General features: G+C 42.3%; 8 protein-coding genes and 1 pseudogene across 33 annotated transcripts; 5 read left to right on the top strand and 4 right to left on the bottom strand.

Annotated features, from left to right (window-relative positions):
• The first annotated feature begins 15,540 nt into the window (after positions 1–15,540).
• Positions 15,541–41,561, top strand: TMPRSS12 (transmembrane serine protease 12). Its single transcript, XM_032876543.1, has 5 exons — positions 15,541–15,781; positions 16,451–16,646; positions 22,881–23,152; positions 38,514–38,656; positions 41,039–41,561. The coding sequence occupies exons 1-5, from the start codon at positions 15,553–15,555 to the stop codon at positions 41,288–41,290; spliced, it is 1,092 nt and encodes a 363-aa protein (XP_032732434.1). The 5' UTR covers positions 15,541–15,552; the 3' UTR covers positions 41,291–41,561.
• Positions 41,562–52,243: 10,682 nt separating this feature from the next.
• Positions 52,244–58,774, top strand: METTL7A (methyltransferase like 7A). The gene is made up of 2 exons (XM_032876796.1): positions 52,244–53,018; positions 58,014–58,774. The coding sequence occupies exons 1-2, from the start codon at positions 52,521–52,523 to the stop codon at positions 58,248–58,250; spliced, it is 735 nt and encodes a 244-aa protein (XP_032732687.1). The 5' UTR covers positions 52,244–52,520; the 3' UTR covers positions 58,251–58,774.
• Positions 58,775–76,030: 17,256 nt separating this feature from the next.
• HIGD1C (HIG1 hypoxia inducible domain family member 1C) lies at positions 76,031–90,436 on the top strand. The gene is made up of 3 exons (XM_032876797.1): positions 76,031–76,139; positions 80,079–80,213; positions 90,372–90,436. The coding sequence occupies exons 1-3, from the start codon at positions 76,046–76,048 to the stop codon at positions 90,434–90,436; spliced, it is 294 nt and encodes a 97-aa protein (XP_032732688.1). The 5' UTR covers positions 76,031–76,045.
• A 3,615-nt stretch (positions 90,437–94,051) lies between these two features.
• SLC11A2 (solute carrier family 11 member 2) lies at positions 94,052–131,247 on the bottom strand. 7 transcript variants are annotated; one of them, XM_032876773.1, is made up of 17 exons: positions 131,224–131,247; positions 114,859–114,930; positions 112,813–112,961; positions 112,147–112,272; positions 111,597–111,716; positions 109,998–110,104; positions 109,400–109,470; positions 109,225–109,292; positions 107,683–107,838; positions 106,828–106,986; positions 105,526–105,612; positions 104,687–104,806; positions 104,377–104,526; positions 103,737–103,810; positions 102,988–103,141; positions 100,972–101,025; positions 94,052–95,041 (listed from the first exon to the last, which is right to left on the bottom strand). In XM_032876773.1, the coding sequence occupies exons 2-17, from the start codon at positions 114,890–114,892 to the stop codon at positions 94,964–94,966; spliced, it is 1,707 nt and encodes a 568-aa protein (XP_032732664.1). In that variant the 5' UTR covers positions 114,893–114,930; positions 131,224–131,247; the 3' UTR covers positions 94,052–94,963. The 7 variants fall into 7 exon arrangements, with proteins under 7 accessions (XP_032732664.1, XP_032732667.1, XP_032732666.1 ...); XM_032876776.1 differs by lacking the exon at positions 131,224–131,247 and adding an exon at positions 129,921–130,111; XM_032876775.1 differs by lacking the exon at positions 131,224–131,247 and adding an exon at positions 129,926–130,111.
• Positions 131,248–141,521: 10,274 nt separating this feature from the next.
• Positions 141,522–141,643, top strand: LOC116879086 (annotated as a pseudogene).
• A 7,241-nt stretch (positions 141,644–148,884) lies between these two features.
• On the top strand, positions 148,885–161,464 carry LETMD1 (LETM1 domain containing 1). Of its 4 annotated transcripts, none has more exons than XM_032876793.1 (9): positions 148,885–149,019; positions 149,552–149,703; positions 151,441–151,556; positions 152,180–152,262; positions 154,021–154,207; positions 154,331–154,432; positions 154,538–154,690; positions 155,292–155,388; positions 161,141–161,464. In XM_032876793.1, exons 1-9 carry the CDS (start codon positions 148,898–148,900, stop codon positions 161,203–161,205), a joined length of 1,077 nt encoding a protein of 358 aa, XP_032732684.1. In that variant the 5' UTR covers positions 148,885–148,897; the 3' UTR covers positions 161,206–161,464. The 4 variants fall into 4 exon arrangements, with proteins under 4 accessions (XP_032732684.1, XP_032732683.1, XP_032732686.1 ...); XM_032876792.1 differs by lacking the exon at positions 161,141–161,464 and adding an exon at positions 156,312–156,507; XM_032876794.1 differs by lacking the exons at positions 148,885–149,019; positions 161,141–161,464 and adding an exon at positions 156,312–156,507 and having other exon boundaries at positions 151,437–151,556.
• Positions 160,170–173,666, bottom strand: CSRNP2 (cysteine and serine rich nuclear protein 2). Of its 7 annotated transcripts, XM_032876785.1 has the most exons (6): positions 173,359–173,666; positions 172,325–172,475; positions 168,022–168,258; positions 166,472–166,731; positions 163,174–163,470; positions 160,170–161,181 (listed from the first exon to the last, which is right to left on the bottom strand). In XM_032876785.1, the coding sequence occupies exons 3-6, from the start codon at positions 168,170–168,172 to the stop codon at positions 160,258–160,260; spliced, it is 1,632 nt and encodes a 543-aa protein (XP_032732676.1). In that variant the 5' UTR covers positions 168,173–168,258; positions 172,325–172,475; positions 173,359–173,666; the 3' UTR covers positions 160,170–160,257. The 7 variants fall into 7 exon arrangements, with proteins under 7 accessions (XP_032732676.1, XP_032732670.1, XP_032732671.1 ...); XM_032876779.1 differs by lacking the exon at positions 172,325–172,475; XM_032876780.1 differs by lacking the exon at positions 172,325–172,475 and having other exon boundaries at positions 173,250–173,363.
• Positions 173,667–180,461: 6,795 nt separating this feature from the next.
• Positions 180,462–238,124, bottom strand: TFCP2 (transcription factor CP2). 6 transcript variants are annotated; one of them, XM_032876787.1, is made up of 15 exons: positions 237,277–238,124; positions 200,924–201,075; positions 200,327–200,403; positions 199,325–199,430; positions 196,011–196,117; positions 193,668–193,820; positions 192,490–192,600; positions 192,062–192,150; positions 189,129–189,195; positions 188,635–188,728; positions 187,386–187,476; positions 185,326–185,447; positions 184,768–184,910; positions 182,376–182,427; positions 180,462–181,968 (listed from the first exon to the last, which is right to left on the bottom strand). In XM_032876787.1, exons 1-15 carry the CDS (start codon positions 237,396–237,398, stop codon positions 181,934–181,936), a joined length of 1,521 nt encoding a protein of 506 aa, XP_032732678.1. In that variant the 5' UTR covers positions 237,399–238,124; the 3' UTR covers positions 180,462–181,933. The 6 variants fall into 6 exon arrangements, with proteins under 6 accessions (XP_032732678.1, XP_032732679.1, XP_032732677.1 ...); XM_032876788.1 differs by having other exon boundaries at positions 180,462–181,971; positions 185,338–185,447; XM_032876786.1 differs by having other exon boundaries at positions 180,462–181,971; positions 237,277–238,123.
• Positions 238,125–245,097: 6,973 nt separating this feature from the next.
• POU6F1 (POU class 6 homeobox 1) lies at positions 245,098–273,181 on the bottom strand. Of its 6 annotated transcripts, XM_032876767.1 has the most exons (12): positions 272,921–273,181; positions 268,594–268,646; positions 261,521–261,614; positions 259,573–259,768; positions 255,101–255,222; positions 253,964–254,189; positions 253,183–253,445; positions 252,377–252,505; positions 251,543–251,746; positions 249,040–249,181; positions 248,386–248,554; positions 245,098–247,420 (listed from the first exon to the last, which is right to left on the bottom strand). In XM_032876767.1, exons 3-12 carry the CDS (start codon positions 261,566–261,568, stop codon positions 247,075–247,077), a joined length of 1,845 nt encoding a protein of 614 aa, XP_032732658.1. In that variant the 5' UTR covers positions 261,569–261,614; positions 268,594–268,646; positions 272,921–273,181; the 3' UTR covers positions 245,098–247,074. The 6 variants fall into 6 exon arrangements, with proteins under 6 accessions (XP_032732658.1, XP_032732661.1, XP_032732657.1 ...); XM_032876770.1 differs by lacking the exon at positions 268,594–268,646 and having other exon boundaries at positions 253,183–253,442; XM_032876766.1 differs by lacking the exon at positions 268,594–268,646 and having other exon boundaries at positions 272,921–273,180.
• Positions 273,182–282,316: the final 9,135 nt, after the last annotated feature.

The raw sequence follows: 282,316 nt of genomic DNA, 5'->3' as shown, positions 1-282,316 counted from the left end.
TTTTTTTTAAAGATTTTATTTATTTATTTGTCAGCGAGAGAGAGAGAGCACAGGCAGGCAGAGTGGCAGGCAGAGGGAGAAGCAGGCTCCCCACCCAGCAAGGAGCCCAATGTGGGACTCCATCCCAGGACGCTGGGATCATGACCCGAGCCGAAGGCAGCCGCTCAACCAACTGAGCCACTCAGGCGCCCCCAAGTTTAGGCAATCTTAATTAAAAATTTCATTAACAGTATTTTAAAAATTGGGGCTCTGTTGATCAGGCAGCAGTTTGTGAAAAAGAGTTTGATCACCCGTGGGGTCACTTACATCACTGACTATTCAGTATAAAGCCAAGAGGAGGTCCGGGCTCAATGTGTTACATCAAGAGAATTTTAAAGGATAATATAGGGTATATGTAAGGCTTGGCTGTCCCAGGGATTGTTCAGCTCTTAATGCCTTAACAGCTGGACATCATAAATATTTATAGACTTAACACTGCAGACTTCGGGTGTAGGGCCTTGCTCTCACTAAATCAAGTTACCTAGGCTAGCAGTGTGTAACAGGTGTTGAGCAAGCATACCGATGATTCCATAAATGTGTACCAAATTATCTTTCAAGATGTTTTTGTAACTTGAATCCAATGAGGGGTTTATGAAATTGTGAAAGTGATTACGGTCCAAACCTAAATTAGACTCCAAAAGTTCAATAGACAAATTATTTCCTTAGTTCAATTTACTGTTTTACATAAGTTTATTATCTATTTATATATTGATGGAAATAATTACTGCCCATGAACAAGGCTTGAGTATATAAGTTGTCGCTTTAATTTTATTGTGCAGAGCTTGAATGGCGTGTATTAGAGCTTTGGAAATCGTACTACATTAACCCCTGAACAATGCAGGGGTCAGGGGCACAGACTCCCATGCGGTCAGAAATCCACGCACAACTTTTAACTCCCCCAAAACTCCTACGAACCTGCTGTTGACTGGAAGCTTTACCAGTAGCAGTCAATTACATATTTTGTATGTTCCATATATTATAAACTGTACTCAAAATAAAGCTAGAGCAAAGAAAATATTAAAATCACAAGGAAAATACATTTCTAGTACTGTATCGAAAAGAAAAATCCATGTTTAAATGGACCTGCGCAATTCAAACGTGTTGCTCAAGGGTCAGCTGTATACTTGTTCATTCGGTTATTATATTGAAGTTACTGATTAAATGTGTTTTTCTCCAATGAAAATACATGGACATAGGAATGACAGAAAAATAAGTATTTATGGCTTATAATTACATAGTTGTAATGGCAGTTCAAATTTCAGAAAAGATGCTGTAAAAATGATACAAAATCAGTGAAATTGGACTAGGCCTGATTTAAAGGGAAAGTCACAGACTAGAGTAAAACAGAATAATGTCAAAGTATATGAAAATCTAATTAGTTACATTACTTTGTTATACAAAGTAGGTTTTTATTTTTAATAAATACTTCTTGTTTTTACTGCAAAACAAAGTAAAGGAATGCTTATATTAAGGTTGTAGAGTTCAGAAGCCTATGCTAGGGAGTTTGGCAAGAATCCTTCCAAAGACAATTGTTTGGAGGAGGTTTAGGTCAGTTAACTTTTTTTTTTTTTTAAAGAGACACATTCTGGTAGTTCTATCCCCTAGTGTAAGTTTCTTTGTAGCAAACATCAGGCATTAGAGATTGAGTCTTTAGTAACCAGGGATCTGGGACTTAAAGCTAGTATCTAACTAGTAGTTTGGAGGCGCCTGGCTGGCTCAGTCAGTAGAGCATGCAGCTCTTGATCTCCATGTTGGGTTAGAGCTTGAATTTTTTTTTTTTAAGAGCTTAACTTGAAAGGTAAAAGGGCACTAATTCCATTAAAAAAGTAAAATAGTAGTCTCTCCTCCTTACTAGACCCTGTGGGGAGGCTCTCTTGTGCTTTCCCATATCCCCACAGTCCAGAGCAGTGCTTATCTGGGTCATAGGGCTGCACGGTAATGTTTAAATGAAAATAGGTCTGGGGTTTTAACTCCCGAAAGCATAGAGAAGTTTGATACTTTGCCCAAATCACACAGTAAATAACAAAACTAGGCTTCAGAGCTAGGTGTGATCAAATCCAAAACTCTGTGGTCTTAACCTTCATTATGTACATTCTGATCTGTGTTGAAGTGTCTGAAAAGCTTTGTTCCATTGTATCGACCCATTAGCAAAGATATTTAAAGTTCTATTTAAATGTGTCCACCAGATGGCAGCCTTCATTTTAAAATCACGAAAGTTTTACAAACTCTGAAAACCATATTAAAAAAACTACACAAGTTTAACCCGTCATTCAGAATAACAAATGTTAACATTCTGTTATCTTTATTTCCGATCATTTTCTGATCCCTAGTCCAATTTCTCTTCCTAAAAGAGACCATGCTGTGAGTTTAGTGTGGGTCCAGCGCCCCCCCCCCTTTTTTAAAGAATTTTTTCTTAAGTAAACTCTGTACCCAGAATGGGGTTGGGACTTAAAACCCCAAGATCAAGAGTCACACTGTCTACCCACTGAGACAGCCAGGTGCCCCCAAATTCGTGTTTTTATATTAACTACATGAATCCATAAATAACAGATTCGATAATTGTCTTTTTCAGAAGTCCATAAATGGTATCTTAATAATGTGCCATTCTCTAAATAAAAGGTCAAGAAGACCATACAACACTTGGGATTTTATCTATGGCAACAATACTTTGTTTTGGGGAAAATAAATGAACATCAAAGCTTTTCATTTTCTACTGACAATAATTAGATATTTAATATCACAGCTGGAAAAAATGCTTCCTTCCCCTCTAAATGTTTCTTAATTCCTGAAGCATTCTGCAAATAACACTTAGGTTAAGTTTACAAAAAACAAAAATGGACTTAGAGCAATGAATTTCAAAAAGGAAAATGAAAAGACATTACTTCTTTGCCCACTACTCATTATCTTCATAAGTAATCAAATGCAATTTCTATGAATTAACAATACGGAAGGGTTAAAAGGAAAAACATGGAAAAATTTATACCAAATACTAGACAAAGGAAAGCACTGGTATAGCTCTGTTTATATTGAGCAAAATAGACTTTTTACAAATATTTGACAGAGAGTGAACCAAGTGGGAGAGGCAGAGGGAGAGGGAGAGAGAATCTCAGACTCCAGGCTGAGCGCCTGGAGCCCAACACAGGCTGAATCTCCCAACCCTGAGATCCTGACTTGAGCCAAAACCAAGAGTAGGAAGCTTAACCAACTGCACCACCCAGGCGCCCCAACAAGATAGACTTTAAAGAAAACATTACTTGGGGACAAGACCGTCACTCTAAAATGATGAAAGATTCAATTCATCTGGAAGATAAAACATCTAAACTTGAATGCTCATAATAATACAGGGTCAGGATGTGAAGCAAAATGCAGAAATACAATGAGAAAGAAAAAGGAATAATCTTAGTAGGTTTATAACATCTCTCTCATGATCAGTGCAAAAACCAGGAAAACAATCAGTAAAGACATCGATTTGAACAAGTAAAAAACTTAACCTAATATACTGAACTTCATCAGCTGTAAACCACCACTGATTGTCAGGCATACTACTATTTTAAGTACAAGTAAGAAAGACCCCTGAGATCAAGACCCGAGCTGAGATCAAGAGTTGGAGACTTAACCGACGGAGTCACCCAGGCGCCCCTTAAGTACCAGGAAGAAGTGAAAACCACCGCTCATAAAAGCATGACAGGCCAGTGATAGCCAGATGCATACTGATTTCAGATGTGTTCAAACGTGAAAACGTGCATCTTAAAATCAGTGAAATTCAATGTACAAACCTAGAAGTCATTCTTTTCAAACACGTAAGAGTGTTTATAAAAAGAACCAGATATTGGGCAGTGAGTCTTAACAAATTCTTCAAAGGATTGGTTTCATATTACCATGTGATCTATCTTCTCACCAAAACCACATTCTTGATTACTGTAGCTTTATAGTAAGTCTTGAAATCAAGTAATACAAATTCTTATTAAGTCTTATTTTTTTTTTCCCCATTAAAATTGTTTCGGCTGTTCTAGTTCCCTTGCCTTTCTATATAAATACTACAACTTGGGGTGCCTGGGTGGCTCAGTGGGTTAAAGCCTCTGCCTTCGGCTTGGGTCATGGTCCCGGGGTCCTGGGATCAAGCCCCAAGTTGGGCTTTCTGCTTGGCGGGGAGCCTGCTTCCCTTCCTCTCTCTCTGCCTGCCTCTCTGCCTACTTGTGATCTCTGTCTGTCAAATAAATAAATAAAACCTTTAAAATAAATAAATACTACAACCTGCCTGTATGTATATGTGTATGTGTGTGTGTGTGTGTGTGTGTGTGTGTGTGTGTGTGTATATATATATATATATATATTCCTGCTGGATTTTTATTGGGTTGCATTAAACCTAGTTATAGATCAACTGGGGAAAAACTGACATCTTAAGAATACTTAGGCTCCTAATCCATAAACACAACATATCTCCTTTATTTAGATCTTTTTAAACTTTTTTCCTCAGATTTTTTCTCTTGTTCTTTTTCTTTCTGGCATAGAGACCATGCATATATTTTCTTAGATTTATACCTAATTATTACTTTTTTTTCTTACAGCTATTTATAGCCCTGGGAGTGGGGCAGGGGAATTTAATGTCCATAATGTCAACCGTGAATAGACAAAATTTTATGTCTTTAAAACCTGTATGCTTTTAATTTATCCTGCTTTATTTTACTTTCTAAGATTTCTAGCACAATGTTAAATAGGATTGGTAAGAATGGACTTAACTTCATTCTTAATTTCTGTCAGTCTTAAGGGGAAAACCACTCAGTTTTAATATTAAGTATAATATTAGCTGTAGGATTTTTGTTTTGTTTTGTCTGTAGAAGCCACTTCTCATGTTACAGGAGTTTCACTCTGTTCCTAGTTCATGATATATGTATATATTTTTTTATCAAGGACAGATGTTGAATTTTACCAAATGCTTTTTCTACACCCATTGATATCATCATGTAGCTTTTATTAGTTTGTGTACATGACAGGTTTTATTAATTAATTTGCTAATATTGAACCAGTCTTGCATTCTCAGGAGAACTACCACTTGGTCATGATGTGTAATCTTTTTTATTAATTCTGGACTTGATCCACTAATGTTTATTGAAGATTTCTGTGTTCTGTTCATGAGGGATATTGGTCTGCACTATTGTGTTCTTGTAATGTCTTTTGTGGGTATCTGGGTAACTCTGTATTTATTTAATGAGTTGCTATTAAAGAATTATAATTATTTTAAGTATGATAATGGTGTTGCAATTATGTTTGTTTTTTTTTTAAAGATTATTTATTTATTTATTTGACAGAGAGAGAGAGAGAGAGAACAAGTAGACAGAGAGGCAGGCAGAGAGAGAGCACGAGAAGGAAGCAGGCTCCCCACTGAACAGATAGCCCTATCCGGGGCTCAATTCCAGGACCCTGAGATCATGACCTGAGCTGAAGGCAGAGGCTTAACCCCCTGAGCCATCCAGGAGCCCCTGCAATTATGTTTTTAAATACCTTATTTTAAAATTATATAATTTTCGTAATTTACTTCAAAATAATTTTGGTGGTGGGGGAAAATAGATAGGGATATAAATGTATCAAGATTGGCCATGAAATGATAATTGTCATGGAGTTTATTCTTCTATCTTTATGTGATTTTCCATATCAAAAGTTTAGAAACTAATAATGGTGCTGGAAGTACTGGTTATTCACATAGGAAAAATGGAAATTGGATTCCTACCAAATACCATACACAAAAAGCAATTCTGGGTGGAATGGAAGATTTAAATATGAGAGACAAAACCTATAAAAACCTTTAGAAGGTAATGTAATGAATACCTTTAAAACCTCAACTTAGGGAAGATTTCTTAAGTGGATCACAAAAGTACATCCTAAACAAGTCACAAAAAAAAAACCCCAAAACACAGGGAAACATTATTAGATTCAGTTAGAAGTAAGCATAAGAGAAAAATAATAAAATTAGAACAGAAATCTATGAAATTGAAAACAGGAAATCAATGGAGAAAAAGCAACAAAACAAAAAGCTAGCTTCCTGAAAAGATCAATTGATAAGCCTCTAAGCAGGTTAAGAAAAAAAGTAGACAAAAATTGATATTAAAATTGGAAGAAGGAACATCATTACTGATCCTACAGACACTAAAAGAATAAAGAATGGTCTGAAGAACTCTGCCAACAGATGGGATAACCAGATAAAACAGACCAACTCACTAGAAGACACAATCTAAACTCACATGAACAGAAACAGACAATCTGAATAGATCTATAATTATAAAAGAAATTGAAATCAATAATGAATAACTTTCCAAAGTAGAAAGCACTAGATCCAAATGGATTCACTGGTAAATTCTACCGAACACTTAAGGAATGATATTTATACTAATTAAATTACACCAATTCTCCACAATCTATTTCAGAAAATATAAACAGAAGAAATATTTCCTAACTCATTTGATGAGGTTAACATTACCCTAAAACCAAAACCAGACAAAGATATTATAAGACGACTATGGACCAATGTTTTTCATGAACAAATGCCCACATTATCAATATATTAGCAAATCAAATCCAACAGTGTATAAAAAGAATTGTACACCATGACCAAGTGCCATTTATCCCAGGTATGCAAGGCTGGTTCAACATTTTATTTTTGAGAGAGAGAGAGAGAGAGAGAGAGGGAGAGGGAGAGAAGGAAGATGGGGAGGGGCAGAAGGAGGAGAGAGACTGTTTGTTTCTTTCTCTTTTTAATTTTATTTGTCAGAGAGAGAGAGAGAGAGAGAATGTATACAGGCAGAGAGAGAAGCAAGCTCCCTACTGAGCAGAAAGCCCCATACAGGACTCAATTCCATAACCCTGGATTCATGACCTGAGCCGAAGGCAGACATTTAACCAACTGAGCCACCCAGGCGCCCAAGGAGAGAGAACCTTCAGCAGACTCCATGCTGGGGTTTGGGACCTGGGATTGGCTGGGTGTGGGGGTGTGTGGGGGCACATCTGAGTTAGTCCTAGTAATCTTTTTAATAAAAGTATTTTATTATGCAGACTTTAAATATTAACAACAATGTGCATATCCACATACCCACCACCTCATTCACTACTTTGGTTTTACTGAATGTTTAAACCATGTCAAAGAATACAGTACAGTGTGTGCACAGTTTGTTTATTTTTGGTGGACAGCAAAGCAAGGTCTATTGAGCGAGAGCAAAGTGATAGTACAAAGCTCCCAAGGAGGGAAGAAACCCTAGGGGGTTGCCCCAGTGTATGTACCGTTTAAAGAATGACAACAGAATAATACTCACTTTAGAAAAAAAATTGATGTTACTCTTGAAATCCCCTGTATACCCCTCCCTGATTCTCTCCCTTTCTCTTTCCTTCAGAAGTAACCGGTATTCTAGGGGCGCCTGGGTGGCTCAGTGGGTTGAGCCGCTGCCTTCGGCTCAGGTCATTATCTCAGGGTCCTGGGATCGAGTCCCGCATCGGGCTCTCTGCTTGGCAGGGAGCCTGCTTCCTCCTCTCTCTCTCTCTGCCTGCCTCTCTGTCTACTTGTGATCTCTGTCAAATAGATAAATAAAATCTTAAAAAAAAAAAAAAGAAGAAGTAACCAGTATTCTAAATCTTGTATTCATTATTCCATTGATTCTTTTTATAACCCTGAGAGTATAGTATGGTAGCCACTAGCCACAGGTGACAATTAAGTTTATTTATTTACATATATTTATTTGAGAGAGAGGGAGAGAGAGCGTGCACGCGCAAGCAAGGGGAGCAGCAGGCAGATGAAGAAGTAGGCTCCCCACTGAGCAGGGAGCCTGATTGGGGCTCAGTCCCAGGACCCAAGGATCATGATCTGAGCCAAAGGCAGACACTTCTCACTGCGCTACCCAGGCGCCCCATAACTGCTTTCAAAGAATGACATTATAGAGTATACCTCTGTCTTGTAACTGGAGAAATTTCACATTGGCCTATCATCACAGGTAAGTGGTTTTTAAAAACATGACAATGTTTCCAATCCTGTATTATGAATATTATTGACATATACTGTACGTCATAAAGTTTTATTTTTTAATTTTTTTTAATGATTTTATTTATTTGAGAGAGAGTGAAAGCGATCACAAATGCAGAGGGAGAAGCAGACTCACCGCTGAGCAGAGAGCCTGATGTGGGACTCGATCCCAAGACCCTGAGATCATGACCTGAGCTGAAGGTGAACACTTAACTGACTAAGCCACCCAGGTGCTTCTGTCATAAAGTTTTTACAATGATTAATTCACCAGTGTATACACAAGGCTACCGTAAAGCAATCACATTGCTGATTCTTTGTCATTAATGTATGAATCATTATACCTATAAATAAATATGCATTTTTCACATTATATTTTCACTTTTGATGTCTAGTGTTAGCAATATGTATATAGTGTTTTGTATCATAAGACAGTATTGATGTACGTAATAACAGATTCATCTTGTAAATAGATGTAAACTTATTGTATTGATACAGTACAGCACTGTAATTTTATGATTTTCTTTTTTTAAGATTATTTATTTACTTATTTGACAGAGATCACAAGTAGGCTGAGAGGCAGGCAGAGAGAGAGAGGGGGAAGCGGGCTATCCGCCGAGCAGAGAGCCCAACGTGGAGCTCCATCCCAGGACTCTGGGATCATGACCTGAGCCGAAGGCAGAGGCTTTAACCCACTGAGCCACCCAGGTGCCCCTCTTCATGATTTTCTTAATATTTTTCTTTTCTATAGCTTACTTTACTGTAAGAATATAGTATATAAAATATCTAAAATACAAAATATGTATTAATCAATTGTTTATGTTAACAGTAAGGCTTCTGGTCAACAGCAGTCTGTTAGTAAATTTGGGGGGAGTCAAAATTTATATGCAGACTTTTGACTGTGTGTGGGGATTAGCACTTCTAACCCCCCACAGTGTTCTGGGGTCAGCTGTATTTGCAAGAGATGTATCTGATAAAGGAATGTTACCCAAATACAAAGAATGCTTAAAACTTGATAGTAAAAAAATTAATAATAATAAAAAAATGTTTAAAGCCAAAGAATTTAATGGACTTTAATCTGATCAAAGCAGATCTAGAGATGGCAGATAAACATATGAAAAGATGTTTCATATACTATGTCATCAGAGAAATGCAAGTTAAAACAAGATACTACTGGACACCTATGAGAATGGCCCAAATCCTGGGTTGCCTGGAAGGCTCAGTTGGTTAAGCATCGGACTCTTTGATTTCAGCTTGAGTCAGGATCTCAGAGTCATGAGATCGAGCCCTGCATCAGGGTCTGTGCTGAGCACAAAGCCTGCTTAAGATTCTCTTCTCCCTCTGCCCCTGGTTCCCCTTCCCCTGCTCCCTCTTAAAAAAAAAAAAAAAAAAAAAAAAAAAAAAGAAAGAAGAAGAAAAGGAAAGGAAAGGAAAAGAAAAAGACAGGTCCAAATCCAGAATACTGATAACACCAAATGCTAACAAGGGTGGGGAGCAACACCATTCATTGTGGGTGGGAATACAAATCAGCGCAGCCACTGTGGAAGACAGTTTGGCAGTTTCTTACAATATTAACCAAACTCTTACCATATGATCCAGCAATTGCACTCCTTAGTATTTACCCAAAGGAGCTAAAAACTTATGTTCACACAAAAACCTGCATATGGATGTTTAGAGCAGCTTTATTCATAATTGCCAAATTACGTGGGCACTTGGATGGCTCAGTGGGTTAAGCGTCCAACTCCTGATCTCAGCTCAGGTCATGATCTCAGAGCTGTGAGACTGAGCCCTGCATTGGGCTCTGCACTGGGTGTGGAGCCTATTAAAAAAAAAAAAAGCGTGGATAATTGCTAAATCATAAATTACCAAATTGCCTGGAAGCAAACAAGATGTCCTTTAGTAGGTGAATGGGTAAACCATGGTGCATCCGGATGATGAAATATTATTATTCAGCACTGAAAAGGAATGAGCTATCAAGTCATGAAAAGACATGAAGGAACGTTAAATGCATATTTTGAAGTGAGAGAAGCCCATCTGAAAAGGGTACCTACTGTATGAGTCCAATCACATCACATTCTGGAAAAGGCAAACCATGGAGACAGTAGAAAGATCAGGGGCTACTGGTTAATGAAATCAGTTAAGACAAAGATAAAGAAATAAAAGACCTGAACAGACACTTACTGCGCAATAATCAATGAATGTCCCCTAAGTATATGAAAAAATATTCCAATACTCAAACTCATTCAAAATCAGGAAAAGTGCAGATTGAAACCATGAATTCTCAATTTATACCCACAAGATTTGTAAAAAGTTAGAGTTGGTGATAATCTGAACAATGGGAACATGTATACATTGCTAGTTGGAGAGTAGGTTTTATAACATTTTGGAAAATAGTTTGATGTTATTTAGAGAAGGTGACGGTATTTCTCTGTGACCCAGCAACCTCAACTTGGTATACCTTCCAGAGAAACCCATGCTCACAGGTACCACAGTATTAGCTATAATAGCAAAAATCTGCAAATAACTCAAATGTCCATCACCAATAGATTCCAAAGTAGATAAATACATTGTGTCCTATTTGCAGGATGTATATGGTAAAGTAATTACAGCTACAAATAACCACGCGGATGAACATCAAGAACCTAATACTGAATGAAACAGAGCTGGCTGCAAGAGAAAGCTCACCGTATGATTCGACTTATATAAAGTCCAGAAACATGCAAAATTAGACAATATATTGCATAGAGCAGAGCTATCCAATGGGACTCGCTGAAATGATACAAATATTCTACAACTTTGTTGTCCAGTATGGTAACCACCAGACCTACGTGGCTGTGAAGCACTTGAGATACAGCTAACATGACTGAGGAACTGAACATTTATTTTATTTTATTTATATTTAAACTAAATTGTCGGGGCACCTCGGTGGCTCAGTCAGCTGAGCATCTGCCTTTGGCTGGGTCATGGCCCCAGGTTTCTGGGATTGGGCCCTGCATTAGGCTCCCTACTCAGTGGGGAGCCTGCTTCTTCCTCTGCCTGCTGCTCCCCCTACTTGCACGCGCACGCTCTCTCTCTCTCTCTCAAATAAATATATGTAAATAAACTTAATTGTCACCTGTGGCTAGTGGCTACCATACTATACTCTCAGGGTTATAAAAATAATCAATGGAATAATGAATACAAGATTTAGAATACTGGTTACTTCTGAAGGAAAGAGAAAGGGAGAGAATCAGGGAGGAGTATACAGGGGATTTCAAGAGTAACATCAATTTTTTTTCTAAAGTGAGTATTATTCTGTTGTCATTCTTTAAACGGTACATACACTGGGGCAACCCCCTAGGGTTTCTTCCCTCCTTGGGAGCTTTGTACTATCACTTTGCTCTCGCTCAATAGACCTTGCTTTGCTGTCCACCAAAAATAAACAAACTGTGCACACACTGTACTGTATTCTTTGACATGGTTTAAACATTCAGTAAAACCAAAGTAGTGAATGAGGTGGTGGGTATGTGGATATGCACATTGTTGTTAATATTTAAAGTCTGCATAATAAAATACTTTTATTAAAAAGATTACTAGGACTAACTCAGATGTGCCCCCACACACCCCCACACCCAGCCAATCCCAGGTCCCAAACCCCAGCATGGAGTCTGCTGAAGGTTCTCTCTCCTTGGGCGCCTGGGTGGCTCAGTTGGTTAAATGTCTGCCTTCGGCTCAGGTCATGAATCCAGGGTTATGGAATTGAGTCCTGTATGGGGCTTTCTGCTCAGTAGGGAGCTTGCTTCTCTCTCTGCCTGTATACATTCTCTCTCTCTCTCTCTGACAAATAAAATTAAAAAGAGAAAGAAACAAACAGAGTCTCTCTCCTCCTTCTGCCCCTCCCCCATCTTCCCCCCCCCCCCACAAATAAAATTAAAAAGAGCAAGAAAGAAAGAAACAAAGAGTCTCTCTCCTCCTTCTGCCCCTCCCCCATCTTCTCTCTCTCTCTCTCTCTCTCTCTCAAAAATAAAATGTTGAACCAGCCTTGCATACCTGGGATAAATGGCACTTGGTCATGGTGTACAATTCTTTTTATACACTGTTGGATTTGATTTGCTAATATATTGATAATGTGGGCATTTGTTCATGAAAAACATTGGTCTATAGTTTTCTTATAATATCTTTGTCTGGTTTTGGTTTAGGGTAATGCTAGCCTCATAAAATGAGTTAAGAACTTAGCTCACAGCTTCTGTGGGGAGAGAATCTTTAGTGGGGTGCCTCTGGCTTAATGTCTCTCATGAGGTTGAAATTATGGTGTTAGCCACAACTGTGGTTTCAACTGAAGGTTTGACCCAGGGGGAACCTGCTTCCCATCCCACTCATGCAGTGTGCTAAGTGACTGGGTTCTTCTTGGGCAGTAAGAGAGAGGACTCTGTCCCTCACTGGCTACTGTTACAGGCTGCTCCACAGAGCAACTCACAAGGCAGCCAGCTTCCCTCTGAGTGAGAGAGGTAGGGAGACCATCAAGAACAAGTCACAGTGTTTTTGTAACCTAATCTTGGAAGCGATAGCCCATCACTTCTGCCATTTTCCATTTGCTAGAAACATGTCACTAAATCCAGCTAACACTAATGGCAGTGGGGAGCGGGGGTTTAATGAGGGTGTGAATACCAGAAGAGGGCTAATTGGAGGTAATTTGGAAGGCTGCCTACCCCTCCAGACAACATTTGTCTGGTGATAGGAGTGACCCCACAAAGAAGGGAGGTGACAATACAGGAGAGAAGAGTGAAGATCTAGAAAATGCAGAGGAAATCCAAGCACAGGACCTTTGCAGTTCCTGGTGCACTGCATTTTCCAACGTCTTTTCATGATTTGGCTACATGCACCTGTCTTTGATCAGAATATGTCAAAGAAATTGGTTAAATCTCTGTTATCTGTCACAGTACGATCTGTCATTTGACTTTTCACAGCCATACCCGATCTGACCACACCCCCCCGCAGAGAAACACACCTCAAATGTGTTTCTTCCCTTTCAAGTATCACCTTCCACTGAAATATCTGGGGAACAGGAAATCTTTCATAGGTCAGTCCAAGCTGCACCTTGTTTCCTCCAATATCGCCTACCCCTCAACCACTGATTCTCATGCGGCCCTGTCCTGATCTGTTCCCTCTCCCACGTGTTACCACCTGTAAGCCCCAACTAACAGCCACCTTTGATTTAATGCTGCCAACCAGGACAACCTCAGGGAGATAATATGAGCAAGGCAGCTGTCCTGTTGCTGACCCCTACTTTAACTCCCCATCATGTGACCAACCGCCTAGACTACTACAGCCCACACTGTTCCCTTGTTACTGAAGGTGTGGCGTTAACAGAAGCAACCTTCAGCACAGCTCAAGATTGCAATGATAACACAATTTAAAACCAAACATTAGGGGCGCCTGGGTGGCTCTGTGGGTTAAGCCTTTGCCTTCAGCTCAGGTCATGATCTCAGGGTCCTGGGATTGAGCCCCGCATCGGGCTCTCTGCTCAGCAGGGAGCCTCGTTCCTCCCTGACTCTCTGCCTACTTGTGATCTCTGTCAAATAAATAAAATCTTTAAAAACAAAACAAAACAAAACAAAAACTCAAACATTAGATATCACTGTTGTTAATGTCAACCTAACCCTGTGGAACTCTCATAGATGTCTCTTTTAGCTCAGGCCTGGTTTTCTGCCATGTTGTTGCACTGCCTGCTTCTTTCCTCCCTCTTCCCCGACTCTCTCTGCACACTGAAAAATTTCTCTTCGATTACACTGAGCAATAAATGCTCTTACCCCTAAGGAGGAAGCAAGTTCTGGGCTTACTCCTGCATATCTAAAAACCATATTAAATGACTCCGTGAAAGGGAAGAGGGGCCAAACATGTTGATTCTGGATTCAAAATAGAATCAAATCAAATACAAAATCTGGAAGAAGCCTTTAACTTAATTTTTTCTCTTACATATCCTGGTGGAAAATTTTGAGGCATAGCTTCTCCCTTTTGTCTCTACAATAGCAAACAGTAAAAACAATAGTAAAGTCATACTTACGCACTACATTATTATTACTGTGAACGTTAATTTTATGTATCAACTTGACTAAAGTATGCCCAAATAGCTGGTGAAACACTATTTCTGGGTGTGTCTGTGAGAGTGTTTCTGAAAGAGTTTAGCATTAAATCCACAGATGGGGGGAAAGATGATCTGTCCTCACCAATGTACACACGTGTCATTCAATACAATCCACTGAGGGCCCAAATAGAAAAGGCAGAGGATGGGTAAACTCTCACGTTAACGTGGGACTGGTCTTCACTACATCTCCTTCCTCCTCTTGATCTTTCCCCTCAATCTAGGCCAACTCATACCCCCAACCTTCGGGGACCCTTCCCAGACTGTCACAGCCCACACCAATCTCTTGTGTCTGAATCTTTATTTGGTTTAGGTGTCACCACTTACTTCTTTGTTCCCCACGTGATTTTCTCTGCTGGCCAAGTTCTAATGTTCTCTGGGTTAGAGGGCCAGGTCTGTCTTTTTTTAAGAGGAGGTGTTTGGGCAGAGAATGAGGGAGAGAGAGAATCTTAAGCAGGCTCTACTCCCAGCCCAGGGCCCACCTCGGGGCTCTGTCTCACGACCCTGAGATCATGACCTGCACAGAAAATGGGTTGGCTGCTTAACTGACTGAGCCGCCCAGGTGCCCCAGGAGGGCCAGGTCTTAGCAGCCCTCCTGTGATGTGATATCTCAGCATGCGTGCACAGTGTGAGGCTGATGCCTGCTTTTTCAGTGGTTCAGTTAACTGGAGCCACTTATCCGTGTCCTCTCCCCACAGTTTAGAATGTCAGAGGGCATCTCAGGGGTTCTGAGAGGGGCCAGGAATAATCTGTCTCTCAGGCTAGGGACTGCAGGGGGAGAGAGGGGAGAAAGAGAGTGAGCGAGCGAATGGGAGAGCCAGAGTGCATGCAGTTACCATCAGTCAGCTTCTGTCCTTAACTTTGCAGGTCCTTCCATTTGATTTTATCAGCTCACCCTGAAGTGATGGGATGAAGACAAACTACTACGGAACAATAAGGAGAAATCTCTATCACAGAATCTGGGTTCCTTGGTGTCTGTCTCCTATCAGATCCCAACCTCTGCACTTGCTTTGTCTTCTGCTTTCTGTCTCCCCTCCCCAGCCTACATGCCTCCGTGTAGCTGCCTTTACTTCTGGAAGCATTCTGGGCCCTCTACAAGTCTGAGCTAGCAAGACCCAGTTGTTCTCCACTACTCTCCCAGCACAAAAGCCCAGCTGTATGGCACGAGCCAGTGGGTCTGGCCGGTTAATGGGCGCAGGCTCCTCCCCGGCATCTGTCCAATGAGTGGACGCCAACTCGGATACCACCCAAAGGACTCACGCAACCCAGCAACCGCACCAATCTCCCAGGCCTCCGGCCCCCACGCCCCTGGCTTCCTCGGCAGCCTTGGCCCTGCCCGCCAGCGCTCCTGTCTTCTAGGCCTCCAGCTCGCGGCCCACGCAGGCAGCCCATGCCTGCCGCCATCTTGCCCACTAGGAGTTCCCAAATGGGGCTGGGGCTCCTGAGCGCCGCACTGCTGTTCGTGGGGAGCGCTCTCCCCGACTCCGGACTCCACTCACTCCCCCGAAGGACTGGGCGCAGCTCCTGGGGGGAGCAGGCCGGTGCCCCTGGGTGGCGGGAGGCCGCACAAGGAGGGCGGAAGGCGCTCCAGGCCCCGAAGGAAGCGGGGGCCGCAGAGGGCAGTATCCGTTCATTCCCCTCTTTGAACAGCATCCCTTGCGTGCTCCCCACTTCTGTAGTGTGTGAATTTGGCTCCGTCCTTTTCTGCTTGCCCAACTACCTTTAAAATGTACAGACCTACGCAGTCTGGTTAATTATGACAGTGTAGTAGTCATCGTAGCAAAAATGCCATATGCTTGTAGAGCGCTGCTGTTTATGCTCAAAACATTCTGAGGTTTGTCATTCCCACTTTAAAGGTTAGGAATTCAGAGTTGAAAAGGCTGGTAGGTGCCCTTGTCCTACTACACTTGAGAAAAATTCACCCAACAAGTCAAATAGCAAGTATTAGAAGTTGCTTCACCAGTCCCAGGCTCTTTAATTGCCATTTTGTCCCAGAAGCAACGTGATACCTGGTCAGAGAAACTTATCTTCTTTTTAGATTTTGGGGGAATAGTTTTAACGAACTGTGTTGATTTAATGCCTTTCTATTTGTAGTGATCATTTAAGCATGTTTGTCTTAATGCTCCTTCAAGATTCTTTTCTTCCTCAAAATATGGGAATGCCTTAGGTATCCAGATTGCTTTATCTGTTTTTTGAATAGGAATCTAAAAGATTATGTTAGTATGTTAAGATTAGGAATATGTATCATCAGATGTTCAGTCCAAATAATATATGATTTTTATTTTTAGATTGTGGGACAGCACCGCTTGCAGATGTATTGGAAGGGTCCAGGATAGTAGGGGGCACAGCAGCTCAAACTGGTGCGTGGCCATGGGTAGTTAGCCTGCAGATTCAATCAGGCAAAATTCTTGCTCATATATGTGGGGGAAGCTTAGTGAAAAGTAAGTGGGTCCTCACAGCTGCCCACTGCACTAAGGACACTAGGTATGTATTCGGAGCACAACTCCTCTATTTTATTCTCTTGGGGGATACTTTGTAGTAGTAGAGGACCATTTGATTTCAGCCATGTTCAGTTAAGCTGTGTGTTTACAAGTAGCCATAATGCTTTACACTAGCACACTGTTTGTAGGAATGAATCCTATAAATCAGAGGTTTATGCTTTCCGTAACATAGTAACATAGTAAAATAGTAAAAATGTTAAGGACTCTGTCACAATGATTCAGCTCTGCCACTATGGGACCAAAGTGGCCAGTGACAATACAATAACAAAATTGAGTAAGTATGCTGTGATCCAATACAACTTTATTAATGAACACTGAAATTTGAATAAAATAGTATATTTTTTTGTTTTTGTTTTCCAGCTGTCTAAGAGTATAAATAACATTTTTTTTTCCCCTCATGGACTATTAAAAAATAGGAGACAGTCAGATTTGGCCTATGGGAATTTGTCAGACTGTGCTTTAAATAATGACAATTGTCTTTAGCTTTTAAAATTATTATATGGTAACCATGTGTTTTTCTTTCTCACCATTGGATTAAAGATTTTTTTTTTTTTTAAGATTTTATTTACTTGAGGGACGCCTGGGTGGCTCAGTTGGTTAAGCAGCTGCCTTCGGCTCAGGTCATGATCCCAGCATCCTGGGATCGAGTCCCACATTGGGCTCCTTGCTCAGCAGGGAGCCTGCTTCTCCCTCTGCCTCTGCCTGCCATTCTGTCTGCCTGTGCTCGCTCTCTCTCCCTCTCTCTCTCTGATAAATAAATAAAATCTTTTAAAAAATTTAAAAAAAAAAGATTTTATTTACTTGAGAGAGAGCACGCACGCATGCACCCATGAATGGGGGAGGAGCAGAGGGAGAGGCAGGCAGACTCCCTGCTGAGCAGGGAGCTAGACACAGGGCTTGATCCCAGGATCCCAAGATCCCAAGATCATGACCTGAGCTGAAGGCAGCCACTTTGACTGAGCCACCAGGTGTCCATGTAGTATACTACATTTTTCAAACATACATTTCAGTTCCATAAATTTACCTTCTGAGGAATAGAGGCAGAAAAATAATAAGATACTAAGGTATAAATTAAGGGTACAGAAAGAGATCTAGAAGAAGAGTTTCAGAGTTTGGAATCAATTCTGTTTTTTCAGGGGTGTTTTACAATGCTTGTACAGCATGCTATTATTTATTTATTTATTTTAGGTGGAGTCCATACCCAACATGGGGCTTTAACTCATGACCCCAAGATCAAGAGTCCTATGCTCCACTGACTGAGCCAGCCAGGCATCCTTAAAATGCTATCTTTATTTTAAGATTTTTTTTTTTAATTTATTTGAGAGAAAGCAGAGGTAGAAGCAGGCTGCCCGCTGAGCAAGGAGCCCAATGTGGGACTTGATACTGGAACTCTAGGATCATGACCTGAGCCAAAGGTAGATGCTTAATCGACTGAGCCTCCCCGACATCCCAGATTTAGGCATTCTCATGTATCTTGCTCATGGCTGGAGAACAACAAAATCAAGGATCAACTTGTTTTTTGATCCTTGATTTTGGTTTGCCAGAATGAAAACCCACACGCATAACCATAACTATCCCATATGGCTTTCTATTTGAGACATCTCTTGTGATGATGGATTGCTACCTTGGGAAGAATATAATTTCATTTTCGGACAGCTTTAATTCTTAGGAAGTTTTTCTTATGTTGAAATAAGTGTCTTGTTTTGTTTTGTTTTTTTAATCTGCTTTCTGAAGCCATATATATTTAACCCAAATCCTCCTCTAAGTATTTGAAGATACTGTCATATTCCACTTAACATTTCTCAAGACTAAATCTTATTGATGTTTTTACTCCTTTATTCAACACTGACTGAATGTATGTTATATGCTAGGGACTGGTCTAGCTGCTGAGGCAATAGACATTACTGAGGCATATTCTCTACTTTTCAGAGGACTAACTTTGCTACATTCTGTTCCAGTCCCCCTCATTTCCTAAACCTTGCACCATCAACTATCCCTTTTTCCTTCTTAGAACAAGCATTTATCAAAGACTTGCTCTGAGATTAGGTACTAAGGATGTTATATATAATTCTGTGTTTAAAAAAAAAAAGCCCTGGGGAGCCTGGGGGTGCTCAGTTGGTTAAATGTCTGCCTTGGGCTCAAGTCATGATTCCAGGGTCCTGGGATCGAGTCCCGTGTCGGGCTCCCTGCTCAGCAGTGCGTCTGCTTCTCCCTCTCCTTCTGTCCCTCCACCTGCTTGTGTTCGCTCTCAAATAAAATCAAATCTTAAAAAAAAAAGCCCTCCCAGTAACTCTCTGAGATAGCTGTTATCATCTCTGTTTTACACTTGAGGAATCCAGAGATGAGGGAGATGTGGTAACTTGCCCACAATCAAACTGCTGTTAAATAACAGCCCCCCGACCCAAAGCCAGTTCTTCAACCTGTGCTGTAGCATTATACCTCATTGTCTGTAGTACTTTTCAGTCTTCTCCCTGGTTTCTTCCCTACAACCCTCAAGCATGTGTAGGTCACTCCATCATTATTTAAAAACCCAAGCAACCTATCGACGAACCCTACCGTTTCTTCTCTTCTATTTGAGAGCCTCCCTTTTGCTTTATCTGCACTGACTTATAAAATGCCAATTGCAGTCTTATTTCTGTGCTCCGAACACACTATTAGAGATCCCCCTCCATGCCAAATCCAATGACCTCTTCTCAGTCCGCATCCTATTTGATCTTCATAATGTGGCAAAGCTGACCACTGTTCTCCTAGAAACTCTTTTCTTGATTTCTAAGTCCCCTCTAATTTTCTCCTTTTCCTTGATGAGTCTTTGTCATCATCTAAATGGCAACATTTCCACTCTTATCCTCTTGCCTTACCTGTACGCTCTTCTAGAGATGTCTCATCTACTTCTGTTTCAGCAATCACGATGTGCTGGAAACTCCAAGTCTTTCCAGCTGAGTCCTATTTCCAGCTCCCTACTATATATCTTTTTACTGGAGTCACTATCTCAGTAAGTTGGAAAATGAATAAAATCTCTCCTCCAATCCTGTTCCTTCTCTATTCTTTCAGATAATGGCATCAACAACAGCTCTGTGACCCAGGGAATTTGCTTTCTCTACACAGTATCTCTTAAATTTGTTTCTTCTGTTTCCCGGTGCTCCACACAGATTAGAAAAAATTACACTTACACTGCCCACACTTACACTACTACTATCATAACTGTCCTAATGAGTGTGAAGTGGTATCTCACTGTGGTTGATTTGCAATTCTCTAATGACTAATGATCTTAAACATCTTTCCATGTACTTATTGGCTATTTGTATATCTTCTCCGAAGAAGTATCTATTTAGGGGCACCTGGGTGGCTCAGTGCGTTAAGCCTCTGCCTTCAGCTCAGGTCATGATTCCAGGGTCCTGGGACCGAGCCCCGAATCAGGCTCTCTGCTCAGCTGGGAGCCTGCTTCCGGTCCCTGCCCCCTGCCTGCCTCTCTGCCTACTTGTGATCTCTCTGTCAAATAGATAAATAAAATCTTTTTTTTTTTTAAAGGAAGTATCTATTTAAATCCTTTGCCCATTTTAATTGGGATTTTTGTTGAGATATGAGTGATTTTTATATTCTTCATATCAATCCCTTATCAAATATATAATCTGAAAATTTTTCTCCCATTCTGTGGGTTGTCTTTTTACTCTCTTGGAAAATGTCCTTTTTATTTTTTTAAGATTTTATTTATTTTTTTAACACAGAGAGAGAGAGATCACAAGTAGGCATAGAGGCAGGCAGGGAGAGGGGGAAAAAGCAGGCTCCCCACTGAGCAGAGAGCCTGATGCGGGGCTCGATCCCAGGACCCTGGAATCATGACCTGAGCTGAAGGCAGAGGTTTAACCCACTGAGCCACCCAGGCGCCCCTGGAAAATGTCCTTTGACATACAAAAGTTTTTACTTTTGAAGAAGTTCCATTTATTTATTTGATTTTTTGGGTTACCTGTGTTTTTGGTGTTATATCTAAGAAATCATTGCCAAATCCAATATCATGAAGGTCTTCTCCAGTGGTTTTTTTTTTTTAAGATTTTATTTATTTGTCAGAGAGAGAGCACAAACAGGGAGAGTGGCAGGTAGAGGGAGAAGCAGGATGCCTGCTGAGCAAGGACCTCCCCCCACACTGAGTCAAAGGCAGATGTTTAAACAACTGAGCCACTGAGGAGTTCCTTGTTTTACTTTTATATTTAGGTCTTTATCTATTTTGAGTTAATTTTGCATATGGTATAAGGTCAGTGTTCAACTTCATTCTTTTGCATGTACATATACAATTTTGCCAGCACGATTTGTTGAAAAAGCCTGTCCTTTCCCCACTGAATTGTCTCAACACTTTTGTTGAAAATCACTTGAGCCCATATGCAAGGCTGTATTTCTGGGCTCTCTATCCTTTTTCATTGGGCTGTGTATATATCTGCCAGTACTATATTGTTTGGATTACTGTAACTTTGCTATAGTTTTGAAGTCTAGAAATGTGAGTCCTCCAACTGCATTCTTCTTTTTCAAGATTATTTTGGATATTTGGGTCCCTTGACATTCTGTGTGAATTTAAGATGGGTTTTTCTATTTCTTCAAAAAATATGGAGATTTGTATAGCGACTGCATTGAATCTGTAGTGCTCCTTGGATAGTATTGTATTTCTTAATAATATTAAGCCTTCCAATCCATGAACATGGGATGTCTTTCCATTTATTCAGGTCTTCTTTAATTTCAGCAATGTTTTGCAGTGTTCAGTGTACACAGCCTGTTTTTGAATCTTATGGTCTGATATAAATTGAAGTGAATAAGGAATATAAGTTGTATAAGTTTGGAAAAGAAAAGAACAATGATTATTTCAAAGTAGCTTAAAGCAGTGATTTCTTTTTATACAAAATAGAACTAGGGCTTTAAATTTTTTGGTAAACTTTCTAGAGGTCACCTAAACCATTTTTAAGATAGCTAAATATCTACAGTGCAATTTGGAGTGCCTAAGTGGCTCAGTCAGTTGAGCTTCCAACTCTTGGTTTTGGCTCAGGTCATGATCTCAGGGTCCTGGGATCGAATCCTGAGTTGGACTCTGCGCTCAGCAAGGAGTCTGCTAGTGATTCTCTCTCTCCCTCTTCCCCTGCCCCTCCCCCTACTCTGTCTGTCAGATAAGTAAAATCTTAAAACAAAATACAATGCAACTTTTATAGACTATTGGTACATGCTGCTAAGATACCTGTTTATACATTTCACATGAATAAGTATTCCTTTGTTTTTATGATTGTTGTTTGTCCTGAGTTTTATCACTCACACACACACACACACACACACACACTCATAAACTTTGCCAATTTGAAGGATGAAAAGGAATTTCAGCATCTGTAAACAATGTATAAAGTAAAAAAGTCCTCCTTCCCAATCTACTTCCAAATGTAACAACTATTAAATGCTTAAGGTTTTAATTGTTGATTTTGACTTGCGAAAGATTTTTCAGTTTGGTTTTTTACTTGTTCTTTGTTTTGTTTTGTTTTTAAGATTGTCAAGAACCATTAGTTGCTTCCTGTTTTATATCAGTGCTATCATTGTTATGTATTCATCTACATTTTCTTTCTGGTTTAATTTTTATAATTCTCATGCTAATTTAATATCCAAATGTTTCATTCTAAAACTTCAAAATTTACAAAAGTAAAGGGAATATTTCATGAACTCCCATAAGCCTATCACCCAGCTTCAAGTTATCAACACATCCCTGAACTTATTTCATCTTTATCCTCACCAACCCCTTCTCTCAATTACTTTGAAGCAACTCTCAGACATACCACCTTATGTATTTCTAAAAGAAGACTTAAAGACTTTTATATTAAAAAATGTCTTACATTTAAACATTTAATCAATATCAAGTTTATTTTACTGTTTAATGTTTTTCAGAGATTTAATTTTATTTCACTTTTCAAACTAGTTAGTTAGCTAGGTGTCCCAATACCATTTATCAAGTCATTCATTCTTTTGTCCACAAGTAAGAGGTGCTACCTTAATCATATATTAAGGGGACCTTCTGTTCTACTGATCTTTTTCTCCTTTCCTACATCATGATATATTGGTTTTTATTTGATGTGACCTCATGTACATGAAAGTAGGATTCTATTCTAATGTAACATGAGAAAAACGAAAAACTAGGAGATTGAGAATATTTACCTAGATAAATAACACGTTTCTAATAACATTTATTCTCTTTCAGAGATCCTTTAATGTGGAGAGCTGTGATTGGAACTAACAGTATAAAAGGGCATCATCATCCACACTCCAAGAAGATAAAAGTTAAAGCAATCATTATCCATCCAGACTTTAATTTGGAAAATTACGTAAATGATATTGCACTATTTCACTTAAAAAAAGCAGTGAGGTATACTGAGTATATTCAGCCAATTTGTCTGCCTTTTGATGTTTTCCAAAAACTGGACCAAAACACAAAGTGTTTTATAAGCGGCTGGGGAAGAACAGAAGAAGAAGGTAATTACAGTCTGAATTTTATTTATACATTTTTTCCTGGTTATTGGGGAGGGTGAACCCTTTTGTATATTCATCTCTTTATATCATGAGTTTGAGCAACAGGTCTTTATAAACCACTGAAAAGGAAATGTCTTCTTTTCTTGTATTTTTTTTTTCTTCCTTGCAGGAAAGAGAAAGTTATCTTCCAAAACAGAAATAGAGACTTTCTCCAGTTATGCTTGCTAACATATTTGTACCTTTAACCATTCTCAGAAAGAATGATGATTCTCAGTGTTTTTGTAGGTTTCTGAGACTCATAGATGATAGAACCAGCTCTGTAAGAGGATTGCTTATCGTAAATAATAAGCTTCTGGCTGTCAGGAATCAAATTTAGTATCCTTTTAATTTAATACCCTGTTTAATATCAAACAGGTTGAGTGCCCTATATTTTCTTTAGTGCACAAATGAGCACTAATTATTGACTGGTTGAACTACTATGAACTATGAACAAATAAATGTAGAAAATAGTCTCTGCCTTTGGTTCTAAAAATAGTTACCATTTGGGAGCATCTGCCATGCTTTAGGCCTTTTTCTAAATATATTATTTTATCTTATCTTCAAAATATTCCTGTTAGGAAGTTAATGTCATTATTCCCATTTAACAGACCAGGAGTTGTGGATCTGAGCGGTTGAGAAGCTAGGGCACAAATCAAGGTCTTCCTTATTCTACAGCCTGAATAGCTAAGTACTGTGTTAAGTACCAACTGTTCTTGATGGAATCAAAGTCTAGTTAGCAATATATGAGTTCAAGCGCTGAGACTCTTTTTTCTATTCCCTATGGAAATTAGCCATTTAAATAAGTGTAGAGGGGTGCCTGGGTGGCTCAGTTGATTGGGCGTCTGACTCTTGATTTTGGTTTGGGTCATGATCTCAGGTCCCTGGGATGGAGCCCCAATTCACGCTCCCCACTGAGCAGGAAGTCTGCTTGGGATATCCTCTCTCCCCACCTCCCTCTGACACTCCCTCTTCTCTCTCTATAATGGATCAATAAATCTTTAAAAAAAATATGTGTAGATTAGAAACACCTGGCTAGCTCAGTCCAAAGAGCATGCAACTCTTGATCTTGGAGTTGTGAATTCGAGACCTATGTTAGGTATAGGGATTACACACATACATACATACATAAACTTAAAAAAAAAACCCTCAACTTTAAAATAGTTAAATAAGTGTAGATTATTTAGATATGATACAGATAAATGTATGAAAGATCTTTGAAGAACTAATTTTTTCCTCTGTGAATGCTGTTTAAACAAGTTAAGAAAGCAACATGCGTAGGGAAAAGACTATGGCTTTAGAATCATAGACGTAAGCCTGAATCTCAGCCCTGCCATGTACTAGCTGAATGTCCATGGGCAAATTATTGACTCTTTAACAACAGTTAGAACAACAGTGATCCAAGTAGCTTCCATTTATTCAGGGCTAGGTACTTAATAAAATGCTAAGCCCCTTAATGCATTTCTCATTTAATGCCCTCAATAACACTATGAGAAGTACTATGACATGGATAAATAAACAGATTTAAAGAGGTTAAATGAGGGATGCCTAGGTAGCTCAGTTGGTTAAGCATCTGCCTTTGGCTCAGGTCATGATGTCAGGGTCCTGGTATCAAGTCTCATATTGGCAACTTTGCTCAGCAGGGAGCCTGCTTCTCCCTCTCCCCGATGCTCCCCTTGCTTGTGCTCACACACACACTCTCTCTGACAAGTAAATAAAATATTAACAAATAAATAAATAAATGAATGAAATAAAATAAAGAAGTTAAGCAAGCTGCCCAAAGTTACATAGCTAAGTGAGGAGTAAAAATTCAATCCCAGGTTGGTCTGCCTCAAAACTCTTGCTTCCACTATATTATACCATCTTTCACACTGTCATACATTGTCATGATCTGTAAGATGAGAGCAATAACACCTGTCAGAGAGCTGTTTTAAGGACTAACATGGTCAATTACATGCACACACCAAACTTCCCAGTGAAAACTATTTTAATTTTTTAAAGATTTTATTTGTCAGAGAACGCACGCAAGCAGGGAGAGCAGAGGCAGAGGGAGAAGCAAGCTTCCTGCTGAGCAAGGAGCCCAATGCAGAACTGGATTCCAGGACCCCGGGATCATGACCTGAGCTGAAGGCAGACGCTTAACCGACTGAGCCACCCAGGCTATTAACGGAGAAAATACACAGGTCAAGGACTGAATGTGAAGATGGGAACTTAGGTAACTGAAGAAGTGAAGTTGGCTTTTATCTTGAGGGTATTTGCCAGCAGTAACACTGAATATGAATTTCTGTGGTCTGATGGGACCTGAGAGCGTTGAAGAACAAAGCTGCTCAAGTGTGTGAGGGGAGAGTCTCATCAAGCTGGAGCCAGAGGGCTACACTCCAAGAATGAGTCAGACTCATGACCCAGTGTCTAGTTCATCTATACATAGTTCGCTTTAAATATGATACAGGCAGGTTGGAAATAAAAGGATGGGAAAAGATATATTATGGCAACATTAATCAAAAGAAACCTGGAATAGAAAAAAAAAAAAGAAAAACCAAGAATGGCTACATTAACATCAGATAAAGTAGATTTAAGAGCAAATAAAACTACTAGGGACAATGAGGAACATAACAATGATATAAAGGTAAATCCACAAGAAAGGCATAGAAATCTTAAATGTGTATGCACCAAACACTAGAGATATCATTCCCTCCTTCCTTCCTTCCTTCTGAGAGAGAGAGAGAGAATCCCAAGCAGGCTTCGAGCTGAGCACCAAGCCTGACACGGGGCTCAGTTCCAAGACTCTGAGATCATGACCAGAGCCAAAACCAAGAGTAGGTCGCTTAACTAACTGTGCCCTGCAGGCACCCCCAGAGATATAATTCCTAAAAACACACACATGGGGGTTCCTCGGTGGCTCAGTGGGTTAAAGCCTCTGCCTTCGCTCGGGTCATGATCCCAGGCTCCTGGGATCAAGCCCCGCATCAGGCTCTCTGCTCAGCAGGGAGCCTACTTCCCTTCCTGTCTCTCTGCCTGCCTCTCTGCTTACTTGTGATCTCTGTCTGCCAAATAAATAAATAAAATCTTTAAAACAAACAAACAAACAAAAACCACACACATGTACATATATTTATGATAGGACCCAGCAGTCACACTCCTGGGCATTTATCCCAGAGAAGTGAAAACGTATTTCCACACAAAAACCTGGTCACAAATATTCACAAAAGCTTTATTGGTAGTATCCCAAAACTGGGAAAAAGTAAACGTACTTAATTAGGGGAAATGATTAAACAAACTGTTGTATATCCTTAACCGGGAATGATACTAAACAATTAACAGGAATTAGCTATTGATATGTGTATCAACTTAGATGGCATTATGCTAGGTGAAAACAAAAGCCATTTTTAAAAGATACATTCTATCTGATTCCATTTATATACCATTCCTAAAATGACAAAATTATAGAGATGGAGAACTAATTACTGGTTGCTAGGTGTAAAAAGGCTAGGTAGCCTAAAGGAGATCTTTGTGATGGTGAAATAGTTCCATATCTTAATTGTGGAGGTAATGGTAAGAATGTACACATACGATTAAGTGGCGCGGAATGACACACATTGTACCAATGTCAGTTTTTTGATTTTGATATTGTACATCAGTTACACAGGTGCAATCATTTCAGGAAGCAGGATAAAGAGCACTCTGGACCTCACTGTACTACTTTTGCAACTTTCTGTGACCCTAATTATTATGAAATAAAGTTTATTTTTTTTAAGAACAAGATAAAACCAAAGCATCCTCAACCTCCACCCCCACCCCCAGGATTTCTAGGAAAACTGCTTCATTAAAGGAAAAAAGGTAGGAATTTTCCCAGAAAACATGTAATTGCAAATACCACTCATATGGAGTTGCTGCCCCAAATCACTCTGAATAGAAAGACTCAGGCTTAGGATTTAGGTTAAATAGGTCATAGACTGTTAAGGTCTCTAAATGGCTGAGAGAATCAAATGCACATCATTTGTGTAGAAACTGAATTTCATCTAAGACCTCAAAAGAATTTCACCTGATAAAGTTTAAATGAAAATGGATTATAATTTTAAAAATCACTAAACACCAAAGCAAATAAGGTATTATGAGTAAGAGTCAGCAGGAACAATAGACATCAAAAGAAGACCTGCAAAAATGTCAGATATTGGGATCAAATAATAAAAAGGTGTTTAATATAGTACAAGAAATAAAAGATGTACTTAAAAATATGAATAAAAAGGAGCTATGAAAAAGAACCAAACAATGATAATAATTTAAAAATATAATAATTAAGGGGCACCTGGTTGGCTCAGTCAGTTAAGTGTCTGACTCTTGATTTCAGCTCAGGTCATGATCTCAAGGTTGTGAGATCGTGCCCCACATCAGGGTCTGCACTGGGTGTGGAGCCGCCTTAAGATTCTCTCTCTCCCTTTGCCCCTCCCCCTCAGCTCATGTGTGTGCTCTCTCTAAAAAAAAATTTAATAAAAAATACAATAATTGAAATAAACTCAATGGACTAAGTACCAGGTCTGAAAATACTTAGGATTCCTACAGATTAAAATCAACCAAATATCCCCTTACAATCAAAGATCACCAAACACATTAGGAGAAAAGCCATAATAATGAAAGTCAACAGAAATAAAACAACAGCTCGCCCAAGGATTTCAGATATTAATATTTTAGGTGTAGAATACAAAATAAGTATATGTAAATTGTTTGAAGAAATTAAAAAACAGAATTAGAAATAAGCAATAGACTATCTAGAATGACCAGGCAGATTTAAAAGAGAACAAGGGTTGCCCAGGTGGCTCAGTGGGTAAGTCTGACTTCAGCTCGGGTCATGATCTCAGGGTTGTGAGATCAAGCCCTGTGTTGGGGCCCATGTTGGGTATGGAGCCTACTTGGGATTCTCTCTCTCCCTCTCCTTCTGGCCCTCCCCCATCTCTAAAAAAAAGAGAGAGAGAGAGTGAGAGAGAACCAAATAGGATCTTTAAAAAAATGAAAAAAATGTAACTGCTAAAGTTTGTAACTCACTGGATGAATTAAGCATCATATTAGACTCAGCTCTAGAGAAAATATGTGAGCCAGCAGATATATCTGAAGAAACTGCCTAGACTGTGGGACAGAGAAAAAAGAAGAGATTATGACAGAAAGTAAGATATAAGATAAATGGGATAAGAAAGTCAAATATACATCTAATGAGAGTGCAAGAATGAACAAATGAAGAGAATAGAGGAGAGGCAATATTCAATGGATTTGGGCTGCAATTTTTCTGTAACTGATGGAAAACATGAATCCAGATATCCATGAGTAAAATGGATATTCCAATGCAAATGGATATCCAGAACAAAATGTAATTCCTTTTCAAACACTGTAATGGAGTTGTAGGTTGCGGGGGGAACCCAAAGAAGTCTGAATACAGCCAGAAAAAAAGAAAAATCCTTACAAAATAACTACTGGTTGGCTTTCAGAAAACTTCTCAATAGCAATAATGACAGTCAAAATACAATGAAATATCATGGTCAAAGTACTGAGAGAAAATAAATGAACCCACAACTGTGTACCCAACTAAGCTATCACTGGAGAATAAAAGGGAACTAAAACTGACTTTACCACCAATAATCTTTCACCAAAGTAAATAAGAAATGTACCAGAAAGAAAAAAATGATGGCAAAAGGGAGGTGCGTAATGCAGATGCGAGCAAAAAATAGATAACTATATAGGTAAATATTGTATACAACAGTGGTTCTCAATGAAGGATAATTTTGTCCCCAGGGAACACTTGGTACTGTCTGGAGAAAATTTTGTTACCACTAGGCAGGGTGTTAAGTATGCCACTGGCAGAAGCCAGGATTACTGCTCATCATCCTTCAATGCATGGGGTAGTTCTCTCACCCTCCACAACAAAGAATTATCTGGCCTACAATGTTAATAGTGCTGAGACTGGGAAACCTTGGAATACAATAAAAATAATGTATAATTTGTGGAATTTTAAAAAACGATACTTAAATATTAGGGGGGGAAGCTGTGTTTCAAATGGTGTGATCAGAGTTAAAGTAGTCTCAGGTCTGTGTATTATTCAGAAGTGTTAATGTATGTTAACATTAATGATTAATTAATGATTAACATTAGATTTAAGCAAATAGGGGATATAACTTGGAATGGAATAAGAAACCTAAGGAATAAGAAAATAAAGACAATATCTTAATAAAAAATCAAGAAAGGAGAAATAAGCCTAGGAAAACTGAGAAAAATAGAAAGTATAAAATAAGACAGTAGAAACAAACCCAAATATATCCATAATCACAATAAATGTTAACAGACCAAACCACTAGTTAAAAGACAGAAAATCAGATTAGGGAGTAGGAAATCCACCTTATCTAAGGGAATACCTAAAATGTAAGGATATGGAAGGACTGAAGTAAAACAACAGTAAAGAAATATATCAAGTAAATTAAAATGAAAAGAAAGCTAGTATCACTATGCAAATTACAGACAAAATAGACTTTAAGATAAAATAGACTTTAAGACAAAAGGACAGGGGCGCCTGGGTGGCTCAGTGGGTTTTTAAAGCCTCTGCCCAGGTCATGATCCCAGAGTCCTGGGATCCAGCCCTGCATTGGGCTCTCTGCTCAGCAGGGAGCCTGCTTCCCTCTCTCTCTCTGCCTGCCTCTCTGCCTACCTGTGATCTCTGTCAAATAAATAAATAAAATATTTAAAAAAAAAAGACAAAAGGACAAAAAAGATCATTTTTTTAACGATTTTATTTATTTATTTGACAGAGAGAGATCACAAGTAGATGGAGAGGCAGGCAGAGAGAGAGAGAGAAGCAGGCTCCCCGCTGAGCAGAGAGCCTGATGCGGGACTCGATCCCAGGACCCTGAGATCATGACCTGAGCCAAAGGCAGCGGCTTAACCCACTGAGCCACCCAGGCGCCCCAAAAAGATCATTTTTATTTAGAAAAGTTTCAACTCACCAAAAAATAGAACAATTCTAGACTTCTGAGCCTAATAAACAGGACTCAGATAATATTAAGGAAAAATAGAATTGTACAGCAAATGTTGTAACTCCTCTATGATAGAACTATTTTTATTTAACAATTAAAAAATCTGTTTTTTATTAAACTTAGTAAAGATTTGGAATATTTGAACAACATAATTAGCCAGCTTAATTTAATAGACAAATCAGTACACTCAAAAATTTAGAGGCTTTTATCTTTTTAAGTGTAGCTGGAATCTTTATAAAAAATGACCACTTGGGGCACCTGGGTGGCTTAGTTGGTTAAGCATCCAACCCTTGGTTTTCAGCTCAGGTCATCATCCCATGGGTTATGAGATTAAGCCCTGAGTCCAGCTCCTCGCTCAGCAGGAGTCACACTAGAAGATTCTCTCCTTCTGCCCCTCCCCCCACTTGCACAGGCACACACTCTCTCTCAAACTAATAAATCAATCTTTAAAAAAATTGACCACTTATTAGGCCATAAAGCAAAACTCCAAGTTCAAAGACAGCTAATGTACAAACTGTGAACTCTGATTATGATAAATTTACAAATAAAAGAACAGAAATTTTGGCTGTGATGGCATGGGCAGGTTGGCAAATCCTCTTCCCCCAAATAAATATAAACTAGACAAAATCATCAAAAGTGACTACTTTAGGGTCCTGAAAATCAACCAAAGTACACAACAAATTGAGGAATATTTGTAACAGCTATAAATTTGGGTAAAAAGAGGAATTTGCAGCTTTCTTGCTTGTGGGTTCTCCCAACTCCCCTCTCAGATTAGTCAGTACAGTAGTTTTACCAAGGCTATGAAGAACCTTGTTGCCACAGAAGGTGAACTCTATTTGGAAAAGTAGTGGAAAATCCAGGCTAGCAGCATTACTAATAAAAGTAGTGAACTCATGGGTGCCTGGGTGGCTCAGTTGGTTAAGTGTCTGCCTTTGGCTCAGGTGATGATCCCAGGGTCCTGGGATTAAACCCCACATTGGACTCCCTGCTCAGTGGGGAGACTGCTTCTCCCTCTCTCTCTGTTGTTCCTCCTGCTTGTTCTGTCAAATAAATAAAATCTATAAAAAAAAAAAAAAAGGTGGACTCAGCAGCAAAAGACGAATAGGGAAAATCCACAGCTCTACTGGCCTGGGAATACAGTCCTAGATAGAGCCAGCAGTTAAGACAGTCAAAAATTTGACAGAAAAATCCCCAAAATGAGAGAGCTATAGAATGGCTCAATAAGCTCTCCAAATATTTTTGGCTTACTGGGAAACCATACATGTGTGGGGAAAATCTGAGAGAACTCACAATAAAGTGAAAGTCAAAGTAGATTTGAAAACAAACTGAAGGGGCCCTGGATGGCTGAGTCGGTTAAGCATCTGACTTTGGATTTCAGCTCAGGTCATGATCTCGGGGTTGTGAGATAGAGCCCCGAGTAGGGTGTGTACTGGGCATGGAGCCTGCTTGAGATTCTCTCTCTCCCTCTCTTCTGCGACTCCTCACTTCTAAAAATTAAACAAAAAGCTGACTGAACTTTTTTTAACACATTCCCCAACCCACACACAGATTCATTCACCAACAGCCCAAATCATTCACTGACCACTAAACTCTGCAGATATAGAGCCAAGCCCTGTGAAGCTAAACTAAAGGTAAAAATCAGAATTAAAAACACTGAGCAGAGACATCAACAGTCACATACTGTAGGGAAGACAGATTGTACAGTTTAAGCCCAGGTAAATCATTTTAAGAATGACAACAGCATTGTTGAGGAGGGAATAAAAATCCAGAGTTGTTGTATTATCTAAACCACCCAATTTTCAACAAAAATATAAGACATGCATTAAAAAAAAAAAAAAAAAAACCAAAAATCCAAAAGTGTCACCTATGGGGGGGGGGGGGGTGGCCAATAGAAATGGACTCTGAATAGACTCAGATGTTGAATTTCGCAGCTAAAGACTTCAAAGAAGCTCTTTAAATATGCGCAATAAGGTAAAGTAACTATTGTTCAAATCATCAAAGGGGGAAATGTGATGAAAATGATTTACCAAATAGGAACTATCTATGGAAAAACAGTCAATTTTAAAAAAGAACTGAATAGAAATTTAGATATTTGAAATAGCACAAGAAAGAATCAGTGAACTAAAACACAGCAATAGAAGTGACCTAATCTGAAGAATGTTAGAAAAAAATACTGAAGAAAAATGAATGCACACTCAGAGACCTGTGGCACAACATCAAGTACACCAACATATGTGTAATGTGTAATGGCATTTCTGGAAAGGGGAAAGAGAGAAAGTGGAGAAGAAAAAATATTCAAAGAAAATATGGCCCCAAACTCCTAAATTTTATGAAAAACAGTTTATAGGAGCTCAATAAATACCCAGTTAAGGTTTAAAAAAAGGTGGCTCAGTCGGCTGAGCATCTGCCTTGGGCTCAAGGTCATGACCCATGGGGTCCTGGGATTGAGCCCTTTGTCAGGCTCCCAGCTCAGCAGGCAGTCTGTTTCTCCCTCTACCTCTGCCCCTCCCCCAACTTGTACTCTTCCTCTCTTTCTCTCAAATGAATATTTTTTTTTAAAAATGAGAGTGATCCACACCTACACTTATTTTAGTCAACAAAAGATGGGCAAGGTCTAAAAACTGAAAACTGCAAAACATGACATAGAGAAATTAAAGACCACCTAAGAAATCAATACCATACTGCATTTATGTATTGGAAGATTCAATACTGTTAATATGACAGTTCTCTCCAGACTGACCTATATATTCAATGCAATCCCTATCAAAATCCCAGCAAGAATTTTCATACAAATTGACAAGCTTATATGAAAAGGCAAAAGACCTAGAGTGGCCAAAATTGTTTTGAAAAACAACAAAGCTGAGGGAGTTACTCTTATTTCAAAATATACTATGAAACTATAGCCATCAAGGCAGTACGGTACTGGTTTGTTTACTGTAATGAGAGCATAGAGATCAACAGGACACAACAGAATCCAAAAAAGAGAGGACAAGGAGGGGGACCACCCACCTTATATTTATGGCCAACTGATTTATTAAGACAAAATTTCTAGAACAGACAAACCCATAGTGACAGAAATCATCAGTCATTTTCTTTTTTTTTTTTCTGAGAGAGAGAGAGAAAGAGGAGAGACAGAGGGAGAGAGAGAATCCTACGTAGGCTCCATGGCCAGCACAGAGCCCCAGGTGGGGCTCAGCTTATGACCCTGAGATCATGACCTGAGCCAAAATCAAGAATCAGATGCTTAAGTGATGAAACCATCCAGGCACCCCTGAATCAGTCATTATTGTTTTCAAAAATAAAACACCAGAATTCAGAACAAGTGAGCCCTACCTTAATTACCAGAGATAGGTTGTTTACATTTCCTCTGAATACCTCCAAAGAATCCAAAAAGAGAGAACACACCCCAACTCAGTATATGATTCCCACGTCAGGGGAGCAGAGTACAAGGAAGGCCAATATTATAAATGCAGACATCCCAAACACATTATTAGCACACCGAATCTATCAAGAATAGTGTAAATAGAATTCAACATACTCAAGATGAGTTTAAGGAATTTAAGGGTGGCTTAATGTTAGAAGTCTCTTAAGGTAGTTTCCTTCATTAACTGATTAAAGGATTCTTTTTTTTTTTAAGATTTTATTTATTTATTTATTTGACAGAGAGAGAGAGAGAGAGCACAAGTAGGCAGACAGGCAGGCAGAGAGAGGGGGAAGCAGGCTCACTGCCGAGCAGAGAGCCCGATGCGGGGCTCGATCCCAGGACCCTGAGATCATGACCTGAGCTGAAGGCAGAGGCTTAACCCACTGAGCCACCCAGGTGCCCCAAGGATTCTTTTTTAAATTATCTCAGTGGGCGCAGAAGAAGCCCTGTTAAAAACGTAACAATTGAGACACGAAGTGAACTTCCTCAGCCTGATTAGGTCATCTACCTCCAGGCTATAGGAAACATCATTATTACAAAAAAACATTTCTTTTAAAGTCAGCAACAGTTTCCCCCACCATCACTACTTTCATCAGTGTTGTGGTAGAGGTTCTACCAAGTGCAGTAACACCGGAAAAAGATGGAAAAACACATAGGACTTAAGTAAAAAAAAAAAAAAAAAAAAAAAGCTCATTATTCACAGGTGATACAACTACCTACAATAAAGAATCTATAACACACTGAATTAAGAGAGTCTCGTAAAATGTCCAGATATAAAACCAAACTACCACAATCTATTTTGTTCTGATACACTATCAATAGTTAGAAAATGTAATTTTCAAAATTAACAGATGTCACACCCATGGGGATGTCTATGATCAAAACTTTAGGAACAAGTGTTGACAAGAATGCGGAGAAATTGGAACCCTTATGCATTGCTGGTGGGAATATAAAATGGCACAGGGGTTTTGGAATACAGTTTGGTAGTTCCTCAAAAATTAAATATATAGTTACCGTACGACTCAGAAATTCCACTCCTAGGTATATACCCAAGAGAAATGAAAACACATGTCCACACAAGTACCTGTACTCAAATGCTCATAGCAGCAGTATTCAAAATAGCAAAAAACAAAACAATCTAAAGCTCCATCAACTGATACACGGATATACAAAATGTGATATATTCATACAATGGAATATCATCTAGCCATTAAAAGGAACAACGTACTAATACATGCTACAACATTATGTCTCAGAAATAAGCTTGACCTAACAGCCCACATATTGTATGACCAGTGTTTAATTTCCTGATCTTGATAAATGTACTGTGGTTATGTAAGAAAAAAAATTTTTTTAAAGATTTTATTTATTTATTTGACAGAGACACAGGGAGAGAGGGAACACAAGCAGGGGGAGCAGGAGAGGGAGAAGTAAGCTTCCCATTGATCAGGGAGCCCAATGTGGGGCTCGATCCCAGGACCCTGTGATCATGATGGCTCGACAACTGAGCCACCCAGGTGCCCCGAAAATGTCCTCGCTTTTTTTTTTTTTTTTTTTAGATTTTATTTATTTGACAGAGAGAGAGAGATCACAAGTAGGCAGAAGGGCAGGCAGAGGGGGAGGGGGAAGCAGGCTTCCCGCTGAGCGGAGAGCCTGATGCGGGGCTCGATTCCAGGACCCCGAGACCATGACCTGAGCTGAAGGCAGAGGCTTAACCCACTGAGCCACCCAGGTGCCCCTGTCCTTGCTCTTAAGAAATATACACTACAGTATTTAAGAATATAGGAGTACAGGGTCTGCCATTTACTCTCAAATGATTCAGAAAAATTTATATACAGAGTACTAATGATAATGCAAGAGTGACAAAGAGTCAGTAATTGCTGAATCTGGGTAAAAGCCATTTTACACTTCCTTGTACTATTTCTACTACTTCTCTATAAATTTTGAAATTAAATCTAAATAAAAAGTTGCCAAAATAATTACAGAATTTTTTTAAAAAGCTAACAGGGTGGCTCAGTTAGTTAAGTGTCTCTTTTTATTTTTTTTTAAGATTTATTTATTTGACAGAGAGAGAAATCACAAGTAGCAGAGAGGCAGGCAGAGAGAGGGGGAAGCAGGCTCCCCGCTGAGCAGAGAGCCTGATATGGCCTCCATCCCAGGATCCTGGGATCATGACCTGAGCCGAAGGCAGAGGCTCAACCCACTGAGCCTCCCAGGCGCCCTAAGCATCCGACTCTTGATTTCGGCTCAGGTTATTATCTCAGGGTCGTTAGGTTAAGCCCCAGGTCAGGCTCCACACTCAGCATGGAGTCTGCTTGAGACTTTCTCTGCCCCTCTCCCTCTGTCTCTCCCCTCACCCCCCTAAAACAAACAAACAAACAAAACTTAAAAAAAAAAGTTAACAGATGAAATAAAAATATTGAAGAATCTATAGGAGGCGGGCAAATGGTTGTTTATGGAGAAATTCTTTTATCTTTGCCTTATGTTTGCAATTTCTCATAATAAAATGTTGGAGAAGAAAGTTAACAGAAGTTAGCATGTGCAGTAATACCGAACTGATTAGGCAGTTTAAAACAAATCTAACAAAAGACTGCAGGCCTTTTATAGAAAAGATTCTAAAACGTTTTTAAGACATACAAAAAAATACTTAAGTAAATGGAATGGTATACTTTATGCTTGAAGAGGACAACTCAATGTTGACATGAAGATGTAAGTTCTATCTGAAAAACTGAAAACAAAACAAAAACAGGGAATGATAAACCCTAACATGAGTTTTGAGACAATTAAAAAGCTCATTCTAAAAGACCTAAGAATAGCCAAGTTACTCCTCCAGAAGAAAAATATGTTAGAGGAGTTGCCACCCAGAAATTAAAGTTTATTTTAAAGCTGTAGTAATTAGTGTCTGTTATATTTGCGCAAGGATATTCTAAGTGACCAGGCAAACAGAATAGAAAACCAGACGTCTGTTTCTCAGCTGTCTTACTCACTTTGAAAATCTCTAGTTACTTTTAATAGTCCTGCACCAGTACCATACTTGTATTAATATTGTTCAGACTCACAAACTGGGTGGTAGGTTCGCAGGTGTTCATTTCATTATTATATTCTATAACTTCTATGTTACAAATATGCTTTTATATGCAGCCAGTATTATTTTAACTATTTTTAAATAAAGGGCAAAAATGTGGCTGGCCTCTAAGAAGCCTCTATCTAGGAATCTGAATGTCATTAGAACATACTTCATTTCAATTTCCTGTGCCTGTTCTTTCTGCATATAGACTATTTTTTCAGGCTGCCTGTCATCAAAAAGTCCAAATTTGGCTGCAGTGGCTTTGAACTTATAACTAAGCAGTCATGTGACTACTGTGAAAAAAGGTTTTCTTCTGGCAGCTCCAGTTAAAACAGTGCTAGAGAAGGGATGCCTGGGTGGATCAGTGGGTTAACCGGCTGCCTTTGGCTCTGGTCATGATCACAAGGTCCTGGGATCGAGTCCCGCATCGGGCTCCTTGCTTGGTGGGGAGCCTCCTTCTCTCCCTCTGCCTGCCATTTTGCCTGCTTGTGCTCTCTCTCTGTGTCTGTCAAATAAATAAGTAAAATCTTAAAAAAAAAACAAAAAAACAAAAACCGTGCTAGAGAAGTATTCCAGCTGGTTAGACTTGCACTTAATACAATACAATACAATACAATACAATACAATACAATACAATACAATACATACTCCTAGACCAATCAGTGTCCCAGGAGAATGGAAGGGTTAGATCATCCGCCCACCTACAGACAATGGGGAAGGATGCAGGGCCAACAAAATACTCAGCTACCACATGTGACCACTGCAACTCTGAGGCTCATAAGATCAGATGCTGCTGTTACAGAAGCTTTTCTGTGGATAAATCTTACAATAATCTGTCCTTTAATAGTTCCTGAAGTGTTGCCCTGTATTTTCCTATCTTTTTAGTAGCAGAGAACCACTTATTGGTTCAGGGATTAGCAGAGAACTGAAGGGAGTATATGAATTAAAAATCTGTTTTGTTTTCATGTAGACCATCCTCAAAACTTTCCATTCTTAGAAAACTTAATAAAAATTGCTCACAACTTAGAACCTAAGATAGATTTCAGCATTGGCCCTTGATAGTTATTTTTTTTTTAAGATTTTATTTATTTATTTGGCAGAGAGAGACACAGCGAGAGAGGGAACACAAGCAGGGAGAGTGGGAGAGGGAGAAGCCGTTTTCCTGCCCAGCAGGGAGCCCGCTGCGGGGCTCAATCCCAGGACCCTGGAATCATGACCTGAGCCGAAGGTAGACGCTTAACCGACTGAGCCACCCAGGTGCCCCCCTTGAAAATTTTTACATAGTTCTATTTTGTAAAAAGTTTAAGTCCTTGGGGCACCTGGTGGAGTAGTTGTTTGGATATCCAACTCTTGGTTCTCACTGGGGTCGTGATCTTAAGGCTGTGGGATTGAGCCCCACAAGGGCTAAGTGGGAAGTGTGCTTGAGACTCTCTCTCCCCTTCCCCCCAAAGTAAATAAATATATCTTAAAAAAAAAAGTATAGATCCTTTTAAGAGACCTTCAAGTAATAGAATAAAACAAAGATAACAAAAATGACCTGAAATTCCAACTTTGTCTAGCAATAATGGCCATGAACGTTTGGCGACCATTCTTCCACAGTCTCCTTAGGCATATACATGCGTGTATGGAGACAGTCTTACACAATTGTTGAGCCACTTGGGAAAGAAAACCTATTCAACACGAATGTTTTATATTTTTATATTTTATATAATAAATACTATATATTCATATATAATATAAATATTATATATTTATATTTTAACTATCAAAATGCCTGCTCTCCGAAATCATTTACTGTACTTTTGTTGTTGTTGTTGTTAACAGGTAATGCTACAGATGTGTTACAGGAAGCGGAAGTGCATTATATCTCTCGAAAGATTTGTGGCTCTGAGTGGAGTTATGGGAAAATGATTCCTGACACTTCATTTTGTGCAGGTCATGAAGATGGGATTTTTGATACTTGCAGGGTAAGACCAAATACTTTTCCTTTGAAATCTTTTCTAAAGCCAGAAGGAAACTTCATCAAGGCCTTTGATCACTTTCTGGTGAAGTCTTAATTATCAAATTTACAAGTACTGAACTCTTTTTTTTTTTCCTTTTTAACTACAGTCCAACAATCCAAATCTTCTTGCTTTCTTGGTTTCATGGTCCACTTTAGACAAAATTTGCTTTGGATTTTTTTTTATTACTACCTTTATTGAGGTATAATTTACATATATGCAATTCACCCATTTAACGTGTACAACTCAATGGGTCTATAGTAAATTTACAGACCAGTGCAACCATCATCATAATCTAATTTCAGAACACTTTTATCACCCCAAAAAGAGGCCTCTACCCATTACAAATCACTCTCCATTCTCCTCCCACCTACCCCTAGACCTAGCCGATCACTAATCCCTATAGATGTGCCTATCCTGGAAATTTCGTATGAATAGAATCATTCAACGCGTGGTCTTTTGTGATTGCTTTCACTTAACATGTTTCCCAGGTTCATCCATATTGTAGCATGTATTGATACTTTATTCATTTTATTGCCAGATAATATTCCATTGTATGGATGTGCTTCATTTTATCCATTCATAGCTGATGGATATTGGAGCTATTTCCACTTTTTGGCTATTATGAATAATGTCGCTATACACACTTGACTATACATTTTTTATGTGTAAGTGCATTCTTGTTTCTCTTGGAAGTTCCACCTGGGACTGGAATTGCTGGGTCCATGTTGAACATTTTGAAAAACTGCAAAACTCTATTCCAGAGCAGCCACACTATTCCACATTCCTACCAGCAGTATGAAGGCTTCAATGTCTTGTCTGCACTTGTCTTCTTGATCACAGCCATCCTTGCGGGTACGAGGTGGTACTTCATCGTGGCTTTAATTTGTGTTTCCACGGTGACTAATGATGTGGATCATATTTTCATGTAATTATGGGCCAGCCATTTGTAGATCTTTGGACAAATGTCTATTCAGATTCTTTGCCCATTTTTAAATTATCTTTTTATTATTGAGTCATAAGCATTTTTAAATATATTCTAGATACCAGTCCCTTACCAGATATGTGGTTAGCAAATATTTTCTCCCATTCTGTGGTCTCTCTTTTCATTTTCCTGATGTTACCATTTGTAGCATAGAAGCTTTTTCATTTTTATGAAGTCAATTTATCTATTTTTTTGATTTTGTCTCTTGTGCTTTTTGAATCTTTATTTCTCTTGTCTTCATTACTTCTAAATATATCAGCACTTCATTCCTGAGCAGTGCCCCATCCTCGAACCTTGTCCTACTCATTCTGGTTTCTGTAATCCAGGGTTTATCTTCCCAGTGTCCTTTTCCTTAAAAATTTCACTGAGTAGGGGTGCCTGGGTTGCTTGGTGGGTTAAGCCTCTGCCTTTGGCTCAGGTCATGATCTCAGGGTCCTGGGATCGAGCCCTGCATCAGGCTCTCTGCTCAGTGGGGAACCTGCTTCCTCCTCTCTCTCTCTGCCTGACTCTCTGCCTACTTGTGATCTCTCTGTCAAATAAATAAAATCTTTAAAAAACTAAAAAAAATTTCTCTGAGTAAAACAGTAGAGAATCTCATCTAATTGAATTGCCTTCATAAGCAAAATTTCCTCATTATCCAAAAATACAATGCCTACCTTCTACAGAGAACTGAAAACACCTTAGAAATACAGTCTTTAATCTTTGGTGCTGAAACCGTTATCTCAGCATCCTTGATGTTTTCAGTGATTAACAGTCCTCAGCGATAGTGTCTGGTGCCTTGATAGCCGTGCAGAAACCAGGACAGAATCTGTGATTTGTAGTAGAACTGAGAGCCTTAGCCATTTATTCCTGTTACCCTGCACCAGCCAACGTGAACAGGTAGAAAGACGGCACCTCTTACAAGCCGCCAGTTTCCTCCTCTCTTCTAGTTAGCCAACCACGCACGCACCTTAAAGACTCTTTTACCCATCTTAAAGTTACACTTCTCCCACTCAGCATTAAGCGATATAAGTATTCTACTGGTAGTTACAGTATTTTGCACATTTCCTAAATTATATTTCTCCTGAGTAATTGTACTAAAAAAAAATCCAAACAATGTGATTTGTACAATTCTGGTTCAAAACCATGCAGACAGGAAGTTAATTCACCAGCTTTAGGGCTCCTCTAAATATCAGGCCAGACTGAAATCCTCCTGCCTGAGTTGGAATATAAGACTGAAAACCTATGGATCTTTGTAACTTGAAGGTATATTAAAGATGTATATTCATATAAATGTATGGTTAATGTGATTAATTTATTCCAGTTTTGCTGTCATATAAAGACTACTAGAAGCAACTAACACTATTTTGGGACTTTTTTAATAGGGTGATAGTGGTGGACCATTAATGTGCTACTTACCAGAACATAAACGATTTTTTGTAATGGGAATTACCAGTTACGGATATGGCTGCGGTCGAAAAAATTTTCCTGGTGTCTATTGTGGGCCATCCTTCTACCAAAAGTGGCTGACAGATCACCTCTACCAGGCAAGCAATAAAGGCATATTTAACATAAATATTCTACTTGGACAGGTCCTTGTAGCCTCAGGTTCTGTTGTTTTACTAGCAATTCCATAATGAAATTCTGAAGAATCTTTATTTTGCATTGTGTCCCTCTCCATGTACTATATAGTGAATATCACTTATGCTTTTGGCAAGTAATTGCCCATTTTACAGTTCTCATGTGAATATTTTTGGAACAAAAGGATTGTGACATATTAAATATGTAATTATAAATTTGGCACTGAATCACATGCTTCTTTGATGTATTCTGATTTTTTTTTTATGTTATAATCATAATTTCACATTTGGAATACTTTCCTAGAGTTTGTATAGAATTTTCAGTTATTAAATAGATACTTTATGTATATAAATGTCACATAATAAAGAGTTTATAATTAAAATGAAAGCTGTTCTTTTGTTAAATTAATCAAAACCATTTCCTTTTAAGTTAGATTTTATTTAAAGCCATTTATTTGATATATGTTTTTTAATTATCATCTTGGTTCTGGTTCTAAGGTATACTTGGAGAAAGTATTTGCCTATTTTTAAAATTCTAATTGAAACAATTTTTAAAATATTAATACTTCCCTCCTTAGGCCAAAAAAGAATGATGATTTAGACAACCCCGTATAATTTACTTATTTAAAAATTTATAATGTGACTTTCTTAGAGCTTTTACCTACTTTCTAAACCTATTTTCTTGAATCCTGTGCTTGAATTTTGTATTCCTCGGGCTCTCTGAACTGTGAGGGAAGGTGACTAAAATGCTGCTGGGTAAAAGGGAATCCAACCTGGGCTAAACTTTATGATGACTAACCTATAAATTAAATTATTAAAACAAAAGAACAAGTTGATTGAATTAGTATCTACTATAATAAATTCACTTCTCCTTTGAACTTTGGGAACCCATTTTCTCATCTTTTTTTTTTTTTTTTTTTTTATTTGACAGAAAGAGAGATCACAAGTATGCAGAGAGGCAGGCAGAGAGAGAGGGGGAAGCAGGCTCCCTGCTGAGCAGAGAGCCCGATGCGATGCGGGGCTCCATCCCAGGACCCTAAGATCATGACCTGAGCCAAAGGCAGAGGCTTAACCCACTGAGTCACCCAGGTGCCCCTCATACTTGTTTTAATATTCAACTAGCTAAGAGGCATCTGGGTGGCTCCACTGGTTATATTCAACTAGCTAAAATCGAGCATTTTGTTTTTGTTGTTGTCCTTTTGTTTTGCTTTAACCCAATTTCAAGGTTTAATTGAAAGTAAACATGAGGGGCACCTGGGTGGCTCAGTGGGTTAAGCCTCTGCTTTGGCTCAGGTCAGATCTCAGAGTCATAGGATCAAGCCCCGCATCAGGCTCTCTGCTCAGCGGGGAGCCTGCTTCCCACCCCCCCACCCCCCACCTGCCTCTCCACCTACTTGTGCTCTTTTTCTGTCAAATAAATAAATAAAATCTTTGAAAAAAAAAAAAGAATATCTTAATTACTCTTTAGGTATGTATTTCTAATTAGGCAGGAATTACTACAAGCACTTTCTTATCTTTTGCCCAGCTTGGATCACTTAAGGCAACTGGAATTCAGTTATATAACATTTCCCACCACCAAAAGAGACTATTAGAGTACAGACTGCAATTTTATTTTTATTTATTTATTTATTTATTTTTATATTCTTATATATTTTATATATTATATATCATATATATTTTATATTGTTTATATTTATATTTATTTATATTATTTACTTATTTTTTATTTATTTCATTTTTAATTAACTTATTTTATTTTTTAAAAATTTTTAGTATATTTGACACACAGTAACAAAATGGCAATAAATACGTACTTATCAATAATTACTTTAAATGGACTAAATTACTTAAAGTGGACTTAAATTACTAAAATGGACTAAATTCTCCAATAAAAAGACATAGGGTGACTGTTGGATTAAAAAAAGAAAAGACGCACCTATACAGAACCCACAAGAGACTCATTTCAGACCAAAAGGCACAAAATTGAAAGGCTGGAAAAACATACACCATGCAAACGGAAGGAAAAAAAAAAAAAAAGGCCAGGGTAGAAATACTTACAACAAACAAAACAGACTTCAAAACAGACTGTGGATGCAAAAACCCTCACAAAATATCAGCAAACTGAATTCAACAATATATTAAAAAGAGTCATTTACCACAATCAAGTAGAATTTATTCCAGAGATGCAAGGATGTTCAGTGTTTGCAAAGCAATCAGCATGACATATCACATTAACAAAAGAAATGATAAAAACCATATTATCATCTCAACAAGTGCCAGAGTATTTTACAAAATACAATATCCATTCATGATAAAAAAAACAAAAACAAAAACAAACAAACAAAAACTCTCAACAAAGTGGATTTAGAGGGAACATACCTCAACATAATAAAGGGCATATAGGACAAACCAAGAGCTAACATCATACTCAATACTGAAAAACTGAGTTTTTTCTCTTATATTGGGAACAAGACAAAGATGTCTACTCTTGCCACTTTTATTCAATATGGTACTGGCACAAGTTGGATACTTGTCCCAGACAAGAAAAAGAAATAAAAGGTATTAAAATTGGTAAGGAAGAAGTAAAACTATCACTAATTGCAGGTGACATGACATCATATAAGAAAAACCTGAAGTCTCCACCAAAAAACTACTAGAACTAATTGAACTTAATAAAGCTGCAAAATATAAAATTAACATGTATAATTTGCTGCATTGCTCTACACTTAAAATGAAGTAGTGGAAAGGGAAATTATGAAAACCTTCACAGAACTGCACCCCAAACAATAAAATACCTAGGAATACACTTCACTAAGGAGGTGAAAGACCTGTGCTCTGAATATTATAAAACACTGATGAAAGAAATTAAAGACAATACAAATAAATGGGAAGATATACCATGCTGTGGATTAGTGTGCACTAATTAATATTGTTAAAATGTCCATATTACCCAAAGCAATCTACACATCCAATGTAATCCCTGTCAAAATATCAAGAGCATTTTTCATAGAACTAGAACAAATAATCCTAAAATCTGCATGGAACCAAAAAACACCCTGAATAGCCAAATCAATCTTGAGAAAGAAGAACAAAGATGAAGGTATCACACTCCCAGACTTCACACTGTACTACAAAGCTATAGTAGTCAAAATCGACACATAAATTAATAGAATAGAAATCCCAGAAATAAACCCGTGGTTATATGGTCATTTAAAAAGAGGCAAGAACATACCATGGGGCAAAAGACAGTCTCTTCAGTAAATGGTATTAGGAAAACATATGCAAAGGTAGCATATATGCAAAAAAAAAAATCAAAAGAATGATACTGGACCACTTTCTTATACCACAGAGAAAAACAAACTCAAACGTCAATTAAAGACATAAATGCAAGACCTGAAACCATAAAAATCTTAAAAGAAAATACGGGCAGTAAGTTCGTGGACACTGGTTTTATTTTTTTAAATATTTTATTTGTTTATTTGTCAGAAAGAAAGAGAGTACAAGCAGGGGGAATGGCAGGCAGAGGGAGAAGGAGGCTCCCCACTAAGCAAGGAGCCTGATGAGGGACTCAATCCCAGGACCCTGGGACTGAGCTGAAGGCAGATGCCTAACCAACTGAGCCACCCAGGCAAACCTGGATGTTGATTTTAGCAACTCTTCAGGCAAGGGCAACAAAACCAAAAATAAACAATTAGGACTACATCAAACTAAAAAGATTCTGCAAAGTAAAGGAAACCTTCAACAAAATGAAAAAGCAACCTACTGAATTGGAGAAGGTATTTGTAAAGTATATATTCAATAAGAGGTAAATATCCAAAATATACAAAGAACTCATGCAACACCCAGAAAACACGATGAATACGATGTGATTTTAAAAGGGTCAGGGAGGGCGCCTGTGCGGCTCAGTGGGTTAAGCCTCTGCCTTCAGCTCGGGTCATGATCTCAGGGTCCTGGGATCGAGCCCCATATCGGGCTCTCTGCTCCTTGGAGAGCCTGCTTCCTCCTCTCTCTCTCTCTCTGCCTGCCTCTCTGCCTGCTTGTGATTTCTGTCAAATAAATAAATAAAATCTTTAAAAAAAAAATAAAAAGGGTCAGGGGTTTTTAAGACAGGGGTGCCTGAGTGACTCAGTTGGTTGAGCATCCAACTCTTGGTTTTGGATCACATCATGATCTCACGGTCGTGGGATCAAGCCCCACGTCAGGCTCCATGTTCATCCCAGAGTCTGCCTCAGATTCTCTCTCCCTCTCTCTACCCCTCCCCCTGACTCTCAAATAAATAAAATCTTTAAAAAAAAAAAAAGGCAGATGACCTGAATAGACATTTTCTAGATATGTCAAGGAAGACATCCAGATGGCCAACAGACACATGAAAAAATGCTCAACATCACTCAGCATCAGGGAAATACAAATCTAAACCACAATGATACCAAAGCTCATACCTGTCAGAATGGCTAGTGTCAAACCCTCATGCACTAATGGTGGGAATGTAAATTGGTGTAATCACCATGGAAAACACCATGGAGATTCCTCAAAAAATTGAAACTTCAGCATTTTCCATACAATCCAGCAATTCCACTACTGGGTATTTACCCAAAGAAAATGAAAATACTACTTTGAAAAGATATATGCACCCCTATGTTCCTTGCAGCACTATATGAATAGCCAAGATACAGAATCAACACCCATCATCACATGAATGGATAAGAAAGTTGTAGTATGGAATATTACTCAGCCATAAAAGGGTGTAATCTTGCCATTTGCAACAACATGGATGGACCTAAAAGGTATACTAAGTGAAATACGTCAGACAAATACTGTATGATTTCACTTATGTGTGGAGTCTTACAAAAACAAATGAACAAGCAAAACAGAGACTCATAAATACCAAGAACAAACTGGCGGTTGCCAGAAGGGAGGGACATGGGGGAATGGGCAAAATAGGTGAAGGCTATTAAGAGGTACAGACTTAACTGCAATCAAACAAATGAGGATATAAAGTATAGCATATGGAATATAGTAAATAATGTTGTAATAACTTTGTTTCTTTGATGTGACATTCCTCATTTTCACAATCAGAAAGTCAAATAGCAAATATCAACACTTCTATAACAAAAAGACCTTTCTACCTCTCCATTCACACAAGCTTGTACCTTGCCTTTTTTTTTTTTTTTTAAAGATTTTGTTTATTTAACAGAGAGAGATACAGCAAGAGAGGGAACAGAGGAAGGGGGAGTGGGAGAGGGAGAAGCAGGCTTCCCACTAAGCAGGGAGCCTGACACGGGGCTCGATCCCAAGACGCTGGGATCATGATCTGAGCCAAAGGCAGACGCTTAATGACTGAGCCACCCAGGCGCCCCTTGCACCTTGCTTCTTTTGCTCATTACTTAATGAGGAACCAGTCTGAACTGCTGGGCTCTGAGAGGGCAGGGGCTTGGTTTCTTTTTCTTTTTCTTTTTTTTTTTCAGTAATATTCGTAGCCCCTCTTTTATTTATTATTCAGAATCTACAAACATAAAAGGAAGGTGGTCATATGTGAAATACTTATAAATGAATTAAGCAGTACAAAGAAAAATTCTTAAGTTAGTCCAAGTTTTACATTATTTTTTCTTTAACAATCTCCACACCCAATGTAGGGCTTAAACTCAGGACTCCACAATCAAGAATCACATGCTCTACCAACTGAGCCAGCCAGGCATCTCCATTATTGTAATAACTTTGAATGGTGACAGGATGTAACAACACTTATGGTGGTGAACATTTTGTAATGCATATAAATACTGAATGACTACGCTCTATGCATGAAAGTAATATAATACTGTATTATGTGTGTCAACTGTCCTTCATTTAAAAACAAACTAACCAAGGCACTTGGGTGGCTCAGTAGGTTACGTGTCTGACTCTGGATTTGGGTTCAGGTCATGAGCTCAGGGTCATGAGACTGAGCCCCACATCGGGCTCTGCACTCGGTATAGAGTCTGCTTAAGACTTGTTCTCCCTCTCCCTCTGCCCCTCCCTCCACACCCCCACCCCAGCTCTTTTATTCTCTCTTCTCTTCTCACTCAAAGCAAACAAACAAAACCCAAAAAAACCAAAGCAAAACTCTTTGACAAAGCAGGAAAGAATATCCAATGGAAAAAAGATAGTCTCTTCAATAAACAGTGTTGGGAAAATTGGAAAACAATATGAGGAAGAATGAAACTGGACCACTTCCTTACACCATACACAAAAATCCAAAATGGTTGAAAGACCTAAATGTGAGACAGGAAACCATCAAAGCCCTAAAGGAGAACACAGGCAGCAACTTCTTTGACTCAGGCACAGCAACTTCTTACTAGGTAAGTCTCCAGAGGCAAGAGAAACAAAGGCAAAAAAGAACTACTGGGACTTCATCAAGATCAAAAGCTTCTGCACAGCAAAGGAAACAGTCAACAAAACTCAGAGCCATCCTACAGAATGAGAGAAGATATCGGCAAGTGCCATACCTGATAATGGGTTAGTATGCAAAATCTATAAAGAAATTACCAAACTCAACACCCAAAAGAAAACAAATAATCCAGTTAAGAAATAGGAGATATGAAGAGACACTTTTCCAAAGAAGACATCCAGATGGCCAACAGACACATGAAAAAATGCTCCACATCCCTTGGCATCAGGGAGATACAAGTCAAAACCACAATGAGATACCACCTCACACCAGTCAGAATGGCTAAACTTAACAACATTGGACAACAATAGATGTTGGCGAGGATGCAGAGAAAGGGGAACCCCCTTATGCTGTTGGGGGAAATGAAAACTGGTGCAGCCACTATGGAATAGAGGTTCCTCAAAAAGTTAGAAATAGAACTGCCTGGCAACCCAGTAATTGCACTAGTAGGTATTTACCCAAAAATATTGATTCGAAGGGGTAACATGCACCATTATGTTTATAGAAGCATCATCAACAACAGCCAAATTATAGAAGGAGCCCAAATGTCCATCGACAAATGAATGGATAAAGAAGAAGTGGTCTATATATTACAATGGAATATTATTTAGCTGCCGAAAAGAAGGAAATCTTGCCATTCTCAACAACGTGGATGGAGCTAGAGTGTATTATGCTAACCAGAGTAAGTCAGTCAGAGAAAGACAAATACCATATGATTTCACTCATGTATGGAATTTAGGAAACAGAAGAATAGAGGGTAAGAAAAAAAAAGAGGGAGACAAACCATATGAGACTCTTAACTATAAGGAACAAACTGAGGGTTGTTGGAGGGAGGTGGGCAGGGGATGTGCTAAATAGGTGATGGGGATTAAGGAGGGCACTTGTTATGATGAGCACTAGGTATTATATGGAAGTGACAAATCACTAAACTCTACTTCCGAAACCAATATTACACTGTATGTTAACTAACTAGAATTTAAATAAAAATTTGAAAAAACAAAAACCTCTAGTTAAATTGACAAAAAAAGACACAAATTATTAGTATCAGTATGGAAAAGAAAGCATTTCTATAGATCCTACAGACATTAAAAGGATTAGAAGAGGGGCGCCTGGGTGGCCCAGTGGGTTAAAGCCTCTTCCTTCGGCTCAGGTCATGATCCCAGGGTCCTGGGATCGAGCCCCGCATCGGGCCCTCTGCTTGGCAGGGGGCCTGCTTCCTCCTCTCTCTCTGCCTGCCTGTCTGCCTACTTGTGATCTATATCTGTCAAATAAATAAAAATAAAATCTTAAAAAAAAAAAAAAGGATTAGAAGAGAATATTGTGAACTCTATACCAATATATTCAGCAACTTAGACTTGTTAGGTGGCAAACTTCTGAAAGACACATTACAAAAACAAACACAGGGGCACCTGGGTGGCTCAGTGGGTTAAGCCGCTGCCTTCGGCTCAGGTCATGATCTCAGAGTCCTGGGATCGAGTCCCGTGTTGGGCTCTCTGCTCAGCGGGGAGCCTGATTCCCTCTCTCTCTCTCTGCCTGCCTCTCTGTCTACTTGTGATCTCTCTATGTCAAATAAATAAATAAAATCTTTAAAAAAACAAACACAAGAAGAACTAGAAAATCTTAATGTTCCTATATTTACTAAAGAAGTTAAATTTGCAATTAAAAATATATACAGTATATTTATATAAATTTTAAAATGTCTAAATTTTATTTTAAAATGCAAACTACTCAGAATAGTCAAAGCCATTTTGAGAAAGAACAAAGAGAACGTTTGGATTTCAAGATTTTCGGTAAAGCCACAGTAATCAAAACAGTGTGGTCCTGGCATATGGGTGGATACAGACAATAAAGCAGAACAGAATTCCCAAAAATAGACCCACACATATATGAGCAATTGATTTTCAACAAAGTTGCCAAGATAATTCAATTGGAGAAAGCATAGTCCTTTCAACAAATTATGCTGGAGTAACTGCATTTCCATATGGAAAATATATTAACATTTATGCAATATACTTTAAACTTATAAACTGCTTTCTGTCAATGATATCTCAACAAAACTAGAAAAGATTAAATTTGTCCTTTATCTCATATCCAATATATTAAAAAAGAAAAAAAAACTTTAATTAATAGGCCTAGGCTAAATATAAAATCTAAAACTATAAAACAAGTAGAGAGAAAATATAAGATGAACTCTTTACAACTACAGAATAGGCAAGGGCTTTTAGGGGGAAAAATCATGGACAAACTGACTTTATCAAAAGACACAGCTAAGAAAATGACAACACAGATGGACCTTGAGAGCATTATTTTTTTTTTTAAAAAGACTGATCAATTTTTAAGATTATTTATTTATTTTAGCGAGAAAGATAGAGAGAGGGAGAGGGGCAGGTGGAGAGGGAGAGAAAGAATCCCAAGCAGACACCCTGCTGAGTGGAGAGCCTGAGTTGGGGCTTGATCCCACGACCTCCATAACATGACCTGAGCTGAAACCAAGAGTCAGATGGACACTCAACGGATGGACCGAGCCACCTCGGCACCACTTGATGGCATTATTCTAGGTGAAATAAGTCAGAGAAAGACACATACCGTATGATTTCACTTACATGTGTAAGAAAAAAAAAAAAGAAAGAAAGAAAAAAAAGAAAGAAAAACCCACAAAAGAAAAAAAAACAACAAATTCATAGATAAACAGATTGGTCGTTGCCAGAGGCAGGGGGAGCAGAAGAGAGGGGACAAGATGGGGACACTGCTAAAAGAATTAAAAAGACAAGCCACAGACTAGGAAAAAAAAAATCACACATTTGATAAATGACTTATACTGAGAATATACAAAGAATTCTTGCTCCTCACCCAATTTAAAAATGGGCAAAATATTTGAACAGACACCTTACCAATTAATACACACAAATGGCAAATAAGCCCATTGAAAGAAGCTCAACATTATTAATCATCAGAGAAATGCAAATTAAAGGTATAATGAGAGACCACTACATATCTTTTTAAATGGCTGAAGTTTAAAAAGACTACCATACCAAGTATTGGTGAGGATGTGGGACAGCAAAATATCTCATACACCTGCAGTGGGAATATAAAATGGCATACTTGCTTTGGAAAACGGTTTGGCAGTTTCTTCAAAAATTAAATATTTGCCTACCATATAACCCATCCATTCTATTAATAAGAATTTATCCAAGAGAAATGAGAGCCTACATCCACACAAAGACCTGTATGCTGATGTTCACGTTAGCTCAATGTGTGATAGCCACAAACAAACAACCCAAATGTCCATCAACAAGTGAATAGAAAAAGTTACCGATCCATACAATGGAACACTACTTAATAAAATCAGTGGATTTGTGCAACAGTGGTACTGACCTTCAAGATAATTACCCTGAGTGGAAAAAGTCAGACAAAAAAAAAAAAAAAAAAAAAAAAAAGCATGTAATGCCTGGTTCCATTTACTCATAATTCTAGGAAATGCCTATCAATCTCTAGTGACAGGAAACAGATCAGAGCTTGCCTTGGGATGGGGCAGGCTGGAGAAAGGGAAGACAAAGGGGCAAGGGGAAACTTCTGGGGGTGATGGATGTGTTCATTATCTTGATATAGTGATGGCACCACAGGTATGTACATATGTCAAAATGTATCAGGCTGTACACTTTACATATACGGTTTATTGCATGTCAATTCCACCTCAAAAACGCTGCTAGAAATGTAAAAGATATAACATATGTATAGGATATAACAATAGTGAAACAACAAAACACTCCTGTATCCACCACCCAGTTTAAAAAAGTAAATGTTACCAGAGCCACGGGGGTGGGGTGGGTGGGTGGGTGGCAGTGGTGTATGTCAGCGGATAAGCCTCCAACTCTTCATTTCAGCTCAGGTCATTATATCAGTCCAGCCCAGGGCTCCCCAGTCCCGAGAATCAGCTAGGTATCTTCTCCCCCTCTGCCCCTACCCCTCCCCCTGCTCATGCTCTCTCTTTAAAGAAATAAAATGTTTCAAAAAGTAAAAGAAAAAAGTAAATGTTACTGTTATTTTTGAAAATTTCTGCGTTCCCTGACCCACTCTAAAGCCAGGGCTCGTTTTTGTTTTTGTTTTTAAATTTATTATTAAAAAACAGATGAATGCTTCAAACTATTTTCTGTGTGCTTTCGGTTTTTAGGTTTCCAAAGATGAATATTCTGGAGACGATTTTTATCTAAATTAGCTGAGTAATGCAGCAGTCCCACACAGTCTGAAGTTCAAACTCGCCCTTTGAACAAGAGGCGAGCCGAAACAGTGATTTAAAAATAATCCTGTTGAGTTAGGAATGTCTGAGAGCCTCAGCCCAGAATGCAAAGGGGGTAAATTCTTATTGACTGTGGCCAGGCAAGCGTGTCTAATCACCTCCTGTTTTAAAATACGGAAGGAGAGGGGCCGAAGGGTAAGCGAGACGGGGACACTTGCCAGCAGCCTTCTGGTTCGGTTTCACCAGGCTCCACCCACAGATTGTTTTCTTTGCAGATGTCATTGGAGGACCCGAGAGGGCGGGCCTAAGTGCAGAGAAAACTCCGGCAGGAAACTTGCCCTAGTTCCCAGAGGAGAACTGCTTTGGAGTTAAGGGACTATAATCAATTTTCCTTCTAAGGGAAGCTGGGAACCTTCTCCCTTGGCTTCGTGAAAACTAAGCTGAATCTTTTGCCAAACGCCTATAAATTAAGTGAAATGGGCCTCTCACCCATGATGTGACTTCAGCTGCGTCTCTCTCTCCCAACCAGTTCTTTTCCTCTGCGGCTGATTGGCCTTGGAGTGTGGCCAGAACTCTACCTCCTGCAAGAAAGGGTCCAGGGCTAACTGGTCTTTCTCTTCGGAGTGATGGCGCTTACCATCGTTATCCTCAGGCTACTCATCTGCATCCTGGCACTTCCCATGTTCCTGCTGAACTTTCTGGGCTTGTGGAACTGGATATGCAAAAAATGGTTCCCCCACTTCATGCAGAGGTTCACCGTGATCTACAACGAGCAGATGGCAAGCAAGAAGCGGGAGCTCTTCGGCAACCTGCAGGACTTTGTGGGCCCCTCTGGGAAGCTGTCCCTGCTGGAGGTGGGCTGCGGCACTGGGGCCAACTTCAAGTTCTACCCGCCCGAATGCCGGGTGACTTGTGTTGACCCCAACCCCAACTTTGAGAAGTTCTTGATCAAGAGCATTGCGGAGAACCGACACCTGCAGTTGGAGCGCTTCGTGGTGGCGGCAGGGGAGAACATGCAGCAGGTGGCCGATGGCTCTGTGGACGTGGTGGTCTGCACCCTGGTCCTGTGCTCTGTGGAGAGCCAGGAGCGCCTCCTCCAGGAGGTGCGCCGAGTGCTGAGGCCGGTGAGTGGGGGTTTGTGAGGAGGACTAGTTAGTGGTAACCACGGTCACCAAGGGCAGTTGTCAATTTCAGGTGGCTCAAACATTCAAACATAAAAAATAAAACCAGTAGAGAAGGCACTGTTTCATTTTTAAAAACCTTAGAGTCAGGGCGCCTGGGTGGCTCAGTGGGTTAAGCCGCTGCCTTCGGCTCAGGTCATGATCTCAGGGTCCTGGGATCGAGTCCCGCATCGGGCTCTCTGCTCATCAGGGAGCCTGCTTCCCTCTCTCTCTGCCTGCCTCTCTGTCTACTTGTGATCTCTGTCTGTCAAATAAATAAATAAAATCTTTAAAAATAAATAAATAAATAAAAAATAAAAACCTTAGAGTCAGAAGGAAGCTATAAAGGGAAAGACTGATTCTGAATACATCAATTTTTAAAAACTACAGAGAATAAAAAAAAGTACTAAAACATAGAAGTATTTGCCAGGGATGACAGACAAAAACGTTAACTTCCTTCATTTTAAAAGACATTACAAATCAAGAGATCAATAGGATTTTTTAAAAAGAAGAAAAACACAAGAGAAAAATAGGCAAATGGGAACAGAAATGTAAATACAGATAACCAATTACAGGGGTGCCTGGGTGGCTCACTGGGTTAATGGTGGGACTCTGGTTTTCTGCTGGGGTCCTAATCTCACGGAAGTGGGATCCAGCCCCCACCTCGGGCTGGAGCTGGCTGTGGAATCTGCCTGGGATTCTCGCTCTCCCTCTCTCTCAGCCCCTCCCTCACTTCATCCTGCCCTCTTTAAAAAAAAGAAAAGAAAAAGCAAGCCAATTATATGATAAAAATGCTCAGCCTTCCACACAAAAAAATATAACACAATACAACACAAGATACCGTTTTTACCTATTATAATGTCAGAGGCTTTTAAGGTCAATATGGTATTGGGGTTTGTTTGGGAAGCAGTACACCCCATACTGGAGGAACTGCCCTTTTGGAGGGTAATTTGATAATATTCAAAACTTAAAGTGAACACAGTCTTGTATTCAGTAATAATTTATCCTATAGCTATACTGCACAAATATGCAAACCCTTGCCTATTTGCAAAGACATTCTGTGGAGTATCTGTAATAGCATAAACTGGAATTATCCTAAATGTCCATCAGTAGGAGGCTGTTCAAGTAAATGGTCACATAGCATAAAAGAAGAGCTATCTATGTTAATATGAAAAAATCCCCAAGAGATGTTAAATGAAAAAAAGCAATCAAAGCATGGACTATTATGTAGCGTATAAGCCCACTGTGTGAGAGCTAACACATACACACACACACACACACACACACACACACACACACACATATACATACATGTATATGGTAATGGGAATGATAGACATGAAACTTTTTTTAAAAACACTTTTATCAAAGAGAGAGTTATCCATCTATTTTAGAGAGACAGCACATGAGGGAGGGGCCAAGGGAGACAGAGAATATCAAGCAGACTCCACGCTGAGCACAGAGCTGGGCATGGGGCTGGGATCCCACGAACCAGAGATCATGCCCTGAGCGGAAATCAAGAGTCAGGTGCTTAACCGACTGAGCCACCCGGGTGCCCTGAAATGTTCTGATTCTTATATTCAAATGCTGGGTTCTTGTGTCCTAAAGCTGGGCAGTAAATGGGCAAGGCTAGTAAGTGTTTTGCCTACAGCGTTACTCCTACAAAGTAACGATTCCCTGTATTTTCTAGCACTCTCAATGAGATTGCATTCTTGGTCGTCCTCCCTAGCTCCTGTGAAGCCCCCACTCTCTGCTGCATTTGACCAGGAGCTGTATTACACTGTCCTTTAACCCTCTCAACAGTCCTTTATAACAGATACTGTCTTCATGGTGTGAAACTTGCCCAAAGTTACACAGCTAGTAGGTCTGACTTTCTTTAACGCAAATATTCTCCCTTTTGCACCATAGCGCTTGTCATTAGGGCCTTTTTATCTCTGCCGACTTCAACATTTCTACCACTTTTGCTGGCTGTTCTTCCTCTGCCCATCTCTAAGTTTTCAAGTACCATGCATACACAGATGGTTTCCAAATGTGAACATCTAGCCCAGATCTTTCTTCTGACCCCGCACCTTCGTATTCATCACTGTATTCAACCATCACCTGAACGGGTAACAGGCCGTCTCTAGCTTAACCTGTGTTACCCCAAGGGTGACATCAGCCTCCCCAGACCTGGGCCACATCCTGCTCTTGTCTCCCTGTTCTCATCTATGGAAAAAAAAAATTTTTTTAAACCACTCAGGAAATTCCAGGTTTTCCATTCCTGAACACAGGTTTTTGTTTTAAGATTTATTTTGTCAGAAAGAGAAAGTGTGAGCACAAGCAGGGGGAACAGCAGGCAGAGGGAGAAGCAGGCTCCCCACTGAGCAAGGAGCCAGATGCAGGACTCAGTCCCAGGACCCTGGGATCATGACCTGAGCCCAAGGCAGGCGCTTAACCAACTGAGCCACCCAGGCATCCCCCTCAACCCAGGTCTTATCTGCCCCCTCTCAGCTGTCTGTCTGGGATAGCAGGACTAGAGTAGCCAGAGTGTGACTGTCACCACAGGTTTTGGAGGGGATTTGGAGGTGCCTTTCCCCTTGCTCCCCACAGAGGTAGAAGGGGAGAAGACTTCCAAAGTCCTTCTGATAATGTATAACCTCTACTTTGTCTATCCTTCACCCACATTTATAATAAATAAAAATCCCTGAATAAAATCCCTAATGACACAGTGGTACCATGGCTTCAGTAATGCTTTTAGATGCTTCAGTATTTTAATTCATCATAGCATTTACATCCTCATGACAATGGTACGAAAGTATAAGACATGCTTGTTTAGTCTCAGGCAGTGCTGGGTGTGGATTCAGAATCTCCCACAGGTTTGCAAAGCAGAACCCAAGAAAAATGTTCAGATGAAGTAAAAAAAAAAAAAAAAAAATTTTTTAAATACGTTAAAAATTTTTGTATTTCAAAGGCAAACAACTCGGGTGCCTGGCTGGCTCAGTTGATAGAGCATGTGACTTTTTTTTTTTTTTTTTTTAGATTTTATTTACTTATTTGGGAAAGAGTGAGCACAAGCAAAGGAGGGGCAGAGGGAAAAGCAGACAACCCGATGAGCAGGAAGCCCAACATGGGGCTCGATCTCAGAACCCCAGGATCCTGACCTGAGCCGAAGGCAGGTTCTTAACAGACTGAGCCACCCAGGTGGGACTCTTGAGGTTGTAAGTTTAAGCCCCACGTTGGGTGTAGAGATTCCTTAAAAATAAAAAAGGCAAGAAACTGGGGGGGAACATTTCTAGTATATATGGTCTTATACTAAATTCCCTAAGGAGTAAGAAAACTCAACACCCTATTAGAAAACTGAAAAAAGACATCAACAGACCAAGCAGAAGAGAAGTCCAAATCACCAATAAGGTTTAGCAAAAAACAGTTATATATATTAAGAAATTAAAGATATGCATATTATTGAAAATGAAATACCATTTCACCCATCAAATCGGCAGGATACAGAGGAAAACGTATAGATTGGAGTTTGTTGGAAATTGGCACTCACACCCATTGTGGTATGAATGTAAACTTGCAATGCCTCTTCCAAAGGGCAGTTTGACAACCTGCACCAACAGCTTTAAGAAGGCACAGACTTGGGTGCCTGGGTGGCCCAGTTGGTTAAGCATCTGGGGTCATGATCCTGGGGTCCTGGAATCCAGTCCTGCCCATCACAGTTGGGCTCCTTGCTCAGTGGGGAGTCTGCTTCTCCCTCTGACCCTCCCCCGTCTTGTGGTCCCTCTCTCAAATAAATAAAAATCTTAAAATAAATAAATAAGTAAAATCTTTAAGAAGTAACAGATTTTTGACTCAGCAGTTCCCCTTTTTAGCAAGTTATTTATTTGGAAATAATTAGAGATGGGCACAGAGATGTATGGATAAGGATAGTCACTGTAATAGTATTTATAATAATGAAAAATTGGAAATAACTTCAATGAGAATAAGTAAGAGATGGTACCTGCAGTGCTGTGAAATACTGTGTAAAGAGCTTTTAAATCACATTTTAGAATAATATTTGAATACACAAATAAAGCAGGTTACAAAACAGAAGGTCCATTCTAGTCCTAGTTTTAGGGAAAAGATACATATTCATACGATGTGCACACAAAGTTTTAACAGTAGCTATATTGAGATGATAGAACAGTGCTTGTTTTTCTGTTTAAATTTTTCTTCATTTTCTAAGGTCAGCATATGGTCAAGGTAGTATTTTTTAAGATTTTATCTATTTATTTATTTGACAGAGAGAGAGAGAGAGAGAGATTGATCACAAGCAGAGAGGCAGGCAGAGAGAAGTGGGAGCAGGCTCCCTGCTGAGCAGAGCACCCAATCGACCCTGGGCTCGATCCCAGGACCCTGAGACCATGACCTGAGCCAAAGGCAGAGGCTTAACCCACTGAGCCACCCAGATGCCCCGTCAAGTCAGTATTACTAGCCTCTGTCAGCCGGACTGTCCAGGGTCAAACCAAACCTGATCTGACATTTACAAGCTGTGTGACTTTGGGCAAGTTGCTCATTTTCTTTGTGGCTCACTTTCCTCATGTGAAAAATAGGACTGATAATACTTACCAAATAAGTTTATCATAAGGATCAAGCAAGTTGATGTGTGATAGGCATTCATGCATCATGATAGCTAAACCTGCAGCAGTTCCCACATACCTTGCATACAGGAACTGCTACCAGGTTTAGTTGTCATCATGCATTACTTTTATGAACAGAAAATACGTGTTAATTCCATTAGATTGGCAGCTCTGGATAAAACTAGACCGAAGGTGAGACTATTGGCCAAAACGGTGTCTTAGGAAGTGCTCATTTATCCATGCCTTCTCATAGAGTTAGCCTTTAGGGCTACTGAAATTGAAGCTTCCATAATCTTATAAACCTGTTCTTCCAAAACTAAAATCCGTGGGGCTTTTTTTGTTTGTTTTTTACCTTTCTCAGGGCGGGGCTTTCTATTTCCTGGAGCATGTAGCTGCTGAGAGCTCCACCTGGATTTACTTCTGGCAACAGATCCTGCATCCTTCCTGGTACCTGCTGTTTGATGGGTGCCACTTGACTAGAGAGAGCTGGAAGGCGCTGAAGCGGGCAGGCTTCTCCGAGCTCAAGCTGCAGCACTTCTGGGCGCCGCTGTCTTGGGAGCTGGTGCGCCCCCACATCTGTGGCTATGCCATCAAGTAGCCGGAGTGGGGAGTAGAGAGCTGAACGGCTCATAGCTTCAGGCTACACTCTGACACTTCAAATACTAATTGGAAGAAAGAAAACTTTTTTTTCTTGTTTTTAAGGTAAAGTTGCATTTCATCCTTAAGAATTTATGTTATAACTTCTTCAGCCATTTTCTGTTGTCTCCCAGGGAATCAAAACCAAACCAAAGCAAAACAGGGTTCTCCCTTAAAAGGAAACGCTGGGCTTTCATAATTGAAGTTTACCATGATCCCCAAACTTTAGTTTATGGGATAACTTCAAAATCCTTCTGGTTTATATGGTTACCTGGCAGATTTTCATTTCACCCCCTCTTTGAGAGCTTGGTGCTAAGAGGCAGTGAAATCACTCAAAAGAGGACTTGAAAAGGGAGAAGTGACAAGATCTTGAAACATCACAGACTGAACCAGGGAATACTGACTAGTTGAAAATCCAAATCTCAACAGCCCAGGTCTTTCTGAAAGAGAAATCTGAATCTGTTTGTTGTTCTTAGTATCAGCGGGGCTGGTGTTCAGAATTAATGGACTAGGAAGCCACACCTAGCTCTGCCCAGCGTTGTTTTTACTCCCGCAGTCCACTGACGTTTATTTTCCTGCATCCCAGTCTTCATTTTTTTTTTATTACCATATAATGTCAATCTTCAGTACTTAAGATAAAGACTGTACTTGACATATTAGTGTATCCAGAAAAATAGCTGAGGCATTTAAGTTTCTTGAGTACATTTTCCGTATTATGTAGCATATACTTTGCTGCCTCCTGTCTTAAATTTAGGCCAACTGTAGTTAGGAAAACCTTGCATAATTAGGTACGCTTTGTAAGAACCCCTAAAACCTAGGCAGCCTGGGAGTCTGTAGAGAAGTAGACACATATTGGGGGGATTATTCTGACCAAATTTCCATTCCTGTTCCAAGATGATTTCTTTGTTCTTTGCAATCGTGGAAACCTCTGAAAATCTTAAGTGCTTTGAAAACAAGCGTTGGGTTGGTCAGTCAGAAGGATTAAGAATAGCATTTTGGGGGCATCTGGGTGGCTCAGTTGGTTAAGCATCTGCCTGCAACTGAGGTCATGATCCCAGGGTCCTGGGATCAAGCCCCGCATCAGCTTCCTGCTTGGTAGGGAGTCTGCTTCTCCCTCTCCCACTCCCCCTGCTTGTGTTCCCTCTCTCACGGTGTCTTTCTCTATTAAATAAATAGATAAAATCTTAAAAGAAAAAAAAAAGAATAGCATTTTCAGCTATTTTAATAAAGTTAGTTTATTTTCTGTAAAATATAATGACTTTACAAAGGGACTATTTTAAATATGAAATCAATCAATCAATTCACATTGATTTTAGAGATGGAAATAAATGGTTTATGTCTTTGCTGGCTTGGCTTCACTTTTTTAATGTCTCTGGGAGGGGAAAATTAAGCTATTTGAACATATAGATTTTTCTTTCTACTGCCAGGTAACTATAAACACAGCTAGTAGATTTTAGAGAAAGCAGTTTGGGAAGGATCAGAGTGAGTTTTGGAAGGTTCAAGCCCAAAGACCCTCACTTATAAAATCCATAGAGTAGAAAGAAAGGACACTTAACTATTCTAACTCTTTTGAACGTGAAGACAGTTACTGTTAAGGTGAGGTTGGGACCTTTGTCTAAGGCCTCCTGAGCTCTACAACAGGAATCTCCTCCCTCTAGAGTCTCCCCAAAGGAGGACCCTCCTTAATCAGCCACCTCACTATTGGTTAGGTTACTCTAGCGACTGAGAAATTGGAAAAACCATGCATTGACATGCTGATATGTTACCAACATGTTGGAAGATAATGCCAAAGTACAAAGTACTAGACACATTCTTACCAATTCCTTCTTGTCTAAGTGGCATGGAAAATATTATCCTCATGTTCTGTATAAAACTAAGAAATGGAGAAATTAAAAAATGGAGTTTCTCATATTCCACAAGTTACTGAGCAGGTCTTAGAAGCCCAGTTCCCAGAACTACAAAACCTGTTTCGACATGATCGGGGCCATGTTACCTATGCACTGCTTTCCTCCCCAGGCCAAGAAGACACACGTTTATGGTCATTCCAACACCCCGTGGAAGTGACCTAAGCCCCTGCAAAATGGAAACCGAAAAATGCAAAACATGTCCAACGTGCTGGTTAGGATTTCTCTGATGGCAAGTGGCACAGCTCTCAACCAAAAAAGGCTTAAGTAGAAAAAGGACTTTAAATACTCAAGTTAGTGAAAAGACAGGGACAGAAAGCCTCAGGCACATCTTGAGCAGGGCTCAGCTGAAACTCCCCGATGTCACAGCTGCCCTCCTGTCTGCCCTAGTAGAAGTAGGTGCCAATCTTCATGCTTTCAGAGTCCGCGACCAGTTGGAGGGATCAAGTCTATTCTTGCAAAAACTCCAACCAAAGTTCCGGATTGGGTCTCAGTTGTCTTGAGTTGACAATACGGAGTCACAAGCCCATGCCAGAACCCATTCTAATGTTTAGTCCTGATGGATTATGCCGCCTGGCTCAAGTGTAGGTCACAGCGCCTCATTCCTGGGGCTGAGCACACCCAGACCACATGAGCTGAGACAAGGAGAGCTGTATATCCTCGAAATGAAAACAGGGCCAGTGACTGGGGACAGCAGGAATGCGTGCCGAGCAGGCACACCGCAGGCGGCCCCTAGAAGCACATCGCATTTAGGTCAGACCCTCTGCCCCCTGTCCTGTGGTAGGTCACAAAGCACCACGTTGAGAATGCTGGCTTCTCAGAAGGCTATACAACAAGGGAAATGAAAGACCAACGACACCGGCTTTGGCACCAAAGTGACCAAAGTCAAGTCCTGGCTGTGTCCTTTGTTGGTTATGTGACCTCGGGCAAGTTATATCTCTCGTGTCACCTTCCTCACCTGTCAATGAGGGTACTATCCTCCTAGAGGGTTATTGTGAGGAATTAACAAAGTGAAGCACTTGGTACTTAATAAATGTTGAACTTCCATTCAACAAATGGTTACTGTGGACTCTGCTCTAGAGCCTGGAATCAGCTAGACTTGTTCCTTGCCCTCATGGAGGCCACAGTGGGGATAAATCCTGGCTACAAGGGAGAAGCACCAGGTGCCGGGAAGAAGGAATCTGACCCAGCCAGGGAGGAGGATCACAGGCTTCCTTGAGGAAGTAACATCCAACCTGAATTCCAGAGGGTATTAGTACTGTGGCTTAAGAGAAGAGCTTGCACCGTAGACAAATAAAAGGAGGAAACACAATCTGTTTGAGGAACTGGCAGGGCCAGGCAGCATAGCTGGTGGGGAGAATTGGGGAGGAGAACTACTTTTTCCATTAGCTTCTTCCTTATCTAGTTAAGCCCCGGGATCCGTGAGCACGATACTTGACTTTAACGGCTAACAAAACAAAACACCATTGAAATTACTTATATTTATATTATAAAACATTCTGGTCCTAAGTTTTCTAATATTGTAATTGTTTCTTCTGGATTCCTATATACTTCAGACTTGAATAGCAAGTGAAGTGCACATTGCATAATAGTTCCTTTTGTACTCTTGAACCTTTCCTTTTGTACTCTTGAACCTTAACAGAAGACTTCCCCTTCAGTATTGCTTTAGAAAACACAGAACTTAACACAACTGAAATTCTTGTTAATCTGTCAAGGCACTTGAGAGTGAAATGAATCACAGCCGCCCAATGTCAACAAAAGCAAAAAAACCCCCAAAAAACAAAAAACAAAACTGTTCAGTAAGCATCACTTTAATGACTTCAATACCTAAAACCGAAAGTATTCAAGCTACTTTAAAGAATAATCAGAATTCTCTGAACCATGGAACCACTGGAATCAAGAACAGAGGTCATGTTCATTGAGGGCACAGGAAATGAACGCTGAGTGACCAATGTTCCCAATTTCTAGTCGATAAACATAAAACAAAAAAACACAGCAATTGGCCAACCAAGAAAGGTATTATTTTGTTCCTAAAAGAAAGTATTTGGAAACCTGTAAAGAATTACATAGAACCAGGGGAAATTGCCATTCAGAATTTACCATTCTAAAAATAAAAACCTCTCATGTCCAACAGCCTTAATTCAGGCTGTGTCCTTCTCAATCTTTAAAATGTGTCTGACACTGATGTCAACCTTTTCCTTGGAATGATCCTTTTATTCCATGACTCTAATAGCTAACAATATAACTGTCCATTTATTATGTGCATTCTTTATGCCAGGCACCAACTTTTTACACGAATTTTTTTTAAGATTTTATTTGAGGGAGAGAGAGCATGAGCATGGGTAAGGGGCAGAGGGAGAGGGACAAACAGACTTCCTGCTAAGCAGGAAGTCTGATGCGGAGCTCAATCCCAGGACCCTGAGATCATGACCTGAGCTGAAGGCAGACGCTTAACTGAGCCACCCAGCACCCCTACACAATTATTTTCATGTAGTACTCATAAGTGTACAAGGCCGGGAAATTACCTACAACTGACAAATGAGACCAGTGGGTGTTCTATCACTTGCCCAAAGCCACATGGGGAATGGTCATACCAGTATGCCTACATAGTTTACCTGATTCCAAAGCCCAGGCCTCCCCACGATGTTGCAGTGCTTCTTGAGGTCTTCTGGAACCCAAGTCCCTATAGGGGGGCCATTTACTGTGAATGGTCCCCCAAGACTCATTCAGTCTGTTTCAATCCTTTGAGCCTGCCTTATAATCCTAGGTTGTGAGCCATCACCTATTTGGTTTTTTTGTTGTTGTTGTTGTTTTTTTTTTTTTATTTGACAGAGAGAGATCACAAGTAGGCAGAGAGGCAGGCAGAGAGAGTGAGAGGGAAGCAGGCTCCTTGCTGAGCAGAGAGCCCGATGCGGGACTCGATCCCAGGACCCTGAGATCATAACCTGAGCCGAAGGCAGCGGCTTAACCCACTGAGCCACCCAGGCACCCCCCTATTTGAAAAAGATTCTTAAACCTCAGACTTTTGCCATTCCTTTGATATTGAGAATTGAACACGTCAAAAACAAAATTCAAGTTTATAGCAACAATGTCCACAACAGCCAAACTATGGAAAGAACCTAGATGCCCATCAAGAGATGAGTGGATAAAGAAGATATGGTATATATATGTATGTATGTATGTGTACATATGTATACATATATACACACAGTGGAATACTATGAAGCCATCAAAAGAAATGAAATCTTGCCATTTGCAACGATGTTGATGGAACTAGAAGGTATTAAGCTGAGTGAAATAAGTCAATCAGAGAAAGATAATTATCATATGATCTCCCTGATATGAGGAATTTTAGAGGCAGGGTGAGGGGTTTGGGGGGTAGTTAAGGAAAAAATGAAACAAGATGGGATTGGGAGGGAGACAAACCGTAAGAGACTCTTAATCTCACAAAACAGAGGGTTGCTGGGGTGAGGGGGGTAGGGAGAGGGTGGTTGGGTTATGGACATTCCAGAGGGTATGTGCTATGGTGAGTGCTGTGAAGTGTGTAAGCCTGATGATTCACAGACCTGTACCCCTGCAGCAAATAAAACATTATATGTTAATAAAAAAAAACCCAAAAAACAAAATTCACTGGGTCTTTCCCTAAATAAGCAACACTTTCCAATTTCTTCAAAACCTATAATTATTTCCTAAGGACCAGATAAAGAGATACCCTTCTAGAAAGCATTTGCTGGCTATTTCAAATAGCTTCCTCCTAGAGAAGTCTCTTAGCATTCAGTAATACCCATGGCTGTGATTTCACAGCACTAATCTCTTCTTCCTTTCTTCTACATGCCAGATGCAGTGCTTACTAGATAGCAGATGCTCCCAAAGTATTTACCAATTAATTCATTATCAAGTCCTGCCTCTTCTACATACCTCTCAGATGGTCCCCTCTACTGCGTTTTCACAGCTGCCATCTTGGTCTGAGAACTAAGCCCCAGATGACTATACATACAGACCGAGTGTGGACAGATGGAATGACAAACCATTTCCATAAGAACTTGCTAGCTACTGCATGATTCAGGGATAGGGCAGAAAAGTAGCTCTAGGGTGAGGGGAAGATACTACATCTGGATATGGTAGCGGGAAAACACTCCTTTTGCAATGAACTCAGCCTTCTTTGCCTTCCTTCACCCCCCACCAACCTAGGATGGAAAAAACGGAAGCTCATAACTTTCCTGGGGCACAAACAAGTGGTTTCCTAGGAAAGCACAAATGTCTGAGCCAAGTCACAATCTCTCATGCTAGAAAATGCTTTAAATGGGTCTCCATGCCCTCACCACCCATCTTCACACCCATAATTTCCAAACATTTTAGCCACTCCTGCAGCTCAACATCATAAAGGAAGCTCCTCAGTGTGAAGTTGAACTAAGGTTGTTCAGCAATGTTTAGGAGCACCTGTCAACAGACATCTCAACACTTCTCCCAGCTTCGCGGGGTTTGGGGACAGAACATTTGAATCCAGATCTCATCACTGCATCTTACCAATATTTTGTTCACTTAGTATAAGAAGAGACCACCTCCTACAGCTCCCGGCATTCTTGTGAAGATGAAGGGCATAAATGCAAGAGGCGCTTTGTAAACTACCAAATTGCTGGTCATGTGTGCTGGAGTTTCTTCACATGGTGCCTTACTTGGGTCAGCGCCCAGCCTCCATAAGCATTTGTGAGAGGAACAGAATGGAGTTTATCTTGCTGTGTAGAAAGAGATATTTACTTCTATAAATGTGGTCCTGGAATTCCCATCAACTGGATTATCATATACCATGTTTTCTGGAAATTCAGCATACCTTTTCTTTAAGATTTTATTTATTTATTTATTTATTTGAGTGAGAGAGAGAGAGAGAGAGAGAGAGCGCGCGCGCGCATAGGCATGCAAGTACAAGTGGGGTGGGGGGAGGGGCAGAGAGCGAGAGAGAAAACATAAGCAGACTTCCTGCTGAGCATAGAGTCCAAGTCAGGGCTCACTCAGGGCTTGTCCCACAACACTGAGGTCATGACCTGAGCCGAAACCAAGAGTTGGGACACCTAACCAACTGTGCCACCCAGAAGCCCCTCTGGAGACTTGGCATAATTTTAAAGAAATCTCCCATAAAAAATAACTAGCATGGGGGTGCATGGGTGGCTCGGTGGGTTAAGCGTCTGCTTTCGGCTTAGGTCATGATCCTGGGGTCCTGGGAATTGAGCCCCGCATTGGGCTCCTTGCTCAGCAGATAACATGCTTCTCCCTTTCTCTCTGCCTATCTCTCTGCCTGCCTTGATAATGAATTAATTGGTAAAATCCTTAAATTTTTTTTCAAAAAATAACTTGTCAAAGCTCTAAATTTGGCATCTAACAATAAAAAGTTTGGCACCTATGTGAGATGCTGCAAAAGAACTTCTACACAGAGTGCTAGAGATGCAGACGTCATTCCCCAAATCCCTTTAATCTTTATTTTACCTGTCAGATAAAATACCTGTCAGCTCACATTTTACCTGTCGGGCTAACCAGGCAGTATTAGGACCATGAAAGCAGTAGCGCTCAGTTCAAATTCCATCTCACCTCTCAGGTTATGGGAACAGATCATTTACTCTGATCCCAGAAGAAGAGTTTCTTTTCAATTTTATTGTCCACCAAAGCTTAGGAACAAAGAAATCTAAAAACCTTTAAAAAAAAAAAAAAGAAAATGCTGCAATATTAAAATAAATATGTAATATTTATTTGTAAATATAAATGTTGCCATATATCAAATTGTTTACCATCCATGCAACCTCATCTGCCCAAATGTTGAAAGTGGGAGAAAACGTGGGAGAAAGTGGGCACAGCTAATAAATCATTCACAATCAGCCCGCAGTTTTGCTTTTATTTTCCTCCCTTTGTATTCTGGGAAGGAGGCCTTCTGGGACTCTGACTAAAATTTTATGAAGAAACGTTTGCCTTTTGCTCACACAGCCAGTGCACACCCCTACCTGGATGACAAATTATGTCTGAAAGTGTGAGGATGAGGTAAAAAAAAATGGTGCCACCTGGTATCAATACTTAATTTTTATAGGGTTCTAAGAAACTTCTTGAGAATCTGATGAAAGGTCTAGATCCTCTCCCTGGAAAAATGTTCCTACAAATAAACCTACCATTTCTAGAGGAAAACAGACATGCCTTGCTCCTGAGTATACGGTCATTGTTTCCAAATTGCCGCCTATGAAAATTCAAATGCTGTAATCCTATTCTTAAAAGAGTTTTTAGCCTTTCACCACCCCGACTAAACCTAGCCTTCAGCTTGGAGACTTCTAGTGCTGCTGCCCTGCCTCAGGCTGTCTCTGGCTTCCAGCCAGTACGGCATCCCTTTTTGAACTAGGCTGGATAGCAGACAAAAATCAGTCCATCTTCACACTCCCACTCATGCCTCCTTCTCCGACTGCCATACAAACCTGCCGATTTCTGACTGCGGGGTCTCCTTTACCCCTAATCTGCTGCTGCTTCTATTTTTTTTTTTTTTTTAATCTGAGTAAATGGCAAAACTATTTTTGTCACTCTCACTCAAGCTGGAAACCAGGACATCACCCTGGCTTTCTCTCTTCCTCACCTCCCACAGCCAGTCAGACACTGTTCCTTCCCTTCTTCCCCCAACATGTCTGCTCACATTCCTCCTAAATTGGATTAACTGGCCTCAGCCTGACCCCTCCAATCCTCCCATCTGTCCTCGGTGCTACTCCCTGGAACTGAAATTAAAAAGTCACTTCCTGGGGCGCCTGGGTGGCTCAGTGGGTTAAGCCGCTGCCTTCGGCTCAGGTCATGATCTCAGAGTCCTGGGATCGAGCCCCGCATCGGGCTCTCTGCTCAGCGGGGGGACCTGCTTCCTCCTCTCTCTCTGCCTGCCTCTCTGCCTGCTTGTGATCTCTGTCAAATAAATAAATAAAATCTTAAAAAAAAAAAAAGTCACTTCCTGCCTCAAATCCTCTGATGGCTTCTCAGGGCTTTTGGATGAAAATCCAAAATCAAAATCCTGAGCCTAAAATGCAAGGCTCTTATGATCTGGCCCCACTGGCCGTGTAGGTCGGTCCTCTACAAGCCACTCCCATCCCTGTCTCTGCACCCTGTGCTGTCTGGGCTGTGTGTTCTGGGCCTTTCCACAGGCCATGCCTGCTGCCTCAAATACCCCTACCCCCTCCCCTCTTCACCTCAAATGTACTTGTTCTCTAAAATATCCCATAAGTCACTTTCTCCAAAAAGAACTTCCTTCTCTCTCCAGGTTGATTTTCAGGCCCTTCAGCCAAGCCCAGGCCTCCTCCTCCCACCCCCACAATGTGCTGCCGTGTGGCGCTACTCATCTGTCCCCCAGGCCTGACTCGAAGCTTCTCAGGGATGGGGCACCGGTCTTAACTCAACTTCCTATGGGCAGCACTCAATCTCTGTGAAACGCACGAACACTTTCAGCCATTTGCCTCCTCTGCTTCCTCAGAGTATGAGGCCTGAGTTAGACTTTTCAGGGCTGCTCAGAAGTCTCACAATTTACCCTCAGCTGCCACAGAGGCCAAACCTTGACTATGCTCATTTCCACACGTCTCCTCTCAGCAGATGACTTCACTGCTCACTTCAGCAGAAGGAAAAACAAAAAGAGAGCCACTCAGTGGGTCTGGAAATTTAAGAACCTCACAGATGCCCCCTCCTGACCAGAGCTGCAAGGCCAGCCCTGGGCTCTGGAGTCATCCCTTTCAGGTCTTTTTATAATTCTTTTGCATCTTCACTCTTCCCGTGTTCAAATTGTCTAAAATCCACACCACCTTCCTCCAGTAAAAACAAAACACCAAACAACACAACAACCACCCCAAAAACTTCAAACAAACAAACAAACAAACAAACACTTAGCTTAGTGGTTTAACACAATACAAATGTATTATCTTACAGTTCTGGAGGACAGAAGTCCAAAATGAGTCTCACTGGGCTAAAATCAAGGTGCTGGCAGGGTTGTTTTCTCTGGTGGCCCTAAGGAGGATCTGTTCTCTTGCCTTCTCCAGCTTCTAGAGGCCTCATGGGTTCCTTGGCACATGGTCCCTTCCTCCATCTTCAAATCTCTTTCTGAAACTGTCTGACTTTCTTGACTCCCAGTTTCACTTATAAGGGCCCTTGTGATTATATCAGCCCCATGCAGACAATCCAGAACAACCTCCCCTCTCAAGGTCAGCTGGACAGCAACCTTCATTCCATCTGCAACCTTAATTTCCCTTTGGCACGTAACATAACACATCCAACAGGTTGTGGGGATTAGGATGTGGATACATCTGGGAGTGGGGAAGAGGAGGAATTTTTCTACCCACCATCTCAGCTAGACTGGACAAGGAAGAAAAGGCAAGTATGTAAATGATAGTAGGCCCTTCAATGAGGCGCCCGACTGGACTAACATAGAGCTGAGGTGAGAACATTGCGGAATGGCAAATAGTTGTGGGAAGAACTGAAAGAGGGATACAAGGGACAAATGGCTATCTGTACACTCTAGGTTTCAAAAAGAAAATTAGGCTGCATTTTATAAGACAGTTCATGTTTGTCCCTGACAAATCTCCCCATGCTAAAAAGACCATTTCTATTTCTGGAGCCTTCCCATATTAATCCCTTAACTCAGAATCCTTTGATGAGCATGAGGGTATTGTCCAACCTTCCCCAAATTCTTCAGGAGCTTTAGAATTAGGAAACCTAACATATGATTTTTAATAATCAAAAATGGCCCTAAACAAGTGAAAATATTTTGGAGCTCACTCACAACACATGAAATGCTACTCAAAACTACTGTGAGATACCATTTCTCACCTATCAGCAAAGACTTCAAAAGTCTGACCACACATTCAGTTGAGCAGGCCATGGAGAGATGGACATTTCCAGAGAATGCTGATGGGAATGCAACCTTGTACACCTCTTGTGGAATTTGGCAATATCTAGCAAAAGTATACCTGCATTTACCTTTTGGCTCAGCAATCCTACCTCTAGAAATTCATCCTGAGGATACACTTCCAACAATATGAAAACACAGATAGATATATATATATATATAGCATTGCTCGTAATGTTCCCAAGCTAGGTGTTCATACATATGAATGCTTGAATAAATTATGGCTTCTGTAGTGAAGTCCCATACACCTGTAAGGCAGGAAGACACAGAAGCTCTATGAAGTGATAGCATGTGTTTTCAGGGCGCCGTTGTTAAGTAAATAAGAGCTATGTTAGGTAAAACTATCTACGGTGTGGTCCCTTCTCCATAAAAAAGATGGGTAAATAAGAAAACACATTTGTACGTGTTTATTTTTGCAAAAAGAAACTTCAGAAGAATAAAGGAGACCTTTGGTTATCTATAGTGGGTGTGTGGGAAGAGAGTAAAAATAAAGGGGAGAGAGAAGTGATACATTTTTAACTGTATGCTTTTAGCTATTCTTTTAGTTTTTATTTTGGGAACCATGTTGATGTCTTACATAAAATACACAAAAGAGGGGCGCCTGGGTGGCTCAGTTGGTTAAAGCCTCTGCCTTCGGCTCAGGTCATGATCCCAGGGTCCTGGGATCAAGTCCCGCATCGGGCTCTCTGCTCAGCGGCGAGCCTGCTTCCTCCTCTCTCTCTGCCTGCCTCTCTGCCTGCTTGTGATCTCTGTCTGTCAAATAAATAAATAAAGTCTTAAAAAAATAAAATAAAATAAAATAAAATACACAAAAGAATGTCTCATGTAAAATAAAATGAAAAATGAAGGGACCCTAAGATGGAAAAATAAAAAAAACATCTAATTGTAGGGGCACCTGGGTGGCTCAGTTGGTTAAGCATCTGCCTTTGGCTCAGGTCATGATTCTGGAGTCTTGGGATCAAGACCCTCGGGCTCCCGGCTTCTCCCACTGCCCTTTGCCCCACTCATGTACTCTCTCTCACTCTATCAAATAAATAAATAAAATCTTTAAAACACACACACACACACACACACACACACACATCTAATTGTATTCCAAATTGTATTCCTAACCATGTTGATACAGGAGGGAAAAAAAATCACCCCAAGTAGCTTTCGTTCCAAGTAACTTTAAAAAAAAAAATAACTTTAGGGGCGCCTGAGTGGCTCAGTGGGTTAAGCCTCTGCCTTCGGCTCAGGTCGTGATCTCAGAGTCCTGGGATCGAGCCCCGCATCGGGCTCTCTGCTCAGCAGGGAGCCTGCTTCCTCCTCTCTCTCTGCCTGCCTCTCTGCCTGCTTGTGATCTCTGTCAAATAAATAAAATAAAATCTTTAAAAAAAATAATAATAACTTTATTAACATATAATTCACATATCATAAAATTTAGCTAAAGTATACAATTAAATGGGTTTTGAAAAAAGATTTTAAAATCTCTTTGCGAGAGAGCGAGCATGACCAGTGGAAGGGCAGAGGGAGAGAATTCTTTTTTTTTTTTTTAGATTTTTTTTTTTAAATTTATTCATTTGACAGACAGAGATCACAAGTAGGCAGAGAGGCAGGCAGAGAGAGAGGAAGGGAAGCAAGCTCCCCACGGAGCAGAGAGCCCGACTCGGGGCTCGATCCCAGGACCCTGAGATCACGACCTGAGCCAAAGGCAGAGGCCTTAACCCACTGAGCCACCCAATGCCCCGAGGGAGAGAATTCTTAAGTGGACTCCTGGCTGAGTGCAGAGCCCAATGCAGGACCTGACCCCAGGAGCCCGAGATCAGACCTGAAGTGAAGGCAGATGCTTAACTGACTGAGCCCTTTGGGCACCCCTACTGGTTTTTATTATATTCAGAGTTGTGCAACCATCATCACAATCTATTTATTTATTTTTAAAGATTTTATTTATTTATTTGACAGAGAGCGAGAAAGCACAAACCGGCGGAGCGGGAGGCAGAGGGAGAGGGAGAAACAGGCTCCCCAACAAGGAGAGAGCCCAGAGAGGGGCTAGTTTTCAGGACCCCAGGATCATGACCTGAGCCGAAGCAGATGCTTAACTGACTGAGCCACCCAGGTGCCCCATCACCATCAATTTACAGTTTTTTTCATTAACCCCTGCAAAGATTCTGTACATGAGCAGTCCCTCCCTATTCTCCCCCCATTGTCTCAGAGCCCTAGGCAACCATTGATCTATTATCTTTCTCTATAGATTTGCCTATTCTGGACATTTCATATAAAGGGAATCACACATCATACGGTCTTTTGTGACAGACTTCTTTCACTTAGCATGTTTCCAAGATTCATTTATTGGGTACACATAACAGTATTTCATTTCTTTTTATGCCCAAATAATATTCCATTGTATGGACATATCACATTTTATTTCTCCATCAAATGATGGATTATTTGGCTTGCTTCCATTTATTGGCTACTGAGAATAATGATGCTACGGATATCTGCACACAAGTTTTTGTGAAGAAATATGTTTTCATTCCAAGTGATTTTTGAAGACCGTATTTCGACTATTTTCCCTCTGACAAAAAAGAACTATAAAAATATTTAATAGGCTTATTTTTCACAGAAGTATGGGTCAGAAATTCTGAATTTTTTTTTGAAATGAATTTTTGTGTGCTCTAGAATTAAGCAAATAAGTAAATATCCTGAAGATAGTGGGAGCTAGTTCTCTCAGAGAGAAAGGAATCACAAATATGAAAAGGGGAAGACTAGAATGAACCATGTGGCACTGGGTTGAACGTGGAGATGTTACTACGACCTCATGATTTTAATATAGATACACAGGAATAGAAATAGACATAGATATAAATCCTAATTCTGTCTGCTGACAGGGTATAGAAGTAATGACACTCCAGTAACAATGAATACCTCTAATGCCCAGAACTTGGTTTCTATATACCACTCTCCACTAAAATGAATCCGGGCTCCATAAAGAAATGGCTGATTTCAGGGCTGGGGCAGAAAAAGTACAAAGTTAGCCTGGAACATCTTGTTATGCCAGAATATAAAGAATAATATTTGAAGAATGATGGGGTCATGTCAATAGGACATAGAAGCCAGCTTAAAGGGGCTCCTACTAGCCAAATCTGGGGCAATTAGACCATCAAAATAAATAATGATAGTAATGAATTATAAGCCACTGAATGAAGTAGATAGTCATGAGTCCAAACTGATATAAATGAATAATTATATAGGAAAAGAGAAAAAAAATGCAGGGGTGGGGGGAGCACCTGGGTGCTCAATTGGTTAAGCACCCAATTTTTTTTTTTAAGATTTTTTATTTATTTTACAGAGAGAGACACAGTGAGAGAGGGAACACAAGCAGGGGGAGTGGGAGAGGGAGAAACAGGCTTCCTGCCAAGCAGGTAGCCTGATGTCGGGCTGGATCCCAGGACTCTGGGATCATGACCTGAGCCAATGGCAGCCGCTTAATAACTGAGCTAGGTGCCCCAGGCATCCAACTCTTGATTTCAGCTCAGATCATGGATTCAGGGTTATGGGATTGAGCCCTGCACCAGGCTCCGTGCTCAGTGGGAGTCTCCTTGGGATTCTCTCTCTCCCTCTGCTCCCCAACCCCTCAGAATGTGTACACGTGCATGCTCTTTCTAATAAATAAATCTTTTTTAAACATTTAAAAAAAATAGGGAAGAAGGGAAAACAATTCCTTCTATTAGAATGCCAACTGAAAATTATAAAAAAAATGATGGATTTAGAAAATTACCATCTGGGAAACATAATATTAATTGATTCGGGCAAGGATCATCAATGGGTGCTGAAATTAATGTGTATAAGTCTGATAAATAACAGTATTTTTATACTACCAAAGTATCTTCTCACAAAATACTTATTTAGTATAAAGAGAAAAAATGGTAACTTTACAGTAGAGAAACTGGCAGACAGCACTGTAATCCAAGTGATCAAAGTTGTGTGCCAGAGTCAACTCACACCAACTGAGGTGTGGCACATCTCTTCCCAATTTTGCGGTTAGTGATGACAAAATAGTAGCATGAAATTGGCCATTGTGGGAGTTTTTACACCATGGAAATTGTTAAATATTACAAATCAGGGCCCTTTTTCCTCTGGATAACCAATTGTTAGTCACTTATCAGAACAGTGGATTGAAGTTACTACCACCAAAGTAACTTATGTGCCTCTGATATTGCGCACTGAGAAGGACACAACATCACCTTTGTGGTATTCTGCCAAAAATGTCTAACTTCAACCTAATGATGAGAAAGTATCAGAAAAAACTAAATTGAGAAATATCCTACAAAATAATTGGCCTGCATCAGCAAAATATCAGGGTCATGAGACAAAAGAAGATTTTGAGGATTAGCACTATATGTCAACTTGACTGGGCTAAGGGATGCCCAGATAGATGGTAAAACGTTATTTCTGGGTGTGTCTATGAGGGTATTTCCCACAGAAATTAGCAGTTGAATTTGAAGATTGAATAAAGATCACCCTCACCAACGCAGCTGAGCATCATCAAATCAACTGAGGGCATGAACGGAACAAAAAGGCAGACGAAAGATGAATTTGCTCCCTGCCTAAGCCAGGACATCCATCTTCTCCTGACCTCAGACATCAGTGCTCCTGGTTCTCAGGCCTTTGGACTTGGACATGGACTTACACCATTGCCAGCTTGCAGGTGGCAGATCATGAGATCTCTCAGCCCTCACAAACACGAGCCAATTCCTACAATAAATCTCATCTATAAGTATATATACATGAATATAGGCATATGTGTATGTATGTATGCATTTATATTTCCTATTGGTTCTGTTTCTCTAGAGAATCTTGACTAGTACAATAACTAAGGAAATGTTCCAAGTTAAAGGAAAAGAGACTTGACAACCAAACACAGTATGTATTCCTGATTGAATCTTAGACTAGGGAAAAAAAGTTGTCATTGGGACCTTAACTGGTGAAATATGAATAAAACTTCTCGCTTATAGTATTACGGCAACACTAATACTCTGATTTTGACCGTGGTACTATGGCACAGAAAAGAATGCCCCAAATGCCTACAGAAGTTTTTAGGGGGTAGGGTGCATCAGCACGCGACTTGCTCTCAGATGGTTCTCAGGAAGAAGGGGAGAAATTTTTCTTTGGAAAAATGATAAATCGAATGTGGCTCAGTGTTAACACAAGGGAACCTGGGTGTCGAACGTGAGGTTCTGTGTCGTATTCTGGGAGCTTCTCTGTAAACTTGAACTTATTTAAAGAATTAAAAGTTATAAGGAAAAAAAACCATGAACGCTACCTGGTCCTCTGCGCTCATCTTTGCAGCTGCAGTGAGAAAGAGGCGGTGAACCAGGACTTCCCCGAGGCCTCAAACCCCGGAAGGCTGCGGGGTACACTAGATGCCAAAGCAGCGTCCACCACCAGCCCTTCCCAGGCTCGTGCTTCCGGCGCAGGCGCAGGCGCAGGTGCATACGCAGGCGCAGGTGCATACGCAGGCGCAGGTGCATACGCAGGCGCAGGCGCATACGCAAGGCAGCGGCTCACTCAGCACCTTCCTGAGCCCGCCCACCTGCCCGGCCCTCAGATTGGCCAAGGGCGTAGTGACATCACGTCCTTCACAGCTGGGCACTCGTGCAGCTTCGAGGCTCTCCAGTGGTCACAGGTGTGAGGGCCTGGCCTCCAGGTGACCCCAGACAGGCCCGTGGTCCCTCAACCCGGGATTCAGGCCCCAGTGGGTGCCCCTCTCGCAAGTGCATATTCCTTAAAGACAAGACTCTTGGTCTCAGATGGCTAATAATGCCCACTGCCACCCAAGCCCAGTGTTGTAACAGTGGGCCCACTTTCCTCTTGATTTGGGGTCCTGGAATCAGGTAGTGAGACTCAGAGCCACAGAGGGAAGTTGGGAGCTCCCTGTGAAGGCAGAGTAAAAGGCAAAGAATGTTCTTCAAAGACTTACTGTTTCCTTAATTTGAAAATCTAGTGTTTGTGGTCCAGGTGCTGTTACTAGTGAGTTTCCAAGGAAGGGATGTGGAAACCTCGGCCAATACCAGCTGGCCACACCCCCCTGGGGTGGGACAGCGTTGTTTCTGGGCTTTCCTATTGTCAATTAGTGGGAAATTGAACATAAATGTGTCCTGGCCTTACAAAGCCTCTTCTGATCTACAGCTTCCCGTGAAGGAACACCAGGACACAGCAGGTGGTGGGGTTCCCCAAAGGTATGGTTCTTATGCCACTTACCAGGTTACATTTTCTGATTAAAGCTGATTCATAGGATGAAGTCACTGTATTTGAGTTTTTAGGTGAAAATGGTGGGTTGCACGGATAAAGGACTGAGGTGCTTGCTAACCATGGTGATTGTGATTATAGTTGCTCTTGCAAGTTTCCCTCATTCCTGTGTAGACAAGGAAGATTATTTCCATTGTCTAGCATAGCATGTGGTAGGTGCTTGGTAAATATCTCAATGACTTTATAATGCCCTGCACATTCTGAAGAATTGCAGTGATCACTCTCCCATCACCTGTAAATTTGGAGGTAATTTTGCCTTTGTTGGCACTGCCATTGTTCTTTAAAATGGTATTTTGTTAAAGTATTCTCTTACTCTTTGTGGAAGAAGTTCCCAATGATTGAGGTTCCCAATGATCTCAAATGCTGAGCAGTGAAAAGAGACTGAATAACCCATTTATGATCTGTCTTTATTCCTTATTCATGGAATCGGATTATCCTCACCTCTCTTTACTTTTACCCCTTACCCCAAACAAAATGAAAGGATTCCATAATGAAAAGGGTGAAGGAAACATGATGTTTATTTCAATTGAGCAGACCGGCATGGATCAAGCAAATTGAAGACAGATGAACACATGATCAACAATATACTGGGAGAGGATAAATGGATTTTTAATGATTTTCAGCAACCACTTTTATCCCCTCCTGTTACTAGAGAGAAAAATGTCTGCAGATAACCAGTGGTCAGCAGATGAGGAAGAAGGCCAACTCTCCCGACTGATCAGGAAATCTAGGGACTCCCCCTTTGTCCCCGTAGGTAAGTACAAGCCTTGACTGGATACTAGAGAACTGTTTGTAATAACAATGCATTATCCAGTATCTCTGAGGAATGAAATGTTTTCTATTACTTAAGTTTTTCAGGTAATTTTATTTCTTTAACTCCCTTTCATTAGAGGTCTATCTCAAATTACTAATTCCTAGCCACTCTAACTGGACCACACTGAATGAGCTTTAACACTTCTGTGATGACTCGAGATCAGCAGCAGCATCAGCCTATTATATTGAAAGTCTTAGTGACCGAAATGTATAGGGGTCTTTGTCCTCTAACTCCAACCTTTAAGTTCTTGTACCCGATTGTTTACAGATTTTTCTTCCATATAATATTGAGTACAATCAAAAACTTCTGCCTCTAGTATTCTGTGGCATCAGAAGCTAGATACACAAGTTTAAAGGAATTGTGCGTCAATTCAGAGTAAGGAGGCTCTGAATGAAAGCCTAGGCTACCTACATGTTTGTACACTTGAGAGCATGAACTTTGTGATGTTCACGTTCAATGGCCCTTTGTGCTGGTTTCCTGATGTGTTCCAGATGATGAGGTTGATGTTTAAGTAAACTCTAGATTAAAGAAGTGTTATTATAATTAGACCTGGTCTAAGCCTCTTTATCCTTCCCCAACACAGACTTAGTATGTTTACATTTAGAATAATACTGTATGTATCCGGACTTAAAAAAAAAATCTAAGCACCAATATTACGTTTTAAAACCTAAGCTTTCTCTTTCTTCTTTTGGATGCTTAAGCTAACCTAAGCATTATTATATTCTGTAGCCTTGACTCTTTCCTGGTGTTCATTTGGTCTGGAAACTATTATAATAATTTATTTAAATAAGACTTACATTATGTAAGTTACACTGACGTGATTAATTCCTTAAAACCTTCCCAATAGGTATGTCGTTAGGTTTTCCTTGTCACTGCAAATCTAGCAACTTCATGTCATTATTTGCGTATCAAAAAGAATCAAAATTTTACTTTATAATAATATGTTTAGAATTTAATTTGATTAGAACTTGATAATAGCATCCATAAAAAATGGAAGCAAATAATATTAGAGTGATTAACTCATCTTTCTAGCATTTTTAACTAGAAAAACAATTCATAGAACTAGGTGCCACTTGAACAGATCACTATCATGAAGAGACATTAATCACTGTGCCTATCATAAATTAAATTATTTTTCCAGAGACATTTAGGGTGATTAAAGTAGAAAGATAAAAGTGTTTCCAGCTAAATTCAATTATATACAAACTACAGAGACACTATATGGAAAACAGTAAAGGTTCTGACTTTCATCTCCGAAGGAAACAAAACCAATTTAACTGAGAACAGAGCCTTGATTTGATAAGGGAAGAGAATCAAGTTTTTGCTAGATAAATAAATGATAAAATTTGAATACATATTGTTGACTAGTTTAGCTATGGTTATTTTAATAATATCTACTATGTATTTCCTGCTGCAGGATAGTGTCCTGCTCAGAGAATTTACAAAACATTTTTATTTATTAAACAACTTCCATCATTACAATCTATTTGTACTGTTTAAAACTGTCTTAGGATCGCTGTTAAGGTCTCTGCATACATTACATATATACTGAAGCTCTGTGTTGATCATTTGTTTTTGTTCCTTTCACTTAACATTTTTGTGTGTACATTTCTGTGTATTAGCACTGCCTATACTTAAAATTTTTTTCACAGCTATGGCAGTCGTCCCTCTGTTTGGGTCATTTCAGTTTGCTGTTATTGAGTTTTGCTGTTGTCCAGTTTTTCCTCATACATAGTGTAGCTTTGTGTCAACTTCTTGATGTTTCTCTTGCTTATTTCCCTGGAATATGAATTTCCAGAGCAGGAAGCACATTCAGTTTAATACTTATTATATATTGCCAGCGTTCTTAAGATGGGGCTAAACTTACAGAGCTTTCAGCATTGTACCTGTTTGTCAATGTATCTATTACTGTTTTTTGCTGTTTTTGTCATTTTAATTTTTATTTCATTTGCTAATCAGCCTATAAAATCTACATGTAAATGCAATTATTCTTACTTCCATCTATTAAATGGATTCTGAAAGAATATATCCTCACCCACCCGTAGAGACACACGTGTGCCAACATAACTAATCAAAACTTGCTATCCTACATAAATACCAACTGCATGCTATATATTAACAACAAACATATGGAAACTGAAATAAAAACATTACACTATTCATAATCACTCCAAAGAAAATGAAAATGAAATCACTCCAAAGCTTAGATACATGCTTAACAAAATATGTATACAATCTGTATGCTGAAAATTACAAAATGTTAATGAAAGAAATCAGAAAGGACCTAAATAAATGTGAAGACTACATGCAGTATTGTGTCCATGGATTGCAAGACTAAATATATAGTAAAGAAGAATTTAAATACAAAGAATGTATGTCAGTTCTCCCCAAATTGACCTACAGGTTTCGTGTAATACCTATCAAAATCCCAGCAAGGTTTCTTATAGGTAAGACAAGTTTACTCTAAAATTTATATGTGGGGGCGCCTGGGTGACTCAGTGGGTTGAGCATCTGCCTTCGGCTCAGGTCATGATCCCGGGGTCCTGGGATCGAGCCCCACATCAGGCTCTCTGCTCCACGGGGAGCCTGCTTCTCTCCCTCTCCCTCTGCCTGTCTCTCTGCCTACTTGTGGTCTCTCCCTGTTAAATAAACGAATATTTTTAAAAAATTTTTAAAAATAAAATTTATATGTGAAGGCGGAAGTCCTAGAATGGCTAAAACAATCTTTAAAAAATTTTAAAAAAGGATAACGTGGGAGCAATCACTGTACCTAATACTGAGGCATACTAGATAGCGACCTAATCAAGACAGTGTGGTGTTGGAGGAATAAATACACAGATCAACAAGATAGAAGAGGGAACCCAAAAAATAGACCCATACTTTTATTATGCAAAGTCTTCTCTATTCCTCTGTCAAAATATGGCATTTTGTCCTCCCCATTTTCTCTAAAGTCTACTTTACCTTCTTTTAGATGTTATAAATATGCTATTCTGTTTTCCTCTAGTTTTTATTGATATTTTTGTTTTGTTTTTTACATTCAATTGTAACTCATGCAGAATTTTTTTGTAGGATCTGCTGTGAGATACACATTCAAATCAGTTCTCCATACTAAAAAAATTGTACCAATGGTATTTATTAAATAACTATTCCTTTATCTGTTATTTGGTTATTTTGATTTGTCATGAATTAAGTTCTCACCGTGTTTTAAATCTCCTTCTGGAATCTTTCCTATTCAGTTGATCAGTTTTCTGTCTTAGAGTCAATTATATAGGATCTTGGTTGTCACAGCAGTATCCTCACCCTGTGACATTTGCAGGGAATACAGAAATACTCATGTGCTTCTGGAGTTTTCTAGAGTCACAGATCTTTCTGCAGCTACATCTTCTTATGCAAATATTCATACCTTTCATCTCATTAAAATTTAAGTATCTCATTTTACAGAAGATCAAAATTGTTACCACTAGATTTCCTCCTTATTTGGTAACAAGCAGAGAGAAGTAAAGCCAAACATTTGAAAGGCATGCATGCTGGAAGGTTTGGTTGGTTTGCTCACTGGCTCAGTGACTTGCCCCAAATAAAAGCCATGCACAACAGGAAATCATGCCTCAGGAACATTAGAAATTACTACACTACAGGATTCAAGTTTTTCTGGGAAGAGTCAAAACTGCAAATATTGAATCCATGAGTGTTAAGGGTCTATTTTTTAAAAAATCTGGTGAATCAAATCTAGCATCGTTCCTCTTAAGTATACTTTGGTGTCTGGCCTGCTTATCTTCCAAGTACTGACCCTTTAGACACTCTTCTATTCAGCTCTCTAAATCTTGGGGATTCTAGCCTACTATTCACATAACCTCTATTTTTTTTTTTTTTAATTTACAGGAATAGCAGGCTTTATGACTGTGGTGTCCTATGGTCTTTACAAGTTAAAGTACAGAAAAGATCAGAAAATGTCCATTCATCTTATTCATATGAGAGTTGCTGCCCAAGGATTTGTTGTAGGAGCTGTGACTCTAGGTAACCTGCTTAATTTCTGTCTTATGTTCAGCTGTCTTTGAGAATATTTTAATTTATTTTAGAAAATGAATGTTGGGTCAAGGTGATATAATGGAGGAAGAAGGGTAAGAAAGACAGTGAACCTCACTTGAAGTTGATTCCCTGTAAGAGGCTTTAGTCTCTTGGTATTTTTAAGCACTGAAAGAAAAAAACCAGTAGACAAAAGGTATAAACTTCCAGTTATAAAACAGGTAAGTCCTGAGGAACCCAAGTGGCTCAATCTGTTGAGCATCCTGGCTCTTGATTTCGACTCAGGTCATGATCTCAGGGTCATGGGATCAAGCCCCACATTGGGCTCCAGCCCCACACTGGGCTCCTCACTCAGTGGGATGTCTGCTTGTCGCTCACCCCCTCCCTGCTCTTGCATATGCTCTCTCTCTCAAATAAATAAATAAAATCCTTTGGGACGCCTGGGTGGCTCAGTTGGTTGGGCAGCTGCCTTCGGCTTGGGTCATGATCCCAGCATCCTGGGATCGAGTCCTGCATCGGGCTCCTTGCTCATCGGGGAGCCTGCTTCTCCCTCTGCCTCTGCCTGCCATTCTGTCTGCCTGTGCTCGCTCTCTCTCCCTCTCTCTCTCTGACAAATAAATAAATAAAATCTTTTAAAAAAATAAATAAATAAAATAAAATCCTTTAAAAAATAAAAAAATAGGGGTACCTGGTTGGTGGCTCAGTCAGTTAAATGTCTGCCTTTGGCTCAGGTCATGATCCCAGGATCCTGGGATCGAGCCCTGCATGGGACTCCCTGCTTAGCAGGAGCCTACTTCTCCCTCTCCCTTTGCTCCTTCCCCCTACTCCCCCCCACTTGTTCTCCTTCTCCTTCTCTCTCAAATAAATTCTTTTAAAAAAATAAGAAATAAATAAAAATAAAAAATAATGTATGTGAGGATGTAACGTACAGCATGGTGACTATAGTTAATAATACTGTTTGGTATATCTGAAAGTTGCCAAGAGAGTAGATCTTTGAAGTTATCATCACAAGAAAACAATTCTGTAACTATGCATGGTTACAGATGTTAACTGACTTGCTATGGTGATCACTACAGTATATGCAAATAATGAATCATTGTTGTATACCTGAAACTACTATGATGTAGGTCAATTATACCTAAAATATTTTTAAAAGGTAGAGAGCTTAATTTTAAAAAGGTAGACAACCAGATTATGGGTTCTGGTATCTTGTATAGTGAAAGGAGCAGTGAATAGTTTATACCCTAGGTAATCCAAATAAAGCAGTGGTTCTAGACTCCAGCCTTTATCACTCACCTAAGTCATAGTTCCCAGACTACGTGAACAGCAGGTATAATTATTAATGTAGTTTAACTGGGAAGAATACATTTTTAGAGCCTACAAGCCTCAACATCTGTTCTCCTTTTATTCCCAGTCTGAGCAATAGGTAAACCTTTTTAAATTAGTCTATAAATTAAGCAATACTAAACACAGTCACATCGAAAGAACAGGTGTAAAATTATTTGGTTAATTCCAGTTATATCAATGGCTAAACCAGATAGTTCTCACAAGAAGTCCACTTTGGGACCTAAATTATCTTTCTTTTCGTGTACATTAATGAGAACAAGCCACCATGTTCCTAGTTCTCCTTCATGCTGTGCAGAGTAGAGTCAGCCTAAGAATGGGTCTAGGATTATGGAATGATGGGTGTGGGGCTTTGCATGTAGGGGGTTACATGGTAGTTATCTTATTACCATGAGCTGTGATATGCAGGTGTTCAACAAAATACGAGAAACTTCACTATAGAATTATAGTGCTCATTTTCATCATTTAGCTATTAGCAAATAGCTACTGAGCACTTGCTATGTGCAAGGCCCTGTGCCAATCTAGAGATACAGAAATAAGACTCAGTCCCCACTTTCAGAGTGGTCAGGCTCCTTACGGAGAACGACGAAGAACAGAAGATGGCGGTATAAAATCATAGATACCATGACAGATAACACAGGTTGCTCCGGAAGCATAAGCACAGAGGGGGGCCTTGAACTAGTGCGGAGTGTCCCGGGGAGGCTTCTCTCAGGATGTAAACTATAGGAGCCAAGCACGTGGAGGAATTAGGTAGGCAGAGAGGAGAACAGGATTCGAGACAGAGGACAAAACAAAGGCACAGGAGCATGGCACCTTAGTGGGACTGGACGTAGCTTGGTGTGGTAAGTGAGTCAGTCAGGGTTTGATGAGAGAAGCAGAGCTACCAGTTGTAATATAGAACGAGACATTTATTATAGGCATTTGGCATTACGTGATTGTGAGGCTCTTGCATATGTATCAGCAGCTGGGGCCCAAAGTGGGCAGGGCAAGCACACAGAATGATAAAGATGTAAAGTGAGAGAAGCAAAAAAATCTAGAACTTGCAAGGATGAGCTGGGAACACACAGGATGGACTATTTGGAACCCTTGTGGATTTCTCACCACCTCTAAGCCTCTAAATTCGATGACAGCAGTGACAGAGGACAAAATGATGCCCTTCATCTGGGAGCTACTAAACAGGGACCTGGCCAAGGAGTCAGAAAAGGTGAAGGAGGAAATTCAGCAGAAGCCATAGTAGCTTTACTCCCTATTTGTTGCCCCATGTCAACAAAGGGGACCAGAAGATAAGCAAAGATATGCTGCAACAGTGCCTTCCAAGCACAAAATGAATTTGGCTGCTGCTTCACTTCTGCCTTCTAAATCATATGCAAAATGTCCCTTCTGCAATAACTCACAGAATAAAAAGAAATGAATTCTAGAAAATGTAGTTACAGTTTAGCTAAGCTGACACAATACAAATTCACCCTTGTCTACCTTTTGTCAACCTGGCATCCATATACACCTCTTTTAATACACTTAACTTTGAAATAAAGACAATGGCAAAATCAACCATTCAATGTATAACCAAAAACATGCTAATTCTCTCCCAAAAGAGGATACAAAATCCCTTTCTCCATCTTTGAGTGGTGTGTATTTGTCTTTGAGCAGAGTCCCATTTCCCTTTGATATCCTAAAGCTAAATCCTGAAATATAAGGATAATTATCATTAGCACTTCTTACATTAGATAGTAGATAAATGGAAGTGGCAAATAAAAAAATCGTTAATGTATACACAAATGTATTCAAATCAAAATAAGGAAGAAATATTCATAGCTGTCAGACTTTGTTTCTACAACTGGTTGGATGGTCATGGCTGGTGTTATAACCATGTTCTAGCCATTTTATACCCCCTTTGCCTTCAGTAAGCACCTTGGCTATTCAAGGTTATTTGACTAGTATGGTGACCCATACCTTCATTCCTAAATGAAGGCCATTAGCCATCCTGCTTATATTGGGTATGTTTTCCATTGTCTTTAATCACAGGACATGGGAGTACTAAAAAACGCCCCAGAAGATATGCATTCCAGACACACACCTCCTTACCCTATTTGTATTCTATAGCAGTAACCTAATTTCCCCTTGATAGATCTATGTAATGGACTAGCGTGATGTCCTATGGAATGGAGGGATGATCAAGGTCCCTGCAGACTAGATTATGGCGTAGGCTGGAGACTTCAGGGAGTCTTGAGACAGAATAGTGAAAGTATACTCTTGGCCCAACTGAGTGAACGCACACTGCTTCTGATAGTTACTAAAAGGTATACAGGAAAAAAACAATCAACCAGATTACTAGCTGCAAACCAAAGAGTAAATATGTTTATACCAATACACTCTAGCAATGAAACCACACCTGAATGGCAGCTGCAGTCAGAGTAATCAAGTTTATAGAAATCCATTCTCTTTCTCCAAGATCCACCTGTCTTCTGGCAAAAGAGGCAAACTGAATGCCTGTGTGGTAGGAATCACCACCCTAGGATCTTTAAAGTCCTTGATGATGGTGCTAATCTCTATAATCCATCTGGGAATGCAGTTTTGCTTTGGTTTACTTTGTTGGTAGGTAGAGGCAAGTAGAATGGCTTACAGTTGGCTTTCCCAACCATAATAGCTTTTATACCACCGGTCAGGGAACCGATGGGAGGATTCTGACAGTTGCTGGGATACACATTCCAGAACTAGGGAAATAATTCAGGGACCCACCAGGTCAACTGACCACCTGACCTCCAGAAACTTCTAGCTTGGCTGGTAGAGCACCCTAATTCTTAAAGCATCAGTATCAATTCAAAGCCAATACTTAATAATCTCCCACAAATGTGATTATTTGCCCTTCCTCTTGCATATGCACCTTGGTGAACGGTCACGGATCCCTTTAGGAAAGGCTAGATGGAGTATTTACAGTATTTATATTTTTGGCTGTATAACAGGGTCTTTTCTTAAGGAGACCTGACCTCTCCTTTATTCAAGGGACTCTGGGTCCATAAAGTGATTCAGTCTGGGAACTGGTCTGGGGGCCATGGCTGTCTACAATGATGATTTAAGTGAGACTTCTGCTCACCAAACTTGGAGATTTTCTGCGTATACACTGCCCACCACTCTTATGTCTAGGGATACTATAATCAGCTAGCCAATGCCAAAGAGCTTTGTGGCTTAGACTATGCTTATTACCGTTTGGTCTTTGCTGCCCATTACAGTACATCATGCTCTCCTTGTCTCTGTCAGTTAAATGATGCCACGTGACCCTGCCACTCAGGATCCCATCATCTCCACTGAATTCAGGGAGCCTAGCAATTCCCACTGTCATTTCTGGCTTACAGAAGACAGTCACCACAGAACTCTCCAAGGATGCCAGAGACTCCCTTCACAAGTGTATTTCACATAGCCTTGGTGAAGGAAATAGATATATTTAGGGGGTGAGGGAGGAGGGTAAGTCCACTTTAACATTCCAATCTCCCTAAGCCTTTGGATACCTTCCTTAATGGTGGAGTTTCTTAATCTCAGCACTACTGACATTTTGACTGAATATTCTTTGTTGTGGGGGGCTGTCTTGCGCATTACAGGATGTTTAGCAGCATCCCCAGCAACTATCAGGCAAACAGCACCCACTAACCTCGAGTGTGACAACCCAAAATGCCTACAGACATTGCCAAATTTCCCTGGGGAACAAAACTGCCCCCGTAAAGAAGAATGACTGCCAATGCAGAATCCCTGCTGTACCCTGGACGTAAACCAAGAAAGCTCTGCATTCCAACTTCATTTAGTGGAGATTGCCTTTCAGTTCAAGTTTTAGTCATTCACAGGAAGAAGTACAAAGGAGTCTCAGTCAGATACAGGGGTTCAAGGACCCCATTTCACAGAAACCTGCCCATAGGTCCCATCCTAATTTTTAATTTTCCTATTTATCCTAATTATCCTATTAATTGAATTAATTATCCTATCCTATTAATTGAAAATTATCCTAATTTTCAATTTTCCTAATCCCACTCTTCCCAAAGCAATGCCCTAACTTTGACATAAGAGATTCTGTGAGGCTGGGCATTTTATTATTGTTATGATTAGTCACCAACAGGATTAGTTCCTGTGTATGTTTTTCAAAAATATCAGCCTCATTGCTACGGGGGCTGAGTTTCTTTCTGGAAAGTCATAAGGCTTTCAGGTCCCTCAAAGCACCTGGATTAAGGAATTGAAAGCCCTGAGTCCCTCATTTTGTGTTCCCAAGTTCTCCAGCACACTTAGAAGAAACCAGCCTAATTATTCTCCTTATCTCCACTAAATGTTCTCATATAGTAAATACCTGATCACCCAAAGCCCGTTTTCTATAGATACCTGATTAAGGTTTTCTATAGGTGACAATCTGAAAAGATGTTTTACTACTGCATGCCATAGACTGCTAGCATCCTCTTTACTACTGGAAAAAAAAAAAAAAAGGCCATTAATATCTTTAAATCTAATCAGATCACAGAACCAATTCCAGATGACCCAGAACCAATTCAGAGAACCTACCCTCATGGTTATGCTCCTCGGGAAGCTTCTGTACCAAAATCTGTACCAGTCAGGATTAGAGAAGCAAAACTACCAGTAGTGATATATAAAAAGGGATTTTTTAATAGAAATATGACCCTAACCAATTTTTTTAAAAAGTTTTTATTTATTTGACAGACAGAGATCACAAGTAGGCAGAGAGGCAGGCAGAGAGAGAGAGGAGGAAGCAGGCTCCCTGCCGAGCAGAGAGCCCGATGCGGGGCTCGATCCCAGGACCCCGAGATCATGACCTGAGCCGAAGGCAGAGGCTTAACCCACTGAGCCACCCAGGTACCCCGACCCTAACCAATTTTGAGAGCTGATTAAACAGTCCATATTGGACTGGTGCTTATGTTCCTAAGGCTGGGGCCTAAAGTTAACAAGGCAGCAGCTGGGAAGGAAAAATTAACTGCGATCTTCAAGGAAGAGCTGGAACCCATAGAGAGAAACTTGGGTCAGTCTCTTACTGACTCCAGCTTTGATCATGGTGTGACCTGTAGGAGAAGCTGGACCCTCTATCATGGAGCTCATCCACTGGCCTAGGAGTCAAAGAAGCTAAGAGGAAGAGATCCAGAAATTGCTGAAGGATCTGTGGGTCTGACTGTTGTCCAGCAATGGCAAGGTGAGCCAGCAGGTGAACAGCAACAGGCACAAGATGCAGCAGCACCTGGCTCCCTGCACCAAGCCTTCCAAGTGTAAGAAGAACACAGCAGCTGCAGCTTCGACTTTCACCTTCAAACTTCAAGCAAAATGTCTCTTACGAGCCAAGCTAACCCAGAAATATGCAGGGACAGAAAGCAATTACAGCCCAGCAAAACTGATAGAAAACAAATCCCCGATCAATGTCTACAGTTGCAAGCTGAGGTGTTAACTAGAGGACACGAGTCAGTGGAAGGTTTAAACAGGGGAGTATAGTAGTCAGGATAGCAACTGAGAAAGATGCCTGCCCAAACGCAGGCAATGTGAAACCGTTTGAACAGAGGGTCACCCTAAGAAAAGACAGAACAGTGGTTATTATGGAAAGGAGGAGGTATGGTCAGAGAGGGAAAGCTAGGGGGCTCCCAGGATGCTTCCCATATTCTATTTCTTGACCTGCAATTCCAGGTAATTCCCTCTGCAACTATCTGTTAATCTGGTCATTTAGATTGTGTCTACCATTTTCCATGCGTATTCTATTTCACTATGAGGAAAAGGAAAATGATTACAGAGGATTTGTAAAGCATAGTCAATTAGATGATGAACTAGGTCTGAACTAAAGCAGGAATAGTGAAAATGGAGAGGAGGTGGATTCTAGAAACGTTCAGGACTCAGCAACTAAGTGATTGGGAGAAGGAAGGAAGGAGGAAGTCAAGGATGATTCCCAGGCTTCTGGTTTGGGCAGCCAGATAAAGGTGTGCCTCCACTAGTATAAGGAATGAAAAAGAACAGGTTTGGTGGGATGATAAGTGCATACTGGACAAAACAGTAATTGCTAATAGTTAATGAGTGTTTATGCTGTGCAACCATTCTGCTTTCTATATCACTATTCAATCTTTTTTTGTAGGTAAACTTCATTAAGCTTTTATTTTCATTCCAGTATAGTTACCACGCAGTGTTGTTAGGTGTACACCACAGGGATTTAATCTTAATAAACACCTCCTTCACACACCGGGTGCACCCTGGCACGCTCCTGTACCACTGCCAACTGCCCACAGCACGCCTTAGCTTCCCAGAGACTGCTGTTACTGCAGAGACCAGCCTCTAGGGAGTGCCCAGGCCACCTGCAACTTCTAACTAACTGGCTGTGAATTCAGGGGTTCCCAAAACTCCCTCAGGTTTGATATTTCACTAAAACAACCTAAGAATTCAGGAAAGCTCTATACTGACTAAAGTTTTATTATGAAGTATCTAAATCAAGACCAGGCAAATTGAGACACGTAGGGTAAGGTCTGGGAGGGTCCCAGACTCAAAGCTTTCTACCCTTTCCCTATGGAATCAGGGCATGTCACCCTTCCAGCACATCAATGTGTCCACCACCGGAGAAACTCTATTGAGCTTCAGCATCCAGAGTTTTTATTGTGGCTTCATTATGTAGGCATGATTGACTGAATCACTGGCCCCATGCCAGAACTCAATCTCTAGCCCTACTCCCCTCCCTGGAGGGCAAAGAACCCTCTAATCCTATGGTTGGTCTTCTGGCATGACTAGCCACATCCTAAAGTAGGATCCTGAAAGCCCACCGTGGGTCACCCCATTAACATAAATTCAGGTATAATCCAAGGGGCCCATGAGTAACAAAGATACTCCTCTATCTGGAAAATTTTTTAAAAGATTTTATTTATTTATTTGACAGAAAGAGAGAGTGAGAGAAAGAGAGAGAGTGCACACACAAGCAGGGGAATTAGCAGGCAGAGAGAGAAGCAGGCTTCCTGTGAGCAGGGAGCCCGATGCAGGGCTTGATCCCAGCACTCTGGGATCATGACCTGAGCCAAACGCAGATGCTCAGCCAACTGAGCCACCCCGGCACCCCTCTCTGTGAACTTCCAAGCATTTTAGAAACTCTATTGCAGGAACTCCAAACAAAGACCAAAGTCTTTATTTATTAATAATCCCATTTCCACATAAGGAAATGGAGTCTTAGAAAAAAATTTTTGCTAACAATTGCCTGGCTTATCTACTCTGGGGCCTGAACTCTTAATTTTGTATTATACTGACTGAGATGCCTATGGCAGATGTCTCCAAATTAGAGTACTCTGACCTTAGGAAATGTATAAGAAGATCCATGGGTATGAGGGAAGAAAATATTTTTTTAAAAGATTTTATTTATTTATTTGACAGACAGAGATCACAAGTAGGCAGAGAGGCAGGCAGAGAGAGGCGGGTAAGCAGGCTCCCCGCTGAGCAGAGAGCCCTATGCGGAGCTTCATCCCAGGACCCTGAGATCATGACCCCAGCCGAAGGCAGAGGCTTTAACCCGCTGAGCCACCCAGGTGCCCTGGAAGAAAATATTTTTATCTTAAAAGCAAAAAAGCTTTACTCATATATAGACTAGCCATAGTACATTTATATTGTTTATAGATAAATGAACACTTTGAGGGGCATGCTCAATTTATTTATTTATGTATAATTTAAAAGTTTGGCAGCCACCTACCTATGTATGTGGAAATTTGACATATGGTGTAATGAATATATGGGTCTCATATTAAAAAGAGAGTTCTAACTTGCTTACCAGTGAAGCATTCACAAGTGTGAATGAGGTGAGAAAAGAGTTGAGATCAGAACTCCAGGAAATACCAACATTTAAGAGGCAAGCAACAGGTAAGCATTACCTGTGTCTAATAAGTACAGGGAAATGAGTTCTACAGTTCTCTCTGCATCTGAGAATGTCTCCATAGATACCACAGTGCATCCAGTAAACATGTTTTTGCCTTGGAGTTTATACATCTGTGATGGTTCTACTACTATTGTGTTAGGAAACTGTGCAGACAGCTGCCTCAGCCAGCTACAGGGTGCCCCGAGAACAACCTCACCCATCCTTTTTTCTCTGTGCGCTCCCTGAAGACACGAACAAACAGCGTCAGGAGAAAAAAAAAAAAAAAAAGGCAGAAGGAAAGGAAGTAAAGGATTTAGGTTAGACAATGTACTAGATAGCTGGTGTCTTGATAACTGATATGGACGGGGCAGGAGGTGAGCAGACTCCTTAACTTGCTGTGGATACGAACACTTGCTGACGTTCCTGCAACACAATGAAACAACTCTACCTCTCAGGCTATTTCCCTTGACTACTTACCCTTCTGGAAGACCTCTGTCATAATCTCTCAGCCTAAACTCCTACCGAATTCACCCACTAGACTGCAAACCTCTAGAAGCAAGGATTCTGTCCCTTTACCTTCTTTTCTCTCAAGACACTAAACACAAGGAGGCCCTGAAGAGAGGTGTGCTAGGTTGAGATGTCTATTATTTCTATGTTATTATCTAGCCAAATCTCCCCCACTCTAACTTTTGCACCAATATTTTAAAATTCGAATTCTAGGGTGGCATAGTGACATTATAAGTTTGGATTGAGATTTATATGGATCTTAAAGGGGTCTAACTTTTTGGGATTGGTTGGTTTGTCTGGAGCCATTTATATGATCCAAGACAAAAGTTAATAAGATGGAAGGCATTTGTTTGTTTCTAAGTTGAGGGACAGTTTTGGAAAAATACAAGTGGAAGAAATTCAACCTTCATTTTCCACAGGTACCGTATTGATCTATATTTTTTTGTTTCTAGGTGTTCTCTATTCTATGTATAAGGATTACATCAGACCTCGATTCTTCAGCGTGTCCAAAAAATGAAGCTACGTCTAAGATAAGGAGGCTTCTGAAAACTCTTCATTATGAAGAATTCTCAATATGTCGCAAATTATACTGCAGAAGAATGAGACAGGATTCTCATACCCCTGTATAGTAAGTCTCAATTGTTTACGAAGTTGATTTCCAAATCAAAAATCACAGTCAACTCAAAAATATCCTTGTTGTCTTTCAGAACCTAGGATAGGATTTTCTGACTTTTAGAATTTTTACTTTCTAGTTAGTGGCAGAAAATAATCTATATTATGCCAAACCAATCTGAAAATTAGGATTTATAATAGTGGCTACAGAAAAATTATCTATATCCATATTAAATGTAATACTCTATTCATCACTTAATTCTGTGTAGGGCAAAGTAATTAGAGCTTTCATAAATTCTTTTCAAGAACGGCAAACAGTTATAAGAGAAGAATGGTCATGTTATTTAAATTTCGTTTACCACTGTGTACCTTACTCTAATCTAAAAACATGACGATTATGCCACAAATATAAATGTTTAACATTTAAATATATCTATGTATTCATTTTTATACTTCTTGAAACTTTTTCTAGGAGCACAAAGGTAAATTGCTAAAAAAAAAAAAAAAAAATCCCTTTCCCCCAGATGGCAATTGTGGGGGTGAAAGGAGTTAGTCTAATGCTATTGCTAATCTGGTCTGACACTAGAAGACACAGAAACCAAAGCAGACATTAAATGTTAACTATCTGTGACCTCAAACTCCTCATAACTGCCCACGGTTCTAAAAAATTAACTAGACTTTGTTGAAGTCCCACTGTTGTGACTCAGATTTACTTCCCTAAAACTCCAAGCCTGAAAAAAAAAACAAAACAAATGAAAAAAGTATTCACTGAAATAAAATCAAGAACGTACTATAAAATGATCTGTGGTGGTGATTTCCTTTTCCCTGATGTCTCCTGTAGTGGACGGTTAATCTGACAGGAAGGTGAAGTCTAGTATTTGGAAAAGGAAAAGATGTAAGAATATCTGAAAATATATCTGCATTCCAGATACTAACCCATTGTTCTGTGTATTATATACATTTTTCTCCGTTGGCACAGGTAGTAATTTTTAAAATTGTCATTTACCTATCAGGAGGCTCTTCTAGTGCCTGTTTTGGTCAACACTGTCCTCTTTGGAAAATAGGCAAGGAAGAATCCAACTACTTTATTCCACTAAATAGTCCAGCAGCTAGATCTACTATGTTCCATGGAGGTTAGGGAAATTGAGAACAGCTGGCATAGAAACATCATCCTTCAAGTTGATTACACAATGAAAAGCTATTTCTAATCAGGCTACTGGAAAGATTCTACTCTCTTAATATAGACTCTGTATTAAAAATAGACTTAAGGGGGTGCCTGAGTGGCTCAGTTGGTTAAGCGTCTGCCTTTGGCTCAGGTCATGATCCCAGGGTCCTGGGATGGAGTCCCACATTGGGCTCCTTGCTCAGCAGGGAGTCTGCTTCTTCCTCTGCCCCTTCCCCTCACTATACTCTCTCTCTTCTCTCAAATAAATAATCTTTAAAAAATAAAAATAGACTTAAGTGTTTAATTAGAAATGGGCTTTTCTCATAAAACCCAGTAGCTTCCAGAATTTCTTAATTTTACTCTGAGAGAACTTCAGTGATATATTTATTGCTTGAAAAAAGAAATGCAAGGTATTTATTTACTAAGAGTAGCTATGCATGAGAACTCACAAATTGTGTTTAAATTAAAATGCAAAATCATCTAGGGGCACCTGGGTGGCTCAGTTGGTTAAGCATCTGCCTTCAGCTCAGGTCATGATCCCAGGGTCCTGGGGTCAAGTGCTGCATCAGACTCCCTATTCAGTGGGGAGCCTGCTTCTCCCTCTCCCACTCCCCCTACTTGCACTCTCTCTCTCTCTCTCTCCCTCTCTCTCTGTCAAATAAATAAATAAAATCTTTAAAAAGAAAAAGGAAAAGAAAAATCCAGATTTGTAAATCATAAATTAGAGAATGATTAAATGTTCCTCACTTAGAAAAGAAGTATAGGGACGCCTGGGTGGCTCAGTTGGTTAAGCGGCTGCCTTCGGCTCAGGTCATGATCCCAGCGTCCTGGGATCAAGTCCCACATCGGGCTCCCTGCTCAGCAAGGAGCCTGCTTCTCCCTCTGCCTCTGCCTGCCACTCTGTCTGCCTGTGCTCTCTCTCTCTGACAAATAAATAAATAAAATCTTTAAAAAAAAAAAAGAAAAGAAAAGAAGTATACCCCAGACTCCCTCTTTAGAAATCAGTCTCTTCTACTGGTTTTAGCATAACTCAGATTATCAAATTTTTTGATTATAGGAGTTATATGACCTGATCGGTATACTTACAAACTTTTGTACACTCGAGTCTCTTCCTAGTAACATATAGCTAAAGGAGGGAGAGGAGTTAAAGAATCCCCCAAGTACTTAGTCTCTGTTTAACTGAGCACCTCATCTTCTTAAGAGTGGAAAATAGGATTTTTTAAACCTTTTTTTTTTCCTCCTAACACTCTCTAGTAATGAAACTGAGAAACTGAATTGCCCAGGAAGGGAGGAAAATCCAGACTGGTCCATCTAGAATTCTTATCTGTGTATAAAGAATCTAAAATACTGAAACTCATTTTAAAAATCTCTTCTTCAAGTGAAAACTGTTAATTGATGCTAATTCAGTTTCATTTTAAGATCAGAAGGATGCTAACCTACAGCATAAGGACGCTACTCTTACCAGAAGTTTCAAGGGCCCCTGATGGAGAAATGAGAGAATTTTATTTATTTATTTATTTAAAGATTTTATTTATTTACTTGACACAGAGAGACAGCAAGAGAGGGAACACAAGCTGGCAGTGTGGGAGAGGGAGAAGCAGGCTTCCCACAGAGCAGGGAGCCCAATGCAGGGCTCGATCCCAGGACCCCAGGATCATGACCCGAGCCAAAGGCAGATGCTTAACCGACTGAGCCACACAGAGGCCCCAAGAATTTTAAAGTATCATCTTAGAAAACTTGCCACTTAGAGGGCCAGGTCTTTATAAATGAAGGTAAGGAATGTCTGGATTTAACAAAAAACAACTTACTGAAAAGCACTAACTTTTAAAATAAGACAGATGAGATATTTACCTTTTGAAGCTGAAATAGGAAGATAACGCTCAAAGTCATATTAAAGCTGCAGTATTTGCAAACACAACGCCTCTGTGGCCAGAAGGAAATGAAGGAGTGTGTGTGCTGTCCCGCAGTATAGTCCAAGAAGATGGACAGCTGCCATTCATTCCAGCCAACTGCAGTTCCATGCAGAAATGTGACCCAGTGTTGAAAATCTCCTTTTCAATCAGATAATTAGGCAAAATCTTTAAATTTTTAAGTATTAACTTTTTTATTATAAAAATCTTAAGGAAAAAGGTCCCAGTTAAGAAGAGGGGTCAAAAAGAGTCTATAACCCACATGTAGACAGGCAGTTTATGGCATGAGAACTAGTCGTCTAAGTCCTAGTCTAGTTCTAATCTCATATTACTTGGTATAAATACCTCACAATAAAATGCTTAGCATTCAGGGAAATTCAACATTAGAAATATTAGCCATTCCTGGACACAGACTTTGGACCCAGAAATGGTGTTTGGCGTTTCGATGGGAAAAATGGGAAGAAAACACATGGTAGGACTCTAAACATTAGAAAGAAAACAAATATGTCCATCAATATCTTTATAAAAGTAAATGTTAGAAGTTTCTTCTTTTTATACCTAAAAACCTGAATGGTAAAATGGGCTGAGTTATAATGTCACATGGAAAACTGATCATTGGTTAGAGCATGGTTTCTGAATCTTATTACAAGGTATTAAGCTCTTCAGAAAATACCATCATTCCTCCGATAAGATTTCAAGAAAAGTAACAGAGAGAATTATAATTAAGAAGCACATCAATAACCAGGACCAAATATGAATGCTGAAAAGAAGAAATGTTTTCCTTAGAAATGATGTGCTGGTATGAAGTAGTCGCTAAGGGTCTGGTCGATTAAAACTGACATGGAATTTAACCGGCCATAGTCAAGTATCACTTTAAAAGGTAAGTTAATTTGACCAGGTCATTCCAAAAAAGAGCATTACTCCCTCTCCTTTCTCACCTGTGACCCAGATAAAACAAATATCTGATTTATCTGAATACTATCTTCAAAAAAATAAGACCTATCAATTTTATATAACCTTAAAACTCTACCCAAATTGATATGTTCAGGTTTACATAAATATATACACAAATATATTTTTAAATGCCAGAAGTCAAGACACAAGCCCATAGGGTTGTGTGGCCACGAGAGGCCAATCATTGAGCTCTGGCTGTTGTAGGACAGGGGAGGCGGGTGGGTCTCTGTCCTACATTTAACAGCTGTCAGCTTTTAATGCCTTTCCCATGAGGAAATCTTTGCCTTTTGTTCAAAACATCTGAACAAAACTCACCTCTGAACTAACAGAGATATGTTAACAGGACACCTGGCACAAAAGGATTAAGACAAAGTAGTTCTTATACAGTCTCGTGGGCTGTCAGTCATCTAGACACAAGTGAGTCGGCATCCACTGTGTTCAGAAGGTAGAGTTCAGGCTGAGCCGTCAATCCCAGATGGTACTAAGGACAAAAAAAAATAGAAAAGGGTTAGACTCATTTGCCAGTATTTATTTATGTACAAAGATTTTATTTATTCGACAGAGAGAAAGAGCACAAGCAGGAGAGAGTGGCAGAGAGAGGGAGAAGCAGGACCCCCGCTGAGCGGGGGCGGGGGGGGGGGGGGGGGGGGGGGGGCCGCCGCGCCCCCGGGGGGGGGGGGGGGGGGGGGGGGGGCGGGGCTCCATCCCAGGACCACAGCCGGCTTGCCCAAGGCAGACACTCAATGGACTGAGCCACCTAGGTGCCCGTGATTTGCAAGTATTTAAATATTGTAACTGGCGCGTGGACCTATAATCAGCACATCAAAAGAGGCTTTTTTCCAGTACTGCTATATTGATTCTTATTTCAGAAAAGAAATGGCTTGCAGATACATGAATGGTTTACGGCACATAAAATAGCTAGGAACTGAAATAGTTAAGAATTGAGGTAGTGCCAAATGCCCTCAGCAAAATTTGCACTTTGACTATTCTTCTGACACACTTGACTGCTGCTGTTTTTGTTTTTTAAGATTTTATTTGACAGAAAGAGAGAGCACAAGCAGGGGGAGGGGTGGAAGGAGAGGGAGAAGCAGGCTGCCTGCTAAGCAGGGAGGCCAGACTCCAACTCTGACTCTGTGGCTGGATCCCAAGACCCCAGGATCATGACCTGAGCTGCTTAACTGACTGAGCCAACCAGACATCCCAGGATGGCTACTTCTGATAAGGACATTCAGAGCCAACACACCGAGTGCTTTTGTATTCTGGTACTGTTTTAGAAATCAAATAAATTCTAAATAATGAAAATCAAATATTAGAATGAAATATGAATTATAAATTATTAGAATTAAACACTAATTCTAAATCCTGAGCTCAGTCTAAATCCTGAGCCATATTATCCAGGCCGGCCTCACAATCTTTTGGCACCTGAGCAGAGAACAGCCTTTCATTTAAAAAAAAAAAAAAAAAAAAAGTGCTGAGAGAGGGAAATGACCTATGGGTCTCAAATGTTTGTCAGGCTGAACTGAAATTACTTGGACTGCTTTTAAAACATGGCCAGACCGCCTTCCTGGAAATCTGAATCGCTATGGTTTATTTTGTTTTGAAGTAGGCCCCACACCCAGTGTGGAGCCCAAGACCGGGCTTGAACTCTTGACCTTGAGATCAAGAGCTGAGCTGAGATCAAGAGTAGGATGCTTAACTGAGACACCCAGGCAACACCCCCCTTTATTTTCTGAATCCCTATTGTTTGAGATCTGTGAAGTTGTTTACTCCTTTTCTCTCCTCTGCATACACTGAGACAATCACTGAATCTCATTTTAGCCTTACTGTTATTATTTAGGGTTTTAGGAAAGTTATCACCCCTTGGCATCAACAGCCTGTATATTAATGCAGAATGTAGACTATAAATCCATAAAAGGAAAACATCCCTATTATAGTATAGTGGAAAAGTCACCAGAGTTGGGTTCAAACTCTAATTCTGCTACTTGAGAATAGCAGACCTTGAGCAAGTTCATGTACACTTCTGGAGCCTTATCCTACTTATTTGTAAAAATGGGAATAAATGCTACATTTGAGAATACCAAGTACACTAATATGCCATTAGTCTTCAACAAATGTAATTTTTTAATATATTACAAATTGTCCCGTATACCTCATAGGCTTGTGAAGATGACCCCAGATGAAGCCCAAGATAAAACTGTTCTAAGAACAGTGACTAACAGTGGCCTTGGGGCAGAGAGACAACTCTTCAGACAAGCCTCCTTATTCACTTCAGGGTCTTACATCTCAGGTTAGTAACCAAGAGCGATTGTCATATACACTATAAATTCACTGCAGCCTTTTCACAAGAGCTGAGGTGGTGGGCTTCCTCATTATGTAGTAGGCAAGAGTGGCATTATTAGTCCTGTGATTCCCAGAGTCACTCAGATGACTTACTAGACAAAACCTCCTCATCGGAGAAGTTTGTCATATTGCTCTGAGACACAGAAATGGGGCCAAATGACCCAGGAGTAGGCTAAATACTGTCAGGGGCAGAGAGGTAGTGCAAATGAGTAAGCTTAATAGTTCTTAGCTACTACTGAGGTAGAATCACAGAGTGCCCTGACCTATCCATTTTCTGTGCTTACCAAAAAGCATTCGAAAGTTGTTTCAAATTTAGCAAAGGTCAAACAAAATTAGTCTACCAGCTGGCAACTGGTGAGCTAAAACATATTCTATCACTAATTAGAGTATCACACAAATGCTTTGATATGTTCCTAGTTCTGCCAAACACCTTAACCCTGCACAAAGTGCGTACTATGTATTATATAGCATGGTTTGGGAATGACAGTGTGGGCTCTAGAGTTAAGCTATTCAAGTCGAAATGCCCATTGCCTATTCACCAGCGATGTGATGTGGGGAAGTTACTTTCTGGCCTTTCAGTTGCCTCATCAATAAAGAGGCGGATCCTCTTGTTGTTAACAATTAAACAGAGGTCATAAGAGTGCTCAGACCAGGATTAGCAAGCACATGGTAGTGGTTTTTAACATTCATAAAAGCTAAGATGCCAAGAGAAGCAGATACATTTAGTTGCACTGGTCCTGTCCAATAAAGGAGCAGATAGCATTCCAGAGAGCAGAGCTAAAAGAAATGTCTCAAATCAGGATCTTCAAATTGTTGCATCCTAGTTTAGTTCTGAATTTAAACCCAGGTTAAGAAGAGAGAGCTAAATGAGGCAGGACAACATGGAGAACAAAATTCCCAGATTACTTCTATCGTGTTTCAGTATCTGTCTCCTGTAAGACACACAGGAAAAGCTTACAACAGAGAAAGGGAAAATGCAGTTCTGTGCCAACCTTGGGATAAATGAAGTGCTGACTTAGATTTTCCTGTTGTTTATATGGTGACAGGAACTGCAGTTTACTATGCCTGAGCTTTGTCTTTGTTTTATTAAATGGTGCCAGTATTTCCATTTATATCAGTTCTGCCAAAATGCTTTCAGTTTTTAAGCTAACCAATTTTGGTTTCTCTTTTCAAATACTCATACTTTTTATTGGCATCATACATACAGAACATAAAAGCTTACTTCAATGGTGAAACAAGACTACAGAAAGAAAAATGTTCAGCTTAGGGCAAAGAAATGCAGAATAACAATTTTTTTGGACTTTAAATATTGCAACGATGTGACCTTCAGGAGCAGCAAAACTATGTGACTAAGTGGGTAAACTGGTATGACTGGTGTCTGGAGTTCATGAAAGTCTTCTCAGGACTAAACCTATTTGCACCTCCATCCCTTTAGAAGAGAAAATCACTAACAATGTGGGCTTAAAATGTCATCTAGGTGGCGGCCGATGTTGCAGTATCTCGGAAGTATTTTCTTTTCTTTTTTAAGATTTAATTTTTATTATTTATTTGGCAGAGAGAGAGAGTGCACAAGCGCAAGCAGGGGGAGCAACAGGCAGAGGGAGAGGCAGGCTCCCCGCTGAGCAAGGAGCCCGATGCTGAGCTTTGGTCCCAGGACCCTAGGGTCATGACCTGAGCCAAAGGCAGATACTTAACCGACTGAGCCACCCAGGCATCCCCAGAAGTATTTTTAAGGTTAAAAAAAAATACCCAGGAAACCAAACAGGAAAAGGAAAAAAATCTTTTAATTACAAACCAAGTTTACATAGTGTTAAATGGGCACTAACAGCTCAGTTGTAACCACTTATACTACTAGCAGGACCTTACAGGAGCCAAACTCCAGCTCTTCCCCATCCATTAACTCCCAGTGTGCTGTGACAGCACAATGACTTCATGTCACACTTGTGGAAAACAAGGACCACTTAACATCCGGCACAGACAGCGCGCATGCTGGCGCTGGGAGACTTCACAGCATTGTTCATTGCACCCAGAGTACTGGCTGAAGTACACTTTCTTTCTGACAGGATCAAATGAAATACAGTATTGAGTATTTTTAACACTGTCAAACACTACACACATAGTATTATAAAATGCCATTTAACTGGGAAGAAATTTTCCATCATCTCAAGTCATAAACAAAACTTTTTAAAGAAAACAAGCAGCTTTACCTGAACTTCTAAGTGTTATGACTCGAGAGTGACAGGACCCACCCAGACTCAGGGCAAAGGTAGTGTGTGTGTTATTATACTGTCTTTACAAAGAATTTTTTTGTCAATTTTGCCTCCACCTAGTCCAGCCAGATGAGAGATTAAGATGTCAGCCCCCAGTATCTTCACAGAGTGCCCTTATGACCAGTTTGGGAAATGAAGACAGGGACAGGGGCAGATGTGAGGAGGGAGAGTGAGGGAAATTTCTCTTTCATGATCCTGTGCTTGAGGGCCTAAAATAAGGTATGGTCAGTGATACACAGCAGTTTACCCTTAATGCCTTATAAAAGTCCATCCAGTCTATACTCTTGACCTGGTATCAGCAATAATGCATTTAGGGGCTCAGGTGAATAGAGAAGGTCAATCAACCAGGACTCTAGAAGGAAAGCTCCAAAAATGAGAAGTCATTGCCATTCAATGCCATTCCCATTACTGTTCTCATCAAGTCAATGGCTAGAGCAGACTTGATTATTTATCTCCACCAGACAAATGTGATTTGCTTTGATATAATCACATAATCTCAGGCTCCATATGTAAGAATGTCAGCAGTGGCTGAAGAGAAGCAGCTTCATGCTGAAGGGACCCATGTCCTCTGACTCCAGAGCTCCACCATCTGGTCTCAAAGTTTTTCCCTCTGAGGGAATGGCTGAAGAGGTAGCCCAGTGCAACCTTGCTGAGAGAGAACTTTCAATCACAGTGATTCCTACTGACTTGCTGAGAGACACAGAGCTTTGCAACAGTTAGGTCCATAGCTCCCGAGATTGCCTTGCAGGTTGTCTTGGGCATGCTTCGGAAAACCATGACAATTCTGGTAGGAGATGTCTTTTAGGAATAAAACAGATGACTCTTCTTTCCTTTAAAGTCTTTTCTCATTCCAAAATCTCATGAGAATGTCAGTTCATAAATGCTACCATCTTTTTTCTATAACCAACCTCCTGAATGAGGAGGGTGAAGGCTTTATAAATGTGCTCAAGAGTAAATATCATCAGGAAAGCTCTGTATTAACATGAAAGTTAAGAAAATCGGGACTGGAAAGAAAATCCTGATAAGCTTTCAATCTCTGAGGAAAATCTGCTCAGTGACTTTCCAAGGTGATTAATAACCAACACCCACATGGCAGCTTTGCTGTTTATCACCATCTTTATCCTTTCTCATCCCTCTTAACTTCCACGAAGAAATTTAAAATGGAAATAAGTTAAAAGAATCCTAAACCTGAAAGAGGTAGATTTTTCATAATTTTATATTTAATATGGATGAAACCAGTTTAGTTGAGATTTTATTTTTTTATAATTAAAATAACTGACAGGGTATGCATAAGAAAAGTATTTCTTAGCCTTTAATCTTTTTATAAACAAAACCTGCATACCCATTCTGTAATTTGTCTTATGAAAACTTTAATACGTTTCTCAAATATTTTTTTTTAACACATAGCCTGGTTAAGAATAATGCATATAGGATTATCTCTCAAAAGGATAAAACAAGCTGGCCCTTGGGCAGCTACTTAAGAGTTAGTGTTGGAATGATAGCAGCACATGTCAGTTTTTCAAAGATCCTATCTAATGCAGTTCCCAGATTAGAACGTCAGGAAGAAAAAAAAATTTCCATCTTTTCAAACATATACTGAAACAAAGTCTTTCCCAACAAAGAGCTGAGTCTTAAATGCAGTCTGTGCAACAGCACATACTTTTGGCTATGTTCACACAGTAAACCATAGAAACACACTGGCTCTGATGGCTACCCGTGGAAGACAGACAGACTGATCCAGTGTCTACTTAGCGTAGCTGCCAGCAGCTTCTCCGGTCAGCAGGACTTTGGAGATGCTTACCGTGCGCCCACAGTCCAGGAAGGACATGCCCAATGCAATCAAACATTGCCAACCCTGAAAGATAAAGTACGGTCATCATTCGCCAACCTCTCTGCAGATCCCTCTTCCCATCATGACTGCTCACACTGCACTGCTCAAGATGCAAACCTGCTCTCTTCCCTCTTTTTTTTTTTTTTTTTAAAGATTTATTTGTCAGAGAGAGAGGGAGGGAGAAAGTGAGCACAAAAAGGGGGAGTAGCAGGCAGAAGCATGGTCCCTGCTGAGCAAGGAGCCTGATGCAGGACTCGATCCCAGGACCCTGGGATCAGGACCCGAGCCAAAGGTAGATGCTTAACCAACTAAGCCACCTAGGCGTCCCCCTGCTCTCTTCCTTGAACATCCAGCTCTGCTCATGTCCTACCACCCAGTTTGCACAAGTCATTCTCCCAACCCCACACCCCCATTAAGACATCCTGGAATCTGCTTTCCTCAACAAAGTTTCTTCATACTATTTTCAATATCGAGTTCCCTGTTCCTACTGCTTTGTGTTTGTTGTTTCTTTTGTCCAACTGGGAGTTCCCTGAAGACCATCTTTCTTCAGTCCTACCCCATTCCTCATGATGCAGCTGGAGGTAATGACTGACAGACCAATACAACTCGGACAGCACCCCAAACTGCTCAAATACGTGTTTGGGAGCTTAATAGCAGTAACCAACCCTAGAATCAGTCCCCAGCCTAAAAATGGGTCTTCAACAACCTCAACAGTTTCAGGCTACCTGAGGACAACTCAGTCTCTTCAGAGCTAATCTGCAGGGAGGAAGGATTCCCTTAACTTCTACAGTGAATTTTAAAAATAATTCCTGTCAAGGACATGTTCAGTTACTTGAGTTTCCTTGGAGTAAATCCCTAGAATATAGGTTCAGCATAATCCTAGGGTGCTCAAGGTTTACTAAGGAGGAAAGAAGAAAAAATAAATAAATCCAGGCCTTAATTTTTCAATAGTCACTAAAGTTATTTTCTCAATCGAGTACTTAACCTGTGTCAGATATTAGCAGGGAGACTAGGTAAGTGTTAAAAAGATCAGCAGGTCTCCAGCCTCCATCCTTAACCATTCTCTGCAGCATATATAGTACAAATTCTGCTGTCCCTAACCCTCCACACATGCATTTTTCAAAGAAACCTGTATAGAACAGGGAGGTGGGTTTGTTGTCTTTGTTGCTACAACTATTTTCCATTAATATAAGTAATGTTGCAGAAGATTTAGAAAATAAGACAAAAGAATATATCCATCAAGGAAATATCCTAACACAACTACTATCACCATTTTTAACATAATTTACCACTGGGTTTGGGGGGGGGGGGGGAGGATCATCTTGAATACATTATTCTGCATTTTCTGTGTAGCTATGCTTTTATAACCATCATTTTTAAATAACTCTAGAGTAATTCAATGAGAAAATATCAATATTCTTTCTTTTGTAGACAGCTATTAAAATCTTGTGCCACTCTCTACTTTCTATACTATTCTTTTAATTCTTCAAAAACATGATACTCTCTTATCAGGAATTTTTAAAAAGTTATTAATTTATTTATTTGAAAGAGAGCACAAGCATGAGCAGGCAGAGGGAGAAGGAGAGGCAGACTCCCGGCCGAGCAGGGAGCCTGAAATGAGGCTTGATCCCAGAACACTGAAATCATGACCTGAGCTGAAGGCAGATGCCTAACCAACTGAGCCACCCAGGTGCCCCTCTTATCAGGAATTACTAAGAATGGAAACCAGACAGAAGTAACGTGACAGCTCTTAAGAGCCTAAATAAATGTTATGGTTAAAAATATTGTTTAACCACAGGTGACTTAACAATTTCACATAAACAGTCTCATTAACCTGGAGATAGGACTGCTATGTGCTTTTAAAAAAAAAAGAAAAGAAAAAAGATTGCTATTTTGCTCTTTTGGATCCTTTCATTTTGGTGTTCATAAGCCCCATCTCTACCATGTCTGATACCTACACCCCTGCCCCCTTCTGAAAAGACTTACCAGGTAAAACACAAAGCTCAGATAAGCCACACTGACCACAGCAGCTACCACATACAGTGCCACATGCCCTAGTTCCTGGACATAAACCAGGACAAAGTACATGTTGATGGAACAGACGATAAGGACCAATATCCCGCCTGCAATCCTCCAGCCTCTGTAAAAGAATCATTAGTCACTGGGGGGAATAGTCTAGCCCATTCACAAGCAGAAAAGGACACTGTCCTGTGGAGTAGACAGGACAGGAGTTAAGAGGCATCTCAAAATGCACTGAAAATTATTCTTATCATGAGCCAAGTAAAACACCAAGAGGGAGAAAGAGGGGGGGGAAATACTATCAAATAATCCTTAATATTTAAGTCCCTAAAAATGCAACAAGTCTCAAGTACCTAGAAAGCAACAAATAATTTCAAATACCCCATACCCTTTCAAGAAGTACATAAAAGGTATTCGTTTATGCTTTTCTCATTAAGATCGTTTAACATGGAATTAAGGTGCTTTACACTTCAGTGACTAAAGCTAAAGAATTAAAGCCCTAAGAGTGGAACTTTCTCATGCTAGAAATGAAAAATGTGCTTGCCTTCTTTACTGCATTCATAGTCTCTGTTCTCTGAGCCAAAAACTAAGGGGCAGCTCTAGCATTCACCTCTCAAAATATGTGGTTCCCCCCCATGACTCATTTTCTCACTGGTCTACTCAATGAAGATACGCTTCCCCACATATTTTTGGGGAACTGAGAGAAGTACACTCACATTCCATTGGTAAAGTCATTCATTACTGGCCGCAAGCTTGTAAACGTGAGGATGGGTATCAGAGCAAAAGGAAGCTGGAAGAGAAAGAATGGAGATCAGATGGGGCTACTGGAGATCCCTGTATTACCCCCAAGCAGCACTGTTAGCACAACGGAAACACATAACCTGTCTCATCTACCTCATGAGAAATTACTCCTATCATCCCAAGATGCTCATGCATTATATTGAAACCTATGGAGTCATCTGATCCGATGTCTTTATTCTGTCGATGGACACCGATTCTGATCTGGTGTCTTTATAAACATTCCTATCTGCCTTGCTTTTTTAACCTCAATAGGACCTAGCCATGTCCTATGTTATTTAATGTTTGCTTGGATTAAAAAACAGTAATTTAATACTCTATATATAATTATAGCAGATAATTCCCATTCAATAGGCTTTTACAAACCAAAACATTTCTAAAAGCTCTTCAGATACCAGGGATTCCATACATTTATATACATACATTTATATACATACATGTGCCTCTTTCTTCCTCTGAATTTTTCCCAGGACCCAGCACTACAGGCTTGGTACCTAACGGCAATATATAACACTGCCTGATTAAATGGGATGGGGCTTCCCCCAGCTCCCTCCTCACCTGTAAGCTCTGCAGAACATTCAGGAAGTCATTCATCCCTGTTAGATGCTCTACGTCCTGGAAGATGGCAACAAGCAGAGTGGGGATGATGGCAATAGAGCGGGTCAGAATCACTCGGGCAAAGCGTGACCATTTTAGGTTCAAGAATCCCTGGAAGAAAACCCAGAAGCAGGATAAACGTCTAGAACAGGAAACAGAAAAAGGTTTGGGAGGTTCAGGAAGACCCTAGAAACATGGGATTAAGAAGACGTCACAAAAGGGCAATCAATGTTTTCTTCCTCTCCTCTATACCAGTCAAAACTGCACATACCTCCATGACAAACTGGCCAGAGTAAGTTCCTGTCATGGTGGAGCTCTGTCCTGCAGCCAGGATCCCAACAGCCCAGATGTAGAGTGCAGCTGGCCCAAAGTAACATCCCAGTACTACACCCTGGGGGAGGCAAGGGAGAAAGATGTTTTTGTCAATGATCTGCTTAGACAACAACCAAAACAAAATTGCTCTGTAGCAAGCACTGTGCTGGGCGCTACTCCGCAGAAGCCAGACTCAGGACCTGACCTCATTTTAGGGGCCTTCGACCTAAATTTTGCTGGATACTCCTTCATTCCTCTGCTTAAGTCTTTTCTCCGAGTTCCTAAAGCCTTCATCCTCAACCTACATCTTAAATATGTTTAAAATTAAAAAAAAAAAAAAAAAAGAAAAGAAAGTCTACACAACAATTTCCAAATTATATTACTTAACACACTATTCTGGAAGATAGTAACAAGAGTGAAGAGAAAGGTCAAATACATTTGGGAAATACTACATAAATTATGCATTCTACTCTTGGGAGGTTCATAATGTAACCAGCATAAAAGGGACTGAGAGGTCCCAATAAAGAATACTTTACCAGGAGCACTTTCTTTAGTCTCCTCCAGTTAACATCCTATAAAACACTATACTACCACCATCACTCTACAATTCATCTTTTAGCTGATCTTCTATTCCCTCCCATATAATCCAAAAATGCTTGCCTGGCACCTAGACCTCTGAAGTAAATGACACTCCAGAGACGACAGTTTCAGCTCCGAAGTGAACCCACAGAAAATGATCAGATACTATGCCAAGAATACTGATTCAGGAGCAGTGATTACAAATCTGAAAAGGCTTACCCCTTTGTAGATGTCCACTGCCAGTGTTGAGTTATCATCAGGAAAAAGGTGAGTGTGGGGACTGCTGTTATTTCTACAGACTGCAATCTGGAACACAAAGCAGTTCAGGAGCAACTTTTACTTTTGAGGCAAGGACCAGACCAGAAGAGCATTCCTACAGATCACAAACTACAGGTCACATGCAAGTCACCTAGGAGACATAGGCTGGAAGTTAAGACACTGGATACAGGTTGTAATGAGAGCAGAGATTGGCAGTAATGGCACTTACGGTCTTCTTCCATAATCCTTCTACACCCTCATGCTATCAAAAATATTTACTGAGTTAAGAGTGTGCATGGTGGGGTGCCTGGGTGGCTCAGTTGTTAAGTGTGTGTCTTCAGTTTAGGTCATGATCCCAGGGTCCTGGGATCGAGCCCCTCATCGGTCTCTATGCTTGGTGGGAAGCCTGCTTCTCCCTCTCCCACTTCCTCTGCTTGTGTTTCCTCTCTCACTGTGTCTCTGTCAAATAAATAAAATCTTAAGAAAAAAAAAAGAGTGTGCACAGTAATACATGAATGCTGGCTCGCTTTAAGTGATGGCAGGAGGAGAGGGTCCTTAAGAAATATGAGAGGACTCCTTAGTCATAGCAGAGCCAGGAGTCAGAGATCCTATAGATAGGCCATCAGGAATCAAGACAATAGAGTATTCAAAGTACAAAAGAGGGGTGCCTGGGTGGCTCAGTGGGTTAAAGCCTCTGCCTTTGGCTCAGGTCATGATTCCAGGGTCCTGGGATCGAGCCCCGCATCGGGCTCTCTGCTCAGCAGGGAGCCTGCTTCCTCCTCTCTCTCTCTGCCTGACTCTCTGCCTACTTGTAATCTCTGTCAAATAAATAAATAAATAAATAAATCTTAAAAAAAAAAAAAAAAGTACAAAAGAGTATATCTTAGTCAGTTTCTGTGTTCTGTTTGTTGACTCCTCCCTGTCCTCACCTCCAAATGCAAGACTGGCAAGCAGGCTGGCAGTTGATAAACAGGAAACAAAAGGGGATGATGACAAAGAGCCAAACAGACATGAAGGCACAAACAGAACAGCGTGAGGCAATCTTTATTCTGAGGCAAACTCCCTTCAGAGCCAATAGCTTGGAAACATGGGTCCAGGCTTGGCCTATCCCCAGACTCTGGACCCTGACTACTGCCATGATGAGGGGGCAGCCCCGAACCTGGAGATCTGTTTCCCCTGAGCTCCAAGTCCCTTTCACTCTTCCTGTCTTCCGGCCTTCACTACCCTCACATTCACTACCACTCATGACCCTGGCTTACTCACCACCTGGTCGTTGGTTTTTTCAAAAAATGCTTCAGCAAAGACTGAGACGACAAAGACGTTGATGATGAAGGAAACAAAGAGAGCAATGCAGGATTCGATGAAAAAGTACTTATTAGCTTCTCGAACTTCCTGCTTATTGGCTCGGTTTACCTGTCTGGACTAGAGACATAAACGTCAAAGTCATTTTTTGATTAGTTAGAACAAGTTTCTTTGTACTATTTCATAAGTTTGGAGTCAGCTGAAAGATTTAGAGGGCAAACAACTGACATTTTCTCACAAGAAATGTGAGAAAACTTACTTACATCCTGGCTCAGTAAGTGAGTAAGGACCTCATGACCCTCTGACAACACTGCACGTTCCTCAAACAGGAAATGATGACTATGTGCTACTAAGCTCTCAGTTACTGTGGCTAGAAGAACCACTCCCATAAAAAAACCACCTGATTTTCAGTCCTAACAACCTTAATTGTAAAGGTCTCTGAGATCTCCCAGCAAACTATTGTATAAGATGACTGATAAAACCTTGGTTGGGCTCTTTAATCCTGATCTCCTCAAGGTCACTCATTCTCTTGGGGTTTTTTTTTTTTTAATCTTTTGGGATTTAAACACAAGAGATTTGGTGCACTTTTGGACCTTTTATGAAGAATTTTAGTCCCAGTTTCTCTGTGGGGTCACTTATTTCTGGTCACCTTTGTGACAAAAACAGAGTCTGAGCGTGCAAAGTTTATAAACATCCAACCGTGGAAAAACCCTTCTCTCCTTTAGGGCTCTTATGCTTTTCAAGTAAGTGTGTGTTCCCTGCAACTAAAGGAAACATAAACTCTCTGGACAACACAGATATAAGGGCCATACTCACCTTGACTAAGGCAGAATGCAGGTACATATTGTGTGGCATGATGACAGCTCCCACGATGCCCACAGCCTGCTCGATCTGTGGGGTGTGGCAGCCTGAACAGGATGGCAGGAACATGCCCTTGAGTACCTGGCTCTGGCTGGGCTTCACTGTAACATACTACATACCAACAGAACTATTAGAATATGAGACCAGGGGAGTAACACAGTACTAGGAAACACTTAGCATCCATTGCTCCTTACAACACTTTCTTCAACAACTACCTAGAATAATGAGGAATATAGAACCATCAGAAAACCAAGCAGCATGAGGGACTTGCTTCCAGAGGTCTGAGAATTCAGGCCTGGCATATCCAAATATTTCACGTCATATTTTAGATATACAAAGTAGATGTGTAGAGAATGTCATTAATATTCTAAAGAATTAGATGGCTGCTAAGGGCCTCACTGACATTATTTTCACAACTGCTCCTATGAGACAGACCCAAGAATATAGTCAATTCTTGATTATCCATACTTTTGCCTCTATTCACCTATGTTTATCTAAAAATCACTTATGTTTGCCACTAATATATGCTGAGACACATTCATAAATATTTCTCATACATACTTTTTCCTGGTTCAGCCTTTTTCTTGAAGCCTTAGACTAATCTATTACATAATCTACTCACAGATTAGATGAGCTTTTTTAAAAAGATTTTATTTCTTTTAGAAATAGAGAGTGTGAGCAGGGGGAGGGGCAGTGGAAGAGAGAATCAGATCCCTGAGATTGTGACCCAACCCAAAAAATCAAGTCAAGACACTTAACCAACTGAACCAGCCACCCAGGCATCCCAGATTAGATGTACTTTTAGAAGTTCAGCCAGGCCAATGAGCAAAAATGAGTTTATAACAATTGGACATAGAAAACTACTATCAGGGCGCCTGAGTGGCCTTCGGTTCAGGTCATGATCCCAGGGTCCTGGGATTGAGCCCCACATGGGGCTCCCTGCTCAGCGGGGAGCCTGCATCTCTCTCTCCCACTCCCCCTGCTTGTGCTGTCAAATAAATAAATAAAATCTTAAAAAAGAAAGAAAGCTACCATTACTGCCTATAATGGTACTGATTCTTAGGAGTATCTGGGTTGGGGAACAAACCAGGAAACACCCGCTATATCCTTTATAGTTCATTAACTTGCAATACAGAGAAAGTTCAAGCTGCAGGTGGTATAAGCCAGGATAAGCAAAACCAGAACCCCTCCGAGTTAAAAGCCAGGAATAATCTCTAAGGCTGCTCTGTAATGGGGCTAGCCAACTTGGAACCAGGGAGTCTAGTCTAGAAAGTCCTACAAAATCTGGTCATTTTTGACCTAGGAGACCAGCAGGCCTTCCCAGAGAATAGTCTCTACAGATCATATTTCTTCAAAATTGGCCTAGGCTGAACTGGCTTTTTGTTAACACATGTGATAAAATTAAACCATCCTAGCATTATACAGTCTTAAAAGAAAAGGCAAAACAACCCCCTCTCTTTTGGTTATAAAAAGTAATGAATAGCCTGTGACACTTGCCTCATATCCAAATGTGAGGGCCATAATGGTGATAAGAAAGCCAAAAAACGCTTCTAGCTTCCGTAAGCCTAAAGGGGAAAATGCAACAGTGAGCTCACAGAAGGCAGACTTCTCCACCAGCCAGAAGAAGGGAAGTAGCTCCTTTCACTGACCCCTCCATTCCCAGTCTCCTTACCATATTTGTCCAAAAAGAGAAATACAAAGGTATCTGCAATGGTGATGAGAACTCCACCCCATAGAGGAACCCTAGGTCAGAGACAAGAAATGGAGATTAATGGGAAGAAAGGAAACGTTGAAAACCACTTTCTTTCCAACAGCTCTCCAGATACACAACACTTGGAGAAGTAAGGACTCGTGGGAGAGGGGACAGTGGCAGGAGGTCAGGCCTTGGGTAGTTTAGGATCACAGCACCAAATGAACGAACTACATTCATTCAAACATTGTCTACTAAGTCAGACATTTAGGATGCAAAGCTGAAAAGTACGGGTCTTACCCCTCAAGGAGCTCACTGTCTAGTGGGACAAACTGATATACCAATACATAATTGTAACACACATGTCACACACTGTATAACAGAGGGATGCATAACCCAACATGAGAACATGAACATACAGAGCCTACAGCTGCTGGGAGAGAAGGTGGCTCCAGAAAGGTTCCACAGAAAAAATAATACTTGAATTGAATCTTGAAAACTGAAAATTAATTTGGTCTTTGTTTTTACATTTGCTTTGAAATCTAGAAAAATATTACTTTCTGGAGGAAAACCCCCTCACCTTCCTACAGACAGGAGATTGATGGCAATGGCTGAGCCAATAACTTCTTGCATATCTGAGCCAATGATAGCCAACTCCACCATCAGCCATAGGATAATTCGTGGGACCTAAATACCAAACAGCAGAAAGACATAGTTCTAATTAATCATTTTTAAGAACTTTCCCTATAGTTTGGAATTCACATTTGGCACTGACCCATCAACAGTCCTCCATAAGGCTTCAGTCTAGAGATGAAGTAACAGAACTGGGCTCCACCTGGCCTGTCACTGCACTGTACCCCCAAGCTGGAGAAAGCAAGGGTGCTTCTATGTGGTGATGCCAATGAGCCAAGGTCAGGACAGCAGCTGATCCTAATCTTTTCTCTTACCTTCCACTCAATAGAGGAATGGAATTTCTGATCATTAATTTCCACTTAATTTCCTGAATAAAAACAATCCAAAAGTTTTAGGGGAAAATGAGGATGCTAACCTGGTCAAAATATTGTTCAGGAGAGAAGAGAAAATGACCACAGAAGACAATTATCCTGACCATGGCTGAAGAGATAAAATAAAAATGAAGAGGCTGGGGTCAACCTTAATGTAATGATAATATATAAGCAAGTGAAAAAGGACAAATATGTAAAGGGACTCCAAGCAAACTGGTTGAAATAGAGTGGCATATAACAAAACGGGAACCTAATCTGGTCAAACGATCCAGCTGAAAGACAAATTTAGTTAATACTGGCTCACAGAGGCCAAGAGAAAACAAAAAAAAACCAAACCCAAAACAAAACAAAAACAAAAACAAAAACAAAAAACAAATCCAACACAACAGCTTCAGGTATCTACTACACAAAAAATGGTCACAAAAAAGAACTGTTAATATACGTGAAGAGAAACTACAAGAAATTATAAATTACTAAGGTTTTTTTCTGAAAAGCATATAAGGGGGAAAAGGCAGATAAGGATAGTTTTTCAGAGTCAGAAAAGGAGATTATACATTTAGGACAAACTAGAGGGAGATCATTATCTTATCTAAAGATGAAGCTAGGTTAAAACTATCTTCCAGACATAGGGTCCATTCCTGCCTTAGGCAGCAGTAAGAGAAGGCCCAAAATGTCCAGAAAAGAGCTGTGGAAGACAGTGTAACTTCCAGGGTCAGGGTCAATTGAAAAATAATTCTTAACAAATCCAAAGATCCTGCCACATAGAGTTTATAGTAAAAGAGAATATCTTATTTTTCAAATTGATGACAAAGTCAAACAAAAAAGAAAATACATGATTTAGGAATATGGATGTATGAATGAAAGTGCTTAAAGCACTCCCACCCCTCCATGGGCTGGGCACTGCTAGATATCAGAAGGCGGAATGAATGGTAAATATTTACTCTAACTGAATTTTTCCAAGGAAGCTTTCTGGCAAAAAATGAATCTCAATTTAAAGAAGTACAGAACTATGGGTTGGCAGCAAGAGAGGCTACCGAATTTCCCCTGGAACTGATCCGCAGGCCCCTGACCACTAAATCCTCCGCTATTTCAGTATATATCACGAGGCCAGCACATTCTGTCAGACACACACGTTTCTCTGAGATGAGTGACAAACAGGACACTACGTGGCTCACCTTGGGATACTGACGATGACACACTTCAGCAAGATGCAACCCCGTGACCACGCCCAGTCTGGCTGCAAGGCGCTGGAGCAGCAGCCCCACGACGGTGGCCAACATTAGAACCCAGAGCAACTAGAGAAGAAAAAAATCCCATCATAACACTCATTATACAACTGGAGTGTTTTCATTTCGTTGTTTGGCAATGTGAATGAGAAATACATTCAGGAAAGAGCCCAGCTCAAGAATCAAATGACCTGGAGATCTGTATCAGGTTCTGTGCATAACCTGCTAGGTCATCTCACACCTTTCTGAGCCTTAATTTCTCCCTTGTTCAAGGCAAACTATGTGGACTGGATAAAAGAAAATAAATTTAAAGCAAACTATGTGTATAAAATAAATTTTAAAAACCAGATGGCAAAGTACTTTTCACCCAAGTGTCACTGTCAATGAAGTTGCATGTAACTGCCAAGGTTGATGATATCCAACAGGCAGAGAAGGGGGAAAGGATGTGAGGGTGGACTGCATGTGTTTAACAGGGGCAGGGAGAGGACTAGATGTTCACCTTAAATCCAGCCACTGCTCCAGACTGCAAATCAGATTCGATGTTTCCTGGATCCAAGTAGGCAATGCTCATAAGAAAGCCAGGTCCCGTGAAAGCCCAGAGCTTACGAAAGCTAAAACAAGAATACTATACAAGAGAGGAAGAGATCAAACTAATTATCAACTCCAAACTACTGATCTAATTTATCTGTTTTTTTTTTTTTTTTCCACATATAAAGCAACAATATCAGCTTCTGCATACTGGGTGTGCCCAACTTCAACTTCATCTTACCCACTTCTTATCAATAACCTGGCCACTTCTCTGTCCAAATAAGAGCCCTTCCCTTACCTGTTCTTTCCATCCACCAGCCTCTCATTCTAAAACCTGAGTATGAGTATCAGTACCCTTGTGCCCAACCACCACTCAAAAGGGACAAAAGCTACTGTAAAACACATGTAATTCATACTTTCTAGATCAAAAAATAATCACTAGTACAATGTGGCAACTGTTCTCAAGGTCCTCGTTTTCCTGAAAGTTACTGTAAACAGTTACTCTGATTACAGAAGTTGTCTTCAGAGACTTGCTTGCAAAATGAGATCTGAGGCTGTTGCTCTTGAGTTGTTCAGCAGACTTTCCACTCCTAAGTCTTCCTTAAATAATCCCTTCCTCCAAGGATTTGTCACTAACCTCTTCTTCAGGAATGGTGATCTTCTCATCAAAGTAGGTGGTAAAGGGCTCCTGTGAGTGCTCCTCGGACTGGGGGAGAGATGAGGTACTATAGGCAGGGTTGAGTGCACCAAGACTGGGAGAGTCCCCATGGTCTCCAGAAACTTCATCTAAATTAACAGATTTGAGAAGAAATAAAAATGAACAAAATACACTAACAACTTGTCCTTAGTAACTTTTTTTTTTAAAAAAGATTCTATTTATTCATTTGAGAGAGAGGGAGGGAGAGAGCATGAGCAGGGGAGAGAGGCAGAGGGGAAAGCAGACTCTGCTGAGCAGGGAGACCGATGTGGGGCTCCATCCCAGGACCTTGGGATCATGATCTGAGCTGAAGGCAAACGCTTAACCATCTAAGCCACCCAGACGCCCCTCCTTAATAACTTTTATTTATTTATTTTTAAAGATTTTATTTATTTGACAGACAGAGATCACAAGTAGGCTGAGAGGCAGGCAGAGAGAGAGAGGTGGAAGCAGGCTCCCCACTGAGCAGAGAGCCCGATGCGGGGCTCGATCCCAGGACCCTGGGATCATGACCTGAGCTGAAGGCAGAGGCTTTAACCCACTGAGCCACCCAGGCGCCCCTCCTTAGTAACTTTTAAATCAAATCTTTTTAACACCTAAATGCACAAGACCAACCTGGCTCTACTCAATTTATTTCCAATATTTTATTTTCATCTATATTTTTAATATAGAATAATTACAATTCTTTATTAGGCAGTACATTCACATGGATGGAAATTCAGGAAACTAAAAAAAGCTTATGGTAAAAAAAAAAGCTCCCTCTCACCCCTCCTCCCATGTCACTTTGCTCTGGGTTAGTTTTAACGCTCATCTCACAATGGTTTTCCTACTTTCACACTTCTGCATTCCCGGTTGGCAACTTTTAGTATCATCTCATTTTCTTCTAAATACACTGATGCCTAGGGCTCAAAATATAACATTCCCTGTCTAGCCACCCTCGTAACCTAAAATCCTAACTTTCAGAAGAACACAACTAGGTCCATCTAGTTACTACCCTACTCCGCCCCCACCCCCATCCATTATTTGGACTGAGCCAAAGAATGGTCCTCGGACTTTACACCTCTGTCGGGCTTCTCAAAAAATGTGGAAGTTGAAAAATCCTGCCACAGTTAGGTTAAAATCTGAAGCTGCAGGGAAACCACCAAACAGGAACCCTTTGCCTCCTGACTAAGGCCTGCCATGAAGAGCTTCAGGTCATGGGGTGTGGGCACCCTCGTGACAGGAGGGCTCATCTTAGACTGCTTATCAGCATTTCCAGGTCCTGCATTTTGCCGGTAATCTTAAATGCTGGTAAGGGAAGGGTCTAGGAGAAAAGGGCTAATCTGCCAGAAGGATACAAAGCCGAGTTTGATAGCCATCAAATGGCAATTTCAAACCAAAGAGCTCTAATGTCAGGGTTTCCAAGAAATCCTTGTAACATCCAATTAGAAAAACAAAAGCTTCTTTCTATAGGGAGCTGACCCACTTCTGTGAAGTGGCCCTGAATTATAAGGAAATTTAAAGAAAAGGAATAAAAATTCTAAAGCAGAAATTTAGATTAGAAAGAATTAGAAAACTCCCTCTAATGGATTACACAGTTAAATGCGTTTGCTCGGTATTTTACTGTTCCTTAATGTAAATATCCCAGTCCTGTGAAGAGCCAAAGCATTCTAAAGGTTTTTATGCCAGGCCTGTGATTAACACTTGCCCTTGGAAGCATTACTGCTACAGAAACCAAACTTGCAGCTAATCTTGGCTCATCTCAGAAGTGGAAATAAGATATGAGATAGATCTTCATGGTTATCATTTACAGCTTAAGTTACTGGATGGTGACTGGATTGGACCTGATTGGAGCAGGCCTCTATGATGATACTGTTAGCTAGGGAAGAGGAGTTAAGGACAATTTTTGTTGTGATAGATGACAAGAAGGAAAATATGGTCAATTTCTATTACTGATTTAGACCAAATTCCAAGTAAAAATCAGACAATAACACAGCTATAAATTACCATCTGGCATCTTCTGTTCAGGACCCAACACCATGGTAGATGCCTGAGTGTCCGAGCTCTTAGAATAGGATTCTGGAAAGGAGAAAAGGGAGACAGGAATGAGCAAGAACAAAATAATAAGTTCAGAACCAACATTTTGTTACTCTGTACAACTGACCCCATACTAGATGAAAAGAATAATTCTTCTTCTAAATTAGAGAATCTTGAAAATAATTACAGCTTTCAGAGCATTATTAAGAGATAGTTAATAAAATTTTTTTTTAAGATTTTATTTATTTGACAGATCACAAGTAGGCAGAGAGGCAGGCAGAGAGAGAGAGGAGGAAGCAGGCTCCCTGCTGAGCAGAGAGCCCGATGTGGGGCTCGATCCCAAGACCCTGGGATCATGACCTGAGCAGAAGGCAGAGGCTTTACCCCACTGAGCCACCCAGGCGCTCCGAGATAGTTAATAAAAATTAAAGAGTCTTAATCATTTTTTGCTAGCAAGACTTTAAAACCAAACTAAAGCAAAAGGTATTTCAGGGAAGTAGGCAAATACTTTTTAATAAGCATCCACAAAGAGGCTGCTAAGCAAACCCCCAGTCTCTGCCTTTGCTTCCAGATTAACTCAAATATTTATTTAAAACCAGACTGATTTCTCCCAACTTTTACAAGTTTTTAAGGACAAAGATCTATAACTTTTTTTTTTTTTTTTACTCTTTTTGATCTAAGAAATAATTTAAGCTCACGATTCAATTTTCTGGAAAGGGGGGAGAAAAGCACCGCACACCATACTGTCGTGGAGGGCCATTATTTCCCAGCCTCATATTTCCCTGAGGAGAGAGAGACTTCCCCTATAATGTTTCTCATTCCCTAACCCTTCAACAACCGAAAGAAGAAACTAATCACTATGGCTATCCCTTCCTGGGCACTCAAGGAGAGATGAGGCACCAGGAGGACTAGGCATAGTCTGCAGGATGCCATCCAGCACTTCTCTCTATTGTGGAAGGGAGTTAAGGATGAGCGGTTGTCCCAGAGATCTATCAACCTGTTAGGTCAAGTTTAACTAGGGGGGGGGCGGGGGGGGATTGGGGTGGGATGGTCATAAGCCCATTTGGCCACAGATCTATGGAATATTCTCCAGTCAACCCCACCAATAAGGCTGATTTTTTTACATTTCAATTTACTGATTAAGGAATCTAATTCTCAGTTGATTTCAAATTTACAAGGAGAGGGGCACCTGGGTGGCTCAGTGGGTTAAGCCTCTGCCTTCAGCTCAGGTCATGGTCTCAGGGTCCTGGGATCGAGCCCTGCATTGGGGTTTCTGCTCAGCAGAGAGCCTGCTTCCCTCTCTCTCTCAGCCTGCCTCCCTGCCTACTTGTGATCTCTCTCTCTCTGTTAAATAAATAAAATCTTTAAAAAAAAATTTAGAAGGAGAAAGACGAGGTAATATTTATTGTTAGCCCCAACCCCCACTTAAATCCCAATAAGAATGATGCTACTGAAAAAGTTAAAAAGCCTCTCCTTAGTTATCTTTTACTGTAGAAAGTCTTTTCCTCTCTTGTACCTTGTTCCTATCTGAACATTCTTCTACTTTCTTTTTTTTTTCGATAATCTACCAATATATTCTGTATCTATTTTAAAGAATTATCAGAGTGGAAGCATTCTAGGTTTCATCCATCTTCCCAGATATAAAACATACTACCACTTGCTAAGTTGGAAAACATAATCTTTTATCTCTAGAATCACCAATATCAAGTGTTTTGTTACAGTGGACAACTAGCCATGTCCCTCCTATCAGGTTTTAAGGCACCAGATAACTAAACACCAGCCAGTAGATGCCAGTAACACTATCTACATTCAAACCCTCTTTAGCACCTCATCTGAATGGAAGTTACGTATCTGACCACTGAGAACAGCAGGAGACTCTTGGATTCCAATCACAGCTCAGCCCCTTGGCCCCATCCAGAGCCCTTATACTTTTATTTTACATATACTTCTAAGAAGCCAGGTTATCAGGTTATCCTAACCCTTAATAAATTAGATATCACAAATCAGCTCTGGGACTTTCTAATTCTTATAGGAAAAGGTCTTGGGCCACTTCATATGAGGCAAAGAGCCCTTCGTTATACTTTGATCAACTCTGAGAACATTATTATTAAAAACAATGTTATTAATATTTTATTATTATTAATTATATTAAGCATAACTCAAGTTTCTTCTAATGTGGCCCTACTCACCAAGAACTGATTACATTAGATTACTTTTGTAGTGATGATTGACATCCTGTGTAAGTCACAGAAGTGTTTAGTGCATCTGAGGAAATTTCCTTCCCAAAATAAGCCTTTAAGTGATATTTCAAAAACAAACAAATAAAGGTGATAGTTAGGGCCATATGGATGGGTAAGTTGGTTAAGCTCTGCCTTTGGCTTGGGTCATGATCTCAGGGTCCTGGGATAGAGTTCCTCATCAGGCTCCCTGCTCAGTGGGAGTCTGCTTCTCCCTCTGCCTCCCCCAACTTGTGCTCATGCTCTCACTCTCTCTCAAAAACATAAAACTTAAAAAAAAAAAAAGTGAGAGTTAAATAATTTTAGGCAGAAATAGTTCATGATAAAATTTTAAACAATTGTTATTAGTATCCGAAGGGATTATTTATATATTAATTACATACACAGCTAATAAATACAAGAAGTCTGGTCTTCTCTCTGAAATCTCAGGAATGCATTATTCCAAGAAAGAAAAAACAATTCTAGATTCCAACTTTCTCATCAAAACTTTTAGCCAACAAACTATAAGCTCTATTGCTTCCACTGTCTACAGAATATAACTAGGGCAGGAAACAGAGTGGGTCAGTTAGACTTGGTGAGCTACACAGTATTTAATTTCCATGAAAATTTAAGACCCTACAGAAGCAGTTAGTACTGAAACAGTTTTGCTCTCTAGGACCATACCACCAGATTGTTTTAGTCATTTAACTACATTAATGCAAAGATCAAAATGAAATACAAGCAACCAGAATCAATCCAGCAATACTTTGATAATTATGATTAAGATAGCTTTTATATGCTAGCTCACCCTCAACCATAAAGTGTCACCTTCTTCTGAATCCAGTAAGTTTCCTCCTGTCAAACAGCAATCAACAACAACAAAAAATGGCACTCCTGGTTAAATGTAATATAAGAATTTTATCCCATTCCTTATCAAAAGTTGTTAAGAATGGGGGTGCCTCCGTGACTCAGTCGGTTAAGTGTCTGACTCTTGATTTCAACTCAGATCACATCTCAGGGTTGTAAGATGGAGCCCCACATCGCCCAGAGCGAAGCCTGCTTAAGATTCTCCCTTTCCCTCTGCCCTTCCTCCCTCTTCCCCTCCAAAAAATGTTAAAAGAATGATTTACAAGTGGGGTGCCTGGCTGGCTCAGTCAATAAAGCATGTGACTCTTGATCTCAGGGTCATGAGTTCAAGTTCAAGTCCCACACTGGGTGTAGAGATTACTTAAAAAAAAAAAAAGTTTTACAAGATAAAAAGGCTAGGGGCGCCTGGGTGGCAGCTGAAGCCACTGCCTTCAGCTCAGGTCATGATCTCAGGGTCCTGGGATCAAGCCCCAAATCAGGCTCTGTGCTCAGCAGGGAGCCTGCTTCCTTCTCTCTCTGCCTGCCTCTCTACTTGTGATCTCTCTCTGTCAAATAAATAAATAAAATCTTTAAAAAAAAAAAAAAAAAGATAAAAAGGCTAATAAAATTACACTTTCTGTCTAAAATGCCAAAAGTGCACATACCTTTGACCCAGCAATTCTAACAATGGATCTTAAAGAAATACTCACACAAGGAAAGTATGTGCAAGGAAATTTCCTGTAACACTGTTTGTAGTATCAAAAGACTAGAAACAACCTAGATACTAGTCGAGGACTGGTTAAATAAACTATGTACATATAGAGGATGGAATGCCATGCAGCTATTATAACAATGCAAATCTAAATGTACTGATAGGAAACAATCTCCAAGACATGTTTTCAAGTAAAAAACCCAATGTATAGAATGGTATACAATCATTTATGTCAAGAATTAAAGAAGAGGGGCCCCTGGGTGGCTCAGTGGGTTAAAGCCTCTGCCCTTAGCTCAGGTCATGATCCCAGAGTCCTGGGATTGAGCCCCGCATTGGGCTCTCTGCTCAGCAGGGAGCCTGCTTCCCCCTCTCTCTCTGCCTGCCTCTCTGCCTACTTGTGATCTCTGTCAAATAAAATAATAAAATCTTAAAAAAAAAAAAAAGAAGAAGAACAAGAAAAGAAGAGAGAGAATATACACATGTACATGTATGGACTACCCCCCAGGGACATGCCAAAAACAGGTAATGCTGTCCCCAAAGAGAAGGAGAGGGGGAGCACAAATGAGGTCAGGTGAAGGGAGGACCTCTCATTGAATATACACTGTATACCATTTTGCACTTAAAAAAACTTTGTCATGTACTTGTATTATCTATTTCTTTTAAATACAAAGGTCATATGGATTCACTCAGCTTCTGAACACTTCTGAACACTTTCAGGATGTGCAGCTGAACTCTGACAAAACTTCTGTAGTGGATTAATCAGAGATCTATACCTACCCAGCTGGCAGGCATACACTGTCTAAAACTTACCTTACTACTACTTTGCCTTAGTGCCCAAAGAGCCATGCTCTGAGATTATGAACTGGGAGTTACATGTGAATGTAACTCAATGTAATGTAATCAAGAAAGCATTTCCTGACTCCTTAATTTGGGTATCCCCCAAACACAAACTAGCTATAATCGATTCTGAACATCTAATTAACATGAATTCATGTGCTCTCTTACCACTCACAAGAACTCTAAAAAAACAATTTTTTTAAAAAGATTTTATTTATTTATTTGACAGAGAGAGAGAGAGAGAGCACAGCAGGGGGAGCGTCAGGCAGAGGAAGATGGAGAAGCAGGCTCCCTGCTGAGCAGGGATCCAGATGTGGGGCTCGATCCTAGGACTTTGGGATCATGACCCGAGCTGAAGGCAGACGCTTAACCGACTGAGCCACCCAGGCGCCCCTAGAAAAACAATTTTTTTAAGAACAATTTAGATAGGGGCACCTGGGTGGCTCAGTTGGTTGGGCATCTGCTTTAGGCTCAGGTCATGATCCCAGGGTCCTGGGACAGAGCCCCATATTGGGCTCTCTGCTCAGCTGGGAGCCCGTTTCTTCCTCTCCCTCTGCCCCTCCCCCACTTGTGCTCTTTCACTCTTGCTCTCTCTCAAATAAATTAAAAAAAAAAAAAAAAAAAAACAATTGAGATAGCCCAAATCTGTTTTAAAAATTGCCCCTAAGAAAGTCTGAAATACTGAATACTAAAAAACATGTAACTTAAATTGTTTTCTCCCTATAGTTAAAAAAAATTTTTGAATTTGAAATACTTCTTGTAAAATTCTCCTATAGACAACAAAGTCCTCAAAATTATTTCACTGATTTCAGAGCTGTGTCCAACATTGCAAAGGTCTCCCTAAAATTAATTATAAGGTTTAAAGAGGAATGTCTTTGAACAGTCCTCTAATTCATCCCCTCTTTTTACCTCCCCTTCCCTATATGAATAAAATCAAACACAGCATTAAAGTAGGAAAAGAACTCTCATAGAACCAGAAGTGTCTGCATGGTGGCGACTAGTTAAATAAATGTGAACAGGATTTTTTAAGTTGACTGGCAAAATTCACAGCAAGATAGTCAGGAATCACTCTTGCAAAACAGGGAAGGACCAAACACTTCTACCCCAATTTAGACCAGTGGGCACTGCCCCAAAACCTCCACGAAAGCACATGTAGGGAGCGAAGTCCTTAAACACTGAACAAAAATTGTTCTCTGGGGGAAAAAATAGAGATTATAATAAATAAAATAAAAGTTGACTGGCAAAGCCACCTCTTCTCTCTCTTGATGCTTCCCTTAGACAATTTTTCAGTGCCAGCAACATGCTGGTGACACAGTCAAAACTGCCAGATGCAAGAGATCTAGGCTTTAGAAAGTAATACCTGAGTTGTTTATTTGAGAGTAACAAGGAGTTGTCATAAAATGAAAAATTCCATTTGTCTTGAAGAAAATGTAAAAATTTCTGGATCCTTCTAAAATCCTTTTCCCTAAAAGTCTCCTTTATGGCTAAAGTACTTGATATTTCTACTAAACCACTATTATTAATCTAACACCTATGTCGTATAAGACGTTCTTCATGAAAGTAAGCCCCTGTCCTGGAAGACTGGGAGTCAACAAAACTCTGAAAAATTCAAGTGGTTTGAAGAGAGCTAATTATTTCCTGAATGCTATGTGGTTTTTTTGGTTTTTTTTTTGTTTTTTAATTTTATTTATCCATTTGAGAGAGAGTGAGAGTGAGCATGAGAGGGGAGAAGGTCAGAGGGAGAAGCAGACTCCCCTGATGCAGGACTCGATCCTGGGACTCTGGGATCATGACCTGCACCAAAGGCAGTTGCTTAACCAACTGAGCCACCCAGGTACCCTAAACCCTATGTATTTTAATAAGGAAGATTACTAGCCACTTTTTTTTTTTTAATAGGAGATTATTGCTTTCTTTGTTTTTCATTCTATGTCAACAAATAAGTTCCATTTTCTGAGTCATTCCATTGAGGATATCCACCTCATTAGTTCCAAAACTCAATTTGCCCTCACTGGGAATGAGGGGGAAAGAAACGGCTGAGAATAGCCATGTGAACCAATTACCAGTTATGGAACTGAAACAGTAATCAAAACTCCCAACAAACAAAAGTCCAGGACCAGATGGATTCACAGATGTATTCTACCAAACATTCAAAGAACAGTTAATACCTATTCTCCTCAAACTATTCCAAAAAATAGAACAGAAAGGAAAACTTCTAATTTCATTCTATAAGGTCAGCATAACCCTATGATACCAAAGACACTACAAAACAAAACAACTTCAGGGGCACCTGGGCTCAGCCAGTTAAGCATCCAATTCTTGATTTTGGCTCAGATCAAGATCTCAGGATCATGAGATCAAGCACCCCGCTGTGCTCAGCAGGCAGTCTGCTTGAAATTCTCATTGTCTCCCTCTCCCTCTGCCCCTACCCCCCCAACCAAGTAAATAAATCTTAAATAAAAACAACACAAAAAACTACAGGCCAACATCCCTGATGAATATAGATGCAAAAACCCTCAACAAAATATCAACAAACCAAATTCAACAATACATTAATAGGATTATTCATCATGATCAAGTGGGATTTATTTCAGGGATATAATGGTGGTTTGATATCTGCAAATTGGATATCTGAAAATAGCTGTACCATATTAACAAAAAGAAGGATAAAACTACACAATCATCTCAATAGATGCAGAAAAAGCATTTGACAAAATATGACATCTGTTCATCATAAAAACTCAACAAAGTGGATATAGAACGAACATACCTCAGAATATAATAAAGGCCACTTATGACAAATCCACAGCTAATATCATACTCAATAGTGAAAAGCTGAAAGCCTTTCCTCTAAGATCGGGAACAAGACAAGGATGTCCACTATCACCACTTTTATTCAACACAGTACTGGAAGTCCTAGCTGCAACAATCAGACAACAAATAAAGGCATTCAAATTGGTAAATAAGTAAACCTGGCACTATCTGCAGATGACAGGATATTACATACATAAAATCCTAAAGACCCCAGCAAAAAACTATTACAGGGGCACCTGGGTGGCTCAGTGGGTTAAGCCTCTGCCTTCAGCTCAGGTCATGATCTCAGGGTCCTGGGATAGAGCCCTGCATCAGGCTCTCTGCTCAGTGGAGAGCCTGCTTCCTCCTCTCTATCTCTCTCTCTGCCTGCCTCTCTGCCTACATGTGATCTCTGTCTGTCAAATAAATAAATAAAATCTTTAAAAAAAAAAAGATTTATATTAGGATCTCTCTCTGTGTGTCAAAAAACAAACAAACAAACAAAAAAACACAAAACCTATTACAAGTAAGAAATGAATTCAGTAGAGTCAAAGGATACAACATTAATACACAGAAATCTCTTGTTTTTATACACTAATAATGAAGTAACAAAAAGGGAAATTAAGAAAACAATCCCACTTAAAATTGCACCAAAAAGAATAAAATACCTAGGGATAAATTTAAGCAATGAGGTGAAAGACCTGTACTCTGAAAACTACAACACACTGATAAACTGAAGATGACACAAAGTAGAAAGATTCATCAATGTTCATGGATTGGAAGAATAAATATCGTTAAAATATCCATACTACTCAAAGCAGTCTACAGATTCAATGAAATCCCTAACTGAACCCTTTGAATCTGTATTTTTGTATCCTTTGGATAAATACCTAGTAGTGCAATTGCTGGATCGTAAGGCAGTTCTATTTTTAACTTTTTGAGAAAACTCCATAGTGTTTTCCAGAGAGGCCACGCCAGTTTGCATTCCCACCAACACTGTAAGGGGGTTCCTCTTTCTCTACATCCTCACCAATACCTGTTTCCTGCATTAATTTTAGCCATTCTGACTGGTGTGAGGTGATCTCTCCTTATAGTTTTGATTTGTATTTCCCTGATGATAGTATTGGCACAAAAACAGACACACAGTTCAGTGGAACAGAAGAGAAAATCCAGGGGCGCCTGGGTGGCTCAGTGGGTTAAGCCTCTGCCTTTGGCTCAGGTCATGATCCCAGGGTGCTGGGATTGAGCCCGCATCGGCTCTCTGCTCAGCGGGAAGCCTGCTTCCCCTTCTCTCTCTGCCCGCCTCTCTGCCTACTTGTGACCTCTCTGTCAAATAAATAAGTAAAATCTTAAAAAAAAAAAAAAAAAAAAGAACAGAAAATCCAGAAATGAACCCACAACTATATGGTCAATTCATCTTCAACAAAGCAGGAAAGAACATCCAATGAAAAAAAGACCATCTCTCCAACAAATAGCATTGGGAAAACTGGACAGTCAACATGCAAAAGAATGAAATTGGACCATTTTACAGTATACACAAAAATAAACTCAAAATGATTTAAAGACCTAAATGTGAGATCTGAAACCATAAACCTCCTAAAAGAAAATATAGGAAGGAATCTCTTGGACAACCAGCCTTACCAACATAGTTACGGATATAACTCAGGCAAGGGAAGCAAAAGCAAAATAAACTAGAGATCTATATGTAGATATATAGATATATAGATATATGGATACAGATTCCCATATATATGTATGTACATATATGGTTACAGGGAGATATATATATATATATATACATATATATACACACACACCCCAAAATAAAAAGCTTTTGTGTGTGTATATATATATATATATATATATATATATATACACACACACCAAAATAAAAAGCTTTTCTACAGCAAAGGAAAACATCAACAAAACAAAAAGGCAACCTACAGAAAGGGATAAGATATTTACAAATGATATATCTGACAAGGGGTTAATATCCAAAAAATATAAAGGACTTCTAAAACTGAAGACAAAAATAATCTGATTAAAATTGGACAGAGAACCTGAATAGACATTTTTTCCCAAATAAGTACAGATGACCAACAGACACATGAAAAGATGCTCAGTATCACTAAACATCAGTGAAACGCAAATCAAAGCCACAATGAAGTATCCCCTCATACCAGTGAAAATGACAAGTATCAAAGACAAGAAACAAGTGTTTATGATGATGTGGAGAAAAGAGAACCCTTGTGCACTGTTGGTGGAAATATGAACTGGTATAACCACTGTAGAAAACAATATGTTGATTCCTCAAAAAATTAAAAATAGAGGGGCACCTGAATGGCTCAGTGGGTTAAGCCTCTGCCTTCAGCTCAGGTCATGATCCCGGGGTCCTGGGATTGAGCCCCTTCTCTGTTCAGCAGGGAGCCTGCTTCCCCCTCTCTCTGCCTGCCTCTCTGCCTACTTGTGTTCTCTCTCTCTGTCAAATAAATAAATAAAATCTTTAAAAAAAAATTAAAAATAGAAATACTATATGATCTAGTATTTCCACTACTGGGCATTTACCCAAAGAAAACGAAAACACTAATTCAAAAAGATATATGCAACCTTAGGTTTACTGCAGAGTTATTTACAACAGCCAAGATATGGAAGCAACCCAAGCGTGTATAGGTAGATGAAAGGATAATGAAAAAGTGATAAATATACACACACACACACACACACACACGACTATTACTTAGCCATAAAAAAGAATGACATCTTGCCATTTGTGACAACCCAAATGGACCTAGAGGGTATTATGTCAAGAGAAACAAGTCAGACAGGGAAAGACAAATACCATATGATTTCACTTATATGTGGAATCTATAAAGCAAAACAATGAACAAATTCTTAAATATAGACAACAAATTGATGGTTATGAGAGTGGAGGTGGGAGGGAACATGGGCAAAATAGGTGAAAAGGGATTAAGAGGTGCAAACTTCCAGTTAAAAAACAAGTCATGGAGATGAAAAGTACAGCATAGGGAATATAGTCAATAATATTGTGATAACATTATATGGTGACAAATGGTAACTCCATTTACCAGTGGTAAGTATCCTATAATGTATAAAATTGTCCAATCACTGTTGTACACCTGACACTAAGGTAACACTGTATGTCAATTATAATAATTTTTTAAAAAGCCATGTAAATTTCTAAATTATTCTTGAGGATGTAAAGTTTAGAATTTTTAAAATTTAGATGTAAGTGTATCCTATTTTTCTCTTATGAAAATGAATTTGATAAAAAATGATAAAATGAAGAAAAGATGGGCTGAGGACTGATTACACCTACTTCTGTGAAGGAACAAAGTGCAAAGTCCCTGTGGTGTCAGTTTAAGAAAAAGGTCTCAAAATTCTAATCCTCACTACCTAAGTAGAGAATGTCTTCATATTAGAATGTTTTCAGCCAAAAGCCACAGGAACACACCCAGTTCATAAAGTACAAACAGTACTCCTATTGCATCATGTGCTTAATACGCACCAGGGTCTCTGTATGTGTATGTCTTTCTCACTCTGACACAATGGCCATTAAGATACCAGCTTAGGCTGTTCTTTGTCTTACTGACTTTGTATACAGAGTAATATTATCAAAATTGAGAGAATCTCAATCTACCAGAGACTACAATTTCAAATCAACATCAAGTCTATGGTTCTCACCTGAGCTGGACGTCTGTGAATCTATGTTTTAGAGTTGAAAGGAAAACCTGACATTGAGAACATCTAACGATAAAAAAGAAGAAAAAGAAAATGTTAAGCAGCAAAGAGGGAGAGAGTCAGATATAGGGAGAAAGAGGACAGTTGATAATGAAACTGGCTGGCTGGCTGTCAAAGATGATAACAGCTGGGAGAAGTGTGGCCAGGCTTCAAGAAGTACTGATCGCTTAGACAAAAATATCACTCATCCACCAGAGACTTCAGAATTAGAAGGGCCTGACACCTACAAAACAGAACTTTTCCTGACCACTGCTGAGGCTTAACTAGCTTTCATACCTCTTTGATGGTTCATATGTCAGGCTCACTGAAGTCTTCCTTCTACATAGCTTGGTCTTTGTTCCTCTCAGTTCTCATAGAGAGTTTCCTCTGATTTCCCCCTAACCAGAGGTACACAGCAGTGTGTTTCCCTTTGGGGGAACCAACCTGGCCTCCCGGCCTCACACATGGATCCTAGAACACAACTCTCAGCTCTGTGAACAATTTCAAAGACCCCCTTTATATTGAAGTAAGACAGTCTATTAAACACATTTATACCCACTCATGCCTCAGAAAAAATATTTTGCCCTCACATTTGCTTAATTTTTCTCTCAAAAATGTGATGAATGATTATTATTGAACTACTCAACTCATTTATTCCAATGACACATATTGGTCCCTTGGATGTAACCTGGCCTTTGAGTACATATTTTCCTTGACATGTCTTTTCTTAAAGCAAATAAAAATTATATGCACAGACAACATTTACTACAAGATTACTACAAGATTCTCTGGCTGCACATATGCCTCCTTCTGCTCTCTGGAGCCTGTTAAATTTTTAATAATTCACTTGTAGCCTTCTCCTTTCATTACCTAGGAGTTTTAACAGACACTTGATCATGAGTGGCAAATGGACCAAACCTAACAAAAACAACCCATACAAGATGACCTACTAGCAGTAAGCACAAAGAAACGACTGAGAACTCTAACTTCCCAATTTAAGTTTTTACTGGAAACTGGTCCTTACATTAAAAAATGTAAATTACTGGGGCACCTGGGTGGCTCAGTGGGTTAAAGCCTCTGCCTTCGGCTCAGGTCATGATGTCGGGGTCCTGGGATCGAGCCACATCCGGCTCTCTGCTCAGGAGGGAGCCTGCTTCCCCCACCCTCTCTCTCTGCCTGTCTCTCTGCCTATTTGTGATCTCTGTCTGTCAAATAAATAAATAAAATGTAAATTACTTCAGCCTTAAATTAAAAGTGGAAGAGGAATTAGACAATAAATACATTTTTATCATTCCCAGCCAAAGGTTTTATATCCCATTCTGATGTTATTATACTTTATAACACAAACAATGTTGCATTTTATCCACGATATTCCTGATGGTACCTGAAGGGCTCTTCTTTGTGTCTTCATGGGCCAATAAATGTTAATTGCTCAATATATGTTTGTTAAATTATCAAAAGAATAAATGGCATCTGATGAGTGAGATGACAAGGGTCAAGGTCTTCCAAATTCTTATATTCTGCATATTCAAATGCTCCCTACCTTCTTTTCCAAAATATTTTATTCAAACCAGAGACTCAGATGACAAAAATGACAATACTAGGGAAAAAATGCTTCCCTTTCTGCCTCAAACACTCAACTCTTTGAAGATGTCACACCCCTTCCTCTTTATCCAGGCTGAAGCAAAAAGACACTGTTCTCTACTCTCAACAAGCCAACATTCGAATTTCGACCCTACAGAACTACTCAACTGTCTCATTCTAGAGCTAAGTAAGTAAACTTATAGCATCCCTACTTCACCCAAATCGGGCCAGCATACTGCTGCAGTCAGTGATGCTCTTTTTCATAAATACAGAGTTTCTCATTTTGTGATTATGATATGTGTATAAACAGCTGCTTTCACGGAAGGAAAGAATCAGAAGACAGTACAGTCTTCCACTAGTGCCTTCCAGAAAACCCCAAGAAAACTTGGAACTTTAAGCTCATAGAAAGGGTATAAATCTGTCAGCAGATATTTGTATTTCTGTACATGGAGAGACAACAAGGAATAAAGAGGTCTTTGACTCCACAGCACCCACCCAAAAGATGCTATTTTTATGGATACCATTCTCTAACCTCTACCCTTACTTTCCTGAGTCGAAACTGAAGTAAAGCTGCTTAGTAGTTGCTGTACAGAGTAATCCAAGAAACCACTGCTGATATCCTAACACTAAAGAGTAGATTCATACCAAGCTTCCCCATTCATTAACAAGAAATGCAGCCAGGCTGCCCAGAAATTCCCCTCCCGAGTCCCACAGCCATCCCGGAAACATGAGAAACCAAGTATGCTGCAATCCAGGCCTTTCTGGTATTGGATCCAAAATAAACTGTGCCTAGCCTAAGACTGTAAATGAAATATTTTCCAGTAAAAAACTAAACAGCCGAAGAAGTTCTGAGGTTTCATTTAACCAACACAGCTATCACAGACAATCCTAGTACAGCGATAGTTTCCAACCTTATTTAATGATTAAAAATAAACACCCAGTAAAAAGCCTCTAATCATATGGAATTATACTATACCTTCAGGTCAGCATTACTGCCATGGATGGAAAACAAGGGCCTAAGGGTTCTTTCAGGATAGGCTCAGGATTCTCAGCAAAGATTAAGTAAGTAGTAATGTCAGAATTCTTTAGTTTGGAATCTTAAGGGGAAGGCGGGCACAGATAATAAAAACTCCTACATTCCAAGAACTGTTCTAAGCACCTTATGTGTATTTTTACTTTACACTCACCAACAACCCTGTGAGACTGATATTATCAATCCCCATTTTAAGTACTGGGAAACAAAAGAATCAAGAGGCTAATAAGCAGCTTGCTCAAAGGGTTACATAGCCAAGAAGTGGAGCAAACTGGCGGGCCTTCGGTTTCACAGGATCAAGATAAACAGCGTCCCCCAGTTTCACCAATATTCACTAAAATTATGGCCAGCAAAAGTTTCTGCAAGCCATTCTGCCCTTGCCTCTCCTTCCACAGAATTTTGCCTTTTGTCTTCCACTTTAAAGATATGCCACCACGTTCCTTTAACTTCACAGCACTCCTCTGAAGGCAACAAACATGATTACGCACAGGTTTCTCAACTTCTCCCCTAATGAAATCGTCGGATCCATGAGGTGGGTCACTGGGGATATCAAAAGTGGAAAGGAATCCAAAGACGGACTATCAAAATACAAGCGACAGCTTTAAAAGCAGGGATCTAGGAAACCAACCAGTCGGAGAGCGTCCAGCCCACCTACACACCGTGTGCCACAATGCCCCCTGGAGTAGTACCTGGAGCCTGGCAGGCGCACAACAGCCCTACAACCAATCTACACACGAGCACTCAGCGGCCTCCCCAGGCCCTGCACTCGAAAGCGCTCCACGGTGTCGGCTGCACGACAGTGAACTTGATTGTTGGAGAGGAGCGGCGGGAGGCCCCGGGAGCGGGCGCGGGCCCAGGGCTCTGCAGATAAGGAAGCTGCCAGGACCTTGCCCCGTGCCCGTCGCCTCCTCTGAGGCCTGAAGCGGGTTAGCGCACCCTGGGTCACGGATTCCCGCGCGGCGGCAGGTCCAGCCGGGGGTTCGGCCATTTCTCTTAGGCCTCGGCGGGGAAGGGACGAGGCCCCCACAACCTCGGGCGTCCGCTTCCCGCCCCCCGCTCTCCATCTTTCTCGGAAGAATGCTGCTCCGTCTGGCCCCCAGCGCCTCAGGCCCTCCCGACCCGACCCGCCCCCCGCTGTTCCGCACGGCGCCCCGCGCGCCCCATACTGGCCCCGGCGCCTGCTCCCTGCTCCCACCGTCGGGCCGCCCTGCGCCCTCCGGGCCCGCCTGGGAAAAGCGGTGAGGCCGCGTGACCCCTGACCCCGCCTGCCCGTCGCCTTACCGGCTCCGCAACCACCTGACAGGACGCCCTCGCGCTGGCCGCTCCATATCCCGGGAGCTAGCGCCAAGACGGCCAACCCCCTACACGCCCTGCGATTGGCCGACAGGACCGCAGTTGCACATTCCTATTGGCTGGATTCCTCGTATTCCCCGCAGCTGCAGGCGCGCGTGGCCGGTGGACGGCGTCCCGAGGCTCCGCCCGCCCCCGGGTCAGACTGGAGGCGGGGCCGCGGGGCCCCGGCGGGAGGTGCCTGCAGCCGGGCCATTGCCTGCGCGCGGCAGAATCGCTGAGTGCGAATTTGGAGCTTCCCACGGCGCGGGCGGTACCGGGACACGTAAATTTCCCACCGTAGTTAGCCGCTGCCTCACATTAGATACTGGCGGTCGAGCCCCTTTTTTTCTGTAGACTTTGCCTTACGAGATACGTCACCGCCTTCTAAAGTTTAGCCAACCCCGCAGGACCATTTCCTGTCGTCCCCGGAGCTACATCGTAGCGTCTGCGGCCTCACCAAAAGCAATCCACACCTGGGAGAACCGCGAAACACCAGCCAGTGCCGCCAGTTACAGCGCATCAGGTGCCCCACTCCCATCCTATCTCGCTTCCCCCCCGCCCCCCAGGCTTTATCTCTGTCTACCTAAAAGCAGTCCCACTCCAGCCCCAGCCTCAATCTCACACGCAGTCTTTCCCTGAAGATAATGGCCAGACTAGTAGTGCTTTAGAGGGAAGAAAAATGGTCTGATAAGCCACCCTCACTTTAAACAGTGTCCTTTAGACCACCCAGAAACATTTTTGACACCTCCCTATAGCTTGCATTAAAGATAACCAAGCTTATTTAACCAAATTGTAGACCTAGAAAGGAAAAGCATCACCCCCTCCAACTTCTTTCTTCATGTACAAGCTGGTAGGAGAAAATTTTATTAGATAGTAAAAAAGAGTCCAAGAGAGGATGATAGGAGAGTGAACTGCAAAAAGAAAAATCAAAATCAAGTACAAAGTAAAAAACTCAGGGACAAAAAAAGTGGGCCGAGCATCATCAGTTATCTGATACAGGCTGGTTTCCATACAGAATTTCTCCTGGAGAGAAAAAGAAAATGCACAAATTAGTTCAGAGAATCTCTCAACAAAACATCTGGGTAGTTTCAGCAAGACTTGATAAAGTCCCTCCAGACCAGAACCCCTCCTTCGGGAACCTCCGCTGCAACTAGAGAGTAAAATGGCTAGAGCCATTCTTGTCACCCTGCCAGCTCTGCTCAGCTGAGCAACCTCCTTGGGCTTTTGCATACTTGCTGGCTACTTACTGAGCTCACAGTGTGGAGCTTCCTCCATCTTAGGTTGCTTCTTCATTGTGCAGACTGGATTAGACTTTTTTCCCAGTGTCGGCTCCTGCCTCTATATATGCAGACAAGCGCGCCTCCCTGGGTTAGATAAGGGCACTTTGGCTGCCCTGAGCAATAGCACATTGGTAAAAACACCGCGGGGAGTTTCAAGAGGCAAGCCACACCCTTCAAAGCCAGATCACATTTCATCTTTGACCTGCCATGAAAAAGGAAGCATCATATATCAGCCACTCCTGGATATTAATGAACAACTAATTGAGTTTAAAAACTTCTATTCTAAGATTTCATCTTTGATCCATTTGGCAGGAGCTGGAGGCCAACCTGTGAGTACCAGGGGATGAAAGGGGTCGGGTAAAAGGAATTGCCTTCCTTCAGGATGCCACTCCCCTTAGTGTGAAGCTAGTTGGGGCACTGGTACCAGGCCAGCATGTGTGCAAGGACTCTGCTCCCCTAAGGTGTGAGCTGAAACCAATTAACCCCAAGCCTGACAGGCTACCAGTATTTTCCATAGGTGTGTGCAGCACTGATGCAATTATGAGGAGTCTCAGTGTGTGGGTAAAAATACCGCCCAGCCTATTCCTTGGGCTCTGAGGGACCTGCTGGCATCAGCCTGGTTAATCAGTGATTAATCAGCCGACCACAAAACCATGCAAACCCAGGACTGGGGTGCCTGATGGAAAAGAAAAAGAAAAAACAAAAAAACAAAAAACCCCGAGACTGTAGAAAAAACAAATCCAGAGCAAGTCCAGAATTTCTCAACCTGGGAGTAGGGGAACTGAAAGAATGAGGAAATGATGCCTCTGGCAAATAGTTTAGTGGGCCAGCTGAAGGCACAGGTGGAAAGGAGAGAGAAGGGGATGGGTGAGGAGAATGAGGTGGGATACTGGGAGGAAGAAGTTGCTGCCTTCAGAAAATTTCCTAATAGTTTTAAAGAAAATCTGCTTAATACCATGAGAAACATATGTAATAAGTGTGATAGAAAGAAATATCTTAGAATGGAAAAGAAAGAAAAGAGTAATAGATTTATATAGTCAAAGTAAGCTTCTAGCAAGTGGTTCTGCTTCCTCCTCAGAACAGCCATAGGGTCAGTAGAAGAATCTATGGATCTCCTGCCCTGGACCCAGATGAAGATCTCTTTGCTCCAGGATGCACACAAGCACTTAAAGTCATATCATGACAACTTGACCTGCTCTCTGTCCGTGTTCTGCCTCAGATGAGTTCCCTAATATAAAGCTGCCTTAGATGGGATAGGCCACCAATTTAATCCCCTTCAAAAGAAAGTAGAAGTACATATGAAATCATCCACGGGCTAAAATGTTGGAGGAAAAAGCCCTATTTTTGTTTAGGGATTCCAAAAATAGGAATGGATTTTACAATGAGACTCTACCATAGCTCCTGTTTCCTTTACTCAGCAATTTCTGCCAACATATATGCTCTACTCATTGCGGGTCTGCAATTCCTATGCCATTAATTAAATTCTTACTACGTATCTATATCAAACACCATTTTTAATGTCATGAATGTGAATTATCCTCACGATAGATTTGTAAGGCAGGAACTGTATTTTGCAGTTTAGGAACCTAAGTCTTAGGGAGGTTTCTTGCCCAAGTACATACATCTAGTTAGAAGACCCAGGCTTTGAGCACAAATCTGTTCTTCAAGAACCAGCACTCAACTACCACACCATATTGCCTCTATTGTGTACACCTAAAACAATTCCCTTTCATTCAAATCTAGTTTGAAAATGATCTTTCATAATATCCTATTGTAAGTTCCCCGAACATTCCACATTACCACCCTAGGCAACTCATTCCTGTATAGATGTTAATATGTATTTGCCTCATGTGTGCCCTTTATTGAAAGAGAAGACTTTTCTTTCCATGCCTACCTTCTACTCACTCTCCAAGTATTCTTTTTGATGCTTTTGTTTTCTCTGAAACAGCTGCCTGGATTTTAGTCCCTCCCACCCCTCCCCTTCTTTTTATTATTATTATTAATAATAATAATATTATCATCATCATCATCACTAATATTAAGCTTCCCTTAAAATATACTCCCCTGACTCCTCCAGGCAGCATTAGCCCTACATTTTCTCTTCTACCCAAGGACCTCTTATTCTACTCTATCACTGGCTCATTTTGTGTCTATTTGACAGCCTACTATATGCCAGGCCTACATGGGGTAGTACAGATACAACCACAAAAAAGATAAGCACATCCCCTTACAGGGTTATTGCTTTTGTGCATTCTTCTCCCACTAAATTGTAAGCTTCTCCACAGGGGTGATTATCTTATCTTTGTACACCTGCTGCTAACAAAGGCCAGCTCCATGGGAGGTGTTTCATAAGTATAAGCCCATTTTTTAATATGTTACAGCTGACATGTTGCCTGACAGGGCATTACAGAATAATAATTAGGATACATCTGTTTCTATGTGTGTATCTATTTCCAAAGTTGGGTCTTACCTATCCTAAAAATATTCCTCCCTTGACTTCTGCTAGCCTGGTAACGCTATTCCTGTGATAAACACTGGAAAGCACAGGCAGGCCTCCCTTTGAGAATGAAGGACTTAGGACCCCAGCTGTCTGAAGTGGGAATGCTGCTGGCAGATGGCCCTAAGCTGTCCTGTCATGCCCCTTTCTCAGGCAGCCCACACTGAATGACTGATTTATGTGAGAGTATAATGATTCAACCTTCTCATCCCTAAACAGGGACAGCTCTGAAGGTTGGCTAAGCCTTTGTCCTATATCACAGCCCAACTTCTCCTTCTGTGAAGATTTCCTTCCTTCTCTTCCCTTAGTGGTGATCTTAAGATCACTTCCTAATAAATTTGCTGCCTCCATCTAAGTTGACTTCCCTTCTTAATTCTTCCCATAACCCAAAATCAGTGTTTCTGAAAAAGTGATCTGCACTCACTCTACTTCCTCAACACTCATTTATTTTTCCACCCTTTGTGGAAATTACTTTCTTGTTAGCAAAGTGATATCATCATTGGCCATCTATGGTCAGAAATTCTTCAGCTCTTGTCACATTCGAAATGTACCACTGCTCTTCCAGCTCTTTCTTTGGATTCCATCATACTCTGTTCACTGGGTAGTTCTCTTGTTTTGTTTTGTTTAAAGACTTATTTATTTTTTTTTTAAGACTTATTTATTTTAAAGAGCGAAGAAAAGAGCATGCGCAGGAGAGGCAGAGAGAGAGAGGGAGAGTGAACCTCAAGCAGACTCTGCGAAGAGCCTGACAGAGGGTTGGGTCTCATAACCCCAAGATCACAACCTGAGGCAAAACCAAGAGTCAGACGCTTAACTGAATGCACCAGCCAGGTGCCCCTAGTTCTCCTATTTGGATTGATGTTCCTCGACTTTCTTCAATTCCTGTATTTCTCCTCTTTCCTCCTATTCCTTAAATGTAGGCATTCCTTAGGTTCAGTCCTTAGTCTGCTAACTCTATCTAATCTCTGCAACTTCAGTGTAATAGTACCAGGGCCCACCCAGCATCAGACACATTTGTGGGACAGGTTGGAATAATGGAAAGAACAAACTCTTAAGGGTAAAGTTGATCCCGATTCCAGGTCTAGCCAGCTAGGAAACCATGCGTGTTATTAAATCTTGGTGTTTCGTTTCTTTATCGGAAGAGGTCGGGTATGATACCGACCTCATAAGGATGCTCCCTCTAATTTTTTATTCCCCAAATGTACCAGTGTTCTTTCTTGCCTCCCCATCTTTTCACATGCTGTGCTTCTGTGGGAACATTCTTGGCTTATGCATCCTTCTTCTGGCTAACTCCTACTCACCACTGAGGTCTCACTTTAAATGCTTCTTTCTCCAAAAGCCTTCCATGAGCCCAGTGTCTGAGTGAGACTTGTCTTCTATGTAGTCCTATGATGCACTATGCTGTATTCTTCCCTTTTCCACAGCACTACCCCACTGAGTTGCTTTTCCTATTTGATTTCTTCCTGAGAGTCAGGACTTTGTCATGTTCACTAGTGTATCCTCAGGGAGGACTCCAAGGCTATGGTCACATCCCTTCATAGCCATAGCATCATTTCCTTCTTGACTGTGATTCCCAAAGGCCATTATTCCCTGTATCCTCTTTCCCTGAGTTCTGTTACCTCAACTCACAGCTCTAGTATCCACTTTTCAAGACCTAACTCAAATGCTACCTGCTCCTTAAATCCTTTCCTGATTCTCACAGGATGTGACTTCTACTGCTCCTGAATCTTTGTAGGGGCTTTTTGGCTCATATTTTTCCTTTTATTAATTATTTGAGTTTATTCTCTACTTTCTATCACTAGATTATGAGCATCATATAGCTATACATACTTTATTTTATATCATTCACTGCACCTAGCAATATACTTAGCACATCCTTAGTGCTCAATTTGTGATATTGAGCTTCAGCTAAAATTTGACTTTACATATATGTATCCCATAACCGTGCTTTTCAAACTGGGTTTCAATCCATCTTATTGAGTGACAAAATCAATTTAGTGGGTCACAATCAGAATTTTTAAAAAATGAAACAGGAAACATCAAAGACTGTCACACATACTAAGGTAGGTATTGCTTCATTAAACTTTAATAATGTGCGTGTAGTTTCTTGCCGTAGAGGTCAAGAAAGGTGGAAAAACACCACTGTAATACATATGCATTATTTCAGCCAGCTGATTACAAGCTCCTTGATGAGAGAAAGCAGATCTGGCAAACCCTAATCTTACAATCAGTGAGAACCAACCCCCTACTCTGAGTCCCACTCATACCACGAAGCTGCCCAAGGGAGTAAAAGAGGGACTCAAGGCAAACAGCAAGGTCGTATCTTAAGTGAGCACAAGAGATGGAAAAATAAATTCATGAAGAAACCCTACAAATACTTAAGCAGATGAAGAGTATAGAATAGGCCTGGGATTTAGAGCCAGATGACCTACATTCATTAGCTGTGTATGCTGAATGAACTGCCAGACTTCTCCAAGCTTCAGTTTGACCAACTAAAAGAATAACGTATATCCCACCTCACATAACTGTGTTAAAATTAGGTTCTAGGGGTGCCTTAGTGGTCAGTTGGTTAAGTGTCTGGCTTGGACTCTGGTCATGATCTTCAGGACATGGGATCAAGCTCCACGTCTGGCTCCCTGCTCAGCGGGAAGTCTGCCTCTCCTTCCCTCTCTGCCCCTCTCCCCTCATCATGTGCATGCTGCACGCTCTCTCTCTCAAATAAATAAATAAAATCATTTTTAAAAGTTAAGTTTTATAGGGGTGCCTGGGTGGCTCAGTGGGTTAAAGCCTCTGTCTTCAGCTCGGGTCGTGGTCCTGGGATGGAGCCCCATGTCGGGCTCTCTGCTCAGCAGGGAGCCTGCCTTCCCCTCTCTCTCTGCCTGCCTCTCTGCCTGCTTGTGATTTCTGTCAAATAAATAAAATCTTTAAAAAAGTTTTTTTAAAAAGTTAAGTTTTATATACACAGACACACAAGATTATTTTGTGAAGTATAGATGTGTTACAAAATTTTAGGTAAAAACTTACATGTGTTATTCAGTAAACAAGTGAAAACTGATGTGGTACAAATTATACAGTTAGATGTGTCCTGGGGGGGGCGGAATAAATGTGCACTAGGCATGATTTTCATCTTGATTTTTGACTGTGAGTGACAGCCAGAAACCCATTCAGGCTGGTTGTGCTCAAAGGGAACTGAACATCCTCACTTGAGTGGAAATCCAATGGCACATCCAACTTTGAGCTGGGCTGGACCTGAGGACTCAAATATCGCCAAGCCACTGTCCACCTGTCTCTTTCTAACCCCCTCTCACTCTGGGCTCTGCATCAGTCCTAGCATGATCTCATTCTCATGCAGGTTCTCCTTGCACAGTGGAACCATAGCCACCATCAGCTCTGGACTGATGTGATCCTCACAGCTGGCAGGTGAGGGTATCTCTTTCCTTACTGTTCCAGCAGAAGCGTCAGGGAGGGCTCTGTCTGATACCTAGCATAGGTAGGTATCATGAGCTGAAAACAGGGCCCAGGGATGCCTAGGACACAAGCTGACCCTTAGAGTTAGGTGGTGTGGTCAGCCCTACCTGAGTCACCTGGACTGAAAAAGAGATTGTGGGGAGTCTTCTGTAGCGGTGGGATCAGAGATTCAGAACGACAGAGATTCAGAGTGACCAAGTTTCTTTTTGTTTTTAAAGATTTTATTTATTTATTTGACAGAGAGATCACAAGTAGGCAGAGAGGCAGGCAGAGAGAGGAGGAAGCAGGCTTCCCGCTGAGCAGAAAGCCCGATGTGGGGCTCGATCCCAGGACCCTGGGATCATGACCTGAGCTGAAGGCAGAGGATTAACCCACTGAGCCACCCAGGTGCCCCTAGTGACCAAGTTTCTAAAGCTGAATAGAATTAGTTTAGAAAGACTTCATGGTTTCTTCTGTTTAACCTCACTGTACAGAAGAAATTGGACCCAGGGGAAGCTCAGTAAATGGTGTTAGTGGGGATAATGACCCATGTACCACAGTGAATAGCAAGACCGGTGGCAGAGGTCCTGGGTGACCCTACCAATGCTGGGTGGGGAGAAGTTTTCTTACCCCATCCTTTTGCTCTGATTGCTGTGGACGTGCCAGGCAGCACAAAGTGGCTCCTGAGGGTGGTTCCTGCTGATACTGGGTAAAGGTCCCTTATCCAAAGTCAAGGACTAACACAAAGGAAAAATTCCTCTGATCTCAGTCCTTAGCAAGGGTTATGGTTATGTCCTCTGGAAGAAGAAAAGCTTGGGGTGGGGCCTGTGGGGGGGGGTGGGTGTGGAAAGGAGTAAGAGAAGTCAGAAAGCAAGACACCTGCCCTCCCTAATTGATTGGTGACAATTTCCCTGAACTTGGAACCCCTATAACCATTCCCTACTTGGCACTGCTCTTCATCTAGCAATGCCCTTATCCTTGAATTGACCTGACTTCTGGCATGTTTGATGTTAATTCTTTACTGTCCATGGTAGCTAGATTGGTCTACCTTTTTTTTAATTGTCAGATGGATATGTCCTTTGCTTATCTGTTTCTATTAATTTTCATAGTGTATGAATTCTTAGACCATGTTCATGAAAATATATATTCTCCATTTAGTTTAGTGTCTACCTTAATTGCCCATTACAAGCAGACACTGATAAAGGCTTTTTGATGATGATTATGACTGTAAATTACACTAGAAATCAAAGGCTACCTGTTGTAATTTTGGACTGTAGCTCCTCTGGACACACCAACCTCCTCTCTTGTAAGTCTTTTCTTGCAAACTGATTTCCACTGGACTCAGCCGAAACCTTCAGTTTGATGGCCAGGAGACCTGGGTTCTAATCTCAGATTCACCAACTTCCATGTGACTCATAACATACCTTAGCTTCACAGTCTTCTAGTGCAAGACAGAAGAAGTTCACAGGACTTTCAGGTAGGGACGAGAGGTAAAATAAGAAACTAGATGGGGGGGTGCCTGGGTGGCTCAGTCAGTTAAGCAAATGCCTTTGGCTCAAGTCATGATCCCAGGGTCCTGGGATTGAGCCCCAGGTCAGCCTCCCTGCTCAGTGGGGAGTCTGCTTCTCCTTCCCCTGTGAGTGCACTTTCTCTGTCTCTCACTCTTCCTCTCAAATAAATAAAATTTTATAAAAGAGAGAGCAGATGGGATAGATGTGGAAGGGCTTCAAAAGTAGGATGCAATGGGGCGCCTGGGTGGCTCAGTGGGTTAAGCCTCTGCCTTTGGCTCAGGTCATGATCCCAGGGTCCTGGGATAGAGCCCCGCATCAGGCTCTCTGCTCAGCAGGGAGCCTGCTTCCCCTTCTCTCTCTGCCTGCCTCTCTGCCTACTTGTGATCTTTCTGTCAAATAAATAAATAAATAAAATCTTAAAAAAAAAAAAAGTAGGATGCAAGGATCCTGTCAGAAGTCTTTCTCCGTCAGGGCCAGCTCTCTGAGACACTCTTCTGTCTCCCTGCAAGCCCAGTTCTTCTTCTAGGAGCCTCAGGTTCCTGCTGTGAAGGATGAACCATCCTTGCATTTCATCTTTTGCAAAGATTCCTCCCAATGACTCTCTTTACCTCATTTTCACCTCTTGCTTCTTCTTCACAGGCCTTTAAACAGCTACTTGTCTTAGCCTGGAGGTCATTTATATTCCCGTTCTGATATTTCTAAGAGAAAGACTTAGATGGAGGAGGAGATAAGGTACCTCGGGTTCCAGAGACAATTACTGAAATGAAACATGTGGTAGAGTCAAATGACTACCATGTTTCAGAAGACAGAAAAGGAACAGGCAAAAAGAAACTCCAGGTGAATTAAAGACCTAAAATTGTAAAACAAAACCTTCAAAATTATCTGAAAAAATACATAATATTTTATGATCTTAAGATAGAGTTTAAAAGATCAAATTATGGGGGATGCCTGGGTGGTTCAGTCAGTTGAGCGTCTGCCTTCAGCTCAGGTCATGATCCTGGGGTCCTGGGATCGAGTCCAGCATTGGGCTCCTTGCTCAGCAGGAAGCCTGCTTCTCCCTCTGCCTGCTCTGCCTGCCTCTCCTCCTGCTTGTGCTCGCTCTCCCTCTGACAAAAAAATAAAAATCTTTTTAAATTAAAAAGAAAAGATTGAGTTATGAAAAAGTAGAAGTTATAATAGCCAATTTTGATAAAACTAACATAAAAAATATTTAAAACTTGTACACAAAAGATCTCTTTTTTCAGGAAACGAAAGGTGTTGGTGAGGATGTAGAGAAAGGGGAACCCTCTTACACTGTTGGTGGGAATGCAAGCTGGTGCAGCCACTCTGGAAAACAGTATGGAGGTTCCTCAAAAAGTTGAAAATAGAGCTACCCTATGACCCAGCAACTGTACTGTTAAAGATTTACCCCCAAAGTACAAATGTAGTGATCCGAAGGGGCACGTGAACCCAAATGTTTTATAGCGGCAATGTCCACCATAGCTAAACTATGGAAAGAGCCTACATGTCCATCAACAGATGAATGGATAAAGAAGATGTGGTGTGTATACACACACACACACACACACACACACACACACACACACACACTGGAATATTATGCAGCCATCAAAAAACCTGAAATCTTGCCATTTGCAATGATGTGGATGGAACTAGATGGTATTATGCTAAGTGAAATAAATCCGTCAGAGAAATAATTATCAGATGATCTCACTGATATGAGGAATTCGAGAAGCAAGACAGAGGGTCATAGGGGAAGGGAGGGAAAAATGAGACAAGATGGGACCAGGGAGGGAGACAAATCATAAGAGCCTCTTAATCTCAGGAAACAAACTAAGGGCTACTGGAGGGGAGGGGAGTGAGAGGGATGGGGTGGATGGGTGATGGACATTGAGGAGGGTATGTGCTATGGTGAGTGCTATGAATTGTGTAAGACTGATCACAGACCTATACCCCTGAAACAAATAATGCATAATAATGTTAAATAATGTTAAACTTTGCTTAGCAAAAAAAGGAAAAAAAAAACTTCTTTTTTTTTTTTTAAGGAGGATTCACACCCAATGTGGGGCTTGAATTCACTACCCTGAGATGAAGAGTCACATACTCTACCAACTGACCCAGCTGTCCCTCAAAAGATATCTAAACAAGGTTAAAATACAAATGACAGATGGGGAGATAGGGAGAAGGTATCTGCAACATACATGCCTATCAGAAAATGATTGATATCTAGCATCTGGAAAGAATTCCTATAAACGAATAATAACAAAAGGAAGATAAACAACCCAATGGAAAAAATGGACAAAAGGTATAAATAGGTAATTACCAGAAGGCATTCAAATAACCAATAATACTATTGGTTAATATTAAAAAAAAATCTATTCCACCTCTCCACTACTCAGGAAAATGCAAAATAAGCTGACAATGAGATTCCTTTCACATCACTTGGATTAGCAATAATTTAAAAGTGTTACCACTGTAAGTGTTGGTGAGAAGCTAGGACTTGCGTATCCTATAAAATTGACACAACCACTTTGGAGAGCAACCTGGAAATATTTACTCAAGTCTAGAATGTACGTGTCCTTTGATGCAGAAAGTCTATTGTCTTAGAGCAGTGTTCTCAATCCATGAGTGGGTCATGAAATCGATTTAGTGAGTCATGTCCAGCAGTTTACAAAAATGGAATAGAATAGGAAATAGAGTGCATATAACCCAAGTAGATATTACTTCACTAAACTTGCTTCATATAGGAAATGAGTCTGATATAAAATGTATTTCATACTATGAGTTATGGTTTAAAAAAAAACACTCTGATCGCTTCTCAGCTTTTTGGCTAAGATCAAGTGTAGTGTCTGTTCTTACCAGTTTAAAAAAACACTGCTTAACAGAAACTTTCATACATAAGAACAAGGAGATTTGTTCAAGGATATTCCCTATAAGGAAATGTTTGTAATGTAATAATGAAACATTGGAAACAACATAAATCTTTGTAGTAACAAACAGAATAACAAATTGGAATGTATTCGTGTGATGAATACCACACAGCAGCTCAAATTAATGAATTTGGTCTACATAGATAAATTTTGAAAACAAATTTGAGGGAAATAAAAACAAATGCCACATGAACAGGTACCTGGATGGCTCAGTCAGTTAAGCATCTGCCTCCCACTCAGGTCAGGATCCCATAGTGCTGGGATCAAGCCCCAGGTCCAGATCCCTGCTCAGCGAGGAGCCTGCTTCTCTCTCTCCTACCTTCTCATGCTCTCTCTCTCGCTATCTCTGTGGCTATCTCTGTTTCTCTCTCTGAAAATAAATCAATAAATAAAAATGAAAAAACAAATGCCAAATGAAACCAATTACGGGGCGCCTGGGTGGCTCAGTGGGTTAAAGCCTCTGCCTTTGGCTCAGGTCATCATCTCAGGGTCCTGGGATCAAACCCCGGATCAGGCTCTCTGCTCAGCAGGGAGCCTGCTTCCCCTACTCTCTCCACCTGCCTCTCTGCCTACTTGTGATCTCTGTCTCTGTCAAATAAATAAATAAATAACCTTTAAAAATAAATAAATAAATAAAAGTCCATATACTATTTGTGCAGATGTATATGTATGTTCAAAAATATGTATTATACATTATAAGATATAGTCAGTATATAATTATGTTATATTCATGTGTTCATACATATGTAATATATATTCAATATGCAATTATATATTATAATATATATATTCAAAATATTAAAAGGGGACTGATATAAAAAGGATGCTCAGAAAGGGAATGAAATAGGACTTTAGGTGGTAGATACATAAATGAATGTTATAATATTGTGTTCTCTTCCTTTTAAAAAATTTAAAAAAAATGTTTTTTAGTAATCTCCACCCAATGTGGGGCTTGAACTCATGACCCCAAAATCAAGAGGTTCATGCTCTTTGAACCAGCTAGGTGCCCCCAAAACATTTTTATTTTCTCTATTTTTATTTTGGGGGGATGCCTACCTGGTTTAGTCAGTGGAGTGCACAATTCTTGATCCCAGGGTCATAAGTTCAAGCTCCATGTTAGGTGTGGAGTCTACTTAATATATATATTAACTAGTATATATAAATACATATATGTATATATAAATATTAATATTTTATTTTTAAAGTAATCTCTATACCCAATGTGGGGCTCAAACTCGTGACCCTGAGATCAAGGGTCACATGCTCTACCAACTAAGCCAGCCACATGCCCCCCAACATTTTTTTTTTTAAGATTTTATTTATTGATTTGACAGAGAGAGATCACAAGTAGACAGAGAGGCAGGCAGAGAGAGAGAGAGAGAGAGGGAAGCAGGTTCCCTGCTGAGCAGAGAGCCCGATGCGGGACTCGATCCCAGGACCCTGAGATCATGACCTGAGCCGAAGGCAGCGGCTTAACCCACTGAGCCACCCAGGCGCCCCCCACAACACTTTTTTAAGATTACTTATTTATTTGACAGAGAGAGAGAGAGTGAGAAAGCACAAACAGGGGAACAGAAGGGGGAGAGGGAGAAGCAGATTCCCCACTGAGCAAGGAATCCAATGCGGGACTCAATCCCAGGACCCCAGGATCATGACCTGAGCCAAAGGCAGAGGCTTAACCAACTGAGCCACCCAGGCACCTACCCCACAACAACATTCTTAATAGATAAGAAGAAAATGCAATTAAGAAGTTTTCATCTTGTTCAGAATTGAGAGGGTATCATAAAATTGTATTGAGCACTGGTTATTAAAAGTCTTTCATCCTGTGATTTTTTTTTTATTATTACCTTGGGAAGAATAACCTGCCAAAGGCAGCCTGTCAAACTCAATGAATTAGTATCTAAAGTTGGCAAATCACTGCGATTAGAATTTCTCCTAGCAAAAGAGATTTCTCTTTCCCTTTAAGTCTCATTTCTTTCCTATCTTTGGACATGCTGCTCCTTCTTCTCACAAAGCCCTTCCTTCAGTACTTGTCTGCCAGGCAATCTCCAATTTATCTTCCATCATCTATTTCAAACCTGACTTCTCTTCATTTGGATGCCCCACCCCCGACTGGTAGAATTCATCAACTACTACACCTTCTTTTAATTCTCACTGTGCCTTGGACATTTCTGTTATAGCACCTAACACATGATAGCACAATAATTTTTGAATGGAGTCTTCTCTACTAAATCTCTGAACTCTTTGAGAGAAAGTTCTGCCTCTAATTTGCCTGTTTTCCTAGAATCTAGCAGAACTGCTGTAGAGTAGCAGACCCTCAAATGTTTGTAAAATGAACACCAAATTCTGATGACTAACTAAATGGCATGGGTCTTGGGAGTTCAAATCTGATTCCCATTTTCACACTGCAAATCTGGAGCATTTAAAGGTGGTCACCATTTTGGGGTATTCTAGTGGTTCCTCACTTTCTCTTGTCCAGATCCTTATAATAACCTTTTTGGTATCCTTAATCTCCAGTCCCTTCCCATTCTGATCCATCCCTGACACCACTGCGGACTAATTTTTATAAAACATCATCTTCATCTTGTCATTCCTTTGGGCAAAATGCAGTAGGGCTCTCTAATCCTTTCCATTCAGATCCAAACCTCTAGTCTTCACACATGAGGCCCCTAGAAATGAAGCCTCACTTTAGTATTCCAAACATATTTCTCGATCATTTTATAATATGAACTATACTAGGGCCGGAATCTTTACCTGTCTGACCTATGACTTATTCTGAGCAGTAAGAACAATGGCTGGCCTGTGGGAGATGATCAGTAATTGTGAGATTAATGAACAGATGAACTATTCCTAGTACACAACCATTTGTTTCAGCTAATTTTCTTCTTGTTCTCTCTATATACCAAGCTCCTATGAGCCCATCTTTGTGTCTGTTAATACCTAATAAACAACACTTAATAAAATGTATTGCAAATTTTAACATATGTGCCCAAATATAAGGCAGTGCCTTGTTTTCCCAAAGAGAAGAACTAAAAAAAAAAATGGGTTTTGGTCAACTTCATATATATGAAATAGTCAAATGTCTACTTTAAGTAGTTATTAATTTAGTGAAAATATTAATATTATTCAGCAACACATATTTAAAATCACACGTAAAATATTTATTTAGAAAGAACGTTTTTTCACTCCAACTTTTTTTTTTTAAGAATTTATTTATTTATTTGACAGAGAGAGAAATCTCAAGAGAAGAGAGGCAGGTGGGGGCAGGGTCGGGGGGGGGGGGAAGCAGGCTCCCCGCTGAGCAGAGAGGCCAATGCAGGGCTCAATCCCAGGACCCTGAGATCATGACCCAAGCCAAAGGCAGAGGCCCAACCCACTGAGCCACCCAGTGCCCCTTTTCACTCAAACTTTATCATCATTCAAGCCATTTTTACATCAACTCAGATGATCAACTCAGCTCAATTTACAGCTCACACCATCCTCACATATATCCAAATTTTTTGAGGACAGTTTTTTTTCTTAAATTCATTTCTAAATTCATACTCCGCATATATATTCCTGATATCCACAGTATAACTTCTTCCTGTGGCTTTCTAAAAGGCTTACTCACAATAAGACCTAACACTTGAAACTGTAAAGTCCTAAGCCAAGAATAATTCCTTAAATCTATGTTAAAATTTTTTGCCTCTTTTTTGTTTATAAGTGATTCCATCCAGTGATCTCCAATTGCTAAAAGCTTGTGGAACTAACATCAGCTGGGGCCCCTGGGTGGCTCCAGTCGTTTGGGCATCTGCCTTCAGCTGAGGTGATGATCCCAGGGTGCTGGGAACGAGTTCTGAGTAGGGCTCTCAGCTCCGCCCCTCCTCCCACTCATTCTCTCAATCTCTCTCTCTCTCTCTCTCAAGTAAATAAATAAAATCTTAAAAGGAAAAAAAAAGAACTAGCATTAAATGAGGTTATTTCAGGATCATCTTCCCCAAACCCTTTGACTCAAAAGAAAATCCATAAAACAGACATCGTGTACTAGAACAAGAGTCTTTGTGAGAACACAAATTACAAGGCAACTTCCTTTCTGAAAAATTATTTTAAGAGGAAAAGTATACCTTATATTCAGATATATAATACATTTGTTCATTTAACAAATATCTAACGAGCAATTCTTGTGTGCCAGGCACTGTGCTAGGGACTAGATACCTTAGCATCCCGTGGGGAAGACAGTCATTCAATACATAACGCCAAAACTAATTAATTATGATCATTTTAAGTACTATTAAGGATAAGTGTACCTAGCTACAAGATAGAGGAGTAATAGAGGAACCTAAATCTGCGGGATTATAAAATAGTTTCTCCAACAGAGCTATTTATATACAGTGCAGCAGTAATTCATGTACCCAGTCTATCTGGGTTCAAATACTGACTCAGATCTTGAGTGGGTTACTTAACCTCACTTGCCTCATTTATAAAGTGGAGCTAACAATAGTACCCACCTCATGAAGTTATACTGAAGTTTAAATGACTTAACACACGTAAAGCATTAAGAACAATGTTGGCACATGGCCCCTGCTTAATAAATGCCAGCTATTATTGCCATTTCAGCTGGAACCTGAAATACAAGCTGAGAGAAAGGAGAGAAGCTCCAAGCAGGGGTACTCAGGTGGGTCAGTCAGTTAAGCGTCTACCTTTGGCTCAGGTCATGATCCCAGGGTCGTAGGATGGAGCCCCACATGAAACTCTCTGCTCAGCATAGAGTCTGCTTGAGATTCTCTCCCTCTGCCTCTCCCCTACTTGAGCTCGATCACTCTCTCTCTTAAGTAAACAAATAAAATCTTCAAAGAGAGAAAGAACAAAAGAAAGAAAAAAACTCTAAGCAAAGAGCAACACGTGCAGAAGCCCAGAGCATAAAGTTGCTTAGCCTACAGTAGAACTGAAAGGCCAGTGTTTCAAAGCATAGAAAGCCAAGGAGGGAAGGATACCATGAGATATGAGATGAGGCTGGGAAGATAGGCTGAGGTCAATAATGCAAAGCTTTGTAGGTTGGGTTAAGGAGTCTGAACTTTATCCTAAGAGTGAGGAAACCTGAAAGGTTTTATAAAGGGGAGTGACAAGCTTAGATTTGCAATTTTCAAAGCTTTCTCTGGCTTTGGAATGGAAAACTGGTTGGAAAGAGGCCTTTGGCCTCTATTTTATAGATGACAGAAACCAGTAAGGAAGTTGATCCAGTCTTCTAGATCAGAGGCAGCTGGTGGCACAGAAGAGAGGAGGAAACTGGATGACTAAAGAAGTAGAAGACAGAACCAGCAAGACTCACTGGGTGTATGCTGCAGTGAGGGGGCCTGGAAGGAGAGGCACTATATAATAAACACATATTTAGGGAAGGAAGGAATTCCTGTGATCCTGCCATATTGATATACTGCATGAAATGCTTTCCCTCTACTCCATCTTTCCAGACACAATACCTTCCCACTTCCTCCACAAAACTGTCTCTGATTGATCTTGTCCCCTTCTTTCCAGGAGTGTTCTAGAATTGTAGAGCTGAACATTCTTGAGGTACATAGCGGTTGAGAGAACTTAGACACTGCCTGAAGACAGATCATGTTTTAGTCAACTTCCTGTCTCACGCACCTCATCTCCCCAACACTTGTAGAGATCGTCATTACAGAACAGTCTCTGACTTCATGAGTGGTACAGTCATAAACAGCCCATGCTAGTATAAAGTTCCCTGGCCTATTAAGCATTATATGGATCTTTCATAACCATTTTCTTCTTGGATCTTCACAGAATTCTTGTAAGTACTATTACAGAGGAAATAAACTCAGAGCTATGAGTGACAGGTCCAAGATCACACACACTAAAGGAAATGGCAGTGCTAAGATTTGAAGCTGGATCCTGTTTCCAAGTGGGATGTTTTTTACAACTCTATGGAGGGTAAGTATTATGTACTTGAGGTTGTAAACTCTCAGAGGCAGCTAAGTGCCACTTCTAAGACTCCTTCCCGGTTTCAGTAATTAATTAACTTATTCAAGAATATTTATTGAGCCCCTAGGGGTTCCTGGATGGCTCAGTTGGTTAAGACCAGGATTCTTGATCTCAAGACTCAGGTCTTGGGTGCCTGGGTGGCTCATTGGGTTAAGCCTCCGCCTTCAGCTCAGGTCAATCTCAGGGTTCTGGGATTGAGCACCGCATAGGGCTCTCTGCTCAGCAGGGAGCCTGCTTCCCCTCCACCCCCCTGCCTGCCTCTCTGCCTACTTGTGATCTCGCTCTGTCAAATAAATAAAATCTTTAAAAAAAAAAAAAGATTCAGGTCTTGATTTCAGGGTGGTGAGTTCAATCGCTGTGTTGGGCTCCACGCTGGGGTTTTGGCCACTTTAAAAAAACAAATATTTATTGAGCACTTACTACATTCTAGGAATGACACCTAGTATTAAGGCTAAGGTACAACAGTGAACAAGGCAAGAAGGTGCTTGCCCTGTCTAGTTCCGGGAGGGGGCCAGAGAAGGAAACAAATGTATAAACAGTGTTAAGTGGTAAGTGCTATACAAGGTGATGGGGGGGGTGTATCCTTATTATGGACATTGTTTTAAATAGGGTGGTCAGAGAAAGCCTCTCAGAAAGGTGACATTTGAAACCCGACCTTGGTCTTCAGGAGGCGCTTAAGGAAGGGCATATCTCCACAAACCTAGTTTGGAAACCGGCGTCTAAAGCAAAAAGTTATTGAGTGTGCACAGGGGCCGCTCCCAGGCCTCCAACCCTGGCCACCTCACTGGCACTGGACAGTTCCCGGCCTATTGCGGCCGCCACCACTAGAGGGAGCCGCAGGTCTCCCCAGCCCCCAGGAGGCGCCGCGGCCCCAGGCAATGCGGCACTGGCACCCGGCACCTACCGCTTCTAGGCCCGGAAGCCCGGGGTACGTAGAGAGGGCAAGGGCGGCGCCAGAAAGCCCTAGGGAATCGCGAGGGATCAGCAGGCTCTCAGTGAGAGGACGTCCTCAAGACCACGAACCCAACCACTACCATACGTCCTTATCTGCCTCGGGGAGAGCCAGTTTCCGGCGCCTTTAAACCAGGAAGTCCTGGCTGCGTCCAATCCTGGTCCTTCTTTCTCCACTTAGTCTTAGCGTTGGTTCCTCGCCTGAGGAGCGCCAGACAGGCCGTCTATGGGTACCAATCAGCACTCAGGAAAGGCGCATGCGTTCTCCAACGAACGTGGCGTACGGTGAACTTTGACCCGAAAGTTTCTCCCCCTCCTTCCCTGTGAAGATGGCGCTCTCCAGGGTGTGCTGGGCTCGGGCTGCTCTGTGGGGTTCGGCGGTCACCCCCGGACCTCATGTCACCCGGAAGCTGCAACTTGTTCGCTGTGGCCTGGCCTGGGGGGCCCCTCGGTGAGGGACCTGGGAGAAAGGAAAGCGTTTCTGACGTACAGGGCTTTCCAGTGTCAGCCTTGTTTGCATGCGGTCTCTTAATTCTCAGCGTTCCACGCCCTGGCCCCGGGGCTTTTATTCTTCTGCTCAGAACTCGCATCCCGGTCGCACCAGTGATAGAGCTTCCTGACCCTCACAACTCTGAGTGCCCCATATTTTCCGAATTCCCAACGTGTCCTGAACTCATCTGTCAGCCTCCCTTTTCGGCTTAGGTTTTACGGCTTATCTCGATCCCATCTCTTTGGCCTTATCACGCTGTTCAAATGGTCCCTCAGGCTTTGCGCTCCCTGCAGACTCCTACCACACCCGATATTCCTTAATGCTTGACCTCTCGTCCGCGCGACGTTTTTCTCAGTCTGATTGCTTATCTCTCCTTATGCCCAAGATCTTCCTTGGATTTCCGAAGATTCAGGTCTTAGCATACAGCCTTTGAGACTGGTGTTTTACATTAGTGTAAAGGACTGATTCCCAGTCTCTTTGATCTCCCTTGTAGGTCTTCAAAGCTTCACCTTTCACCAAAGGCAGATGTGAAGAGCTTGATCTCTTATGTGGTGGCCAAGACAAAAGTGATTAATGGGAAATACCATCGTTTCTTGGGTCGTCATTTTCCCCGCTTCTATGTCATGTACACAATCTTCATGAAAGGTAAAACCAAAATAGAAATCCCTTGAATCCGTTCGTGGGCAATGTCAAAGAGTTTTAAAATAAATAAGATGACTTGCATGTTCTGCTATGTGGTGTGAGCTGGGGTGTTTTCTGTTTCATATATGCTTGAGGATTAAATTCGTTCTCAGCACTTTTGAAGATTGTTTCTAGAAAACATCCAGGGGGAATATAGTTATTGTTGCATTTTTCTTAGCCGCACATAGCCGACTATTATAGGAATTCTTTGACATGGACAAGGACAGGCATCTATGGCTTCACAGACCTTGCCCTGTGATGTCAGTTGACTTGGCGCATAAGAAAATGTGGTCTAATGCTTGTCACAGATCTGTCCTAGATAGCATATCGTGGAAACAACACTACATATACTTATTTTCTAAATGTTTTTGTTCAGATCAGAGCTGTGCTAGTTACTAGAAGAGTATATAATGATAGGTCACTATTACCTATATAATGATAGGTCACTGGCTGTGTGGCTGGGCTAGTTATTTAAGCTCCTCGTCCCTTCGTTTTCTCATCTGTAAAATATGGAAAATAATGGGACCTACCTATTGATCATATGGCTGTGAAGATTAAATAAATACATAAATAAATTACTTATGGTAGTATGTGCTCGATAAATGTGTCTATGTTATTGTACTCTATACTTTTATCATAACTGCAATTACAGTAAACTACCATATTGTCAGCTGTGAATGTTATCAAGATTATTACTAGCTTCATGGACCTGCAAAATCTAAAGTAGAAATAGAACGGCTGCTATGTCTTCTGCTACCAGGTTTATAACTAGGATTAAATGAGAAAAGGGCCTGGAAAAGCATTTTGGGTTTTTTTGGATTTTTTTAAGCTTTTATTTTTTCAAGATTTTATTTATTTTTTTAGAGAGAGAGCTCGAGCGGCGGTGGAGGGGTGGGGACACGCAGAGGGAGAGGGAGAAGCCGACTGCCCTGAGCAGGGAGCTAGATACAGGGCTGGATCCCAGTACCCTGGGATCATGACCTGAGCCAAAGGCAGAACACCTAACTGACTGAGCCACCCCTGCGCCCCTGTTTTAAACTTTAAATTATGGAAAATTTTAAATATACACAAAAATAGATTAATATAATGAATTTTCATGTACTCAACCTCACTTCAACAGTTAGCAACTCGTGGCCACCAATGTACTGAATTTATACACTTGCCTTCTCCTGTATTATTTTGAAACCAACCTAGACATTATATCATTTCATTCATAAATATGAAAGCATTTTTAAAAACTAAAGCCTTAAGTAAAATGTAAGAATTATTATCAGATAAACAAAAAAATTGCAACCATAGAAACATGTTGAATTACAGTATTTCTGAAAGTGTTCTAGAAGGAGATAAGTTAATATCTGGTTGGGGACTACATAAGGTTAATTGAGCAAGATTTCCTGAGGTTAGGGAGCTTTCGTGTTTTACTTTAAAGAGGGAATGAGTAGAGTGAACCAGAAGAGGGAGAGCATTCCATAATAGATCACAGAAGGCCAAGTTGGCTGGAAGAGAGATGATATGCTAGGGGGATAAAGAATGAGAAGAGAGATACAGTTTGGCCTCACAAGAGTTTCAAGTGTCCTGGTTTAGAGCTCTGATTTAGAGTAGTGTCCAGTAGGTGTGTTGTTGGTAAACATGGAGTTGGAAGCTATGGTAAGATTCAAACTAGGATAACATCACACTCTGTTCTCTACTTTAATGAGGCAGGATTGCAGATGTTATGGGCTGATGCCAAAAAGGCTAGAAGAATAAAGACAAATATGTGGAAGCATAACATAGAGTTTCATCAACTTCCATACCGGGAGATGGAGCATTTGAGACAGGTATGGGCCAGGGGCAGATGTCCAGAAGTTCATGGTGAGGTTATTAAAGTTAACCAAGAGCTCAAGCATTTTTCTTTCCTGTCTTGTTCACCCCTGATCAACTTTTCCCCTCCATTGTGAGATCAAGCATCGAACTAAATGAGAGCATCAGGTTATTTGTGAGACTTAGGTTTATTCAGAGTTGTAGCCCTCTAAAATAGAGCTCCATAGAGAGTCTGGAGGACTTTCTGAATAAAAGTTATAAATACTAAAATCCAGTTCATTTCTGAATATATAAAAATCTGCAGGGATCCAAAAGGCAGGAAAGTAGTATTTGGTGGTGACGTGATGGGTAGTTTGGAAGCTAGAAGTGAGAACCTAGGACCCATTTGGCATATCAGGAAGACTTTGTTGAGGGATTTATTATAATGTCAGGCCCCGTACTAGACATGACTTGGGATATCAAAATGAACCAAATCAGGGCTTCTGTCCTCAAGGAACTTACCAACTAGAGTTAGATAGAAATAACCTTGATCCTTCTGTGGGCTGCAGTGGAAGTTTACTGCACAGTATGGGGGAGGGATTGTTCATTGTATTAAGAACTTACTTAGGTTAAAACTGCATCTGTCTTTATTTCTGCTCAGTTCCGTCGAGACGTCACCAAGTGTCTTTTCCTGGGTATTATTTCCATTCCACCCTTTGCCAACTACCTGGTCTTCTTGCTCATGTGAGTATAGATTTCTATCTTCCCAGCATATTGAAGAAACAGATTTTTTTTTAATTAAAAATTATTTAAAGAACTTTCCATTTCAGAAGTAGCAGAGATTATCACACTTCCTGCTCCAGTCTTTTAATTAGCCACTCTGTAACACTTGGATTTCTGGATCAGCTATAGATGTAGGTAGCTTAGACTTTGCCTGTCTCTTAGCTACCCCTGTGTGTTGTGAAATAATATTATGACCTTTTCCATCATCCCTAGAATCAGCAGCCCACTCCCTAAGAAGCATAGGAATTTGGGAGAATCTTTTTTTTCCAGGAGAGAAATGCATTTCATATTCTGGTAACATAAATCCTTGTTACTTTACCTTGTATTCAAAGATGACTGTTTTATTTAATTAATTTATTTATTTCAAAGATTGGATTTATTTATTTATTTATTTGACAGAGCAAGAGAGAACATGAGCTAGGAGAGAGGCAGATAGAGAGGAAGAGGCAGACTCCCTGCTGAACAGGGAGCCTGACATTGGGCTCAATCCCAGGATTTTGAGTTCATGACCTGAGCCAAAGGCAGACACTTAACCCACTGAGCCACCCAGGCGTCCCAGTTTTATTATTATTTTTAAAAATTTATTCATTTATTTTGAGAGAGAGACGACAGGAATGAGTGAGCACAGGGTTGGGGGCGGAGAGAGGGAGTCTCAAGCAGACTCCGTGCTGAGCATGGAACCCAGTAGGGGGCTTGATCCCACAACCCTGAGATCATGACCTGAGCCGAAAACACAAGTCGGACACTTGACCAACTAAGCCACTCAGGTGCCCCCAAAGATGACACCTTTAAACTGTGATCTTGCATGTTATTTTAGTTATCTGTTGCTGTATAACAACCCTGAAGCTTAGTAGCTTTTCATGGTCTTATGGGTCAGGAAATCAGGGTTCCGGTGGATGACTGATTTTTCTCTTCCATGTGGTGTTGACAGAAGTCTCCCCAGTATTTAGCTGATGAAGGGACTAGTCTGGATGTTCTCAGGTCACTCATGTCTGGTACCTTAGCAGGGAGGCTGGAAGGCGGGAGCTCTGAGGTAGCATGCCTACAGGCCTCTTTAATGTGGTGACCTCAGAGAAAATGGCAGCTGAGGGCTCCAGGGGTGAGTGCTTCAGCAAATAAGAATCTGCTTGGCCTTTTATAACCTAGCCTTGGAGGTCACAAAGACTTACTCCGCTCTGTTTTATTGGTTCAGTCAGTCACCCAGATTTTAAAAGTAGGGGGACATAGACCTTCTCAGTAAGAGGAATGCCAAGGAATTTGCGGCTGTGCTTTAAAACCACTACACATGTGGAAAAATGAATTAAAAAACAAATTTGCCTTGAACGTTTTACATACACATACGGACTGTGCCACAGTTCGAGGTTGTCAGCATCTGCAAGGAGCGGCTCTCTGTGCACCTCTCTCCACCTCTATCCAAAATATGTTCTTCAGATGCTGTAGTTCAAATGAAGCCGTTTTATCTGATTGCTGCATGCGAGGCTGTTCCAGTACCGCTTCCTTTCATATAAGCTCAGTGATGTCACCTGAGATTGTGATTCAGTGTATCTTTAAACCTCGGGCTTAGATTCATTTACAGAAAAGAGCAGTGAGGTAGGGAGGGAAGTCATGTCTCCATCTCTTCTTCCTAGTGCTCATGTCTGCTAAACGCCTTCTTGGATCACTTTGAAAGAGGCCTGTTGTGACAGTGGCAAGTGACATTGTGATTCCTTTTCCTTTCAGGTACCTGTTTCCTAGGCAGCTCCTCATCCAACATTTCTGGACCCCAAAGCAACAGATTGATTTCTTAGATATCTATCATGCTCTCCGGAAGCGGTCCCACCCAGAAATCCTTTGTTATTTAGAAAAGGTTATCCCTCTTATTTCTGACGCAGGACTCCGGAGGCATATGACAGAGCTGTGCACCAAGGTACTCCTCCAACTAACCCTTCCTGCAAACTCTGACTCTTGTGAGATCCTGTTTGCACTAAAACTAGGAAAAAGGGCCAGGCAGGACCTTCCTAACCTCTGCCAATCTCTCACCTCTCCCAAGATACAGCATGGTACCCACCCAGCAGTACATGACATCCTGGCTCTGAGAGAGTGTTTCTCTAACCATCCTCTGGGCATGAAGCAACTCCGTGCTTTGCAAATGGTGAGCACTTTGAAGCTTTCTGTGTCCCGCAGCCTCACCTTGCCTCAGGTCGTGTGGGTGGTGCTAACTGTGTTGACTTTCTCCTCCTGTGTTGATGTGTTACAGAAAGCCCTGAGTAGAGCCATGCTTCTCACGCCTTACCTGCCTTCTTTCTTGTTGAGACACCGTTTAAAGACTCATACCATCGTAATTCACCAGCTGGACAGAGCTTTGGCAAAGCTGGGGATTGGCCAGCTGACTCCCCAGGAGGTGAAATCGGTAAGAACTTTCTGTGATACCAACCCTCAGTCCTCGGTGGGCTCCTGAGCTCATGGGGCTGGGAGCTTACAGAGAGCTCCCTGTTTTGCTTGTTAGAACAAAGGCCAAACTCTTTATTCTTTCACCTCCTTTCTGTGTCTTTTTTCTCAGTGAACTTAACTCATGGAAAAGGAATTGCCCATGTAATTTCAGTCTATATTTCTTTTCCCTGGGCCCTTCAAAAACTGAGGACACGATTCTTTTTTTTTTTTTTTTTTTAAAGATGTTATTTATCTGTTTGGGAGAGAGAGACAGCACAAGCTGGGGGAGCAGCAGGCAGATCCCAGGACTCTGGGATCATGACCTGAGGCAAAGGCAGATGCTTACCTGCCTGAGCCTCCAGGGTGCCCCCGAGGACACTGATCTTTAGACCTACCATTTTCTGTTATATACACTTTGCTTGTCCTCTGTGTCATAGTTCAGATTGCCGTGGAGAAAGGTTTCTTGTGGGCACGAGGTTATAACTTATTTAAAGGAGATTTTGAATTATTTGTGGGTTTACAGTTCACGGGCATATTTGCTATGTGATTATTGAGGACTATTCCTCTTCTGAGTGATCCAGGCTTGCTATCTTCGTGGCCTGAATTCTACCCATATTGCTGAAGAGAGGTGTCGAGCTTGGCTGGGAGAGTGGCTACAGATTTCCTGCAGCCTGAAAGGTGAGACACATCCCTGTGGTTATGCCACTAAAATCCAAAGTATTTTTCTCCTTGATTCTAAGATTATTTTGGAGTTGATTATTGAGTACCGTGGGACCCTTATTTAACGTATATATCTAAATGAAAGGGCATAAACTCATTTGCCTACAGGGACTAAGCAGGTAATGAAGTGGACTATGCAAGACAAGAGGGAGTAGTGAGGACTGTGGGAGCCCAAGACAGCACGTGAGCCGGCCAGAAGCAGTTTCTCAGGCCCAGCACTATTGACGCTAATGTCCCATTTGTTAGAGGATCTCTGGCACTGTCCCTGGTCTCTACCTATGAGATGCCAGCAGCATCCTCCACACCAGTTCCGACAACCCAGAATGTCTCCAAACATTGCCAGATGTCCAGAGGGGGAGAGGAGAACAGAATCATCGCAGTTGAGGAGCACTAGTCTAAAGGCCTTCAAATTCAGAACAAAAACACTCAGCTGGCTAAATGCAGAGTACCCGAGGGTGGGTATTAGGCCTGTGTGTCTTCTGGTGGAACCTTTGGCTAGGCCTTGATGTTTTCTAAGCCTGTGAATATCAGGCTAGGCCTACTAATCTCCTTGGAGCCGAGAAATGTCCAGAGCACCAGCTTCTACCAGAAGAATCCCAAGGGTGACAGTGGTGTTTAGTAGCATTACCATCTCTGAATTTTCTACCACCACCCCTTCAGAGTCAAGAAATGAGGCTAAGTAGAAAGGAGTGACTGGTGGAAGGAAAGGAAAGCGTACATGCAGGGACTGGAACAAAGCCGGGGAACTTTGAGAGTAGTAGCCTCTTGAAGTCACACCTCTGCACTCGGCTTCCCGCCTCTAGTATCCAGCCCTGTTCACCAAGGCAGTTAGAAGGCTACCTGTCCCCTGGCCAGGCTATTAACACTGATGGTGTTTGCAGAAGCTGAGCTGTCCCTCTTACTACACAACGTGGTCCTGCTTTCTGTCAACTACACTGGGACAGGGCGCTGAGTGAACCTGGAGCGGATGGCCTTGTCCTGCAGTCACAGAGGACAGCCGCGTGGTACCAGACAGCACTGGTCGGCAGGGGGGCTGTGTGCGCCCTTAGGCGTGTGGGAGGCAGAGGAGTAGGTACCGCTGGCTTCCCCGTGTGGTGCCCATGTGGGAGCTGGAACTGAAAGGAACCCTCTTCCCAGAGGGGGCCCAAGTGCGCCATCATCCCAACTTCCTCAGAATCAGCCGGAGCTGCCAGTGGCCTCTGTCCTGGCCTTTCCTTGTGAGATTTTAAGTTCAGGTCCTAGGAAGTGAGCTCTTTCATTTGGCTGAGGGCTTGACCACTGCTGTATTCCTTACAGCTGTGTTTTCGTTCCAGTTTCTGGCTGGCGAGGGCAATGGCACTGTTGAAATCGGCGCATTTACATCTATGCGTGTACTTCTGTGCTGCCCTCAATGCTTCTTCTGATGACCAAAAATAGCCTTTTTTTTTTTGTCCCCTCACTGCACTGGGTTAACCACTCCCTTTCCTTTCCAAATACTTGAACACTTTTTTTCCCCCCCAAGCAAATAGATATTCATATATGGGAACTAATGGAAAAGATAAAAGGAAATGCAAGTGCTTCTTGCCCGTTCACCGCCCCTTTATCTGTTTCTGGGCTGTGGGGCAGCCCCTAAGGATCTTCAGCTCTGCTGCCTCCACTGTGCTGTAACAGACAGTGGCCCCTTCCCTGGGCCATGAATTAAACCTCGAAGGTTCTAGGCACTGCCCCGCCTGGGAGACCAGGAGAGGCCTGCATTGTGAGTAAGTCGGGTTTAGCTTTTGTCTGTGTAACTTATTGTAAATGCATGAAGCACTGTTTTAAAGCCAAGTAAAGACTGCCTGAAACCAGTTGCTGCAAATGACTTATGCATACTCTAATTTTTTTGCTAAAGCTCCTTTGACAAGACTGACAAAACCTAACTAATGGGGGAGGGAGGTGGTTGGAATAGAAGCTTCTGGTGGGATGGAAGTTCTGAGGGAACTGATTCGACATCAGTGCTCTTTGATTTTAAGATGGTCCCAAGGAAGAGGGAATTTGGGATTAACAAATGAGCCCCCAAAGTAGGGACTATAGGCAGGGGAAAGCTCCAGCAGGGCAAGATCAGGGCCTACTTTAGCTGAAGAGGTACATAAAGGCATAGGATGCAAGTCAAGCTCTTGATGCTCCAAAGAGAATGTTCTATTTTTCCACCATAATGTTGTTAACATTAATCTCTAACTGACCTAATTAGTTTTATAGATGATGCTAGAGAAACACCCTTTCTCTAACAATTAACAAGACTGCCAAGATAAAGAATAACACACTGTTCTTTTGAATATTTCTTTAATATTACATTTAAATATTCTCTTTAAATACAGCATTATCACAATGTAAAGGACCTAAAAGAAAAAAAAATCTTTTCAGAGACCCAGACAAGCTTTGGATTCACATTGAAAATACTACCTGTGTACAGGATGTGAGAAAGGAAACTGGAAAATGAGTTGCAATAATGAGATTTCTTTTATCTAGGCCTAGACTGAGCAGAACCAAGGCCATGACTGAGCAGAACCAAGGCCATCTGCTCCTGTGATCAGAGGCCTAGGCTTAGCTTTTCAAGCAACCAAGAGCTAGAATTCTGTCCAGCTCAGGTAGCACCAGAAATGAGATGGACTAGGTTGTAGAAAAGGCCCTTTGCTTGACAAGATTAATGCTCAATGTTAATATTCAGCATTAAAAAACTTGGGATCAGCATGAGTCAGAATTGTTGAGTTAATGGAGGGATGGACTTGGATGAAAAAATTAGTTTTTCAGATATCGTTTCTTGGCCTTTCGGCTAAGATCAGGTGAAGAAACTAGTTTTTCAGTAAAACCAATTATCTTAGGGGTTGGCCATCAGTTTGACAATTAGATTTAGATTCTTGGTTTGATCCCAAAGGCTAAAGTGTCTCTTATTCAGCAGCTGGAATTCACTTCCTAGGTGAGGCTGGACCCTTCCTAAGGAGGGAATGTCTAGCACTGCTCCCCGCACAACACAAACTTTCAGGAAAATTCTTTTCCAGAGTCGAATTTGCAGTGAAGCTTCAGTCTTGTACTCAAGTGGCCAGCTGAAGGTGGGAGAGTGGGGCTCAGCTTGGGAGTGTCTAGATCTCAGGTACTTAAAAGACTGTTTTGTGAGGCTAGGGGATGGGGGAAGACAAGGTCCTGTACTTAAGAACTCCCCTCCAAATGTAAAACCAAGCAAAACCGGGAATGAACAGGAGAGGCAGACTGGGTTCATCTTTTAAGTACAGGGCCTTGCAGGCTCAGGTGAGAGATCGGATAGGCGAACTGCTGCTGGGACATACAGAAAGGGTGCTTTAACGGCCCACAGGAAAAGGCTGGGTGAGCAAGGTAAGTGGGAAGAGTTCTCTCCCCCACCAAAATCAAAAAGGTTTTCACTTGTTCTTTGCCACTTAACATACCAGAAGTGAAGCATGATGTAAAGGGTGCTAGAGAAGAGCATTCTGCTCCCTCCTGCCTCCAAACGGAGACAGAGATAACTACTAATAAAAAGAATTTTGCGGTGGTCATCCTGGAACATAAGCTGGACATTAAGATAAACAGGAACCGTGTCCCCCTATTGAGGTAAGAGCTGAATTTGAGTCCCACTTAATAGATCTCAAAGGTCATAGAACTTGAATTCTTTGGAACCTGGGAGCTGCATTTAAGAATTAGTTTGTAAAATAAGAATTTTACTTATCAGGATGGAGGGATCTGATAAATATTTGCAGTTCTTGGGGTTGTGGGGGGAGTGGACAGGAATAGTTTAAGAACTCTCCAACCCTGTATATCCAAGGACCACAAGGGTAGATACAGAAAAATAGAACAAAAACTAGTCTGTGACTTTAGATTGCCACATCCTCTGTTCCTTTAAAGCTCAAACCTCCCAGAGTGGGGGAAAGACCTGGGTGAAAAAGCAAGCGTGGCACAAATAAAGTCATCTTGCCAGACAGCACCCTGTCCCCGCTGCCTCTTTTGGACATAGTGTTCTATATATGCCTCCCATGGACGTGTGAGTCCCAGCCTAAAGGTGCCTGACAGAGCGGGCCTTAGGCAGGGGACTCCGGCTCTTCAGGCCACATCCCCAGCCAGTCTAGCTTTTTCTTCAAGGGAAAAGGACGGAGGGGGAAAGAAAGATAAATAGACAGGTTTAACTTTAGTACCTAAGAACACATGAAAGAAATAATTCAAGTTACAGACCAGGTATCCCCAGTGTGGGGAACAGGTCAGAGAACACCAAACAGGTCAAATGTTAACTTATTTACCAAATGGGGGGCCAGGGAAGGCAGGTTAAATTTTTATAAATCCTGGAGGTTTTCTACAGGAACAGAGACCCTTCCATCTGCTCCACTCTAGATCTGACCAGATACTCTGGCTGATGATACCACCCAAGAAGGGGTATCAGGGTGATTGATGAGAAAATGAGCTTGTATCCCACCTGGAGCTTGGGAAAGGAGAAGGGGCTTTGTCATGCCATTCAAATCACTGTGTTCTGGTCCCTATGTGACGAATAGCTGCTTGAATTACCCAGCTTCTCCTGGGAGATCCTCCTCCTTTGTTCCAGGGGCCCAGAAGGCTCAGTATACGGCACCGTGCAGCCGCCTCTGCCCCAAGACGCTCCCCAGACTGAGCTGGGACTGGTCTCCTTGGTTCCGTTTACCCTTTAAAAAATACTTTTACAAACAATTCTTTACCACCCATCCCTCCCCCCGACCCCAATAAAATAACATGGGAGTAGCAGCTGCTTCTACAGTTTTGTTTTGAAATGGTGTTAGATAAAATAAGGGAATAAATAGAGAATGGGTAAGAGGCGGACTCTCCATCCCCGCGTCACACTGCCAGAGGGAGTTCTAGGGAAGAATCTTCCGGGGGCCTGTCCTCACTCGGCTGGGAGGTTTTCTCCACCACACAGCCCTCTTCATTGTCCGTGCGGAAGGGGAGGCTCGAGGGGGACCACGAGGGGCGGAAGTCTTCATTCTCAGGCTCCTCAGTGCTACAATCTCCGGGAACTAGTGCTTCCAGAGTGGACGTTTTCCCCACTTCGGATTTACACAGGGCCGCTGGGTCTGTGGGGCTACAAGCCACCAGTGAGGTAACAGGGAGGGAGAAGACATTCAGATCCTTCTCCTTGGGGAAAGAGGGTGGGACTTCTTCCGTGTTGGGCTCTCCTTTCAGCCCCAGGACTGGCCTCTGCTCCACCTGATAATACACCAGGGGCCCGCTGTTCAAGTAGGATGGGCTGGTCACTGCTGAGGCAGTGGGGTGGTCGGAGTTCTCAGCAAAACACAGGACGGAGGAGCCTGGGGGCAGCTGAGCCTGGATGAGAATGGGGGCCGTCAGGCCCGGGCACAGCTCTTCAGGAACAGCCAGGGGCTCCTCCAGGATGCACACGCCCAGGCTCTCTATGCTGGAGTCCAGGCTGGCACTAGAGCCACTGGCGTCTTCCTCTGCCTTGAGCCGCTCGAGTTCCTCTGCGCTCTGTAGGTGCATCACTGCCGTCTCGTTCTCAGCAATGAACTCCTGGAAGTCCTGTGTCTCTGAGCCTTGGGCTCCCGTCAGGCTGCAGCTGGCCGTGGGTGAGGGCTCCTCGTCGGGGGCCGGTGGGCGGCTCACCTGCCGCTTGTTCTCCAGCTCCAGCTTCATGATGGTGTGGAGGTAATGAGTCCGGACCCGGATGGGATTAAATTCAATGCGCCCGGCCATGTTCCCACAGCCATCCCTCGAACAGCCACATGGGAAGGACATGCGGTCCACCTGAGGAGAGGACAAGAAGGTTGAGGGAAGTTGAGACCACCAGACTTAACGATGGAGAGTGGAGACATGAGCTGGCAGCAAACAGGCAGCTGGGATTTGAGGTCTTAAAAAAGGAACCGCCAGGAACAAATGTAACGCACAGCGTGACCTAACAGAGCACTACGTGGTAGCTGTCAGGTAGTTTCAGTTCCAGCACAGCCATGAAGTAGCAGTGTGCCCTCAGGAAGTTCCTTTATCTCAGGGGCACCTGGTCACTTAAGCATCCGACTCTTGGGTTTGGGCTCAGGCCATGACCTCAGAGTCGTGGCATCGAGCCCTGCATCAGGCTCCGCGCTCAGTGCAGTCTTCTCATTCCTCTCGCTCCCCTTCTCCCCTCTTCTTGTGCTTTCTCAAATACATAAAATCTTAGGGGGGGGGAGGGGCTTGGGTGGCTCAGTCGTTAAGTGTCTGCCTTCAGCTTAGGTCATGATCCTGGAGTCCCGGGACTGAGTCCCACATTGGGCTCCCTGCTCAGCAGGAAGTCTGCTTCTCCCTCTCCCACTCCCCCTGCTTGTATTCCCTCTCTTGCTGTCTTTCTGTCAAATAAATGGGTAAAAATCTTAAAAAAAAAAAAAAAAAAAAAAGTCTTTATGTCTTTAGGGCTTTGTTTCCTCTACCAAATAAAATATAGCCAAAAATCATGTTAAAGGGCCTTTCCAGTTAAAAAGTCCAAAGATACCTCTGAATGCTGACAGTTCTCACAGTAGAAGAAATTTTTGTGCCTCAGAGACTTATCCAGAATTCACCTAGTTTATTGAGAAAACAAAGGTCGGGGCCCAAGCCTACTACTTCTGCAGTGACAAGGAAAGGTAGTGGAAGATCTAGCTGGTCCAAAGCAATATATTCTAGGGAAACTAAGCAAAAGTGCCTTAGTTTTGCTAGGGTGCTATAATGACAGTTCGAACATTAACAATGGCCAGCTTTTTACCACCTGGTTCATCTTTCTCTGATGGTGGACCAGATGAGGTCCAGAGCAGTTACTAAGGTATGTAACTTACAGACCAGAAATATCTGGAAAGGAGATCCTCTCTGCCTCCTTTATCTCCCTTTTGGACCCCAAAAAGGAAAGAAGCCCACACATACCAAAAATTTAAAAAAAAAAAAAAAAAAAAAAAAAGAGCAAATATACATATACAAATATACAATGTCTTCCTATGATACCAACTTCTAGAACTCTCCATTCCAGTTCTTAGGAGCAGTCCAATTCTTAGGACTATTCTCAGGACTGTGTAACAGACTGATTCATTATGGGACTTCAGTCTGAAAAGCAGTATTTGGCCAGATCTGCTACAGCTATTACCTACCTAAAAACAAGAAAGAAAAGGTTCATTAGGATACATTCATCACAAGGACTCAGCACCCACATCCTCAGTATACAAGTTCCAAATAAATTTCATCCTTTGGGACAGTACTGCTATTTTCAATGGAGATATGCCTTCTAAGCTGTCCCGTCAGGCCAGCTAGGGGATGATGTCTTCCATCTTTTAGGACACTGGACTTAAGCTCTGCCAGGCCAAGTCTGATCCTGAATTACAGGAACCCAAGAATTATTTTGAGTTTTACAAAACTGGAGTAGAGGTCCTGTGAGTGTTTGCAAGATAAAACCTGAAGGCCCACCTCGTCTCTCTGCTTCCTTTTAGCTCATGAAATCAGTCAATATTTAAGGAACAGCTACTAACATTAAATTTATTAACCCATGTTCCCCCATCTGCTGACAGCTGATGCTTATCACTTCTGAAGTGAGAAACACGGAAAGATAATTGCTATCTCCCCAGCTTAGGAATCCCGTCATGCTTGGTTTTTTCCCTTGGTGGAGGAGGGCTGTGGAACTAGGGAGTGTTCCCAGTCGTGGGGAATCCACCCACAGACGATGGGCAGCCTCCCATGTTCACTGGTCCCCACACCACCTGCCCCAGACTCTAGGTCTGCCATCTCAGGCAAACTTGTACTGACCTGGCATTTAATCCCAGCCTGACTACAGGCACAGGCTTCTGGGTCACAATACAGGCGACAGTCACAACCACACTCTTCACGTGACAGGCGGATGGCTCGAAGTTCTTGTTTCTCTTCAGCATCAATGCGGTGCACCCCTGAAGCCCTGAGCAAGGCCCGTCGCCGTTTGGTGGGCAGAGGCTGCAGGAAGAAGTAATCGTCCACCTCCACATTTTCCACATCGATATCTTCATCTGAGACATCATCCAGGGTCAGGCCATCAGCCTCCACCGACTCCACTGTCCCATTCTTGGTCAGCTGCCGGGAGACAGGAGGAAGGAAAGGTTAGCCTTAAGAGCAACAGAACCCGAAGGAACTTTCTGAGATGATGGGCATATCCATGCTGCTCGTAGCACATGTAGCTACTGAGCTCTGTAGATGCGGCCAGCACAAAGCAGAAGGGGAACTTTTTAATTTTATTTCATTTTAATTGAGTATAAATAGCCACATGTGGCTACTCGCTACCACCATACTGGATTGTTTAAGAGAATAAATCGAGAGCAGGAAGGCAGGCAGCCTTCAGCAGCTCTAACACCTTCCTGTCAACACAGAGGCTATCACCTTTCTGGATCAAAGTTTCTCAAAGCCTGTGTCTCACTGTCTCTCCTAGAAGATAGTATTTTCCCACAAATATACCCTCCATCCCCAGCCCTGGGTCCCAAAACTTTAGCGAACCTGTCTTCTAACGACAGGGAGGAGGTCTGCCAATGGCTGGATGTTCCTCGGATATCTAGACAACCTTGCAAGACACCCTTCAGTCTGCACCCCCAAGGACCCCAAACCACAAAGAGCACACTAAAGTGTAGTACAAGGCTACCGGGTCTTCATCAAGGAACCTGAAGCCTCCCCATTTCACTGGGAGGAGAAAAAAATGACCAATTCAATGGCTATCCAAGCCCTCACTTCCAACCCACAGCCTAGAATACACTCATTCTCCTTCCTAATCCTTTTTATTTGATTTCAAAGAAAAGCTGTAGGTGAAGTAGGGAGGTGTATATAATACTGGGGTACTCTCTAGAGACAGAAATCTGGGTTCTCTGGACTGAGAAAAGACAGGGAACCAGGAAAAGGGAGTCTTCGTGGAAGGACAGGCTGAAGACAATCTGGCCGGGTGAGTTTTGAAAACTCACCCAAGAATTCAAGGAAAGAAAATGAGACTGCATGATTCCCAGAGCTCTGAAAGCTACCAGCAGGATGAGAGCCAAGCTCCTGGAGGGGCCGGTTTATTTCATCAGACCCAGCCACAGATGAGTGCTAGTAAAGGAACAACTCCTGGGAGACAGATGATGCAACATACCCGGCTAATCAGCTCCACACCTGTTGTGTTTGTTTGGGGGAAGGTGGGGGAGGGGGGACAAATACAGAGGTGCTTCTGGGCATTTCCTGGTCTGTTATTTCTGTGCCAAGCAGACCCATGGTGAGGGGCCCTTCTGCCAACCTTAGGACTGCTCCCCTTGTCTGTTTTGCTGGGGATGGGCTCCTCCTAAGCACCCTCCCTCCTGCTGTCCTCTCCAGGGAGAGAGATTAGAGATGCAATAGGAAGAAACCCACATATAGATATAAGAGTTTCATGTAACACAACAGAGGTGGCATTTCAACTCAAGTGAGAGAGAGAGTCCTCTGGTCATTAAATGATATTGGGATAACTGGATATTCTTCTGAAAACTAAGTAAAGCTGGATCTCCAATTCATACTCCCCCAAATAATGACTTCCATGTTAGTAAAAGGCCAGAATTAAAAAAAAAATAATAATAATGGAAGGATTAGAACAATTACACATCATTAAAGCTCCAGAGTACCAGGAGCTTTTTTGGGGGGTAGGGGGTGGGGGAGCGAACAGCCTAAAAAGGAAAGTATTAGATGGCACATGGGAGATGCGAAGGATCTATTTTTTTAGATTAACAGTCTCCCCTGTAGAGTACTAAAGTTAGGAAAATTTTCTAAGAAAAGAGAAAACTGGACCCGGGGAGGGCAAAGTAAGGGTTTTCTCTTGACACAGAAAGATTTATCAGTTGCCACACGCGTGCTCTTGTTCACTAAATCAGCTACTAAGTAGGAATCCTACGTCAGCCTCGAAGTTGCCTGGCTTTGTCCCTAGACCTCCGGCAAGCGAGGCCAGAGAGCAGGACGGAATCGTGCTTTGCCAGGTTATCCCTCGACCAGATCTAGCAGAGAGGTTTCTTCTAGGCAAAGGGAAGAAAAGCCTTCGCTGCAAATGGTGAGAACAGTGTTTATTTCCCCTGCTGTTGCTATAGCAGCAGAAAGGTGATAGGGTCAGTGAAGGAATTCCTCAGACACAAGAAAGGGACGCCTCAATGTCGTTCCAGTCAGAAAAACAGGTGGAAGGCTCCAGGAGTGGGCTGTGGGAAGGAGACGTCGCTGACAGAGGGAGACAGGAATGAGATGCCATTAGCCCACATCCTCTGCCCTCAGTTCTCCAACCACCCCATGTTCTGGGATTTCACCCACAACTCTGGAAATAATGCAGCCACCTGTTTGAATATAGGTCCGCATGCTTTGGGCCCACAAGAAACTTGGCCAGGCGGAGAGCAGTGTTCTCCAAATTTGGAACTAGGAACTCGGGGTGGGGGTGGGGGGAGGGGAGTTGTTGCGGCCTGGTGGAAAGTACGGCTGTGGAGGGCCAAGCAGCGCCAAGAGCAACTGGGCAGCTGTAAAGAGCCATCCTGTACGAAATGGGTCTTCTTCCAGCCCTGCTCTCTTCCTAAACTCGAAGAGCGGGTGTGGCATCCAATGGCAGGCCCAGTACCGTACAAAATGAAATAGCTGTGTGGTAGTGCCGTTGCTTACACCCAAAAGACCATCACCTAGAGGGGACGGAGGTTTCAGAAACAGCAGGGTCTACTGGAGAAAGCCTGTTCTGTGCACTGGGACAACATAGAGTCATCTGACAAGAAAGTGAAACAATGTGCTTCCTCGGGCTCCCGGGGTGGCAGACTTGAATGTTTTCAGGTATTCGCACCTTAAACTTGTAAAAAAATTTGCTGAGGGGGCAAGGGTAGGGAATTCTAGGCAAGCTATTTTGCTATCTTGTGTAGACTCCCCACCAGAGACAGAAAGAATGGTGTCACAGACTGAGATTTGGTTCCAAATCTGAGACTTCTCACTAGAAAGATCTGGAATCTCTACATGCCAAGGGCAATAGACAAATTAAATAATTAAGAGACCTAGATGGTTTCCCACGTTTGTCTTGGCACATGGGTAAGTAACCAGACCCCGGATCCCAGACCCCTTTAGGCACCTTCATCTTCTTGGCATGGAGTTTCTCCTCCTTCAGATGCTCACGAAGAATCTCCCGATGGTTCACCTCCTGCTCCTGAGCAAACTCACAGAGCGTGTAGCTGCGCACAGAGTTATGGCGCTGGGCCATGCCCAGCGAGCTCCCTCCCTGGCTGGGCACACTGGTGAAACCCTGGCGCCGGGCAAAGTAGTATACAGTCACCTGGTCAAAGCGGACATTCTTTCTCCGCAGTTGCTTCTGTCGCTTGAGGATGGATGTGGCTGAGAAGGGAGCACAGAGCAGTTTTACCAACCCCAAAATGGCCTGCCTGGGGCCCTCATTCTTTCTCATCAGCCTAGGTGCTCAGTTATTGTCCAAAGTGCTCTCTGTGCCTTGAGACACTTCTAATCTTCCCGTCATAAATGCACGGTTGGGAGGGACCCTGAACATCGGCTGGTCTATACCACTGCCTCCAGGCTGACCCCAAGAGCTAATTTTGGACATTAGCTGGGAAGAGGATCTCTAGGTAATCTTTTCAGGCTCTAACAATCTATACGGCTTCACTGTCCAATGCGACAACTACCAGCCACACGTGGCAACTGAAAGTAGTAATTAAAAAAAAAAAACAAAAAAAACCCCAAAAACTTAAATTCAGCTCCTCAGTTACACTAATCACATTTCAAGTGCTCAGAGCTACATATGGCTAATGGCTACCATACTGGGCATTACAGATATAGAACACTTGTATCATAACAGAAAATTCTATTGGACAGTGTTATCTAGAGCTGGGGATGGTGTACTACTTCTTTAAGGGGCCGGACAGTAAATACCATAAGGTCTCTGCTACAGCTACTCGACTCTGCCACTGTGACATGAAAGCAATTACAATGTGTGTGGCTGTGTGCCAATAAAACTTTATTTACAAAAATGGGCCGGGGCACCTGGGTGGCTCAGTGGGTTAAGCCTCTGCCTTCAGCTCGGGTCATGATCCCAGGGTCCTGGGATCGAGCTCCACATCGGGCTCTCTGCTCAGCAGGGAGCCTGCTTACCCCTCTCTCTCTCTGCCTGCCTCTCTGCCTATGTGATCTCTGTCTGTCAAATAAATAAATAAAATCCTTAAAAAAAAAAAAATGGGCAGAGGGTCAGATCTGGTCCATAGGTAACCTCTGATCTATAGAATCAGAAGTTCTTTCCAAGAAATTAATGGAGCCATGAGAATTGGGAAATCCGGAGCTGCCCCAGTTGTCCATGTATGTCCTTCTAGAGCTACAACTGTGTGGGACTCTGGTCAGTTAAGGGTAGAATCCTGGACTACTTCTTCAATTTAATTCTGCCCATTCTGGGGACCTATAAACCACAGCATAGGAAAAATCAGCTAGAATAAGTTAGACCTAAGTCTACGATATTAGAGCAATAAAGTCCTCCGAAGAGTAAGGTTGGGCTAAGAATGGAAAAGACCATGATTCGGGGAAAAGCCTCCTGCCAGATAGAAGAAGCTGTCTCAAGGACTGCAGTGGGCTCTGATGCTCAGAGGACGTGGGTGGAGACCGGGGGTGGAGGGGCTCACTCACGTGTGAAGCTGGCAGCTGTAGGAGGATTGAGGCTGTCACAGCTGTCAGCACTGTCACTGCTGGAGATCTCATCATCTGAGTTGGAAACCGATGAGCCCACATCCACATCATCAAACTTCCTCTTGAGACTCGAGCCCGTGAATGCATCCATTGGTTTCAAAGGGGTTTCCTTGGGGAGCCCACCACGTTGGCCCCAAAGGCCCTGCTCACCACCGGTTAGTCAGGCGCATTAGGATTCTGCCCAGGGGAAAAGAGGAATCAGCATTCCTTTTCTGAGCCGGACCCCTCCCAAGTCTATACACACAGCTCTCCAAATGAAGAAAGTAAGTCCCTGAGCTAGCGCGGATGTCTGGTCTTTCGAGACAAGGTCATTTCTCTACTTATTCTGGCCGACGTTTTCCTACTTTTATTTCCCTTCAGCCCCTCCAGTCTCAGTCACTCTAAAATAATGAGATGAGTAACAGCGGCACCTTTCTGAGCAGAGTGAAGGCTTCTGGTTCCAAGCCAGCTGGGCTCTGGGTTTCATTAGCCCCGGAATAACGGGAGCGGCTCCTGAGCGCACTCAGGAGAGCTCTCCAAGGGGCCAGCACGAGGGACTGAAGATTCCAGGCAGAATTAGGCTGGGCCCAAATTCAGACTAGATCCAATTATTTTTCCTAGTGAAAATTTAGCCTGGCTTTTCCCAAAGTGTATACATTAAATCAACTAGTTCCATGGATATTAATAGCTTTACGTGGAAATAGGACCGCTGCGTCCAAATAGTTTAGAAGAGTGCTCATGACAGGACAGCTTGGAGGCTTTTACTATGCTAACGAGCGTGGTGAAGGGTGAGAGCAAACATAGCGCAGGGTCCCCACACCTGGTCATGGAACCCTCTGTTTCCAGAGTGTCTCACGGGGGGGTGGGCAAGTGATTCTTGGAACACACTTTGGGAAATCCTGCTCTAGGCTCTGGAGTTCAGAGTTTATCAGAAGCCCAGGAAAACACTTACACCCAGATCTTCACAAGGGTGAAGTTTCTCATCAGGCTGCTAGAAAGGTCAAATTCCGTTCTGAAGAATGCACTGAAGATTAGAATCGGCACTGCCTTCAAAAGCCCAACTCTTTTTCAATTTCATACATCTCCATAAAATAGGGCCCAGCTGGCCAACCACCATCCCCTGTGCGAGGAAAACTTAGCTTTACCATCTTAGCCCTCTGTAAAGAAGCTGGCACAGGAAAAACAAATAGCAAAAGAGTGACAGTTGGCTCTGGTGTCGTCAAGATGGTAGGCAGGGTTTTTGACACGTCACACACACACAGAGTCCAGGATGGTCCATTTCCCAGGGACAAAGCTTTCTCCTTCTCCGTCTTTGAACTTAAGTTCCCAAGAAGATGAATCTGCCTGACAGAAATGCTGTCAGAGCCGGAGCCACACGTGATGCTATGAAGCCTCCCTGCTTTGCCTCAGTAATGCCAGAATCTCCCCAGACTATGATCTCACTAGTTGCTAATTATGCAGCAGGAATAACACTGCCCAGGAAGACAGGGCTGCATTACTGCAGAGCAGCTACCCAGAATACACCGTGGTGCTGCGAGATGCCTGCTACAGACTCAACCAGACCTAGTAGGTACTCGAGCGAAGACACTTCCTGATCTATCTGTCCAGATCCCATGAACATTCGCACTCGAGTCACAAGATGTACCTAAGAAACCTCAGCCATCGTAGGTCTCGGACAAGCACATTCTTGAAATAAATTTGGCCGGGGCGGGGCGGGGGGGGAATCAAGTACTTGCTAAGAACTGTAATTAAATGTAAAAAGGAACCCAAGGTGTCAATTCTGTTCTTCAGGTTACTCATCTTACCATTGGAGGTCACATTCCCAGGACATATAAAAATAGAGCCAAGGACCTTTTAATGTGGTAAGATTTCGGCTGGGCTTAAAGAGACCTCTTTTTTTTTTTTTTTAAGATTTTATTTATTTATTTGATAGAGACACAGTGAGAGAGGGAACACAAGCAGGGGGAATGGGAGAGGGAGAAGCAGGCTTCCCACGGAGCAGGGAGCCCGATGCGGGGCTTGATCCCAGGACCCTGGGATCATGACCCAAGCCGAAGGCAGCTGCCCAACAACTGAGCCACCCAGGCGCCCCTTAAAGATACCTCTTAACTAATAAATCCCCATCCATTTGAGGATGGGGGGGCGGTAATCTTTAAAATTGAGAATTTATGTGGGTGGGATAAAAAAAAAAGAGAGAGTGTTGGGGCGCCTGCGTGGCTCAGTGGGTTAAGCCTCTGACTTTGGCTGGGATTGGCCCTGGCTTTCTGCTCAGTAGGGAGCCTGCTTACCCCTTCCGCCTGCCTCTCTGCCTACTTATGATCTCTCTCTCTCTCTGTCAATAGATAAATAAAATCTTTTTAAAAAAGAGAGAGAGAGAGAGAGAATAATGTTGACAACCGAACTGAACTTTTCCTCCCCACTTAAAAACCTTATCAACCAGATGAAAACTCAGACTGCGCAGAAAAATCTGCTTTCTCAGAAAGGGCCTAAGACCAGCTCTAGTTTTCACTGAGATGTCTAATGTTGCTATAGGGAAAGTGGCTTCTTCCTTGGCCTGGAGGCAGATGTGCAGTCCTGTTCTTTCCTCCAGCGTCTCTTTGCTTCCAGGAGTGTGGCTTCCCTTTGACTCTTTCTCTTTATGCCCTGCATGAGGCTGGGTTTGGTCCAAAATCATCTTTATTATTAAAATTCTCACTGTCTCAACCCAGCTGCCCTCAGGAGTATCACTTCCTCTGGTGCAGCAAGGATTGCTGGCTCTTTGTTCCACTCTCCTTTGCCCTTTTCTCTATGTCTTTCCCACTTCCACTCCTGGAATAGTGGCTTCTGGGCAATGATAAGAGGGAAGTAAGAAAGAGGGGAGAAAAAAGAAAGTAGAAAGAAAGAAAAGATGTGAAACCTAGGAGAAAGGTATTTTCCTTAAAATGCTGGGGGATCATCTGAACCCCTGGCTATGTAGGTAAGTAATGTGCATACTGACTGAGCTCTCCTCACCCTACCCAGGACCGCTCTGCATCACTCTCTCTGACATTTACTCCACTATATATATAATCCATTGATTCTCTCCTGACAACCAGTATAAATTTAAATTTCAACTCCGCCTTCCTTGCCCAACTCTGGTGTGAACTTGACTTGTCAGAAAAAGATACTCGGTTGCGCACCAAAAACAAACCTCCCATCCATTTCCTCTTCAGTGGCCTGAAGAGACCTCTCTTTGCAATGGAAACAACCAGAATAGGTCCCACACTTTCCAGTTCATTAGATCAACCTCTTTTCAAATCACACCTCGAAATCAAGTCATTCCCACCTCTCTCAACCATTCACTGGCAGAGGATCAACGTCTGTGTTCAAGAGAAACACTTGTGATTTATACTCCAAGCACCTAAACCCATACGGAAATAATGAAGGTGAGACTGGAAATGCAGGCCATAACTGACAATTAACTGTCAAAATGACCAACTCAAACAACAAATGCTTTTGGGGAAAATAATGCAAACCCCCATAAAAGCTTTTTAATGCCAGTGAAATGAAAGGTCAGCTGACTTTCTGGCTACATGCCTTATGGTCTTTTCTCAAGTGTTTCTAGTTGAGTATTTCCCAAAGGTATATGAAATAAAGCATACCTACAGGGTACAGAAGATATGACACTAGCACCAAATAAAGATCTATAGCGTACGTGCATTTTAGTACTAGATCTAAGCCTTTTCAGGCCTGTAGGATTCCTATCACAACCTCCCCAAAACAGAAAACAAAACAATACAGCTTATGTGAGACTAGCAAAAGAGGGACTGCCCAGGAAAAATTCTCTGGATTCAACATGTATTTGCAAAGGTTAGGTAACAAAAGCCTCTCTCTTGAGTATAAAATAATAATATAAGGTATATCTCACAGGAGAAAGCCTCTTCACGCCAGTGGAACCCAACCTCCTGCTAAAGGTCAAGGGACCAAAATCTCTGGTAGGATTGTCGGGGTTATCTTCTGTAGCTGGGTTAGAAGGAAGGCAGGTTTACTGCCAAGTGTTTGGATAAACCTGAGTAAGATAACCTGACCTGTTTCTTCTTTTACAAGATATTGCTGTTGATTTTCAAATACTATGAATTTCATGGATCCATGTGTCCTTCTGATTACCAGGATCATGAACTTATAAAGTGCTTGAGTGCAAACATACTGTTTAAACTAGGTATTTTAAGGAAGTCCCCCTCTAGCCCTCACTGTTTTATGGTTTTTTTTTTGTTGTTGTTGTTGTTGTTTTTTACCCATTCACTACCCCAAGGTTAGAATTTGGCTTTCCATGTCTAAACTACCATGGTATGGAGGACACAAGATCTCTGTGGGAGACCCGGAACATGATGCTGCGGGAACCATTAACTCTCAAGGATATCTAGTCATTTATAACTCTGGCACACACCAACATCCTCCTGGGTTTGGAGATTAGCAAGATGTAACGTCAGAAAAGAAATGAAAATCTGAATAAACTATGAATTTACCTTAAACTGAAAACTGCAGGACAAGAGGACACTGTGTCTCTTGGGGATAACTTCTAACATTTCATACTGAAGAACGGTTTGTGTGTCACACTGCCACTCTAACCCCTTTAAAAGGATAAATCAAGACCATGGCACTAAAGGGGATGGATGGCAGTCAGTTGCGTGTTTGGGCCTGTGGAAAATGATCAAGATAGCAGCCAGGGCAAGTGATGCTTTCGTTTTCCCCCACAACGCTAGAAAAATGGGAGACATCAGGAACCTGAGCCGAAAGGACATGTCAAGGCATCAGTTCCCTTTAATGGACACCCCTACTGAACCCTTCAGCTCCCGGCCCATTTCTCTGATTCCTGCTAACCTTCCCGCTCATTCCAATCGTCTGCAGCCCCTGCCCAGTCTTCCTCATCCCTTCCTGCCTGCTACTCACAAATTCCCAACCACTCCTCCCACATTTTCCTCTATCCGCCCTCCCCTTCCTTCACTTCCCTCCATCCTACATCATCTCCACTCCATTCCGAACTCAACCCTCATCCGCAATCCTGCCAGCTTCCAAGCCGCCCATCGGTCTCCCCCAAGCTGCCCCCGCAGTCCGGGCCCGCGTCCTCCGTGCCCCTAGCTCCCACGCCTCTCCCGACTCTTTCCTTTCCCAGCGGCGCCCTGGCTCCCCGCCCCCCGACCGCTCCCGTCCGAGCCTCCCTCATTTCTGACCCCTCCATTCGCGCAGCTCTGGGTTGACCACTCCTCCACAGCCGCCCGAGGGCCGATCCCGAGAAAGGATGAGGCGGCACCCTCCGCCCCGCACCCCCAGGCCCATTACCGGCCCCGCCGCAGCTGCCTCCTCCCGTGATGGTCTCTGCCGCCCCCGCTGCCGCCGCCGCCGCCGCCCTAGCCCGGGTGGGAAGGAGAGAGGAGATAGCGAGTCCCGGGCCCGCGGCGACGGTCGGGGAGTTCCCAGGGCGGCAGGGCTGGGAGGGAGGGCGGGTGGGCAGGTCGGCCGGCAGGCGGTGGAGGGCGGGCGGCTCCAGCAACTCGGGCGCCCCCGGTAGCAGAGGCCCAGAACCGCCCCGGCTCCGGCTAACAATAGGCTCCGGCTGCAGCGCTCTGGCTCTTATAGGCGCCGGCACGTCCGGACCGAGCCCCGGGGCAGGCTGGGAAATGGAGTCTACGTGCCAGCCCCACCCCCGCGGCATGCCGGGAATTGGAGGCGGAGACCGGCGCAGAGCCGAAAGTCGCCCGCAGACCGGCTCTGGAGGCGGCGTCTCTGCTGCAGTGGAACCTGGGAAAGCGAGGTTGGCGCCGCTGCAGCCCTTAGAACCGGAAGGGGGACAGCCTCAGCCACATATCTTCAATGACTAAACGAATCTACCTCTAAAACTCCCCTTTTCCTTTCGCCAGGACTACATTCCCATACCTAAAGAACACGGTCCCCCTTATGCTCGCCCGTGGGAGCTTAGTCTTAAGCAGCATGACATGCTGCAACCTGCCTAAGGTATAGAAAAGAAAATACAATGTATTGAGTTACCGCGATACGGATTGACTGGTTGATGTGTTTTCTTTTCTTTTTTTTTTTTTTAAAGATTTTATTAGGTTGATGTGTTTTCTATCAAAAATAGTTTTACATGATCTCTGATCTTAACAACTTTGCAAGTCATTTTTAAGATGGGAAAAACGAAGACTTGGAAGTCAGAAGTTCTATGTCATTTGCCAAGGACACCCATCCTTGGCTTCTGGCCTCAGAATAGGAGCATACGGCTCTTCTTTGACTTATAAGGCCCTATCACATATAGGTAGGTACATTCCCTCTCCCTAACAGCCTCATCACCCCCTATCCTGTCATCCATCTTGTTTCCTTCTACTTTTCCCCTCCTGTACTCTGTTTTAACTACATCGGCCCATTGACCTCCCTGCAGTTCCTTCAACGATCATGCTCTCCCCTCAGGGCCTTTTCCCTAAAACACTTTCCCTAGCAGGCCACATAGCTACTCCTTAATTATTTGCTCAAATGTCCCCATATCAGACTTTCCTTAACCATTTTTCTATAATGGTGCTTCCCCTTAGTCTCTATCCCGCTGGCTTCTATTTCTTCTTAGCATTTACCACCTGATGTATATTTTTCAGTCTTCTCTCACTTGACTAAATTCCATGAGAGCAAGGAATTGCTTTGTTTACTGTATCATGAGCACCCCCTACAAAGCCTGGTATTTGATATTTAGGAACTCACTAGGTATTCACTGGATATTTATTGGATGGATGGCAGGACTTAAACTCAGGTTAGGCTGGTTCCATAGCCAAGTGCATTTTTCACTGCAACCAAGAACTATAGAGCCAGATCTGCTGGCTACCAAGCCATCTCAGTTTTAGAACTGAGAACTTGGCTAGCTTGGACAAAATACCAAAGATTCCAATCCTCTCACCTAGGTGACATCAGAGGCTCTATGAGGCCAGGAAACAACAGTGCAAGATGAAAAAGCAAATCACAAAAAAGCAGTCCTTAGCATACCATGCACTGACCATCTCCCTATCTGCTGAAATTTATCGATGATATAACATGTGATCCAGAGCCAGACAGCCTGAATACAAACCCAGTCCATCACTCAGCAGTAGTATGACCCTTGGTAAGGCATGTAACTTCCCTGTGCCTTAGCTTCCTTATCTGCAAAGTGGGGAGTGTCAACTATGTATCTCATACGGTTTCATGAAGATTAAATAGTTAATATAGTATAAAATCTTTACAATATAGCTGGTGCCATATAAATGTTCACCATTGTCTTTTCTGAATACACAGATAAAAGAGAAAGCCCCAGAGCACTCTGTGAGCAGAGTTACAAAATAATAGCCAAAAGGCCATGTTGGACAGGCTTAAAAAGTGTCTCATATGCCTATGCATCCACAGTTTGAGTCCTGGAAATTCATCAGAGTACCATCAGCCTCGATGCCCACGATTTGAAGGTTAATGACACCAAATTAGAAGATAGCCTAGCCAAACCAAAGTTGGCATACCCTTTGAAAACACAGCAGAATCCAATTTGGCAATAAGCTCTATATCAGTCAGAAGATCATCTGCACCTGTAGCAAACATCACAACTACATATCATAGAGTCACTTATTCACCACATTTCATTGTCTTGGTAGAATCACCAAATATGTTTTTACAGTGGTGCCAGTTTGCTCATAATTGCAATTCTGCCTCCTGCCTAAGCAGAACCTATAGAGGGCAAATGACCAGGAAGCTCAAATGCAGAACAGAAACTACAAAAATAAAGTGAAAAGAAACACTAATAGCCTTTGGTTTCTAATTCGAAATGTTACTGCTTTGTTCCAAACCACACTGCAACATACGTATGAACCAGCTCAGAATGCACAAATCACAAATGGGTGGTTTGTTTTAGGGACAAAAATGTCAAAGCAGAACAGGAAGAAAAGACACAAGCAAAAACAGCAGCTACAGATGAAAACCAAAGGTCAGATTTCATGTCCTGGGCGGTTTATAAATCTGTCTTGCAGTTACATCTCTGCACGTAGAGGTGGTTTGTAATCCATAGTATCCTAAGTTTATTGAGCAATTGGATAAGCGTACTAAACACAAAACTGTGCTTTATACTCAATATCCTTTTTTAATCTCCCAAACATATAAATTAAGTATGGTTTCCTTTTTAAGATGAGAAAGTTGAGGTTTAAGAGAATATTTTGTCCAAGGTCACATCGGGGAAGGGCAAGATTTGAGATTTGAACAGAGGCTTATCTGACACCAAAGTATATACTGTATCAACTATTCTTTACCACTAAAACAAGGTGGGGGGGTGGGGGGGAATAGGGTAGGGTGGTGAAAATTAATAGGTCAGAAGATACTATGTGTTAAACTTCTTAGAGAAAAAGAGTTAACCTGTAGATTTAGCCCTGAGGTTGACATTACTAATTTACATTTAATTATAATCCAAATCTAGAGAGGCAGGCATCTCTTTGTGACTAGTTACACAACAACAACAAGAGATTAGTATGCACAAATCTGGGGAAAAGTGCCACAGCAATTTAAAAGCAGAAACAATGAAGAAACTGTATGCTTCAGGAAGATTTCAAAAAGGATGCACACAAGTTGATCTATATATGTGCACAATACACACCCTTTTTAAAAAGGGAAAATAACAATCAGGTTTAAGGTGGTAGAGTGCAGGGGTGAATTTACAGAGGAAGTGAGTGTAAGTCCGAAGTTTGAAAGATGTGTAGGGAAAGACAAATTAAAAAATCAGTCAGAGGGCCCCTGGGTGGCTCAGTCGTTAAGCCTCTGCCTTCAGTGGCTCAGGTCATGATCCCAGGGTCCTTGGACGGAGCCCCACATGGGGCTCCGGGATCGGCGGGAAGCCTGCTTCTCCCTCTCCCACTCCCTCTGCTTGTGTTCCCTCTCTTGGTGTCTCTGTCAAATAAATAAATAAAATCTTTTTTTTTTTTTAACCAGATTTTAGGAAAAAAAAACCCCAACAGGAATCTGTAGCAATTAAAAAGAGGAATGTTTACCTCATCTTATACAAATATATGAAAACACAGATTCCATGAGAGAGACTGGTTAGTACTCATACCCCCAAAGAGCCCATACAGTACAAAATAGTACAATAATATAAATACAATCACATTTTAAAAAAACAAATAGCAAATTAAAAAGCAAATTTCCTTATAATTTACATTAATCCAATTGAAAATTTTAATTCATGTAGAACTTTTAAAACTCTGAATTTGAGAATGCAAATGCTATACTTAGGTACAATTTGTTGATTAGGCCTCTGTTCTTAAGGAATAACACAGAGGAGACCTGGAAGTAAAAAGGAAAGGTGAAGAAAAAGAGGAGGAAGTGGAAATAGATGGACGTTTAAGGTCAAAGGTAAATACAAGGTCATTAAACAAAGCAAGAAGGAGAAATAAAGAGGTAACAACTCAGATAAAAAAAAAGATGCTGATATCACATAGGGCACCTTTTTTCCATTCCATTTTGCCGTGGTAGTAAATTCTTCCTCATTTAAACCTTAGAGCTTGGGTAGTGAAACAAAAATTTAACCACAAACTAAAAATAAATATTCTAGCTTTAGGGAAAGCCTTGGCCTACAAATGAGAACATAGATCATTTTTAGGAGAAGCAGAAGAATGATGCAGGATAGTCTGTATGAATTAGTATATAAGTGATACAGCTAGGTGGGGCATTTGTGCCATTCCTGTTTGAAACTGGTGTCCTGTTGAAACTGGTGTTCTCGAAACAGACCAGTAGAGGCCACAAAACAGATCAAATTCCTATAGAGGAACCATCCATAGCCAAAGAAGCAGAACAATTCATTAAAATGATAAAACAGCTCAATTTCAGCTCTCTGATCAAGCTATCTGGCATTGTTAGGCATTGCTGGAGAGAAAAGCTACAGTGAAGAGGGATAAAATCAGTCTTGACTTCACATATTTGTACCCCAAATTTGTTACTTTCAAAACCAAGAGCTGACCTTCATTCAATCCTTCACAGTAGTTTACAAAACAGCCCAAATCTCTGCAGCAATCCTGTCCAAAAGACTTGCTGAGGAGCCTGGGGGGCTCAGTCAGTTGGGCATCTGCCTTCCCCACAGGTCATGGTCTTGGGGTCCTGGGATTGAGCCCTACATCGGGCTCCTTGCTCAGCGGGGAGCCTGCTTCTCCCTCTGCCTCTGTGTGCTGCTCCCCCTGCTTGTGCTCTGACAAGTAAATAAAATCTTAAAAGAAAAAAAAAATTGCTGAGGAATACTTAAGGACAAAGGGTTGTTAGAACACTCCTTATTAGCATAAATTAGAAAGGACTAGTTCCATTTTGCCAAGCCCTCTTCACTCACCAAGCTTCCCCATGCTCCTTCAACCCAGTGGTGAGACACGCTCTACCCCTCACAGCATTCCTAGTGCCTGACTCTGCCTGGAGTCCAGGAATCAGAGGATCTGCCCCCTTGTGTGGACCCCTCTCCGGTCTCTCAGGCTCTGGTTGTCTTGTACTTGATGTAAGGTCCTCTCTTTCCAGCCACTGTGACCATTTTCATTTCCCCACCCATGAAATAGCTTCCTGAATAAATCACTTATGTGGGTAAACATTCTTACTAGGCCATAATATTGGACAATCTTATTTTTAATAGCCGTATTTCTGTAATGACTAGGACTTAATCCTTGGGAGTCCTGCAATGACCTACCCACCCTTTCATTTTCCAGTAACTCCCTTTTAACTCTTAAGTCTTTATATAGCTGATTCTTCTAGATAGAACCTATCCCTTGAAGGGAACAGTACACACAATACTCAAATAGAAGCTTGCTCCACTCCTCAGGAGGGTCTAAATTGAACCGTCCTCCTTCTCAAATACCATCACTCTAACAAAGCCAGTAAACCATCTACTCAGTTTAAATATCAACTGGCACATTGTTAAAAAGATAAAATCCTAGGACTGTATCTTAGAGGCACATGCAAAAAACTTACAAAGTTACATTTTTCAAAACCCACTTAACCTAAACAACATCTATAGGGAATGGCCATTTTTAAAAAAGAATGATGTAGAACTATAAATTCTAATAATAGAAAGATGTTCAAACTAGGTTAAATACAAAAAGCAAATAGCAGGCCATTAGTGTAACATGATCCCATCTGAGTGTGTGTGTGTGTGTGTGTGTGTGCAAGAGAGAGGGAGGGAGATGGGGTTTATTTTGCAATGATTCTCTCTTTAAAGATTTTTTTTTTTTTGACAGAGAGAATGAGATCACAAATAGGCAGAGAGGCAGGTAGAGGGAGAGGGAGAAGCAGGCTCCCCCGCTGAGCAGAGAGCTCAACGTGGGGCTCAATCCCAGGACTGAGCTGAAGGCAGACACCCAACACTGAGCCACCCAAATGCCCAATGATTATCTCTTTAAAGTGGGACTAGGAGGTAAGTAGAAAAAGTTATACTCCTCTTTATTGTTTGAATTTATCATTTTGTGTATTATTTTCATAACAAAAGCTAGTTTAAGATTTTCACTGAATTGAAATGGATCAATATTGGTAAATGGATGTGATTCTTAAAAGCAAGTTGAATGATCACAATGTTCTACCACTATACCAATTCTTACCAACTGTATAGCATTGGCCCTATAACTACTTCATAGAGCTAAAGAAAGCCTAAACAACTTCCTGGTTAATTTGGGACCCGTGATTGCAAACTTGTATAAATTCATTTCTTTTTTTTAAAAGATTTATTTATTTGAGAGTGAGCATGCACAAGTGGGGATGGGCAGGGGCAGGAGGGGAGAGAGAAACTCTCAAGCAGACTCCCTGCCGAGCACGGAGCCCGATGCCAATGCCAGGCTGGATCTCATGACCGAGATCATGACCTGAACCAAAATCAAGAGTTGGACGCCGGACTGACTGAGCCATGCAGGCAACCCTATAATTTCTAAAAAATATACATATGTATGTATTTTTTCTATAGTAAATTTGAAGACTACTCTGAAAACCTCTAATAACCCTAAGTAAATTTGTGGTAATATAATGTAATTTGTGGTAAATATAGTAAAAAGACTTCTGTATGTCATTTGCAGTTAAGAAGAGTCACAGATTCAGAAAGAACCTTAAAAGTCATCTAGTCCAACCCTCCCAGCCTAATATTGACAGGATAATAAAAAAACAAAACCAACAAACCAAAACAACCAAAACCAAAGAACTAACAGCAGTCTGCTGAGGACAGAACTGACTTCACTGAAACGGAGAAGTCCCAGGAACATAATACAACCAGAAATGTCCCCCTTCTGAAACAGGGACATCTGGTAATCAATACTTTCATTTAAAAAGTATTTTTGGCCTAATATGTCAAGTTACCCTGGTCAGTTTTTAAAAGTCATTTGACTTCATTTTCCAGTTTCAAAGTCCTCCATTTGTTTCAAACCAAAAGAAATCAGACCATATTATGGGTTGTTTTTAATGAACAAAATTCTTTGTATAAAAACATTTAAACTTTATCAAATGCTTTAGAAACACACACGCACAGATCCAAATCCATTACAGAATCTTGGAACATTATCTTTTTTCACCTCAACATAATGTGTAAAGGGGATTTCTGGATAAAACTCTACATGTGAATAAAGACAACCCGTAGTCTTACACATTTGTGCACATACACACGCACACACACGCACAGACACACACACGCACTCTGTAGGAACTAAAATAAATGGGAAGAGTGTGACTAGGGTCGGAATGGATTTCTCATGAAGCTTATATAAAAGAACACCACGTAAGTAAAAGAATTTCCTATGCCAAGGAGAGATGCAGAGAGGGGAAATGGAAAGCAGGGGCTGGCCAAATGCATGAATAAATAGTCTGAGAAGCTCAGTCAAGAACAGTGAATTTGGGGAGTCACGGACGACCCCTCATCTTCACCACCTCAGTCTGTGACTCTGACAACTGATGATGCTTCAGAAGCATGTATGTTCTCGGGTTTTGTAGGTCTTGATTTGTTCTTCATTATTTAGGTGTGGTTTGTCCCTGTCAGTGGTTAATTCCTCAGCTGTCACGTGGCGTTGCGTCCTATCCGCCGGCAGAGCCACGGTCAGAGATGGCAGCGAGCACAGGGTGTCATAAGGGTGGCATCGTGGCTGGCAGTTCAGACAAACCAGACTGCCCAGGTTTGGATTTCAGCGACGATGCTTGCTAGCTGCCTGTCGCTTGGCAAGCCCCTTAGCCGCTCTATGTCCATGGCCTCACCTTCAATTAGGGATCATTCTTACTTACTTCATAGAGGATTATTAAAGAGGAGTTAAACAAGGTAATCCACTTAAAGAATTTATCACACTACGAGGCACAAGTAAATGCTCAGTAAATGTTAGCTAAAATTACTATTAGTCTTGGTATCACAGGGCAACCAAACGAAAACTTCTATTTCTGTATTTCTCCTCTTTGATGAGGTTTTCAGGGGCCGACTGTGGCAAAAGCCAATATGTATGATGCAAAAGAGACTGAGGATCTAGTCTTAGGAATATAGATGTTCACTTTTATATTAGAAAAAAAATTACATGGCTCCGTATCACAAAATTTAACATCTTTCCATTAAACATCACACAATTCTCATCATCGTTATGCACTACGAACACCCTAAATGGTGTGGAGTTTCTAATGTTATGCAACAACAACAGAGTCCATAAATTCTAACTAAGAAACAGCTGCAGAAATGCATGTTGGGCAATAATCTGTGTGTGCCACAAGAGCCCGGGCCGAGGGATGGCTGGGATTCTGCCTCCACGGCCTGGACTCCCCCACACACAGTCAGATGGGTCAGGTTCCTGCAGACCTTCCAATCTCCATTAGCGAGCGACTCCCTTCAGGAGGGAAGCTTCCGAGGGGCGAAGGAAGCAGCAGCCACTGAGGATAGGATACCCGGCACCTACTTCAGGATGATATGATAGCTATCATTGGTTTCTGCTGTAAAAGAGAGAGAGAGTAATCTTTAGTCAGCTCTAAAACACAGTGGGAGATAAAAAAAAATATGGTAAGGATCTTTTGAGAAGGGGAAAAAAAAAAACAACCCACCAGCAGGACAAAGGGCAACATACTTGTTATCACACAATACTTAGAATAAATACGCATTATAAAAAAATCATGCCTTAATCTCCTCACTTGTCCACGGAAGGTGGGAGAGTGGCAGAGTCATCAGTCCGTTCTGATAATGGCAAGACGCCAATTCATGCAAAGGAACAATCTCCAAAGACATCATTTTCTCTACCTCAGGTACAGTGGTTGATACTTTCCCTCTCTCCTCAAAGTTAATCATGAAAAACATCTCTTAAACTCCTCAGAGAGAGGCATCTGTCTTACTATTTTATTACCTTTCATTGTGTCCAGAATAAAACAGGCTTCTTCCTGAAAGTTCTGTATCATCTGAGAAAAGCAAGAAAAGGTGCTAATTATTAAAAACTTGGATTTGCTGCAGTTATTGAGACTATATGACTTTTTATTATATTGGACTTACGGAAAAAAAAAATCCTTTGTTTTCTGCCATTCAGGTTTTAAGTTTTAAAAGCTAAGCAGTCTAGGGGTACCTAGATGGCTCAGTTACTAGAGCATGTGACTCTTAATCTCAGGGTCGTGAGTTTAAGCCCCTGCTGGACATTGGAGCTTACTTTAAATAGATAAAATAAAACAAAACAAGATAAAATAAAATAAAAACTAAGCAGTCTAAAACAAGTGATCTTAAAATTATAGGATCCATTTTTCCTGGATTTTTTCTTTTTTCTTTTTTTAAGATTTTAATTTTTTTATTTGACAGAGACACAGGGAGAGAGGGACACATGCAGGGGGGGTGGGAGAGGGAGAAGCAGGCTTTCTGCTGAGCATAGGGCATAGAGCATAGAGCCCTCTATCAGGCTCTATGCTCAGCAGACTTTCTGCTGAGCATAGAGCCTGATAGAGGGCTTGATCCCAGGACCCTGGGCTCATGACCTGAGCCAAAGGCAGATGCTTAACAACTGAGCCACCCAGGCGCCCAGCCCATTTTCCTGGGTTAACCCCAAGACATTGCAAGGGTACACAGACACCGGAGGCCCATTTGGGAGAACTGACTTTCAGGGCTTCATCTCCCATATGTACACTTTCCCAAAACTGCCCAAGCACCTCTTTGGTTTTCCCTACCCACTTTGCCTTCTAAACTTCCTTCTCCCATTTTATAAAATAAAGGCATAAGTTTTACCATCCTGGAATCCTACCAAGATGCCTTGTTCCAGTGTACAAAAGCCTCCAGGATGCCAAAGTGTGACAATGTGAACCTTAATGACTGGGTAACAAAGTCTTTTGTGAGTCATGTGGTTTCTAATTTTTTCCTTGCACCAAAACTGAAGACCGACTTAATCACAAACTGTCAAATGATAGGTGATTCAAAATAATTCTCTGTAACGTCACTATCTAATTTTTTGGCATCTAACTCTAAAGTTTAAAAAAAAAAAAATCCAGTGCTGTTTTTTTTTTTTTTGAAGATTTTATTTATTTATTTGACAGAGAGAGATCACAAGTAGGCAGAGAGGCAGGCAGAGAGACAGACAGAGGGAAGCAGGCTCCCCGCTGAGCAGAGAGCCCGATGCGGGACTCGATCCCAGGACCCTGAGATCATGACCCGAGCCGAAGGCAGCGGCTTAACCCACTGAGCCACCCAGGCGCCCCAGTGCTGTTTTTTTAAAAAACTCCATCCATTCCCATCTGTCAATTTGTGTGAATCAGATTCCATAGCATTATATTTGGGGGAATAAAACAGAACGGAAGTGGTGTTGAACGCTATTTCATTCTAGAAACCAGTAGCGAGTACTCATCTATACATGAATTAATGTGGGCAGAGCGGGTACGGAATCAGACAATCCCATCCATCTCTTTAACAGATACACTTCTAACACATTTTTCTTAATCTTTAAAAATTTACCAAAACACGTAATACATTTATGTTTATTGATTATATAATTATGGTGGTCATTCTATTCAGAAGAAATGATTTTTAAATTTTTATTAAAACAAATTCTTTTGTTGAAGCAAATTAGTTTCAAAGAAATATGGTAAGATAATTAACAAAAGATGTTTGCACATAAAAGCAGGTTATGGTAAGATAAAATTCTATGGGAGAAGTGAATGGAAATAGGAGTTCAAGGAAACAAAGAGATGATATAAAAACTCAAAGGAGGGACGCCTGGGTGGCTCAGTTGGTTGGACGACTGCCTTCGGCTCAGGTCATGATCCCGGAGTCCCGGAATCGAGTCCCGTATCGGGCTCCCAGCTCCATGGGGAGTCTGCTTCTCCCTCTGACCTTCTCCTCGCTCATGCTCTCTCTCAAATAAATAAATAAAATCTTTAAAACAAAACAAAACAAAACTCAAAGGAAAGTATATTCATGTATTTTTAAAGACAGTGATGGTGGTATTACATCACTCTTCTATTTTGGTTACATGGAATATAGTTAGAAAAGTGATGTAACCATTTCATTTTTAAAGGTTATATAATATGCCCAGAAATGACATATTTTGCAACTATTTAAACTTAAAACAAAAGATTTTAAGTCAACCTAAAAATGTGCAAGGGGATACATGGTTTTTAAAAATTGTTTTAGAAAGTAAGTAAGCAAAAACATTTGAAAAGCCCTGGTCTAGTAAACAGAGCCTGTGCCCCAGGAGGATGGCTCTTGCTTCTGTCACGTGCCCTGACAAACTGTCATGTGGTGATTCAGCTGTACTGAAAATCTACCTCATCACTAATGAGCACATGGATTCCTGTTGGCCCCTGCTTGTAGATCTGGCTGATCTGGCGAGGGGAAATGCTGAAGAGCTGAGCGATTTTTTCTGTCAGTTCAACAGCTGTCAGTTCTTCTAGATAGATGGCGTGGTACACTGCAAAAGGGACAGAGCAAAGGCAATCAGTGCAGGTTTCTCCGCTCTTAAAGGTAACCCGATCACGAGGAATGCCCACCTTCCTAAAGGACTCACAGACTGAGTTCAAACCCTGGCTTGGCCACCTGCTGGCTGTGGGACTGGGGTGAGTTACTTAACATGCCTAAGCCTCATTCTCCATCTGGCGAGAACAGTAAATGTACTGCAGAGAAGAGATACTGGTTGTAAAAATTAAAGCGTGTCACTGTGCTGAGAATAGTGCCCGGTACGTATGAGGAACTCAATAAACGTGACCAAGGACCATTCTTCTAGCAAATGCTGGATCTGCCGTCTGAGGACTTCCCACCGCACGGGCTTACACGTCACCTCCTCCCCCTTCCGGAATGCGCGTCCTGGCCTGTCCAGAACGACCTACCGAAGAAAGTACCATTTGAGTCTCCGTCCTCATGCTTCTGCTGCTGCTGCTGCTGTTGCTGCTGCTCCCTCAACTGCAGGGATTCCTGACAAACATAAATGGTTAGCCTTGGGCGCACCATCCTGAGGAGGAAAACAAGGCTGTTAGTCTTGCGGTTTTCGTGGGAAGCACATTTTAAAGGAGAACTTGTGTGTCTAGGTTAACACTGGAGAGCGGAGTTGAAAACTGGCAGCCCATGGGCCAAGGAAGCTCGTTTGCTGTCTCCTTAGCTCTCCACTGGGGCGTATGTGTGTGCACGTACATGTGTGCATGAGTGCGTGCGTGCATTTTAACTAATTCATTCCAACATCGTATAAACCTCTGCCATTTCGGCCTTCCTTGAAAAAACAGATCTGGCAATCTGAGACCCTTACTCTTAAAAGGAAACGACTGGGTGTTCTCCTTGCATGATGCACGCATTCTTCAGTAGACTCCAGATTTGACTGTCACTTGTTGACGTGTGGCCTCTGTGTCATTTGGGTTTATGACCTTTGATGTAAACATTAGAAATATTCGAAACGTGTGAGCCACTGTTGCATGGGTCTGGTTCAACATACACCTTCTCCTTAGAAGCACCACTATAAAACGGAGAATCTTATTTCCCTCATTACTGTCTCCTAAGTAGCCTGAGCTTTCTGTCCCTTCTTACTTCTTAGACAATGGTATTCAATTACCTCTTGATCTGATCATCTCATTCCTATTTCAAAATGCTCTTTTATTTTTTAAGAGAGAGAGCACGTGTGTGCGTGCATAAGTGGGTGGGAGGGTTACTGGGGCGGGAGCAGAGGGACAGAGAGGGGCTCAATCTCATGACAGTGAGATCATGACGAGCTGAAATCAAGACTTAGACACTTAACCGACTGCATCACCTGGGCACCCCTTAAATGCTCTTTAAATAATATGTTAAAAAAATGAAGATCCAATTGTTTTTTTCTCCAGATCATCCACCTCTGAATTTTTCCTCTTTAAAATTTCCAAGATTAGAGCCAACCTGATTCAACAATCCTCGTGATGTACCCAAACAGAACAGTTCACAATCTGTTTCATTATTTAGTCACTGATTTGGTACGGTGGCAATAAGCTGTATGTTTTTCCCATTAATACTATTACCTACTTGAAACTGAAAAATCCTACTTGAGACTGCAAATTACTCAGTTTTATAATTTGTGAGTGGACACTTAAGTAATTCCTATCCAATTCAAGAATGACCACATCTCTAGTTAAAATGGACTCGGGACCTTTGCACCTGTTGCTCCTCCTGCCTGGAGTGCTTTTACCTCATATGACCCCATAGCTTCCATCCTTCTCATAATTCATTCAGTTTAAACACCCCCACCCCACAGAGGTCTTTCCTGACCATATTCTGTGTACTCCACAGGTTATAACTTTGTTTTTGCTTATTTGTTTGGTTTTTCTTCAAAGCACTTATCACTATTGAAAATATTCACTGTTCATATTTTTATCTCTCCCCATTAGAAAGCGAACTCATAATAATGGGTTCCTTGTTGGGTTTGCTCACCAATGCATCCCTAGAGCCTACAATAGTACCTGGCTCATAACAGGGATGAGTATTTATCAAATGAGAAAACACCTAGAAATGAAAAAATGGGATATCATGAGGAATTCCTTGGATCAACTGTAGGAAATGATATTTTTCATCTTCGTTTATTTGGTACATAGCTGGCATTCAAAAAAAGAATGTTGTTTTTTTTTTTTTTTTAAAGATTTTATTTATTTATTTGACAGGCAGAGATCACAAGTAGGCAGAGAGACAGGCAGAGAGAGGAGGAAGCAGGCTCCCTGCCGAGCAGAGAGCCCGATGCGGGGCTCGATCCCAGGACCCTGGGACCATGACCTGAGCTGAAGGCAGAGGCTTTTACCCACTGAGTCACCCAGGCGCCCCCAAAAAAAGAATGTTTTGACAAGATGTAGTGAGCTGTGCAAAGAGTACTGTGAAGAGTCCCTGAATCCCAAAGTATCTGAAATTCAACCTCACTGATATTTTTACACTAATTACATACCGGCCTTTTAATGCATTAAAAAGTCGGATTCCATCGGCAGGGCCACAGATTTGGATCACATCATCTCTAGTTAGTTTCAATAAATCTGCCCCTGGAATAAATATAAGAAAATGGGTGATAAAGGCAAAGGCAGTCTTTCTTAATGACCACTGAAGTGACTGTTATTTATTTATTTATTTTTTAAAGATTTTATTTATTTATTTGACAGAAAGAGCACAAGTAGGCAGAGAGGCAGGTAGAGACAGAGGGGGAAGCAGGCTCCTCACTGAGCAGAGAGACTGATGTGGGGCTCGATCCCAGGACCCTGAGATCATGACCCAAGCTGAAGGCAGAGGCTCAACCCACTGAACCACAGAGGTGCCCCTGAAGTGACTGATATCTTATAGTCCAAATCTTTTGCATGGTACATAAGCCTGTCCAAGATCTGGCCTCTGTTTCCTCTCTCACCTCAACTACCACCCTATTAACTTATCCACTTAGCCCTATGCTTGCATCATACAGATGACGTCAAAGAGCAAGTTGTTCCTCCTCCCTGAAATATCCTTCCACTGTCTGACCAACAGACTCCTCCTCATCCCCCAAGATTTACCTCGCGCATTACACGTGTTCCCTAACCACAGACACTCCCCCAATACCCAGCTTCATACCACTTATCGACTGCATCACAACTATTTACTTATCTTTTTCAGGGTTTTAGTTTGATTTTATTTGGGTTTTTGATTTGGGGTTTTTTTGTTTTTTGGGCTTTTTGTTTGTTTGTTTGTTTTTGCTACTAGATGGTGAATGATGAGAAAGTATGCCTTACCCGTTTGTGTATTCCTACCATACCTGGTACCCAGAAGGTGCTAAATAAAAGTGGAATGTTTAAATAAAATACAATATAGTTATATCAAGGGAGAAATTTCAGACTACCTACAAATGCCCTTGATAAAACACTGTACAGAATATACATTTTAAAAAGTATTGTATAGAATAAATATTTTTAAATTAAAGTGAATTTAAACTAAGAAGTATCTCTTTTTAAGTATTTCACAGCACAGATGCTGCTGGTGAGAAAGTCTGAAGGGTTCTATGAAACTCACTTAATCCTAAAAATGTACAAAGATCTCTCCTTCCCTCCCTCACTCGCTCCCTTCCTCTCTCTCTCTCTCTTACACACACACACACGCCCTCACATGGATACTAGGAGGCTCTAGAATGTAAAGGAATATCCTGTGTTGGGAAAAACAAAAGGACAAATAAATTTAACCTGAGAAGTTTGTAAAAAGCCTTGTGAACGTAGAAAAACGATTTCGATGCAACCACTGCTGAGCTTCCTGAGGTGTGGTTGTTGGCAAAAGGTTCTGAAAGAGAAAGCACGCGTTTTCTTTTTCTTTCTTTTTTTAACTAAAGAAATTTATCTCCTACATCATTAGGTAACACAGAGCTAAACACACCCACACTCAGGCAGGCCTAGTTTGCTTGGAAGTTATTTATACCTCATCAATCTTCTTTCCCTAACCATGCAAGAAGCCCATGGAATTCCATCCTTATCTTCCTTACTAGACCATAAGCGCTTTAAATCCAGGGGTCCTGCAATAGCTTTTTTCACTTCTCTGATCCCCAGCATAGTATCAGGCTCACAGTCAATATTCAATAAGTGTCTGTTTCCAATAAGTGAATAACTATTACTCCTTAAAAGTTGGGCATTTCTACTGAACTGCACAGTTATCAAAGTATTAGTAGACATTGCAAATGACTTACATTTAATTTTAGACTTACATCTGTGACTGGAGGGGGTGGCTCTGGCTGGTGGTTTGGTGAACCATTTCTAAGGAAACATTGAAAATGAAAAGGATGAGTCCATGACACATACAAGGGTTCATCATCTCACAGTAAATCTCAAGCCAGAGATTTTTTTCTTTTAAGATTTTATTTTTAAGTAATCACCACACCCAATGTGGGGCCTAAAACTACAACTCTGAGATCAAGAGTTGAGTGCTCCACTGACTGAGCCAGCCAGGCACCCCTCAAGCTAGAGATTTAAAGGAATCTGTACTCTCTCATAAAGTAGTCTTAGTCTGATAGTCAATCCTTCTATTATCTGTTAATGTAACATTAAGATTATGGGGAGAGGGGAAGAAACTGTCACTTGCAACATTTTTTTATTATTGGACAAATTGAAAAAATATAAAAATTTCAGTAAATTGGGATTCATCAGATAAAATTATGGCATGAAGAATACTTAATATAAGAAATTTATAACAGAAACAAAAATATCAGAAGATAAAAGTAATCAATATATTACTACTGTATCAAATATATAAATATACACACAAACATATACAGGAAAAAAATAACAGAAGAAACTTTATGCAATGCCATGTGATCACATACATTTATAATGAAAACCAAAATAATTCTTTTTCTTTTTCTTTTTTTTTAAATTTTATTTATTTGACAAAGATCACAAGGAGGCAGAGAGGCAGGCAGAGAGAGAGAGGAGGAAGCAGGCTCCCCGCTGAGCAGAGATCCTGACGTGGGGCTCGATCCCAGGACTCCGGGATAATGACCTGAGCCGAAGGCAGAGGCTTTAACCCACTGAGCCACCCAGGCACCCCCAAAATAATTATTTTTAAAAGAGCTTCGAAATTAGTGCTGCCTAATTAACGATCCACAAACTATTTCTACACCCTCTGTTTTTCCCTATATTTCCTTTTGTTCTAAGGATTGTCCCTATTTCCTAATGCTTACTTCTTTTATGGGAGAGAAATTTGAGTCTAATAAAAAAGTAATGACAAAGAGAAGAGAAAAAAATTTTAAAACACAACTCTTAAATCCTGTAATATTTATAACTGCACAGGGGAGCTGGCTCAGTCAGAAGAGTATGTGACTCTTGTCTACGGCCATACCACCCTGAACGTGCCCGATCTCATCTGATCTCGGAAGCTAAGCAGGGTTGGGCCTGGTTAGTACTTGGATGGGAGAAGAGTATGTGACTCCTGATCTTCGGGTTGTAAGTTCAAGTCCCAAGCTGGGTACAGAAATTACTAAAAAATTTTAAAAAAAACATAAAAAACAAAAATAAAATTGCCTCTAAGTAGATTGCATAATCCATTTGGATGGTAAGATATTTTTCTTTCAAAATAGGTGTTTCTTTTTTTTTTTTTTGCCTTAGCTGCAAAATTCAAATTCAGTATTTGAATTTAGTAATTAACTTACCACCAGATCCTACTTATCTATTCCCTCTATAACTTCTACCTATTTTCATTCTTAACTGTTATATTTTGAATAGTGAAGTTACCTTAATTACTTTTAGAAGCAGACTGAACATAGAACCTTACATAGATTAAAAAAAATTACAATAAAAAAAATCACACATTCAGTAGCCTATTTCAAATTTCAATATGACCTATGTGGAATATGTATTAAATGCTAAGACTAAAGACAACTTATTTTAACTGGCATAGGCAACTGTACCAACTTTCAAGTATCTCTGATGATAAAAGACAATAAAGTAATATTAAACACATCCCATAGAGAATTCTAAAACTTCATTTTACCTATCACCGCCAACCTTCTTCCCCAATTATCAAAGATCCATAAATTATTAGGTATCAGGATCACTCTTAAAAAGTAACAAAGCAGGGGCTCCTGGGTGGCTCAGTCGGTTAAGCCTCTGCCTTCGGCTCAGGTCATGGTCCCAGGGTCCTGGGATAAAGCCCCACATCGGGCTCTCTGCTCAGTGGGGAGCCTGCTTCTCCCTCTCCCTCTGCCTACTCTGCCTCCCCCTCTCTCTGTCAAATAAATAAATGAAATCTTGGGACGCCTGGGTGGCTCAGTTGGTTAAGCAGCTGCCTTCGGCTCAGGTCATGATCCCAGCGTCCTGGGATCGAGTCCCACATTGGGCTCCTTGCTTGGCGGGGAGCCTGCTTCTCCCTCTGCCTCTGCCTGCCATTCTGTCTGCCTGTGCTCTCTCTCTCTCTCTGACAAATAAATAAATAAAATCTTAAAAAAAAAAAATAAATAAATAAATAAATAAATGAAATCTTAAAAAAATAATATTATTAACAAAATAAAAAGTAACAAAACAGATCTTTGCGTTTGTTTAACTGTTTCTGTTCCTGAGGACCACTCTGGTAAAAGTATGTGCAGGAAGTGAAATGACCACAAGATAAGCAGTGACAGGGAGGAGTGAAAAGCCCAGAAAGTAAGTCTCTGGATCATGAAAAACTGACTATAAGTGCTGTTTTTTTTTCTTTAAATGCGGTTTTCTTTTTTTTTTCTTTTTTTAAAGATTTTATTTATTTATTTGAAAGACAGAGATCACAAGTAGATGGAAAAGCTGGCAGAGAGAGAGGAAGGGAAGCAGGCTCCCTGCTGAGCAGAGAGCCCGATGTGGGGCTCAATCCCAGGACGCTGGGATCATGACCCGAGCTGAAGGCAGAAACTTTAACCCACTGAGCCACCCAGGTGCCCCTAAATGCTTTTTTCTAATAGGAAGAAAAAAGAGGAGAAAGGACTGCATAAAACTCTTTCCAGTCACTTTTGAAGATAATCCTCAGTGAATCCATGGATCCATCAAAGAGTGACCAAATAGAAAAACTTACTGATTTAGAAAATGTTTCTATATGAGAAGATAATGAAAGAAGACATATTTAGGACAAACAAAACCTAATTTCATTTCCCACACTTACCCTTCCCCAAGAGAAAAACTGCTGTGGGAACTGTTGAAGCCGGGTGATGGGGAATTATTGACATAAGTGATCTCAGGCCATGGAGAACACTAAAAACAAAGAACAACTTAAACACGGAAAAAGTGCATGTGACCCCAGTGTCCCCCCAAAACATCGTTTCTTGAGTAACACATCTTGATTGGCATATCTTAATTGTACAGAGGTCCCTATAATGAAGAGAAAAAATACCCCGGACAAGTAAATCTTGACCAGGCTAGAAGTTATGTTTGTTTGTTTTTTTAACTGAGATATAATAGACATACAACACTGTATTAGTTTCAGGTGTACAACATAACGATTTGATATACATATACAGTGTGATATGATGGGATTTTCCTTTAAGAACAGAAAGTACTAACTGACATCATCACCCGAAGAAATCTTTTCACCTCTGTGAGTATAGTTGTCTCATAAGAAGGCTGGTATTTCTCCTTTTCGTGAGGTGTCCGTTTCTCCATTTTCTCCCGATCTGTTTTTTGCTTTCTGTCTGCACCTTTGGGCTGGAGAGAGCAATGTTTTGTTTTGACTCATCAACTTTTGACCCAACAATATTATTTCTAAGAGCTTAAACAGTCCCATGCGAAATAAGGATGTAGGTACAACGATGTAAAGACAAGATGTATCCTTGCATCGAAGTCTGAAAAGCAAATTTAACTGTGGATGGAGCTGAAAAAGAATGAGAGATCTATAGCTGTGGACATGGAAAGATCTCTAAGCACACAGCTAACTGAAAAAAGGCAAGCCTCATAACAATTCATACAGTACAATCCTATTGATGTTTCGAAGTAAATATGTGTATACCTATGTACATGGGTATATAAAAGCACAAAAGAGGACCAAAAGGATACATGCTAAATTGTCACAGTGGCGACCTCCAGGTCACCAGGTCGCCAGGAAAGGTTGGGAAGTCGGGGTAAAAGGGGTAAAGGGGGACTTCGGTCTGAATACATCAGTATTAATCAACCTTTTGCAATGATAATACATTTATCCATATGATAAAAACAAATAAAGACCAAATTAAGAAAAGAAAGCCAAGTACCAATGTAACCAAAACTATTAACATTTCATAATCTTGTGAGCCTTTACAAGAGCTTGTAATCTCAACAGACTTTAAGAGCTCTCCGTGAGGGACGCCTGGGTGGCTCAGTTGGTTGGACGACTGCCTTCAGCTCAGGTCATGATCCCGGAGTCCTGGGATCGAGTCCCACATCGGGCTCCCAGCTCCACGGGGAGTCTGCTTCTCCCTCTGACCTTCTCCCCGCTCATGCTCTCTCTCACTGTCTTGCTCTCAAATAAATAAATAAAATCTTAAAAAAAAAAAAAAAAAGAGCTCTCCGTGAAAATCCATGTTTTAGCCCCTGGCTCCCTGTCCAAGCTCCTCTTCTGCCATGCCCATCCCCATATAAATTCATTACCAGGAATCGCAGGGACGATCTGAAGAACTGTAGCCTAGACGAAGTTTCCACAGTCGTTGAAAAAAGACAAGCTGACTTCGACGTAGTAGCTAATGTTAAAACTGAGAGATGAGGGGAAAGCGTACAAGGGACAGCAGAAGGTCCAGGGATACCTTGAAGACTTTGATCTGGCAGCTGGCTGAGTGTAAGTGCTCAGTATATTCCCCGTTTTCATTTTCCTTGAAGGTGTCGATTTGTACTCGGAACGGCACTCCCTTTTCTCCTCCATGCTTCCTCATGGTGAACTCTGTGCTAATGCAGTGTACCTATGAGAAATACAGCATCCAGGTTTCAGTACTGCCAGCTAGCCACATCAGTCAACAGTATTTTCTGAGCAACGAACAGCAAAACCTTTAAAAACACTATGAACACGCATTAAAAAAAACCTTTTATGCTAGGTGCACCTGGCTGGCTCAGTCGGTAGAGCACATGACTCTTGATCTCGGGGGTCATAGGTTTGAGCCCCACATTGGCCATAGGGTTTACTTAAAAACGTCTATGTAGGGGCACCTGGGTGGCTCAGTGGGTTGAGCCTCTGCCTTCGGCTCAGGTCATGATCTCACGGTCCTGGGATCGAGCCCCGCAACCGGATCTCTGCTCAGCGGGGAGCCTGCTTCCCACCACCTCCTCTGCCTGCCTCTCTGCCTGCCTGTGAGCTCTGTCTGTCAAATAAATAAATACAATCTTAAAAAAAAAAAAAAAAAGTCTATGTAAATAAAATCTTTTAAAAAAAGACTTTTAGGGGCTCCTGAGTGGCTCAGTTGGTTGAGCACCTGCCTTCAGCTCAGGTTGTGATCCTGGGGTCCTAGGATCGAGTCCCACATTGGGCTCCCTGCTCTGCGGGGAGCCTGCTTCTCCCTCTGCCTCTCTCTGTCTCTCATGAATAAATAAATAAAATCTTAAAAAAAAAAAAGTTTAGGGGTGCCTCAGTTAAGCTCTGACTCTTGATTTCAGCTCAGGTCGTAATCTCAGGATATTGAGATTGATCCCTGGGTTCTGCACTTAATTCGGAGTCTCTGAGATTCTCTCTCTTCCTCTCCCTCTGCCCCTCCCCCTGCTTGTGTTTGAGTGCTCTCTCGCTCTAAGAAATAAAATCCTTAAAAAAACATTTAAAAATTTAAAAAAAAACCTTTTACTCTCTTTTTGAGCTTAAAGAATGTATATTCTAATGGAGGAAATAAGGAGGCTTAATTATTTATAAATGAAAGTAGGAGAGCCTGTCTGGCTCAGCCAGTTAAGCGTCTACCTTTGGCTCAGGTCATGATCCCAGGGTCCTCGGATCAAGTCCCACACCTGCAGGGAGCCTGCTTCTCCCCCTCCCTCTGCCATTCCCCCTGCCTGTGTTCTCTGGCTTGCTCTCTGTCAAATAAATAAAATCTTTAAAAAAGAAAAAAAAAAAAAAAGTAAATATACAGATTCAATGCTAACAAAAGCTACCGGGAGGAACTAAATTCATTAATACAGAGTTAATATAAAAGAGAAATGATTTCTGTTAGTAAAAGTTTCTTGGACTTCAAGGTAGAGTTTAGAAAGCACAGGCACCATCCATGCTGGGAAAACAGCAGATATGAAAACTCACAGGAAAGAGTGGGGAAAGAAAGGTTTGTAAAGGCTTGCTTGCTACTGCATAAAGTGACGACCCTAGTGAATCCTATTTCTACTCCACAGGATTATTGCTCAAAGTTTTAAATAAAATCACATATACGAATTGTTTACTTAACAGAGTGACTACCTAATGGGACATAATAAACTATAGTTTTCTATACTACCAATAAAAATTTTAAAAGGAGTCTACCCAACAGACATAATTGGATATGTAAAACAAAATTAAAGCATAAAGATGTTCGAAACAACTTTATAGATAATGGAGAAAATTTAGAACAATCTAAATGCTAAATAATAGTGAGGCTATAGTGCATCCAAAGAATGAAATATTATATAGCCATTAGCAAGTTTTTTTTTTTTTTTTTTTTTGGTTGGTTGGTTGGTTTGCTTGTTTTTTTATTTTATTTTATCATAAAAATAAATTGGGGAAGTTAGAAGGGCCATTCAGACACTCCTCATTGCCCTCAGGCAAGTATTGAAGTGTCTGGACTTGACAGTCAGGATGCAACCCTGTAAAAATTTCAAATTCAATGTGTTCTATCCTTCAAAAAACAAACTGGTAGGGGCACCTGGGTGGCTCAGCAGGTTAAGCATCTGATTCTGGATTTCAGCCCCGGTCATGATCTCCAGGTCCTGGGATGGAGCCCTGCAACAGGCTCTGTGTTCATCAGGGAGTCCGAATGGATTCTCTCTCTCCCTCTCCCTCTGCCTCTCCCTCTGCCCCTCCCTCTGCTCGTGCTCATGCACTCTCTCTCTCTCCTAAATAGATCAATGTTTTTAAGAAAGAAAAAGAAACAAACTGGTAGTAAGAGATGCTCTTCATAACTGGAACCCCATCTGCAATGCCCTACCTGAATAAACACAGATGTCCTCTTTGCCGGGTCCCACAGGAACTCCACAGTATTCAGTTGGGTTGGATTAGCTCTAGGATCGATTATACCAACAGACATTGGGATATCTGAGAAACAAAATGGTAATCACTGAACAGTTCCAAGGGCTACTGAGTTTAAATAAGATAGCACGGGTTGTTTTATTATTGGTCCCTAGTTACCAAGATTTTTACGTATCATACCCTAAACCTCTTTTGCCAATAAAAAGGTTTGATTAGAGCTAAAATTGACCTAAGTACTTTCCTTCTGAGTATCTTTTCTCCATTTTAAAAGGCTTTTAAAATAGGACAATTTAAACAGTTTCCTTTTAACCTGCCAAAATTCTACTTAAAGATAGATTTAGTCTACAGACTAGCTCTAGTGTCATGAAAATTGTAATATAATCTGCTTCACTTACAGTTTTAGGTTTAGTGTTACTGAGAGAAGTACACTAACAAGACTGCTATAGAAAGATAAAGCAGAATGTCTGAATAAAGGCAGAAGCATTGTATTATAGATAGAAGTGGGAAAAATTTAACACAGAGATTGATGCTGGCCTTAAAGTCATCAAATAACCTTGTAACAGAGCAACAAATCTGATACTCAAGTAGGAAGCAAAAATGAATGAGCTCTAGTAGAATTTTGCTTTCCACTCTACATAGCATATACTTAAATATCATTTCCTGTCTTCTCCTATTAATATTCCAACTGGGGAGAGAAAGCAGGCTGATATTTCTGATCATAACTGTGCTATCACTATATTACCATTTTACTGTCAATCTAAACAACAAGGTGGGTCCAACAGTGGGTCCAACAGTGTTAGTTGTATTGGATTTATCCTAAGGGTAATTTATCAAATGGATATCAGGATTATCTGTACAAGAATCAGTGCTTTCTCTGGTAAAATTAGTAGGTACTTAGAGTTGTTTAACAACTATGTTTGCTAGTAGGAGATAATGACCAGTAAGAGATCGAAGACATAGATACCAGGAATAAAAGTACATTCATGAAGAATGACGGCATGTATGTTTGTAAAGGAACTTCCCTTAAGCCCTGTGATTTAAGAAAAATAAATTCTACTCTATGTAGCAAAGCAGGAGGGGAAAAAACCTAAACTGCAAATCAAGAGACATAGATTCTAATGCCAGGTCTCTTACTTTAGGTAAAACAAACCACTAATCTGCCTCTCAGGTATTAGTAAAATAAAGAACTTGCAGCATTTGGGGAAAAAAACCCGGCCCCTTTTACATACATGCAAAACAAAGTATCAGACCCTGAATAGCCAAAACAATCGCGAAAAGTAAAGTTGAAGGTGTCACATTCCCAGATTTCAAAACTTACTACAAAGTTACAGTTATCAAAAGAGTGGTACTGGCACAAAGATGGAGACACAGACAAACAGAACACAAGAGAGAGCCCAGAAACGAGTCCTCACAAACACGGTGGACTGATGGTTGACAAAGTTGCCAAGACCATTCAGTGGGGAAAGAAGAGCTGCTTCAACAAACGGTGCTGGGAAAACGGAATATCCACATATGAGGAACGAAGGTGAACTCTTACCTTATACCACATTCAAAAATTAACTAAAAAATGGGTCAAACACTCAATGTTTGATCTAAGGCCTAAAACTATAAAACTCTTGGCAGAAAACATACCAGGAAAAGCTTCATTGGGTTTTGGAATATTCTTAGCTATGACACCAAAAGCATAGGCAAGGCAATAAAATTATTAAATAAACTGGACTACATCAAAATGTAAAACTTTCATGCATCAAAGGACATTATCAACACAGTGAAAAGACAACCCACATAGAATGGAAGAAAATATTGCAAATCACGTATCTGATATGGGGTTAATATCTAGAATACATAAGGAATGCCTACAACTCACAACTACACAAGAACAAAACCAACCAATCAGATTCAAAAATGAGGAAAGGATTTGAATATACATTTCTCCAAAGAAGATACATACATGGCCAATAAGCACACAAAAAGATGCCCAACATCACTAATCATTAGAGAAGTATAAATCAAAACCACAATGAGATAACCACTTCACATCCATTAAGATGGCTACAATACAAAAAACCCAAAAAACAAACAAAAAAATCCAAAAAAACAAAACCAGAAAAAGCACATGTTAGCAAGGAGGTTAAAGTATTTAGAACCCTTGTTCACTTCTGATGGGATTGTCAAATATGCAGCTGCTATGGAAACAGTATGACAGTTTCCCCCAAAATTCAAAATAGAATTACCATACATGATCTAACAGTCCCATTTCTGGATATATACCCAAAAGAACTAAAAGCAGAGACTGAAATAAATATCAATATACCCATGTCCCTAAACTCCATTATTCACAATAACCAAAAGGTAGAATCAACCCAAGTATCCACTAAAGGATGAATGGAAAAACAAAATGTGGTACAGATACACAATGGAGTATTATACAGTCTTTAAAAGGAGGAAGATTCTGGGGCGCCTGGGTGGCTCAGTGGGTTAAGCCTCTGCCTTCGGCTCAGGTCATGATCTCAGGGTCCTGGGATGGAGTCCTGCATCGGGCTCTCTGGCAGGGAGCCTGCTTCCCTCTCTCTCTCTGCCTGCCTCTCTGCCTACTTGTGATCTCTGTCAAATGAATAAATAAAATCTTTAAAAAACTACTACTAATAATAATAAATAAAAGGAGGAAAATTCTGATGCATACTACTATCTGGCTGAACCCGTGAGGATTAGGTTAAGCGAAATAAGCCAATCACAAAAAGACAAACACTGAGTGATTTCACTTATATGAGACACCTGGAGTAGTCTCAGTCATATGGACAAAAGGTAGAATGGTGGTGGCCAGGGGCTGGGGAGAAGAGGAATAAGGCGTTAGTGTTTAATGGGTACAGAGTTTCAGTTTGGGAAGACGAAGAAAGTTCCGGAGATGGATGATAGTGATGGCTACATAATGTGAATACACTTAATGTCACTGAATTATTTACTTCAAAATGTTTTACAACGCTAACTTTTATGTTATATATATCTACAACTAAATTAAAAAAACAAAAAGAAAAATAGAATCACCTTAAAGGAATAGATGCGACTGTTATGGAACTGAAGTGTCTACGCTTCCAACTTCAATTCCGGTACGACCAGCCCAGTAATTTTTTTATGCTTAGTCAATAACATTTTGGGGTTTATGCTGATTGAGCCCCTGCGGCGCTTTGAATCAATGTAAACATCAGGTAAAGAACACCAACGCTCAGACCATACCTACAGACATTTCCTGGGCAAGAGCTTCCCTTAACTCACCAATGTCAAGAATTCTGTCTCCAGGTCGGTTCCACCTCCAGCCCTCCAGCTGCTGATGTTCGGTGTACTGTAGCCGTCGGTCATGGAACACTACACGGAATATACTCTAAACGGAAGCAACGAAATCAAATGATAGCAGGAGCCTTTAAAAATCAGCGCCGAGAAAGGAAAACTACCAGCAGTCACCTCCAGTTGGTTTCTAGATACAATCTAAAATTATTTTTCTTGAGATGTTTCACTCTAAAACCCATCCCATCCCAAACTCTCTTTGAGGGTAAATGTTATAACTGCTCAGATATAAGCTTTATAGTTAACTGGTACCATATTTAAAACATCAGTCCTCATGGACTAAGCATAAAAGACTCTTACTGGAAGCATTTCTACCTGTCTCTACTGTTACCATGTAATATTCAGCTCAGCTCTTGGGGTGCGTATGAAAAGCTCAGCAAGTTCCCTGCTTGCTAACCCACTACACAGCACTGAGGGTAAGCAGGGGTTGTATCTATCAACTTTCCTTTTGTTATTCTGACTTTATAGAGGTGGTTATTAATAGCCTTCCTGCTAACTTTTACCGCAGCTGACCAAATTTCTCTGTTCCAATTGTGCTGTGAATTCAATGCTGTAAGTCTAGACTAAGAAAACTGCTATTTGTCAACAGAGCTCCCTGTTTTTCTTGCTACTAGACCACATATCCAAAAAAGACATTGGAGTTTCTCTAAAAATCTGAAGAAGGTCCCTCTATTCCACCCCAAAGAAGTTCACTAAACCAGGAGATTACTGGGACATGGAGTAGTAAGCCTTCTGTCTTTGCAACTCTGAAAAGTCCATGTGAATGGAGGGGGCTCACTCTCACTCCAAAGAAATTACGGTTTACCACTCTGCCAGCAAACTATAGTAGCTAAGAGACAGCACCAAGCCCTTTATGGAAGCAAAAGAATATGACCCAAAAAGAGTCCGTAAAAGGATATTGTGCAGAGGAATGATTTACTCATTTTCTTTTACCTTCACCAACTTGCCATTAATTTCTGGAAGTTCTCCAAGTTTCCTATTGTCTAGCATACGAATTTCATAAGACTGTCCTGGAAGAAAAAGTAACTGTATATTATATTCATCATAAATTAACTTTGTAAGATTCAGAAAGAATAAAATTCAGCTGGTTGAACATACAAGAGTATAATCTTATTAGTATTTGTAACAACTATAATCCTTAACTATATGCCAGACACAGTGCTAAGTGTTTTCATAGGTTATGTCATCAGTTGATACAATTCTCCAGAGTATTATCAATCCCACTTTTACAGATAAAGGAATTGAAACACAAAGAGTTTAAGTAACTTGTCCAAAGTCACACAACTGGTAAACAGAATTGGGTAAGGACTAGAAAGAAGGAGGGAGACAGGAACTAAAACTAGGCAGGTATACAGAAGAAGCCACTGATATATATTCAACATGACATAAAAGTGAAAAATCTCTGACATAAGACTTCAACTCTGACAGATCACACTAGAAAGATGTACTGTTTACCATAAAAGTATACCTAATAAAATACCATCAACCCACCAATTTTCAATAATACTAACAAAAAAAGAAGCATCTAACCTTGATTGAGATAGGTCAGGGTTTCATCATGGAGTTTCACGGCTGGAGAGGTGGCAGCACAGAGCACATATTGAAAAGGCAGGATTTTATTCTCATTATCAGGGGGCAAACTTGACTCTTCTTGCTTAAAAATGGGCAATGCAAGGACATCACTGAAATACAGCAAACAACTTATGTTAACACCTAACAGTGGTACAAAAGTGGATTTACGTTGAAACACTTGAACTGCAATTTGGTTTGGGAAAACTATGAACATTACTCACTTTGATGGAGTCTCTTCCCAAACACTCAGTTCAGACTACCTGCTGTGCTGTCCCCCTCACCACAACAACATGGGCAATGACAGATAGTCACTGCTAAAACAGTTTGGACAGGGGTTCCTAAAAGGGCTCTGAAAATTATACGCAGAGCTCCAAAATATCAAGTTAGGACACTCAGTAATGTTTTTGTTCTTCGAAGGGCACCAACTGCAGTTATCTCTAGAACCGTATCAGCTGATCTACTCTAGGGACTAAAACAAGACTCAGAATTCCTAGAAGCCACTTGAAAAGGACAAATCAATGACCAGGACATATTTCAAAGTCAGCTTACGTTCTGTGAAATACTACTAACGGAAAGTGCTGTGTTTCAGTCCCTCAAAGCCTTGGGCAAATCTTAAGACAAGCTCTCCAGTCTTCACTCCTTCGTCTATAAAATGTGAATCACACTTGCCGCCAAGAGTAAATATGTGAGAAAATACTTTGGAAACTGTAAGAGACTAAAATTGATGGCTACAGGACTAACAATAATTCTCCCTTATAAACTCTAGCCATGGATTAGTAGGAGAGAATATCCTGGCCCTATCCTGGAGACCTAAACTGTTGTGATCAACATTTGCCCCAGACCAAACTTTTTTATTTTTTTTAAAGATTTTATTTATTTATTTGACAGAGAGAGATCATAAACAGGCAGAGAGACAGGCAGAGAGAGAGGGGGAAGCAGGCTCCCGGCCAGAGAGCCCGATGCAGGACTCCATCCCAGGACCCCGAGATCATGACCCGAGTCGAAGGCAGAGGCTTAACCCACTGAGCCACCCAGGCGCCCCCAGACCAAACTTTAAAAGAATCTTAAGAGATGTACCAAATTAGGGGCACCAGGGTGGCTCAGTCAGTTAAGCGTCCGTCTTGGGCTCAGGTCATGGTCCCGGAGTTCTGGGATTGAGTCTTGTATTGGACAACCTGCTTGGCGGGGAGCCTGCTTCTCCCTCTCTGTTTGCTCCCCCACCTACCAACATGCTCTCTCTCTTGCTCATTCTCCCCCTCAAATAAATAAAATCTTAAAAAAAAGAGAGAGAGAGAGAGAGTTGTACCAAATTCATGTACCAAATTTCCAATTATCCCAAGATATGCCACAAAATTCTCAAAATAAAACATTATAATTCACTTATAGAATTTGTACCTGTACTCACTAGAACAGCTGAAGTTAAAAAGAATGACAACCCAAATGTTGGCAAGGCTGTGGAGCAACCAGAACTCCTATTCTTCGCCAGCACAAGTAAAATAACACAGCCAATTTAGAAAAAGGAATGGATGTTTCTTAAAAAAGTAAGTATCTATCTGCCCTTTGATGCAGCAATTCTACTCACAGGTATTAATCCAAGAGAAAAGGAAATATAAGTCCATTCAAGGCTTGTGCATAAATGCTAATAGCATAAAAGCAAAAACTGGAAAGAATCCAAATGTTTGTAATTAAAAGAACGGAATGCACAAACTGGTATATTGGTACAATGGAATACCAGTCAGCAAAATGAAGGAATGCAACAACATGTATGCATCTCACAAACATAATTACTAAACAAAAGAAGCTAGATACAAAGAATGTACAATGTACGGTTCCATTTCTATGATGTTCTAAAACGAGCAAAGCTAAGAAGAACAGTGGTTTCCTGGCAGGACAGAGATTGACTTGGAAGATACAGACAAGGGCACTTTCTCGGGAGATAAAAATGTTCTATAGAACGCTAAGTGTGTGGGCTACAGGGCAATTCTTTCTATGTACCCTCAGCAGTATACATTCTCCCCAAACATTACAGAATCATCACATTCAGGCAAAAGGAACCATTGATAGAAAAATGGCTGAACTCCTATAAATCTTAGAGACATTATAAATTCTTACTGGAAAACAAAATAAGCAGAAAATGTTCTGATTATTGTCCTAACAATCCACATAGAAGTGATAAAAATTTAATGGCATAAATGCTTTAAAAGGGGAGGTTGGTTAGAGAAGAGAAAAGAAATTTCTCTTTCTACTTATGTTTAAATAGCAAGGCTATATGTTATTAGTTGAATCTGGGCACCTGAAATACAAACCAGTTGTTGTTGTTGATGTTGTTGTTGTTAAGATTTTATTTATTTATTTGACAGACAAAGATCACAAGTAGGCAGAGAGGCAGGCAGAGAGAGAGGAAGGGAAGCAGGCTCCCCGTTGAGCAGAGAGCCCGGTGCGGGGCTCGATCCCAGGACCCTGGGATCATGACCTGAGCCTAAGGCAGAGCCCACTGAGCCACCCAGGCACCCCAGTTTTAATGAAACCCAGGTTTCTTACTGCTACAAAGTATTTCAAAGGCTAGAAAAACAAAGGGTGCTTTCCTCTCCCTGAGCTCTAGAGGTATGTGCTTTGCTCAAAGGGTTGGAGTTGAGTAGAGAAGGTGAAGAATTCTTCTTTCTATCTATATTAATGTCAGGCAAAATATACTATGGATCCCTGGAGACTATATAAAACCGAAGAAGCACTGGGTTTTCTAGCAAAGGACTTCAACCCAGTTCTTCCACTTCTCAAATCAGGAAGCTACCCATGTTCCCACAACAAACAGTACAGAAAATAAGGCAGTACACTGCAAAACTTCAGAACCATGATGCTAGTCTTGGTATCTGGATACATGCCATTCTCAAATACACCACATCTGATGATTCCTTGAAAGATTAGTGAAGATTATCAGGAATCAAGGCAAATCGGATTTTGCAACATAGCAACAGCTCAACCTTTTAGAATGTAGGGTGGTTTTTTCCTTTTCTTCTCAAATATTACTGCCTAGCAAGGTTAATACATAGCAAGAGTCTCTAGTTTTCTCAATATAATGTGGCTTTATACCTAATCCCTCATGACTAAGCAATTTGATGCTGAAATTTGAAAACTGATTCTAAAAGTTACATCTAAAATTAACTCAAAACAGCCAAACCAAATACACAAAACTATATTTTCTCATCAGAGATTTTAATATCCAAAACCCTCAAATATATTTTAATTACTCATGTTCTTGCTACACATTTCTTGTACTCTGCTGTGGGAACAAGAGTACCATTCAGTTCCACATTCCTAGAGATGGAGGCTGACGGTCACTGGTGAGCAGAGTTCTAGGACCCTGTCTATAGCAAAAACAGTAACAGATTAAGTAAGCAACAATTTTAGAAATATAGACATCTGCTCCTTCTTAGAGGTAAACTGAGCATTGATTAGGAAAACCCACTCTGAGTTGTGGAGCCTAAGTAGTTGGTACCAATGTATAATATAGCATGTTACTACATTCTCCAGGTGCTTCATGTACTTTTTTAAAGTAATCTCTGCACCCATTGTGGGGCTTGAACTTGTGACCTCAAGATCAAGAGTTGCATGCTCCACTGACTGAGCCAGCCAGTCGCCCCTGCTTCATGTATTTAATTCATTCCAATGAAATGTAAGCTATCGGAAGGAGTATATTCTCTTTTCTGTGCTTAGTAAATATTTGTTGATGTGATTTATACTTTTGTTTGCATTCTCCAGAATACTCAGCACATTTCTGCAGTATGACTTCTGATCAAATATTAGGATACGGAAATCTCACCTGATAAAAAGATAAGTTGCATATATGTTAAAAATGTGTATTGCTAAGTGGAAATTCACACCAAGAATGGAAACAGCAGAAAGCATCTAAGTAAAAGTAACAGAGGAACAGAAGCAAGACCAGGAGTGATATTTCCTGTATGTAACCGGGATTCCATGAAGAGTTGCTTCATGGTCTCCTGAGAAATAAACTATTCTTTTGAGATAAGGCAGCCTCTGCATGGTCTGTAGGAATTCACAACTATGCTTTATTTAATCTTCTCCCTCAGGCCTACCATCTGCTGAATCTCCTCTTCTAGAGAGCCTAAGAAGGGAGAGGGAAAGGTTTGATGAGCTCTTCTTTGAGCAAGAGAAGCAAGTAGACAGGTTGTCCAAAGCATCAAAGAAAATTAGAAACTAACTAGGCATAATATGAGGTCCCAAACTTCTAACTTCCCTATTTATGCCCTCATTTAGACTCCATCATAATGAAAACATCTGAAACAAAACAAAATACCCCATGACAGTCCTACTGGGAAAGGGCAAGAACTACAGTCTACTCATTAGGCCAGCTTCAAGAGAAAAAAAAAAAAAAAAAGTCCAGTAAAAAACTAGTCAGAACACCTTGAAAGAAGAGAGGAAAGCAGACTGACTTCAGGGATTTGTGGGAAGGCTGGCAGGGCAGATCAGGGACCTGGGAAGAAGAGATGGTCCTGCAAGTCTTAACACAAAGCCAGTGAGATGTCCTTACAACTGAGAAATGGTAAAATAAGAGTACCTTCTGGAGGAGCCCTCTGTCACAAAAAGTAATAAAAGATTCCTACTATCTGAACATCTGCTGAAAAATCTCATTCAACTAAAAAGCAGCATATATTTTAAAAATTGCCTTGCTGGGGTCCCTGGGTGGCTCAGTTGCTTAAGTGTCTGACTCTTGGTTTCATGAGATTGAGCACTACAATGGGCTTTGCATCCATGGGTATGGAGGCTGCCTGGGATTCTCTCTCTCTTCCCTCCTTCTGCTGTCTCTCCTACCTAAAAAAATCTGCCTTGGAGTGCCTGGGTGCCTCAGTCAGTTAAAGTGGCTGATTCTTGATTTTGACTCAGGTCATGATCTCAGGGTTGTGAGATCAAGCCCCACATTGGGCTCCAGGCTCAGCAGGAAATCTGCTTCTCTCCCTCTCTCTCTCCCTCTGCCTCTTCCACTGCAGTGGGATGCTCTCTCTAAAATAAATCAAGAAATCAATAAATATTTTTTTTATCTTTTTAATTTATTTATAATAAATCCTTTTTTAATTGCCTTGTCAATTATTCTATCACCCAGAAGGCAGAAGAAAGGAGTAGAACTTTTTTTTTTTAAGATTTTATTTATTTATTTGAGAGAGAATGAGTGAGAGAGAGCATGAGAGAGGAGAAGGTCAGAGGGAGAGGCAGACTCCCCAAAGAGCTGGGAGCCTGATGCGGGACTCGATCCTGGAAGTCCGGGATCATGACCTGAGCCGAAGGCAGTCACCCAACCAACTGAGCCACCCAGGCGCCCAGAAATGAGTAGAATTTTAATTCTGAACTGAATTTGACCAAGAAGAAACTGCTCAGAAAAGAGGAAGTGGTGGGAACCTGAAAAGGAAGCAGCTAAGCCAGATAGGTAAAAAGAACAAAGAACACAGCCAGGTGTGGTTCCTAGTGTCTAAGAGAACAGGCTTCAAAAAACAATGACAAGAGGACCCAAGCATGAAATGTTGCCAATCTCACATTATCTGAGATAGAGGGAAAAAAGTGGGGAGGTACCTAAACAGACGAAATGGAAAGCTCACTGTCTGCTCAGAATTAGAAGGACACACCCCCAAAAAATACATATAAAAGGAAAGAAACTATTAAAAAAATGGCACTGACCTATAAGAAGCTTGAGTTGAAACCCAGAATATGCTGAGATTTACAAAAAGTATCAAGAAGGCACAGATCTACTCTTTGATGTAAATAGTGTACTATTGATTAAAACACTAACATATTAATGAGTATTCGGGCAGGACACAAGGAGCACTAGGAGCCATAACCAAACTAACTCATTTTCTTTCTTTTAATATAGCATGACCTGTAAACATAAATACTTCTGGATTTCCAAGGTGAAAAATACGAATTTTGTAATAGTTAATTGGCTTCATAGATCACTATGTAACCATACCTGAAGAGTACAGGTAAGTCTAGAAGGTTTAGTGGTACATCACAGGACCCCAGAGAAACCTGTCCTCTCCAACATTTTTTAAAATGACTTGGAGGTTTCTGGTGGCTCAGTCGGTTAAGTGTCTGCATTCAGCTCAGGTCCTGATCCCATCAGGTTTCCTGCTCCGTGGAGAGTCTGCTTCTCCTTCTCCCATTTCCAACTCCCCATGCTTGTGCTCTCTCTCCCTCTCTCACATAAATAAAATCTTAAAAAAAAAAAATTTTTTTTAATGACTTGGATGAGGACACTGAAGAGGATGATGATCAAATAGGTAAATGATAGGATGAGAAAGCAAATATCCTGTATGACAGAATCAACTTTTAAAGCAGGTCTAGGGCACCTGGGTGGCTCAACAGGCTAAACCTCTGCCTTCGGCTCGGGTCGTGCTCCCGGGGTCCTGGGATCGAGGCTGTACAGGGCTCCCTGCTCAGCGGGGAGTCTGCTCCTCCCTCTCCCTCTGTGCCCTGCCCCTACTCGTGCTCTCTCTCTCTCGCTCTATCTCAAATAAATTAAAAGTCTTTAATAAAAAAAGTAATTCTAGGGGCGCCTGGGTGGCTCAGTGGGTTAAGCCTCTGCCTTCAGCTCAGGTCATGATCTCAAGGTTGTGGGATCAAGCCCCTCATCGGGCTCTCTGCTCAGCGGGGAGCCTGCTTTCCTCCCTCTCTCTGCCCGCCTCTCTGCCTACTTGTGATCTCGCTCTCTCTGTCAAATAAATAAATAAAATCTTAAAAAAAAAAAGTAATTCTAGTTGGCTGGAACGGGAGGCTAAATCTAACGAGGTAAGATTTAGTAAGGATGAATATAATGTCATGCACTTAGAACTAAAAACAGCAAAATGGGCCAATATATGTGAGATAGACTAGATAGAGCTTTTAAAAAATCTATTTCAACGAGACAAATGGCATAACATGGCTGCCAAAACTGCGGATAGCAGGTTTCATTAAAAACAAAGTCTGATAAAGGAAATGACATTCATCTCTATGCAAATCAGACTACACTTGAGTACTGTGCTTAGTTCTGAGTGTGAAACTTTAAAAAAAGAGGACTTTAAGGGGTACCTGGGTGGCTCAGTCAGTTAAGTGTCTGACTGCTGGTTTTGTCTCAGGTCATGATCTAGCCCCAAGCTGAGCTCTGCACTTAGCGTGGAACCTGCCTGTACCTCTTCTTCTGCTCTTCCCCCCGGATCTCTCTCCCTCTTATAAATAAAAATAAAATCCTAAAAAAAAAAAAGAGAGAGAGAGAGAGAGAGGGGGGACTTTAAAAGTGGCTCAGTGGGTTCAGCCTTCTGCCTTCGGCTCAGGTCATGATCTCAGGGTCCTGGGATAGAGTCCCACATTGGGCTCTCTGCTCAGTGGGGAGACTGCTTCCTCCTCTCTCTTCGCCTGCCTCTCTGCCTACTTGTGATTTCTCTGTGTGTCAAATAAATAAAAACTTAAAAAAAAAATCTAAGAAAAGAATGAGGGGACCTAGAGTCATGCCATTTTATTTTATTTTATTTTATTTTTTAAAGATTTTATTTATTTATTTGACAGACAGAGATCGCAAGTGGGCAGAGAGGCAAGCAGAGAGAGAGGAAGGGAAGCAGGCTCCCTGCTGAGCAGAAAGCCCGATGCGGGGCTCGATCCCAGGATCCTGGGATCATGAACTGAGCAGAATGCAGAGGCTTTAACCCACTGAGCCACCCAGGCGCCCCGCGTCATGCCATTTTAAGGAGTAAGTGAAGGAAATGAGGATGTTTGTCTAAAGCGAAGTGTTGTTAGGTCTGCTCCATAAAGAGACTTAATCATCAGTTCAGGGTTGGACAAGTTGACCTTTAAAAAAAAAAAATGTCCTTCAAATCAATTCTATTATTTTATTATTCTAAAAAGAATAGCTGTTTTAAGGCTATTTGGGTTTTAGAAGCTGCACTGGGATAAGCTTAGGGATCCTACAGGTTATTACAAAGTACTAATTGGTATACAGTAGCCTCTAGTAGACAGGAAATTTCACTATTTCCCTGTGATTACAGTCCAACGTAGATTCTACAGCATCTGGTATACAAGACAGCAGTCGAATGGTAACTATATTACCTAGACCAACTGGCTTGTAAACCTGTCTATACAGTTTTTTTTTTTATTTCATTTTGACACTTGTGTATTTGCCATAACAAAACAATGTCTAAATGAATCATCATAATGGCATGAACAACATCTAGGCATGCAAACTCTTCTGTATACCAAATCCAAAAGACTCATCGCTGTAGTTTTCTTTAGCAACAGACAATCTCTAACAATGGTATTCCCCAGACGCTTGGGTGGCTAAGTGTTAAGCATCTGCCTTTGGCTCAGGTCATGATCTCAGGGTCTTGGGATCAAGTCTGGCATCCGACTCCTTACTCAGTGAGAAGCCTACCTCTCCCTCTGCCTGCCACTCCCCCTGCTTGTGCTCTCTCTCTCTGACAAACAAAATCTTTAAAAAACAAATGATATTCTCATTTAAAGTCAAAACATACAAAGGTTTTGAATTCCTAGAAAAAGCCCCCATCTTATTTAGCCAAAGATGATTCTAATAAACTATGCTCTCAGAGTACATTCTTCTGGGGTACCCAGGTGGCTCAGTTGCTTAAGTGTCTGCTTTTGGTTCAGGTCATGATCCCAGGGTCCTGGGATAGAGCTCCAAATTAGGCTCCCTGCTCCGTGGGGAGTCTGCTTCTCTTTCTCCCTCTCCCTCTGCAGCTTCCCCTGCTTGTCCTCTCTTACTCTCTCGGTCAAATAAATAAATAAAAATCTTAAAAAAAAAAAAAAGAATACATTCTTCTAAACGATGTAGGAACTAGCTGTTAAGTAGAATACAAGTTTCCTGAGGTACTGGTAACTCCCTTTTTAAAAAGAAAATTTCAATTTTTCATTCAAATATTTATTGAGTAGCTATTAGTCCCAGATAACTATTCTAAGTATTAAAACTATGTATTGATTTTTTAAAATGTAATTATTTTCATTCTTTCTTCTTTTATTCCCCCTTCCTTTGGTCTTCCATGTCTCAGTAACAGGCAATGAGGGGTACAAACTTTGAGTCCCTGCAACATTTTTAATGCAAAGTTTATGACATCATCTATTCCCCATCCTGTACTCACTTCTCCCTAGCCAATTTACTAAGTTCTTTTTCATTTATGCTTAACTTACACCTAAACAGTTGCTAGACAGTTCCTATCTATAGCAGAGCAAATGCTGAACAGAGCATGGGGGAGAAATGAAAATAAATGAAATCTAGATGATCCAAATGTAGCTTTGTTTTTGTTGCTGTTATTGTTGGTGGGGTGTTTTTGGGTTTTTTTTTAAGCTGGGTGGGGTAGAGGGGGAGGGAGAGAGAGAATCTTTTTTAAGATTTTATGTATTTATTTTGAGAGAGAGAGCACATGCACACACACTTGAGCAGAAGGGAGAGGGAGGGAAAGAATCCCAAGCAGGCTCCACACTGAGCTTGGAGCCAGACTCCAGCGGTCAGTCTTAGGACTGACTTAGGACTGACTTAGGACCCAAGCAGAAATCAAGAGTCGGACGCTTAACAGACTGAGCAACCCAGGCATCCCGGGAGTAACCTTTAAGGATAGTCAGCTTTCACTTTTGTGTTTTGGGGAATCTTCTTGAATGATTTCACTCATATCTGGAGTCTAAAAAACAAATGAATAAACCAACAAAAAAGGAGAATCAGACCCATAGAGAACAAATGGATGGCTGCCAGAGGCTGAAGAGGGGGAGGGAGATGGATAGGCAAAATGGGTGAAGAGGAGTGGGAGATACAGTCTTCCAGTTATGGAAAGAATAAGTCACAGGAATAAAGGCACAGCACAGGGAATACAGTCAGTAATATTGTAACAGTGTTGTATGGGGACGGATGGTAGCTACACTTGGGGGGACACAGCGTAACACAGAGTTGAGTCATTGCATTATATACCCGAAACTAATGTAACACTGTATGTCAATTATACTCAAACTTCAAAACTTTAAATAATAAATAAATAAATAGATAGATAAATAGATAAATAAATATATAAAACGGGTTAATGCTATAAAAACAACACTGCCAATGAAGCACACTTATTTTCACTCTTCTGGGAAAGAAACAGTAGTAAAGAATTTGAATAATATGGTCAGATCCAAAGAATAAGCAACTGGGTAAAAAAAATAAATAAAGTGAGAGACATAAGAGAAAAAGAGAGAAAATAAATGTACATAAAATCAGTCTGCCCCATTATGAGAATGATAGGACAGCTGCCTCTTTTCCTCCATCTTTTCCACATGCTCTAGTCCTATGGCTTTCGATTTCTTTTCTTTTTTCAAGTATTTTATTTATTTATTTGTCAGAAACAGAGAGAGCACAGGCGCGCATGCACACAAGCAGGAGGAGAAGTAGTCAGAGGGAGAAGCAGGCTCCCTCCCTCCTTGCTCTACAGGGAGCCTGATGTGGGACTTGATCCAGAACTCCAGGATCACCACCTGGGCCAAAGGCAGATGCTTAACTGAGTCACCCAGGTATCCCTCAAATTTGTCTGAAAACCATTTACATGAAGTAAGGCATTTGGGGGTGGGGGACAGAGGAAAAGGTAGAGAGAGAATCTAAAGCAGGCCTGAAGTGGAACTCCATTTCACAACCCTGAGACCATGACCTGAGGTGAAATCAAGAGTTGGACACTTAACTGAGTCACCCTGACACCCCAAGTAAGCCATTTTTTTAAAAAGATTTTTTATTTATTTACTTGACAGGCAGAGATGACAAGCAGGCAGAGAGGCAGGCAGAGAGAGAGGGGGGAAGCAGGCTCCTTGCTGAGCAGAGAGCCCGATGCAGGGCTTGATCCCAGGACCCTGGGACCATGACCCGAGCCGAAGGCAGAGTCTTTAACCCACTGAGCCACCCAGACACCCCACCAAGTAAGTCATTTTTATATTACGACCCAGTACATGTGTCTACAGACACATGTACTGGGTCGTAATATAAGTTTCACAAAATAATACTTATTAATGTTAGTATTTTCTATTTGACTTCATTTTTTAAACTGTTGACCACAATAGCAGTTTGAAAAACACTGCTGCTCATCTTTTCCTCAAAACTCTGCACTAAAGGGGCACCTGGGTGGCTCAGTTGGTTAAGCATCTGCCTTTAGCTTAGGTCATGATCCCAGCTTCCTGGAACTGAGCTCCACATCGGGCTCCCTGCTCTGCGGACTGCTTTGCTTCTCCTTATCCTTATCCTACTCCCCCTGCTTGCGCTCTCTCCTTCTCTGTCACATAAATCAGTAAAATCTTAAAAAACAATACTTTGCACTACATTAAATTATTTTGCAGTCCCTTTATCAGTATTCAAAAAATGAATATGGGGTACCTCAGTGGCTCAGTCAGTTAAGTATCTGCTGAGGTCATGGAACGAGGGTCCTGGGATTGAGCCCTGAGTTGGGTACCTGCCAGCGGGGAGTCTGCTTCTGCCTCACCCTCTGCGAGCCCCCCACCACTGGTGTGCTCTCTCTCAAATAAAAAGTCTTTTCCTTTTTTTTTTCTTTTTTTGGTGGACAGCAAAGCAAGGTTTATTGAGCGATAGTAAAGTGATAGTACAAAGCTCCCAAGGAGGTAGGGGACCTGAGAGGGTTCCCCTAAATTAAAAAATCTTAAAAAAAAAAAAAACCCTAACACAATAAAAGACAAATCTTTCAGATCAAGTTGTCATTCAGCTACTAAAGAACAGGGATATTGGGGCGCCTGGGTGGCTGAGTGGGTTAAGCCTCTGCCTTCGCCTCAGGTCATGGTCCCAGGGTCCTGGGATCAAGCCCTGCATCGGGCTCTCTGCTCAGCAGGGAGCCTGCTTCCCCCCCCCCACCTCTCTCTGCCTACCTCTCTGCCTACTTGTGATCTCTGTCTCTGTCAAATAAATAAATAAAATCTTAAAAAAAAAAAAAGAACAGGGATATTATCTGCTCTAGGAGATAATTAAACATTTACAGACTCACACAGACAGTAAACACAGACGGTATTCACGGAAAAGTAACTCTTTCTCAACTCATTCTCATTAGTTCCCCTTAGCTCTCTCATTTTTAAACTCCTATACACGTAACTCTCCACCACAAAGCAACAGAGAGCACTGCCAAATCTAACGGCCAGCATGTTCGCACTGAAAGCTGTCTTAAAAACTGTAATCCCCAATCCTGCTTTTTAAGTCAGAAAGTATTTGGAAGTAAAATAGTAGTCAAGTCATTTTCTGCTGTAACTTGTAGACTGAATTACTAAAGTAAAGGAGTCAGGTCTGTATGGAACATATATAAATATCTGTGGCTGTTAACCTTGGGTGAATATTAACAATCAACGGGGTGCCTGCATGGCTCAGTTGGTTAAGCAACTGGCTTCGGCTCAGGTATTGATCCTGGAGTCCTGGGATGGAGTCCAGAATCGGGCTCTTAGCTTCACGGGAGTCTTTTTCTCCCTCTGACCTTCTCCTCTCTCATGCTTCCTCTCACTGTCTCTCTCTCTCTCAAATAAATAAATAAAATCTTAAAAACAAAAACAAAAAAAAACAATCAATGGCGGGGGTGAGCAGTGGTTCAAACACCTTTCCAGGCCAGATCCTGGGCCAATTAAATCAGAAGGGGGAGGAGGGACTGTGAGCTTAATTACTAAGTGCTATGTCTTAATAAGCCAGGGTAATGGGTTTGATCGCTGTCATTTAGGATGACCACCTCTCTATACCAAAATCTGATTTTACAGAGGTCCTCAGTGCACCATCTTGAAACAGTATCTCTAAGGGAAAGGGAGCTTGTTCAAGTCTGTGTGTATGTATCATCAAATCCAACTACTAGCGGGAAAACACTCAGCTTGACATTGAATCACTAAATCTCTTCAATCTCTCTCTCTCTTTTTTTTTTTTTTTTTAATTTATTCAGCAAATAGTCTTTGAGCACCTACTATCTTCTGGGCCTATTTTAGGTGTCAGGGATAGAACAGTAATGGAGTTGCAGATGAGGTCCCCTTATACAGTACTGCATCACTGTCTAAGTTGCTATCTCTGCACAGCAATTAATCATACCGCGTTATTCTGTGAATACCTACTGCTTTCCTACATTCCAGTTCATTGTCCTTACAGTATTACAAATACTCAAGTAAGTGTAAGCGAATCCTTTTAAAATACAGAGCAAAAATGATGTAACTCAAGAAGGCTTAGTATATCTTAGTATATCTCTGGCAGGTGTTTTATACAGCTCTGCCCTGAGTAGTGTAACCCCATTACACCCTTCCAACTTCAAACCTGGAATACAGACTGTCTAGCGAGTAGGACATTAAAATGCCAAGTCAGCAGTAGATAAAAACACCATTTCTAGATTTTATGCTGATACTGTCCCTGATAGAGAGATTGGTCATCTAACAAGTCTTTCTTTTCTTTTTTTTTTAATTTTTTTTAAGATTTTATTTATTTAATTGATAGAGATTACACGTAGAGAGGTAGGCAGAGAGAGATGAGGAAGCAGGCTCCCCGCTGAGCAGAGAGCCCGATGTGGGGCTCGATCCCAGGACCCTGAGATCATGACCTGAGCCGAAGGCAGAGGCTTTAACCCACTGAGCCACCCAGGCACCCCTAACAAGTCTTTCTTTAGAAACAGTATTTCTAGAACTTTTTCTAGATCTCCATACAGGGCTTACTGTTCTTTAAGCATTTTAAGAAGTACTCCTAGCTATGAACCACTCTGTTTCTTCAGCACAGTTATGAGATACCAGCGGTTTGAAAGTTGTCATTCATGACATGTATCTAAAAGTTTACCCCAAAATGAAGCGAATTTCTCTCGCTCCACCCCAGTCTCTGAATCTTCCTCATTTCTACTCCACTGAATTATTTGCCAATTACAACTTATTTATACTTCTATAAGCAATGTGCTTTTTATTTTCCTTTAGCCTAGGAAGTCACTAAAAACTTCTCACTTCAAACCTGTCTGCAAACCTTACTTATTTTGGAAGCTGAAAAATATCTGACCAATGTCAGATACAGCTCCACTTCCATAAAACTCGTAAGATATTACAAGTTTTATCAAAGAAATCTGAATCAGCAAAGCCCTACCTCAGGAGATTTGCCCGATATAAGCTTGCCTTCTCAGTTTTTTTCCTACATTACAGGATAAGCTCTTAAGAGTCTATAATCTCATTAAGACACTGCTAATTGAAAACATCACCTGTGGCATCATTAGTACCAGGCTCTTTTATTAAATTTGAAATTACAGACTCTTCCCATTAGGTGATGAATGGCAAGATGTAACAGTAACAGTATTTATGGGTTATATATTCCAAAAATCTGACACTTTTGATACAGAAAGTGGAACTCCCGTTTCAGTATTCAAAATCTATCTACCATCATAGTAAGGGCTACAAGTGACCAAGGGAAACCACACTTAGACCCAGCCCCTTATGGTGGGTCTAAGTGTGGTTTCAAAACTTCTGGGTCAAAACTTCTTTTTGGGTCCAAATGTCTACCAGTTTTCTTTTTCCCTCCTCCAGTTCAGCTTCCCTTCCTCTTCATGGGCAAGCCTCACTCACCACCTATCCTTTGGGGTTCTTCTGCCTTGCTCATTCCATCCTCACTACCAAGCCTAACTTCAAAGTCCCCTAATCTTCCTCACCTCCCATTCCACCCTACAGTGAAAGATAAGCATGGATTTTTTTTGTTTTCAAGGCTTTAACTGCTAACGACTTCTGGGAAAATCCTAAAACTACCAGAGCATGAGTCCTAGGAAACGGTAGAAAGGCTTGAGCTATCGCTCTCCCCTTCATGTTCACAGCGGTAAGACGTAGGAAAACTGTTCTTTCTTCAGACCACACTTTTGATGAAAGCCCAGTATTCTAAAATGGCCAGGACTCCCTGGAGGTATCTCAAATTAGGTCTGGTGATGTAATCAAAGCAGAACTGTTATTTGCTCCCTTTCTTTTACGGATAGTAGTTAAACAAGAGTAATTTGCATTTCTAAAGATATGTAGAGCAGAAGATACCCAGTTCACTAGGCTTGACCCTTCTCAGGAATGATAACTAGCTTTTTATCACTATCCTCCACCTGCTGTTAGAATAACCTTCAAAAATGTAAAGCTAAAATGTCAGTACTCTGTTTACAACTCTTCATCACTTCCCTGAGAAATCGTGATAAAACACCAGCTCCTTGACTGGGCTCCCAAGGTCTTTCCAAAGTGGACCCAGTTTACCTTTTCATGTCTCATCTCTCATTATACACCCCACATCTCTGTTCCCCTTTTAAAAGTTCCAGTCAACAAACTGTAGTTCCTTTCCCTTGTTCTCCTTCACTCCCCCTCAGATATTGCCACAGATTTTTTTACACATAAATTCACATTTAACCCATATAATAACGCTGTGGGGCAGAAGGAACTGCCTCCCTCTCCCTGTTTGCCAGTTGAAGAAACTGAGACTCAAGTAATATGAGATGTCAAAAATTTGCCAAAGGTTACACAGCTCATGAAGAGCAGATACAAATCCAAGTTTATGCATCCATTCATTCAATAAATACTTCTGTGAGCACTTCTATGCCTGGCTGGCACTGTTTCATGCAGTGGGGAAACTAAACAAATTCTATCCACATTTTGTCCTTTATTATTACTCAGTGACTGGCATAAAGCAGCACCTGTTCAATATATTCCTGGGAGCAGGGCACCCTGGTGGCTCAGTCCATGAAGCCTCCAACTCTTGATTTTGGCACAGGTCATGCCTGATCTCAGGTTCTGAGATCCTGCCCCCCAGGAGCTCATTAATTCTCACACATTTATGGGGCGCTTGGGTGGCTCAGTGGGTTAAAGCCTCTTCCTTCGGGTTAGGTCATGATCTCAGGGTCCTGGGATGGAGCCTCGCATCGGGCTCTCTGTTCAACAGGGAGCCTTGCTTCCCTTCCTCTCTCTCTGCCTGCCTCTCTGCCTACTTGTGATCTCTGTCAAATAAATAAATAAAATCTTAAAAAAAAAAAAAAATCACCGGGTGCCTGGGTGGCTCAGTGGGTTAAGCCTCTGTCTTCAGCTCAGGTCATGATCTCAGGGTCCTGGGATCAAGTCCCACATCGGGCTCTCTGCTCAGCAGGCAGCCTGCTTCCCCACCCCCCCGCCTGCCTCTCTGCCTACTTGTGATCTCTGAGTGCCAAATAAATAAATTAAAAAAAAATAGATTTAAATATTTAAATACCCATATAACTTTACCTCCTTGATGCCCCCCAGGGATATCAAATGGACCAGATTCAAAGGAGAAGTCTTGATTTTCCCACCCAGCCTACCTCCCTGCCATGTTTCCCAGCCTTGTATTGGATGGTAATATGATCAACCAAAATGCTCAAATTATGGGCACCTGGCTGGCTCAATCAGTAGAGCATGTGACTCCTGATCTCTGGGTTGTGAGGTCGAGCCCCACACTGGGTGCAAAGATTACTTATTTATTTTGGGGCGCCTGGGTGGCTCAGTGGGTTAAAGCCTCTGCCTTTGGCTCAGGTCATGATCCCGGGATCCTGGGATCGAGCCCCGCATCCGGCTTTCTGCTCAGCAGGGAGCCTTGCTTCCCTTCCTCTCTCTCTGCCTGCCTCTCTCCCTACTTGTGATCTCTGTCAAATAAATAAATAAAATCTTTTAAAAATTTTTTATTTTTATTTATTTATTTAATTAACTAGGCTCCGTGCCCAGCGTGGGGCTTGACCGCTCTCAAATATATAAAAAAATCTAACAAATTTTTTTAAAAATCACAACAGTAATAATAGCTACCATTTATTGAACATTTACTGTTTGCTTGATGCTGCCCTAATTATTTTATATCTATTAACTCATTTAATATTTATTATAACCCCATGAGGCAAGAACTATTATTATCTCTTAAATTAAAGCAAGAGAGGTTAAGTAACTTGCCCAATCCTGATGGAACCAGAATTCAAGCTCCTAAATCTGGTTCCAGAGCTCACTGCGCTGGGCTGCCTCTTGCAAAAAGGAGACTAAAGATACAGAGATCCGTTTAAAGTTAATGCAACAGTCCAAGTAAGAAATGAGAATCTGAACCAGCAGTGAGAGTAGGGAGACAAACGGGACAAATTCAAAAGATATTCAGATAAGAGACCTAAATAGAGTGCTGTATCATGTTCAAGAACTGAAAGACTGAGTATCATAAAGATGTCAATTTTTCCCAAATTGATCTACAGATTCAATTCTAATCAACAGATTCAATTTGACAAGTTAATTAAAAAATGTGTACCAATAAACAAAGCCAAGAAGAGCCAAGATACTCTTTTTTTAAAAGATTTTATTTATTTTAGAGAGACAATGCACCCACCCAAGAGCGGGGAAGAGCAGAGGGAAAAAAGACAAGCAGACTCAGCTGAGTGGAGGCCAATGCACAACTTGATCTTATGACCCTGAGATCATGACCGGAGCCAAAACCAAGAGTCGGATGCTTAACCAACTCAGCCACCCAGGCACCTTCAGCCAAGATATTTTAGAAGAAGAACAAGACTAAAGATTTACCCTGGCAGATACCAATAATTATTTCAAAGCATTAGTAATTAAGACATCATGGAACTGATTCAAATTAACCCATATAAGAGTATACAGAGCCCATAAAACAACCCTACATATAGAAATATGATTTATGACAGAGGTGGTATTACTGATCAGTAAAGAAAGTGTGGGCTTTTCAAAAAATAATGTTGGAAAAAGTCAACATCTATATGGGAAGAAAAGTGGAACTGGATCCTTACCAACACCCAGTACGAAAATCATTATTTTTAAAACTTAATTTTAAATGGATTAAAGACTTAAGTGATGAAAAATGAAAATGTAAAACTTTTTTTAAAAATTTTATTTATGTATTTATTTGAGAAAGAACATAAGTTGAGGGGAGGTGGGAGGGGGTGCAGAGGAGGAAGGAGAGGGAGAGAATCTTGAGCAGACTCCATGCTGAACACAGAGCACGACCTGGGGCTGGATCTCAGGACCCTGGGATCATGACCTGAGCTGAAACCAAGAGTCTGACACTTTACAGACTGAGCCACCCAGGAACCTCAGAAATATAAAACGTTTAGAAGAAAATAACAGGAGAATAACTCTATGGCCTTAGAGTAGGAAGAAATTCTTAAATGAAATAAAAACCATACATCATAAAGGAAAAGATTAAGTTATAATACCCTAAATTAAGAACTCTGGAACCAAAGACACAAAGTGAAATGACAATCCATAAGCAGGGAGAATACCAGCTATACAGATAACTGACAAAAGATGAGGACTCAAAATATATTTAAAATTCCTATAAGTTAATATGATAAAGACCAACCGCACCTCCTACCAATAAAACCTGAATACTTAATTCCCTGGAGAAAACATGAATGGCTAGTAAACATATTGAAAAGGTGCTCAGACTCCAAAAAATCAGGAAAATACAAATAAAACCACAATGAAATTCACATCCACTAACTGACAAAAATTAAAACACTGACTAAAGAAGTATTAGTTAGGATGTATAATGACATAAACACTTAAACTCCTAAGTATATCAGGGAAAACAATTCAGTATTATTTTGTATAAAAATATACAAACTTCATAATCCAGCAATTACATCAATCCTACAATCCCTCTGCCTTGAATATCTTCTTTCTCCATCTCTGTCATGACCAAAACTTACTCTTCTTTCAGATGCCCCTTCAGGAAGTAAAAGTAGTATTTTTTATGCTCTGAACTCCTACAACACTTTGTAAGTGTTTGGGCATATCACTTTCTAGCCTGTATCATACCTATTTGCATACATGCCTTATCTTCTCCAGCAAACTGTAAGCAAGGAGAGACAAAAACCTGCTTGATCTTTTAATCCTATAGCAGTAGACACAGCACTGCATAGAGGAGCGTATCATAAAGACTCAAAGCTACACAATCAAGCTGTATAAAACCTAGCATTCAAAAGGCACTCAGATATTCGTGGAAGGAAGAAAAATCTGCTGAGTGACTGAATCAACCAAGACTTGATGATCATACAAAGCATGGGCTAGCAATGAAAGGAAAATCAGAACATCAATCTGTGTATCCAAAGTCCCCAATCTCTTTTTCTCCCAGATTCTACTCGATGATGCATCAGGGGAACCAACCTCAGGTACAAATGGGAATTACTCCAAAAGGGGGGACAAAAAAGGAGGGCAGGGTAGGAGGAGGTGGAAAAAAGAAAGACGGTAACAAAGTAGGAGAAGGAAGGAATGGCAATACTGACTGGAGGTCATCTTTCCTAAGAATTATGAGAGCAAGAAACTATAAGGAAGCAAAGAAAAATTTACAGACCTTCGGTAAAAAAGGCAATGAATGACAGGACAACTTAAAAAGATGAGGGAAGTGGGGCACCTGGGTGGCTCAGTGGGTTTAAGCCTCTGCCTTTGGCTCAGGTCATGATCTCAGGGTCCTGGGATTGAGCCCTGCAAGGGATCTCTGCTCAGCAGGAAGCCTGCTTTCTCCTTTCTTTCTGCCTGCCTCTCTGACTACTTGTGATCTCTATCAAATAAATAAAATCTTAAAAAAAAAAAAGATGAGGGAAGCTCGCCAGCAATTGTTATGCACTGGACACTTTTTCACTTAAATTTATAATGCAGTATTTCAGACACACAGAGGCAACAGTGACCTGAATCTGGAGTTAAACATTCTTACTCATTTTTTAAAAAGACTTTATTTATTTGAGAGAGGAAGATGGAGAAGCAGACCCCTGCTGAGCAGGGAGCCCAATGCAGGGCTCGATCCCAGGACCCTGGAATCATGACCTGAGCCAAAGATAGATGTTTAACCCACTGAGCCACCCAGTGGCTCATATCAGGTGATCATATCAGGTGCCTTACACAGTTCTTTATATTTTTACATTATGCCATTTTTTTCAAAGTAGTGATAAATTTTGTGGCAAAGGGAGGAATCTCACCTAAATACACTGTCCATCACAGGAGACCCAGAATAAAAGGGAAAATAAAGGAACAGTCAGTAACAACTGACCAACTCTAAGACAAAAAAGATGGGGATTTAGAAGATGGATAGGTAATAGCTGAAGAGGGAAAAAGAGAAGGCAAGCAGTAGTGAAAAGGAATCATAGCAAAAAAGAACAAAACTCAAGAAATAGTTGCCCCAGAAACTGCTACACTAGTTGTTTTTAAAACAAAATAATGAGTAAGTTCAGTTCACACACCCAATAAATCCACACAAACTAACTGTTAGGTATGCCTTCTAAAACACTACGGGTTAACTGCCTTTGTTAACTTTATTCAAGTTGGGGAAAGAGGCAAATAAATGAGTAAGACATCAGAGGTTCAGAAAAAGAGTGGAGGAGAGAAGGCAGAGCAGTGGTGAGAAGGAGGTGCTTGCTATTTTATGTGAAGCTGGCTACAGAACCTCTCTCTGATAAAGCCACATTTGAGCAGAACCTAAAGGAGGTGGGAAAAGTAGAAGGTGGTTTCAGAAAGAGTAACAGCAAATGCAAAGGCCCTGAGGTGGGAGTGTGCATAGCATTTCAGGAATTTTAAGATGGCCAGAGGTGACTGGAACAGAGCAGGCCATGAGAAGACGTCATACAGAAAGGATGACCAGAACTGCTCCATGCAGGTCAGTACCAGAACTGAGGTTTTAATTCAAACCGAGATGCAAAATCACTGGAGAGCTTTCAGGAGAAAAGTAAAATGGTCTGCTCTACATTTTATTTCATTTTTTACTATGTTTTAAATAAGGTGATCATATCAGGTGATTTAATGATCATAAATGTATCACTTAAACAGGGATACTTTGGTGAGTGAATGAGGGTTAGGGTAGTCATCTCAGGACAACAGACAATAACAAGATCTTAAGATCTTAATTTTTTTTTAAGACCTTAATTTTAAAAAGCTTCTTTGCACATCCCATTTACAGGGGTTCTTCTGGCCAAATCTGGAACACTCTGATCAAAATATGTAGTGGTAGTGGGGCGCCTGGGTGGCTCAGTGGGATAAAGCCTCTGCCTTCGGCTCAGGTCATGATCCCAGAGTCCTGGGATGGAGCCCCACATTGGGCTCTCTGCTCTGTGGGGAGCCTGCTTTCCTTCCTCTCTCTCTGCCTGCCTCTCTGCCTACTTGTGATCTCTGTCAAATAAATTAAAAAAAAAATTAAAAAAACAATATATAGTGGTAGTAGAAGATTACAACATGCTGAATAAAGCAAAAATCTCCAAGGTGACACTGTTAAACATAAATACATAAAAAGGGAAAGTTCCTTCTTACAGCAGAAAACCAAGCAATAAATGCAGAAGGAAAGACATGATTAGAATATCATCATTTACCAATCATCATAAATAAAACTGATTAGGGCAAGAATCATCCAAAAATGCTAAAATTGGTAGGTGAAATTTCAAAGTAACAGGATATTTTCAGAGTCTCAGAATATATCCCCACAAGATACTTCCTGATTACAGAAGGCAAAATAATAAATTTACAATGGAGCAAACTGGTACATACCACTTTAACTTAGCAGTCAGAACTTACTGCCAGTAAGGGACCAGTCAACAGCATGTGCACCCTAATGTGATACACAGAGAAGAACTCAGCATCCCTTCTTAAGCAGTACCATCCAAAGTGCGTAACCTGAATCTATCATGTGCAAACATCAAACAAACCCAATCTGAGAGCTATTCTACAAAATAACTGACCTGTCCTCATCAAGTTTTTAATGTCATAAAAATAGAGTCAGGGGCTCCTGGGTGGCTCCATCAGTTAAGCGCCTTGCTTCGGCTCAGGTCATGATCCCAGAGTCCTGGGATTGAGACCCACATCAGGCTCTCTGCTCAGTGGGAGCCTGCTTCCCCCTCTCCCTCTGCCTACTGCTTCTCCTGCTTGTGCGCACTCCCCCCCCCACCCCCCCGTTTCAAATAAATAAATAAATAAAAAAATAAAGTAAAAAAAAAAAAAAAATAGAGTCAAGGGACCCCTGGGTGGCTCAGTGGGTTAAAGCCTCTGCCTTGGGCTTGGGTCATGATCCCAGGGTCCTGGGCTTCAGCCCCACATCGGCTCTCTGCCCAGCAGGGAGCCTGTTTCCTCCTCTCTCTCTGCCTGCCTCTCTCCCTACTTGTGATCTGTCAAATAAATAAATAAAATCTTAAAAAAAAAATACACAGGGAAGGGGCACCTGGGTGGCTCATTGGGTTAAGCGTCTGCCTTTGGCTTGGGTCATGATCTCAGGGTCCTTGAACTGAACCCCACATCGGGCTCCCCACTCAGCAGGGGAGTCTGCTTCTCTCTCTGGCCCTCCTCCCACACATGCACATGCTCTCCTTCTCTCTCTCAAATAAATAAAATCTTAAAAACATACACACTGAAGTATTTAGGTGTTAAGAGGCACTGCATCTGCAACTTAAATGGTTTATTATTTTTCAATCAAGGAGGGTCCCATGGAGCCCAATGTGGGGCTCGAACTCATAACCCTGAGATCGAGACCTGAGCTGAGATCAAGAGTCAGACACTTAACCAACTAAGCTACCAAGGTACCCCTTAAACAGTTCAGAGAAAAAATAAAAATAAAAATTACAGGTGTTGGAGAAAGGAGGGAGAAAGATAAAACAAGTATAGCAATGTTAACAACTGAGTAATGCTGGTGAAGAGTATTTACAAATTCTTTGTAGTGTTTTTGCAAATCTTCCAGTCTGAAGTTACTGTTTTTAATGAACAAAATACACATTCACTTATAAAAGTTTCTGTGTAGAGAAGAGGCCGTGGGGGTGACAAGTTGGAAGTCGGACTGGAGCAAGTAAAAGACTGCTAAATATTAAGGACAGAGGTCATGAAAGATGGCAAAGTAGGAAGCTCCAGGAATCGGTCCCTCCACCAAAAGTAACTATTGAGCTGGCAAGAAACGCTTGAACCAAGTGTTTTGGAAATCTGGACTCTAGTCAAACACCAGCAGCATCCAAGGTTATGTTTGATGAAGAAAGAAGCTGGTATATTTTAGTGAATTTCAGCATTTGGCATACCATCTATCTGCCCCCAGCTCCCAGTCCCATGGCAGGCAGCTATGGGGGCAGTGGCCAGAGATCCTGTTGCAGGCTGCTGGTGTCAGGGTGGGCAATGGGGACCCTGTCCTCCAAAAATCAATGTTATAAGTGTTGATCACTGCTTCTGATTGCTGAGGAGCTGCCACAGACGCTGGCCATTGTTTCAACCCCCATGCCTGAGGTGGCTTCCTCAGCAGAGTCAGACAAGAGGATTTAAAGAACAGAACATTATTTTCTCCTCTTTTCTTTTCTTATTAGATTCAGGCATTTAAGAAAATTTCTGTCAAATCACTGGCTGACCATAAGGATAACAGAAAAGACATCAGTGACAACATAAAACAAGGAACATACTCTTTGCAAAAATACTTTGGGAAAGTCACTAAACAAACATATGACCTCAGCTTTAATCAAGTAACAACAGTAATCTCTAGGGAGGGAGTAGAATATGATTTCCAGAGTCTTCATATTACAATACTCAAAATGTCTAGTTCTAAACAAAAAAATTACAAAACATATAAAGCCAAAGGAAAGCATGGCCAATTCACAAGAAAAGAGAAATTATCCTTGAGCCAGCCCAGATACTAGACTTAATATGCAAAGACCTTAAATATGCTCAAATTGCTGATGGAAACATGGACAAATAACTAAAGAAGATCAGGAGAACAAGGTATGAACAATTAAAGAACAGCAATAAAAGATGAAAGTTATAAAAAGGAAACAAGCAGAAAATCTGGACCCAAAAGTACAATAGCTAGAATTAAAAATTCACTACAGGGATTCACATCAGATCAGCAAAAGAAAGAATCAGCAAACTTGAATACAGCAAACCGAGATTACTCAGACTGAGGGGCAGAAAGAAAAATGAATGGAGAAAAATGAATAGAAACTAAGAGGCCTATGATACACCATCAAGTGCAACAACGTACATATTATGGGAGTTCTAGGAAAAGAGGGAGAGAAAGAGGGTGAAAATTTTTGAAGAAATAATGGTTAAAAACTTTCCAAATTGGGATGCCTGGGTGGCTCAGTCAGATAAGCATCTGCCTTCAGCTCGGGTCATGATCCCAGGGTCCTAGGATCAAGCCCCACGTCAGGATCCCTGCTCGGAAGGGAATCTGCTTCTCTCTCTCCGTCTGCCCTCTCCCACTTGTGCTCTCTCTCTAATAAATAAAATCTATTTAAAAACAAACAACAGGGGCCTGGGTGGCTCAGTGGGTTAAAGACTCTGCCTTCACCTCAGGTCATGGTCCCAGGGTTCTGGGATCGAGCCCCACATCAGGCTCTCTGCTCAGCAGGGAATCTGCTTCCTCCTCTCTCTCTCTGCCTGCCTCTCCACCTACTTGTGATCTCTGTCTGTCAAATAAATAAAATCTAAAAAAATCTAAAAAAAAAAAATTATTAAAACCAAACAACAACCAAAAAAACCCAAACAAACAAAAAACTTTCCAAATTGATGAGAGACATAAATCTACACATCCAAGGAGCTCAACAAACTTCAAAAGGATAAATTCAAAGAGAGCCACACGAATGTGCATTATATTCAAGGTACTGGAAAACAATTTTCGAAGCAGTAGAAAGTGACTCATCATACTTTGAGGGAACCTCAATGAAATTAACAGTCAATAGCTCATCAGAACCATGGAGGCCAGAAGGCAGTGGGATGACATGTGTAAAGCACTGAAACTAAAAGCCAAGAATTTTAAAATGATGGAAAAATTATGCTATTTTCAACAAAAGCTATGGGAGTTCATTACTAGCAAACCTGCCCTACAAGAAATGCTAAATGGAATCCCTCAGCCTGAAATGAAAGAACACTAGATGGTAACTCACTGTCATATGAAGAAAAAAAGATCATTACACAAGTCACATAGTAAATATAAAGGCTAGTATACTGAATTTTTGGTATAAAACTCCTCTTTTTGTTTCCTTTATGATTTAAAGACAAATGCAGGGACGCCTGGGTGGCTCAGTTGGTTAAGCCGCTGCCTTCAGCTCAGGGCATGATCCTGGGGTCCTGGGATCGAGTCCCACATCGGGCTCCTTGCTTGGCAGGGAGCCTGCTTCCTCCTCTCTCTCTGCCTGCCTCTCTGCCTGCCTGTGTGTACTCTCTCTCTCTGACAAATAAATAAAATCTTAAAAAAAAAAAAAAGACAAATGCATACGGGTGCCTGACTGGCTCAGTCAGTGGAGCACATGACTCTTGATCCTGGAGTTGTAAGTTTAAGCCCACTGTTGGGTGTAGAGCTCACTTAAAAAAAAAAAAAGGACAAATGAATATAACTATGATTATAAATCTATGGTAATAGGCACACAATGTATAAAGACATAATTGGTGACAAAAACAACATAAAAAGTAGAAACAGAATTGGATAGGAACAGAGTTAATGTATGCTGTTTTTAAAAATTGAGATGTAAATGGTGAAAGATTTATACGATCTGAAAAGAAACATGAGTATATTAGTTTCATGTGTACAATATAATGATTCAATATATACATATTTATATCTATTGCAAAATGATCACCACAATAAGTCTAGCTGGTACCAAATCAGACTGCTATACACTTAGGATGTTAACTGTAATCCCCACAGTAACCACAAGAAAATAACTTTAAAAATATACAAAAAGAAAAAAAAAGGAAATAAAGAGGGACTAAAATGGTACTTTAGAAAAAAATCAAACACAAAAGAAGAGTAATTGAGGAACAACAACAACAAAAATATATGACCAATAGAAAACAAATAGCACTGGGGCGCCTGGGTGGCTTAGCTGATTGAGTGTCCAACTCTTGATTTCAGCTAAGGTCATGTTCTCTGTGTTATGGGACTGAGTCCTGTGTCAGTCTTTGTGCTCAGCACGGAGTCTGCTTGTCTTTCTACCTCTGCTCCTCCCCCACTTCTGAGTGTCAGTCTTTCTCTCTCTCTAAAGTAAATAAAATCTTAAAAAAAAAAAAAAAAAAACCCAACAGCACAATGGGAGAAATTAGTCCTTCATTATCAGTAATCACTGTAAGTACAAATGGATTAATTCACCAATTAAGACACAGATTGACAGAAAAGATTCTTTTTTAAATGACCAACCATATGGTGCTTACGGAAGACTCACTCTGGATACAACGCACAAATAGTCTAAAAGTAAAAGAATGGAAGAAGATATTCCATGCAAACAGTAACCAAAAGAGACCTGCAGTAACTAACCAAGTATCAAACGAGCCAGAACCTAAGTCAAAAGTTGTTACGAGGGACAAAGAAGAACTTTTATATTGATTTAAAAGATAATTTATTAAGAAAATATAATTATAGGGATGCCTGGGTGGCACAGTCGGTAAAGTGTCTTCCTTTGACTCAGGTCATGATCCCAGGTCCTAGGATCAAGCCCCACATTGGGCTCCCTGCTCAGCTGGAAGCCTGCTTCTGCCTGCCATTCTGCCTGCTTGTGCACCCATGGGCTCTCCCTCTCTCTGCCAAATAAATAAATAAAATCTTAAAAAAAGAAAATATAAATATGTACACACCAAATAACAGAGATCCCCAAATATAAGAAGTAAACACTGAAATAACTGAACGTAAAAATAGACATTTCTACAACAATGGTTAGAGACTTCAATACTCTCACTTTAAATAATGGATAGGACATCTAGACAAAAGATCAATAACAGAGGACTTGAACAACTTGAACAATTATAAATCAACCATACCTAACAGACATACACAGAACACTTCAACCAACAACAGGAAAATATATATTCTTCTCAAACACACATAAATTTCATTCTCCAGGGTAGACCACATGTTTGGCCATAAACCAATTCTCAGTAACTTTTAAAAAATCAAAATCATACCAATTTTCTCTGACCACAATGGAATGAAGCTAGGAATCAATAAAAGGAAAAGGAAAACTGTAAAATTTGCAAATATGTGGAAATTAAGCAACACACTCTCAAATAACCAATGAGTCAAAAGAAAAAAATCAGTAGGGAAATTAGAAAATACTGAGATGGGGCACCTGAGTGGCTCAGCCATTAAGTGTCTGCCTTCAGCTCAGGTAATGATCCCAGGGTCCTGGGACAGAGACCCATATTGGGCTCCCTGCTCAGCGGGAAGCCTGCTTCTCTCTCTGCTTCCCTCTCCCACTCCCCCTGCTTGTATTCCCTCTCTCACTGTCTGTCAAATAAATAAATAAAATCTCAAAAAAAAAAAAAAAAAAAAGAGAGAGAGAGAGAGAGAGAAAATACTAAGACAAATGAAAACACAATATACCAAAACTTATAGGACAGAGTGAAAGCAGTACTTGGGGAAATCCACAGCTGCAAATGCCTACATAAAAAGGAAGAAAGACTTCACATCAAATAATCTAAGTTTACATTTTAAGGAAAAACAAACAAACAAAATCCAAAACCAGCAGAAGAAAACAAATAATAAAGATGATGAGGGGAAAATGAAGTAGAAAATTGAAAAAAAAAAAAATAGTAGTGAATCCACAAAACCAAAAGCCAGTTCTTTATTTTTTTTTTTTTTTAAGATTTTATTTATTTTTTCGGGAGAGAGAGAGACAGCAAGAGAGGGAATACAAGCAGGAGGAGTGGGAAAGGGAGAAGCAGGTTTCCTGCTGAGCAGGGAGCCCAATGCAGGGCTCCATCTCAGGACCCTGGGATCATGACCTGAGCCACCCAGGCACCCCAAAAGCCAGTTCTTCAAAAAATCAATAAAATTAACAATGTTTAGCTAGACTGCCCAGGAAAAAAAGGGAGAAGATACAAACAAATAAATCAGAAATGAAAGTGGGCTATTACCACCAACTTTACGGAAAGGAAAGGATTGTAAGAAAACACTATGCACAATCTTACACCAAAAAATAAGATAATTTAGATACAAAAACTTTTTCTAGAAACAAAACACCGAACTGACTGAGGAAATAACAAACCTCAACAGACCTATAACAAGAGATTGAATTAGTAATCAAAATCTCTCAACAAATAAAAGTCTAGAAGCAGATGCCTTCATTGGTGAATTCTACAAAACACTTAAAGAATTAACACCAATCTTTAAAAAAAAAAAAAAAAAAAGAACACCAATCTTGCTCAAACTCTTCCAAAAAAAGAGAACACTTTCTAACATTCTACAAGGCCAGCATTATCCCGACACCAAAGCCAGACAAAAACAGCACTGGAAAAAAAACACTACAGACCAGTATCCCTGAATAAAGACAAAAATCCTCAACAAAATACTATCAATCTGAATCTAATAGCACATTAAAATGATTATACACTATAACTAAGTGGGATTTTTCCCAGAAATACAAGATGGTTCAACATAAGGAGATCAATGTAATATACCACATGATCATCTCAACAGACACAGAAAAGGCACTGCACAAAATTTAACAAATCTTCATGATTAAAAACACCGGGCAAAACCTTCATGACATTATGCTAAGTGAAATAAGGCAAGCACATAAGGACAAATTTGTAGGATTCCACTATATGAGATTCCTAGAGTGTCAAATTCACAGAGACAGAAAGAGGAAAGATGGTGCCAGGGACTAGGCAAGTTAGTGATTAATGAGTAGAGTTTCAGTTTGGGATGATGAAAAAAGTCTGGAGATGGATGCTGGTAATAATTGTGCCAACAGTGTGAACGTATTTAATGCCACTGAACTGACTGTACAGTTAAAGAGAGCTAAAATGGTAAATTTTACGTGTATTTTACCACAATAAAACACACACACACACACACAGAGCTGGTTAGGAATGAAAAGAAATTTCCTTAATATTAAAAGGCCATTTATGGGGTGCCTGGGTGGCTCAGTGGGTTAAAGCCTCTGCCTTCGGCTCAGGTCATGGTCCCAGGATCCAGGGATCGAGCCCAGCATCGGGCTCTCTGCACAGCAGGGAGCCTGCTTCCCCCTCTCTCTCTGCCTGCCTCTCTGCCTACTTGTGATCTCTGTCTGTCAAATAAATAAATAAAATCTTTTAAAAAGTAAAAATAAAAATAAAAAAATAAAATAAAAGGCCATTTATGAAAAATTTACAGCTCAATGGTGAAGACTGAAAGCTTTCCTTATAAATCAGGAATAAGATAAGGATACCCACTTTCACCACTGCTATTCAGCATGGTACTGGAAGTCCTTGCAAGAACAATTATGCAAGAAAAATAAAAATTAAAAAAATAAAGGCATACAAATAGGAAAAGAAAAAGTGAACTATACATGATTCTCCATATAGAAAATCCCATAGGATCCAGAAAACTACTACTTGAGCTAATAAGTGAATTCAGCAAAGTTGCAGGATATAAGATCAACACACACACACAGACACACACAGACAAAATCAGTTGTTTCTAGAGACCAGCAATAAACAATCCAAAAAGGAAATTAAGAGAACAATTCCATGTATAATAGCATCGAAAAGAATAAAATACGCATGAGTAAATTTAACCAATGATATGAAAGACACATACAGATCTTCCTTGACTTACAATGGGTTAAACCCATCCTAAGTTGAAAATATTGTTAGTCAAATATGTATTTAATACATCTAACCTACCAACATCATAGCTTAGCCTAGCTTACCACCTTAAGTGTACTCAGAACAATTACATTAGCAGACAGTTGGGTAAAATCATCTTACACAAAGCCTATTTTATAATAAAGTGTTGAAAATCATATAACTTATCGAATACTGTACTGAAAGTAAAAAATTGAATGGTTGTATGCATACAGAATATTTATAAGTGTATTATTTGTTTACCCTCATGATCGCCTGGCTGACTGAGAGCTGGGGCTCACTGCCACTGCCTAGCATCATGAGAAATTATCATATTGCATTTCCCCAGCCCAATAAAAGTTCAAAATTCAAAATCAGAAGTACAGTATCTACTGAATGCAAATCACTTTCGCACTACTACAAAGTCAAAAAATCGTAAGGTGAACCATCATAAGTTGGAGACCATGTGCTGATGGGGCACCTGGCTGGCTCAGTTGGTAGAACATGCAACTCTTGATCTCAAGAGTGGTGACTTTGAGCCCTATGTTGGGTGTAGAGATTATTTAAAAATAAAATATTCAAAAAAATAAGCGGGGGCAAGCTGGGTGGCTCAGTCAGTTGAGTGGCCAACTCTCGGTTTTGGCTCAGGTCATGATCTCATGGGTGGTGGAATCAAGCCCCACTACAGGCTACACACTCATCTAGGAGTCTGCTTGAAGAGTCTCTCCCTCTGCTTATCCCACCACATGCTCGCTCTCATGCATGTCCTCTCTTGTTCTCTCACTCTCTAAAAATAAATAAATAAATCTTAAAAACAAACGAACAAACAAAACCAAAACCCAAAGAAAGACTTGAATAGACATGTCTCCAAAGAAGATATAGATACAAATGGCCAGCAAGCACATGAAAAGATCTTCAACTTCACGGTCACAAAGGAATATACCAAAACACAACCACACTTCACCCTCACTAGGATGGATTTCATCAGAACAACAACAACAGAAAGAAAACAGGAAATAAGAAGTGCTGACACGAGTGTAGAGAAAGAGTACCACTCGTACATTGCCGGTGGAACATAAACTGGAACAGCTTGACAGTTCTTGAACTTCACAGTTCTTTAGTATATACTACACACCTATTAGAATGGCCAAAATCTGGAACACTGACAATACCAAATACTGACAAGGATGTGAAGCAAAGGGAGCTCTCACTAATTTCCAGGGGGGATGCAAAATGGTAGAGCCACTTTGGAGGACAGTTTGGCAGGTTCTTACAAAAACTAAACATACTCTGGAGTGGGGGCAGGTGGGAGGGATGGGGTGGCTAGGTGATGGACACTGGGGAGGGTATGTGTCGTGTTGAGCACTGTGTATTGTGTAAGACTGATGAATCACAGACCTGTACCCATGAAACAAATAATACATTATGTTAATAATAAAAATTAAAAGAAATAATAATGCTGGGTAAATACCAGGAAAAAAACACACACACACAAAAATCCTAAACCTACTCTTACTATATGATCTAGAATTGCATTCCTTGCTATTACTTACCCAAAGGAGTCGGAAACTATCTCCACACAAAACCCTGCACATGGATGTTTTATAACAGTTTTATTCATAACTGCCAAAACTTGAACAGAAACAAGATATCCTTCAGTAGATGAATGAATAAACTGTGATACATCTGGACTACACTATTGAGCACTTAAAAATGAAAATAGCTATCAAGCCATAAAAAGACATGGAGGCATGTTAAATGCATATTTCTAAGTGAAAGAAGCTAATCTGAAAAGGCTACATATTGCATGATTCCAATTATATGACATTCTATAAAGGCAAAACTGGAAACACTAAAAAAATCAGTGATTGTCAGGGTTGGGTGGGGGTGGGGGGAATGAACAGGCAGAACACAAGAGGATTTCTAAGGCAGAGAAAATATTCTGTATGATACTCTAATGATGGATACATGTCAATATATATTTTTCCAAAACCACAGAATGTACACCACCAAGAGTGAACTCTAAGGTTAAGCTAGGGGCTCTGGGTGATTATGATACATCAATGTAGGTTCATCAATATAGGTACAGAGTGTGGACTACTCTGGTAAAGGCTGCTGGTAAAAGGGGAGAGTATACATGTATGGAGGCAAGGGGTATACATGTATGGAGGCAAGGGGTATACCTTCCTCTTAGTATTTCTGTGAGCTTAAAACTGCTCTAAAAGTCTTCAAATGAAAAAAAAAAAAAAGAGAGAGAGAGAGAGAGAGAGAGAGAGAGAGAGAGAGAGTTAAGCATAGAATTACCATATGACCCAGCAATTCCAGGCCTAGAAATATATCCAAGAGAAATGAAAACATGTCTAGTACAGCATGGTGATTACAGTCAATAATAATGTGTTGCATATTTGAAAGTTGCTGAGAGAGTAGATCTTAAAAGTTGTCATCACAAGAAAACAAATTTTTTTAACTATGTATGATGAAAGATGTTAACTAGACTTATTGTTCTGATCACTTTGCAATTTATACAAATATCATTATGTTCCACACCTTAAACTAATACAATGTTATATATCAATTATACCTCAATTAAAAGAAAGCTACATGGAAACTTGTAAATAAATGCTTATAAACATTTCATGGTCATCTCCTTTATAAGCATGATAATTAGCATTATTCTTAACAGTCAAAAGGTGGAAACCGCCCCTACATCTACCAATGGATGAAGAGATAAACAAGCTGTAATATATACATATGATGGATTATTCAGACATAAAAAGGAATGAAATACACAAGTCCTGAGACATGCTACAACCTGAATGGACCCTGAAAACATCATGCTAAGTGAAAGAAACCAAACACAAAAGGTCACACATTATATGACTCTATTTACGTGAAATATCCAGAATAGGTAAACCCTTACAGACTCCAGGGAGAGAGGGGAGGGGGAAATGGGGAGTAACTTTTGGATTTCTTTTGGATTGATGAGGTGGTGGTCGCACAACATTGTGGATATACTAATAACACTGAATTGTTCACTTTAAAATGGTTAATTTTTATGATGTGAATTCCACCTCAACTTTAAAAAAAATGAAAGATGGAGAATTCTTTTTTTTTTTTTTAAGGTTTTTATTTATTTATTTGACAGACAGAAATCACAAGTAGGCAGAGAGAGAGATTGGAGGAAGCAGGCTCCCCGCCGAGCAGAGAGCCCGATGCGGGGCTCGATCCCACGACCCTGGGATCATGACCTGAGCCAAAGGCAGAGGCTTTAACCCACTGAGCCACCCAGGCGCCCCGAGAATTCTTTTTAAACTACAAAATCTAGGCAAACCTCTTGGGTCCCCTCCTTCTTCAGGAGCTTTGTACTCTCAATAAACCTTGCTCTGCTGCCCACCATAAATAAATAAACAAATAAACAAACTACAAAATTTAATTCTCTTTAGTTTTTAAAAAAAGATTTTATGTGAGACAGAGTCCAAGAGAGAGCCCTTCTTCAATAACAGCTCATTTTGGGGTGCCTGGGTGGCTCAGTGGGTTAGGCCTCTGCCTTTGGTCATGATCTCAGGGTCCTGGGATCGAGCCTAGCATCGGGCTCTCTGCTCAGCAGGGAGCCTGCTTCCCTCTCTCTCTCTCTCTGCCTGCCTCTCCGCCTACTTGTGATCTCTCTGTCAAATAAATAAAATCTTAAAAAAAAAAAACCAGCTCTATTTTGATACAATTCATATACTATACAATCACCTATCTAAAGTGTATAGTTCACTTGTCTTTAGTGTAGTCGGAATTGTGCAACTATGACAACTGATTTTATATAAGTATGTATGTATGCATTTTAAGTAATCTCTACACTCAATATGGGACTCAAACTCATGACCCAAGATCAAGAGTCACATGCTCTACCGACTGAGCCAGCCAGGTTCCCCTCACCACTATTTTAGAACATTTTTATTAATCTCCCCCCCCCCAAAAAAAACCCCTAGTACCATTAGCAGTCACTCTCCATTACCTCTTTCTCCAGGCTCTAGTCAACCACTGTTCTACTTTCTGTCTCTATAGGTTTGCCTATTCTGGACATTTCACAAAAGTGGAATCCTATGTTGTGTGGTCTTTTTTGACTGGCTCCTTTCCCTTAGCATGTTTTCAGGGAATTTCCCTTATTTCAACTATAAAACTTGTTCCATGTATTAAAATGTAAGGAGAAAAGTAAGAATATTAAAGAACCACTTAGAAAAAGAACATTACTGAATACAATGGCAGATCAAGAGTCCAAAACAAATCTAGTTAAGATGAATCTTTGTAAAATATAAGACAATAGATTTGAAGTGAAACCACTGTAAGATGCAACAAAAAACACAAATTAGGGTAAAAAGAATACATCAGGGAATGTATTTTACAAAACAAATAGCTTGTCAAAGAGCACCTTTTCCCTAAAAAGGTGTAGGAAAATTGATTACAAGGTTTAATTAAAGGGAGAAACACAAAGAGTAAAGAATCATTGCCTTTGTGTATGAAAACGCCTCTAGTCAGTGTTTCTTGAGATGTGGTCCTTGGACTACCTGCACCAAAATCTAAGAACTTGTTTTTGAAAATCAGATTTCTGGCCTGTGCCCCAGAAAATCACTAAAGATGAGGCCCTGGGAACTTTTTTTTTTTTTTTAAAGATTTTATTTATTTATTCGTGAGAGACAGAGAGAGAGACAGAGAGAGGCAAAGGCAGAGGGAAAAGCAGGCTCCTGGCAAAGCAGAGAGCCTGATGTGGGACTCCATCCCAGGACCCCGGCATCACAAACTGAACCAAAGGCAGACGCTTCACCCACTGGGCCACCCAGATGTCCCTGGAAACTATGTTTTGTTTTGTTTTGTTTTAAGATTTTATTTATTTGACAGACGGGAATCACAGGTAAGCAGAGAGGCAGGCAGAGAGAGAGGGGAAGCAGGCTCCCTGCTGAGCAAAGAACACAATGTGGGGCTGGAGCCCAGGACCCCGAGACCATGACCTGAGCAGAAGGCAGAGGCTTTAACCCACAGAGCCACCCAATAGTTTCCACCCTGGAAACTACTTTTCAAAGATACTCTGGATGACTCTCATGAATACTAAAGTTTGAGAACTGATGTCTAATTAATGCAAGTTAACACAAATGATTAAATTCGTATCAGAGTCAAGAGAAGAGTGAAAAGAGCAAAACGCATAAAAAAGAGTAAGATGAAAACAAAGAAAAATACTTCAGATTTTGGCACACTGTGCTCTAGAGAGAAGAGATGTCCGAAAACTCTTGTACAACTGATGTTGGAAAACAATTATAAATGTGTAAATACACCAACCACTGTGCTAATACCAGTGAAGACCACTGAGGGTATGACATAGGAAAGCATTTTTAAATGTAAGGTTGCCTGGTATAGAAAGCACCTAACAGATGCACATAAAGTTTGTTGATGTGTCAACTATTTTTACAAGTACAGTTGCATTTAACTATCTTCATCCTCTGATAATCCAAAGAAAACCTAACTTTTTGCTGTGTTAGTCTTTACATGAACAACAGCATGAATTGTCAAATATTATGTCGGCTACTGCTGTGCAAGCTCAGGGTTGGGACATTTACTTTCAGACCAAGATAATCTCTATTTTTAAGGGTAGGCTTATGTAAACAAGGACAGGCAAAACTAGAGTGAAATTTCCCAACACTATGAACATTGCATGATAGCGCTTAAATTTCCCTGAAAAATGACTAAAATGTGTATACAAGGATAGCCTTTATTATTCTAACTGTAAGCAAAGATTCCTAAAGATGAAGAATTAAGTTCTATCTCATTATTTTACTTCACTGAAGAAAATCCATTTTGGTTTAGCAGGGAAAAAGACAAGAATTTTACATTACATAACTCTCAAAGGATCTCACTATCAGAATACAAAATTTGTCTACTTTCCCCATTAAAAAACATACTTTCCCTATAAACTCATAAATTCAAACTGACTTTCTAAAGTCTCTTTTGCCTCATTTACTTAGACTGAGCCTTATAATGCATTTGGAAACCCAATTATATTCCATGTAACCCTAAGGTGCAGATGTTTCAACATTTCCAGGTATGATTCGTGTGCATCTCATAAATGAAACAAACTATACTGGGGGGATGAAGTAGCTAATGCATGCAAATAAACTACATGGGAAGTTATGCTACTTTCACAGGAGATTTTTATTATCAACATTTGACTTGATACACTAAAGTCTCTAAGTATCTAAAAGTTCCCTGATACTTTTTCTTTTTGTAGTTTATGTTTCAAAAGGCAGACATCCCACAATTATCCAAAAAAGGCTGGCTAAAGCACAGATGTGTGGACTTTTTCACCAAAGTCTCACATTTCCTTCCAATAAGCAATCAACCATATTCATCATTAAGCCCCAGCTCCCAACTCCCAGACATCCCTAATATGCTCAGTGTGGCCCCTTCACACACTTCAGTCCAACCTACCCGCATACACACAGACACACACATACACACACACACCACCCTATTGGTCTCCAAGTCTCCCACATTGGCACAACAAACAGCCTCTCAACATTCATCTGTTTTGCTAACCAAGGGCCTTTCTTGCTTCTTCCACTGATCCTGCACAGACTTGACACTGCCTACAATCTCTTGTTCCATTTCTTCCACAATAGTCACTATTCAAAGCTACAAAGAAACAAGTCAATGTTCCCTAACCGCAGACAGCTTATTTAACTAAATACCTCTCCTCATCCCACCCCCCTCCCCGCCATTCTCTTTCCTGCTTTTGTTATTTAGAAGGTGCAGGGTCTGGGAAAAATCTCACTCACCTCATGCTATAGGCACCAGCACCCAGTTCCTGGCCGATCCCGGACAGACTAGCATCAAAGTCCTGCACCAGCCCAGATTCAATCACTTCATCGGCCAGAGGCAGCTTCAGAGCCCAGGCCATGCTGGCTCCTTCCTTGCCCCAGGAGACACCGTTTCTTGTACAAAGGCAAGTAGTGTGATTCTACCCAATGGGGCCAAGACTGTCGAAAACTCCAAACCAAGATCTCCCACGCAGTTCCCCCTGGCCAACCCCAAGTCTGAACCACACTGCCCGCACAACTAATCTGCCGTACCCTCGGCTCCTAGCTCCTGCCTCGACTTCCAAAATCCCTCCCACCCAGCTCTCGGAGGCCGCGCGCGGGGCCCTTGGTTTAACTATTCCAGATTCCCCCGAGGCAGCCCTGGACTCCCGTACTCTCAAACCTTGGGCTCTCCCCTTGAGCTCGTGGGGGTCACTCGCTGCCTTCCAAACAGACCAGCAGCAGCGACCCGCTGCCCACCCGGCGCTCCCACGCCGCTTTCGCACCTTTCCCCCCTGTCCCCTTCTGCGGGAAGCCCCCCTCCCTCTGGGGACCCGCTCTCTCTTTCCCCTCCAGGCCTCGCTTCCGGTCAGTCCCACGATCACTTCCGGTCACCCCTTCTCAACCCCGAGGCTCTTAGAACCAAATCCAGGTCTCCACCGAGCCAACTCCCCGCCCTCTGCAGTCCCCCACGGCCTGAGAACATGGAAGGGGAAAGTCCAGCATCCACGGGAAACCCGGACTCGCCAAGGTCCTCCACCGCCCGCCGCCCCAGCGCCAACCAATCATGGCGCCCTCTTCCTTTGCGGGTCCGGAGAGCGTGACGTCACCCCGCAGTTCGCCAATGAGGAAGAGAGTTCGTGGGCTTCGCCAGCGATAGTAGGCTAGCTGAGCCACGGCCCCGCCCCCGAGGATGGGATGGGCGGTCCGGGAGAGGACCCGGCGTGCGTCAGGTGTCTCGGGTTTAAATGGCCTTCTCTGTGGCCACTGCAGGACTGCCTTCCGCTGTGTACGGAGTCCGGACTCTAGGGCGTGGGTGGAGCCTTCACTCTGGTCTTACCCAACCTACTCCTTCTCGGGGAGGAGTCTGCACTGTTTCCCTCGCGCTCCGTGTGGGTGCTCCTTTGCTCCTGGAATAATCTCTTTCCTTAAACTCACCTCTTGGAAGGTCAAGACTCCGTTTATCCTCATCGTCTGCGTTCTCCCTAATAAATTTGAGCAGAAAAGCACGAGATGGGTGGAAGTTCGAGTTTTTAAAAAGGTCGTGGTCTGAAGATTAGGATTTAGGCTGGCGTCTTCACTTACTAGTTTGGTGATTCTCGAATAATCGCTTCATCTCGTTGAGTTCGATTCCTCATTTGAAAAGTAGGGATAACCATCCCTGCTCCACCTTCTTTCGTTGTTTATCAAGCATCAACTATACACCAGGAACTTTATGACATTATTAGTAATCCTCAAGACAATCTTGTATTTGGAATTATAGTCCTAAAGCTAAGGATGATGACCCTCATTTTACCAATAGGAAAAGGAGCCTAGGGGTCTGAAATTTGCCACAGCTAAATTGCCCTGCCATGGGGAATCAGAACTGATTCCAAAGTCTGATATTTTTTACTATAAAATGTTGCCTATATGTTAAAGTATTGGTTCATTGTTGTATTCCATTATTGAACTTCTTACATTTTGTCTCGAGTCGTATATATCTGCCTTTTTCACTACACTGCGATTTCCTAAATAAGAGAAAAATATTTTTTCAGGCTTGTGTTCTACATATCTCCTAGTATAGTTTCTGCATTCAATAGGACTTTTTAAAAAATGCTTATTGAATTAAGAAAGGAAAGAGGTTGGGGCACCTGGGTGTCTCAGTGGGTTAAGCCTCTGCCTTCGGCTCAGGTCGTGGCTCAGGGTCCTGAGATGGAGCCCCACATGGGGCTCTCTGCTCAGCGGAGCGCCGGCTTCCTCCTCTCTCTCTGCCTGCCTCTCTGCCTACTTGTGATCTCTCTCTCTGTCAAATAAATAAATAAAATCTTTGTTGTTTAAAAAGAAAGGAAGAAAGAAAGAAAAGAGGTTGACGTGAAGTTAACAGCATGCCCCCAGTTTCAGCCACAAGATTCTCTTTGAGGGCTCAAGGCTTACTTTAATAAGCCCTGGCATCCAAGTCTTGGTTCATTCATTCAATATCTTCATTCTTCAATATCTCTCCAAACCATTTCTTCTTCCCTTGAGCCAGGTTTTGTCTCAAAATATGTGCTTATAAGTAAACCAAACTGGTCCTGGGCTCAGAAACCAAAAGAGAGATGCCATAATCAAAATCCTTTGTAAACAAACATTATATCCAGAGTATTTTTACATACCTGTTAGGTGGAACCATGCCTCCTTGAATTAACAGCTTCATCACTACATGCATAATCTGGGCAAATAACTCTAAATCTCTGGTGTAATAATGAGAGACTCGCATTTACTGAGCCTTTCCTCAGTGCCAAAGTCTAGACTAGGAGCTTTAAGTATAGAAGCTCATTTAATTCTCTCATCTCTCCTGTCAGAAAGGTACCATGATTAGATTAATTTCATAGATAAGGAAACTGAGACTTAGAAAAATTAATTGGCTTATTCAGGATCACCCATTTTGTGAGTGGCGAAGCCTGACCAATCTCACGGTTTGGACATCTAACCATCATGCCACTCTCTCTCTGTGGACAGTTTTAGCCTTAAAAAGATCTGCTTCCTACCTTATTCTTCTCGGAGGTGACTCCTGAAGCTTGTGGAGGTGAGAATATTGAATTATCAAACTGCACACATGAGGATATCTTGGATGAAACATTTTTTTAATATACAGAAAAATGGCTCAAAGTGAATGGATTTACAATAAAACAAGGAATATTTATATTAGATGTTTGGAAGAGATAATTACCATATTCAGGAATCTTATGGAGCCCTCTCCTTCGGAAAATATTTAGAAAAAGACAGACTTGTCCTTCTCAGAAGTGTTTGAGCTTAAGTTTAAATTCTGAACCAAACTAAAGGCCACAGGGGTGGCTCAGTTGTTAAGCTGTCCTCAGCTCAGATCATGATCCCCGGGTCCTGGGATCTATCGGGCCCCGCATCGGGCTCTCTACTCAGCAAGAAGCCTGCTTCTCCCTCTCCCACTCCCCTGCTTGTGTTCTCTCTCTCTCTGTCTCTCTCTCTGTCAAATAAATAAAATATTTTTAAAAAATATTTTATTTATTTTTTAAAAATTTAAAATTAAAATTAAATTTTATTTTAAAAAATAAAATATTTTTTAAAAATTTAACAGCCTCAGAAGTCCTCCTTACCATTTATTAATTCTAAAATAAACTGGGTAAGATGAAAAGTAATTCCTAAGCTTTGGTCCCTCCCAACTGGAATGCAGATCAGTGTCCAGATTTATGTCTGTGAGCCCCGACACCACTGTGGGGAAAAGATTTTACAGACTATTTACTCCTGGAATGCTATGACTGGGGGAATGGACTTTTCTCTTCCTCTCTCTTTCTTACGGTAACTAAAAGTGAAACTGGAGTGCCAGGGCTGGAAACAGGGATTTCAGGGACAGCCCTGGGAGCTCTCCTTCCAAGAAAACATCACCAGGCATTCCCCTGGAAATCCAGTACCACCTATCAATACAACAAATTTTGTATGAGTAAATTCATCCCACAATGAAAATCATGGTTCTTATTAGATATAATAAATATGACTAATTAATTAGAGCACCTGTGGCACAGAGCTCCAAATTCAGTATTCCGGACCACTGGGTGGAGCTAAGGCTTATACGCAAAGGGCTCATTTCCCTAGATTATGTCCTGAAACGAGACACTGTTTAGGTGGAACTGAGGGGGTTCAGAACGAGTCTCCCCAAAATGTACATTTTTGGCTTGTGGATTAATTTGAGCTAAAGTCAGTCAAGGCCTGAAAAGGCTGAAGAAGAGCTTTTATCTTCCCTTTAGCTGCCTAAAGTAATTTAGATAGAGGGCCTAGTCCAGGAAGAGAACTGTCATCAGAGATAACTACAAAGAAGATGAACTAAGTATGGTAGCTATGGGAAGCTCGATAGGGCCTGTCTGTTCAGATTCCTTTCTGGCTCCATTGTCTCTGCATGCCATGGCAAACATTTGCTTACCAAACGTTTGCTCTTCCCATCTTCCTGTAAATTATCTTCCTCCCCTTTGAAGTCTCAGACCCCAGCCCCCTTCCCCATAGCTCAGGATGGCATATAACCCTCAATTGCCTGACCACCTGTGAGTCTCATATTCTTATGGGGCTGTTGTACGTATGTAAATAGATTTGTTTTTTTGCTGTTAGTGTGTTTCATATCAATATAATTAATAGACCCACCAAAAAAAACCTAAAAGGGTAAAGGAAAAATTCTTCCTCCTCTACAGAACACAGCAGAGCTGACCCTGGGCAGTAAAAACATGTGAAAATCCTACCAATAAGATCAGGACAGAAAAGCAATTCCCAAGTCCCATCCTGTATGGGGTAAGATTAAGCACACAGGCTTTAGAGCAACTAACCTGTGTTCAAAACCTGGTTCTACAGCTCACAAACAAAGCAACCCTAAGTAGGTTCCTCATCTTCTCTGTGCCCAAGTTCTTATCTATAAAATGGGTATAATAGTAGTTCTTACTTTACAGAATTATGGTGAGAATTAACTGACATAATGCATGTTAAGTACTTAGAAGAGTACCGGGCACATAGTCAGTGATCAGTAAGGGTTAGCTATTATGATGGACAAAAGGGGACGCTAGCACCTGTCCTGCCTACTTCTCAAGACAAACCAATTCTCTCAGAGGCTTGAGGGCTCAAGCTTCTGGGTCAGCACCCATCCATCCCCTAGGCTTCCCTTCTCACTCAAATACTGAAGTCAGACACTGTTCCTGGGTTCCCCAGTCAATTAGTGGGCATTTTCTTCTAGATACAGGAAGAAACCATTATCTAGACAGGCTTTGTTGAGGGACTGACCACCTAATTTTAACTCTTCACGTCTTCAAACATCCCTCCCATCCCCACCCCTGACAACCCTATGAGCCCCAGTCTGGTTTCTTTGAAGGACTCTGTAGTTGAGAGAAAAGGAAATCAAAGCCTTTCACAGTCATGCAGCTCCAAGCAACTTCTGGTAGCCTGCATCTCTTATCTGTAATCCAGAAATCAGCCAACATCTTCTCCAGTTCTCCAGTCCATAAAAGATCAATTCCCTCTTCACAGCAGTCCTCAGCACAGTGGACATCTGCAATATTGTGATTTATAAGATATATATACATATACATATACATATACATATACATATACATATACATACATATATATATTTTTTCATTCTCCGGATGACCAAAATACAGTCTCATATATATTTGGTCTTCACCCACCGTTCTTGGCTCACACTTCCTAAAACCCTTGGAGGTTCCTGAACAATAGAGCTATGGGAACATCTTTTGTGATATTTGGTCTCTGTCCTCAGTTCCTGAAAATGCTTCAGAGCCATGAAGGTGAACTGGATGTCTTGTTATTCATAATAAGCTCCTTTCCACCACACCTGCGTTTGTTGAGGAAGGTGGCTTTTGGAAAGCATGTAAGGATGGAGACTGTTGCCAGGGAAAAAAACTTTCAGTCCTACCCCCTGATTTCTGGGAAAGGGAGAGGGGCTAGAGTTTGAATCAATCCCCAGTGGTCAATGAGTTAATCAACTCATGGTTGATTAATTAACTAATTAATTAATCAACCATGGCTATGTAAGGAAGCCTCCATAAAAATCCCAAAGGAGGGTGTTCAGAGAGCTTCCAGGTTGAGAAATACAATAGTTCCATGTGCCACTGTGCCAGGGCCCCAAGCTCTGTGAACATAAAAGCTCCTTTGTTCTGGATCTTGCCATATGTTTCTGTTCATAGGGATGTTGATTTGTATCCCTTAATAACCTTTGTAATAAAGTGGTAATCTAGTGAGTAAATGGGTTTCCCTGAGTTCTGTGAGCCATTCTAGTAAATTAATTCAACCCAAAGAGGGGGTCATGGGAACCTCTAATTTATGGCCAGTTGGTCAGAAGTGCAGGTAACAACCTATACTCACAATTGGTATCCTGTTGGAAGGGGCCCATTGGAGCCTCCAATTTGCAGCAGGGCAGTCAGAAGCACAGGTGACAACCTGGGCATGTGATGGTGTCAGAAGTGGAGGGTGGTCTTGTGGGACTGAGCTTTTTACCTGTGGAATGTGATGCTATCTTCAGGTAGATAGTGTCAGAATTGAGTTGAATTCTTGGATACCTTATTGGTGCCTGAGAATTGCTTATTGGTGTCCCTACCCCAGCCTCAACACACACATCAGAATTGGGTCCAGGAACCCAAAAGAACATCTCAGACCTGGGAATAGAAACTGTAGTCCTCAATAAACCCACCCCTCTTTCTTTCAGGCTGTCCTGGGCCAAATGCCAGGAACCACATTCAACTGGTCTGAGCCAGAGATAAGAGTTTCTACCAACTCTCCTGGTGGGAGCTGCCTTCGTGGGTCAGGGCCAGTTGCCGCCCAGATTCCATTCACTCCCACATATCACAGTCTAAACCCCACATAGCTAACAGAATCCTCTGTACCTGCTTTCTTCCAGCAGCATGAAGTCAGGGACTCAGCTTTTATTATTTCCTTGAAGGAGAGGATGGGAAGTGCATTCAGTGATCTATCTGTTGTTCATCAAGCACCTGCTCTGTGCTCCCGGCCTGGGTACTGAGGAGTCCCAGCCTGGTGTGGCCAGCTAACATTAGGGTTGTGAGATCTACATAGAGGTAAGTGCTGGCTTCTATTTGACTCCTCTGCCCCATTATTTCAGAATGCTGTCAAGCTCCTCGGATCCATAAACCTTGCATCAGAATATTAGATACCAGTGGTCCCTTGGGCAGACATGAAGTGGTAGAGCACAATCTAGAATCCAGCACAAGGCCCGGCTCAGGGATGTTGGTTGGGTGGAATCAAAGGTGATGCCTTGCTCTCATCAGTTTTGATGATGGAGCCCAGACCTCACCAATTCAGCTAGGTGGAAGGGGGAGGAGAGAGCAGTGCATGGCATGAACCCAACTCCTCGGAGGCAAACAAGTAAAGAGAGGGTCCCATACTACCGTCATGCTTTCCCTGCTCTGAGCCCAAATGCCAGGCCTGCCCCTCACCTTACAGGCCTAAGGAAGAGCACAAATGAAGATCCACTCACTACAGAGCTAAATTTGTATCAAGTCTAAGTTATTTGTGAATGGTCTAGCCTTGTATCATGATAAGCCTACCTTCATAATAACCTGGGAGGCCACGTTTAAGTTTAACCTTCTAGCCCTCCTTGAAGTTCTGTGTTAGAATGTTCCACAGTGTTGGTCCCCAGCCAACAGTCTGCCTTCTCTTCCCCCTGGCAGCCCTACCTCCCGCGGCAAGGGGCTTTGTGGGTATAAAACACTCCAGTTGCATATCCAAAGTCCATCCACTCAGCTCTCTGACAGTGGGCCTAGGAGTGTGCACACCCATAGCACAGTCTGTCAAGACCCAGAGAAGAGAGGCTGGGAAGTGGGCTTTGCAGGGAATTCTAAGGTCTTGGAAGGAAAAAGGACACGTCCTCTTGACCTAGCCTTCTGTGTCGAGGATCCTGGCTGGAGGGTCATGGCAGGGCTTTCTGTAGTGAAAGGTCAGGGCACTGACCCTCGCCCTCTTGCAATGGGGTTTTCCAGGCTACAAGCTCTGATAGCAGAGACAGCTCCCTGGTACCTCCCTGGCTTCTGTTATCCACCCCCCACCCCCGAGGTAAAGGATCAACAAACAGGCCCATACAAAAGAAAAATACTGTTTATTCCACACAACTACATCAAGTGCTTCTTCCCCATTCTCCCCTCCCCACCCCTCACTCCAGCCCCTCAGCAGGCTTTGCTCTTTGTCAGGGGACAGTCAGAACCTTAGTGTCAGAGCCTGGCCTATGAGACAGAAAGATAATCTAGACATAGGAAGGTGAGCAGGTCCAAGGACACAAAAAATGTCAGGGTCTCTCTCATTCCAAATTCAAGTGTGTTCCTCAATCCACCTGGCCAAATTCTTTCCTGGGCCCCCACTAGATACAATGCCTTGGAGAGTGCAGGGTCAAAGCCCCCAGCTGGTTCACTGGGCCATATAAAAAGTTCCAGTCTTTCTTTCATTTAAAACAAAACCAAACAAACAATACCACACGCAGACAGTTAAATCATCTCTGCCCTCTCTCCTGTGTAAGCTCTGGCTTTCGTCCAGAAAGGTGCTTTCAAAACAAACATTATATAAATCCCCTTCATTGCGTGGTGCTACCAGAAACAAAGCAGAAGACCCACCTCGGGTACAGATAGCTGCTCCCCGAGGACCTGACAGTGGGAGAGCAGGAGCAGAGACAGGGAGCCTGTGAGCTCTGCCTTGGGCCATTTCAGGGATACTCTGTGCCCCCCCCCAACCCCTGCCTGGGGAATTCATACTGCAAAAATTCTGTCCCTTGGAAAGACCTATCCATCCTTCCCGGAGAGGAGAAAATGGTTTCATTCTAGCCCAGCCTCGGGAAGACAGATTTAGAAAAGGGAGGAGCTGAGAAAGCATGGCCAGGCCTAATTTAGACCAGAACTTCATTATCTTTTTCCTTTCCCAGACCAGGACAGATGGGATCCTCCTGAATTTCCCCGGCCACCCCAACCCCCCGGATTATATGCTACTCCCCGGGCTCCAGCTGTGACCCACTTGTCTCTCCCAAAAAAGAAAGCATATCTGAGTGCAAGTGTTTGAGGGTGAAAACCTGCCTCTCTCTAATTCATTGAAGGGTAAGCCACTGAACCCTTTACTGACCCTGGTATTTAACTCTTCTTACTGCAAACTTGTTAGGCATGCCTCTCACAGGTGAGGTCCTCATCTCATGCAGACGGGCTAGATAACCTTAAACTTGAGCCTGCCCCTTGGGAGACATATTCTCTCCTGGGAGGCTGGGGCAGGCAAGGCACCTGCCTGCTTCCTCATTCTTACCACACTCGGGAAGGTTTGGTTGGTCTGGATGCAGTTTCAAAGCTGTTTCCTTCCAACATGAATTACAAATGAGAAGGTTCCGCTTTAGTGCAATTCCCCCCCAAAAGGAATCAGGGAGAGTGGGAAAGGAGATCCCATGTTCTGGCCCCAGGGTTGTGGGAACCTTCTGACCTTGAAGGCAAGGCAGACACTGAGCCTGACCTTCCAAGCAGCTCATCACACTTTTCGGGATTGTGCCTCTTGGGTCCTTTTGGGGAGACAGTGTGCCTGCAGGCAAAAGGTGGGAGGTGAGGCTGCGGTTCCACGGTTCCACGGGACAAGCGGCTGGACCTGCCACACTTACACACAGGAGTAAAGGGGAAGAGAGCGAGGAGAGAGAATGCCATCAAGAACAAGAGCTAAGGGCCAGGGATCCTTTGGGGGCAGCTGCAGCCCTGCCCCAAGGATGGAGAGTGTCTGGTTCCCAACCAGAATTCACCCTTGGAAAACCACATTAGCAAAGTGCTTCTTTAAGTGACACCACTTAAGGGAGGGGTCCCCTGGCGTGATCAGCTGGAGCCTGGAGCTCTCCAGCGGGCCCCTCTGCCCTCTCCATGCTGTGAGATACGTGGAGGAGCCGAGGGAGGCAGTGGACACACATGCACACAGTGGAGCCTCACGACCCAGGACAAGCACAGCTGCACGCGGCAGAATGACAGGTGCTGTCACGGCAGTGGCTGCAGCCAGGGGCCAAGGGAAAAGTACAAAGTGCTGGAATGCAGGGCTGGGGTCTGAGCCCTAAGGGATCTGAAAGACATTCAGCTTGCTGGTGTTCTTGAGCGTCTGGCGCCGATTGCAGAACCAGACCCGCACCACCTCCCGGTCATAGTTGAGCTCCTTAGCGATCTCGGTGATCTCCTGGCCCGTGGGCAGTGGGTTCTTCTCGAAATAGGCATTCAGAGCCTCTATGGCCTGGGGGGTGAAGGAGGTGCGGCGTTTGCGTTTCTTGGAGGGCTCACCTCCCACAAACTCCATCAGGTTCTGCTGTCCTTCCTGGTTCCGGAGTTCGGCTTCATTCAGCCACTTCTCCAGCACTGGCTTCAGCTTCTGGGCACTCTTGGGCGTGATGTCCAGCTTCTCAAACCTGTGGGTGACCCGAACCCACGGAAGGGATGGTGAGAACTCTCCACACCGGGGTGTGAGTACTCTCCACAAGGGACTGCTCCCCTCAGGGCTGGTGACACAGGACTACATGTTCCCCTCAGCGCCCCCACCGTGACCACCCTGGCCCAGCCAAGCCCGGCCTCCTCAGACTGTCCTGGATCCCAGGTCACACCAGGGAGACCATTCCCATGGCCTCAGTTCAGTGCTGCAACTGCCCTTTGAACGACTCTTCCAGAACATTCATACCCAAGGGACTGAGGTCCTCTGAGGAGCTGTCTAGAGAGGCCTTCAGAGATGGCACCTGGATGTCATGAGTGCCACCTCTCCAGGCAGCCTCCCAGCAGCCTCCCGAAGTCAGACGACTCTTTCTGACCATGCCCTGATGTGACTACATAACTGCCAACATGGTGCCCTCTCTAACGGTCACTCTCATCTAATCAAGGAGTCGGCAGGCACCTTTTCGCCATCCCTGAGCCATGTGCTCGTTCTCGTTTGAAACCCCTGCCCCGCTTTGATGCTGGGACCAGTTCTGCACACAGAAAAGTCAGCTCCATCCCCTTACAGGCATGCCTTGGAGGAGGGGGAGATGGGAGCATAAGGGGGTTGGGGGGACGTGGTTGAGAGCTAAGTCAGTACCGAAGCCCCACTTTTGTGACCAACTTCATAAGCTGTACCCCTTTCCCTGTAGGGTTCCTGAATGGATTAGGGTCCTGGGTTCCCCCAAACAAAAGACCACATAAATGCTGAGGATTGGAGGATAAACTGCGGAGGGCCCTCAGGCAGACTGGATCAGTCCTTGGGTACTCTAGGTGTTCATGCTGACCCCTAGAACAGCCTTCCTGGTCTGGAAGGAGGCAGGACCAAGGGAGAATATGGAAAGGAGCCATGCACCTGGGTCCCACTGAGTGCCTAGCGACATCAGGTGCGTGAGCAGGACTTACTCACCGGCAGATAGCTGACTGGCTGTAGGCCGGGCCTTCTGTGGCAGTCAGAGCCTGACCCACCTGAGTCTGTGTGAGGCCCAGGGACAGCCGTCGGATCTTAAAATTCTTGGCAAACTCCCGGATCTCTTCCAAGTTGATTCCGTCCTCATCCAGGCTTGGGGTATGTGGCTCTAGGCCAGAGGAAGGGATCGGGGTTAGTGTTTAAAACAGATGATATCGCTGCTTATCTAGCTTATTGGCCTCAATTGGTAAAGTAGCGACAGATGAGGACATTTGACACGAGGGCCATGTACCCTTATTACCCTCATCACCCCTTCAAGTTCTTCTAGCCCTAATGGCCGACCCACCCCCATTCTCCCTGCTGCTAGCCCCAAGCACACCTTAGCTATCCACATTCCTCAGATACTGGGTGACAGACCAAAGGAGAGACAGCCAATGGGTTGGGTTCTCAAAGAAGCAGCTTCCACTATCATCAGGCCTAAAATCCAGCTCAGCAGGAATGGAACTAAGAAAGCCAATCCCTGGTGTTGGGCCTTTGCCTTCCCCCTTTGGATTCTAGAAAGTTTATTAAGGAGAGCGGCATCTAAAGGTGCTGGGGTAGGTGAGTAAATGCCTCCTCTCCTCTTCTCCACAACCCTCCCCGGGAGCCACTTACTGGATACCAACTGGCTGACAGTAGGGGTCTCAGAGCAGGTGATTGGAATGGGAGCAGAGGCAGATGGCTTGGCCGCTGGGGCTGGGTTGGTGATGACCACCGCAGGCTGGGGCACGGCTGGCGTGGGCTGGATGGGCTGTACCTATGAGAAGAAAGCCAATGAGTCCCTACTGCTCACCTGCCTGGCTCGGGCAGGTTGCAGTCCCTGAAAGGACCAGAAGCAGGGCAAAATGGGCACGAAATCCTCACTCACCCACACACTCCTACCTATGCGCCATCACAAAGCAAGACTAGAAACTATTTATTAGAACCCACCCAACAATCATGACCAAGTTGGAGCCTCACAGGCACCTGTGACACCCGCAGGTCAGAGGCTCAGAAAGGTTCAGTACACGTGGTCAAAACCCCCACAAGTTTCCACCCTTGAGATAACTGCTCTCGAATCTTTTCCCTCAAAGCAGAAACCGAAACCTGATTCTAGGGCCTCCCCCAAATGTCCATTAATAGGGAACCGGCAAGTGATTCCTGGGACTTCCCTACAGTGAGATTTTGCGCAGCTGCTAAAAAGAGTAACAGTAAATCTTTTAAATACTGGCATGCAAAGAGCTCTGGCTCACAGTGCTAAGTGGAAAAAAAAGTAAAGCGAAAACAGTTTTTAGAGAATAATTCCTATTAAAAATACATATGAGTTTCCAGGGAAAAAAATCTGAGGCATAAAAATCAAGTTGTCAACAGAAGTCATCTCTGGAGGTGGAACTGGAAAGGATTTTTACTTTTTTCCATTACACTTAATATTGGAATTTTTATAAAACTCATGTATCATATTTATTATCAAGAGAAACTAATTAGTATTTTTGCATGATTTTTTTGAGTAAACTGTACTTCCAACATGGGGCTAGAACTCATGACCTCAAGATCAAGAGTCACATACTCTACTGACTGAGTCAGCCAGGCGCCCCAGTATGATTTTTTCTTAAAAAAAAGCTTCCTGAAAAGTGCAAATTTCTCTAGGATGAGGCCTATTCCCGGATTCCCTCTAGCTTTTAAGTCCATTCCCTCTTTATCCCCAGAATCTTATTAGCCTTTGGTCAGGGCTCCTTATTTCTTTTAGAACTGTTTCAGCTGCCTTCTAACAGGTGACAAGGACTCAAGTCTCACCATGGTTCAGTTCTTAGCTCCACCTGGACAAGAGCTAATTTTTTTTTTTTTCTTTTATAAAGTAGGCGCCATGTCCAGTGTGGATCCCAACATGGGGCTTGAACTCACAATCCTGAGATCAAGACCTGAGCTGAAACCAAGAATCAGATCCTTATTTGACTAGGCCACCCAGGCACGCTCCCCTGCCCCTGCCACCTGGGTAATTTCTGTTTAATACACATCTAGCTGCTTCCCTACTAAAAACCCTTCCTACATAATAACAGTGATGAAATAAAAGCACCATTTTCCCAGTGCTTCCTGTGTACCAGAGTGTTAACTGCCTCACGTGTAACGTGCCCGTTAACATTCATAACCTTCTGAATTGGCACTCTGAGAATCTCCATGCTACAGAGGAGGCTAAGGGGTTATTCACAAAGTTTGGAAGCAGCACATCGCATTTGAGAGCCATGGCCTCGACATCGCCTGAGAACTTGCTAGAAATGCAAACTCTTGGGCTCCACTCCAGCCCTGCTGAATAAGAACTCCAGGGGTGGGGGAACATGTGTGTGTGTGCTGGGAATCTGCATTCCAACAAGCCCTCCGGGTGGTTCTGACACCCACTCTCGTTTGAGAACCCCTGCTCTGTCTGGCACGTTATCATTCCTGCAATTACGTAAAGGTAGGCCCACTACTCATCCCTTTAGGTTAGGTCACCGTCCCTTCTCTAGGAAGACTTGCTGAACTCCCTAGTGTGTCAGGAGCTCCCTTCTCCAGCTCCCCGCAGCACCTTATCAAGTCCCTATCATAGTCCTAGTCATGCTGGCTTGCAGCCATCTCCAGCGCTGGGCTACCTAAGGCTAGGAAGTCCATCTAACTCATCTCTAGATCGTCAGCACCTGGAATACAGTAAGCACTTAAACACTGCTCCTGGAACGAACAAATAAAGGAATCATCAAAGCCACAGTGCAGCGTGAAGGAGTGAAGTGGGAGGGGCTGCAGAATCACTCCCTGGGGCTCTTCTGGTGGTCTGTTCATCCTGGAGCTGATCAAGGCTCCGTCTACTCTGACCACCTCCCTGGCTTTCTCAGCACGCTGCCACAGGCCTCTGAGGGCACAAAGACGCGTCTTGGGTGTGTGTGGGGAGAGCTGGGGGAGTGCTCCTTCCCTGGACAGACTATGGGCGGACTCGCTTGTGCCTTCTACCCTGGGATTTCCCCTCACTTTGGAGAGGTGCCCTGTTTCCCAGGGACCTCAGAAGACTACCTTGTCCTACCCTGCAGTCTCAAGGGAGGCAGCCCACGCCAGACAGCCTTGCCTGCTGCCCACCCCCCCAACCCCTGCCCTTACCCCAACCCAGCCCTTGTACCTCACTCTTAGCGGGGGACTCAGGCGTGCTTGCCTTCCGGACAGCCACGGGCGGAGGCAGAGGGCTGCTGGCCAGGGTCGCAATCACCTGGCCCTGGGCATTCAACAACAGCTGGGGGGTCACAGCCTGGACCTGCAGGCTCGGGGCTGGAGCTGGGGCTGCCACACTAGCCGAGTTCACTACCCACGGCAGGGCTCCAATAACCTGGGAGAAGACAACGCAGGGACCCCGGGGTGTGAGGCCAGTACCCAGTCCCGCCCCCAACCCAAAACCCCGCACTGGCAGGCGAAGGGACTTAAACGAATCATTTCACCCTTCTGGACCTCAGTTTCCTCATCAGTAAAGAGGATTCATCCTCTAGGAGCTGTCGCCTTTATTCCACCTCCAGAGCTGTGGCGGGGCAGGAAGAGGTCCACCCGTGAATCACAGCCCTGGTTGCAAATCCCTGCCCTGCCACATTTTCTCGGGTGGCTTCATTTCTCTGTACCTCAGCCTTCTCCCCTGTGAAAGGGAATGAGAATCTGCACCTGGTAGGCCTGTACTCAAAGTGAGGTGACGTCATGTATGAGAAGGCATCTGACACAGAGCGGGGCCACAAAGTGAGGGATCCACAAAAGAAAGCCCCCCGACTAGAGGGAGCCCCTAGAGGGCAGAGGGGTGGCTACACCCCTGCCTGAGCTTAGCATCAGTAGATGGCTGCCACATGAGGGACAGGACAGCAGCCTGACATCCTGCTCAAGTTTCTCTAACCCTTAGCACGTGTCATCTTGCCCCCAGCCCCAACCCCGGCTTCTCCTCAGCCCCCAACCCTCAGCCCTGCCTTTGACCACTTGCCTGTCCCTGAGCGTTGGTGAGGATCTGACTGCTGATCCCCGGCATGCTGGGGATGGCGTTGGCAATGACTGGAGTGGTAGTGAGGGAGCCTAGGATCTGGGTCTGTCCCCCGAGGGAAGCAGCACTGATCTGCGGGTGGAGAAAGAGCCTTGCTCAGAGGCCAAAGGGCAAGAAAGAGCCCAAGGCAGAAAGGAGAAGGCTGAGGGCTGGGGGGTTGGGGCGATACAGGTGCTGGGCAGATGTGAATGTGGGCTGCAGGCCCAGGTCCACCAGCTGAAGAGCATCCAGGGCCCGGGGCTGTAGGGGGCTGGTGGGGAGGGGTGGGGCTGCCACCAGGGAAGGGCAACTCTGGCTAATCTCTCAGGCCAGACCTGGGAGGACAGAAAGTCCAGACGGGAGGGACCGATGTGATTCTGGTCACATCTAACAGCTCCCCTGCCAAGCCAGGAGCCACACTGGACAGACACTGGTGGGGCTGGGAGCCTCCAGCTCCTCATTAGCCAAAGCTCACAAGCGTGCTACCCCAAACACCATCCCACCCTCCAAGGCTGATCCAGTGGTTCAGGTTCTGGAGAACTGGCCCAGCCCTCTTGGCGGAGGCTGTCTGCTTTTGTCTGGGATGGACGGGCTGGCAGATGCAAGAAGAAGGCCTCCGAGGGAGCCATCTCTGCTGATGTGTTGGAAAAGAGCCGTATTCAGGGGGCTGGTCCTCCACCTCCTTCCTCCCCTGTGGGAAGGGCCAGTTCCACCCTTGGCCTGAGATTCGGTCCATCCCTGGTCAGCCCGGGGTGAGGGCAGCGGCTTACAATTCCCGGGCTTAGCGCGAAGCCCGCAGGCTGGACGGTGATCTGTTGGGGGTTGTCCACCGGCTTGGGTGTGGGGGCCGTCGTGGTGGCAGCAGGGGGCTGCGGGAGAATGGCAGGTGTGGTCTGCAGCAGCGGTGGGGTCTGGAACAGCGTCTGGGGCGGGGCTGCTGGCCGGGGCTGGGTGGGCGACGAGGCCTGTGCTGGCGCTTGCGGCGGGACAGCTTGGACAGGTGTCGGGAGCGCGGCGTTCAGCACGGCAGCTGCTACGGAGCAAGGCAGAGACAGGGGTGCTCAAACGCCCAGCCGCAGCCCCAGAGCGGCTCCAATCCCAGGGGATCTGGCACAAGGATGAGAGGGGGTTGGGACAGCGGGGCAGAGGGGACAGGCAGCTGCGATTCCCTTGATCCTTGCACAGGACAACATCTCTCATCCCCCCTCCCTTGGGCCTGGAGGTGTTGGAGGTTCAAAACCAGAAGATGAATCTTCTTGCGGTCCTTGTCCCGAGGCTGGTCATGGGGTGAATTCTGCCGTGGGGGGAGAGGGGCAGTCTCAGTTGGCTGAAGTAAGAGAGGCCTGCTGGGCCAGCACGGTGTCACGGCCTCGAGTCCCGAGGTGGTGCTGCAGCTCTGTGGCTGGGTGCCTGGGACACCGGATCCAGACTCCAGGGCTGGGGCCCCGGTGGGCCGCGGGTTCTGAGTCCAACATGGCCAGCGCGCGTGCAGGGAGAGTAGTATAGGGTGGTGGGGGGGCCTGGTGCAGTCCTGGGGAGAGTGGCCGTTACCTTGCAGACCGGCTAAAGGTGGCTTGAAAATTCCCCCCGTGGGAGAAGCAGCTGTCAGTCCTGGGAGGGCGGCCACGGTTGCTGTAGGAATTGTCCACACGGCCAGCCCCTGCTGACCAGCCACTTGACCTGCAATACTGATGGGGATAAGAAGAGGTTGAGTAACTGCCCCTGCTGGAACCATAACTCCTGTCAGAACTGTGGCTAAGTTTTCCTGAGTCAAGACCTGCAAAAGCAAACAAGATTTCAAAAAGAAAAGAAAAAATAAAAAATCAACATTGACAGCGCAAACGCCGGGTCTCTAGGACCCGGTTGAGCACAAACAACGCATTCTGAGGGCAGTGGGGGTGGGGGGGAGGCCACATGAGGGTGGGGAAGAGACAAGCCCTAGCCAGAGGTCCAATCCTGAGGGGCTGCCTGGACCTGATGAGCCTGCCTTCAGAGAAGCTGCCCACCCCCCTTGGAGACAGGGCCTGGCCCTGCTCACAGCACAGCCAAGGGGGCACAGGCATGGCCTGTCGCCTCCTAGGCCTTTCCTGGGCCCTTAGCCACAGGACTGGGGCTTTGTGGCCAGGAAGCAGGGGTGGGGGCTGGTGGAACCAAGTAGTCAAGGGCCTACTGAGGCCTCTGGGAAGCTCTGATGGAAGATACCCCTGCCAGGAACCCAGCGGATCTGTGCCTGGAGCAGAAAGCCACAGGTAGCTCAGCACGGCTGGGGGATCCAGGAGGCAGCTTTTTACAGTGCTGGGGCTGCCCCCTGGCTCTAAAAGAGGACTCTGAATGACCTATTTACTCTTCCAGACATCCACTGGAGGGGCTAACAAGGGCACCCGCTCATTTAGTCATGAGATTAAATAGAGATGCCTGGGGCACCAAAGAGTCAATGTTATCCCTACCTACAGTCCTTGCTGGGCTGAGGGATAGGACTTGGCAAACATACATCTGATCTTCCCAGAGGGCCTGATCTGGGGTAGGGGACAGGTCAGGGGTACCTCGAAGGGGAAGCCCTCCTCTAAGCCACAGCCCCTTCCCTGTTCTGCCCGTGAAATTCCCAGATCCCGCGGCCACCCCACGTTGGCTGTCCCATGCTTCGCTCCTGCCCAGGGCCCGCTGCTCAGCTCCCTGGGTGGCCCTTACCTGGGGGGCAGCTTGTACAGCGAGGGGCGCCAGCGTCTGGGATGCCTGAGGCTGGCTCGGGGCTTGGCTGAAGGTGGCAACGGCAGGGGCAGGGCTCGGAGGGATCCCCGGGAGAGACTCCACTTCACGTGGCATGGAGAGAAAGGACAAGGAATGAGCCTGGTACGTGCAGAGGGGTCACCGGCGTAGAGCGTCTGGTTGCACCCTGAGGTGGCAACTCTCAGCCTCACACTGTACTTCTGCATAACCCCAGGTCAATTGTTGGCCTTCCCTGGCCGGGGAGGGACCGCTTCCCCCAGTGCTGCCAGTCTCGAGAACAGGAGGCCAGCCCGCCCTGTACCCTACCTGCAAGGTAGGTCACCCTCTTCCCACCTCTAGTCAAAGTAAACGCAGGTCTGTGCACAGCTGGCTCTCAGTCTCTATTTCTTGGTTCCTTAGGACACGGTGACCTATCACATAATCAGTAGAAGGGCCTGCAGTGAACGCTGGTGGGGAGGGAGGGAGCTAAAACGGATGCGAGCAACTCTCCTTGGCTCATCCGGACTACTGTTTGGACTACTGTTTGGAAGCAGCTGCTGGCCCGGGGGAAGGCTACCAGGATTCCTATAGGGGCAAGTCCTTGAAGTGACAGGCCCCGAAAACTGGACTCCGGAACCCAGGGGCACTCCAGGCTGGGAAGCGTTTCTCTGCCAGGGCCTGAGGTCTGACATCCAGAAGAGAAGCTTCACTGAGCTTGAACTGGAGCTTTTCACCCACATTAAAGCCCCCTCCTACTCCCCTGACATAGGTATTGGGGACCCCCACCAGGAAACCTCTTCAAAGCCACACAACAATGAGGAGGGGGGTTATTATTTAATACGTGGTGAGACTACGGATGGGGTGATGGAGGTTAGACCAGATTGGTGGCTTCTTAATACTGGATGGGCATAGATTTCTAGGCCCTAATCAAGGCCTCTTGGATCAGAACGCCCGGGAGTGAAGGCAGCAAACTCTCCACTCTCTCTTCTTTCTTTAAGCTCGCTTGTGACACAGCATGAAATAGATAAACTTCCAACCCAGCATTCCCAGGCCTTCTGTTAATCAGGAAAGGCAGCAACACAACTCAGGACTGTGATGTCCACAGTATACAATGACAAAAAATCCAATTGTTTAAGGAAATAAGGAGACAAACAGGCAACAATGAAAGCCTTCTAAAATTCAAACATAAAACAAAATGGCAGGTTTATCTCACCCACGGAAGGGAAATACATTTCTACCCACTGAAAAAAATCAGAGAGCACAGGGATGTTCTGAATCTGTGAAAATTTAAAAAAGATTTTGCTTGACAACATTTTATAAAATTAAGAAAAGGAAAGTGGGAAAATGGGAATGTGATTAACATGACGGTGAAAAGCTTACTATCTAAAGAAAGGAGATATTCATTTTATTAGGATTTATTTCCCAGGTAGGACCCAGGGTCCAAGGGTTTGCATCCATTTAGGGCTGACTGCCTTTAGCTCAGGTCCTTTCCTGTGAGACTGCTTTTCAGAAAGACTGAACCAATTCACAGTACTGTCAATAATGTCCCCATTTCTCCACCGTGCCCCCAATTTAGGTCTTATCACTATTTACTTTTTTGGCTTAACAGGCATGTGGTACCTTCTAGCCAATTACATGAACTCTCATTGAGAGATTTTGTATTTTCCCCCAGGATGACTTCCTCCTACATACACATTTGATTTCTCTTCAAAAGGAATCCCAGTGGACTATGCCTCAAAGAAAAAAAAATCCTCAGGGCACCTGGGTGGCTCAGTGGGTTAAGCCTCTGCCTTCGGCTGAGGTCATGATCCCAGGGTCCTGGGATCAAGCCCTACATCAGGCTCTCTGCTCAGCGGGGAACCTGCTTCCTCCTCTCTCTGCCTGCCTCTCTGCCTACGTGTGATCTCTCTCTCTCTGTCAAATAAATAAATAAAATCTTAAAAAAAAAAAAAATTCTCAAAGGACCAGAACAAAGGCACTCAATGCAGCACTGGTTATGACAATGAAAACCCAAACAGTTTGGCAATAGCAAAGCCCAGAATCAGGTGTGTGAATTTACGTCAATAAAGGAAATGGGGGTGCCTGGGTGGCTCAGTTGGTTAAGCGACTGCCTTCAGCTCAGGTCATGATCCTGGAGTCCCAGGATCGAGTCCCGCATTGGGCTCCCTGCTCAGTGGGGAGTCTTCTCCCTCTGACTCTCTCCCCTCTTATACTCTCTCTCAAATAAATAAATAAAATCTAAAAAAAAAAAAAAGTTTACTTAAAAAAAAAGGAAACGGCCTATGAATAATATGGTGGTAAGTGTCTTATTATAGTCTACCCTTGGTGGTCACAACCGTAAAAATACATACCTGTGACAAGGACAGGATAGTAATTTAGAGTGATATAAATCATGCAATCTTTTTCATCCTGAAAAAGTTTCCCATTACTTAGTTTTGTTTGAAGAGGAAACTCTTCTTACTATTGAGTATCTAGAAAGACTAGCAAGGCCACAGTCTAAGTTGGCAGCTTCTTAGGTGGTACTGTCAAAATGCCTCCCTTTCCTTCTAGATGATAACTAAAATTTCCTTTACAAAAACAGGACTTTTGTGAAAGGCCTAAATATACAACTTCTGGAAGAAAACATGTGCTACCATAAACACTCATGTTAGGGTGTAAATAGTTGATTTAGGATCCATTTCTGAGAGCCGGTTTGAACAAGGAACAGAATCAAGGCACCAGAAGAAAGGAGATATGGAAGACAGATTAAAGGGTAAAAACGGATAGGGAGCCTGGGTGGCACCATCGGTTAAGTGTCTGACCCTTGATTTCAGCTCAGGTCACCATCTCAGGGTCCTGATTTGAGCCTCACATCAGGCTCCGGGTTGAGCATAACCCTGCTTAAGATTCTCTCTCTCCCCCTGCCCCTCCCCCACAACCCTCTTTAAAAAAAAAAAGAAAAGAAAAAAGAGTAAAAAGGGAAATCAGGACACTGTGGATAAACCTGGGATAAACCTCCCGAATTTTCTGAAAAAGGGCTCCACCCCCACCATGGGAAGGAGTCAGAAGAGGGGGGCCAGGTGTAACATCCTTGTCTTGGCTGCCTGCTCTCCAGGCACTGCCCCCATGGGACCAGGAAATGCCCACCCTGGCCTCAACATGGAGTAGAGCATTTCCAGGCTAGGGGAGAATGGTCATGTCTCTTGCCATTCCTTTATTCAAAAAGAGAAAAAATCCTAGGTTACTAGGCTCCCAAATGAATGTGGGTAGAGCAAGGGATGTGAGGCCTTGCAGTTTTCTTATTCAGGAGTTGCTCGAAATCCCTAAAGCCTGTCTTCATTTGTTCTCTTCTTGGCTCCTCCTCTTGGCCCACTCCTATCAGCCCAGATATCTAGGGAAGGGGAGATAAGCAGCAGCTCAGGGAGATGTATCGTGGAGTTCTGGGGTGGAGGATGAAGTCCCAGGTCCCAGGTTTCCAGCAAAAGATGTCTCCTCCATAAGGTATCAGTGAGGAAAATCCAGGAAAGGGTGCCCCACGGCCAGAGAGCCACACCTGGCACCATCCCAGTCTCTAGAACAGCCCTGGTCGTGTCACAGCTACCCTGCAGGGTATTAGGGGAGACTGTGCAGGGGGGATCATCTCTCTCCATTCCCCGTACAGGAGAATCACACTCTTGCCCTAAAGTTGTTTTTCAGAGGACAGCACAGGGGCGCCTAAGTGGCTCAGTCGGTTAAGTGTCTGCCTTTGGCTCAGGTCATGATCCCAGGGTCCTGGGATCAAATTTTGCACTGGGCTCCCTGCTCAGTGGGAGGCCTGCTTCTCCCTCTCCCATTCCCCCTGCTTGTGTTCCCTCTCTCGCTTTCTGTCAAATAAATAAATAAAAATCTTAAAAAAAAAAAAAAAAGAAAGAAAGAAAGGAAGGAAGAAAGAAAGAGAGAAAGAAAGAGAGAAAGAAAAGAAATAAGATCCCAGGTTTGACTCACAGCAGCCCAGCAGGAAGTAAGGAGCTAGGATTCTGTAACGTCCCACAGAACCCACCCCCTTAGTCCTGGGTAAGTAACATGCCCTCCTACCCCCAACTGCTGGGACCTCCTGACAGGGCCTCCTGGAAGGGCTGTCAGGATCCTGAAGGTCTAGTACTTTCTGCATTGGGCTGGCTGAGACCTAGAGCCCTCCCTCTCTGAGGTGAATTCAATCCCCTCAACTGAGCCTTGCCTCTCTCTGCCCACCTCACCCTGGTCCATCCCTGTTTAGGTGTGGAAGTGATTGAAACCAGATCTAGAGCTCCAGGGACAAGGAAGGCACCACAGCCCTAGCAGCTAAGCAGATGGATAGCTGTGGCCAGAGGCTGTCCAGCGGACAGGAAGACAAAACCCAAAGGCTGACTAGGCCCAGGGATTCATGCCGGCTCTCCAAGGAGCCAGAGGAAGGGACTCAGGTAGGGCAGTGCCCGATGGAAGCGATGGCCTCGTACCCGTTGCCTCTGCAGAAGAGTCTGGGTTGTCTGGCCCGGCTTCACCAGCAGGTTCACTGGCTTCACCAGGGCCTCTGTTCTGGGAGCCCTCAGCAGCCACGCCCTCCAGCCCTTTGCCGTCCTCCTCGGCCGAGATCTGGGCATCCACTCCAACTTCCAGCACGCGGATGGTCTCGTGACCTGACATCACGATGACCTGCAAACACAGCACAGGGGACTTCACTGGCGCGGAGCGGGCAGAGCGGCTGGTCTAGCTCCCGGGGAGGAGAGCTCTGGGTTCAGCTGGGGGAGAGCAGAGAAGGCAGGCCCTCCAAGACTTGGACCTCCTGCCTGAGGGCTGCGTGCTCTGGGCCAATTCCACAGCCTGGAGCAGGCTGCAGCTCTCTGATTCCAGGAGAGGAGCTTCTGAAAGGACCTGGGAGCCTGGTGACAGGGGAAGGGCTTGACATGGGCTGGAAAAAGCCCCACAGAACCAAAACACTTGGGGATATTTCTATTTGCCCCCCTTTAGGGACTCAGTTCCCGGGAGTGGTAAGTGGCCTAACCCACAGCCTTGCAAGGGTGTCCTCTCAGCTGCTAGGATATTGGAGTGTGCTGAGGAAGGCCCCCGACACTGCATCCACAGCTAAGCTGGGCCAAGAAGCAAATCCCTCTTCACTTCTCTTGAAACCATATAGAAGTTCCCTCAAAGATATAGGGGGTGGAAAATGAATGTTCCACATTGTCGAGAAACTTTTTAAGCTCATGATTCCTTTATTTCCCAAACCCCAGGGAGGAAAGGCCAAGATTTCCCTGTGCACTAACTTCCTGAAATGCGGGTCAGGAATCCTGGAGATGGCAGCTTCGCAGGTCCAGTCGTGCCATCTGTGGGCGTGCTCCCACCTCGAAGGGAGCTTCCACACCCAGGGGTGCAGGCAGCACCCGGGGCCTCCTCAGAACCTCTGGTCGTGCTCAAACAGCCAGCACTCCTTGGCTCTTTACCTCCAGCACTGACTGGCTTTCAATCGGGCCATTCAAGAGTCAGGGACACTCTGTGTACTCAAAAGTTCTGTTGGGCCTGCCTTGCACTTGGCCTGTACCTGAAGGCATTCCCACCACACAGTCCTGAAGCCTGAAAACTGAATCCAGCCAGAGACTGCTGGAAAAAGTGACAATGTAACCCATCAAGGAAGGATGAGGGAAATACACTTCCAAAAGCAGTTCCCTCTCTGATGCAAACTCGACCTGTGAGGGACTTCAGTCGGATTACATTTTAAGAGATGTGAGTCTTTTTTGTTTCTTTTAAAAAATGATGTAATAAATATGTTCTCTAGAAAAATTATAAGAAAAAATAGAGTAAATGACACGATGCCCAAATCTTTCCTTATGTAAACATACACATATTTGTATATATATATTTTTAATTTTTATTTATTTTTTAAAGTAAACTCTACTTTAAAGAGTAAAGTGAACTCACAACCCCAAAATCAAGAGTCACATGCTCTACCAACCAAGCCAGCCAGGTGCCCCATACATATTTGTATATTTTAATTTCACTTTTTTGAAACAGCTTAGGGGCACCTGGGTGGCTCAGTCAGTCAAGCGTCTGTCTTCCGCTCAGGTCATGATCCCAGGGTCCTCGGATTGAGTCCCACACCTGGGCTCCCTCCTCAGTGGGGAGCCTGCTTCTCCCTCTGCCCCTACTCCCCAGCTCACGCCCCCTCTCTCTTTTTCTCTTTCTGCCTGAAAAAAATAAGTAAAATCTTTAAAAAATATATATAAAGTCACAGCTTAAATCCCCCAACTCAGTCCCTGAGAAATCCTAGCTGGTAACTACATCTGGATGGGTGAAGCGACCATGAATTTGGTAAGAAACAGATACTGACAGGTCTTCTGGAGTCTTCCCCCTGGACATACGCTGGCGTCCATGACCCTCACTCCCCCCGCCTCTTCCTGCCCCAGCATATACCTGCTCATTGACAGTCAGAGATGACTCTGGCCCGGCTCCAGGATCCATGGTCACTTGTCAGGGTCGGGTGGGGCCCGGCCCACACCTAGCACATCTGTGGGATGACATGGGACAGGAAAAGCAAAGGCTGATATGACGTAGTCATACAGTTTCTATATCACCTTGAAAAGTCAGGAGTAGAATGGTAGGAAAAGAGCGAACCTAAGTTCTCTCAGGTGTCCACAGAAGTAAACAGGATTCTAAGGACTTTAAATCTAAAGCGTCTCACTTCCTACAGCATCCCAGGAGAATCTACACTCAGGAGGAGCCAGGATGACCAGAGGAAAGAGAAGGGCAGGTATCTGTCCCTGGGAGTCCCCCAGTCTGCAGGGAGAGGGCAGATCCAGCAGAACCCAAGCTGATTTTGGCCTGGACACTGAGAACATCAGACACAAGGAACAAGCCCTCTGGCTAATCAGAGGGCTTCTCAGGGGAGTTGGAGCAGACTTTGTTTGAGCAAGTTTGAGCAGACTTCCTGGGAGAGATGGTGAAGACAGGGATATATTAGAACAGTAGTCCCCAACTTGAATATGCACGATCATCATCTAGAGCACTTACTAAAAATACAGACACCAGATTCCCCTGAAGCAAGCAACCCCAGAGAGTCTGACTCAGTAGGTGGATCCCACAAAATCAGCTCTCAAGTGATTCTGTGGCAGTGGTCTAAGGACACTACTGGCCTTTAACACCAGAGGCAGGACAACCTCCCAGATCTCGGAGCAGCGGCCAAAGGCAGGGAGAGGGAGTGGGAGGAACCCTCGTGAAGACCAGATTGGCTGGCTGGAGCCACAAACCCATAGGGTCATTAAGAAATAAAGGTATAAAGAGGACAAACAGGTTTAGATACTTACATAGAAAAGTAGGCAATTAACACTGACGTTGAGAACCTCTATTGCTAAGTGTTTATGTAACACTTATTCCTGCTCATTACTCATGCCAGCTGGGGGAAGGGGGCATTATTATGACCTGGGTGCAGATGAGGAAAGTAAATTCAGAGACATGTTCTAGATGCTAGATCTTTCCCTTCCTCTTTCAACCCTGGGTGGGTTGATTGGTCCTCCTTTTTTATGATTTTATTGATTGAGGTAAAATTCACCACGGTAACCATTTTAAAGTGTCAAACTCAGTAGAATTTAATAGATTTACAATATTGTGCACCCATCACCACGATTTAGTTCCAGGACATTCTCATCATCCCCCAAAGGAAACCCCATTAGCTGTTACTTCCTTTCTCTGCCACCTCCAGCCTCTGGCAACCACGAATCTGCTTTTTTCTTTATGGATTTGTCTAGTCTCCATATTTCATATAAATGGAATCATACAATAAATGGCCTTTGTGTCTGCCTTCTTTCACTTAGCAAAATTTTCCCAAGGTTTATCCATGTTGTAGCACATACCAAGACTTTAATCCTTTTTATAGCTATGGAATAGCCGATAATATTGGGGGTGCTCCTGGCTCTGTCTGTGCCAGCTCAGGGAGAGGCAAATAGAGATTTCATTTCCAAGATGGAAAGTTCATCAAGCTCAGCGGTGACTTTACCGAGTACCCTCCTGGCCCAGGCCCTGACCCAGCACCTCCCCGCACAAGCAGTTCAAGACAAAAACCTGTTAAGTGCAACACTTCGTGAGTAAGGAAAACAAGATCTTCATTTAATCCTTATTACAGCATGGTAAAATGTCTTAAAGTAGAGAATAAAGTAAACCTGTCAGAACTTTTCAAAGAAACCAGTATCTTCACCAGAAGAAAACTATTTGTAATTTTAAGAACATTTTTAGGGCGCCTGGATGGCTCAGTTGGTTGGGCAACTGCCTTCGGATCAGGTCATGATCCTGGAGTTCCGGTATTGAGTCCCATATCCGGCTCCCTGCTTGGCGGGGAGTCTGTTTCTCCCTCTGACCTGTCCCCTCTCATGCTCTCTCTCTCTCTTGCAAAAAAAAGCAAACAAACAAACACATAGATCGCAAAGGTGAAGTAAGGACATATTCCGTAAAACACCTTTCAGGATATGGATGCATGTGGATCTGTGCACTTGATAATTTGGACAATTGTGGAAGTCAGTTTTAATACATTGTTCTGTTTATTATGGTAAAAAGTTTTATTTTAAATTAAAAAAAAAAAAGTCCAACCTGGTGAATGTCTAAACCTAAACTGGCCTAAAAATGCCTGCCTCTCTCCTAATTTGTGACCCTGATTTCCATTCATTTACCATGTATTTCCATCTGGATGGTCTAATAGGCAATTAAACTCATGTCTTGAAAAAAAATCCACTGTATGGATATATCACATTTTGCTTATCCGTTCATCAGTTGATGGATGTTTCAGTTGTTTCTACCTTTTGGCTGTGTGAATAGGGCTTCAGTGAATTTTTCCGTACAAGTTTTTGTTTGAACGCCTGTTTTCAATTCTTTGGCATATGTACCTAAGAGTGTAATTGCTGGCTTAGAGGTTTTAGGGTCCTCACTCTATGGCAGAGGTTTTAGGGTCCTCACTCTATGGCAGAATGTTCCTTGGCCAAGAAGGCAAGGAGGACCACGAGGTTCCTTTTCTCCTTTTCCTTCCCTACCCATCTAGCTTAGGGATGAAAGGAAAGGCAAGAAATTCAAGATGCTGGGGCGCCTGGGTGGCTCAGTGGGTTAAAGCCTCTGCCTTTGGCTTGGGTAATGATCCCAGGGTCTGGGATAGGGCCCCGAATCGGGCTCTCTGCTCAGCAGGGAGCCTGCTTCCCCTCTTTCTGCCTGCCTCTCTGCCTTCTTGTGATCTCTGTCTGTCAAATAAATAAATAAAATCTTAAAAAAAAAAAAAAAGAGGGGCGCCTGGGTGGCTCAGTGTGTTAAAGCCTCTGCCTTCAGCTCAGGTGATGATCCCAGGGTCCTGGGATTGAGCCCCGCATCGGGCTCTCCGCTTGGCTGGGAGCCTGCTTCCCTTCCTCTCTCTCCACCTGTCTCTCTGCCTACCTGTGATCTCTGTCAAATAAATAAATAAAATTAAAAAAAAAAAAAAGAAAGAAATTGAAGACACCTAGCAATTTGAAAAAGGAGTAAATAAGGCTCCCCTCTTCAAGTAGGACAAGGTGGGGCAGAAAGGGCAGAGGAATTTGCTGGAAGACCTAGTAGGCACCTTCCACCCTCACTGGGACTCTGGCCTCATTCCTGGGTGATGTCCTCCTCCAGATTTTGTACATGGGAATCTTCTATGAGTTTTGCCAACTTGGCAACTTACCACCACTTTGGGATGGGAACTAGGATGAGCCAAGAAATTTGTAACATACAGAAGTCAGTTAGCAAGTCATCTGCAAATTCAAATAAAAGGCAGAGACAAAACAGAGCGGAAAGGTGTGCAAAGTAAATTTGGGTCCATTATAGCTTGATACACACATTTCACACATACATACATTTTCCAATTCCAAAGGCCTTCAGGCGGGAGGCATCCGTAGCCAGTCGTTGTGGAGCAAGGGCCATCTGTTCAAGAGGGGCTTAAAGCATGCTTCCAGTCTTGTGGCCACTGGTTCCTTGGGGCCAACCATGGCCCTTCACAGGGAGTGATTAAGCAAGTGTCCACTTTGTGACTGTGTTATTAGGGGGATTTAAGCAGTAGAGAGGCTCAGGTAATTCTAACATCCCTTCCACCCTCAAAATTCTATGACTTTATGTGGTCCTGGTTCCTCAATATTTAGTCCTTTGTGTCAAGGGAAAAGGCAGTCCTGGCTCAGAGCCTCTGCCCACACACAGGCACACTCTGACCAACTGACCAGGCTTCTGCCTTCCAGAAAGGCATGCAGGACAGAGAAAAATGCCTCCCTCATCTCAGACCCCAGAACTTACTCATCTCCCTTCGTCTTGGCTTTAGATGGCTCCTATCAGAGATGGAAATACCTCTCCAATCTGCAGACACTCAGCATTTTGATTCTGAGCGCTGTCCTGTGTGCTTCCTAGCTCAGTATCTGTGCAGACTTTCCCCTGCCAGGTCCCAGGCCCCTGCCAGGAACTTTCCACATTTTTCAAGCCTAAGTCTGTGCTTGGCCTCACTGACGAGACAGCAGCCATCTTTAGTTTGCTTTTTGACCAGTTCCCCAATGACTGGGGTGAAGGGCCTCCTTTGAGCTCACGATGCCATGCCATGTCCATAGCCTGAGAGCCAGTGAGGAGCGACGATCCTTGGTCTGTTTGAAGAAAAGGAGCTCCTGAGATCACTCTGGCAGTAGAACTCCACACCATACACAGCACAGCGGAGCTGCTCTGGTAAAGCTGGGACTGGAGCCAGAGCCCACCCGGAGCCTCCTCCTGGGTCTTCTTTCTCCAGTGAGATGAGTGAAACACACCTGACTCAAACCGGGCAAAGCAGCTCAGTTGGTTCCCAGAGAGTTCATTTATCCCTCACTTTCCTGGGCTAACATCTAAAAACACAGGTAACCTTGAGGGGAGAGTGAACTGTGGGTAACGAGGCATTTGCCCACAATCCGAAAATCCAGAGGTCTGGGACCATCCAGGAGTTCCAGCGGAGGGGACGGAGTCAGGGGACCTCCTTTGGCAATTGCTTTGGACCTTAGAGAAAAGTTCCAAGGCACCCAGGAGGAGCATTAGGAAATCTCAAACAAGGTCACCTGGATGGCTTAGTCAGTTGGACGTCTGCCTTTGGCGCAGGTCCTGATCCCAGTGTCCTGGGATCAAGCCCCACATTGGGCTCCCTGCTCAGCGGGGAGCCTGCCTGTCCCCCTGGTCTCTCTCTATCAAATAAGTAAATAAAATCTTAAAAAAAAAAAAAAAGGAAATCTTGGGGCACCTGGGTGGCTCAGTTGGTTAAGCAACTGCCTTTGGCTCATGTCATGATCCTGGAGTTCCAGGATCAAGTCTCACATTGGGCTCCCTGCTCATCGGAGAGTCTGCTTCTCCCTCTGACCTCTCCCCTGCCATGCTCTCTCTCTCTCTCTCTCAAATAAATAAAATCTTTAAAAAAAAAAAAAAAGAAAAAGAAGAAGAAATCTCAAACACATCCGAAACCCCCTAGAGGAGACTGAGATCCTATTAGGAAAAATCCTGAAATGTTTTGTCCTTCAATTATTCAACAAATATTTCAACAAATATTTCAGTGGCTATACATGCTGGACATTGGGGATACAACGGGGGAGAAACCCTTTCCCGGCTTTGTTAAGAAGACTTCAGTCTAACATGGAAGTTAAGGAAACAGAGAACTGTGGTACAGTATGTTTCAATGTCATGGTGGATAAACAAGGACTAGAGGATCCACAGAAGGGATACCTGCTGCAGTTTGGGGTGGTTCCTTCTCCCTCGTTCCAGGGTGGCATGTGGTTCCAACATGAAATGTTATGTATGCAGAATCTTACACCATGTGGAGGAAAATGGAAATTCTTGTGCGGGATGCTGACTTTTTTTTTTTTTTTTTGAAGATTTTTTTATTTGACAGACAGAGATCACAAGCAGGCAGAGAGGCAGGCAGAGAGAGGCAGGCGAGGGGCTGGTGAGCAGGTTCTCTGCTGAGCAGAGAGCCAGATGTGGGGCTCGATCCCAAGACCCTGAGATCATGACCTGAGCCAAAGACAGAGGCTTAACCCACTGAGCCACCCAGGAGCCCCCAGGATGCCTACTTTTTTTTTTTTTTTAAAGACTTTATTTATTTATTTGAGAGAGAGGCAGTGAGAGAGAGCATGAGTGAGGAGAAGGTCAGAGGGAGAAGCGGACTCCCCATGGAGCTGGGAGCCCGATGCGGGACTCGATCCCGGGACTCCGGGATCATGACCTGAGCCGAAGGCAGTCGTCCAACCAACTGAGCCACCCAGGCGTCCCAGGATGCCTACTTTTAACACAGACTCCTTTCTGTGGTTTTCATCCCTCCCTTAACACTTCACGTGGTTGAGGTTTTCAAGATGTAAAATACCTTCTCACTCTATAGTCGATTTTGCAGCAGGCGTCTCCTCTTCATGAGATCACTGGACTCTAAAATATGGCTGATTAAGCTGAAACTGGTTTTACCTGTACTCAGTTGAAAGAAAGCCACACTTACTGTGGGAAATCACCTTTCAGAAATTTGACTTAATTCTCTCAGGCTAGGTTGTTTGTCCACATCAGCATCTCCAGCTCTAGGCTACTTTTGTATTTAAACCGTGTTTGCACTTACCTCTTGCAAAGCTGCCATTCAGAAAGGCCACAATGACGGGACAGCAGGAGACTGGCAGAGATGGGGAACTAGGGCTGAGCTCACTGGTGCCGTCAAGGCTTTACCTCCTCCCTAGATGGGCTCACTGAGTCACACAAGGACCAAATCTGGGACCGTATCTGGGAAGTTCAGCCTCAGATATCCAAATGCCTACTGATTGTTCATATCATCTGGTACTCAACATGTTCAAAACCAAACTCCTGATTTCTTTGTCTTTCTTTTTTTTTTAAAGTAGGCTCCATGTGCAATGTGGAGCCCAACACCGGGCTTGAACTCACAACCTTGAGATCAAGACCTGGGTTGAGATCAAGAGTCAGACGCTTAACCGACCGCACCACCCAGGAGCCCCCAAACCCATTCCACCCGCATGCAGCCTTCCCCATCTCGGCCTATGGGCAGCTTCATCTTTCCACAGATGCTCAGGCCAAAAACCTTGCCATCATCCCTGCCTTCTTGCTTATGGCTCACATTTGCTCCTTCACCAAATCCCACAGGCTCTCCCTTCCAGGATGCCCAGAATTCCCCCACTTAACACTGCCACGCCGGTCCACACAGCTTTCATACCTAGTGTGAAGGAACACCACCACATCCCTGCATACGACTATTATCAGCCCTTTTCTTAAATTGCCAGACTCCAAAGAGGCTTCCACCTTTAAGTCATTACTGCCTGATGGATTTTCTGCATGCCCTCCCATCCTTCTCTACTTCTGGTCCCAGGACACAGATTTCCCTGCTTACACCTGCTGAAGAAGAATAATCATTTACAGTTTATCGGGATCCCTGCCCTTTATACATAGTATTATAGCGAGCACCCTCTGGAGACAGAGACTGTCGGGTTCATCATCTCAGCTTCGGTATTTACCAGCTGCGGGCCTCGGGACAAATGCCTTAACTTTGGTGCCTCGGTTTCTTCATCTGAAAAAATGAGAGAAATAGCACCGACTTCATAGGGTTATAGTGAGGACTGAATAAATTAATGCATAAATTAATGCCTGTAAAAGTTTAGATCGATGCCTGGCACACAGTAAGGGCTCAGAAAATGGGAGCTATTATCCTAATTTACATACATTATCTCATTTGAGTTTAGTGCAGCAATTAAGAAGCTAGATTCATCTCTCAGTTTTAAGATGTCTTAGGTGTGAGACCTTGGACAAGAACTTAACCTCTCTATGCCTCAGTTACCATATTTGAAACGGGGCTAGTGTGACAGTAAACTGCATAAGGGTTCAATGTATCTTAACTATTATTATTCAATTCTGACACCAGCGCCCCCCACACCATAGTGCAAATCTATACTGAAACCGGACCAACTGTGTGATTTTCCACATGGGGGGAGGGTAACTTCTGTTTTCTCAGGGATAAATAATAAGAGAGCTTACCTCAGAATTATTGTATAAAACACTAAGAACAATCGGTTATTATTACTCCCATTTTTACAGATAGAAAGTTGAGGATTAAAGAGAGGTAAGGGTATGGGCTTTGGAGGGAAATCTAGACTCAGATCCCAGTTTGGCCATGAAATAGCTGTGTGGTCTCGGTGTGATCTTAGTCTCTACGAAGCTTAATTTCCTCATCTTTTTTTCTTTTTTAAATTTTATTTATTAATTTGGGAGAGAACAAAACAGAGAGCGTGCACACATTAGTGGGAGCGGGATGGAGGGCAGAAGGAGGGGGAGAAGCAGACTCTCCATGTAGCAGGGAGCCTGACCTGGGGCCCTGAGATCATAACCCAAGCCCAAGGTGGATGCTTAAACAACTGAGCCACCCAGGTACCCCTAATTTCCTCATCTTTAAAACAGTGATTAAATGGGAAAATATGCGGTTGTTACAACGGTGATACGAGATCAGGTAAGTGAAATGCGTAGCATGGTGCTCTTATTATGATCCCCAGTTTTACTGACAGGGAAATGGAAGGAGAGAAAGCTCAGGTGACTTGCCCAAGGGCACAGAAAAGTCAACAGCAGACTCAAAATTCAACACAGTGTCCACCTGTCCCAGACTCGTATCCTCCTAACAATAACAAATAACAATAACAATAACAATAACAATAACAATAACAATAACAAACTTTCTCTCCGTAATGGTAAGGGGCCAATTTGGGGCCCCAAGGATCAGGACACATTGAAAATGAAAACTCTCAGTTCTCCTGCAGACATCCCTCTCCACCTCCCCACCCCGCCCTCCATCCACAAGCAATTAATAGCTTGGTAAACTGTTGACAGACCAGCTAGGCATTCACATGGGCCAGAAAAAAGGGAAGGAGAAAAAGATAGGAAAGCAGTGAACAACTTTAATTCCCCTTTCCAAACTCTCATATATAATCGTAGACATATACAGGCTAACAGTAAACACTAGTTTAATAAAGACATTTAGATTTAGTTTCTCCTCCTGTTCCCATTCCCTTGTGCCCAAACATGATTCATCCCAGGCAGGGTGAAGGGAGGAGGCAAATGAAATGTGAAAAATAAAGAGTAGGTATATTTCCCCACTAGACTGTAAACTCTAAGAAGATCCACCCACTTATTAACATGCCCCAGTGCCTAGTATAATACCTGGTACATAACGGGTGTGTGTGTGTGTGTGTGTGTGTGTGTGTGTGTGTGTGAGTGACTATGAGCCAAAAATATAAACTAAGAAATCAGGTCATATCACTTGCCCTCCTCATATTTCCTACCTTCTCCCTTGAAACACAGACCTTATTTCAATTTTTTTGGTTCCCATTCACAGTTCTAGGACTACTTAAAAATTGTTTCAAAGAGGGGTGCCTGGGTGGTTCACTGGGTTAAAGCCTCTGCCTTCAGCTCAGGTCATGATCCCAGTCCCGCATCCCCCGCATCCGCATCCGGCTCTCTGCTCAGCAGGAAGCCTGCTTCCTCCTCTCTCTGCCTGGCTCTCTGCCTACTTGTGATCTCTGTCAAATAAATAAATAAAATCTTTAAAAAAAAGATACATTAAGGAATCAATTTAAAAAAATTGTTTCAAAGAAGTAGCAATAAGTTTTGGAGAACCCTAACCACACTTACCCCTTCCTAATGGGGCAATCCAGCTTCCCTCCTATTCCCTCTGTGGCCTCACTGACCCTCATTCTGACACAGAAAGAGCTTGGGGTTTAAAGGCAGAAGACCCAGATTGAGCACTGCTTCCCCTCAAGTAATCTCCCTAAACCTCAATTTTCTTATTTGTAAAATGGAGCTAAACGATAGTACCCACTTCATGGGTTACTAAGGATTAAATTGGTAACATTTATGTAAGGCACTTAAAACTAGGCCTGGCACACAGCAAACACTATGTAACAGTTACTACTATTGTTATTACTATTTTTTTTTAAGATTTTATTTATTTATTTGAGAGAGAGACAGTGAGAGAGAGCATGAGCGAGGAGAAAGTCAGAGGGAGAAGCAGACTCCCCATGGAGCTGGGAGCCCGATGTGGGACTCGATCCCGGGACTCCGGGATCATGACCTGAGCCGAAGGCAGTCGTCCAACCAACTGAGCCACCCAGGCGTCCCATGTTATTACTATTTTTAAAGTAGGCTCCACGCCCAGCAAAAAGCCCAGTGCAAGGCTTGAACTCACAACCCTAAGATCAAGACCTGAGCTGAGATTGAGAGCAGGATGCTTAACCGACAGAACCACCCATGGCATATAAAAATAATGTTATTATTTTTAATTGAAGTAAAGTATGCATATAAAAATGTTTTCAATTGTAAAGTGTTAAAAATAGAAAAGATTACTATTATGATTTTATAGGCAGTAAATCTTGGGGAGAGGGATATGATCTTATCCCATGTTCCTTCATTATGCAGAGAACCCTTAGAGAAGCAAATTTCTTCTGATTCACTTTTTCTTAGTTGCTAGATATACCTTCAAAAGAGAAGAAATAGCTCATCTCTCTCTCACTCACACACACACGTTATCACTCTATGGTATGACTTTGTAGCTTTCATGGTTATGATTGGCCTTCCGTGGACCCCCTAGCCACCACCACCACCTAAACTGAAAACTCCATGACAGAGTAAGTTCTATCTGTATTGCTCAGAGCATGGCACATACTAGGTACTTTTGTTTGACCAAGGAACACAATGGAGTTCTCCGGCACATACTCAAAACCAAAACGAACAAACTTGAAAACAGGTCACAGAAATATCACCCTGCACCAGGGCTTCTATCCAAATGGATATATGGGATTCTTCCTCAGAAAGCCCTGCTTGTCCCTGTTGGCTGCCTCAGAATACCAAGATAAGGGGAGGAGGGATATATGTCCATAAACAATTCAAGACCAGCCTCTACTTTTGGAGCAAGAAATCTGGAAAAGCAGATGGGGCTACAATCTCTGCAAAGAACTTCTTTCCATTTGCCCGGAAAGGCTTCCTGACCCTGTTTTATTTCCCCCTGCCCTGCGGCCGAGGCTCTTCTGGGGTTTCAGGCTTCCAGTCACCGCGGAATGAAATGAATGGAACGCTAAAGTGGGGATCACAAGGCACCCTGACGCTCCCTTGGCCTTGCCAGGTGAGAATGGCCGGGAAGCACAAATCTGGCCCATTATTATGATATTTATTAATAATAATATTGTTATTAAATATTTATGAAGTGCTCATGCTCTGATCGTTGGTTACCCTCCCACCATTCCTCCACGCTTCCAGCGACGGCTGGGTTCCTAACCCCGAGTCCCACCAGTGCTCCCTGTGTACTGTCGCTGGGGAGAATGGTGACAGGTCGCCCAGGCCGACCCAGTTGACCTTCACCGCCAGGAACCCAGGCGTCCGGGTTCTCCCCTAGGGCGGGAATCCGCTCCCGGTCGCCACCGGGTCAGTGTCTGTAACGTCCGCTCCCGTCCGTATCCCACCTGGGCTCCAGGGGAGGGGCCCGGTCCAAGCTCCCCACGGGGTCCACCTGGCGGCAGCCCCCTCCCCTCCTCCGGTCCCCGCCGGCCGGCTGGCGGGCGAGGGCGCGGCCCCAGGGGTCTCCGGCCCCAAGCGGGCGGCCGCGCGCAGTCTCATTCCCAGAGCTCCCCGCCGCCCCGGCCCGGCATCCCGGCACCCCGGCCCCGCGGCATTTTTTCTCTTTATCATAAATATATAAATTATGCTAATTACGGGCATTGCATATTAACCAAACCCGAAACCTCCCCTGCCCGGCCCCCTCCCCCTCTGTGCAAACCCCTCCCCGCCCCGGACCCCGCTACTTACCGGAGCCCGAGACCGAGCCGCCTTCGCCCCGGGTGCCCGGCGGCCACCGATTAGAGATTCATCTCACAGCTCCGGCCAGGGGGCCGGGGCCGGGGCCGGGCGGCCGCCGCCCGCAGACAAAGAAGCCAGTGCGGCTTGGCTGGGCTCGGCTCGGCCCGGGAGCCGGTCGGGACCCACCGCCACCCCCGGGCCCCCAGGCCGGGCTGGGCAGAGCCGAAGGGGACTCCGCGGGCTGCGCTGGGCGGAGTGGGGGGGCGGGCGGCCGGGAAGCGGGAAGGGGGAGATGGGGGGGGCGGGCAGGTATATATATTTTTCTTCTTTCCCCCCTTCAACAGCCCCCCCTTTTTCCTCCCCCCCCTTTTTTCCCTCCTTCTGCTACTTGGATTTTTTTAGCTGCTGCGTCATGAGCATAATTTATGCAAAGAGCTTTGCCGCATGCTGCACCGCGCGCGCCAGCCGCCGGGGGCGGCGGGCTGGGCGGGCGGTGGAGGAAGGGAGGGGATCTGGGGAGCCGGGAACGAGGAGGGGTGGGGGTGGGGTGGGCACCCTCCGCAGTTGGTCACGCCGGGAGGCCCCAGGGGCTCTCTTCCCGGACTGGAGTGGAGGGTCCGTGAGACGGGTCACGCAGCACCCCCTCGGAGGGGCTGCTCGAGGTAGTTTCATTTTGGAAGGTGCTAGAGGGGGAGCAGGAGCACTGGAGTCCGAAGTGGGGACCCTGTGCCACATTCCCTTTAGCCAAGGGTTGGGGCGGTGACCCCCACCCACCGCCGTCTTTCCTCCCTAGTTAGTCAACTGTACTCCTCATCGTGGAAAGTCAAGTTAAGGTCCATTCCCGAGCCCCAGGCCAGAATCCCAGTGCGAGACGGGAGTGGAGGTGGGGGGACTTAACCAGCGTTCAGCCAGCGTCGAACCTCCAATTGGTTGTCCCCTGGGTCCATTTCAGGGAGGGGACCCAGGTCCTGAATGCTCCCTCCGCCCTCATTCCAGTGGCGGTTGGTTGTGGGCTGTCTTGTCTAAAGACAACTTCCTTGCCTTCTTGTCCAAGTAGACAAGAAAATGTTAAAAAAAAAAAAAAAAGAAAGAAAGAAAGAAAGAAAGAAAAGAAAGAGAGAGAGAGAATGAGAATGACAGTTCAGTAGAATGGAGATTCTGCTTTGCTGGTGGTGATGGCGCAGAGGCTTTGGTTTACCTGGAGGCTCTTGAGGGTAGGGGAAGGGGAAGGGATTCGAAGTCATAGAATTTGGGGCCGAGGGTAAAACCGTTTGGAGAAGTAGTGGACAAGTGGAAGAGGAAGGAGTTGGAAGACCAAAGTGGAAGAGAAGGAATGAGGGGAGAGTTGAGGAGGGAGACTGGAAATTCAGTGATTGCAGCCTCCAGCTGTGGGTCTGGACTGCACCCCCTCTGCCCGCCTTTCACCCCCCCCATGCCCCCACCCTCACCAATTTGCTGGTTAATGGAGAACGGGGAGAGAGTTGTTTAGTATAGTATAGTTTGAGGGGAATGGAAGTGGAGCCCTAGCCCTCCCAGGACTACTGTAAGCCCCCTGGTGGAATACACTGCTGGGGAGAAGAGGGGAAGTGGGCGCCAAGTGGCCTCACACCTTCACTCCTACACACTTTCCAGAATGTTGCCTGGAGCTTGCTCACATCCAGAGGTCCTGGTCACAGAAGCTTCCCTCTGGAGGCCCAACATTATCATTCGCCTGGCCAGAAGGGCTCTGGTTCTGTCCCTCTGCTGTTTGTACCTGAGGGTGAGGAGATACGGCTAGTACCAGATTTATAAGAAACCAATGGATTAGGAGTCGGAATATTCAGGTTTGAGTCCCAACTCTTCCACTCACAGTCCAGGCCAGTAATTTAACTTCTTCATTACTTTATAAAATGAGGGTTCTATCTATAATCACTACTTCATAGGGTTAAGAAGTTTAATAGGCTGTATGTAAAAGCACTTTGAAAACTATAAGCTCTATACTGTTGTAAGATACCTGTATGATAGGGGCGCCTGGGTGGCTCAGTGGGTTAAAGCCTCTGCCTTCGGCTCAGGTCATGATCCCAGGATTCTGGGATCGAGCCCCGCATAGGGCTCTCTGCTCAGCCGGGGACCTGCTTCCCTTCCTCTCTCTCTGCCTGCCTCTCTGCCTACTTGTGATCACTGTCTGTCAAATAAATAAATAAAATCTTTAAAAAAAAAAAAAAAAGATACCTGTATGATATGTACATCCATTTTTTAAAAAGATTTTATTTATGTATTTATTTGTCAGAAAGAGAGAGAGCAGGGGAGCAGCAGACAGAAGAAGAAGCAGGCTCCCTGCTATGGGGGATCCCCCCATTTGAGACTTGATCCCAGGACCCTGGGATCATGATCCGAGCAAAGGCAGACACTTAGCCAACTGAGCCGCCCAAGTGTCCCATAGTTGCATGTGTATTAATGGCTTTGTGAAACTCTGACACATGTCATGGTATTAATTTCTCTTGGGAGTTTTGTTTGGTCTGTCTATAGGCTCTTTCCCCTCAGACTGTAAATTTCTCAGGAGCACAGGCTGTGTTGTATCTCCCACTACACTGTGAAGGAGGGGCACAGTCTTGCTATGGATCATTGTCATACAAAAGTGGAAACTCTTAGTCTGTGGGACTTGGTTTGGTGCTACACACAGATCAAATGCTTTGAATCACTTGAATGTCATTCAAAAAAACATTGAATGTTTTTTAAAAATAGTATTTTATTGGGGCGCCTGGGTGGCTCAGTGGGTTAAAGCCTCTGCCTTCGGCTCAGGTCATGATCCTGGGATCCTGGGATCGAGCCCCACATCAGGCTCTCTGCTCAGCGGGGAGCCTGCTTTCTCCTCTCTCTCTGCCTGCCTCTCTGCCTACTTGTGATCTCTGTCTGTTAAATAAATAAATAAAATCTTTAAAAAAATAGTATTTTATTTATTTATTTGACTGAGAGAGAACGTGAGCAGTGGGGAGAAGCAAGGCGAGAGGGAGAAGCAGACTCCCTGATGAGCGGGGATCCCAGGATGCTGGGGTCATGACCTGAGCCGAAGGCAGCCGCTTAACCAACTGAGCCACCAGGTGTCCTGTCAAGGATAGTTTGAAGAAAGAAACAGATGTGATGGAAGGGGTTGAGGGAGACATACACCAAAATGTCAATTGTGGTTTTCTCTGGAAAAAGGAAACCTTTAATTTATCCTATGTATACTTCTGTATTGCTTGAATTTTTAAAAAAAAGATTTTATTTATTTGAGAGAGAAAGAGCATGAGATGGGGGGCCAGGTCGGAGAGAGAAGCAGACTCCCTGCTGAGCAGGGATCCAGACAAAGGACTCCATCCTGGGACTCCCAGTCCCAGTCATCCAACCAACTGAGCCACCCAGGAGCCCTGCATTGCTTGAATTTTTGATGATAAGCATATATTAACTTTTTTGTATGTTTAATTTTTTTTTTTTAGTGATTTTTTTTATTTATTTGACAGAGAGAGAGAGATCACATGTAGGCAGAGAGGCAGGCAGAGAGAGAGGAGGGAGCAGGCTCCCTGCTGAGCAGAGAGCCTGATGTGTGGCTTGATCCCAGGACCATGAGATCATGACCTGAGCCGAAGGCAGAGGCTTTAACCCACTGAGCGACCCAAGCGCCCCATATGTTTAATTTTTTTTATTCAGGTCTAACATGGGCACACTGTAAAGCACCTAAGTCTTAAATGTACAACTTAAATTTTTACATAATTATAAATCACCACCCACAACAAGATATAGAGCATTTCTGGACACCTGGCTGTCTCAGTCAGTGAGGATGCGATTCTTGACCTCAGGGTTGCAAGTTCAAATTGGATGTGGAGCCTACTTAAAAAAAAAAAAAAAAAAAAAGAGCATTTTCAAAACCCAAGAAGACTCTCCTGTGCTTCTTGATAGTCAATAAACTCCCAGTTACCACTCTTCTGAATTCTATCCCCACAGATGAGTTTTGCTGGTTCTTGAACTTCATATAAATGGAATCAGACAGTATGGGCTCTTGTGTCTGCCTTCTGTCACTCAACATATGCTCCCGAGATTCACCCATGTTGTTGTGTCTAGCAGTACTGTTTGTTCTTTTTTTATTGCTGTATATATTCCATTGCATAATTATGCCACAGTCTACTATTGATGGGCATTTGGGCTATTCCTGTTTTTGTCCCTTCTATGGATAAAGCTGCTAGGAACATTCTTGTGCAAGTCTTTTGGTGAATATATGCACTCATTTCTCCTGGGTAAATACTGAGGAGTGGAATTGCTAGGTTTGGAGTATATATTTAACTTTCATCGAGTCTGCATTTTCAATAATGTTTGAATGAATTTATGTCCTTAGTAGTAACATATGAGACTTCTAGTTGTTTCACATCCCCTTCAATACTTGTAATACAGTTGTTGTTGTTGTTTAATATTGCAATACAGTCCTTTTTGGAATAAGTATATATTTGATAATTTTAAAAAAGCTTCAACAATATAAATATTTTCATGGATGGGTGGAGAGAGTTGTTGCCAGTGGCTTCCTTCTGCTTCCTATGCCAAAGAAAGCTCTTCAGCAGTATCTTCAGCCCAGCACATTTTTTTCTCCTGCACTCCCACTTCCCATGCCTTCCAAGCCTGCATTTCTTTAACAAATAGTTATTATCTACTGTATGCCAGACACTGGGCTGGGTGCTAAGTGTCCAGTGGAAAAGAAAACAGACTGCTCTCTTGGAATTTATAGTCTACTAGGGAAACAGACATGAAACAAAAAATAAACACTATATCATTACACATTACACATGTTTAAGAAAACAAGGTGGTACAAAAGAGTCACGCTGCGGGGGGTGCAGGGCAGACCTCTGAAGCAATCAAATATCAAGCAAAGTGTAAAAGGCAGTATAAGCAAAAGGCAGAAGTAACAGCAAAGGCAGAAAAAGAGGCAGGGCAGAGGCGATGAGGCAGGGAAGAACTTGGCGTTCAAGAACCTGAAAGAGGACCAATATGGCTGGAACATGGCAAGTGAGAGCTGCGCAAAATGGGGCTGCGAAGATAGGGCCCGCATCAGGAAGGCCTGGCCATATCCACCTCTAATCTTTCCGTTTAATTGGGTTCTTTCTTACTTTGCAAACTCCATTCAAGGTTTATCTCCTCCCAAAAGCCTTCTTGAATGATACCACATTGTTCTAATTAGTATTATTTTAATTACATCATTATTCCAGTGACTTCATTATATAATTTGTAGTTTATAGGCCAGTCATTCTTTTTCTGGAGAATATATTGGTTACCCCAACAGATGTGGGGCAGGGCCTTATGTTTCCTCTATTGTCTGATCCCCTCCAAGCACTTAGCATATCAGGGGGATAGCAAGAGGCTGTTGACACGAAGAGTCTCCCGTGACACTGCACTCCATTCCTAGAAAGCTCTGGGAATCTGAGCAAATAATCCCTGGTGTCCCATCTTCCCCGCCTTGAGAACTAACCCAGTTCCAGGTCTTTAGAAATGGTCAGGGAAAAAATTTCCCCAGGATCCACGCATATTCTCCTCAACACCTTCCTGGCGTACATAGCTAATCTTGCCCCTCCCCCTCTCTAATCACCAGATTAAAGGCATCACTGCTGTTGCTAAGGGAATGAGGCGTGGGCAGGTAGGAGTGAGTTGGAGGACGATACAGCGGGGAGTCAGGTTGGTCAGCAGGAAAAGAGAAGAGAAAGACAGTGATGCATTTCCAAGTGCTTCTCTGCCAGTGTCTTCCCCTCTGTGCTACCTGCTCATTCTCTCTGAAAGCTATGAGGCTTTTTTTTTTTTTTTAAACCTCTGGAGTGTTCAATTTTACCACATTATAGCTTGTGGTGGTTGGCCGGTTTTCACAAAACAAGGAAGCTGTTGTCCATCTTGACCGGGGTCATACTGCAGCCCTTGTGAGAATGGGTGATGAAGGAGAAGGTCCCTGAGTACTGTTAACAATGCAGGATATTTTAAAGTGAGAAGCCAGAAGGGTTTTTTTATTTTCTTCTTCTTTTTTTTCAAATTTTTATTTTATTTTTTGAGAAGCCAGAGTTTTTTTTTTAATTTTTTAAATTTTATTTTTTATAAACATATATTTTTTTCCCCAGGGGGAGAAGCCAGAGTTTTTGAAAACTTGTATGTGACACAGAGTATGGCTGTGCATACTCCATTTTTTTTAAAAGACCTCCCACCCTGAAATGTGTATATTTTATTCTATTTACTTTAATTTTAGCAATGATGTAGTATAACTGTATTACTAGGCTGCTGTCACTCTGACAGATCACCCTACCAGCTCAAAGGGTAAATATGTGGGGGTTTTTTTCCCCATAATTTTTGTACAGTAACAAGGTGAGGAACATTTTAGCTCATAAATTATTTACCAAACCTCACAGGCATAATAGGCTGTGTGCATATTCATCAGGCCATCATCCATTATTCATAAGAAGTTCACTTCAACTGTTAGAAGAAAATGAGGTTGTTGATTGAAATGCTGAAGAAATGTGGTCCTTTGTTCTCCCCCCCCCTTCTCCCATCTGAGTAAGTCTGGAAGTTTCCATCAAAAAATGATATTGTAGGAAAAAGAAATTTATTCCTGACATGCAGATGTGTAGGTAAGAGGGAAAGCAAGCCTGGAGTAGGAAATAAATTGGCAGAATCACCCACCATTCATTTAACTTGGCTAAAGGCCCCTGATTCCTGCTTGCATAGAGATTGTGCCCAGGAAGTGGCTGGAGGGGCTACTCTTCCTTGCAATAAAAGAGCAGCTTCAGCAAATCTGATAGAGTTAGTTGCACTCTACAGCTCAAGAACTATTTTTCATTAATCTTCTTATTTGACCTTCACACCAAATCTGTGCGGTAGGAATAATATTCAAGATGAGAAAACTGAGGCTCAGAGAGGTTAAGTGACTTATCTAAGGCCAAACAGCTGGTGAGGAACAGACCAGGAGTAGAGCCTACATTTTCTTTCACACACTATGTTCTTCATAGTCTGTCTTCCTAACGCCTCTGGATGATAAAACCCACCGGTCCCAGGACAGAAGCATTTCACAACGCGTTCCATGAACCTTTGATTTTATTTCCCCTTTTTTACATCTTGATTATTTCTGTGAACTACAGAAGCAGTATAGGCTTGAAAGCATCAAATAAAGCAAAGGTCTATGGAATGGAGAATAACGAATGTCCCTGGGGCACGAACAGGTAGTTAGCTGCTAGTACTGCCAACTGCTATCGCCACAGGAGCAAGTAGGAGACATAATCCAATCAGATCCATGATCTATGTTTAGACATGACCATGATCGCTTACTAGTTGTGTAACCTTGGGCAAATTAGCTTTCTTAAGCCATAGTCTCCCATTTGTAAAATGAAAATAACACTCACTCCTAAGGTTTTGTAAGTGTTGATGGAGATAATGTATATAAAACCCAAGTGTCAGCATTTTTGTCCATTTTTTTTTTCTTTTTTTGTATTTCCCTCCATTTTAACGGTCACTTCTCTCTTGTGTATTTGGGGAAGTGGAACGCAAGGCAAGGTTTGTCTCATGCCTGTCTCCCAAATCTTCTGCTTCACCTTCTGTTCCGTCTGGTCCTGGGCCACTATCTTGGCTGCTGATCACAACCTAGCACACGTGGTGTGGTTCCTCTGATGAAATGCAACTATATTCACAGTGGGGCAGAGCTGTGACTTCTCCCCAACATGACTACACAAGGTGTTCTTTACTGGAGGGTTGGGGGAAGACTACAGAGAATTCCAGGGAATAAGGGAAAGCTTAAAAATTTGCTTTTAACTTTCCCCATAATCCAGATGAAAAACAGCTGATAAGTTCACTCTTGATATTAAAGGGTCGGTTCCTTTCATGGATGTAGCCCAGACCCTAACCTGACTCCCTGTCCTCAGGTCTGCTTCCCTCCCTACAAACTCCTTCAAACCTCCACTTCTTTCTGGGAAGCCCCAGGCCCTTCCTCCCTCTTGTTCCTCAGCTACCCTGAGTCCATTTCCCTAAATCTGACGAATTTGATCCGGAAGAGGTGAATGGCTGTGTGTGTGTGTGTGTGTGTGTGTGTGTGTGTGTGTGTGTTGGAACCAGTGAAAGGCGCCACAGAGTGTGTGTCCCAGTGAGCTTTGGCACACAATCCACCCAGCAGAACTGTCTAGGGGAGGCCGGTATCCAAGTCCAGAACCCTTCCAGTCTCTTGGCCAGACTGAGATGCAAATGAAGCTCTATTCTTGTCTTTTGGAAAGTGAGTAACCTCTGGAACACAAACACACACCTTGAAGAAGAAAATGAAATCTTTACCCCCAAACTGGCGAATGTCTATGTGTGTTAGTATGACTCCCATTACTTTGCATTTTTAATGAGCACGAGATGATTCCGATGCAGGTGGCTTGCGATTTCACATTGAAAAAAACGGATAGAAACCCCAGAGGAAGAGACACTGCCCTGGGGTTTACTAGGCTGCCCCTACCACGGTGGAGTTAGCCCATTGCATTACCATGCAGAGCAGTGTTAGTGCCTCTCTTACAAAGGCTGGCCTGAAGAAGAAAGGAGGGTCCATTTCTGAGTCATATATCTTGTAATCCTTGTTCCCTTAGTTACAAAAAAAAAAAAAAAAACAAAAACAAAAACAAAAACAAAAACAAAAACACAAAAAACCCAGCCAAAGCTTTGAAAAGGCTGCTTCAAAGAGCCTGATTGGATTCTTCTACGAACCTCTGCCCTCCCTCTTTGGGCTGGAAAATGGGAGGTGGTTTTGTTCTTCCAGGTACATGAGTCAAGAGCAGAAAACATAGGTGTTCAAGAAAGGTACATAAAAAAGCTCTGCCCAGCCTAATTAACTGGGAGTAGGGACCCTGCAGGAGGAGGCAAGATGATTCTCGGACCACAGCTTACCCATCTCTACTGCAGCACTTACTGAGCTCTGCCCTAACTTTGCTCCCAGCAGCTGTCTCACCAGGCACATCAGCAGTTCATTAACCATCATCCTGGGCTTTCCCTTTTCCTCATCCTAACATTGTTATTATTATTATTATTTTTAAAGATTTTATGTATTTACTTGTCAGAGTGAGAGAGCACAAGCAGGGGGAGCAGCAGGCAGAAGGAGAAGCAGGCTTCCCATTGAGCAAGGAGCCCTATGAGGGGCTGGATCCCAGGATCCTGGGATCATGACCTGAGCCGAAGGCAGACACTTACCTGACTGAGCCACCCAGGTGTCCCCAACATTTTTAAAAAATACCTTTATTGAGGTATAACAGACACATAATAAGCCACATTTAAAATGGACAATTTGATAAATGTTGACATACGTACTCACCCATGAAACCATTTCCACAATCAAGATAATGAACATATCCATGACCCCCTAAGTTTCTCAGAGTCCATCTTTCCCTCCTGTCCCTCCCTCTCCCCCAG

Source organism: Lontra canadensis, unplaced genomic scaffold, assembly GCF_010015895.1.
Source record: "Lontra canadensis isolate GAN:19392208 unplaced genomic scaffold, GSC_riverotter_1.0 scaffold59, whole genome shotgun sequence".
NCBI lineage: Eukaryota > Metazoa > Chordata > Mammalia > Carnivora > Mustelidae > Lontra > Lontra canadensis.
Note: the sequence above shows the minus strand (reverse complement) of the source record. Positions and strands in the feature narration are given on the sequence as shown.

Excerpts from the sequence above, each read along its gene's own strand:
- SLC11A2 (XM_032876772.1), bottom strand. The coding sequence starts at position 129,632 with ATGGCCGAACCCCCGGCTGGACCTGCCGCCGCGCGGGAATCCGTGACC. Across the intron at positions 109,471-109,997 it reads AATCTCCTGTCTGTAGGAAG|GGTTCCTCTATGGGGTGGAG; the intron begins GTGAGGGGGTTT and ends TCTCTGACCTAG. Across the intron at positions 104,527-104,686 it reads CTGGCCAGTTTGTCATGGAG|GGATTCTTGAACCTAAAATG; the intron begins GTATGTGCAGTT and ends GTTTTCTTCCAG.
- LETMD1 (XM_032876792.1), top strand. The coding sequence starts at position 148,898 with ATGGCGCTCTCCAGGGTGTGCTGGGCTCGGGCTGCTCTGTGGGGTTCG. Across the intron at positions 149,704-151,440 it reads GTACACAATCTTCATGAAAG|GATTGCAGATGTTATGGGCT; the intron begins GTAAAACCAAAA and ends TTAATGAGGCAG. Across the intron at positions 155,389-156,311 it reads GATTTCCTGCAGCCTGAAAG|AAGCTGAGCTGTCCCTCTTA; the intron begins GTGAGACACATC and ends TGGTGTTTGCAG.
- TMPRSS12 (XM_032876543.1), top strand. The coding sequence starts at position 15,553 with ATGCCTGCCGCCATCTTGCCCACTAGGAGTTCCCAAATGGGGCTGGGG. Across the intron at positions 15,782-16,450 it reads GGAAGCGGGGGCCGCAGAGG|ATTGTGGGACAGCACCGCTT; the intron begins GCAGTATCCGTT and ends TTTTATTTTTAG. Across the intron at positions 23,153-38,513 it reads GGGAAGAACAGAAGAAGAAG|GTAATGCTACAGATGTGTTA; the intron begins GTAATTACAGTC and ends TGTTGTTAACAG.
- HIGD1C (XM_032876797.1), top strand. The coding sequence starts at position 76,046 with ATGTCTGCAGATAACCAGTGGTCAGCAGATGAGGAAGAAGGCCAACTC. Across the intron at positions 76,140-80,078 it reads CTCCCCCTTTGTCCCCGTAG|GAATAGCAGGCTTTATGACT; the intron begins GTAAGTACAAGC and ends TTTAATTTACAG. Across the intron at positions 80,214-90,371 it reads TGTAGGAGCTGTGACTCTAG|GTGTTCTCTATTCTATGTAT; the intron begins GTAACCTGCTTA and ends TTTTGTTTCTAG.
- POU6F1 (XM_032876767.1), bottom strand. The coding sequence starts at position 261,568 with ATGGATCCTGGAGCCGGGCCAGAGTCATCTCTGACTGTCAATGAGCAG. Across the intron at positions 255,223-259,572 it reads CTCTTCTGCAGAGGCAACGG|TGGAGTCTCTCCCGGGGATC; the intron begins GTACGAGGCCAT and ends TGCCACGTGAAG. Across the intron at positions 247,421-248,385 it reads AGCCAGTCAGCTATCTGCCG|GTTTGAGAAGCTGGACATCA; the intron begins GTGAGTAAGTCC and ends GGTCACCCACAG.
- METTL7A (XM_032876796.1), top strand. The coding sequence starts at position 52,521 with ATGGCGCTTACCATCGTTATCCTCAGGCTACTCATCTGCATCCTGGCA. Across the intron at positions 53,019-58,013 it reads TGCGCCGAGTGCTGAGGCCG|GGCGGGGCTTTCTATTTCCT; the intron begins GTGAGTGGGGGT and ends TACCTTTCTCAG.
- TFCP2 (XM_032876786.1), bottom strand. The coding sequence starts at position 237,398 with ATGGCCTGGGCTCTGAAGCTGCCTCTGGCCGATGAAGTGATTGAATCT. Across the intron at positions 188,729-189,128 it reads ATGTAAGTCTAAAATTAAAT|AACCTTTTGCCAACAACCAC; the intron begins GTAAGTCATTTG and ends TTTCTCTTTCAG. Across the intron at positions 184,911-185,325 it reads CTCAAATGGTACTTTCTTCG|TGTACCACGCCATCTATCTA; the intron begins GTAGGTCGTTCT and ends TCCCTTTTGCAG.
- CSRNP2 (XM_032876785.1), bottom strand. The coding sequence starts at position 168,172 with ATGGATGCATTCACGGGCTCGAGTCTCAAGAGGAAGTTTGATGATGTG. Across the intron at positions 166,732-168,021 it reads TACAGCTGCCAGCTTCACAC|CCACATCCATCCTCAAGCGA; the intron begins GTGAGTGAGCCC and ends CTCCCTTCTCAG. Across the intron at positions 163,471-166,471 it reads TCCATGCCAAGAAGATGAAG|CTGACCAAGAATGGGACAGT; the intron begins GTGCCTAAAGGG and ends GTCTCCCGGCAG.